At 43.3% G+C, this 263,623-nt stretch overlaps 1 protein-coding gene across 1 annotated transcript; it reads left to right on the forward strand.

The window, feature by feature from the left end:
- Window positions 1–937: 937 nt before the first annotated feature.
- Window positions 938–108,275, forward strand: Myrfl (myelin regulatory factor like). Its single transcript, XM_041674556.1, has 25 exons — window positions 938–1,150; window positions 30,712–30,802; window positions 35,749–35,816; window positions 35,906–36,149; window positions 36,803–36,894; window positions 44,217–44,367; window positions 49,105–49,300; window positions 52,179–52,255; window positions 53,184–53,294; window positions 54,449–54,539; window positions 59,095–59,295; window positions 64,174–64,282; window positions 64,991–65,100; window positions 81,987–82,153; window positions 82,822–82,885; window positions 86,921–87,006; window positions 89,460–89,534; window positions 89,807–89,859; window positions 89,953–90,135; window positions 100,098–100,160; window positions 101,412–101,499; window positions 104,000–104,074; window positions 107,450–107,561; window positions 107,885–107,959; window positions 108,077–108,275. The coding sequence occupies exons 1-25, from the start codon at window positions 1,105–1,107 to the stop codon at window positions 108,161–108,163; spliced, it is 2,715 nt and encodes a 904-aa protein (XP_041530490.1). The 5' UTR covers window positions 938–1,104; the 3' UTR covers window positions 108,164–108,275.
- The last annotated feature ends 155,348 nt before the right edge of the window (window positions 108,276–263,623 follow it).

The raw sequence follows: 263,623 nt of genomic DNA on the forward strand, positions 1-263,623 counted from the left end.
GTGCGTGCGTGCGTGTGTATGCGTGTGTGTGTGCACGTGTGCGTGTGTGTGCGTGTGTGTGTAACTAAAATTTTTAAACTACAAGGTAGTAATATGGTTCAGGAGAGTGGTCAGCTGTGGGCGTGGGAGAGCTGGTGAAGGAACAAGTACCTGCACAAGTGTTTGTCAGTGTGTAGCCTCTGCCCCGGGCCGGAGGTTTATAGGTTCTCATTTGTCTTTAAAACATGTGCGGAAGAAGGAACGAAAGGGAAGCACCATGGCCTGTTGGTGCCATGTGAGGAAGCGAAGCCTGTGACTGGCAGATCATGTGCGCATGCATTCCCTCACAAACCCCTGCACTATTGAGCAGGACCATTGAATTTGCTTTCCATTTTTGCTTTCAGTTGACTTGTGTGAAGCTGAACTTGCTACAGGAAATGAAAAGACAAGTAAATCACGCTCTGTGTGTGTAGTCTAGACGGGCTTCCACACTTGGTCTGCACCTTTAAAAGCAGAGCTTTGAAGGATAGACTGTGTGTACCGAGGAATGTAATTCTCCACCCTACATTTGAAAATATCGGACAAATTCCTTTTATTCTCACAAAGCTTTTGAAATAACCCAGTCTTTTTGGCCACCCATAGAAACGATTATATTGTTGTGTGCCCTTTCTGAGGTTAAAGACAATAATAACTCTATTTTTTTGGTGGCTAAATGGATTTACTTGGTGAAGGTGAAGATAGAGACTGTGTACAGGACACAGAAGAGATAAGGCTGGGCATTTATTGCCCATTTATATAATTATATATGTCACTAAGGACAAAGGTCCTTAAAACAAAGACCAGAGGCAAAACAGAAACAGTTCCTGAACTAAGAGAGATGGATTGGTCACTACTTCCCTCTTGGTGATTTTTTTTCCCCCCTGTGTGGTCGCAAGCCCTTTCATCTTATAATCACGCTTGAGAACTTAGCCGTCTTTACAGGCTCAAGTTTGATGGCTGAAGAGATGCTTCCCGTCCATAAAAAGAATATGGAGATTTCCCGGAGTGTTCACGGGCTTTGAAGCCCCGAGGACAACACCTATTTCCTGAGGTCTGGCTGCTTGCGCTTGGAGAGGAAAGAGCAGCATGGACATGCTAGATGAGAACGAGGCCTTGCGGCAGTTCTTTGAAGGTAAGAGCCCAGGCCACCGCCGTTTCTGCTCCTGAGCTACGTCTCTGCCCACTCCCACTGTCTCTGCCGGCTCCCACTCTCTCTGCCGGCTCCCACTCTCTCTGCCCACTCCCACTCTCTCTGCCCGCTCCCACTCTCTCTGCCCACTCCCACTCTCTCTGCCCACTCCCACTCTCTCTGCCCGCTCCCACTCTCTCTGCCTGCTTTGCTGTTGGAAGGGTGCTATCAGATAACTCCCGAGTGGAACGACGGGTTTTATTTGCTCCATTGATAGCAAAAGTCAGTGATACGGGTAATGGTTTTTTAAACACAGGATTCCATCTTCCTTAGCTTGATTGGTAAATGAGTCAAGAAAGCGCTTGCATTATCACCCACCTGTGTCTTGTTGTTAGGGCTCATTCCTTCCAATCCTTTATGTTTTAAAAACGCCAGGTCTGTCCTCTTTCTAAAGTGGCTTTATCGTGTAACAAAAAAAAAAATCTTAATTAAGATATATCATTTTGAATAATTAATTTCAAATCAGCCTAAAACAGCAAAGGAACCCCAATTGCTGCTCCCATCTTTCTACTTATTCTTAACACTTGAAAAACAGTAGCTGGAAGATTGTTTGCTTTTGCAGTTGAGTTTCTCTTCTCCCTGGTGGAGTTTGACCAACGCCAGCATTGTTACACAGGCTTTCACCCTGCCCAAAACCTAAGATGGCGGTGCAATTGCTCCTATTTCATCGGGAGGATAGACTTATAATAGTGGGTCGTTTGAAGAAAAGATCTTGCCCTCCGCTGCCCCTTTATGATGCATGGCTGGGAGAGTCAACTTTAACCCGGCTCAGGCTTCCTCTGGAAGGGAAATGTGGTCGAGTTTTGACAGGGTCCAGGGTGTTTCACGGAAGGTGCACTGAGGGGGTCTAGGGTGCACTCACTCAAGAGCAGGCAGCAACACACTCAAAGAAACGAAGTTAGCACTATTGTTATTATTATTATTATTATTAGTTTAGTGAAGGGTGCGGCAAAAAGAGATATTTAGAGGTTGGAAAGCATTAAAACCTGAAAAAGGCTGAACGCTAATGAGTGACAGTCACAGAAGGCGTGGGAAGGTAGACTCTAGGTCACAGCCAAGAGGAACTGACACCATGAGGGAGTTGCCATGGTTTGGGTTTTGCCGGAAATGGCAAGAAAGTCAAGTTAAGCTCTGAGGTTCGCTGAGTTCCTTTGGTCCTGCATTCGGTCCCCCAGAGTCCTGCCTGCAGCGGTGGCCAGGCTCGATATCGTCCATCTGGGCTGAGCTTGGCATGTGCTCGATTCACCGATGCCATTTCGCTGTTGTTTTCTGCGGTTATATCCTGTGGAACTGTCGTTTGAGCGGTAGGCAACAGCACTTCAAGCCGCAGCCATGCTTTTCTTTTAAAAGAGAAACCACTGATTCTTTGTACAAGCAAGAGAGGTAGACTTTGCCTCCGAAGACCGAGGGAACCAGGTCTCTGGTCTCTGCTTTTCCTGGAAGATCTTTAGATTCATTCACATGATCCGCCTGCTGTTCCTGTTTGTCATAGAGATCTCGATGATGCTGTTTCCATATATCTCTTCTGTAGTTATTGGAATACTTAGTTGCCATAATATATCATCATCATCATCATCATCATCATCATCATCATCATCACTATCATTATTACAGTTTCTTTTTTAGCCTCAAACTAAACGATGCAGCCTCTCTGATGGGGAAAGCATCTGCGTTCCCCTCCTTTGAGCGCAGAACAGGAGAGTTGGCGAACTTGGGGGAAATACAGAGGCACAAGCCCCCCAAATCACAGTTAACTGCCAATTTTTAAAATTCCTTCCATGGTTTAGCAAACATCAAGATCTCCTTATGCCCCGTCTCTCCCACCTCTTTTAGGTGGAGGCTAGCAGGGTGGGGAAACTTTCCCCTTAGGTTTTCGTGATTTTCTTTCCCTGGAACTTAAAGAATGAAAACCTTTAGAACAAGGAGAGCAAGACCAGATAGGGTGCTGTCGTCAGGAGGGCTGCGGTCGCAGCCATATTCCTGTTGATCGCTCGTTTTGAAACAAATGCAATCTTGCATTTAATTTCATTGCTTATTAGTGACCCAGGACTTAGACACAATTACTCACTGAATACATTTGGCATACCCACTTTTAAAGAGTGATTCAAATCTTTTGGGGAGAGGGATTTTTAACCTGAAAAAAAAAATCCCCCTTTTCTGTTTAAAACACTGTCAAAAATCATTCTGTTCTAGTACTATTTAATGCGTAAATTGTAATATAAAGATATATTTTAGTTTACGTGTATGCGTGAGTGTTGGCTTGCACAGCATCTGAGCCTGGTGCTTGTAGAAGTCAGAAGAGAATGCTGAATTTTCTAGAACCAGAGTTACAGGTGGTTGTGACCCACTCAATGTGGGTGCACAGAACTGAACCCACGTCCTTGGCAAGAGCAGCAAGTGCCCTTAACCATCGTGTGTATGTATGTGTATTTTTTTTATTTACTCAGGTGTGTGTTTTGCTTTTTTATTTACTCAAGATCTGAAAAAAATCAAAGCTTTTGACAAATTGTAACACATCTGAAAGCAAACTTTCTCTTTACCTTGGAGTTTTTATTCCAAATAAGACATTTTTCCTTCTAAGGATTTTGGTATTAAAGAATTTAAGTTGACAATATAATCTTGAGTTCATGCTGCTGCTGGTATTTGTGTTAAAGTGGCTTACTGAAATCCAGCTCCCTTGTAGACATCAGTGGGAGAGACTTCTAGAACTCCAGGCTGTGCAAGGGCAGGGACTATCAGAAACAGCTTGTCTGGAAAGCTGCAATCAACATAGCTTTGAACATTTCCAGGCAGTCATTATCACAAGAGGGCAGTGAAGACACAGGAAAGACAGAAAAAGCTGCTATAGCACTGGTGCTCAACCTGTAGGTCATGACCCCTGCCTAGGACCATTGGAAAACATTTACCTATTTACACTACAGTTCACAACAGTAGCAAAATTACAGTTATGAAGTAGCAATGAAAATAATTTTACGGTCTCCATAACATGAGGAGCTGAATTAAAGTAGAGGGTCACAACATTAGGAAGCTTAAGAAACACTGTGCTGTACACAAACTCTTTGAGAATACCACGGCAATGCAAGGTTCAAGAGAATGCAGAACGTTGTGGAGCAGAAAAACAATGACCCAGTTTTTACCTAGATTAATCTTGAAAGGCTCCAAGGAAGGCGAGCTAGATCTGTTGAGTAGAGGAGAGAAAAAAACCTTGAAACATGCTTGCCCTATGCAGCATACGGCAGTTACCCCGTAATACATGCAAAGGACGAGTGAAAGAACAGTGTGAACCCCATTCCTGTCAACCAACAGCTGTTGAGTCCCAACTCCATTTGAGGCCATCAGCAAGTTCAAATGCAGGAAAAGAAGGAAAAATCGCCCAGCGGCAGAATGGTCTAGTGACTGGAGTAGAGGAAGTAGACACAGGGAATTGCTATTTGGTGGAAAGACTTAGATGCCCTTATTTTCAGAGATACAATGACAATTGCCTTGAGAGCTTCTTGTGTATTACTTCTCCATCGGCTGATGTTTCTGGCTTTCCAAGAGAAGGGTCAGAAGCCTGGAACCGCTGAGTGCAATGTACAGGGCAGACATGTCTTACTGCTGGAGCTGGTTCTGGGCAAGGCTTTCTTGTGGGCCAAGGATACCATCCACTATCAGCTGCTAGCTTCTTCATTGTCTTTCTCTCACACTGAGATCCCCACTTTGTCCCTGTCTCAAGCAATCAGTGCCCTTCTGCTTGCTTCCTTCTGCCCCCGGCAGAATCTCAGGCTCTCACAGAAGAAGCAAATGGCAAATGGCCTAAGACCATCTCCCTCCTTGGTAAGCTCATGAGTTCCAAGTGCTTTCACGGAACACTGATGCTGTTTTGACCCAGAGGGTCAAAAAGGTTTCTCTTCATTGATGGGAGACTCGGTAAAGCTCTGGAAGCTAGACTTCTAGACACGGTATTGCCTCTGGTCTGAAGTTCCTCTGAAGAGACTGAACTTGTTTAATATGCAACATAGCTTTTACTTTGTTGTGGAGACAGCCTGGACCTTCCAGGAGACGGAGCGAGATTAAGTCAAGGACAGAAAGAACCAGCCAGATCCCCCGAGTGATTGAAGATCCTTAAGCAAGATATTTAACTCCGATCTTAAGTGCAAGCTTCTATTTGATGTGGGCGGTTGGTTAGAAACCATGTAAGTGGCATGAGCCATGCAGAACAGACTAGTGATGGGCAATTTCGAGTTTAAACTGTAGCACAAGGATCAGCGCTGACTTCGGCCACCTGTACACCCATCGCATTTGAAACCTATTGGTCTTGTCAGCATCTTCCCTCAGATAAATCCCCCCAAGAGAAGGATTTCTTCGCCTACCTCGGTGTTAGTGGTGTCATCCTTCTGGCTTTGAGTCAAGCCTGGGTATCTGGCAGACTTGGCTGTGAGTTGGGTTGTTCAACACACAGGCGCTGACGTAGAAATGACCTAAAAAGGGAGGCGGTTGTCTCCACCATCACGCCCTTCAGGGCTTACACCTGTCCAGTTTGCCATTGCTGCTGTGTGTTTTTGTTTGGGCTTGAGTTTTGGTTTTGTGAAATGATGGTTTGTTATGTAGCCCAGGCTGGCATCAAACTAAAAATCCTCCTGTCTCCAGCTCTCTAAGTGGTGGGATTTCAGGTATGCTTCACCACCTCCAGCTTTTGGTATGTTTTAAACAAAGTACAGAGGGTTATATGACTTTACTCTTTAGCGTTTGACCTTCTCATGAAACATAGAGTGTACTATGCTTATCATCGGTTATTCTTGCTGATCTGCAGCAGAGGTCCGCAAGCTGTGACCTAGAGTTCACATCTAACTGGAAGCCCGTGAAGGCCAATAAAGTCTAACAGAACACACCTAATCACACCCATGTTGCCTACAGCCGCTTTCATGCTCTGATGGCAGAATTGAGACCATCTGGGCTGTAAAACCTAAAATATTTGCCATCTGGTCCTGTACGAAACATGTTTGACAGCCCCTAGTCTGCATCCTAATGATCAATAATAGTTGTTATTGATTGAGCATTTATGTTCTGAGTATGGGATAATAATTAAGACCATGGACTTTGAGCCAGTCATCCTGGTTGTGGAGTGTGGTTTTGCAATGTGCTGTTTCTAGGATGAGTAAACCTGTCAGTCCTTATGTTTCCCAATGTGTAAAATAGAAGTGATCATATCATCTCCATTTGTGGTTTGTGGCGCTATGCCGGTGCAGAGAGGTCAGTAGTTTTTGCTATGCTTATTTTTAGGGTTATCTTTTTTGTTTTTGTTTTTTTAAGTTACAGAGGTTCCAGACCATGTTTTCTTCTCCCTTGTGAAACTTAAGATTGAAATTAAATAGGTTAAATCTTGTTTAAGTTCATCCAGGCAGCAAGTGGCTGAAAGGTCACTGCTGAGGCTTCGGCTATGGACTAGACTAATAACTTGACAGGATCATGAGAAAATGTAGCTTCATTGAGATGAGAACAGGTAGAGGAAAGAATAGCTAGAGGTGAGAACAGCTGGAAGTGAGAACAGCTGGAGGTGAGAACAGCTGGAGGTGAGGAAAGCTAGGGGTGAGAACAGCTGGAAGTGAGAACAGCTGGAGGTGAGGACAGCTGGAGGTGAGGACAGCTGGAGGCTAGAACAGATGGAGGTGAGAACAGCTAAGGGTGAGGACAGCTAGCGGTGAGAACAGCTGGAGGTGAGAATAGCTGGAGGTGAGAACAGCTGGAGGCGAGAATATTTGGAGGTGAGAACAGCTGGAGGCAAGAACAGATGGAGATGAGAACAGCTAAGGGTGAGGACAGCTAGGGGTGAGAACAGCTGGAGGTGAGAATAGCTGGAGGCGAGAATATTTGGAGGTGAGAACAACTAGGGGTGAGTTGCTTTAGGCTCCAAGGGTGATATTGAAGCCATCAGCAACTATGGCACTGGAGAGAGGAAGAGAGAAAACGGAGACTCTCCAAAGAAAAAGAAAAATGAGCCAGAATTTGGTGATGCCGCTAACAGGAGGTAGGCTAGTCATTTGCCATGTGACATGTGACCTGCAGCCAGGCATAGTGGAAAATTCTGGAAGCAGAAATGAAAAATAAGAAAAGGGCTTCTCTCACTTGCAGGCCTGAGGCACACGTGTGTGAGAAAGCCACCTTTGTTTGAGATGACCCCTAGTTCTACTGTTTCTTACTATGCATGGAGGCTTGTTCTAGGTCCTAACCTTCATAAAATGTGTTGAAAAATACTCCCAACTCCCCAGTTATTTACCTTGGATGTTTCTCCATAAAGCAGAATTGTTGGCACATCAATATTGTTAGGTTACCTGCTATAAAGTTTGGGTGTAGGGGAGGATTGTTTTACTCTAAATCAGTGGTTCTCAAAGGGGGTAGCAACCCCTTCATCAATCTTTATCTCCAAAAATATTTACATTACAGTTCATAACAGTAGCAAGATTACAGTTATGAAGTAGCAATGAAAATATTTCTATAGCTGGGGTCACCACAACATGAGGAACCGAATTAAAAGGTTGCAGCGTTAGACAGGGTGAGAACCACTGCTCTAAACCCATCTGCTCATCTGCATCCTTCCAGTTGCCCCATGTTGAGTTGCATTTCTTCGATCTAGAAAAGTCCAGAAGCCTGGGATATAATTCCAGGTGGAGTAGGATGGAAATGTGTATTTGTGAATGGTCATATTTACAAGAAAGCTCCCGGCTCAAGAGCCCAGATGTAGAAGGGATAAGGTGCCACTGAGATTGTCCATGATTACAGTTCAGAGGTTTAGTCCATTTTCATTATGGTGGGAAGCAAGACAGCATGCATGCAGACATGGTGCTGGAGTGAGAGTCCTTACGTCTTGATCCAAAGGCAACAGGAAATGATCTGTCTCTCCAGGCATGATATGAGCATATCTGAGACCTAAAAGCCTGCCTCTACAGTGACACACTTCCTCTGACAAGGCCGTACCTCCTAATAATGCCACTCCCTTTGGGGGCCATTTTCTTTCAAACTATCACTATCTATCTATCTGTCTGTCTATCATCTATCTATCTATCTATCTATCTATCTATCTATCTATCTCCTATTTATCATCTGTCTATCATCTATCTATATATCTATCTATTATCTATCTTCTATCTAAGTATGTATCTATCATCATCATCTGTCTATTATCTATCTATGTATCTATCTGTCTGTCTATCATCTATCTATCTATATATCTATCTATCATCTATTTGTCTATATACCTATGTATCTATCATCTATCTGTCTATCTATCTATCTATCTATCTATCTATCTATCTATCATCCATTTGTCTATATACCTATGTATCTATCTGTCTGTCTATCATCTATCTATCTATCTATCTCCTATTTATCCATCTGTCTATCATCTATCTATATATCTATCTATTATCTATCATCTATCTAAGTATGTATCTATCATCATCATCATCTGTCTATTATCTATGTATCTATCATCTATCTATCTATCTATCTATCATCCATTTGTCTATATACCTATGTATCTATCATCTATCTATCTGTCTGTCTGTCTCCCTACCTACCTACCTACCTACCTACCTACCTACCTACCTACCTATCCATTCGTCCATCTATTTATCTATATGTGGGAGCATGCCACAGCATGCTTGTAGAAAATGGAGAACTTTGCAGGTCAATTCTCTCCCCCACAATGTGGGTCATAGGGATAGAAAGAACGCAGGTCATTAGGCCTGGTGGCAAGTGATGAGCTATCTGGATTTCTTCTTTTAATGCTGTTTCTACTTCCAAACATTCACCTACCTCTCCCGTTTCATCCCTAGTCTCTCACAAACACCCACTGTCTTCACTTTTCATCTCCCCTTCAGTTTTGGCACACTGTGATCTGGCTTCTGTACCCATTTATTTGCAATGTCTTCCCATTGCCAGAGTTTATTGGAAGTCTTTAGCCCGGGTCCTCTGAGAGTTGCCTGGGTCCCACAGTTACCTTCTGTTTACTCATGCACACACTCTCCTCCTTGCTATCCTTGCCTCTGGCTCTTATCCTGCTTGTTCCTCTCACTCCCTTGAAGTCACCCAGCCTCCTCCATGTCTGCTCCAGATGGCTACTTCCGAAGCACAACCATGTGAGTGTCACAAGCTTACCCAGGGGTTCCCACTTCTTAGCACAGCCCAAGCTGTTGATAAGTTCCAGGCCTGTGCTGACAGCTCCTGAATATTCCCATGCAAGCTGGATGCCCCCGCTCCTCATCGAGACTGCGCTGGCTCCTGTGTACTCTTCACTTCCCCAAACCTTTTCCTGCTCTCTCTCTCTCTCTCTCTCTCTCTCTCTCTCTCTCTCTCTCTCTCTCTGTGTGTGTGTGTGTGTGTGTGTGATAACACGGCACTGGAGACTGGGAAACTTATGAACGAGGTGCATTCATGTATCTCGGTTCTGGAGGCTTGACAGCCTAAAAGATTAGGACCTGGCATATCTTGTCTGGTGAGGGTGCTCTTGTGTCCTCATGTGGCAGAACGCAGAAGGGTGAGAGAGCACGCTGGATGAATACTGCAGGAGATCTTTCTATCAAGAGTGTTGGTGAGGGGCTGGAGAGATGGCTCAGAGGTTAAGAGCATTGCCTGCTCTTCCAAAGGTCCTGAATTCAAGTCCCAGCAACCATATGGTGGCTCACAACCATCTGTAATGGGATCTGGTGCCCTCTTCTGGCCTGCACGCATACATGGAAGGAATGCTGTATACATAATAAATAAATAAATATTTAAAAAAAAAGAAACAAGAGTGTTGATGATGATGATACCTGGGCTGTTATCAATATCTTAGCAGTTAAGAAGCCTGAATGCTTCTCTAGAGGACTGGGCTCGATTCCCAGTATTCCCACGGTGGCTCACAGTCATCTCAGTTCCATTGAGTCCAATGTCTTCTTCTGCCCTCCATGGACACCAGGCACGCTGGTGGTACACAGACAGACATGCAATCAAAACACCCAGAATAAGCCAAAACATATACTAGGAATAGAAAGGAGTCTTGGGGGGAGGGGGAGGAAAATAGGAGGAGGGGAAGAGATGGAAATTTTTAATTAAAAAAAAAACTATGCAATGTTTCGAGTTGTGAAGTAGTAGGTAAAATTTCCTTTGTAAAATAAAAATATTCTGGTCAAAAAATAAAAAGGAGTCTTAATCTCATCCTGAAGGATAAAGCCCTCCTGACCTCCTCACGTCCTAAAGGCCCACTTCTGAGGGCTATCACACATCAACACTTGGATACTGGAGGGACTCACGTTCGAATTAGCACTTCTCAAACTAGAAGCAGGGTTGTCACTCTTAATGACTCTTCCTAATTATCTATTCATTTGGGTTGCTTCAACCTCAGAAATATCTTTTAGCTGTAGCTCAACTTCCTTTTGTTCGGAAGTCTCTCTCCTTCTCTCTGCCCGAGTCTCACTAGGTAGGCCAGGCTGACCTCAGACTTAAGCTTCTGCCTCAGCCTCTTCAGTGTTGGGGTCACTGGGGCTCACATGCTCAGCCAGAAAATTTTATCTTTACAATTTTTATTGTATTGTGTGTGACCCATAGCTCACATGTGGAAGTCAAGACGACTTTCAGGAGTTGGTTCTCTCCCTACATGATGGATTCTAGTTCCTTAAAAGTCATTCTCTGGGGCAGATAGGTAATGGAGGTGGTATGGTATTCATGGTAGAAAACATGGTGGAGGTGCTACCTGGGGTGGAAGGGGCTGGAAACCAAAGTCCACAGCTAAGAGGCCCAAAGTGAACTCAAATAGGGTTATAAGGTGGCCTGAGAATCAGGATCAGCACTGAAAGTCTCTGGGAGATGTCAATCATCAGATGGAGCGGAAGCAATAGCCCTGAGTAAGAGAGAGCTGGCATTAGAAAACACTGTCAGGCACTAGGCTTGGGGTACAGGAATGCCTGGGGGACTCTGGGCACAGTGGCTTTCACATCTGAAGCTGCAGCAGGCCGTTCCCCTCAGCTCTGGAACTAGACGTCTTTATAAGTCACATGTATTGACTTTGAGCTTCATGTTTCCGTTTGCATGCAGTGGTGAGGTGTTCTAGATAGGGTTAGCTGTCTGCTTGACACAGCCCAGCGTTCCCTGAGGAAGTCCCAGTTGAGGAAATGCCTCCATCATATTGACCTGCAGTTATGGCTGTGGGGGCATTTTCTTAATTGCCGATAGATGAGTATCATATAACTATGCTTTTTGTCAACTTGACACAAACCTGGACATACTTGGGAGAAGCAGGTTGACCTGTGGGCATTTCTTAATCACTAGTTGATGGAGGATGGTGCTGGGTGATGCCATGCACGGGCAGGCAGGCCCAGGCTGTGGAAGAAAGGAGGCTGAGCAGACCAGGTGGAGCCGATGGCCTCCGTGGTTTCTCTCTCTGCTTTTGTTTCTGTTCCTGCCCTGACCTCTCTCAGTGATGGACAGCTACCTGAGTGTAAACCAAGAAACCTTTGCCTCCATAGTTGCTTTCAGTCATGGCATTTATCACAGCAACAGAAAGCAGACTAGGACAGATGTCGTCATGCCTGCCATGCAGTTATTATCCAATAAAGCAGTATTATTAAGTTTAGGAAAAATTATTCCTGTAGTTCCCTGAAGCAGGCTATGATCAGACACAAAAATCACTGTCATTTAGAGAATGTTTGATTCTGTGGTACAATGTGCTGTTCTGGGAATCAAGCCCAAGAGCTCACACACGAGAGACAAATGGTCTCCCATTGACCGATATTTCCAGCCCTGTGTTAATTCCTACTGTATCCAATGCAGTGAACAGGTAACATTGCTATCACCAGTTTACAATCCAGGGAAGAGATTCATGCAGGATATTATGTGCTGTGTTATTAGATATCAGAGCTTGGATTTGCACAGAAGTCTGTCTGACTCTTGAAGGCTGGATATTTATAGCGGTGGTTGTAGAACGCATGGCTCCTGCTCAAGCCTCCAGCTGCTTTTTTACAGTTCGCATATAAAATTATTGTGGAATGCAAGTAGTTGGTACTCTCCTGCCTCTTAGAGAAGCCCAGCTCCAGCACCATGGCAATGGATTATTCTTACAGAGCAAGTAGCTACAGGGCCAAAGAAAGAACCAAACAACCTCTAACACAAACACGGGAGCATCAGTACTGACCTATTGTTGCTGCTCGTCTTTTACCAACAGCCTGCAGGGGAATCTAGGCAGCTGGGTCTGCCCTGAAGTTTAATAGTAAGCACTGACTCTTGCCCTTGGCATCTAGGGTAGCCAGACTGAAGACAAGACCAGCAAGATGATACTCCAGGATTTGTTACCCTGGTGATAGCAATAAAAGAAACGAACATAGTGTATAGCAATGGAAAGAAACATGTTCGTAATATTTTGTAGTTGGAGTTAATGTCACCTTTGCAGTCCAAGGCTCTCAACGCTTTAAGTATTGGGAGCTGAGAAATACATTTCCTAAGATTCTTTCTGAGGCCTTTGTTTTCATGTGTGCCAGCCTGGCTTTGAACCCTCGCTCTTTTGTTGCCCTGTTGTTGACTTATTTAACTTGGCTACTAACTTAGCCTTTTTAGACCAGTGGGCTTTTTCCTATTCGCATAATGGGAATAATAGCGCCCACTTTACTGCGCAGTGTTGTGAGGATTAATGCTGAAATGCTGAAACAGGGGGAATCAATAGTAGTTATTGGTCCTTTTATACTGCAACTGTGAAAAACTCAAGTGCTTATTTTATTCACTTTGAGACAAGAATGAATCTAAGATTATACACAGACCCATACATTTCTTTTTCAAGGAAATACTCCTGTCTCCAGGGAGCTACTATAACTTTTACACGCTCATATTAGTTATCAAGCCTTTATAATCATAAAATCCATTTATAGCCCTTGATCGCTAAGCAACAAAGGACAAAGTTCTGAGTATTTCCTTTTACCACGAAAGGTTCAACTTTGCCATATTTGTCGTGAAATCAGCATAGTTTAGAAAGGACAGAACATCCTATTTCTTAAAGGACTTAGCTGGCATTTTTTGTGTAGAAGCAGACTCAAGCCAGAAAGGAGTACAATGTGATTATTTTGCTGTTTTTACATAGCCTAAGGCACTGTCTGCTATTTATACAGAGTGTGAACATAGAAGTCTGGAGTTGAGAGGCTACAAGTTCATTTTAAGGTGAGGTAGCATGTTACTCGTGTTCTGAGATTCGGTGCTTTTATCCAGCACTTGTCTTGAGGGAAGGTAGAGGTGTGTTTCCTGCACAGAAAGCCTTGCTACACACCTGTGGACCTTGGTAACCAACAGCTGAAGCAGTCAGGCACTCAGCCAGACTCGACAGGGTTTGGAGAGCTGACTTTTAAGAGTCACAATCGATCAATGTAACCAACGTCCTTAACATGAGATCAAAATATGTAATCATTTCTGTTGTTTTTCGGTAGGTAAGGCTTTGGAAGTCCCCAAAGAGTATACCACTATTTAAAGTCTTACAAAGAACTTCAGGACAGTGTTATTTTCAGAGCCCTTGAATGCAAAATTTTAATAGGTTGATGCGGCTATTTCTCTATTCGCCCATATTAAAGTAGCATAGTCTGGCTGCTCTTTGTCTCGTATGCATTTTATATAAGTGGAGGGGTACTACGGGTGCTGAGTGGGGACAATGGTCCTCTTCTTCCTTTCTTGTGGAGTTAGACTATTACTTTGAAACAAATCTACCGAGAAGTCCCATAGAATATCATTCACGCAGGAAGAGACGGAAAGGATGCTAAAGCTCCTATAATTACCGACAGTATCAAACCCTCGTCGCTGAGAACAAACAACCTTCAGAAGGGTTTGTCTGTAAATGTGGCAGGAAACGCTGTCTGTCAGGAATGGGTTGGTCCTGTTTGACCAGAAGAGAGAGACTTTAAAAATCTCAAAAATAAACAACAACAACAACAAAAGGAAAAATAAGAAATCTAGACAAGAAAGAAATCTGTTATTTTATTATCATATGTGTTATCTATACATCACACATATAAATATATTTTATATAAGAAACGTAAATATGCATATCCATGTATTATCCACACGTGCTAACTAGAGTGCCTTCAGCAGTGTTTGAACTACTGTCTCTGTCTGCTTGTCTAGAAGACAAGGCAGAAACCCAGGGATCTGAAAAGCTGAACAGGTAGTGAGATCAGATCTATGGAACGGCACCAAGGATTTCTCTGTCTCTGATAGCCTTCTGTGGAGAAGAACAAAGATCTGTGGAGAAGAACAAAGATCTGTGTGCTCCCGGTTTACTTTCTCTGACAGTCTGTTCCCAGTCCATCAGTCCATCTTGTGTGTTTCCTGTCCACTTTCCCAGCTCTGCCCTGCATGTTTGCAGACTTCCATCCCTATGCGCCCATTGGTCCTAACTCACCTCTGAGAGGAAGACGATTTACAAGTCCCATTTTTTCTTTGCATGCGTTGTGTGTGTGTTACCGTGGACACAGAGAGAATGCAGAGAACAACTATGTGAGTCCCGGGGGACTGAACTCAGGTCATCAGGCCCGGAAGCACACACCTGAGCTGTCTTATCTCCCCACAGCTTCATAAAATATGAAAAATATGTTAGTATAAGTATTTACATATAAAAGTACACATGTAACAGAACAATCACACACATATACATATGCATGCACATATGTATATATATATATATATTTACGTTGAGTCCATCTAGTGTCCATCATATGTACATGTATTTAGGTCTGACCGCTTTGGATTGGAAAACCAATCAGGGATTTTTGTTTGCTGGAGAAAACTGACTCTCCCCCTCTCTGCAACCACTGATTGCCTGTAGCCCTTCATCTGGTGAGGGGATCAGTGTGAAATTTCCCCCATCTACATGGGTAGCTGCCATTATGTAGGTCTTGAGGAGACCCTGTCACATGTAGAAGACGCTTCTAGCAGCAGGCATCCTGGTCCTCCGGCTCTAACGCTCTTCCCTGCCTCCACTTACACAAGTTCCCCCGACTCTTAGAGGCTAGGTATTAATTATATTGTGGATGTATTGGGTGGGGCTTGGCATTCCATGGTCACTTATTCCCTGCGTTTTCAGCAGTTGTGGGTATCCGTCAGAGTCTCCCCCTGCTGCCAAGGGAAGCTTCTTGGATGAGGATGGGAGCCACACTTATATGTGGGTGGAAGGATAGGTATTTAGAATACAGTTAGAAATTGTGTTGGTTTAGGAAAATGGCAGTAGCGGGGTCTCCTCTGGGTTCTGCGATCTCTCCAGCCATGGGTAGCTGGCTAGGTTTATAGACCGAGAAATGAATTCCCTCTGTTGAGCAGACCTGAATTAGACAGATGTTGGTTAGCCCCACAACAAGAGTGCCACTATTGCGCCATTGAGAATACCTTACGGGACTGGTCATGATTGTAGTTCAGAGGCTTTACAGCTGGGTCAGACTATCAATTGCTTTTCTCTCCTGGAGGCCCGCACAGCACCTATGAGAGTTAGTCCTCAAGAAGGAAGCTTCCAGATCAGGCCCAGCTCAATTCTTCCACATCCTGTGTCTGAGGTGTGTGGTATCTTTAGTAACAGTTAAGTTCTCAGAGGCAACCAAGGGCAATGGAAATTTCCTATGTTGTTTGTGAGTCTCTTGGATTCTCCTGACTTCAAAGAGAGGTTTTATATGACTGGAACTGGGGTTTCTGTTACAGGAGTTTCTGTTAGTCTATGGCTCCTGGGGAAACATGATGTAATTCCATTCTCTCTCTCTCTCTCTCTCTCTCTCTAATCTGTCTATCTTCTATCTTGTTTTTATTTTTATTTTAAATGAATGAGTGTTTATTTCACATGTATACATGCATACCATGTTCATAAAATGCTGGTGGAAGAACATAGTATTCCTTAGAACTGGAGTTACAGGTGGTTGTGAGCCACTGTGGAAGTGCTGGGAATCAAACCTGGGTCCTCTGGAAGAGCAGCCCATGCTTTTAACTTTGAACCCATCTCTCCAGATATTATTTATATATCGTTAAATAAGCTTATAGAGTACTAAGTTTCCATGTGGCTTTTTTTTCAGGACATCCTGGTGTTTAAATGTGTGTGTGTGTGTGTGTGTGTGTGTGTGTGTGTGTGTGGTATGTATGATGTGGGTATGGATGCAAGTGCCCCTTTGTATGTGTGGAGGTCAGGAGATAACTTTGTGTAGCCCATTATCTCCTTCCAGCTTTATCTGAGTTCTGGGGGGATAGGGCTCAGGCTTCCAGGCTCGCATTGAACCATCTTGCTGGTCTGCAAAATTTAACATTCTAATAAATCAAATGAGAATAATAATATAAAATCTTAGATTACAAAACAATGAGATTATTTTCATGTCTTCCTGTGCCACTTAAATTTTTTTTGACACTGTGTGTTCCCCAAATTTATCTATTTATTTATTTATTTATTTATTTATTTTGTTTTTTCAAGACAGGGTTTCTCTGTGGCTTTGGAGCCTGTCCTGGAACTAGCTCTGTAGACCAGGCTGGTCTCGAACTCACAGAGATCTGCCTTCCTAGTGCTGGGATTAAAGGCGTGCGCCACCACCGCCCGGCTTCCCCAAATTTATCAACAACAGTTAAAACTATATTGATTAACATGCAACCAGTTGTGCTTAGTTTTAACCTTTCAAGTACGTCATTTACTTCACTGCACATTCACGGTAATGTGTTTACTGAAGAAAAGAATGAAGCATGAACGTTTAGTTCTTATGTAGTAGGGCTCGCTGTAAAGATCCTAAACTGCTGGAAGAATGGACTTGCAAACTCCCAGAAAAGAGAGTCACTCTCTCTTAATCACCATTTCAAACTGCTTGTTTAAAAGTAGTGTGAATTTAATCGCCTATTAGTGAAGACACTGAAACGATTCGACCAAAATAGTTAGAGATCAAAAGATAGTAGATCGCTTCCCCTTCCCACTGTGAATCCCACGTGAACTTACACTTTATTCAGTAAGAGGGGACAAATAACACAAGGGCAGAGTCAGCCATCAATCCTTTTCTAGTTACGCCAAATGCATTCCGTGTCTGTGAAAAGCAATACAAGACTCGCTCCTGCGGAACTTCAGTGGCGTCCACACTGAGGACGCTTGCAGCATTTGTAGGGTATGTGTGGCCAGCACCGTCCCCAGAGGTGCTCTGCTCCTTCCCTGCTCCCATCAGCCTCTTCTGCCTAGTCACCCTCAGAGAACTCTCCGAATCTGAGAAGGGAGTCTCTGTCACATGGATCGCAACTGCCGTTAACTGGTTTTCTCTCCCCCCACTTCTTCGTCCTCATAATTTAGCAACTGCAATTCTCTGAAGCCGTAGCATGGTCATAAAGGGTAAATGTCTTCATTTGCTGAAGTACAAAGTCACTTTAATATGAATTTGACAAATTGCTTAAGTTTGATTAGGACCATCACTGTTTTTATTGACCTTTAGTAGTTTTTCACCAACCTTATATCCTGCTATTATTTTGTATGATTCTATAGGAAGTACACATACAGTATGTGACAGTAAGATACACCTGGTCCATTGCGACGACTTAAGACTGCATCTCTGAAAAAAAAATGGGGTTAATAAAAAGTGATGTGATAGTGTGAGCTTGCTTTATCTTAATATTAAATATTAAAAAAATACTTGCAAATTGATTAGCATGATCACCATCACGGTATGTATGTTTAGAGTTTACCCAACTTTCCTCTGCCAGCTGCCACCTTTCCCTCAAAGGGCCTTGCCAAGGTTAGCTTCCGCTTTCATAGACAGAAATATAGCATTTCCTGGGAAGAGGGAAATGCTACTGAAGAGCTGCCCAGATCAGACTGCCATGTGGCCATATCTGTGAGGTATTTTCTTACTTACTAATCAATGAAGGAAGACCCCGTCCACAATGGGTGGTCATCCCTAGGCAGTGAGCCTGGGCTACGTAGCAAAGGTAGCTGAACAAGCCAGGGGTAGGAATCTAGAAAGTGACACCCCTTTGTGGTCTCTGCTTCAGTTCCCGCCTGTGAGTCTCTGTCTTGAGTCCCTGCCCTAGTCTTCCCTTAATGACGGACTATAAACTGTAAGCCACATTAACCCTTTCCTCCCCTAAGTTGCTGTTGGTCATGGTGTTTATTACAGCAACAGAAACACGTATGGGTCTCACATCTTCAAGAGGCAACCTGTGTGTTGAGGAACAAGGACCTATTTTCATAGTTAATGATCTTATGGCCACAGCCCTACATTTATCAATACTTCCTCATAGTGACATGCGAGAGGACTCATATCCTGGTCATCTATTCATCTCCAAGCAAAGCCCAAGCTGCGGGCTTAGCTCACTGATCGCACCCTGTCAGAGCAGCCTCTAGGCAGTCAAGGCCAGACTGAGACCTTCTCAGGCTCCGTGTGCACCCGCCTCCTTCACGTTCTGAAACTCGGATAATTTGCTGTTCTGTATTTATCCAAGTCACAAGTGGCATTGTTAAGAAGGATAGGAGCAGAGTCTTTTTACACTAAACAAAATTTTCTCTAGATTAGCCTTCTGGAGGACAGTCTAGATCAGTGGTTCTCAACCTTCTTAGCGCTGCAAGCCTTTAATACATTTCCTCATGTTATAGTGACGCCCCAACCATAGATTACTTTTGTCACTACTTCAAAACTGTCATTTTGCTATCATTATGAATCATGATGTAAATATCTGTGTTTTCTGATGGTCATAGGTGACCGCTGTGAAAGGGTCATTTGATCCCCAAAGGAGTCGTGACCCACAGGTTGAGAACTGCTACAAAAGCCATCAAATTCTGTGAAATTCTAAAGTATTCCCTTTGCCATTTTCTGTCCTTCCTACAGCTCTTGTCACCTACTTCTGACCTGTCTACCACCTTGCCCCTGTTGCACAATGTGCAGTGTATGTATTTACTCAAATTGAATAAAGATTTATTTTCATTTTATCTCTCAATTATCAGTCATGCCATGTTAAAGTCCAGAGAGAGCTCACTTAGTCACTGTCTTTAACAATGGGTCCTGTTATCTGTGCTGGGCAAAGCTGATTAGATTCTGGCTCGATGGAGCTTAGCTACTCATATAAGGAAACCGGGAAATTCTCAGGAATTGGGACAAGAGTGCACTTTTGGAATTGGGACAAGAGTGCACCTTTCTCGGGTGTGTTGTCCGGCTGCTCACTTCTGTATCAGTCTTCTTATTACAGGGACAGAATCCCTGGTAGGAGCCACATAAAGATGGGGAGGTCTATGGTGACACACCCTGCATGGCAGTGGTAGCCGGCATTGTGGCTTGGTCCACAACGCGGCAAGAATTTGCAGCTTGTTCACCTTATGGCTGACCAAGAAGCAGGGGTGGGATTAGAAGCGGAGCAGGACTGGGACCCTCAAAGTCCACTCTTAGTGGCTTCTGTCTGCCAGCTAGGTCTTATATCACAAGGCTCTGCAACCTCCCCAACCAATACCACTAGCTTGGGACCAAGCATCCAAACATGGGCCCGTAGGAGACACTTCACACCCAAACCTAAGTCAGCGTTGCTTGAGGCTTGAACTTATTTCTCAGGCCTCTCACCCTGGTCTTACTTCAGTCTCAAGACACTCGTGTGACGAGAGAGGGCTGAGGATCAGCTACACTCCGTCAGACCAGCCACAAAATCCAGCGGTTTATAATATTTGTCTCTACAGATGTTTAATATTTCTCTATGAGGAAAAAATGATCAGCCCTGATTTGTAGTGTTTTGATGGCGTCGGCCTTCTTACTGTGGCCAGTTTTAAGCTGGTCACTCAATGTAGCTAACTATGGTCTTGGGATACAGACAGCAGTATATACTCGTTGGCTTCTTCACCCTGTTGCACACTCTCCTACTTTCTGGACTCTGTTTCCACTGAACCAGAACAGAGTCACGTGACATCCAATAGCCCAGAACCTGCTCTTGCTGACAATTGCAACCTATTGACCCCTGTTCCCAAAGCCTTTCCTGACACTATTTCACCCCGCTGAGTCACTTAGGTATCCCATAATGCCTTGCACGCATTCTTACTATTTATTGAATAGCGAGCTACCCTACGGCAGGTCATGGTCTAGGTGGTGCAGATGTTGCTATGGCATCTTTATGTTTATTCTTTCTCTTTTCACTGGCCTGTTCACTTCTAGAGCAGAGACACTGATGGTATCCATACAAGGTAGCACTTGTTGACCTGGTAACTGGACTAAGGGCTTTGTGTGTATTACCTCGTTTATTCTCACAGCCCCATGAAGTAGGGCCATGACTGTCCTCTGATCGATAGGGAAATGAGGCAGGCCAGTCTCCTGACTGTAGGCTAAAGGAGTCATACCCCTGATCATATCACTTCTCTGCTTCTCTGTTTGCTGTCTCTCTGCAGAAGCTCTCCCATGTATGATTGGATCAGTTACTTTTGTGTCTCCATGATCAACGGCACACACCCCTTTGATACGGGGATGTAGTCCATCATGGTGGCAGAGGCATACTAGTGGAAGAGGCTGCTGGCCCCACTGTGGAGGCCAACCAAGGAAGCCTGTGGGGGCACATATTCATATTTGCACTAACAATAATTACAACAACTCATCCAAGCCTTCGTTTGTGCAACAAACTTACTATTTATTGAATAACTACCATACCCCTCGTCTTGTTCTAGATCAGTGGTTCTCAACCTCAATGCTGCAACCCTTTAAAACTTCATGTTGTGGTGACCCCCAACCATAAAAATATTTGCCTTGCTAGTTCATGACTGTAATTTTTTTTTCTTTTTTCTTTTTTTTTTTTTTTTTTTTTGAATTTTCGAGACAGGGTTTCTCCGTAGCTTTTGGTTCCTGTCCTGGAACTAGCTCTTGTAGACCAGGCTGGCCTCGAACTCACAGAGATCCACCTGCCTCTGCCTCCCGAGTGCTGGGATTAAAGGCGTGCGCCACCACCGCCTGGCTCATGACTGTAATTTTGCTACTGTTATAAACCATAATGTAAGTATCCGGTGCACAGGGTATCTGATATACGACCCTCAAAGGGGTCACAACCCACAGGTTGAGAACCACTGTTCTAGATGCCTAGGCGCTGTACAGTAAGAAGTCGTTTGTGATCCAGAGTTGAGTAGAGAGAGCAGACACACAACACGTAATTGCCACTCCATTAAAATCAGCCGTTCGGAGCTGGTGGGGAGCCCCATAGAGGGTGTGGTTCTTACTCTCTGACACTTTCCTTATCTGCTTCCTGCCTCATTTGCGTACTCTGTCAAGACACAACTTCCCCATGTTCCCAGGAGGACGACACAGCTTTCCTACCTGTGAGCAGGACCTTGGCAGTGCTCTTGGCCTTGAAGTCTCAGGGCAGAAGCAAGTGGACCCCAGGATGCAAATGAGCTGCCCGATGGGAGGAGGGATATGCAAGTTGGGTACTTTAAGCAAGTGTTTAAGACATTTAGAGCAAAGTGATTATTTTTTTAAAGCCCAAGATTTATTTTAAGAGCCATCTGAGAGCTGCTCTCTGTGTGTGAAACCTCCTGAAAACAGTTTTATCTGACACCATGAATTTATCTTGTTGAGTTATTTCCTCTGGGTCTGGGAAGCACAGATGTGATCTGGAGTCCCAGGGAAAGCCGGCTGCAGCAGGGATCACCTCTCTGTAGTTCATTATGGAGCTTGGCTAAGCCTTGTCAGGCAGGGCCCCTCTCCCATGTCCATGTGGGAAGGGGAGCCAGACAGTAAAGAGCTAGTGGGGTACTGGCAAACCTTCAGGAATAGAGAAGCTATTTCCACCTCCAGTGTGTGTGTGTGTGTGTGTGTGTGTGTGTGTGTGTGTTAGGGGATGGGTGCCCCATAAAGCAGATGGGACACCAGCAGGAGCTTCCATGTGAAACCAAACAGATTTCTCCTTCCATCTGCTTTGCTTAGCACTTGGCTTGCCCAGAGCCCAGCGAAGCAGGTGAAGCAGCGAGCCCTCTCAACGGTGGGTGGGTTGGCATTGCTGTCTGGGGCAGCTGAGCCAGCTTGCCCAGAGTCGCTCACAGTGTGTAAGTGGCAAGGGGGAGCCCAACCCGGCCTCAAACTCACTTTCTAGATGAGGATGGCTTTAAACTTATGTTCCTCCTCCTGTCTCTACTGCCCAAATGCTAGGATCACAAGCATTTACTGCCATGCCTGGTTTAAACAGCACTGGGAAGCAAACCCCCGGCTTTGAGCATGCTAGAGGAGCACTCTACCAACCAAACCACTTCCCCAGCCTTCTGGCTTGACTCTTGAGCTTGCCCTCACCACCCCCTACTCTTCCCACCTCTCAAGGCACAGAATCCTCCACCTCTGCCAGCCATCTCCTATCCTTGTAAGTTGGGTAGTCCTGACAACCACAGCCCAGGACCGAGATAAAGATTCATGGACACTGGGAAGCCAAGTTATGACATTTAGCCAAGCACAGAGTGAAAGATTTAAATTCTGCTGGTCTTTGGAAAGCTGCAGTAGTGTTCAAGGGCATCCCCCCACTGTTCTTCCCCTAAAGTCCCTTTGCATAAAGCAGCCCAAAGGACCTTTGAAGGTGCGCACGAAGCACAGGGCATCTCTTTCCAAAGATTTCCGTAGCCTTGATCTCATCGTCCCTACATTTCCGTGCTCTGTTCCCTGAGAGGATCCGCTTCCCACTTGGCACAGTGCAACCCCCTTGCTCTTGTTCTTGCCACTCCTCCTACCCAGCATGCACCCTCCTTGATGTCTGAATAGCTGGCTTCTGCCTCAGAGAGGCTTCAAAATCAGAAGAATGTCCTGGAAGGCGGCTTGTCACACAGTCCTGTTACACTTCCATCACTCACTGGCTGTATCCTTCCCACTGCTTCTCTGCATGGTGACTGTCGTAGCCTACCTTTGCTTAGGGAGACACCTGGAAGGTTCCTGCTTCTTTCTCTTTTTTCCCTATGTACGTGTGTGTGTGTGTGTGTGTGTGTGTGTGTGTGTGTGTGTGTGTACATGCATCACAGAATGCAGGGGGAGGGCAGAGGACAACTTGCAAGAAGGAGTTACTTCTCCCTTCTAATCATGTATTCTCTGGGGATTAAAGTCAAGTCATCAGGTTTGGTGGCAAGCGCCTTTCTCTGTTGAGTCACCTCGCTGGCCCCCATGGAAGGTTCTTGCTTCCTTTTGTGTTCCTGTGTCTCCAGCACATTGCACAGTACCTGTGATATGGCAGACGCTTAGCAGAAACTAGTTGAATCAATGGAAGAGAACGTGATTTGCGCTGCAGTCTGCACCCTAGCCTTTCTTCAAAGTCAAGTGAAAGTCTAAAGGCCATGGTACTATTTTGGAGCAGCATAGATTGTAGGGATCTCTTTCCCCGATGAATGCAGGAAATGTCTGTGACGTGTCCCGCCCGTTGACACTTGGCCATGTGCCTCTAAATAGAGTTGGTTGTGTTTCTTCTCCACTGGTATCATGATTCCAGGACACACAGGGAGAAGCCTTCACTTTCCTTTTGTGAAGCCAGCACAAAAACGTAAAAGTTGCTGGTGTGGGTAAGAGCCAAAGAACTGCACATCTAAACCACACCTGGGGAAAGAACCCACGAACTATACCACACCCTCATCCAACTATCTAGCAACTATTTCAGACTGTAATAAGATGGAAGAGAAGCCTTTGGCTCCTTGCTGTTGGTCAAAGCCATAAAACAACACTCTCCTTGTTTTGGAGTCTAAAGATAGGAGAATTTTGTTATCTAGAAAACCAAAATACTCTGCAGCACAAAGTGAGCCACACAGAATGGATGCCGCGAGTTGCCAAAGACAATCCCGCCTCCGGCTGTGCGTGTGTCTGTTTATTCGCGTCAGCCCGGAGCAGCTGACGGCAGCAGAGCTGCACGTGACCAGTCAATCACTCTCCTTAGCTCCACCCAGGGACAGCAGCTTCTGGATGCTGATTGCCTGGGGCTCTGGACAGTCGTTCTCAACCTTCCTAATGCTGTGACCCTCTAATATGATTGGTTCCTAGCATTGTGGTGACCCCCAACCATAACATTATTTTCGTTACTACTTCATAGTTGTAATTTAGCTACTGTTATGAATTGTAATATAAATATCTGTTTTTCAGTGGCCTTAGATGACCCCTGTGAAAGGGTCATTTGACTCCCAAAAGGATCATGACCCACAGGTTGAGAACCACTGCTCTAAGTAGTAGGCTATATAAACAAGCAACAGCATTTTATTTTATCCCCAGCACTAGTGGAAATCATTCTAACTATAAAAACATCTTCAAACTTTCCCCTCAGTGGTGTGTCCTGATGTGAGTTTTCAATCATTATACCATACACGTATGTATCTGTGCATATAAGAGTTTTCATGATTATACCATACATGTATGTATCCATGTATATAAGAGTTTTAAATGATTACACCATACACGTCTGTATCTGTGTATGTAAGAGTTTTCAGTCATTATACCGTACATGAATGTACCTATGTATATGAATACATGGAAAGTATTTACTAGAATTGACATTGAATGTTCAATTCCTTTTGGCATGAATCAAAAAAGTCAAAACACGTTTTTCCTTTTAGTAAACTTCGTAAATAATCATTTTTGTGTACGTTAATGATAAAGCCTCCGAATGTTAAAGTCCACTTGACAACATTTTCCTTAGGGCTTGGGTATGATATCCACCACTGCTATGAGTTTTCGTTGTTCATTCCGTTTCCTCAACTGTGGCTTTGTACAAAATAGCTGAGCCTTTTCCTTTTCTCTCTGTGCTCGAGATTGTGAAATTGGTGGAGGAATTTTCATGTTGCTCATGTTTTAAATGTGTGATCTGTGATGGCGTTTGATTAATTAGCTTATTTATATTCCTGTGTGTGTATTGTGAGTGTATATGCCACTTATAGTGTTGTGATTAAAAAAATAAACAAAAACAATCAAAAATCCAAAACCAAACACAAACAAAAAAACCAAACCCACATAACCGAGGCAACTTAGACAAGGAAGTTTCTTTGGACTTAGGATTTCAGAAGGTTAGAGGTGATGATGGAGGAGTGAGGGGAGGAGGCAGGCAAGGCAGCTGGAGCATCAAGCTGAGCGCTCACAATTTACCACCTGAGCGGGAAGCTAAGAGAGCAAACCGGAACCCAGGCCAGGCATTCAGACCGCCAAACCCGGTTTCGGTGGCGCTCTTCCTACAATAAGGTCACATTTCCTGGACCGCCCCAAACAGCGCCACAACAGGGGACCAAACGTTCAAATTTCCGAGCACGTAGGGGACGGTCTCATTCAAATCGTCATGCTTTATATTCAGAACTGTGAAGTTGGTAGAGCAGTTATCATGTTCACACTTTAAATGCATGGTGTGATGCTGTTTTTATTTATTTATTTTATTAATTATTTTTATTTCAGTGTGTTTGTGTGAGTGCGTGCCGCCTTTTTGTAGGTGCCCACAGAGACCAGAAGAGGGCCTGCATCCCCTACAGCTGCAGTTGCAGGCAGCTGTGGGCCACCCACCCATATGATTGATTACTGGGAACTGCGCTTGCATCCCCTGTAAGAGCAGCCAGCGCTCTTAAACTCAGAGTCACCTCTCCATTTATTTACGTATGTGTTTGTTAGTTTATTTATGTGTTGTTTTGAGGCAGTCTCACTATGTAAAGCAGGCTGACCCGCAGACTCAGAGAGGTCCGCCCTCCTCTGCCCCCGGAGTGCTAGTCTTAAAGGTGTGGCCCACCGTGCTTGACAGCCGTGACGCTTTATACCCGGACTGGAAACAAAAATGCATGGAAGTTCTGTTTATTCCAAGGCTGCAAGTAATTTTAGACTTCGACTTTCTCTTTAAGAATTCTGGCAACTTGGCTTTAAAAAATCGCCTTCAAAATAACATTGTATGCAAAGTTGTACAACAAATTGTTCCAAAGTATAAAATAGCTGTTTCTGAACAATGAAACATTATTTTAAATTCTATAATTAAGACAATGTTAATAGTGATACATATTTTTATCTCCCTGAATATCTATAGAGAGAAGGAGAAATGAGCAGATAGAACACAATTTTAATAAAATTGATATTTTTTCAAAAGGTGCATTTCACCCTGTAGCCCAGGCTGGCCTCAAACATACATTGCCTCTGCATCCTATGCTTTGGGGCTTACAGCTGTGCAGCACAATATTTGGCTAAAAAATATTACATATATTATATTAATTTTATTTGAACTTAATTAAACAAAAGTAACTTGATGGCAACTAGAGGGACTACAGAATTTCAAATAATTTTCTATGCTGTTAGAAATACCAGTTTTAAAGAACTCTTTCAAGGCCAAGAAATGGCAGTAAAAAAGTCACTAATACATTGAATTGATTTTGTGCTTTCTCCTTTTTTTTAAAAAAAGATTTATTCATTTATTCTGTATACAGTGTTCTGACATGCATGCCTACATGCAGAAGAAGGCACCAAATCTTATTATAGGTGGTTGTGAGCCACCATATGGTTGCCGGGAATTGAACTCAGGACCTCTGGAAGATCAACCAGTGTGCTTAATCTCTGAGCCGTTTCTCCAGCCCAAACTAATTTTTTTTTCTAACTGGCTCTGATTTAAGTAGTGCTGTGGTTTGTTTTTCCAAATTTACGTGCTAATAGAATTGCAAAGCTGGAGACTTAATCCATCTATGGAACTTCAAGATGGGGCCCCTGGAAAGTGAAAGGCTAGATAAGGCCATTAGGGTGGGGCCCCATGATTAGTCTCTTGTGACTTGGTAAGAAAAGGAACAGAAACTGGACATACAGACCTGGATGTGTGTGGCCCTTCTCATATCCCTTGGTAGAAAGCGCTGCTTGGTACTGTGCCCCCAAGAAAGCCGTCACAGAACCGCGCTGGCACCAGTGCCAAGCCATTGCAAGTTTAAAACTATGAACGAACAAACCATGTCCCTTTATAAAGTTAGCTTGTCCCAGGTCGTTAGCTAGAGCGACAAAAGTCTGGCTAGTAAAAATAGAGAGATGGGCTCCGAGACATGAATGATGATTAGCATTATGACATATCATCCCATCGTCCAAACTTCCAACTTCTATTGCTTATACTACTTCCCCTTAATCAATTCACAAAACAACTAGCCAGTCCTTTCAAAAACACAAATATCAAAAGTTCGGACAGTCCTGGACTGGATGTTGGGCAAGAGAAAAAAATTACCATAGATAACATACAGGGAAAATAGGTAAAACATGAATAGGAACGGAAGCTATATTAATATTAATTTGAATAGGAACGGAAACTATATTAAAAACTTGTATCAGTGTTAAGCTTCCAGATTCCCATCAGTGAATTGTAGTTGTGAAAATAAAGTTTTTACACTTAGCAGTGTTCACTGAAATACCCGGAACAAGGCTGCATGCTTAAGGGATGCTTAATAGGAAGATGTGTGTAATTTTGTTTGCTTTAGTTGATAAAGACAAATGTCTTTATATGTGTGTGTATGATATATATGTATGTATTATGTATGTATGTATGTGCATGTTTGTGCGAGGAGAATGAGAACGAGTGATCGAGAGAGAGAGAGAGAGAGACAGAGAGAGATAGAGACAGAGAGAGAGAGAGGGAGAGAGAGAAAAACTAAGGCAGTAGTATAATGTTAATATCCATGAATTTGGGCGAAGTGTATTTCTGAGTTCCTTGGCTTTCTTACTTCTCCATAGGTTTTAAATTATTTTTAAAAATGTTAAAAATTCTTTCCTCCTCAAAACTACATAAAATGATTTTTAAAAAAATTATCAGTAAGCCGGGCGGTGGTGGCGCATGCCTTTAGTCCCAGCACTTGGGAGGCAGAGGCAGGTGGATCTCTGTGAGTTCGAGGCCAGCCTGGTCTACAAGAGCTAGTTCCAGGACAGGCTCCAAAGCCACAGAGAAACCCTGTCTCGAAAAATCCAAAAAAAAAAAAATTATCAGTATATGTTCATTACACAAAATGATAATTTTTATTACTTTTATAAAGAAAAGTTCACTCTTGTATTTCTTTATTGTTCTGGTTTTCATGACGTGGTTAAAAAGCCTGGTCTGCCTCAGGATCATAAGAACTATACTCACATGCTCATGATCATGTCACATGTTTTCCCTGATTTTATTCCGTGTGGCCATGGTTGACCGATCTGGAATTTGATGTTTAAGTAAGGCAGAGATTGAGATTGTTTCCCCAGATGCCCAGCCATCGTGATCTCTTCCTAGTGTTCATTGAATAACTAATGGTAAAGTATATAGTTTGCCATGCAGTAAAACTCCATGTATTTTAACACTATTGCTTTATCTCACGTAGCTTATGTCTCTTCAAGGTGTCCACGTATATAGCTCTTACTTTTTTTTTCTGCATCGTTTTGTATATTTGTTCCTCTAAAGAATAGATATTTTAGTTGTTTGTTTCAGACAGGGTCTCTCTATGTAGTTCTGACTGTCCCGGCGCTCACTGTATAGACCAGGTTGGCCTTGAACTCACAGAGATCCTCCTTCCTCTGCCTTTGGAGTGCACCACTACAACCAGCTAGGAAGAAAATTTTTTTCTAATAAATTTATTTATTTATTTATTATCATCTCATCTGAGTTCCCCTTCTCTCCTCCCAGCCCTTCTCCCAACCTCCCTCTGTTCCCACCCCCCTAATCCACTCCTCCTGTTTCTGTTTAGGAAAGGGTAGGTCTCCCATGAGTATCAACAAAACATGGCTTATCAAATTGCAGGAAGACTCAGCACTCTCCATGTATTAAGGCTGGGCAAGGCAACCCTATATCAGGAGTAGGGTCTCAAAAGTCAGTGAAAGAGCCAGAGACAGCCCCTGTCCCACTGTTAGGAGTCCTACAAGAAGACCAAGCTATACAACTCTATAACGTATATGCAGAATGACTATCTCAGTCCTATTCAGTCTCCATGGTTGTCGGTTCAGACTCTGTGAGTTTCTGTGAACTTCCCCAACAAATAACAAAAAGCCTAAAACACCAAGCATACATTTAAGAACACTTTTTAATTTGTTTCTTATTTTAGCATATTACATAATAGGTTTCATTCATTCAGGGAGACTGACTGGGACTGAGCTAGACATTCTGCATATATGTTATAGAGTTGTATAGCTTGGCACACTTGGGGGACTCCTAACAGTGGGACGGGGACTGTCTTTGTTCATTGTTTGTTCTTGGCTCCCCAGACCCGAAATAATTACACAGAAATCAGTATTAATTGCAATACTGTTTGGCCAATAGCTGAAGCATATTTCTAGCTGACTCATATCTTAAATGAACCCATTTCTATTAACCTGTGTATTGCCATGTGGTTGTGGCTTACCAGCAAGGTTCCAGTGGGCTCCAGTGCCTGTCTCCTGTGGGCCACTACATGACTTCTCCTGGACTTCATTTTCTTTCTCCCAACATTCAGTTTAGTTTTCCCACCTAGATCTATTCTGCTAAGCCACTGGCTGAAACAACTTTATTCATTAACCAATAAAAGCAACACATAGACAGAAGGGCTTCCCACACCAGCTATTTTCAATGTATTCATTGTATTCATCTGAATGTTAATTGCCATTGTTTATATAAGAACAATTAATTTTATGTTTTATTTTAGCTAACCATCCTTTTGATGCTCTGGTCATTTTTTTTTCTCTTGAGTTTGCTAAGTATAAAATAATTTCAACTGCTGGCAAAGTGTTTATTTTATTAGTTACTGAGTATGTATGATGTATGTCTGTGAAGGCAGGCAGGTGTGTATGGGGATTAAAAGACAATGTTTCCCTCCTCACTCCATAGTTTCCAGGGATCAAACTCAGGTGGTCAGGCTCGCAGAGAGAGCTCAGGTGGCCAGGCTTGCAGAGAGAGCCAGGTGGCCAGGCTCACACAGAAAGTTCTTTTTAGCCTGCTGAGCCATCTCACCAATCCACAGAATGTTTTTGTCTTCCTTTTGAGACTTATTTTATGCTGCTTTTTATATTCTTTTAAAATTCTAATAATATTTGCTATAATCAGTGAGAACTAATTTTTTTTTTATTTTGTAAGTCAGGGAGAAGGGCAGGAGTATTATATCTTAGGAAGTCTAACAAAAATGTAAAGAATGCATTGAACTTACATTGGTCAAACCAATCAACAAGCCATTCACGTATGTATCCATCCATCCATTAATGTATTCATTCGTTATTTGCTTATCTATCCAACAAATGATTGTTGCTTACTTCTTTTATGCCTTGGATCCTCGTGGATAAAATAAGAAAGACAAAGACGTCTCCTTAAAGGAGGGGGTATAGGGAAGGAGAAGCAGAGGGATGGGGAGGGGAAAGAAAGGGAGGAAAGGAGGAAGAGAGGTTTTTAAGGTGCACAAAGCAAGTGGTCAGTGTCATAGGAGCTAATAAAAGAACACTACCCCAGCCTTAGTCTTACTGGAAAGGATGATCTGAAGAGATTTCTGAAGGAGGTATTTAAATGGAATAAAGACTACATTTCCAGGAAATGCACTGTGTTGTTTATTTGTCTTGTAAGCCTGGGTATCTGCCTGTCAAGGTGTTAGCAGTCATGAAACAGTCGTGGGTCTCACGATTTTCCATTTCCCTTTGCAGCTCAGGGAGCCAGTGGTACTCTGGAGAACCCAGCCCTGGATACGAGTCTGCTGGAAGAATTCTTGGGCAATGACTTTGATTTAGGAGCCTTGTAAGTAATGGAGGCACCATTTCCTCTTGGTGCTTTTGAAATTGTGACATAGTTGAATGACCTGGAGAGTGTTGACTTTGCTTGTGATTGTTATAAGATCTTTAGTAGAATTAATCTTATTTCTTCTGTGGAACTTGACTTTGTTTGTGATTGTTATAAGATCTTGAGTAGAATTAATCTTATTTCTTCTGTGGAACTTGGCCAGATTTTACCAGCAAAGCCACCTGGGCTTGGTGGTTTTCTTTGTGGAGGTTATTCTTGCTGCTCCAAATCCCTTCCTTTGCAACCAGTTCAGGATCTTTAGTAGATAAGGAGATACTCAAGTTATGTGTATGTGTGTGTGTGTTTGGGTGAGTATACACCATGTGTGTGCTGGTGATCACAGAGGTCAGAGAAGGCATTGGATCCCCTGGGTGGGTTGTGGGGTTGTAAACCGCACAAGGTGGGTGATGCGAACTCAACTCTGGAGGATTAGTCAGTCCTGTTTACCCCTGAGCCATCTCTTCAGACTTCAAACGCAACACTCTTTGGATATAGCTCTTAGTTTTGATAATCTTATAGACTACTACTATAGTTATAATATAGAACAGTTCCCCTAGCCCCTGGTAACCACTGATTTTTCTTCTGTCTCTATGATTCCAGTTTTTCCAGAATGTCAAATAGATGAAGCCATGTGATACTTTCTGAGTCTGCTGTCTTCCAGTTAAATGCCTTTGCACACCAGTTCATTCCTTTTATTTCTGAGAAAGACCACACTAAATGCTTATACCATTGTTCAGCCACTCCTAAACTCAACGACGTTTGGATCAGTTACGCTTCCTGATATCATGAACATTATCTTATATACATTTTCATGTATGATTTTGATTTCCTTATTTTTGTGTGCGTGCACATGCATGCATGGAAAAGGAGGAGGCAGTGTCCTGCTCGGTCACCCTCAGCCTTATTCATTTGAGACATGGCTTCTTACTGAACCTAGAACTAGTCTGGCTTCCAGCAAGCACCAGTCAGTCTCCTGTCTCAGCCTCATGTGGTGCTTGGGTTACAGGTGTGTGCAAGGTCACACCTCACTTTTTGCATGGGCTCTGGGGATCCAAACTCGGGTCTTCATGTTTGTGAAAAAAGCACTCTTACCCACTAAACAAAAGTCTAAACATCTTTAGAGTAAAATAAATAACATAAATACCGCTTTCTTGTGTTGTTGTAAATGCAAAGTCAACTGTAAAAATTGCCAAATACTCTACTGCAACCTTACTATTTTACTGTTATCATCTATTGCTTCACTCTCCTTGTCTGAATTATCAATTTTTAATAAGTTTGTAGTTATTCATGTTCATTGTAGTTGTTTTATGTTTTATTATGTTAGGCATCAGTTTGTATGTTTCTTTGACATTTATTCTTATGTTTTCCTTGATAAATTATGTTCCAAATCTTACATCTATTCTTAAAAATTAGGGATTCTTTCTTTTGGTTTAGAAAACTTGAAAAATATTCTGTACTTTAAAATCTCGTTAGCTCTAATTTGTGACTATTTTATGTCAGTCTGGCCATGAACTCGCAGAGATCTGCCTGCTTCTGTCTCCTGAGTGCTGGAATTAAAGGCGTGCCTCACCACACCTGGCTTGTTGAGCACTTAAACCTATGTTCATAAGAACACGAATCCGTAGTTTTCCTTGCTTACGCTGAATTGTACGGCTTGGCAATTGGAATATAGTTTCTTCCAAGCAACCAGAAAGTTTTCCTCCTTTAGTTACATGGATGGAAGAGTGTGAATAGACTTGGGACTTTCAGCGTCATTTCTAGCCAGGCACAATGGCACACACCTGTAATCCCGACTACTCAGGAAGTTGAGCCAGGAGTTTCACAAATTAGAGACCAGCCTGAGCAATACACTCATTTCAAACAAGAACGTCAACAACCCAGACAGCACCAACAGTGCCCAGGTGCTTTTTCTTTGTGAGTTTTGGCAGTTTTTTTTTTTTTAAATCACCTCCCTAAGGTTTCATTCAAGTCATCAAATTTATGGCTGCACGGTGTTGGAGGTATTTCTTATCATAACGTTTATTCCCCCAAAGGGTCTAGTGATGCGGTTGTTCCTCATTTCAATGCTTTCTTTTCCCATTTTCCCCAAGGAGTCTGGTTAGAAAATTTAAAAATGAATGTTTTAAGTTAGATCATAATTGTCCGAAACACGTACAATGCACTGAGCGTGGGCTGACGTACTATGTAGTAAGATAAAGGTGTGACTGTGTTGAATTTGGGAGGGCCGTAAACTGTGAGGAAGACATGGGAAAGTTCAAACCGGTTGAAACCACCAACACATATGCACTACACATGCAGTCGCTGGGTGTAGGTAGGGGCACACACATTTCTCAGAACAGTGGATAACTTTTGTTTTGACAGGCAGATATTCTGCTTGAACACCAACTGTAGACACTCTCTTGAGAACTGGTCCACGGGCTGGAGAGATGGCTCAGCCGTTAAAGGTTAGGCTCACAACCAAAAATATAAGAGAACTGGTCCACATTTCAGTTCCCCACCACATGAAGGAACAGCACAGAATCAGCAAGAGGCGTGGGCAGTTATACACTGACTCTGGGTACCCCCTCTCTTCTCCAAGATCCCCCATTCCTTGCTTGTTCCAAACTCTCTTTTCTGGTTCTTCAGGCCTAGAAAACTGAATTTGTGTTGGCGTTTTAGATGCTTTGCGATTCAACTTAGGTCAGTTAAGAGCTATAAATGGACCATCACTGACTGCCATTACTTTCTTCAAAATCTCATTGGCTCTCGAGAGTCCTGTTGTCTTTGTCCACTTTCTGGTGTCTTTGGGTAGTGATGCCCTTCCTTAACTTCAAGTTTCCACCGGCTGGAGGACCAGATCTGGCAGGAGCTTACCATTCCTTTCAGAGGCAGGACAGCTGTTGGTGACTCCAGCAGTCCTTATATATATCAGGCTCTGTCCTTTCTGGCAGTGTGTGCTGTTTCTCTGTTCTGTGTAAGTTCTGTATGCAGGTCATCACGTTCAAAGAATGTGATGCAGAGTGATCAGATAGGGAGGGCTATTGATTTCCAATTAAAATTACTAAAATGGGGGAGGGAACAGGGAAGATGGCTCAGTGGCCTTCTGAGGGTGCAAGTTCGATTCCCAGCATCTATATCTGGCAGCTTACAACTACCTGTAACTAGCTCTAAGGAATCTGACATCTTCTTCAGGCCTACCCCCCCCCCACACACACACATGCACACTGACAAATACATAAACACACACCCACACTCATGCATACATATACACACTCATATATATACACACACATACATGCATTCAAATATACATATATACATACATACACACATGCATACACTCACAATGTACTCATACATGCATACACATGCATATATACATACATACATACACACATGCATACACTCACAATGCACTCATACATATATACATACATACACTCACAATGTACTCATACACATATACATACATACACATATACATACATATACCCAAACATGCACTCATACATACATACACGTAAATACATTTTTTATCACAAATTATTGCCCCCTCTGTATCCGCCATCACATTCCGTGTTCTTTGGGAGAACTATTCCGGTTTCTTCCTTGTGTTAAAATTGCTTAGATGGGTGCAAAGCAGGGCTGAGCAAGGCTCTTACAGTTCAATGTTTGTGCTTCCTTTTCTTTTGGAGAGCTTAGAACACAGTGCCTAGCACATGCGCAGCAAGCTCCCCACAGAGAGGTGTGTCTCAGCCTCTTCAGTCTGCAAGCATCCTTCCATGCTGTCCCAACAGACTTGATTGTGCTGGTCACCCTGTACTGCAACCTCCCTGGCTCCGTTTCCTCAGAAAACAACCTCTTACAACTCTGGATGGTGACTGGGGGCGGGGGACGCTGGCCTAAGGGTCCAGTTGTTCCTTACACCTCCATCCAATTCTATTTCCAGCTCCACACTTCAGGATTTGAAGCTTCAGGTGACTTTAGTGTCCCGAGCTTTGTTTTGGAGCTTTGACAAGACTTCTCCACTGTCGGAGCTCGCTCCTACAAAGTCAGCTAGGGTTCCTGGACAGGGGATGCTCGAGGCCATAGAAAAGCAAGATGAAAGAAACAGAAGACAGGATGGAATGGGGCGGTCTGTCTGGTCATGCCGAAGCAGCCAAACAGCCCCGAGTTTATTTCAGAGCTTGCTTGTATATAACAGCAGAACAAAGCACAGCACAGAAGGTCAGTCAGTGTCTAAGCACAAGACCATCTCTGTCCTTGAGTGAGAAGCCTCCTACCCAGCGTGTGCTTGCTGCTCGGGGGCAGCCTCAATCACTAACTTGATGTTCCTGAGGTTTGTTGTCAGCAGTATTCGTTCTACGAGATAGAGTGTTCTTTTCTCACGGGCTAAATCAGAAGTCTCTCACAGCCCTCAAGGTTATAGCAAAAAGCAGAGCAGGCAAGCTTGAACTCAAAGGACTCCTTGAAGTCAGAAATGACTCCAGATGGAAACTGAGTCACCGTGGGCTCCCACAATGTGCCCCCCCCCCCAAATCCAGGCAGTCTCTGTTAATTAGATCCCACCATCTTACCTCATCTGCCACTGTGTTGCTGAAAGTCTGTTGTGGCCTATGTCCAGGTGCTCTAAACCTTTTAGCATTTATGCCTCTATATCCCGTTTCAGGGATAAAAATAAATGCTCTCTTCCTTATTAATAAAGGGAGAATAAAGTTTAAAGAGCCAATCTGAGCATTAAAAAAATTAAAAAAACTTTTATATTTAAAAATTACCTTTTAAGATGAGCTCACAAAGCAATGGCCATCATCATGCCATCTTCACACATATCTGGTTCTTCCCCTGTGCTCTGCACAGAGGGTTGCCTCTCTTGATGAAACAGGACGAAACGGAGCAAAACAAAATGTAGTATTTCTATTCCCCAGGCAACAGCAGCTCCCTGACACCCCGCCCTACTCTGCCTCGGACCCTTGCTCTCCTCCACAGGTCGAAGGTGAGTCCATCCACATAGCACCTTGCACGGCTCACTCAAGCCTGGGCGGTGCAAATGAGAGGCACCTGTCGCTCCCGTCTTTCCCGCAGGCGCCTGCTGCGGGACCCCGAGACCTACAGCAGGGAGGATCCCTGCCACCTTCCTCCACTCCACCACGGCACCCGGGCTGCTGCCTGAGCACGCACCACAGACCATGTCCAGCCAAACCCACAGCGGCTTTCACAACGGCTACCTGGACTCCAGGCACCCCGATACTTCTTGTCACCAAACCGGGCCTTCCCATCTGGGCATGAGTTGCCCTTACCATCAGCAGCCTTTGTGCCACGTTCCTGGGTAAAGGATAAGATATTTAATGGTGAACCACCTCAGCATCCACAGCTGGAGGGCCCAGGAGGGACCGCAGCAGCCTGTCCAGCAGGTGGCAGTGTGGAGACGCACACCGGGCACCTTGAGGCCCTAATGTTCTCGGCTTAGTCTTCTTTAGAAATCCCCGCAACTAAACGTCCTCCTCCAACAAAAAGTTAACACGTCCAGAACGTGCAGAACAACTCCAGGTGGCGAAACGAGGAACTGCTTCCTTATGCTGCCTCTAATAAAGGGGTTCGAGGCAGTTTGAGAATGAGTTATCAATCAAGTTTTCTTGGTTCCTCTTTTCTGGCCTCTAGTCCTCCTTCTCTGAAAAAACCAGGGCCACTGGTGACCGTGGCAAGGTTCCACGAGAAGAGAATTCTCAGATGTAGAGTGTACTCCTGAATATTCAGGCTGAGTCCTCTCTGCTTTGAAACTACTGCCGGTTTATCTTTCAGGCGGGTGGATCTTCGCTTGGTCGAACATAGAACAGTTACTGTTCAGAATAGCAGGGCCCAAGAAACCTTAAAGAATTGGGATTAGACTAAGGGAACCGGAGAGAAAAGATCAGGGAAATTCGGCTTGTTTTCATGCAACAAGCAAAGGTGCTAATCAACCTTTTGGTCTCTTGCCTTTAGCGCCTCATTGCCTCCGACAAAGAAGAGAAAGCATGCGCAGATACTAGAGGACCCCGGGGACCGCCGCGTGTGGGCCCACCACTTCAGTCCAAGTGAGCAAGAGCGACTTTGTGAGGCAGTCGAGGCGTGAAAGCCTTGGCTGCTGTGTCAAAGCTTTTGACCTGCCCCTCAGCAGCCTACACAGCTCTGTTCCCTCCCGTAGAGGAGGAACAATGGAGACCTCTTGGTGTCTCCTTTATGCAGGTCAGTCACACAGGTGCCCCGAGGGACAGTGGCTCGCTGCTCTGTCTCTCCCGTGCAGGTAAAAAGCTAGTCTATTTCAGGAGCGTTGCATCTCAAAGGATGCAGGCTCCAAGCCTGGGGAGCTGGAACGCACAGAGCTTTCAAGAACCTATTGGCTGCCCATTTCCTAGTTGTCCGCCGTCCTTTTTAGCTTTGTTGTGCACAGGCTAACTCAGGATCTTGGTAAAATGCAGGTTCTGCTCCGTGAATCTGAGCTGGCATCTAAGCCGGCCTGTGTTTCAGGTGGGGGGAAGATGGAGGCTCGTGTAGGGCTGTTGGGGGTGCGGTGGGGAGAAGTTGAACTCCCCCATCACTCACATCAAATTGGATCCTTACTAGTTTGTAAGATGATTTTGTAACTATTTCATTAAAAACATCCGATGTCAGACCGAGGAGATTTCCCTGTGGTCAAAGCACTTGGTATTCACGCTGTAAGCCTGAGGACCTGAGTTCAGAGCCCCAGAATGCACAGAAATGCCAGATGGCTGTAGTAGCAGCCAGTCTCTAATTCCAGCACTCTAAACATGAAGTCAGTTGATCCCAGGAGTAAGCTGGCCAGTCAGAACATCCATATGGTCAAGCTCTGGGTGCAACTGAGAGACCCCACCTCAGCGAGGAAGTTGGAAAGCAATGGGGGAAGACCCCTAAGACCAACCTCAGGCCTCCACATGGACACATACAACACATGCATCTGCACACATGTGGCTATGTGTATACACATGCACACCACACATACCCTTGGGAAAAAACAAAAAAACAAAACACCCGATGCCTAAAATGGGTGTTATTTATCTTATGTAACTAGTTACTTATCTTATATAACTAGTCATTTATCTTATATAGCTAGTTATTTATCTTATATATCTAGTTGTTTATAATATATAACTAGTTGTTTATCTTATATATCTAGTTGTTTATCATATATAACTAGTTGTTTATCTTATACAACTTATCTTATACAAGTTATCTTATACTAGTTATTTATCTTATATAACTAGTTATTTATTTTATATAACAGGTAGCTCATTTGTTTTGAGCTTAAAATGATGGAGTCGGGAATAGCTCGGTCTTTTGGGATCTGAAGGGAAACGTTAGAATTTTTAGGCAAAGGGATAATACTCTAGGCCAATTCTCCTTGTGACTATAAACATTCAGAAGCATGCAGTGTGAACGGTGGCCCAAATTCAGTGTATAAATACCGTGCTCTGTCTCCAGGAGAAACCCAGGATTTCCTCTATCCCCCTGTCCCTAAACCCTCAGATGCTTCGAAAGAGGTACTTGTTTCCTACCAGCTGGGGTTACTGCCTTTGACTTAAGTAACCCTGTGGTGGCTGAGGACCCTCCCAGGGACAACTGGCTGCAGCTTTGGCATGGGCACACGTGTATGTGGCTTCGTTGTTTGGAATTACAGATGGCTTTAAGCCACCTTGTGGGTGCTGCGAACTAAGCTCAGGTTCTTTTCGGGAGCAGCAAGTTCTCTTACACCACTGAGCCATCCCTCCAATCCTGGCTCTTCTGTATTTTGAACATCAAACCTAAAAGGGTTCTTCAGCCCTAAGGAGAGGATTGCAGTGAGAGATACCATAGCTAAACATGCCATATAGGACCAAAAGTATCTGTTTCATCTCTTTAGCAACTGGGGACTCTCAAAGCATGACTTTCCTCAGTTATCAAACAAATATCCTAATATTTCCTTCACTCACCTCTTTTTATTTTATTTTTTTTATTTTTATTTTTATTTTTTTTTTTGCAAGACAGGGTTTCTATGTAGCTTTGGCCTGTCCTGGAACTAGCTCTTGTAGACCAGGCTGGCCTCAAACTCACAGAGATCCACCTGCCTCTGCCTCTCGAGTGCTGGGATTAAAGGTGTGCACCACCCCTGCCCGGCTCTCTGAGAGACTTTTAAAGTGAGGTGTATAGGGTATTTTGAAGGGCACGCAGACACAAGCCACGGCTTTCTCCAGTGGAATCCGGGTACTCGACTGCCATCAGTGTGTATATGTTCTCTAGAGATGCCCAGGTGACCTGAAGGGAAGAAGGAGGTTTACACACATGTCTTCCTCATAACAGCTGTGACACTAGCAAATCATTCCCGGTCCTCGAACCCAGTGTCAATCCTTGTGATTGAAATTTAGGATCCTTGTCTCATAACCCCTTCAGATGCATTTAGTGGCATATTCTCAAACATATTTCATTAGCCCCTGATATAACACCCAGGCATAGACCTGAAATGTAAACACAACCCACCAAAAAACCATGCAACTCAGAATGTCCCTTGTTCCATTACCCATAATTCAGATGGGTCAGTGGCAGGTTATGCAATGGAGTGTGTTATGGCAATGCAAACAAATGAATGCCATTTGCAGCAATAGTAGACAGATCGCATCAACACAGTGGAGGGCAAAAGATGCCAGTCCTGGTATTACTATATTGTATTCTCTCTCTCCCTTTCCCCTCCTCTCTTTCCCCCTCTCCCTCTTTCCCTGCTTCACCTCCTTCTTTCTGAGGCTGGTTCTGGGGATGGAACCCTGCACCTAGCTCATGTAAGCACTCTACCACTGGGCAACACCCCCATGCGGCTTCTCCTTTCTCAATAAATTCTTCTGTGCTTTCAGACTGCAAGGCAGTGGCAGTTATCAGAAGGGGGGGTGTGTGCATTGATATTGGAGTTATCATTAAAGATAAAGGCTTTTTCTTCCCTTTCCTTCCCTATCCTTCCTTTCCCTCCCCATAAAAACAGTAAAGGAGTCCCAGTGGCCATGCTTGCGTGGGTTAGTTCTAGCTTCCCAGGGAGTTGCCAAACCACCGGTGAGGTCCTGGAGACTACAGGCGCAAGCTGAAATTCCAGGCACAAGCCCAAGGTCAATGCTTGGATCCATCGTTTTGTTTTGTTTTTGTCTTGAGACAGGGTTTCTCTGTGTAGGAGAACATCTGAGGCCAGTACCTAAGAAAGTTTATTTTCTGTGACATTTGGGATGCAAAGTGACTTGAAGCAACCCTGTTTTATAAGGAAATGAAAACCGGACGAGTAAAAGAAAAAACACAGACCCTTTCTCTTACCTTCCCCCAGCTACAGGCTGGTGGCACATTCTATAGACGCTAATGTTCTGCTCCTGTGTCCCTGCTGACAGCCCACGCCTGATTTTATCAAGGCCTGCTACCTGCCTTATTCCTGACCTCAGGCACTATGCCCCACAACCTGCTGACCCCTTCTTCTTAGCAGCAAGTCCTCTTTCTACTTGTGTCTTTTTTTATTGATGACCCAATGGTTTTTTTTTTTTATTACCATTGCTTATAAAATACGGACATCTTACCAATAGCTACAACACCGAAGAAAATGTCTCACCCTCTCCTATCAACCACAAATTGCCTGTATGTTTTTGTGAGCTGCATCCCACTACATGACACGATACTGATGGCCCTGGTCTTGTTTAGCTAATCACAGTTGCTATAAGCTCAAGAGAGCAATGGCCACGTTATGCCTAGGACACAAGGTTCTACAGTATTCTACCCCGTCCTCTGGACTTTACGTTCTTTTCTCTTCCCCCTCTTCTGTAGTGTTCTTTGAGCCGTGGAGCAGGTGAGTCTCATTTACAGCTGAGCAGCCGACAGTCACTTATTCTCATAACTGTGACTATTTATGCGTCTCTGTGGCCAGCACTAACTGCCGCAGTAAGACGTTTCAAAGCTGGCAGGAGCAGCAGATAGTGAGAATAAAAATGATTAGTGGGAAGCCAGTTGTATGGGTGGGATCATGTCCGTTTAGCAAAGTAACCGCAGTAGCCTCCCTACTGGGGATCTCCCCAGCTGTAGCTTTTTGTTTCCATTTATTTATTTATTAAAGATTTCTGTCTCTTCCCCGCCACCGCCTCCCATTTCCCTCCCCCTCCTCCAATCAAGTTCCCCTCCCTTGTCAGCCCATAGAGCTATCAGGGTTCCCTGCCCTGTGGGAAGTCCAAGGACCACCCACCTCCATCCAGGTCTAGTAAGGTGAGCATCCAAACTGCCTAGGCTCCCACAAAGTCAGTACGTGCAGTAGGATCAAAAATCTCAAGGTCCAAATCAGGAGCAGAAGGAGAGAGAGTACGAGCATGGAACTCAGGACTGCGAGGGGTGCACCCACACACTGAGACAACGGGGATGTTCTATCGGGAACTCACCAAGGCCAGCTGGCCTGGGTCTGAAAAAACCTGGGATAAAACCGGACTCGCTGAACATAGCAGACAATGAGGACTACAGCTGTAGCTTTTGATTAGGCTTTTAACACCAGAAGTGAATTCCCTCCTATGGAACAGGGCTCAAATCCAAGTTGAAAGTGATTCTTTCTTCCCATAACAGGCTTGACACTGTTGTACCAAGGGCACATCTTGCCTGGCTGGTTGGTTTTCTTGCTTTCAGGGTTCACACTGAGCACAACTGTTGATGCCAATCCTTCCCCAGCAGTGAGCACAGCCTCTTCCAGCCCACTGTGGGCTAGCCAGCAGAGAGGGAGTTTGGACCTGGTTCTGACTGATTTCTCTATGTCCTGGGACCAGAGAATGTGGTATCTTTAGTGACTTTTCGTGGGCAACCAATAGCAGTTGTAATTGCATGTATTGTTTTGAAAAATCTCTGGGGCCTCCTTCATCAAGAGCCCATAGGAAAGTAGCCCAATCCCCAACACCGAGACTTTCATTTTACAATACATGACTTCTGTATCTGTTCATACAATTTACCTCTGTTCAAATCTCTCTCTCTCTCTCTCTTTGTGTGTGTGTGTGTGTGTGTGTGTGTATTTTATTTTTAATTGTGCATAGGTGAGTATATCCGTGTGTAGTATGGTCATGAGTGCAGGTGCCCACAGGGGCCAGAAGAGAGTGTCAGATCCCCTAGAACTGGAGTTACAGATGGTTAGGAGCTGCCTGATGTGAGTGCTGGGAACCAAGCTTAGGCTCTCTGGAGAAGTAGGCACTCTTAACCACAGAGCCATCTCACCAGCCACCCTTGAAAATTAGCTGAGGACCCCATTTTTTTTTTACAGCCTATTGACACATCCTTGGTTATGACTGGCCCTCGCCCCTCCTCTCACTCACCTTTCTGCCCCACCCCAGCACCTGTCTTCTGCTTTTGTATCATGTGTGTTCTGTTACCATCCCTCAAGCATTGTTTTTCCTTCCTCATAGGACCTTTTCTAGTTTCATTGCCCCTGCACCCTCAGCAACACACACACACACACACACACACACACACACACGTTAGAAAATAGGACCTTCATATGAAAGCAAACTTGGGATATTTATCTTTCTGAATCTGAGTTAACTGTCCTCATATAGTATATCCCAGTTCCAACCACTTTCCTTGAATGTTTTCACTTTTCTCTACAGCTGAGTAGAATTCCATTGTGGGTATGGACCACATCTTCATGATCCGTACACTAGCTGGTGACCACCAAGGCTGATTTCCCTTCCGTGAATGGTTCTGTTGGGTCGTCTGTATTCTCTTTAGTGTTTTGAGACTCTGGGCTGATTTGCATGCTACCTGTACCAGTGTATATGCTTGACAACAGAGAAGAAGGCTTTTCCCTTCTCTCTAAACTTCCCGGGGTGTATTGTATTTTGTTTTCCTGATAAGAGTAGTCCCTAAGTCATTTTAATTTTCATTTTCCTGATAGCTAAGGATGCTGAAACTTTTAAAAACATTTCTTGGGAGAGACGGCTTAGCAGGTAAGAGCACACGTTGCTCTTCTAAAGGACTGGGCACTTCATGGTGGCTCCCAACCATCTGTCACTCCAGTTCCAGGGAATCTGATGCTCTCTCTTCTGACACCTGTGGGCATAAGAAACACACATGGTACACAGATATTCAGGCAAAACGCTCATCCACATAAAATGAAATAAATAAATATTTAGAAATATGTGTATTGGCCATTTGTATTTCTTCTTAAGTAAATTCTCTGCTCAGTTCCTCAGCCCAGGTTTTAAACTGCATTGTTAGTTTTCTCGTATCGTGTCTTGAGTTGTGTGTGTATCGTGGGTACTAATTCTCTGTCAGATGTATGTGTTTCTAGCAAAGATTTTCTTTCATTCTGTGAGCTGTTTCTTCACTCGGGTTCTTTCCTCTGCTATTTAGAAGCCTTTGAACCCTGGGAGGTCCCATTTAACTTGATGCTGGCCTCATGCTGAGCCACGAGAGTCCCTACTCGGAAAGCCCTGGACCAGGAGTCTAGGGCTGTGTTTTAGTCCCATTTGCTGTGAGAGATAAGGACCTAGTTTCCTTCCTCTGCATGCAGATCTCTAGTTTTCTTAACACCAGCTTGAAGAGGCTGCGTTTTTCTCCAATGTGCATCTTTGAAATCACTAGGAGTCACAGAATCTTGGTGCCACAAAGACCTGTACCAAATTAGGATGCTGACTGAAATTAGTAAGGCTAAAAACCAAGAATTATTAAACTGACTTAAAACACACACACACACACACACACACACACACACACACACACACACACAAATTTCCCTCCCACAAATCCAAAACAAACATAAAACCAACAAGTTCTGTTGGTTCCTTTGACATAAGAGTTTAGGATTGGACCCAGAACTCAAGGCCCAACAAAACCGAGTGTCAACAATTGTTATCCCTACAATCTCAGCGCTGGCTTCATCCCCAGGTGGGCTTTCTCTCCTCTTCCCAAACCGTACCAGCAACTCTTGAGAAAGTTATCTCAGGTTCTCAAGCCTTGTGTGAAAGAGAGAGCATCTTGGTCACTTCGTTACTCCAAAATCTACTGTGCTTGCATTGGACTTGACCACATGGTCGCCCTGGATGCAAGGAGTTAACACTGTATCTTGATAGAACCCGGGTGACTACCCTCCTGGGGCTGGGCATAGACTTCCTTATGACCAGACATACAGGAAGTGATAAGCTTTGTAGGGAGTAGGACCCCACAGGTGCTCAGTGACTTCTCTTAGAGCTCGCTGACCCGGAAGGGCTTTTCTCACGGCTCTGGGTCAGCGGCACACCTCTCGTCCCCTTGCACATTCCTATAGTCATTCTGCTTCACAAACAGCCTGCTCCCTTGCTCCACACAGCTACCTGCGAGTCTTAGAAGAACAGCCGCGTGGGAATACTCAAACTCACCTGTTTGTTCCTTGTTGCAGTGAGAAGTAGGACCCACGGCATCGATGTGCAGGACCATGACAGAGAGGGCCATAATGGGATGCCCATGGACCAGTGCTCTCCTGCTCTGAAGTGGCAGCCATACCGAAGTGTTCCTTGGCATGGCCTGTTAAACAGTCATTATGAGAAACTGTGAGTGGTCCTAGCAGTGCCTTGGGATGGGGTGGAGATCCGGTGTCAGGTGTGAGCACGGTGCTAAATCTTAGAGTTTTATCCAGGTATTTGGGCTTAGATGCCATCCTTGATCGAATTGGATGGGTCACTGAGAAAGGGTCTGTTCTACGCCATATGGTTTACATCTTAAATAATCATTGGGATGAAGGCTCCTGGCTTTCAAGAAGTCAGCTTGTAATTCCACCTTATTATAATTTACCCACTAAATGTTGGAGGGAGAGGGCCTCTTCCTAGGATAACAGGCCCAGTTCAAAGGAAAATCTGGGGGCTGGCCAGATGGCTGAGAAGGTAAAGGTGCTGGCTGTCAAGTCTCTTGACCTGAGTATTAGCCCTGGAACCCACATGGTAGGAAGAGGAAACCGAGTCCTACGAGTTGCCCTCTGACCTCTGAATGTGCATCCAAAATAAATGTTTAAAAATGAAATAAAAAGCAAAAAGGAAACGTTGGGAAATAGCTAACTTTTTACCCTGCAGTAAATTTATAAATACCACAGAATTCTTCTGGGGCACATTAAATTGGTTGCCAGGTGACTACTGACATTTATGTCGGGAATCAGTGTTGTCGGGCTCAAAGTCAACATGCTCTGACTCAAGAGGAGACTGTTCAAGTAATAAACGTACCATGAGGCAAGAAATACCAGCAACCTACTGGAGGGCCTTTTTGGTGTTTTCCAGATACAAATATAGCAAAGTTTACCTCTGGGACCCTTATTCTGGGTAGGCTACAGGAAAATAAATGTTTTTCTCAAAGTCAAGCCTAAGGATTCAAAAAGATTTGGGGAGTTGTGTTTAATAGGCAGCAGAAGGAGGTTGATGTCATTGAAATGTCACAAGGGTGCCTGGGCTTCTGTGTGCACTTAGTAAACAGAGGAGAAACTTCTAGATCTTCCTGCTGAGACAGCCTTCCCTTGATTATCTTTTGGGAACATTTAATGTTCTGTCTGAAATATGAAACTGTCACAGGCAGGAAAAACCTGCCTGTCTCTGTGCATCTGAGTTGATCAGCTTTTAAAGAGTTAGTGTTCTCTCTCTCTCTCTCTCTCTCTCTCTCTCTCTCTCTCTCACACACACACACACACACACACACACACACAGAGGAGACTTTAGAAGCATGTTTTCATGTGGCTTAGTGGGGAGAAGTACTGAGAGCGGTCCTGGGTTCACCCCTGCGTCCCCCAAGATGGCAGGAGACAACCAAATCCTGAAAGTTGTCCTCTGACCCCACTTGTGCTGATTCTCTAGAGCCTGCACTCACAGACAGACCACACACACACACACACACACACCACACACACACCACACACACACCACACACACACACACCACACACCACACACACACCACACACACACACACACACCACACACACACACACCACACACACACCACACACACACATACACACCACACACACACACCACACACACACACCACACACCACACACACACACCACACACACACACACCACACACACACACACACCACACACCACACACACACACACCACATACACACACACACCACACACACACACACACACACCACCACCACCACCACCACCACCACCACCACCACCACACACTGGCCTATTTCAACAGCCTGTCTGTGCTCCACTGATCTGGAATTTTAAAAGAAGAAAACGAGAACCCAGAGAGAATCAGCTCAAAGGTACAGAAGCAGATTTATTTTGAACACTCAGCCATCATTCTCTTTCTCTAAACAAAGGCATCATTCACTGAGATGGTTATTCAAGCTCTCTTGATTTGACTATTCAAGTCAGAGACCGAAAATCATCCACTTGTTCACAGGTAAATATGTTTAATGTGCTATGAAAACACCGTTTCCCTAGATTACCTCAAGGCAATGAAGTTAGGGATTAACATTTATTAACCCGCCTTTCCCCGAGGGTTTCAAGCGTGTAGTACAGAAGAGAGGTTGGCAAAGCAAGCTCAGTTGGCTTCATGTGTAATTTCTGATGTCCAAAGAAGAACTGCCTCTCTGCAGTGAAGAGATGGATATTTAGTCAGGGACTGACTGTTAGAGCTCAACACAATCCACGTTAGTTCTCATGGGTCCTTCCATTTCTGCTTATGGCTACCCGACCCTTCAGTCGGATGCTCACGTCTGAGCTGTAAGCCCTCTTCTTTCAGGTTTTTTGGCAGTGAGGTGTGTACTACTTCACCAAGACAGTTATGATTACCCTCCGTAAGTCAGCACCACTTTATCCACCCAGGCTTTAGACTTGGGCTTCTCAGACATTTCCCACCCACAGCTCTTCCTCCTGAGTAATTTTTATACAATCCTGGGAAGGTATATAAGATAGGTACGCAAAATATTTGAAAAACAATTATTGGTATAAATACAGTTTTGCCATTTAAAAAAGAAAAACAAATTTGCATACTAATTTTTATATAAAGAATTAAATCTTGGCTCATATTTGATACTGTAAGACATGGAATACCTTCAATGTTTTTCAGTTTATAGATGTTTTGATTTTATTATTATCAATGCCAAGAACACTGATTTACATAAATATATAGTGTACATTTATGAAGGGTGTATTTAAGATCATTTCAGAAACTGTTGGCAATTCCAAACCCTAAGCCAAAATTTATTTAATTATTTCTTTAAAAAAAAATTAAATTCAAGTTGACAACTCTAAAAACAATTTTTAAATCAAATATTCAAATGCAGTCCAGTCCAAAGTGATATTAATTTGATCCTACCTGCCGAATCCTACAATTGAATCCTACAATGAGAAACTATTAAGAAGTCTTTGTTTTCTATAATCAACCTTTTTCTTTCTGTAAGAACAAAATCTCTTGTCTGGACGGTAGAAACACTGCACTCCATAACAGACAGTTACTTGGAATGCAGGCTGTGTTCCAGGCAGCCATCACTAGCCTGGTGTGCTGCAGGTGTGTATTCTATGACATTCACATGTGTGTTCAGAACCGAGGGTGCTGTGACATCAGACAAGATGACATGAGCAAACACAGCGAGAAACAGTACAGATCCGTTGCACACTCGATCTTAATTAACTTCCGTCCACTGTGCAGTCACAAACATTTTACTGTTACCATTTTTTTTTCTCTGTTTTTTATTTGGTCACCAGAATTTTGCCCATTCGGTCTTGTGGCCCCGTGTGGGGTTATGACCCACAAATTAGCGGACTGACTGTGGAAACCGAGTCAATATTAAGCTCCTAGACAGTAGAAGGCACATAATCGTCCTCAAATTCTTTGTTGGATGGCTTTTCCTTTCTTGCTGCTGAGCCCTGAGTTTGCTAGACCTGTAACTGGTTACTTGAAGGTAATCGCTGGTGCAGGGACGCGATCCATCGGCAGGCACACAACTCGAAAAGAACATAGCTATTCCTTTTCCCAAGAAGCCTGCTAACACTTTCTAGTTTTGAAAATAGAGTAAAATTCCAAAGCTCTGTGCTTTTGTGATAACGGCAGTCACCCTCCACTGGAACCTCAGGAGGCAGGTAGCCTCACAAGAGACCAGTGGATACCCCGTCCTCTCCCTCCTGGCTCTAAGGAGGAACTGTTCTCTTGAACAAAAAAGTTCCTTTTTAGAAGCCTTGACGAATTAAAAACCATGTTCCACATCAGCAACATTTACAGGAGAAACTTACCGAGGAAGTTTAATGCTTTGATATTTTTGTGTCTAGTTAATGATGTTAGCATCTAATCCATTCATTTTATTAATATTTTTAGATTGACTTTGTCATATATTTGTCTGCATGGGGGTGTGTGCACACGCGTGCAGATGCCTGAGGAGGACAGAAGGGTGGAATTCTCTTGTAGCTGGAGATGCAGGTGGGTGTGAGCTGCCCAAAGTGGGTGCCGGGAACCGAACTCAGATCCGCTGGGAGAGCACCACACACTCTTGGCTGCTGAGCCATCTCTCCAGCCCCCCTTTTATTAACACTTAAAATATGCTTATTCATCATGTTATATACAGAATATTTGTATAACATAATAATATTCCAACATACTACTGGAAATATTAAATAAAGCAAAAATTCTGGCTAGCCACCCTGCTGCCAGAGAGAAAAGAGAAAAGCCAACTCTCTTTCCTGCAGAAGAAATACTTCAGTGCTGTTACCAGATTGGAAGAACCAAAGGGGCAGGAAGATATTCTGGGAAAGACAATGTTTTCAATCGGTGCAATGAGTGGCTCTGTTTTTTTTGGTTTAGAGTTGTCCCTAGTTGTTCTGAGCAGCCTGTTTTATTCATAGGACAATTGGTGGGCTGAACATTCCTTCAGCTGAGTGGCTACGGTCCATGTGACATTGAGTAGTGTCCTTTAAAGGGAGGAGATTAGTTGTACCCTCGGTAACTGTGAGTGATGAGCTGACTGCTGAGCTTCCAGCCCCGCCCCCTTTCTAACGTGTGGTGTGGAGTCAGATTAAAAGTTCTTAGAAAGCACCAAGGAGAAGTCCGGGGAAATGATGGTTCTGTTTGGCACAACTAATACGGCTTCCTTATAAGAAGATTAAAAAAGGCCAGCGTGCTTCGAAATGTCATGTTTATTTCTGCAGTAGAACTGCAGGAAACAGACTGACTGAATACAACAAAGGGCACTTGGCGCAGTGAGCCTCACACAATGGGATGCTAACACTCTTGGCTCTATCGAGGAAGAAAGAAAATACCGTGCAATTGGTTTCGTGATCTGTCTCTTCTCAGGCCTGACGTGGGCTATCAAGTTGTGACAGACAAAGGGTTCACGTTCTCGCCAGTAGATGAAGCTTTTGTGTGTCAAAAGAAGAATCATTTCCAGATAACCATCCACATCCAAGTCTGGGGAAGCCCGAAGTTTGTTAAAACCCAAATGGGCCTGAAGCCAATAGAAATGTTTTACTTGAAAGCCTTTGGAATTAAGGTAGGTCCTTTTATTAATTCAGCTTACTCTAATCAGTGCTTCTTAAGTGTTCTCCTAACCTCAGACCCCAGTGGCTTAAACACATCCATGGGAATTTATTCAGACCACAAAGCTGACCCAGATCAGATGAGGCTGAGGCAGCTCACCCTCTTCTGCTGTCAGCCAGAGAAGGCCACTGAGATGTTTCTATGATGTTCCTGTCACATTCTGGCTCCTGTCACCCGGTGCTGAAGTGGGATTGGGCTTGGGCGGCATCAGCTCTTCTCTGTGTAAACTCCTCAGTGAGGCGGCTTGTGCTTCCTACGGCGTGGGGGAATAAAGGTCCAAGACACAGGAAGGACAATCTGCTACTTCCTCAGATGTGAGCCCTAACCTTGGCACCACATCGCCTTGAACTGTGGCTTTTAGCTTCCAGGGTATAAACTGTTTTCTTGTCTTGGTTCATTGACCTCCACTGAAGCACAATCAATAAAAACTCAGAGAGGAAAACTGGGGTTCAACCTAAAGATCTGAAAAAGCAAAACAGCCAGCCACTGGCTTTTACCTCGACCTCAGTCCAAAATGGCAAAATGGCAATCCTGCCTCCAGGAATCTCAGAATGAGACTGTGTCTGGGAGCTGTTTCCTCCCGTTTTATAATCCTCTCTAGGGCTGGGATTAAAGGCATGCACCGCCCGGTTTCTTTAGCAACTAGTGTGGCTACTGGGATTAAAGGTGTGTGTTACCACCGCCTGGCTGTAAGGCTGACCAGTGTGGCTGTTTTACTCTCCTGATCCTCAGGCAAGCTTTATTGATTAAAATACGATTGAAATGTCGCTACACTCAGCCATTTTAGATTTGCTGCTGGTGCATGACCTTAGGGAATGGATTCAATCGTAACCCAGTTCCCAAAAGAGTTCTCTAACTTCAAAAGCTAAAGAAGCACTATTTAGTCAGTGCGCCCTTTTCTGTAGATTAACACAGGGGAAACAGAGGCCCAGTGGTGTTACATAATTTATCTAGAATAGTAATGGTAGTCATTTTATCCATACTACACAATCCCTATCTCAAACATTAGTGCCTTAAAGATGATAACAGTCGTTTATTTGGGTCACACATCCACAACTTGGTCAATCTGAGCACGACACCTCACTTCTGGCACTCAGCTGTGTTTCTTCTAACACACACGTAGCATGGCTTGAGAGCAGCAGAAACCACATTAAATTATTATCTCCTGCCCAGCTCCCTTAAGCGAAGCCATGTCCATCGCATACAGACCTCATCCAAATGAATAGTGAACCTGAGCTTAGGTGTGGTGTCTTCTAAAATGTAGCTGGATGCTGTATCCACCAATCACCTTTGTTCCTGAGTGAACTCTTAAAATGAACCGGCAGCAAAAATTAAACACAAACAACAAGCAAATAAGCAACAACCACCAAACGTATTTTTATGAGTATAGAAATAGCGTGTCCACTGTGGAAATGTTGGTACATAACAGAAATATGTGAGCAGACGATGGAGTCTTCCTGGTTGAGGTCCAGCGTTGGTGAACTAATTCTGCTCTTGTAATAAATGCTACCCTGTTAACCTCACATGATAAAAGTCTGTGGTCGCACAGACTTAACGGAATACTGTTGATAAAGCTGAAACAGATTTCTGTCTTAAGGATACATAATACTCAGGGCTTTATTGCTGGAAATTTCATTTCTGTCTTTTAGACAAAACTTCTCTGAACATTTGTGCTGGAGGATAAATCCCTAGAGGGGATTTGATCTCAGTTGCCTCTTTGCTTTCTAGAAAGACTGTCCTGTGACAGTGTGAATGCCCGCTGGCTGCGTATCAGAGCATTGCTCTGGCAGTGTTTGTGGGATAGGGTGTGGAGCAGCTGTAGAAGAAACACCATTGTTACTTAGAGGCCAAGTCATTGTTCCTTCATATAGAACTTAAGGAGGTTTTGTATGTGTGTTCATGCATGCATATGATGTAAATATTAATAGGGATGAATCAATGGCCTCATGCATGCTAGGCAAGACTATCACTGAACTCTATCACCAGATTTCTTTTCTATTTTTTATTATAAGATGCAGTTTCACTAAGTTTCCCAAGCTGTACTCGAATTCACTTGTCATCCAGGCAAGCCTGAACCTGATGATCTTCTGGCCTCAGCTTCTGAGTACCGTTACAGGCTTGTACCACCAGGCCTAGCGGGTTTTATTAATTTTATTCACTTTTAAATTATACCTACGAATATGTGCTGATCATACATATTAATGGAATTCACTGTATTTCTGTATGTGCATCCAAGTGCATTAATCTGGTCCATTTTCAGTTTTATTCACTTCTTTTTCTTTTAGAAAGTAAATGAGGGTAATAACAGTGTTGGCTGCTTCGTTCACTTACCTATAGTGCTTAGAGCGATGCTTGGTGCGTAGCAGGTGCTCACTAGATAGTGAATGAGCTGATGAATGGATGAATGGATAGATGGATGAATGGATGGATGAATGGATGGATGGATGAATGGATGGATGGATGGATGGAAGGATGCATGGATGAATGAATGAATGTATTGATGAATGAATGGATATATCCTTTGAGCTGTTTTGCTCTTGTTAGCTTATTTTTATTCATTTTTGCTTCTGATATTTTGGTCTTTTAATAACTCACTCTGTATTTCGTCATTTAATTCCGTAGGCATCGCTCTTTTATACAATGGCACACAGCTGATAGATGGTGCCCATTGCTAGTCTAGCGTGTCTTTTTCAGAATTCAGACTTCCCACCCAGAGCCCAGCTTGTCCCCTGGCAAAGGTTCTAAGTATATGAACTCTTTCTATTAGTAAACATTATTTTTGATAAGCTGATTAATCTATGAATTGATTTACTTTTTGTCTTCCTATACAGGTAGAAGCCACCAATCAAGTGATTGCTATCGAACAGTCCCAAGCAGATAGAAGCAAAAAGACTTTCGATCCTGTTAAGTAAGAATTTCTTTTCTGAGGACATCTTGGTGAAGCTTTGGGGAAGATGACTAGTATTCTTTACTTTCCCTATTTACAACAAAACCCATAATAGATCTAAGTTAGTAATAGTATGTTAGTATTATGAACACCTGTTTATCCATAAAAATAAAGCTTTGAGATCATTGCAAAAATTTTTAAATATTCCCTATATGCATGCATACAGTTCATTTCCCCATGTGTTTTACAGTTACCTTGACAGATGCTGGTGTGAAAGTTTGCACCCAGGGTAGCATCCACAGCAGGAATGACGTAACAAGTTAGAGTCCTCTCTCTCAAAGGGCGTGAGGCAGCATCCGTTCCCTGGCTTATTAGGCTAGGATGCAGTTGCGGTAGCTTAAGCTGACCGCAGTCAAGCCCATTTGGGGCGGGATACTTCTACAGCCTGGACAGAGCCACTCATACAAATGTCTGCGGAGCCCAGGCACGCGAGCAAACACTTGACTTGGCTGGTGTATGATGGGGTCTCCCTCCCTTGGGCAGGCTGCATGGCTTTTCTTTGAAGCGTGCTGCCTCCTGTTGGCTGGGCTGTGGGAGGTCGCCTGCTTGAAGGAGAAGTCAGAGGTCTGGAAGAACCTAAAGGGGTCGCTTGTGAGGAGCGGGGTGCTGTAGCGACTGTGAGCACACATGAGTGTGTCTTTCCTCCTGCTGTGGTCCTTGGGTTGGAAACCTGAAGCCTACATAGCTTCTGTTAGCAAGGAGTCATTCTGTGACCTTCCTTGGTGCACCCATGCTGTGGATTTCTGCCTAAGTAAGAAACTCCAGGATATGCGGCTTCTGCGGGGTGATGAGAACAGGGAACAAAACCCTCTGAGGGTTCCCGGAAACGAGATGTGCCCAAGCGCTGTGCTCTATTGCATTCTCTTGACATTTATGTTGTTTGCTTTAGAATCGACCTCCTGACTGACCAGGTTACCAAAGTAACGTTGGGAAGGTTACACTTCAGTGAAACCACAGCCAACAACATGAGAAAGAAGGGGAAGCCAAATCCTGACCAGAGGTACTTGGACCACTGTGAGCAAGAATGTCCAGACACATCACCTAGCTAGGAAGGACCCCTCTGATCTGCTGAGCCACCCAGCCAGCTCCCCCAGCCTGCTTCACAGATCTCCTCCCTTTTCTGACTTGGCATATTAACCCATCTCATTTTACCCAGACACCCTTGTTCTCCCATCCCTGCTCCCAGCAATGCTCGCTCCTGTTCAGTCTAATTCCCGCCATGGTCCTCTAGATGGGCGACCACACATTTTGGTCATTGCTCTTGGGTTGAGGGCTGACTGTGCTTACCAAACCTATATGCTGAAACTGAATCTTGGTCCTCTGTAAGAATAACAAGTGTTCCTAACCAATAAGCTGTCTTCCCAGCTCTGGGAAGATAGACTTCACAGAGAGCTTTTGTTCTGACCTTTTTTTTTTTTAATTTATTTATTTATTAAAGATTTCTGTCTCTTCCCCGCCACCGCCTCCCATTTCCCTCCCCCTCTCCCAATTAAGTCCCCCTCCCCAGCCCAAAAAGCAATCAGGGTTCCCTGTCCTGTGGGGAGTCCAAGGAACCCCCACCTCCATCCAGGTCTAGTAAGTTGAGCATCCAAACTGCCTAGGCTGTTCTGACCTTCAAGACATAGATCCTAGGATGATCTCACTGATGGGTCATCTGAGGACGGTGCTTAAGTACTCCCTAAGCAATTGCAGGGACGTTTAAGTCTTCAGCTATAGCCCGAGGCCTGAGGACATTGAAGGTGGAGGATGACTGGGGCAGGTCAAGGCGGGAAGGGACAAGTGTGATGGGCAAGTCCTGCATTAAGACCCAGGATGTCGGACTTACATGGTTGAGAACACAGGGACCTTGGTGGTTTCTGTCCTGTGTTTGTAAACAGGGCTTCAGAGACGCACCGGGGTGGTACATAGGCAAGTCCACATAGGTGGGCTGAACCCAGTCCTAGGGGCTGTCCCCAGGGGGGCTGCTCCCAGACACACCGGGATAGGAGCAAGCCAGCCATTCGCTCTTCCATTTCCATAGCCTGGGGTGCTGCTGACATGGGAGGGGAAGGCAGTCTGCAAGTAAGTGAACCCGTCTAACTGAGCTCACTATGAATGAAATGTTGGGTCTCTATTCTTTGATGCACCCCCATCAGCCTGCTGTTTCTGAATTAGATACTTCATGTTGGTGGTCGGGCTGTATGCTGCTAACCAAGACCAGTTCTACTTGTTGGCTGCCCACATCTCTGAAAGGATCATCGTACGGGTAAGCAGAGTTCTCTGCTTCTCTGGACCACGTATGCTTTTCTGCCTTGCAGGGAGAAGTTGAACTGGCAGTGACATGCTTGAGGTGTGTTTTTTCCCAACCGTGGTTGTCGATTTTGATAATAGCAGAAACTACATAGCGTGGTTCTCAGCCAAGGGCAGTTTTATCCACACACCTGGCATCTAAGGCGTAGCGACCAGAGATGCCACACAGTGCTTTACAATGCATGGGACAATATGCCCACTAGGAGCATCCCTTCCCCACATGCCGTGATAGTGAGGTTGGAAACCCTGACACCGACTCTCTGTGGGAGGCGCTGGTTAAATCTACACGATTCCACTTTATACCCATGATGCCTTCACTCTGTGACCATTCCCTGCTGTCAGAGAACAGAGGCCTGAGATGCAAAATCATTCTAGATCGCTCAGCTCGTAAACAGTGGGGTTGGTGCAGCATCCCAGCTCTCTCTGACCCTGGCCTAGTGAGCGAGGGACGCACCATGGAAGTTTCCTGTGCTCCCACGTCATGGCTGACCCCAGGGCGTTGGGGCTGCTGCCTGGCACACAGGAAAGCTCAACACGTTTGCTGAGTGACAGTTGCCGGATGGTTACAGGTGTGGATGGGTATCTTGGCCGTGATAGCGACATTAAGCTACTAGCGGCTGCAGCTGCGGGTGTGAATCCAGACTGGCTGCCACTGAGGCTGTGCCGTCCCGGGCATTTTAAGAGTGACATAGGGAGGATGTGAAACTCCAGTAGGGAGCTTCATTCTCTGTGGGCAGGCCCATGATCACAGCCACCAACTCAAGGCCCTGGGGACACAGCTGCCTGCTTCGGGAAGGCGGTGCTTCTTCTTGCCTTCAGGTGTAACAGTGGAAGCAGACTTCTTGGCCCATTCAAATTAACACCATGGGGGGAGGGGGGAGTGAGAAAGAGACAGAGAGAGACAGAGACAGAGAGAGAAGAAATGTAAGAGATGGCATTATTATTTCATTCAGGTAGTTTTAGAGATGCTCACCAGTGTTTGCTGCACCCAACATTCTAGAAAGGACCATCTCTGTGTGGTACATCCATATGGGTTGGTACTGCACCGTACCCAAGAGTCAAGTGTGGCCTCTGAGGCCATGGCCTGGTTCTGTCAGCTTGAGCTCCAGAATAAAAGACAGGAGGGAAAGTTTAATAATTAAGGGCGCTGCATGCTTGACTATGCATAGGGAGGGGGAGCCACTCTTTGAAAACCGGAATCCGTTTTGTGGACTAAGAGCCGTTTCTCAAATGGAGATCAGTGTTTCACTGTTTGATAGAAAGACAGCGTGAGGACTGTCCCTGAGACTCTGGCCTCTGGGAGGTGTCCAGGACACCGTATTTGTCAAAATTCTCCTTAGAAGGGAGAACGGTGGTCAGAGTCCAGTCATTGTCCACCTGGTTTGTCAACCATAACAGCTTTAGAAATATATTAAACCCCTGTGGTGTAAATGGACTAATTTAGGGTCGGTTAAGTTTTTCTCCAGTGAACAGATGTATTTGCCAGGCCCTTGCTTTTGGGAGCACTCCCGAGTGGAGTTCCTTCAAGGTCCCCTGGGTTAACAACTAGGGTTTCTTCACCTCTCCTTCCTTTCTGAAATACATAATTAGAGGTGGTTTGGGGGTGCTGGATGGCAAACACTTGGAGCAATTACTTTTGCCCGCCTTTCAAAGACGCTTCAGGATTTTCTCCGTTTAAAAAGAAGCATGTTATTTCTGTCTCTGTTCTGGGGAGACTAGAAACGACCCCATCCTCAAGGGTTCCTGCTTCCCCACTACAAACCACGCTGCGGTAGAAAATCAACACCAAACACAGCAGCATCTGTACGGCTGGGGAGAGGGAGGGCATCCCAACCTACCCAGGGAGCTTGTACAGACATAGATAGCCATACCCACACCCAGAGTTTCTATTTTAGTAGCCTGAGATGTCCAGGAATATGCATTTTCAATAAGTTCCTAATAGTGGATGTCACACAGAATGGCCCTGCTGAAGAATATGTTTGGACCCAGTTTTAATAACTCTTTCAAAAGATGCACACATTTATTTCCTAAGAACTTCTTGATAAAGGCCAAGTTCTTCTATTGGCACCTTGACTGTGTTTAGAGTCACAAACAAAGTTAAAACAGAAATTCCAGCCGTTTTCATTCCGATCAAATCACTTCTAATGCTGCTTGCTATCCCAAGTACCTGCAGGGGGCGCCCTTTACATTGTGTTCTCACAGAAGGGAGCCCCGGGAACCGTGGCTCTGGGCTGTTACTCTGGGATCCCAGTGAGCTCTGTATCCAGCCAGATGTGGAGGATGAATTTGTGTCAGTTTGCCCTCAATTTTGCAGACAGTTCACATTAAGGCTGTTACTTAATCCCACAATAGCCTTTGGAGACGGCTAAAGACAGTAAATAGGTTTATCGCTATTCAAAAGATAACACTGGTACAGAGATAAATGACCCCCAGGGAGTCCTACAATTAGCTGGTTTCATAACCTAGACTGGAATTCAAGTCCTCCCTAAACATGTGAAATCATGAGACAAAAAAGTAATTTTGAAAAGTAAAGGGAACATTTTGGCGTTTGGTGTCCAGCAACCACAGTGGGGTACAGTACAGACTGTTCTGACACTAGAAGACACTGGCCCCCCGGGCGGGGTAGGGTCGGGGGGGGGGGGAATTCTTACATCTTACGTTATTTCTCTCTTGAGACACTGACCCCTTCTTAGTATCCACTGTCGATCTATCTGCGCTCCTTCTTGAGAACATTTGAACATATTTTAGGAGCTTAGTTTTAGCTGATGACACAAATGTAAATGATGCACTTGTGGAAAAAGCAAACGAACCAAAACGACTGATGTCTCCTCTAGTGTCCAGTTACCAACACAGTAAGCATTATCCCAAAGCTCATTAACCTCAGCCAACAACAAGAAGCCATCACTGTCCTGGCCGGTTGCCTCCAAGTGGCTCATGATGTTCGACAGAGAGCAGAGCCCATTGGCTCTCTCCCTGCTCTGGTGTTGATTGCTCACCACAAAGGAACCTGAGTCAAAACCAACTCACCGTTCATGTCCAAGGGGCTCCAGGGATGTTGCCGAAAACTTTTTGTTTAAGTCAACGTCTACAAAATAGTGTTTCAAGCTGTTGGTTTGAATTTTCCCACTGCTCTTGCCTGGGAAAGAGCTGGGTCTTCTGAGAAGTCTAAGTTTCAAGCTGGTAGAAGCAAAAGACGAGGGTGTAATTGCCCAAAAGTCCTTCAACAGAAATCAAAGTAAAAGCTAAACTTGGTGGCTTCTTTTATTTATTTATTATGTAATGCGTAACATGTGCAGGTGGCAGAACATTCGAGCAAGATCAAAAAAGTGTCTGGTGAGCACGGCCCCTGCCACCCACCCCAATTCCTGGGTCTCTCCCGAGCCAACTGCTATAGAGACTCCTTGAGCTGTCTTTGGGGATAAACGGTGCCCAGATACGCAAGACCCACCAGATGGGCAAAAGTGGAATACACTGTGTTAATGCTACCTGCTGAGGCGTCAGGCTGCTAGTTAATCTGGGTTATCTGCACCTGGTTACAAATGCAAAAATCACATTTAGAAGAAAACATCGTCATTTAGAAAAAGAAAGTAGATTTTGTCCTGAGGAATGTGAGGGATTTGGAGACCCCTGCGTAAGGCATTTGAAAACAGCAGCTACAGAGAAGCCGGGAGGGAAGAGGGTAACCCCATAGAAATTTTTTTTGGCCAAAGTTTTACTAGAAGGCAAGTCTTCAGAACTTCAGCTGGTCCAAAAGTTTCACTTGGATTGTTTTAAAGATTGCCAGGGCTACTTCAAGGCCACATTGTAGAACAGCAAAGTTTGAGTCCTTACTTAGTAACCAGAGGAAAGGTAGCATGGATTAGCTACGTGTTCTCGGGCAATTTATTGTCCTTTCAGCGTGCCAATTAGATGACCATAACGGTGTTTATGTCATACAATTGCTGTATATAGATTAGCAACAAAGCTGTAGCTGCCACAGGACCCCTGTGTGTAGGGAATAGTTGAGTGTGTCTTATATATTCACGTTGTTGTCATTTGTGAAATCACCAATATGAGTATTGTGAAGTTATAAAAGGCTAGTTAAATACGAGGTATTTTTGTTTTCTTGAGCATTACATAGTGTACACTTTTTGATCTGAATTTAAACTATTATTATGTCTGAAAAGAGAGTCCCAGCTTTTCGTCCCTGCTCTCCCCCCACCGCCGCTGCCACCTCTGCCTTTTACAGTTGCCCATGTGCTGTAAGTGAACACACAGTTCAGTCTCTGAGAACCGTTACAGAGATTGGCTGTTCTCAGCCTTGGCTTGTGGAGCTCCTCCTGTCGGGGTCCTCTGTGGCTCTCCTGGGCTCGTTCTCGGTGTTAATTTATCTACATCAGTGTGTTCTACCGGTATGGGAGTCTCAGGGGAAGGACTCGGACACCAGTCTGTTTCTCTTTGCCCCGAGGACTCGTGATCAACCTTCTCTGCCACCGTAAGCTGAATTGCCATGTACCGCTGTGTTTCTCCAGGCCTCTAACCCCGGGCAGTTTGAGAACGACAGTGATGCATTATGGCAGCGAGGACAAGTTCCAGACTCTGTCATCTGTCACGGTCGAGTAGGAATAAACACAGACGCACCCGACGAAGCCCTGGTTGTGTGTGGCAACATGAAAGTGATGGGGACCATCATGCATCCCTCTGACAGCCGGGTGAAGGAGAACATCCAGGAGGTAAGCCTGGGGTATGCACAGGGCTCTTCCTCTGACACCTCAATCAGGAGCCTGGGACTTCAGCCTGACACTCTGGGCCAGGGCAGCTTTGTGTGTCACCTCTTGGTGTGAAATAACAAGTTGTTTGAAGATAATGATGGCTGGAATGGAATAGCGGGGCGTCTCTACTGCAGTTGTGAAGTTGTCCCTATCCCTGGGGGACGGGTTTACCCAACAGTCAGTGGGCAGAGGCAGCATGTCTTACAGTTGTTTTCTGCCAGCCAGTGCCTTCCTTCCAGTCTCCCATTGGTCCCCTCCATCTGGTTACTGAATGATAGATTCCTCTAGCCCCTTCCTCCCAGGGTCCCTTGTACTGGCTCTGCTAGCTACTGTCCTCCCATGCAAGATCTTTGAGGAGCATTTGAAAAGTTCCCCAGTGGGGGCCTTACTGGGACAATAAACTTTGGGCTAGACATCTGGTACCTTGCTCCATTTAGGACAGGCAGTTGCCTAACGTCTATTAAAATCTGGCCTGGAGATCCAATTAAATAAAGGTGCTTCAGCTGGCTGAAGTCACGGCCTGCGACTGTGACATGGAAGTGGGCCTACCTGACCCTCAGGAGTTATTTTCTGATTAGTTGGAATAAGAGTCCAAAATTCTGGAAAGTTGTAGGAGTTCCGTGGGGCAGTGTGATCAGGATGATGGCAACTCCTGATTCCGGCTTCTCCGGCATCCAATGTTCCCTTCACGGCATCCGCCAAGTCTCCACCGTCTCACATCTCTTCTCGCGAGACTGCTGTAATTTGCTCTGCACCTCATTCTCCCTCCTTTATTTGTTCTTCTTTCGACCGACAGAAGATCAAATCTGTCTATCATTGGCCTTTCGTCCAGACTGCGTCCTGGGCTAGCTCTGGAGAGGATTCCCAAGAAGGTCTGTCATTGCTGCCTTTCGCGTTGCTCTCCCAGCTCCCGTTCACATTAGAGTTGCTGTAATCTCCTCCTTGGATAGGAATTCAGGACTAGAAGGGTCTCACAGACATTTCCAAATTTATAGTTCTATATTTCCAGCTTTAGAGAGACATACACCTTCTGCATTTTAGCTCATGCTAACTCGGACATGTCCTTGCGTCTGGCCACACCAATGGCTTATGACATCTCAATTGGAAGTCTCGGTGGAGCGTCACAAATTGAGAATGTCTTCCACAGTCCTGGTAGCAATTACCAGGCCTCCACAGAATTTCATTTGCCAAAAGTCATCAAATTTTGCTCTGGATCAGAGAAAATAAATTGTTTTGAGTAACAGACATCCCTTGGAGCTCCTCAAACCCTTCTAGGAAGCGTTCTTGGTAAAAGTAGCCCCGCCCTAGACTCCAGATGAGGAACGCCCCCTTCTGTTTCTGTTCCCAGCAAGCTGAGGGGATAGAGAGAATTGTAGGCTATGCTTAGAAGCCCGGAGCTGTACCCTGACAGCTTCAGCTCAGGATTTTAACCCAGGCTTCTGGTTTGCAATCCATGCCTCGAGAATGCCCGAGTGTGAGCCTCTTAGCCACATCAGGAGTTTTTTTCTAAGATTTTCTGTGTGGAGCATTTTTTTTTTAACCTGTAAAAACCTAAGTAAATGATAGGTTTGCTTACACAAAATGCATAGTATTAATAAGATATATTAAAATCATCTCATATTAGTATGTGTGTTTTATGTATTTGTGAGATGGTTATGTTCTGTAAGCTTCAAGCTGTCCCATTTGCTGCTCATCACAGATACGAGATGGAAGGCAATAAAGTCATCAGAGGTGGTGGGGATCTGTGGACATCCTCTTTTCTCTCCCGGAGTCAGTTTCCCAAACTTTTAATCCTTCCAGGGTTTTTAGAAGGTTCACAGACCATTTGCGCTGCTATAGTGAAATGCCACTGGGAAATTTATACAAAATAGAAATTTATTACTAGTAATTCAAGAAGCTATTGGAAGGCATTGCAGGATGAAGGTACTGACAGATTTAATGTCTGCCGAAGGCTGCGATTGAAGGCATGCCAAGAAGGTGTGTTGACCGCTGTTTTCACATGGCAGAAAGATGGAGGGGCTTAAGGAAAGAGGTCTGACTTACTGAGCTAGTCTCTTATGTTTCTGTTGTTTTGTTTTAGACAGAATTCCATCATGTAGCTCTGGCTGGCCTGGAACTTTCTAAGTAGACCAGGCTAAACTTGAACTCACAGAGATGGACCTGCCTCTGCCTTCGAAATGTAGGGTTTGTGCAACCACATTCCACTCCTAATAGCTCTCTTGTCAATCCATTCGTGAGTGTAGAGACCTCATAACTTAATCCCTGCTGTGGTGGGGTTAAAATGTTTAGGGATCTGATTGCTTTGGCTGTCTGGGGTCTGTTGTGGCTCCAGGTGAATTTTAGGAGTTTTTTTTTCTATTTCTGTGAGGAATGTTGTAGAAATTTTTATTGGTATTGAATCTGAAAATTGCTTTTTGTAGAATGGTAATTTTCACAATATTAATTCTATCAACCTATAGCCATAGGGTCTTTTTATTTTCTGCTATCTTCTTCAACCTCTTTCTTCAGAGGTATAAAACTTCTCTTGTAGAGGTTCTTCACTGTCTTGGTTACGGTTGTTTCTAGTCCCTTATTATTATTATTTTAGGTATTGGAAACGAGATCATTTCTTTCTTCTTTCTTTCTCAGAAAGTTCACTATTTGTATAGATGAAAGCACTGGTTTTTCTGTGTTGATTTTTGCGTTCTGCAAAAACTGAGTTTTCTGGAAGAGTCTGTAGGGTCTTGTTAGTATAGAATCACATGGTCTGTGAATAAGGATGATTTTAATTCTTCCTTCCTATTTTTAGCACATGTACAGAGTTCTCTTCTCTTACTGCTGTGACTTTGAACTGAAATCCAGTGGGAATCTTTATCTCACTCCAGATTTTACAGGAAATGTCTCAGTACATACTACTGGCTGTGGGTGTTGTATGTAACCTCTATTATTTTGAGGTACGTGCTGGCTGTGGGTGTTGTATGCAACCTCTATTATTTTGAGGTACGTGCTGGCTGTGGGTGTTGTATGTAACCTCGATTATTTTGAGGTACATTCAATTTGTTACCAGTTTGTGTAAGACTTTTCCCACGAAGGCATATTGAATTGTGTCAAATGTCTTTTCAGTCTCTGTTGAGAGAATCTGTGATTTCTGTCCTCATATCTATTAACTTTGTGTGTTAGATTTATTGATTTGCTTATGTTGAACCAGCCTTGCGTCTCTAAGGTGGAACCCACTTGGTCATAAAATGTATAATATTGCTATGTTCTTGAATTCAGTTTGCGAGTATTTGGTCGAGAAATTTTGCATCTGTTCTCAGCAGGGAATCTGGTCGTTTGTACTCTAGTTACCTTTCAGTCTTTATTTGAGTTTGGTATCCGGATAATGAAGGCTTTGTGGAATGGATTTGGTGCTCCACTTTCTCCTGGTTTGTGCTGGCAGAGTGCTGGTTTCCCCAGAAGGGCTAGGAGAGAGGAAGTGGCCTTTTCTGGATGACTCCTCTCATGGTTTGTCTTAGTATCCTGTGCTTGCCCTGGTCAGGGTCTCAGGAGTCTCACCCCTGTGAAGCTGAGCTGTGGAGATGAAAGATGCTGATTCCTAGGCAGGGGCCTGAGGATCCTGGCGGTACTAAGGTTGGGACAGTGGCAGTCACTGCTGTTGGAGTTACGCGCCAGTGGGGTGGGGTAGCAGATGGGGTGTGGATGCCGTGGAGGCAGGCAGTGTGGTGATCACTGCAAATCTTACTGATGATACACCTTCTGTGGGTGTTTGCTAGAAGAGGCATTTAATGCTGACTCGGAGAGGGCCCAGGCCTTATTCCAGGAGGCAACTGTGGTTGCAGGGGCGGGTGTCAAGTCACACCTTGGAGGAAGTTCACTAGAGAATGGAGCATATGTTGTCAAGCAGCGGGCCCTGAGGTGAGAAGCTTGCCTGGGCAGCACAGCAGGGCTGACCCTTCTACTTCCCTAATTCCGATCATCTGTTCACTTAGAGATGGCTTCTAGTCCACCATCTTAGCCAAATGTCCCTAGGTGATATATTCCTAACTGCCAAAATAGCATTGATTTCACAGTCCAGCAATATTCTAAAAGAAAAATCAGACAGAAAAGTCACTGACCTGCTTTTTTTTAATCAGATGAATGCTATTAAAGTTAAATATAGCTGTTTTGTGAATTTATTTTAAAAAAATCCTTCAAATTAAAAAGGAATCCTTTTGATCAAACATTTAGTTTTTAGAGAAGATTAAATTCATTATCTTGCTATCAATTTTCTGGAGACCAATAAAATTTTTATTGACGACTTACAATGACAATTGGGGACATCACTAGACATAGTCGGGAAGAAGGATGCTGAACTAAACCCTGAGAGGCTTGGGGAGGGAGAAGAGGGCAACCCACTCAAAGAAACTTCCTCCAGCAAAATGGTCAAAGCAATCCGAGAGTATGGTATCCCTCCTTACCTCAAGGTTGTCCCTGAACTAGCATTGCATTTTCAGTTTGTACGTAGAAGCTGGGCAGCAAGCCTTTGGACCCAACTGAACAGGACACCTTGGTATCATAAACAGGTTCTCCAAAGTGAGAATTCTTGAACATTCCTGAGAAAGGAAGACAAAGGGGGAGTAGGAGGCACTTTGGTCTCATAATTTAGACTCAAACCTCTGGGTACATATTTTAGGGGATCTGTGGATCTTAGAGCTTTGGCTTCACTGAAGAGAAGGTAAGAAGTCTCTCGTAATCTAGGGAGGTCAGCAGAAAAGGACATTCACATTGTCCATCTCCCTAGGCTCGTGGGATCACACGGGACGTCGATTTGAATAACAAATATCTAAGCAGGTGAAATTTGCTCTTCTTTAATTAAATCAGGTTGACACAAATGAGCAGCTGAGAAGAATAGCCCAGATGAGGATTGTTGAATACGACTACAAACCCGAATTTGCATCTGCCATGGGGATAAACACTGCCCACCAAACAGGTATAGATACAGAGTCTCTTCAACTGTCTGTTCTCAGTTATGAGGCTCCTCGTTGTCTCTTTATCATGAACTTGCATGCTGTGACATCTGACAACACATCCTTTGGCGCACAGTCATTGGTACAGGGAAAGTCAGAGAATATATGGGTCACCTTTATTTAACGCCTCCATGCTGCACCCGAAGTCCTGGTAGAGCATTTTGAATATGTTGCTTGTGAGGCGAGGGTTCAGGGGTGAAGACCAAGTGTGTAAAGAGGAGTCCTGGGCAGTCTAGGGATGGAGTGAAAAGATGGCAGATGGGTAAAGTTAAACAAGGAACATCTGCACAGTACTGCTTGGTCCTCAACCTGGCACCCTAAAAATAAGCAGGAACACTGAGGGACCAAGGTCTCCTATAGGAACATTAAAGAACCAAATTCATGACTTGCTTCCTTCAATGTATAGGGATTTAAAAGTGTTTATTCATCCTTCCCAGCATTAGATGAAGTCTAAAGGAAGGGGGAGAAGGAGAGGGAGGAAGGGAAGGAGTGAAGGGACACTTACTTTTAATTCTATAGTGGTTCTCTCCTCAGTTGTAGATGAAAGTAAAAGCTGAGGCAAACTCTATTTCCAAAGAGTCCCCACGGCTGCCAGTCGTCCTTTCTGATGTAGGAAATCCTGTGATCATCCCCTCACCCCCATTAACCCTGTCGGAGTCTTCTCTGTATAGGAATGATTGCCCAAGAGGTACAAGAGATCCTTCCTAGAGCCGTAAGAGAAGTTGGGGGTGTCACCTGCGGAAGTGGGGAGACGCTGGAGAATTTCCTCATGGTCGATAAGGTAATCAATTGTTCAACAGGTATCGGCAGCTAGCTGTGGCTGTCACTTACCGTGGAACCGCTCCGGTGGGCAGCACAGTGGGCAGACACAATTCACCTGGATATGGGCTTGGAAAGAATCATTCAGTGAGCTGTAGAGAGAGTGGGTGCCAATTATCACGCACTGGTCACACTTGGGACCACAAAGTCCCAAGGAGGTTTGCATCCTGTGAGGTGTCAAATGGCTGAGGTGGTTGATGGCTCAGGTGATGGACTTCATTTAGTCATTAGACATCATATTTAAAAAAAAATCAGAATGTCACTTTATACCTCATATCTGAATGTATATTTTTCCAACATGTAATAGTAATAACAATGATGGTGACAATGGTGATGATGGTGGTTTGATGATGATGGTGGTGATGATGATGGTAATGATGATGGTAATGATGTTGGTGGTGATGGTGGTGGTGATGATGATGATGGTGATGATGATGATGATGATGGTGATGGTGGTAGTGAGGATGATGATGGTAATAATGGTGATGGTGATGATGGTGGTGATGATGGTGGTGGTGATGATGATGGTGATGATGATGGTGGTGATGATGATGGTGGTGGTGATGATGGTGGTGGTGATGATGGTGGTGGTGATGATGGTGGTGATGATGATGGTGGTGGTGATGATGGTGGTGGTGATGATGGTGGTGGTGATGATGGTGGTGGTGATGATGGTGGTGGTGATGATGGTGGTGATGATGGTGGTAATGATGATGGTGGTGGTGATGATGATGGTGGTGATGATGGTGGTGGTGGTGATGATGATGGTGGTGATGATGATGGTGGTGGTGGTGGTGATGATGGTGGTGGTGATGATGGTGGTGGTGATGATGGTGGTGATGATGATGGTGGTGGTGATGATGGTGGTGGTGATGATGATGGTGGTGGTGATGATGGTGGTGGTGATGATGGTGGTGGTGATGATGGTGGTGATGATGATGATGGTGGTGGTGATGATGATGATGATGGTGATGATGGTGGTGATGATGATGGTGGTGGTGATGATGGTGGTGATGATGGTGGTGGTGGTGATGATGGTGGTGATGATGATGGTGATGGTGATGATGATGCTGATGATGGTGGTGGTGGTGATGATGGTGGTGGTGATGATGATGGTGGTGGTGATAATGATGATGATGGTGATGATGATGGTGGTGATGATGATGATGGTGGTGATGATGATGGTGGTGGTGGTAGTGATGATGATGATAGATAGGCCCTATAAGGGAAAAGGTACTATGCAATGATTAGAATTCCTTTTCAGCTGGGATTATTGAAGGAAAACTCCAGAGTCCACTTTGTATGACTGTTTTCAAAATAAGGTCCAGACAGCATGGGAAACCTTAACAAAAAGCTCAGTTGTAGTATCTTCTCTTTAAAAACAGAACTACAGGACTGGAGAGATGGCTCAGAGGTTAAGAGCACTGACTGCTCTTCCAGAGGTCCTGAGTTCGATTCCCAGCAACCACATCAAGGCTCACAACCATCTATACTGAGATCTGGTGCCCTTTTCTGGTGTGCAGACAGAACACTGTATACATAGTAAATAAATAAGTTTTAAACAAAACAGAACTACAGGCAGAGCAATGGCTCAGTGGTTAACGACACTTGCCAGTCTCCCAAAGGACCCAGGCTCAATTCCCAGCATCCACATGGTGGTTCACAACCACCTATAACACAAGGCCTGCACTCACATGGTGCACAGACACACATGAAGGCAAAATACTCATACACACAGAATAATAAAAGAATTAAAAAATAAAATAAAATAAAAACAAGACTATAGCTTGTAACAAAATACTTATGTTCTATGGTACAAGGAAAATAGTAATTTTTCAATATTCTTCTTGGAATAATTAATGATTCGACATAGTGTTGCAATTTTTGCACTTTTTTTTTTGATGAAACTGTTAAAGTTCCATAATGGGATCATAAAGTGGGTCGCTTTTACAGTGATATTCATGAGTCTCTTCTGTTTTGTCTAAATCCTTTGATATTCAAATTGTCCTCTGTTGAAGGATGCCCTTGCGCCTCTAGATGAGGCCCTCTCCCTGGATAGCAGGTCTAAGCCAGCCAGTTCCTCTCCTGTCAATGTAGCCTGTGTGATCTGCGTAGTTCCGTGATACCATGTCCCCCAATCTTGTGACATCCTCCTCTTTTGCAAGGCTCACAAATTATTCTGCTGATGGCTTATAGTGGGACAGATGAATGTATTAGGTCTGGAGAGGAAAGACTGATTGCCATAGGGATTAGTTTTTAGCGGTGGGTGTGGATGTTTGAGTGGAGACTAATTTCTAATTCATCAGTTCATAGGGGAATGCTTCTCAAATTTCAAAGTGCACATACCCCACTGCGGGTGTGTGTCTCATTAAAATGCATATTCTCATCTGGCAGGAATGTACGGTTATCAGAACACCTCACCTCAAGATTGGGACTAAACACCCTCCCGGTGATACCAATCTCGCCAGCCCCGCTGGTCATTGCCAGGCTGGGCACAGCAAACCAAACTCTGCCTTTCTTGTTCTCAACTTCTCCGCCATCTTCTGCCTACAAAACACTGTTCAACAAACAGCTGAGAAGCAGCCTCTCAAGGGCTTGCTCTGCCCTGGGCTGTGAGAGCCACATAACAGGACAATTCCTGCCTCTGCTGTCAGGACCGCATCTTCCTCACCTTACCTGGAAACTGTGCTTTAGACGCCCTTGCCTAACTGTGTTGCACTGTGAGGCCCAGAATGAGAAATCCTTGGACTTCTTTCCCGTTTCTTTTTATTGTGTGGATGAATACAACATAACATTTAGCACCTTAGCTACTTTTAAAGGTATAGCCACGTAGTATCAAACATATCCATTATGTTGCTAAGCGGCCATCACCACCCATCTCCAGAACTCTTTATTTAGTAACACTGCAATTCTGTATCCCTTAGCAATAGTTCTGCATTTCTTCCTTCTAGTGACTGGCAGCCCATATTTTACTTGGTCTGGATCTGACTACTCCAAGTTCTTCAGATGGATGGAACTGTGCAGGGTTACCTTTGGGACAGCCTGTTGTTCTTGGTAAATAGAAGCCTGTTCATGTTGTAGTATAGATAATTTCTTCTCTTGTTTTAAAAAATATTTATTTATTTATTATGTATAAATATTCTGTATGCATGTATGCCTGCAGGCCAGAAGAGGGCACCAGATCTCATTACAGATGGTTGTGAGCCACCATGTGGTTGCTGGGAATTGAACTCAGGACCTCTGGAAGAGCAGGCGGTGCTCTTAACCACTGAGGCACCTCTCCAGCTCCATTTCTTCTCTTCTTAGACCAAACAATGTTCTGTGTGCCTATAAATCATATTTGGCTCACTAATTCAATCACAGGGAGACACCGGTTACCTTTCTATCTTAATCACTGTGAACGATGGGTGTGCAAATATCTTTTGAGTCCTGATTTTCACTTTTGGGGGTTGTATACCCAGAAGTGGAATTTTTGGGTCATATGGTGTTTTAGTTAGGGTTTCTATTGCTATACTGAAACACCATTACCAGAAAGCAAGTTGGGGAGGAACAGGTTTATTTGGCTTACACTTCCATATCTATGAGCATCATTGAAGGAAGTCAGGACAGGAACTCAAACAGGAAAGGAACCTGGATGCAGAAGCAGATACAGAGGCCACGGAGGGGTGCTACTTACTGGCTTGCTCATCATGGCTTGCTCAGTCTGCTTTCTTATAGAACCCAGGACCACCAGCCCAGGGATGGCACCACACACAGTAGGCTAGGCCCTCCCCCAATCAATCACTAATTAAAAAACTGCCCTACAGACTTGATTACATCCAGATCTTATGGAAGCATTTTCTCAGTTGAGTTTCCCTCCTCTCAAATGGCTTCAGTTTGCATCAGTCGAGTTGATATAAAACTCGCCAGCACATATGGCAGCTCTATTTCAGGTTTTAAGGAGCAATCTTACTGTTTCGAAAATGCTGTCTTCTCGTTGCAGCGACAAAGTGTTCTAGTTTCTTCGCCGACACTTGTTACTTTCTGAACAGCAGCTGTCTCATTATGTGACTGAGACGTGCATGTTCTGAGTGATGAGTGGCACCGAGGGTCTCCTAATGCCAGTATTGACCATTGGGGCATCTGAGAGATGTCTGTGTCCATTTGTTTGTTTGTTTGCTTGCTTTTTTTGGTTTTGTTAAAGTTCTCTGTACTCTGGGTGCTTGTCCCTTATCAGATAAACTTTCTTCTGTCTATGTACTATGTTGTCTTCTTTCTTCACTCCTTCTTTCCTTTCTTTCTTTCTTTCTTTCCTTCTTCCTTTCTTTCTTTCTTTCTTTCTTTCTCTCTCTCTCCTTCCTTCCCTTTCCCTTCCATTCCCCTCCCCTCCCCTCCTTCCTTCCTTTCTTTCTTTCTTTCTTTCTTTCTTTCTCTCTCTCTCTCCTTCCTTCCCTTTCCCTTCCCCTCCCCTCCCCTCCCCTCTCCTTCCTTCCTTCCTTCCTTCCTTCCTTCCTTCCTTCCTTTTTTTGTGAGCCTGAGTTGTTGTAATTAACCCAGGCTGGCCTTAAACTCATGGCAATCCTTCTGCCTCAGCTCCCTGAATTCTGTGATTACAGGTGTGTACCACTATACCCCACTATGAATTATCTTTTGATTCTCTTGAGAATGCCTTTTTATGTACAGAAGTTTTTAAGTTTGATGTCCAGTTTATCCATTTTTCTCTTTTGTTTCCCAAGCATGTGGCATCATATCTGAGACATCATTGACACACCCAGCTAAGACTCCGCCCTTAGCTGGGTGGTGGTGGTGCACACCTTTAATTCCAGCACTTGGGAGGCAGAAGTAGGTGGATCTCTGAGTTTGAGGCCAGCCTGGTCTAAAGAGTGAGTCTCAGGACAGGCTCCAAAGCTACAGAGAAAGCCTGTCTCAGAGGAGAAAAAGAGAAAAGAGAAAAAAAAAGACTCTACCCTTATGTTTTCTCCTGAGGTTTTTTATATTCAGGTCTCACATTTAGGTTTTTGATGCACTTGAAATGATTTCGTAGCCCGTGTGAAGCAGGGTCCAGCTCCACCCTTCTGCATGTGGAGACCCAATTTTCCAACGGCTTGTTGAAAACTGTCCTCTTGTCACTGACTGGCCCCGGCAGCCTTGTCAAAAGTTACCTGGCTGTTCATACATATTTGTCCTTGGAATGCCACCAAGGTAGTCTTGGGGGTATACAAAAATGCAGACTGAGCAAGCCATGAGGAGCAAGCCAGTAAGCAGCACTCCTCCATGGCTCCTGCCACCATGATCCAATCCTGAATTGTGCCCTGGTTTCTCTTGGATGATGCTAAAGATGAAATAACCCCTTTCTTTCCCAAGTGGCTTACAGCCTGGTGTTTTATTATGGCACTAGGAACCCTAACTAAGACACCTCCTCTCCTCTAGGTGGTGTCCTGTCCCCCTCAATCAGCCATACAGATACCTCCTGTCTGAGTCTCCCCTTTTTTTGCTATGCCTTTCCCTTCCATCTTCCATGCTGCCCAGTGTGTTTCTGCCCCAGAGCTGTGTGTGTTCGTGGCCCTAAAGACTGTCCCCATAGTCAAACTCACCATCTGGACTTCACTGCCCCAGCCTTCGCTGATGGTTCATCTGAAACGGTCTCTGCATCCAATCAGGCCTGTTTGTGAGGTTCGGGGCCATTCCTGGTATACAGTAACTTAGCACAGACCCCCCCTCCCCCAGCATCTCTACTGTGATCAACTATATACTCTGGTTCATAGTTGCTTGGAGGGCATTTGTGCCTGACTGAAATTGCCTGCAAATATACTCATTCTTTGCCATCTCCCTAAAGAGTTATGTGAGAGCTTGAATCTATATTTTTCAAAATTATTTCTCCTGTACTTTATTGTGCCTTTTACCCCAGGGATTAAAGCACTGTAGGAATCCAACAAATAATGGAAGCTTGAATTAATGAGTTCTGTGATGTCTGTCTCTACACAGCCTTAGGCCTCTGAAGACACTCTTGGGTGTCTGTCCCATTGTTCTGTCCTTCTCTTCTGGAGGTAGGAGAGCACACTTAACCCCCACGCTGACAAGTCCGGTGTCCACTGAGCTGTAGGCATCCTGAGAAGGACTCATGTTTCATTCCTCATTTCTGAATCCCAGTGAAGGGGAAAGAGGGACTTTCTTTACCTGAGAAAGTCTGAAGAAGTGATTTTCTGGGAAAGATGAGTTCAGATTTGGCCTTGAGATGTCAATCGAACACTCAAGATGAAGGTGGCCAGAAGGCTATGTGGGTTGTAGAACTCCAGAGAGCATCTGGGGACAGAGAGGAGGCGGCAGCAAGGCATGAAGATGCCAGGAAGGGAGAGGGATTGGGGACGGAAGTCACAGATGAGGAGCTGGTGGCCACGTCTGGCCTGAAGATAGTTTTTCCCTCATAGTTTAAAAAACTTGCAAATCTGTCGCCTATATTTAAAAATCAGATATCTTCTCCTGCCTGTTTAGACTCTTCTGTGAAACATCAGGAATTCTGGAAACGTGGGGCTGGGGTGAACGTCCCCAGCAGGGGGCTTCATGTACCTTCGCATTGCAGTTTATATGGCCCTATATATTTATTAATTTATGTAGAAATGAGAAGCAAGAGGACCAATGTAAATAGCTGGAAGCAGCATTCAGACGAGGTTATAGAGCAGCGAGTGGTTCTCAATTTATGGGCCGTGCCCACCAAATACCATCAGGAAACAGATATTTACATCGTGATTCATAACAGTAGCAACATTACAGTTATGAAGCAGCAACAAAGTAATTTTATGGCTGGGGTCACCACAACAGGAGGAACTGTAGTAAAGGGTCAAAGCTTTAAGAAGGTTGAGAACCACTGATATAGAGAAAGGACACCCACAGAGGCTGAGAAGATGTGACAAAGGAAGAAAAGCCATGGCAAGGACAGCACCAAAACCTCACGTCAAGAGGACCAGTAAGGAAGTAGGAGGAGACAGATGAGTTGGGACATATGTTTGGAGCGGTACTAGATGCAGACAGCCTTTGTGGTATGAAATACTACCTGGTGTGTACGTGACCACGACTATAATGTCAATACTTGGAAGGCAGAAGCAGGAGGATCATGAGTTCCAAGCCAGCCCAGACTGAATGAAACCCTAACATAGCAAGCATACTAACTACCCACCAGACTGCAGGGTGGTTCTCACCCACAGCACTAGTGTGACTTCTGACTTTCTTTTCTTTTTCATTTTTTGAGACAGGGTTTCTCGGTGTTAACAGTCCTGATTGTCCTGGAACTTGCTTTGTAGACAAAACTGGCCTCGAACTCACTGATATCAGCCTGCCTCTGCCTTCCTGGAATTAAAGGCATGTGTCACCACCACCCGGCTGACATCTGACTTTCTAAAATATGCTATTTTTATCAAGTGAAATTGATTTTGCTTTTTTCTGATCAGTAGTGGCGCTATGGATCTCTTTTTTTCTTCCTTTTTGTTTTTGTTTTTCAAGATAGGGTTTCTCTGTAGCTTTGGAGCCTGTTCTGGAACTTGCTCTATAGACTAGGATGGCCTTGAACTCACAGAGATCCGCCTGCCTCTGCCTCCTGAGTGCTGGAATTAAAGGCGTGCGCCACTACCGCCTGTCTTGAACTTCTTTCTTATAGTCAGTGCTTACATTCCTCCTTCTGTGAATTTGGTCCAGCATTCTATTCATTTATATTTATTTGTTTTGTGTGTATGTGTGTGTGTGTGTGTGTGTGTGTGTGTGTGTGTGAGAGAGAGAGAGAGAGAGAGAGAGAGGGAGGGGGAGGGGGAGAGGGAGGGGGAGAGGGAGAGAGAGCACACAAAAACCTTCACTTGGCTCTGTTATTGTATTCTTTCCTGGTACTCTCAAAACAAAACTAATATTCTACATCTATCAAAATAACAGTAGGCAGTGATGATAGTGCTAATAACAATGTAAAACTATGCTACTTATCTATGCTTTATTCTTATTGCTGGACAGTTTTTCCCATTAAACAGTATGCTCTCTGGAGGAAGGAGCTATTCAGTGTTTGGTTTATTTCCTCCTACCACTGAGGAGAATGCCCAGCATATCTTAAGTGTTTGATGGAAAGGATTGTTTCCATTCAAATAGTGGGAAGTCTGTGGGACCTAAGGCAGTTAGTAACAGTGTGTGCGTACATCCCACCGCACACGCACTGATATCAGAGGACAACTTATAAGAGTTGGTTCCATTCTCCCTCCATGTGAACCCCAGAGAATAAAGTCAGGTTATCAGAGCACTCAGAAACTTTACTTACTGATCCATCCCACATGCCCAGGTAAGAAACTATTGTTACTGGTTTTCTATCAGAGGTAGTTGCCCAGACAAGAGCTTCCTACTCCCTGAGCCCCCCCCCCCACCACACACACACTTTGCATTGTTGATTACCTAATCACATTAGATAGTGAAATAAAGCTTCCCACTATGGGATGAGACATAGTGCCCACCTACATTGGGAATAAAAGACAGAGGGCATGTTGATCATGCATGCTAACCCTATTGGAGAAGGGAGGCCGCTTGTTGGTTCCTGGCTGCCTGGCTAGCTTAGACCCAAAATAATCACACAGAAATTGTATTAATTAAATCACTGCTTGGCCCATTAGATCTAACTTCTTATTGGCTAACTCTGACATCTTAATTTAACCCATTTCTATTGATCTGTGTATCACCACATGGCTGTGGCTTACCTGCTAAAGTTCCCAGCATCTATCTCCAGGGGCTCCATGGCTTCTCTATGACTCTGCCCTTCTTTCTCCCAGCATTCAGCCTAGCTTTCCCTGCCTAGTTCTGTTCTTCCCTGCCATAGTCTCAAAGCAGCTCTTTATTTGTTAACCAATAAAAGCCACACATGGACAGAAGGACCTCCCACACCATAGTCAGTTTCTATTCTGGCATGTACAATCTTTTTTTTGCAAATGAAATTGCCTTGCTGAGCAACTCCACATTGTTCATGTGTTCCCTTATGCAACACCAAGATTATTCTCTTCCGACATTAGCAGTAATGTCTATGTCAGTAATCTCTCTCACAGCTATAAAGTTATGTTTCAGCGTAGGTCCTAGACACTATTCATAGCTGGAGAGAGTTAAGTAACTGAATTAGAGTCACTAGTTTATAACCTAAGGTGATTATCAATAAGAAATGCCTCTGTGTGGGGTATGCTCTGCTCAGCACTGACAAACTCAGACCTCTACATATAGACTCTTCATGTCTATGAGAAAAGAGTTCCTTCAGCATCCAGATGTACATTCCTGGTCAAATGCTCTCAATACAACCCTACCAGCAGGATAAAGGACATTAACACACACACACACACACACACACACACACACACACACAACTCTTTCTCATCCTCACAAGCTCCACTCTGATGATGAAGGACAAAAGTCAGAATTTCAAGTCTTTTATCAAGAGTTGATTGCTATAACATTTTCTAGAAATTTAAAGTCAGGACAGGCCATGATTATATTCAGAAAGGGCTAATATATTTCCTCTCCATCTTTATTGCTTTCTAAAGAGGAAAACATGTGAATTATCTCCTTCCCTATTGGGCCTGCTACAAGATATATGGTGCTGGAAAATCTGAGCGGAAGAAATTAGAGCTGGCCTTTTATCAGTATCGACAAGTGGAGCCATTGCCTATGTCTCCTAAGTCTGTATTAAAAACCCGCTTGGGGAAGGCATCGCAGAAAGTTGATGGTAGTTTAGGGAGGATGTTATCATTCTCCACTGTCTGCTTTGGTGAGGGCTAAATCACAGCGTGTCGAGAAGACATTTTTTAAAGAAGGAATAAGCACAGGAAGGAGAGGTGTAGTCAGGGCCTGGTGGAGAGAGGGGGTGGGCACCAGAGCTGGAGGGTGGAGAGAGGGGGTGGGCACCAGAGCTGGAGGGTGGAGAGAGGGGGTGGGCACCAGAGCTGGAGGGTGGAGAGAGGGGGTGGGCACCAGAGCTGGAGGGTGGAGAGAGGGGGTGGGCACCAGAGCTGGAGGGTGGAGAGAGGGGGTGGGCACCAGAGCTGGAGGGTGGAGAGAGGGGGTGGGCACAGGAGCTGGAGGGTGGAGAGAGGGGATGGGCACAGGAGCTGGAGGGAGGGTGGAGAGAGGGGGTGGGCACCAGAGCTGGAGGGTGGAGAGAGGGGGTGGGCACCAGAGCTGGAGGGTGGAGAGAGGGGATGGGCACAGGAGCTGGAGGGTGGAGAGAGGGGGTGGGCATCAGAGCTGGAGGGTGGAGAGAGGGGATGGGCACAGGAGCTGGAGGGTGGAGAGAGGGGATGGGCACAGGAGCTGGAGGGTGGAGAGAGGGGGTGGGCACAGGAGCTGGAGGGTGGAGAGAAGGGGTGGGCACCAGAGCTGGAGGGTGGAGAGAGGGGGTGGGCACCAGAGCTAAAGGGTGGAGAGAGGGGGTGGGCACCAGAGCTGGAGGGTGGAGAGAGGGGGTGGGCACAGGAGCTGGAGGGTGGAGAGAGGGGGTGGGCACCAGAGCTGGAGGGTGGAGAGAGGGGGTGGGCACCAGAGCTGGAGGGTGGAGAGAGGGGGTGGGCACAGGAGCTGGAGGGTGGAGAGAGGGGATGGGCACAGGAGCTGGAGGGTGGAGAGAGGGGGTGGGCACCAGAGCTGGAGGGTGGAGAGAGGGGGTGGGCACAGGAGCTGGAGGGTGGAGAGAGGGGATGGGCACAGGAGCTGGAGGGTGGAGAGAGGGGGTGGGCATCAGAGCTGGAGGGTGGAGAGAGGGGGTGGGCAATAGCCTGTGTGTGGGTTGAGAGGGGAAAGGTCAGAGAGAAGGACTGGCCATGTGATCCCCTGTAAATATTACAGATGTTGTGTAATGTCCTCCATGATCTAAGCTTAGTGGCAATCACGTGACACCCATTTTGATTTAGAATCATGGAATGGTATTCTTATTTTCATTATTTCTGCCTTTGTTTTATTGAACTAAAAGAATAGCCTGGACCAGCATTAGAAACATTAGAAAGGGTTTTGTCAGATCTTTCATTTATTTTTGAAGAAAAAATTTTAAATGAATTTTAAAAAAATGATTTATGTGTATGTGTATGTGACTGCAGATGCCTAAGGAGGCTAGAGTCAGAGACTTTAGCCCCCTTCCCCCGGAACTAAAGTTACAGGCACTTTTGAGTGGCTATGTGGACTAAACTCACATCCCTTCCAAGAGCAATATGTGCTCTTAGCCTCTAAGCCATCTCTCCAGTTCCAAAGAAGAGGTTTTAATGTACACAAAATTAGCATGGTCATTGTTTTAGTTAGGGTTTCATTGCTGTGAATAGGCACCATGAGCACAGCATCTGGAAAACATGTAATGGGGCTGGTGTACAGATTCAGAGGGTTAGTCTATTATTGTCATGGCGGGAAACATGGCAGCATGCAGCCAGGCATGGTGCTGGGGAAGAGCCGTGAGTTCTACGTCTGGATCTTCAGGCATCAGAAAGGGAAAGATGCTGGGCCTGCCTTGAGCATTTGAAAACTCAGATCCCACCCCCAGTGACACACTTCCTCCAACAAGCCCACACCCACTGCACACCTACCAAGAGTGCCACTCCCTATGAGCCCACAGCAGTAATGAAAGGCCACACCTATCTCACTTGAGTTCCATAGGTTACTACTAATATCTTTTCTCATCGCTGTGACAAAATGTCGGACAAAGCTTCTTGAGGGAAGAAAGATCTATTGGGACTCAGGTTCACTCGCTCATGATGGCAAGGGTCTTTGTGAATCAGAAAACAAGGTCTCAGGCTTCGGGTAGCCTGGGATACACCTTTAAGGCCCATCCCACTGACCCATTCCGAAAGCTCTGTGCCCATCCTAAAGGTGAAGAAAGTCTCCAAACAGTGCTGCTGATCAGGCAGCCAAGAGTTCAAGCTCCTGAGTCTATGGTGGGGCGCTCAGTCAACCATGTGTTCAAGGACACGAGCCTGCAGGGTTCGCAGGCAACCATGGGACGTGTGAGTCTATGGAGGGAATCTCAGGCAACTATGCGTTCAAGTCTATGAGTCTGCAGGGCATCTCAAATTCAAATCCACATACCGCAATTCTTATCTGCAACTAAATTACTTAAGCCAAGTTCCAAAGTTACATCAATTTGTTATAGATACTTTAACATATTCTCCCCTGTCCCCACTGTGTGTGTGTGTGTGTGTGTGTGTGTGTGTGTGTGTGTGTGTGTGGTACAGCACAGGTATGCAGAAGCCTAGAGGACAATCATGGCCTCAGAAGGACTGCCAACCTTGTTTTTAAGATAGAGTCTTTCACTGGCTTGCTCATCAGTCTAGAAAGTCTGGCAATGAGCCTTCAGGATTGCCTGCCTCTGTCTCCCAGAGCTGGCATTGCAAGCATATATCACTATGCCTACCTGGGTTCTTTCCCCTTGGGTTCTGGGTGTCTAATTTACATCTTTGTGCTTACACAGCAAAGGCTACATGTGGCGTCATCTCTCCAGAGGAGGAGGGTTCGCTTGTTTGTTCCAGCCACCAGGCTAGCTTAGCCCTGAAATAACCAAATAACCACACAGAAACTGTATTAATTAAATCATTGCTTGGCCCCGTTAGCAATGACTTCTTCTTCTTCTTCTTCTTCTTCTTCTTCTTCTTCTTCTTCTTCTTCTTCTTTTTCTTCTTCTTTTTTTGATTTTCGAGACAGGGTTTCTCCGTAGCTTTTTGGTTCCTGTCCTGGAACTAGCTCTTGTAGACCAGGCTGGCCTCGAACTCACAGAGATCCGCCTGCCTCTGCCTCCCGAGTGCTGGGATTAAAGGCGTGCACCTCCACCACCCGGCAGCTCTGACTTCTTATTGGCTAACTCTTACATCTTAATTTAACCCATTTCTATTAATCTGTATATCACCACGAGGTCATAGCCTACCAGCAAAGTTTCAGCATGTCTCCCTGACTCTGCCTTCTTCCTCCCAGCATTCTGTTTAGTTTTCTCCGCCTAGCTCTTTCTGCCCTCTCAACAGACCAAGGCAGTTTCTTTACTCATTAATGATAATCACAGCACACAGAGGGCACTCCCGCATCAAAGGACCACCTCTTAAAAACCAAACTAATATACCATTATCACATACAAAAATTTACCAATTATGGTATATTTTACCATAGTTGGTGCTGAAATTGCACAAGTGGTTGTTGTTGATGCTTTTACAAAAAGAATATTTCACAAAAAAATACATATGTCCATCTGATTTAGGCAGCCATTGAGAATCATTTTCTATTGGATCTACCATTTTATTGGGGTGATACTCTATCATTATTTAATCTTTGGCATTCTACTAAGATGAAGAGACTTTTCCTTACTAGATATGTAGTTGACATGAAGTTGAGGAATCAAAACTTTATTCCTTCTTTTCTTTGAGTTTTCTGGGGGAAAAAAAGATAAACCTGTAATACTGTCTGAAGGCAACCAAGAGAATGTTTTTAAATTGGGTACAACTTAGAACTGTAGGTGCTTTTAAAACACATTCAATTCTTTGATCTAGTCCAGGCATTTGTCCTTTGATGCTCTCTGGCTTCTTCGAGTGGTTCCTGGTTACCCTAGTGGGTGGCCATTCTTAGCATCCCCAGACAGCTGTTTGAGCTCTCCCTTCATCCCTGTCTGCCCCAAACCTGAGGCTGCTCCTCCTCCCAAAAGTCCTGGTTCCTTCCAGTGAGTGGTGCCTGGAGACCACAATGAAAGTGCTCAGTGTTAGTGGGTCAGACACACTTGCTATTATACTTTCTCATGGGTAAGGCTAGGAAGTGGTTTTCCTCTAAGGAGAAAGAATGCATCAGGAATCCATGGTGATACTTATAATTTAAACTTGGCGTTGCTAGGATTTTATGCATATGTTCAGTTTTGTAGTTATATCTTGTATCTTAAATGCTTAAAGTCCCCATGTCTCTATCACAGTGATGTATCTGTTATAATCGGTTATAATCATATGTGGTGTATGTGGACATATAATCCCTTATTATTATTATTACGGAACAGTAGAATAGATTATTAAATGTTTAAGATTTCATTGCTAATTATTTTTATTTTGGTGTGTAGAACATATCTTTCTAAGAAGAACTAGTCAATTACTGTTCTGAAGACAAATTTGAAATGAAATGATTTGTGTAAGGTTGAACCGGAACCTCAGGACCACATTTTGTGATTCATTTGTTTTTCTCTACAAGATGCTTTTTTTGATATAATTATGGTCCACCAGTTTTTTTAAAAAAAATACCCCCAGTATCTTTTTTTTCTCTGCATTTTATTGTATTTTTATCCTCATTTTATAACTTTACAAAGCAATAGGTTTCCAAATGGGGTTTTCACATGCATTGCATTTGGTTGGTTTTTTCCCAGCTCTGATACCCCCTTATGTCCCTGCCCCTTTTCCTATACTTGGTTGGTTTTCCCAGCCCTGTCACTCCCTATGTCCCTGCCCCTTTTCCTACCGTACCTTGTCACCCCAGCCTCTCCTATTCATTGTTGCTCTGTTGTCTTCCCTATCCTACCCCCTGAGACCATCCTTTCTCCCAGCTTCACGACCTCTTTCTAGTCTCTTGGACCTTACCCATCTACTCTCCTACCTGATATATGTATTCAACAATTAGAGGATTGATTTTTTTACCTGTGAATGAGAACATAAAGTAGAAGACCCACATTATCCTAAAGGCAAGTTTGCATATATGTGACATATGTAATATATATTATATAGGACATAGATATGAAGGTTTATTCTGAAACCCTGGTTTTATCCGTTTTACGTACCTTGCTTCTTCTTTCCTGTTACGTATAAAATTTTTAAATTACAATTTTTGACTTTTCGATAAGAGAAAATGGGCATATTTTGTATTTCTTCCGCATTCGTAGAGAAAACGGATCATCCGTGTACTCTATCCTGCATTTTTGATTCAAACATTGTCATAATCTCATCATCAAGCCTCTGACTGATGGGTATTTGAGTTGATGTCAGTCTCTTTTCCCCCTCCATCTTGCATTTTCCCAGTCAGTCTAGGGAACAGATTTCTAGAAACAGGCGTTACCAGCTCAGAAAACAACTACAGATGCACGTTTGCTGGGCTTGTGCTGTCTTCTGCTCCATTGCCTGTTTCATCACTAGGTGTTTTAGGCAGGTTTTTAAAAGTTATCTGAAAAGATTTTAGAACACACACACACACACACACACACACACACCCTTACAACAAGCATAGGCCTCAGAGATGAAGCTGTTGGTCCTTAGCATCCCAAAGCTTTTCCAACCTGCTAACTTGGCACCTCTCAATTTGCCTGCTGCCATTTGTGATTTAACGAAGAATCGGCACAGTGCTCGCTCACCGCAGACTCTCCATTTAAATAGTGAAACAGCACGTGGTACCCAACTGGACAAACGGCCAAGTGACAAGGTCAGGGGGCTTCGTAGACCTCCTTGGATGACTGGAATTTAAGAAGATCATTCAGTGTTTCTCAAGACAAACATGTCTTGAAAATTGCACAAACTGACTGGGCGGTGGTGGCACACACCTTCAATTCCAGCACTCACAGAGGCAGAGACAGGCAGATCTTTGTGAGTAAGTTCAAGGCCAGCCTGGTCTACAGAGTGAGTTCCAGGACAGCCAGGACTATTACACAGAGAAACCCTGTCTCGAAAAACCAAAGAAAGACAATTGCACAAGCTGTACCTTAGTGCTGGAATGTTCAACTTTGATCCCTCACTGTAGTAGCATATATCCGGTGTCCCCACTGTATTGGCATGTATTTGCTCTTCAAAATAACAGGTTTAATTAATTCATTTCCAGGCCTGCATGCTCTATACCATACTTTAGTTCCTTTTTCAATGATTGGCTTTCAGGGTTATAACTCCAAACACAGCCCGCCAAATTTGACCTCCCAACCATGACCTTGAGTCATTGACCTTGGCACTCTTCCCTGTACCACACACCAGTGTTTTTTATTACAACGAACTAGACACGTGTGTTCACAGTAGAACATAATAGATCCCGAGGGTTGGGGAGGGACTGACCTGGGCATCCTGGCTTTGGCAAGTTCTGTCATCTTTCTTTTTCCTTTTAGACGTTTTAGTGACTTTCACTGAACAAAAGGAATTAACTGTATTTTTAAAATTCTGTTTGAAAGTCAGATTAAAATTTGAGTGAAAAGTCACTCAGGAGTAGAAATTTCATCTCCAGAGTTATCTCATTTAAAAACAACTCTAAAGAGCTCCTTACATTTTACCTGGTGGCAGAGATCTGGGAGAAGTCCAGGCCTTTAGAGTGACTTGTCTTTGTTCTATTTTTAAATTCTCATTGGAGACAAGGTCTCTATATGTATCTGAGGCTGGCCTGGAACTCCCTCTACAGCTCGGACTAGCTGAAACTCATGATCCTCCTGCCTCAGCCTCTGGATGCTGGAATTACAGATGTGTGTGGGTCCATGCTCCCACACCTGGCTAAGCTTCCGTCGTCAGCTGAACATCTTGGTGCACATTTTACCAGGGACAGCTGGAGTCACTTTGTAAGAAGGTTCAGCCCTTGGAAGCCTGTTCTAGCTTTCTTTTTTATGGGTTTTACACATAGCACAGTGGTCATAGACAATGTCTTCGGACTTCAAGCCTGCCTGTCCTTCAGTCCATTTCATCTCTTGGGTTGCAAGGACATATTTTCGTCTTATTGCAAATTGATCAGAAGCAGTGTTACATCACAGCTGGCAGTCTAGCGAGCCTGTTCCGAGGTTTGAGCCACTTCAGGTTTCTCCTGACCTAACTTGAAGTTATATATATAACCATTTCTAGTGGCGTCTTCTGTCTGTGGGTTGTGTGTGGACAGTTTCCCACTGACCTCAAACTCTTGCCTTGTGTTCCTTTCCAGGACCAGATCTTCATGGAGAACGTCGGGGCCGTAAAGCAGCTCTGCAAACTCACCAACAATCTGGAAGAAAGAATAGAAGAGTTGGAAATCTGGAACAAGAAACTGGCCAGGCTAAAGCGCCTCAGTAGCAGCTGGAAGTCCTCTGTCAGCGAAGCCAGTTCAGTCAGGTACGTTCAGCATCTCCACAGAACTCTGGGGAAGGAAGAGTGGGCTTCTCCCATGGGAGACCACTCTGCCAGGCACTGTGGATGGAGCAACAGGCAGTTTCTGGTGCTGAGGTCTCTAGTCCTCCCTTAGCCAAGGTCAGTATTTGCACTTACTTCCTGATAATTCTGTCACTCCTCTTCCTGTGGGTGTTCTTTGAATGAAGCGAAAGAAGCATGAAGCATCTGTTTGAGAGCCTCAGCCATCAGAGGAAGTGCTAAATATTAGCAGAAGGACATTTTCCCCTTTAGGGAGAAGAGCTGGTCATTTCTAAATTTAGAAAAAAAATTATATTTGATCCCCAGGGGGCTAGTTATTTTATTGTTTGTTTTTTCCTTACTTTAAAGGAATTAAATGCTCATTTCTTGGGTTCTAGTTCTTTTTTTTAAAAAAAGAGAGAGAAAAAATAGTGTTAATGCATTCATTAATGTTTACTAATGGCTCCCCTTCTCCCACAAAAGAACTCCAATTGCTTTGACTTTTCCTTTTTCAAATTATCACTGTATTACAAAAGAGAAGTCCCCCCTGCTGTGTTTGTGAAAGCCTAGGCCTTTGTCATAAACCTCCTAGAGAGGCATTTGAATAGTAATCAATTTTCTCTTTCTCTCTCTCTCTCTCTTTCTTTTTAAAGCAAATTTAGCAGAGCTGTTAGTACGTCTTCACCAAGAAGGGCCATTTCCAAAAAGCCCAACAAGGTAAATAGAGTGAAATTTAAAATGAACAGAGATGGCATTTTCTACACAAACTAAAGCCTTAGCTGAGCCTCCTGGTGTAAATCTGTCTCCCAGCAACTTGTGGGGCGGAGTGGAGGTTGGGGTGGGAAGCTGAGGCAGGAGGATGGAAAGTGAAAGCCTGCATTTTATAGCTTGGGGTATAAAATGAGTTCAAGGCTAGCCTGGGCAACTTTGTAAGAACCTGTGAGTGTACTTCACTTGTGTTGCACAGGGGTGGCTCTGTTTTCAGTCCACAGTCACACACACACACACACACACACACACACACACACACTAGATTTTAGAGAAATTGATCAGCCAGCCTCCGTCTGCTTTCCTAGTCTGTGTCCTTCCACAGGTCTTAATGACTTTTATCTATTTTTTCTTCACAACAAAAGCCAAGGACTCCAGAACAAGGACTAGACCACTTCAGAAACAACCTACCAGATATTTACATGAACCCCATCTAGTGAACCCCAGCAGCCTTCACCTGAAACATCAACTTCACATAAACTTCTCTGTACTTATGCATGTATATACTTATGTATACATACACATGTATGTATGTACTGCTGTGAGTCACTCTTCCTGGGGTGACATGAACAAGCTCCCTTCAGACAAGAAACCAACGACAGACAATAGCACGGATACCACAAAAGTCCAGCCTGGTGAACCATGAGTTTTATTGGGGCTACTTTCAGGGCTAGGGGTGAAAAGTTACTCAGAGGAGAAGTGGCTCAAAGACAGCTGCATCACCACAGGTCACCCCAGCGTGGGTGACAGCTCACAAAGCCGGGAGCCTGGGGCACACTGCACAACTTGCTGGCGGCTCAGCAGGTGGAGAGTGTCCTTTCCTGGAGGCTCTGTTGTGCTGAGTCTTTTCTAGGCAGCTCAGGGGGTTCTTTTTCATCTATGTGGTCCCACTGGTCTCTGATTCTTCCTGGGGGGGGGGGCGGCGGCTAGGCTTGTCTGAGCACTTTTGTTTGCTTGTTTGGTTTTATTTATTTATTTTGAATTAAACTTTTTTATTTATTTTACAACCTGACCACAGTTTCCCCTGTTTTATTTTTCCTTCTTCTGCCTCTTTTTTTTTTTTTCCATCTTGTCTAAGGGTGTCTCTCAACAGCCTTTGTGGCTTGTCTGCTCTTGGGGAGGGAGGGCTCTAATAAATCTGGTTAGTTTGGAGAACTTCCCGGAGATATTTTGTGATGTTGGTTTTCTGTCTTAAGGAACTTTCTCTGCAAGATAAGATGTTTCACTTGCAGAGGAAAAATGCTATATCACACACACGCACACACACACACACACGCATGCATGGATACATACACATGCACACACATACACACACACATTCACACACATGCACATACATGTGTTTCCTTGATAAGCCCCAGGGACTCTTTGCATAACACCTAAGTTGCATGTTTTCTCATTTTTTTTACATACATAGCACAGTTTTTTTTTTATTTTTACATATACCCACAGATCACAAAGCCAGAAAATTTTAACTCAAATTCTGTCTTCATGACTTTTTAGCGTTGTGTGTCTGATGAGGCACTTTTCTTCCAAGACTGCCTTCTTCTGTCTCCAAAATGTGGATGGTCAAGGCATCTTCCTTAAAGGGTCGGGGAGGGGAATGATGAGGATGCTATCTACATTAGTGTACACAGAGCACAGAGGAGAGTGCCTGGAACACAGTCAGTGCTGGGTGCACATTCATGACTGTTAATGTTTCAAACCCACTCTCTTTGTAGTTCTCATGGCGTGTAGCAGAAACGGTCCAGGGAGCTTGACTGAGGGCCAATAATGATGCTTCCTTCTCTCACACCTGTGCTTTCTCGGCAATGCTCTGTGTTTCCGTGAAGTTGACTTCCCTAGCCTGTTAGTACCAACTCTCTAGGTGACCTTTGCCCCTAGGGCTTCCTTGGGTCACTGGGTCTTTGAAATATATACACAGGGGTAGAGAGTGGTGCTCCTGGGCTGAGTGAGGAATGTTGATGATCAAAATGCTGCCATCTGCAGGTAATGGACCTTGGGTAAGAAGCAAAGCTGGGATCACACAGCTCTCAGTGCTGGCCAAGACATACTCTGGAGGAAGTTGAGGTCACCTTCATCTAGTGCTAATGCATTCATTCCATAGGACAGCCCTTACTTTCCTCTGTTTCTCTACCTCCAATAGGTAGATAGCTGCTATATACAGTGGTAGGTGAGCCGGGAAGACTTAACAGTTCAAGGTACAATTCCGAATAAGTGGACGAGAAGGGGAAGGGGCTGAGAACATCTCACTTCAAATAAAACCTGCGGAGACAGAATTTGCAAGGGCATTTCGATTTTTAAAATTGTTTTTATTGAACTATGTATTTTTCTCCATTCCCCTCCCCCGCCCTGCTTCTACTCTCTCCTGTGATCCCCATGCTCCCGATTTACTCAGGAGATCTTGTCTTTTTCTATTTCCCATGTAGATTAGATCCACATATGTCTCTCTTTGTTGTCTAGGTTTTCTGGGGTGGTGAATTTTAGGCTGGTTTTTCTTTGCTTTATGTCTAAAAGCCACTTATGAGTGAGTACACATGGTATTTGTCTTTCTGGGTCTGGGTTACCTCACACACTCATAGTGAGTGAGCCGTTTAGATTTTTGACAGTCTTCATAGTAATCCTTAGGTGTATCCAAATTGGAGAATTGTTACATTGTTAACCGGGTCCCCTAATAACTCAGAGAAGCACTTGGGCATTTTTTTCATTTTCCTATGTTATTAGAAGGAGGATGAGGATGAATGACACAGAGGTTTGTGCCAGACTTGACTCTCAGTCATTTCCCAATGTGTGTGCAAAGGACTGGGGGCGAAATCAAGGAGATTTACACACACTCCAGCAGCTTGATGGGGGAAGCACTTATTCTACAAGTAATACTATTAATGCCATTTGATTCAACTAGGTCCTTTGAGCCCTTTCTCTGCATGGCAACACTCAGACATCCTCAGAACACTCCCAGAGAGAGTTAGGAGGGGTTCATACCAGTCACAGACTTGGTGACATTCAGACTTGCTTCCGGTGGCATTCATGAAAGACTCAGTACTAATAGCCCCTGGGCATCTGTGCTTGTTAAAAAGTATATGATTAAACATCCCTCTTTGCACTAAAGAACGTGTTCCTTTACCAGATAACAAGTCCAAGACACAACTAAAGGACAATTTAAAGCAATTTCTTAGTTGTTCCCGCCCTCGTCTATCCTGCGATCAAAATCATGATTCCACTCTGTGTTCTGAGAAGGAAGGGACCCAGCGCTCCCCGCCACCGCAGTCCTGGGATTCTCCTATGTAGACAGAGTTCCCTAGCGCAGGGCAGGCAGGAACTCTTCAGCTCTGTCTCCTGTTGCATGTTTGCAGTTCTTGCCCGTTCTCTATGCACAGTTTTCATGGCACCGTGTGTCTGCCCTCACGCATGTTTCCTTATCTTCCTAGAGGTGATATTTACTGATTTTCATATCAGCTGTGGCTGTACACAGCAGCAATCAATAAATATTCATGGAAAAGATGGGAGAATAAACAAAACACGGGCCCAGAGCTGTCCTTAGTCATAGGTGGGGAAATGGGACATGCACACTCACACACACACAAAGGGTGTGCTTGATCAGATTTGCATCATAAAAGCTTTCCTATGGCTTTCCTGACATTCTTCTGTGGAGATTTATCCCTTCCTATATGGAGGAATTAGGAGACGGGTGCTGGGTTCTGATGTTCTCTAGACTGCCTTCCTTCATAAAGGACAAGATAGGTATGCACAGCTGTCCTACAGATGCCGGGGAAAGGCCAGGCTACGGTAGCCTGCAGCAACTAGTGAAGGGAGGCCTTGGATGAGATTGTTGTGTTCAGAGAGGCAAGAACAGAGGGGGCAGATGTAAACTGAGGCAAGTGAGGAGGAGTCACCATCCTCGGGAGGCAGCAAAGACCCCACTGATTTGGGTCTTCAGGCCTCATAGCTGCTGTTCTGATTTGTCGTTCACCGACTTTCTTACAGGTCTCCTTCACAGAGAGGAAACAGTCCTGTCCTAACTGGGTCTTCCAAACACTGGTTATAGCTCTAATTGCTGTAATGACATTTTGGTAAGAAAAACTTCACTGGGATGCTGTCAAGCTCTTTTTTTCTTTTTTCTCTCTTGCCTTTCTTTTTTCACACATGAACTGGAGACTGACCTTCTCTTTGCTTTGAAGACAAGGAGCTTTTTAAATCAGGTACGATCTTTGATAGCTTAAAACTGAGGGAGCCCCTTTGAAATTCATATCTTGAAGGAAAGACAACTGGATTTATGTACGCCAATGTGAGATGAACGATGGTTTTATTCTTTTCAATCAATTGTGATTTAGCAACAGACCATGGTGTGTGTGTGTGTGTGTGTGTGTGTGTGTGTGTGTATGTGTGTGAGTGTGTGTATGAGAGAGAGAAAAAGAGGGAGATTTGTTCTCTGGGCTTATAAACAGTATTTTCTCCTTCCTTCCTTCCTTCCTTCCTTCCTTTTTTCCTTCCTTCCTTCCTTCCTTCCTTCCTTCCTTTTTTCCTTCCTTCCTTCCTTCCTTTCTTCCTTCCTTCCTTTTTTTCCTTCCTTCCTTCCTTCCTTCCTTCCTTCCTTCCTTCTGGATTTTTGTTTTTGTTGTTGTTGTGTTTCTGTGTTTAGCCCTGGCTGTCCTAAAACTCGTTCTGTAGACCAGGCTGACCTCAAATTTACAGAGATCTTCCTGCCTCTTCCTTCTGAGTACTGGAATTAAATGTGTGCACCACCACCCTGGTGAACAGTATTTTCTTGTTGGTAATCTGGCATAGTAAAAGGGAGGAAGATGGTTGTTCCAGAGGGAAAGCAAGAGAAGAGTCAAAGGTGCTCCCTAGCTGCAGGACACTGGGTAGGTGGATCTCAGCCCTTCTGCCCTCAACTTTTTGCTTTTAAATTTAGATGATTGTGTGAGTGAGGTTTGGCCCTGGGGATTAAATCCTGAGCTTTAAGCATGCTAAACACACGCTCTCTCTTTGATTATAACCTTTGTCCAGTCCAACTAATGCCCATGGTGGGAATATGCCCATGGATTTGATGTCATGACCTGAAATCCCTATCAGGAACCGTTGCATTTTTCTCCTTGTTTTCCTCAGGGCTTATCATCTGTTAGGTTCCCAGCCAAGGGGAGGGTGAGCATCTACTTTAAGAGATATATTTTATATGCTCTAGAGATGCAACCCCAGCCATGTGAAGAGCTGCCAGGAAGTCTAGTTCTTAGTAAAGTCGCTGCATTTAGAGCCTGTTTGTGAGATCTCCTGAGCCCAGGGTTGGGTAATAGGATCACAAATGGGAGGTCATAGTCTCTATATCTTGGTTGTGGGCTCTGTCGTACCTGAGAAGGATCAAAACCTGGGTTTGCCTCTGAAGAGAGCATATGTCTATTTCGTTACAATGCACTAGAAGTTGTCCGGTTTGTGCATTGAGACAGATGTCAACCACAAATCAGGGGAAAAGATTTTAGAATGAATAGTGAGAGACAGAGAAAAACCCAAGGCGAGGGAAACTGGACCACAGTAAATGGTTGCCAGGGCGATCCGTCCGACACATCTTCAGACTTAGTACCACTTTTCCAGAAAGGACGGAGCCTGTTGGGCATCCACCAGCTGTCTCTAAGAACACATTTGGAATTCCTTTCTTGCGGATGGAACCCATCTGTGGCACAGCTCCTGGTTTTGAGGCTGTGAGGGTAAATCTGCCACCTTCACGGGAGAACAGAGTTCCGAGGCGTTGAGTTTGGGAAGCAAGGTGTGAAGTGAGGCTGGCGAGGTAGCGAGGCTGGTGACCTTATTCTCAGCAGACGTTTACGTGACTCACGAGAGAGCCTAAAATTGCCCCGCAAAGGGGAAGACACACAACGTTTAGATGGCGAAACACTGCTGGGATTTGTGTCCCAAACCCGAGAGCCGTTCAGGAAGACTTGAATTTCGATGTATAAATCGTGATAACGAGAGGGAAGGCGTGCTCTTTATTTTGGAGTCGTGTCATGTGTCTGCTGTGCTCCGTCTCCTTTCCTCCTTTTACGTAATGCGCTACATTGAACTCGGAATGATGTTGGAGGTGACCAAAGGGTTTGGGGGTCCATGACTGGCCTCTGCCTCCTTTCATCTCCCAACTCAGCAGCATGAATGAATCCCACCAGGAGGAAGTGAGTTTTGACCTTATCTTTCCTGCAAGGGGCAGAGGGCTGCCTCCAGCTGTTGACAGGTTTCCTCTAGTGGCCGCTTGCCAGGGTGACAGAGCCGGCTCTGTGGAGCGCTCCTCTGAGCCTCTCAACTACTGGGAGCCTGGGGCTCCTTTCTCTTTCTCAGGCAGAAATACCTCACTCTGCTGGTTTCCAGCTTCAGCTCCCTCTCCCGCTCCTCCCATCTGTGTGGCCTGTGAGTGCATCTTTGGCCAGCTGGTAGCTTGAGGGAGATATATAATGCTTTATAATATATACAAATATTAATACATAAATTATTATATATATAATATTTTTATAATACATAATGCTTTCTCCCCCTTTAACAGTGCCTTGACAATAGTCGCCCTTTACATACTTAGCTTAAAGGATCAGGACCGACGCTTCCCAAACCACCCTCTGAGGTAAGAATTCAGATCTTGTGTTCGAGAGGAGGACTTTAAAAAAATTATTCTTATATATGCCTATATGTATGTGGGTGCCTGAGGAGGCCAGTAGAGGGCACTGGATCCCTGGAGTTGGAGGTTTATGCTGACTGAATTCACAGACATGAGGGCTGGGAACTGAAGTCCAATCTTCTGGAAGAGTAGCAAATGCTCCTACCCACTGAGCCATCGGTCCAGTCCTAAGAGGACTCTCGAAGGCCTATTTCACTAACCATTTTGTACTCTTCCAGCAATATTACAAGTTCTCCGGAGCCAGCTCTGTCATCCACAGCTTCCCCTCCAGGTACTGTCATCCTGTTCCTAACCATAAACCCAACCCATCTTCCCTCGCTGTGCCACGGCTTTGTGTGACCCTCCTTCGCTCACTGTCTTGCAGCTTCTCACACAACCTTGGCAACCACGCAGACCTCCCCTCAAGTGCCTGAAATCACTTTCTGTGAGATCCTGACGTGTCAGGAAACGTACTGCTGCCCCGTGTGGGGATCAAGAATATTATTTTCAAGTTCGACACAAAGGCAATTGGAGGCAGAGAGAGAAATCCATCAGAGATACTGGGCAGGTAAATGGCGTCCAGAGAGAAACAACCAGGCCTTTGAACTTGAGGTTTGCCTTGCTGACATTCACCTGGTTAGTTTGTAAAGGGATCTAGGCGGGGATTCTACTCTTCTGTTAGATGGAACAAAATCTATATAGCCATGAACTGGTAACCATCTGAATATTGAGCACCTTCCCCATGGAGGAAATGCTGGGCTTTTGTTTGTTTGTTTTGCGACAGCATTTCTCTGTGTAACAGTCCTGGATGTCCTGAAACTCACTTTGTAGACCAGGCTGGCCTAGAACTCACAGAGGTCCTTCTGCCTCTGCCTCCCGAGTGCTGGGATTAAAGGCGTGCGCCACCACCGCTCGACTTGATTATTTGTAATATTTGCCCGGCAGAAAAGCTTCATTTGTCTGTCACCAACAAAGACGGTAAGGTGGCCATGTCCACATGGGTTGGCTTTCTTGTTTGGGTTTATATTTTGGCTCATTTAGAACTTAAATGGTGTAGTGTCTGGGCTTTTTGTCTACAGTAATTTGGGGAAGGAAGAAAGGAAAGAAGGAATGAACAAATTCTGGAAACCCTAATTTAAAGATAGCCTTTGAGTTAATGAAATCCACTAGCTTGACAACCCTTTTCCTTTTATATCCGTGTACACAGCTCTTGGCTTTGTTTGTTTATTTGATTTTGTGTTTATGGTGCATTCATAAATGCATGTGGCTAGGCATAGCCCCGTGCATACGTGTGGAGGCTATCATGGCCTCATGTGGACATGTGGAGGCTATCATGGCCTCATGTGGACATATGAAAACTATCTTGTTTTTTGATACACAGTCTCCCACTGAGCCGAGTGCTCACTGATTAGCTAGATTGGTTTGCGGCAAGTTCTGGAAGCCTGCCTTTGTCTACCTCGGCACACGCTTTCCCCCATTCCACCCCACCCCAGTACTGAGCGCGCTTCTGCGCCTGGCTTTTTACATGGGTGCTGGAGATGTGAATGTGGGTCCTCATGCTTGCCCAGCAGACACTTGACCAACTGAGCTAGCTCACTAGGACCCTTTAAATGTTAAAACAGACGTTTTTAGAAACTTGGTCAAGGGCTCCAACTGAATTTATCTCTGTAAGAGCAAATGCGTTTCTTCTAAGTGGATTCTAGTTTCTTTTCATAATCTTATTCTGTATATACACATTCGCAAGTGTCCAGGATAGCATTAATAATGGTAGGTAGTATCAGCAGTATGTACCAGTGTGGTTTATCTATGAGGAAGCTGTGGAAGCAGCAACTTCCAAATAATGGAGATATCAGGTGCCAGTAAATTATTCTGACTTTATTAAATGTGGATTAAAGCAGGGCTCTGGCTCGCCATGTTCAAGACCCAGCGGGTGGCGATTCCATGTCCTAGTGTTCTCATAATAACTGTAGTCACGGCAAGAAAACAAATCACATCGTATTCTGCCTCCTAAAGCACCCATCTCGCGACAACATGTGCCTTTTCTGCTTACGCAGTTGGCTAGAGCAGGGTATACCAGTCACATCTGGTTCAAAACGGATGGAGGGGATGTAAATTTATCATGGGCCTCGGCGAAGCAAAGGAGCAAAAAAACTGATTGTAAGTAGCCTGACACACAGACTCTGGCCAGTGGGCAGAGCCTTCGGGTGATAACAACATCTCCTTCCCCTTTGATATTACTTTGTATCCTACCCTGGATTCATACGCTTACAAACCACGTCCCCATTTATCACGAGGCAATGAGGAATTACCCCATACATGGCGCTGTAATAACCGCTCACATCAATGAATCATTCACTCCACACAAGCACATCATACAGGCACTGCTAATATCCTCTTTTTTTTCCCAGTGAGGAAGCTGAGGCACAAAATGTTTCCCCCGTCTCTAAGAGACTTGTGCCTTTTCCCCCTCATAAAAACAATGTTGAATTGAATTCAGGAACAGATGTATCAATCCAGAGTGGGTCGGAAGCTTTAGTCTGAAGAAAGGGGTCTGCGTCAGTCATCTTGTTCTCAATATATTGTCCTCTTGATCATCATCGCATGTCTGTGTCTGTGTGTGCCTATTTGTGTGTCTGAGCACGGGCATGCGCATACCATAGCCTGCATGGCAGACGACAACAACCTGGAGTGTCAGTTCTTGCTTTCCACCTTGCGGCGGGGTCTCTGGGGAGTCAAATACAGCTCCCCACACTTGTCCAGCAGGTGTTTTATATCCACTGAGCCATCTCGACAGACCCCTAAATATTTTTAAATATACAAAATTAGTATATCTGGAGAGGATGGCCCGGCAATTAGGAGTGTTACTGCTGTCAAAGAAGACCTAAATTTGATTTCCAGCACCCACGTCACGTGGCTCAAAACTGTAACTCCAGTTTCAGGGGACCCAAAGTTCTCTGGCATCTGCAGATGTATAGCCTCAGGGGTCCCAATACAAAAGAGGAGAATGTTGGATGACTATTTCTTTTTTGTGACCAGATGTTTCTGAGACATGAAGAATAATTAAAAATTAAGGGATAATAGCCAGGCGGTGGTGGTGCACGCCTTTAATCCCAGCACTCGGGAGGCAGAGGCAGGCGGATCTCTGTGAGTTCCAGACCAGCCTGGTCTACAAGAGCTAGTTCCAGGACAGGCTCCAAAAAAAAGCTATGGAGAAACCCTGTCTCGAAAATCAAAAAAAAAAAAAAAAAATTAAGGGATAAAATAAAAAAATAAATTCAAGGAATTAAAAAAACATAAGAGAACAAAACATAGGAGAACAGAACACAGGAGAGCTCTCAGTGGGATGCAGAATAATATCTGGCAATTTCCTGGACCCCCGAAAGACATTTCGGAGACTCCTCCCTGAGGAGTCAGACTACAGTAAAGTAAATGAAAGACAGTCTGCATTGTTATGACATGCTGAGCTCAAGTCAATTTTTCTTTCAGGTCTAAGTTGATTGTCTAAGAATTTGAAAAACGTCTTTCAGAAAGTCATCTGCCCCGCCCCCATTCTATTTCCCTGCTCCGTAATAAAAGGTTTGAGGAAGGCAGATCAGGAAGCAGAAAGTATTTCAGAATATTGAGTTTCTGCTCTAAGAAGCCAACTGAATGCGATGGATTAGGTTTTAACCCATGGAACCCATACAGATTTAAGTAGACAGGAGAGTGTCAATATGAAAAGACAAAGGGCTTGTCGGGAAAACATTAGAATGCTGATTGTAACAAGTTGGTGAGCCTAAAAAAAAAAAAGAAAAAAAAATCAAAGCAGCCCGTGCATCCTCACTCATTTTGTTTTAGATGTAAGAACTTTTAGGAGAAAGAATGGTCCCCTGTGCTAATGGTCTCGGCCATGATGGGCAGGGTTCATTGACCTCTTGCTACAGGTCTGTTTGAATCAAGAAAGGTAGCACAGACGCTGCGCAGAATTCAGGCTTCCGCACATTTGTTTTGAACACATATACTACCCGCCTTTCACCGTGGCAGGATGGATACCATTTTACATCAACTGCTCTGATTTTTAATATAGTTGGCTGGGAGGTAGCACCCACCCGTTGTGAAATACACCCTTCGCTCCCTAATGAAAACCACCAGCTCTATACATTAAGCCTATAGCAGAAGTTCTGGAAGGCATTTATAGAATAAGAGCTTCCGTTTAACCCACCAGGAGTTTCTGATTTCTAATTACCAGCTTTTCGGAGTTGAAGAGTCCTGCTTCATAGAAGTGACAAGTTAGGGGCGTTGTGTAGGGAATTTAAAAATTTGTTTATGCCTTCAAAAAAAAAACATTTTCAGAATTTTAACCTGTAGGGTTATCTCTTCTCCACCACCGCCTCTAAATTTTCCAGCTATGTTGCTATTGTGTGAGAGTATGTGGGTGTGCATGGCGTGTGGCTACAGACATATGCATGCCACGGAGGGCAAGTAGAGGCCAGAGGTCACTTTATAGATTCAGTCCTCTCTTTTCTCCTTTTGTGTGGGTTCAGGGGATAAAAGCAAGTTCAGGTCATCAGACTTTTGTGGCAAGCACCTTCACCCACTGAATAAAATAGATATATTTTTAAATAAAATAAAATAGATATTTTATTTTCAATTGTGTGTGTGTGTGTGTGCGCACGCGTGCACATAAACGCAAGTGCTCATGGCAGCCAGAAGAGGGCACTGGCTCCACTGGAGCTGGAGTTACAGGGCTTATGAGCTGCCTGACAAAGGATGCTCTGGGCCACACTTGGATCCTCTGCCAGAGCAGTACAAGCTCACGGCTGAGTTCCAGCCTCGCTTTTTATTACTTCTTAAATACTTTAGCAGGGCATGGTATTATATACCCGGAATCCCTACAGTTAGGAAGATCAAGAATCCTAGGTTATGCTAGCCTGCCTTAGATAGAGTAAGACACACACACACACACACACACACACACACACACACACACACAATATATCACAAAGCAGCCAACCTTATTTATAGGGCTCTCTCTCTCTTCAAGAACCAATGAACACAGTTCTACGGAAGGGAAGGGAATCTGTCGTGTTATTGCCAGATTTTACAATGAGCCCCTCTCCCTTCAAGTCTACCAAGGAAGCAGAACAAGAGGTAGGGAAAAACAGACGGCATGGACAGTTCTGTTTTCTCCTTCTCTGTGGGCCTCAATTGCCTTGGAAACCCATGGCCTTCTGGGGAAGCAATCTTAAGTGAAACTTTTAGGAGAAGACAAGCACCTAAAAATTATTGTTGGAACAGCTCGAGTCTAAGCGATCTGGAAGCCTTTGGGAACGCATATGTATTCATGTACAAAAGAAAATGAATATTCAGTTTTCTAGAAATTTCTCATCTCTCACAATCCATTAATGGAATGTATCATTTCGGGCTGCACGCTCAGACCCTCACATTGCCTGTCTGCTCTCCTCCCTCCCTGTCTGCTGAGAGGGAGAAGAAAGGCAGACTCTTGCATCTGTTCGAGCATCCTTCACCTCCTATCCGGGGAGTTTTACCTTTGAGCAGGGGGAAGATATGTAAAGGTTAAACAACTGGCTTTTCTCTCGCATTTCCTTCCTCTTTCCCTCCTACCCTCCACATATGGTCACAGAGTACCACAGAGAGCCTGCATGGCCCCTCCATTGAGCCACAAACACAGGCATCTTCAAGGTCTTCACAGTCGTGTGAGCTGTGTGTTAGGAAGCCTTTCCACCTAGTGTAAAACGTGCAGAAGAGGAGAGAGATTTCAAGAAAGATTGCCTCTAATTATTGTGCCCAATTGCTTCTGTTTCCTGTCCTGAAACTGAATGTAGAAGCTTGAATGTCGACAGAAGTCTGAAAAACAAAAGCGAAACAAACCTCAGCGCTCTGTAGTGGTTTGAATAAGATGTTCGCCACAGTCTGGGACATTTGTATATTTTGTCCCCGGTTAGTGGAGCTTTGTGGGAAAGCTTAGGAGGTGTGGTTCTGTTGAAGGAGCCACGTCATTGGAGGTTGTCTTTGAGGGCTTAACGTCTACTATTTGAGGTCGTTCTCTGCGGTGTGCCTTCAGTTTAAGAGGTGCACCCTCAGTTTGCCGTTCCAGCCGCTGTGCCTACCTGCTGTCATGGTCAGCCCCTCTGGACCCATAAGTTTGAATAAACCAGCTCATTCTTCTCTGAGTTGCCCTGGTCACCATGCAGTTTTTTGTTTTGTTTTGTTGTTGTTTATTTTGCCATCATGAGAAAATACTAGAGGAAAACAACTTAGAAAGAAAACACTTGTTTCGACTCCTGGTTTTAGAGGATGCAGTCTATGGTGTAATGGCCGCCTTGTTCTGGGCCTGTGATGGGCAGATTACCATGGCAGCAGGGTTATATTGAGGAGGGGCAGTTCACCTCTTAGCAGCCAGGAGATGGGAGAGATAGAGAGTGGGCTTGTTTTAGAAAAGCATTCTAAAACATTGCATTTCTCCCATCCTGGTCCCATCTATTGAATGGTGCTGTCCACATTCAGGATAGGGCTTTCTCTATCAGGTGTGCCCATATAACAACCATCTTTGGAATGACCCACTGACACCCCCTCCCCCTGAGAAGGTGCTGTTCCAATAACCTAGACTCGGCTTCTTAAAATTCTCTATCCATGATCCTGTCTCTCTGAGAGATTTCTAGTGACTTGAGATATATAAGTATATAAAATAGGCATGAAAACCAAACACTTACTGATTGGTGTGTGTGTTTAAAGAAATTAATTCTAAAGCAGTTCTTTGGTATTCCTATAATACGGATAATAAATCATAGATTTATTTTAAAGACCATTGAGTGGCTTGCTATCACCTGTAACTCCAGTTCCAAGGGATCCAGCACCTTCTCTGGCCTCTTTGGGAATCTTCACACACAAGAACATACACATAGAACATACACACCCTCAGGCACATACACATGAAAAATTTGGCAAAGAAGACATTTTAAAAATAATTGAATCTTGGTTGAATATTTGATACTGAAGGACCCAGAGCCCCTCTATTATTTTGGGGGATTGATCAACATTTTGATTTTATCGTCACTGATGCTGAGAACGTCTGTGCTGAAGTACACAGCACACAATTGCAGTCCTATGTTTAGGGACATTTTAGAAATGGTTAGAAAATCTTTCCTAATTCCAAGCCAGGATTCATTTAATGACTTTTTATGAAACTCAAGCCGGCAACCCAAATAACAATTTTTATGATCAAGCATTCGAACACAGTCCACCCAAAAGACAGGCTAACGATATTGCCATGCTGAGAAAAGATGGCAGGGAGCTATTGCTAGCGAATGATATGTTGCGATGAGAGCAGAAAGCTTTGCAGTTGAGGAAAAACACAGTAGCATCCTAAAGTCTCGAACGTGCGCCGGCGTGGTCCAGGCCATCTTAGTTGGTGTCTGGTGGCATGAACACCACGTGTGCATCGGATGCTTAGAAGCGAGGCTGCCGGCTGAGTGTGGCTGCTGCCCAAAACACCAAGACTCCAGTAAGCTTGTGATTGTGAATTAACATTTGGTTGGTGTGCACTCATAGCCCTTTTACTGTTCACAAACATCTCACAACTATCACTATTCATTTATGTGACCCCTGTATGGTCACAGTTTAAAAAACCGTGGCTGATTCATTTCTCAACGAAACTGACTTGACAACCAAGGTTTGCCATTACACCACCAGGTGATGGCTCTTGCCATCTACTTTTCTGTTTATTTTTCAAGACAGGGTTTCAATGTATAATGGCCCTAACTGTGCTGGGAATTGCTTTGTAGACCAGGCTGGCCTCAGACCCACAGAGATCTGCCTGCCTCTGCCTCTCGAGTGCTGAGATGAAAGGTGTGTGGACCACCACCTCCCGCCTGCTCTCATCTAGGGGCTGGAGAATGGCTCAGAGGTTAACCCGAGGACCCAGGTTCCATTCTCAGCATCCACATGGTGACATACAACCATTTGGAACCTCAGCTCCAGGGCACCCAATGCCCTCCTGTGACCTCTTCAGGCATGGACATGCACAAGGTGTATACACAGACTTGCAGGCCAAACCTCACACACACACATAATCTAAAAAAAAAAAAAAAAAAAAAAAAAACCTTTGTAAATAATAAAAAATTAAAGGATTCTTTTTGCATAGTCCTGACACCTAGCAGTTGCCTCTTGAAAACAGCTTTGGGAACACCATGTTCTGCTGTAGGCAGATATCAGCCTTGGCTCTGTCCCCACCCCAGTAATCCAGCTCCTGTCTTCAGCTGGCCGAGTCCTCCCTTATACTTTAGACTCACTTTTTCCTTACATGGATCTTGCTTCACTTAACTGCAGGATGGCAAAATGGTGGTGTACAGAATCACATAGTGGCTTCATCTGTCAAGGCTATCCCCATAGCCCTCCTTTCGGGCTGTCATTAGGTGCTCGGAACAATGTCTAGTAGAAAATGTCAATGAATAGTTGGTATAGTTATCATTATTATCCTTTGCTGCAAGTATACAGCATGTGATTTTTCCTAATATGGAAATACTCAAGTTATTAAATAACCAGGAAGGAACACCCAAGCCGTTTTATAACCCAGCTCATCTCCTGATACCACCAATGCTGTTCGTAGGAAAGTTAATATTTCGTAATTTTACTGTAGAGATAGTTTGCTTCTGTTTCTTTTTCTTCATTTTTACTCACTCTACACATGACCTCTGAACCATAGTCTCTAATTTGATTGGATCTATTAGATAGGAGAGAGGCCACGGAAGTAGGCACAGTAGAAAAAACCAAGTGGAGCAAATGCACCCTTGACTTCATGCCCTGGTGATACCTGGACTGAATTCTCAAAGGATTACTTCCTAAACAAGAGTATTGCCTTCTTTCCTCTGAGTTTCTAGGACAGGTCAGAAATCAAATTCCAGTGTGCGTGTGGTTGTTTCTTCTTTGTGCCTGGTTTCTGAATGTCAGTTTGTAATGATTTTTAATTTTCACCCAGAAAGGAAATCTGAGTCTCAGCAGCCACTTACGAGCTGGGTTTGGGTTGGGCACAGCTGTTGCCTTTAGGGCCTGTTGTCACCCAAGTTGAAGTGGCATCAAAACAGATGAACAGGAAGATAGATGCCAACTCAATGAAAGGGACACTTAGTTCCGCTCAGCAGAGGAATGTCCTGTCCCTGGAGCTGAGTCTTCTGACTCTGATGTGTCCACACAGAGACCCTCTAACGACTTAGCTCCATTGTCTGAATATTACATAAGCAACACATAGCAATCCTAAATTATGTGAGTCAAATGGCTTTGATTAGCGATGTTATTGATTCAGAATCCAGATGAGAAATAAAACTACCATTAGTATCTTACTAATCAGAGAAAAAATGCTTCTGTAATATGATTAAGGCTGTCAGGAATTATAGAGAGTTGGAGAACAATAGGTTTTTGTTGGGAGCAGTGAGACCCCAGATCCTGAATTTCTTGTAGTCCCATGATCTGAGTGCCTACAGCTGCTCTGAGCACGAGACCTTCAGGAGTTTCTGAAGGCAGGAGAGTGGTTTCTGGTGGGTTTGGCTGGGGCGTGGCTATCTCTATATAATCTGCCCCTGAACACAATAAAGGGGCATTCTTGGGGGAATTCAAGGATGACCTGTGTCGCTGTCTCTCTCTCTCTCTGTGTCTGTGTATTTAAACCTCCAGCCCCTTGCTCGAAGCTCGTGAACTGGGTGCCAGTGCACAGAGCGCAGACACGGGGGCGCCGTGTGCGGCAACTGGAGGTCTCCACCGAGATTTTGGCATTTGGAGGTCTCCACCGAGATATTGGCAGTTTTTTTTTTTAATTTTTTTAACTATGAAATGGTCAAGAAGGAATAAAAACACATTTGTACTTAAGGGATACACAGGGGTTATGTGCTCTGGGCTCAGGGGCAGATGAGCGTCACTGACTGATGTGGACATGCTGTGGCTTTGGGAAGGAGGCAGCTGTGAGCTCTGGGGCCTTCTGGAGTGATAGAATGGTAGAATACCCCTGCCTGGGTGGTGTAAATGACAGACATTTGTTTTTGGACAGTTCCGGATGCTAGAGGTCCAAGATCTTGGCCTCAATAAATCTGACTTCTCTGGAGGTCTTCCCTTTGCCTACAGAAGGCCACCCTTTGCTAGGTCCTCAAATGGTCTTTTGTTTGTGTGTGCGTACATGCACAAAACCCCTCCGGCATTGCCTGGTATGTCTTCATCTTAAGACAACTGTCAGGACTAGAGCTCATTCAGCTGTCCCCATCCTCTTAACCCCCCCCCCCCTTTGAAAGGCCGTACCTCCAAATACAGTGGCATTCTGAGAAGAAAGTACTGGGGTCTCAGCATATGACTGGGTGTGTGCAACTTACCCATCCCAGATGGCTTCTTGGGTGAGGATGAGAAGCTAGATCTGGAGGAAATAGGATAGGTGTGGGTAAGTGTGAGGGCGGGAGAGGGAAACGGTGGAGATGCATTCAGCTCAGAGCTCAGCTTCTTATCGTCCTGAACAAGCCTTCATGACTGACAGATGTTTTCATTCTTCAGAAGACAAAAGCAAATCATTCCTGGCAAGAGGTGCGCTTATCAGCCCCGAATGGGAGAGTGACAGTGAGTAGACATTTAAGGGACACCTTTTTTATTTTCTGGGGCTAGGCAGTACCACAGGCCTTAAAAGCATTACTGGAGTGAGAAACAGTGACAAGCACCCTACCTTCCACACCCATCCACCACACACACACACATATACACCCAGACACACAACACAACACACACACCTCACACACCACACACACACACACACACACACACACACCACATACACACAGACCACATACACACAAACACACAGACACACACAGGTATACACACACACAGGTATACACACACACCCCACACACAAATCCACAGACACCACACACACACACACACACACACACAGACACACATCACACCACACATACCACACACACACATACACATCAGCACACACACACCATACACACGACACACACAGGTGCACACACAGGTATACACACACACAGGTATACACCCCCCACAAATCCACAGACACCACACACACACATACACACACACACACACCACACACACACCACTCACACACACATCACAGACACACAGACACATAGACACACACAGATGCACACACAGGTATACACACACACACACACACCCCACTGTGGACACCTGTGTGGCCATGTTTTATAACCCACAATAGTCTGACAATGAGGCACTCAGGATGGTCACCTGAAGCCAGAGAAGCTGTGGTTCAGTTCTGTGGTTTTTTTTTTTTTTTTCTGGTTTTCTGAGACACGGTTTCTCTGTGTAACAGCTCTGGCTCTTCTGGAACTCACTTTGTAGACCAGGCTGGCCTCAAACTCACTGAGATGTGCCTGCCTCTACCTCCCAAGTGCTGGGGTTAAAGGCGTGCACCACTACTGCCCAGCAAGCTCTATGATTTTAAGAATGTCTTTGAAGTTTCTGCCTTCCTCTTTTGTTCTGACTGTATTTTTAGTTCATTTTCCATTTCCTGAAGCAGATTGCATGTCTCATCTCATCCCCCATCTCTAGTAAATTCCAATTTAGCAGGACTTCTATAGCCCAGAAACGCTTTCTGGATGTGATTCGGGCTGTTTCCAGGAGCCTGGCTTTTGATTAACAATCTCTTAAATTTTGCTGTAACCACTCATTCCCCCAAACAAAAATAAAAGCCTTGCCCTGACTTCTTTCTACTTTTCCCATTTGGACAGGGACTGAACGTTTGTCTTGGATCTGAGCGGGAGCACAATTCTTCCTCCCTGCACTCTTGTTCATGCTCTCTCCCTATTCTCTTTACTACAGGGATTGATACAACCATCACGTCTATTCAGATTATGGAGATCCAGCAGATGATAGACCACCGGTACTGCAGCAGACTGCTTCGCTGCGGGTGGGTAAGCCTCCTGCGATGCCCTGGCTGCTTCTGGAATTTACTCAACGTTATAGTTTTGAGACTGGAATGAAAACCAAAGCTCCATGTTGAAATCCGTGTGTGTTTACATTGTTTCTAAAGTAAAAGCACGTTAGGTACATGGACTACAAGGGAGTTAGAAATAGTGGGCGTTAGCAAACATCAGTATACCACAACCCCCACGATCCCAGTCTTCTTGTTCAATAGCTCGACCCCAAGCAAAATCCTGGGGATCAGGCTGACTCCTGGGGGCACACACTAATGACCACAGTGGCTAGCTGTCTTTTGAACACAGGGTGGATGTGAATGAGTCAACATTTATATAACTACAATGGATATTAGTATAACTGCAGTGGAAATCTGGCTTAGCTTAGTGTGGCTTTTGTTGTAGGAGGCAAGCAATTGCCCAAATAGTTAAGACATTTTTCTACATCATCATCCATCCCCGGTGTTTATCATACCCCTCCCCCCGAAAATCAGGGCAGTGTTGCATCTAGTTAGACATGTTAGACTACAAGTGGCTGCAGCAAGCGCAAATGCATATCATAAAGATTCAGAATGGGACTTATTTCTTAATTTGATACTTACTGTTGAGTGCCCAGAGGTGGGACATTACCTTCACTCAGGGTGTGGGTCGGTGAGGACGAGTTCTGCGGGTTTTCAGCATTAGTGTTTTTTTTTTTTTCACTCCAATAGAATGTGTAGGCTTCAAGTTAAAAGTCCAGAGTTATAAAAATAACGTATTTAAAAATTATTTATGGCACATGTTTATAACCACATAGAATTCTCACATTAGCTGTAAGAAGTTGGTGTTATTTATCTTTGTTTTGTAGTTTGCTGTGAGCTGAATGAGTTTGCGTTAGATCACACCTTTAGTAAGCATCCGAGACAGACGTTAGTTAATGGGGTAGAGTGAAGATGATGATGAATCACATGATTCGGGCCCAGGGTCTCAAGCAAAATGTTTGTTTCCATACATTCATTTCTGACCCGTAAGGGAGGAAGGGTTAATATCAGGCTAGTGGGGGTGCTGAGAATCCACAGATATCTGAAGGTCTATAATGGGAAAGGAATTCTATGTACTTAAGCTTCCCAACTGAGTTAGGAACTCTGATCCTAAGGGAGATGGGTAGATTGAGTGTGTGTGTGTGTATGTGTGTGTGTGTGTGTACACCAACAATGTTAAGGTTTTTTTTAAAGCTTTTTTTGACATGTAATTGACAAGAAAATATTAAATATATCAGTGGTGCACAATGTGATGTGCTTTTTTCTTTTTTTTTAATATTTATTTATTTATTATGTATACAATATTCTGTCTCTGTGTATGTCTGCAGTCCAGAAGAGGGCACCAGACCTCATTCCAGATGGTTGTGAGCCACCATGTGGTTGCCGGGAATTGAACTCAGGACCTTTGGAAGAGCAGGCAATGCTCTTAACCACTGAGCCATCCCTCCAGCCCCGTGATGTGCTTTTTTCTATCTTGGTGTACAACTCATGTATTTTTAGTTTTTTTGATTTTTTTTTTTTGAGACAGGGTTTCCCTGTAGCTTTGGAGCCTGTCCTGGAACTAGCTCTTGTAGACCAGGCTGGCTTCGATCTCACAGAGATCCACCTGCCTCTGCCTCCTGAGTGCTGGGATTAAAGGTGTGCACCACCACCACCACCACCACTGGGCTTTATTTCTAGTTTTTAAAGATGTAACAATAAGTAAAAATTGCACATATCCAAGGTTCACAGTGTCTTATTCTGTTATTCCTAAGTATTATGAATTGCTGGCCTTTTCTGCTCCCTGTACGTTTTTTATTTCACATTTTGACAATTAGTGTAGTATTATTTAAGCAGGATAACAAATGACTTATCTGATTTGTGTTGTTTTCCCGTGCCATCTGAGGACTGACCAGTCATAAGGAGTGCTTGAGTACATCCACACATGCCTTTAGCTGGAGTAGTTCATTCTCGTAGGGATCAGTGCAGCCCCCTCCTCTCTAAGAACCTATTATTTGGTAGGTGGACCTAGGGATAAGCAAGTCTACCTTACAATTTCCTCCATCACTAAATGGTAGTCAGGACTATAATAATTACAGTTGACTTTGGTTCTAAATATATACATTTCCTGCTAACATTGTTTAAAGGGGGCATGACTTACGTTAATATTATCTCAGGTCTCCTTTCCAGGAGGATTTAAGTTTACTTCATTTTCCTTCTGAAATTTGTTTCCCTATGACCAAAGTCATTTCCTGTGCATTTGGTCTGGGACTTGACTTTCCATATTTATATTAAGGCACAAACACATTCATTCTGATATTGGATGAGTTTGTTTCTGAAAACTATGGAAAAGGAATGAGGTTAAATTCTACTTTCTAAATTTATCATGTGACTTTTACAGTTTGCATACTATGTAATAAATAGTAAAAAAAAAAAACCCTTGAAGCTTTTGGGGCATATTTTGACTTGTGATTTTATTTTCTTTTAAAATCAGGCCTGGACTTTATAATTATAATATTCCTGTTAATAAGAACACACCCACCAATGTCAAATTCTCTCTGGAAATCAAGTAAGTGCATGGCTATAAGAAACAAGGCTGCTTTCTCATTCACTGAATAGTAAATCCGAATTGATGACATAGTTTAGTGAGTTAGGAGGTAAAACGCTGTCAGTCCCTGTTAACTGATAAAGGGTATAGAGGGTGGGGTCATCCAGGCTCCTTGGAAGAGTGGGGAGGGTTGGAGGCCACATTCTTGCTTGTAGGAAATTTAATATTCACAGGTCTCAGGTTTCCACTGGCTGTCTTCCTTGAACTGGGGTAGGAACACCAATATTAACATGGCCCCTGGTTGGGAGCTGAACATTTTGGTGATCTTCAGGTGGCAATACAAATGAGGGTGGTATTCTTTTGCTTTAGGACAGAAAAAACAAACAAACAAACAAAAACCCAAGCCTGAGTTTTGAATTGGGCAGAACAGGATTCGAATTCTGTCTGTTGCTTCCTCAATTTGTGATCTTAGGAGAGACAGTTACTGTCTCTGTGCTACCATTTCTCCACCTATAAGATGAATATTACACAATGCCATGGCATGTAGCGTTGTTATGAGAACTGTCGCCAACACTCATGGAATTGGCAACTGTCATTTATTGAGCACAGACTACCCATCCGCTAATGCACATGCTTGTCTTGGGGCATACAGTCCTACGACAGCCATCCAGGGATGAGTTTCTTGCTAGTGTATGCTTTACATGTGGGACACTAGGGTACACAGGTCAAATGTCTAGAGCCTGCGAGATAGCTCAATTAGTAAATTGCTTGCTACACAAGGTGTGGACTCAAGTTCAATCCCCAGTACCCCCGTGAAAAGCTGAGTTCAGAAGTCCTTGTCTGTAGCCTCAGTACCAAGAGTGTAGAGGCAGGGTCTCCACTAGCCAGCCAGTCTAGCCTTAGGTGGAATATGGGTTCCCTGTTCCCAAAAATAAGGTACAAAGCAATAGAGGAAGATAACCAGCATCAACCTCTGGCCTCCACACATGCACATACAAGGATGCATACTACACACATGAACTATGTTCCGACTTCATAGCTGGTAGGTGGTGGCACTGTGCTTCATGTGTGGTCCCCAGAATCCCTGCCAATCTTGTAAGGTGTGTGTGGGTACAGACAATATTTCTTTTGGACCTGTAGTTAGGCACTCAATGGACAGTAGCTTGTTTTATAGCTATGGTTTCTCTAAAATCACAGCTATGAGTCAGAATTTAATCACCCCAGAGCTCAGAATTCTCCTTCCTTCCTTCCTTCCTTCCTTCCTTTTTTTTTTTTTTTTGTGGTGGTATGGATCAAACTCAAGGCTGTGGGCATGTTAGGCAAAAGCTCTGCCTCTGAGCTACACGTCCAGCGCCTAGATATTCTCAGACAAAATAACGCAGTCTGGCCTGGCAGTCCCAGTTCTGCAGCATCCAATTCCGGAATGCAGGACTGTAGGTGTGTACTGCCACGTCTGCCCTGTCATCTCGTACTTTATGTAATTATTTCAACCCACTTCCCTCAAATGTGCGCGATGAGCTTTGCCGAAGGAGAGAGTTTTATTCGCTCTCAGTTCTAGTCTTACCCTTGCTCCTGAATTCTCCTTCTTCTCCCTCTTCTCCTCTCCTCAAACTTCACTCTCCCCCCACCCCCAGCTCCTCTTCCCTCGCTCTGCTGTTCCTCCCCCATCGTTCACTGTGCCCTGGTCTCCTCTGTCTCACCTGGACTTCATAATTCCTTCTTTCTTAATTTTGCTCATCGAGGAGGTCGTGAACTCAGTCCAACTGCATGCTGGGGGAAGGTAACCATAGTTTCATGAGTTAGAATCCACCATGAACCAACGCCAAATGAATGGCGAGTATACTAGCCTAAGAGCCCAGGGGTGCTGGGCTCCAGTGCCTGTTGGGGAAGGCAGAAGAGCCTCTCTCTTCTCATTCCTGGTTTTCAATGGAAGGAAATAAGATTATAAATCAGAACCTGTGAAGGGTCTTATCACCTTGAGCCACTATATCAAGACTTTGAGTTTATGAACCAGTTTTCAAATACCAGTGATTTAAACATAAGAGAAATAGTAGCCCCCACGTATCTATAACTTCTCTTATCCATGAGCAACTGTGGTCCAAAAACACTGAATGGAAATTCCCAGAAATAAACAATTCTTATGTTTTACACAATATATTGTTATGATCATTATCATTTTATTTTTAGTGATGTTAATCTCTTTGCTATAGTTAATTAAAAAATTATTCTCTCTCCTAGATGTATGTATCTGAGAACAGATAGTAAGCATGGGATTTGGTGCTATCCAGAGTTTCAGGCATCCACTGGGTGTGTTTGAAAAGACGCCCTGAGGATGAGGAAGCTATTCAGCTTAGAACGTGGGGGATTCTTATTTTTGCAAAAAGGGACGAATTTCATCCTCTAGGGAAGACTCACTCTTCTCATAGGTCTTCTTCCCTCATAACTTTAAAAGCAGATGATTTCTTTCTCTTTTAAAAACGTAGTTCTTCAGCAGTTTCAAGCATGTGTCTAATGCATTCAGCCTAGCTCCTTCACCCTTTCCCCTACCCCTCCTGCCCACCCTTGCCGATCTCACCTCCCTTCCAAATCATGGCTGATGTTTGCTTTTCTAATGTGGTCTACCCAAAGCAGGACTTTGCAGCATCTAAAGTCTTAGGGGCTTCAGATAAATTCAACTGCCAGAGAAGCAGATGCATCCGAAAGCAACGACACATAGAAATCAGAGGTTTTGATTTAGGGATTAGAGTTCTGACTCTAGACTTAAACCCTATCATGATTTAGTCATCTGAGTGAGGGTCAGCTTCCTTCTGTAGCAGTGAGATGAGAGCAAGCTCTTGGCGTCGCTAAGGGTTATATAATCAGATGCCTGTTGTAAACTGTGCTGGTCAGTTTTATGTCAACTTGACACAGCTATAGTTATCAGAGAAGGGGGAATCTTAGCTGAGAGAATGCCTCTGTAAAACTGGGCTGCGGGAAGGCCTATAGTGTAGGACGTTTTTTCACTCAGTGATAGATGGAGGAGGACCCAGCCCATGTGGGTGGGCCACTCCTAGACTGGTGGTTCTGGGTTCTGTAAGAAAGCAGGTTGAGCAAGCCATGGGGAGCAAAGCAGTAAGCAGCACCCCTCCATGGCCTCTGCATCAGCTCCTGACCTCCAGGTTCCTGCCCTGTCTTAAGTTCCTTCCTGTCCTGACTTCCTTAATGATGTGGGAACATTAACCAAATAAAACTTTTCTTCCCCAACTCGCTCTTGGTCATGGTATTCATCATGGTGATAGTAACCCTAGCGCAGTCATGGCCGCAGGGAAGCTTTCTAAGTACCATCCCCACTAGTCATCTTCTGATTCGTTGTAGATTCTACTAACTCCTTTTCCCCTCTTTCCTCATATCTTGAAGCACTACAGAGCCATTGATAGTCTTCCAGTGCAAATTCACCCTTGGGAATATATGTTTCCACAGTCAAAGGGAAAGAAGCCAAAGCCACAGACAAGACTCCCTGATGACTCAGGTAATCAATGTTTCATGGCTCCCTTACCCATATGTCCTGGTTCCAGTACAAGTCATTTAGGATCTTGGCCTCTGCTCCCTTCTGAGGAAGGGATGCCTGGAACCAAATGCTAGCTCTTCTTGTTAGCTGACTTTGGCCGCCACGCTTGGCTCCTCATCGTCCCTGTTTCCTTAAGGGACTGTAGACTGTTCTAGCAACATATATCAAAAGCCGTTGTCATGGAGCTTCTCCTAGAGTGGGCAAGGGTACACTGCCCTAGCTTGCCTCCTTCCGACAGCGTGTAACATGTGGTATGAGATGGGAGTTTCTCCTTTGTTTCTTAGGGGTATCAGCACATTTGGAGCCTCCCTGTGGCCTTGTTCTCCGACAGTGCCTACCATTTCCGAGTAGCTGCACCAGTAAGCATGCCGTTTCTCTCTCTTCCTTTTCAGTAAGAAATTAAAACTCAATAAATAAAAGAAACACCAACGAAAGTTAACTTTTATGCTTGTCTTTCTCTGTTCCTGTCCCCACAGGATTTAGCGGACTGCTCAACGGATCCTTTTTATGCTGGGGTTTTCTTCACCGACTACTTCTTGTATTTCTATCGACGTTGTCACTAATTTATTCAAGTTCAAGGACTGCACCAAAGGGAAGTGCGCAGACATGCAGTTGACAGAAACTGGCATTTCCTCTCGCCGCTCCTGCAAAGCATTTATATTTTTGCTGAAGGAATTTTTCAGGTTTGACTTCCAGTGGTTTTGAGACTTAATGAGGAGAATAAAGCGTTTGTCGGAGAATGTGGAGTTGGATTCTGTCACCTCAATGAAGGAAACGTGTCTGCGTTGGGTCTGAAAACACAGCTTCATTTGCACCAGAAGCTGTGAGACCAAGATTAGCTTGTCTAGTATTATTCTTGGTTATCACGTTTCTAGGCGTTGGAGGAAAAAGGACCAGGTTATGTTGGGTCCACTAAATATGGAGAATTTGTGGCAATGGTGGAGGAGGGGCTGGGCTGTGGGAGAAGGTGAGCACTGCATGACAATGACCTTGAATATAGGCAAACTGATGTGTGCATGCAAGTGGGGTGTGTGTGTATGTGTGTGTGATATGTAAACATTAGATATAAATTGACTTGATAATGCAATAGCTTTGCCATGCTTGATGAATACTGGGTTTTCTGTGTGAAGACAACAGACTCCTATTTCTAGAGCCCTGGTGTAAGAGTTTCTTCTGTTTGTGTGTTGCTTTCATTGGATAATGAATAAAGAAACTGCCTTGGTCTAGTTGATAGGACAGAGTAGACAGAGTAGACAGAACTGAACTCTGGGAAGAAGGGCAGAGTGGCAGATGCCATGGATCTCCTGCCTGAGATGGACGCTGGTTAGAATCTTGATGGTAAGTCACAGTCACATGGTGATACACAGATTAGTAGAAATGGATTAAATTTGTAATAATTAGCCAATAAGAAGTTAGAGCTAATGGGCCAGGCAGTGTTTAAAGGAAGACAGTTTCTGAGTGATTATTTCGGGTGTAAGATAGCCAGGCAGCCAGGACGACAAGCAGCCTCCTGTTGCAGGGCCCATTGAAAGTAACCAAACCAGTTAATTCATCTCCTTATTCATTCCCTTGGATGGCAAGACTGGTTCCGCAGTGCCTCTGTCTGCCCACTGTCCCTAGGACTCCATACATGGTGGACAACATGGTCTCTTGTCTTGGGAACAGTGAGCGAAAGTTCATTCTTTGGTGGCAACCAGCTGCTGACTAATTTCCGCCACGCTGCCAGCTCTTAGAACGCTGAGGGCCAAGCCACACACAGCACAGTGCCACAGTACAGGACTGCAGAATGCCTGGTTTCCCTTTAAGTCGCTCCAGTCAGTGGGTCAGCGATGGTCAGTAGTGACCACACCTCCACTCGGAGATACTACCAAATGTGTGTCATGTGGCTAGAAATGGCTGCTCTGACCTTGGTAGTCTACTGAAGACCGGGTACTTGTCCTCACAGAGGCGCTCTGAAAGAAACTCCTTCATGCACAAGGAGTGCAAAGCAGTGATTAGTCAGGAGCTGGGGCTCCGCTGCCCATGGGCTCACCCTGGAGTTCACATCCTGGCTATATCCATGTCTCCTTAGCCATGGTCTTTGACTTCCCTAAATACTTGTAGAGCAGGAAAGTCTGGATGTGAGAAAGGCTTAGTGAAGACGAAGCAGATAGAGCACAGGTAGGGTCTTCAGTCAATACGGACTAATTCTTAAATGCTTGGACACAGTGGACAGATTGCTGTTATCATTTCGCTGAGTAACTAAACACACAGATGATGAAACATTTTCATCAACCAAAACCCAAACTGCACACGGAACATATGCATCAGGCTTAATTCTCTTCTCTGTGTTTTGGAAACAGTCCTTCTTTTACTAACTGCATAGGTTGTGTGCAGTATGGGGGAAAGCAGTTTACTTCTGGAAGCAGCATTTCAGGGCCCTCCCCAACCCCATTTCTTATTCTCAAATTTGGGGCGGCTTCTCCTGTGCTGTGGGATGCATCAGCTTGCCCCCACACAGCTTAATGGTCTCAGGTGGGGCTGTGGGACACAGACCCACTGGCTCGACTCTTCTCGTGAAGGAGTGTTCATCACAGCATAAATCCCGCATCATATTCAAATCATTTTATCGCAGGCACCCTGCGAGTTCCATGTTGCTACAGTAGCTCAGTAATACCGACCCTAAGGTGGTTTCTATAAAGCGACTGCTGTTTCCCATTAGCTTCCATTAGAAGCTTGAAGCATCTCCTCCTCCCCCACTCAGCAGCGAACCTACAGGAGACTGTTGAGAGTCTTCAGCCAGGATTTAGACTCAGCAAAGACTCGAGGTGACCTCTGACACATTGGCATCAGTTATTGGGGGAGCCGCGGGGAGATTGTGTATTTGAAGTGCCTTTCCTGATGCAAGATGCTCTCTGTGGACCAGGCTGCCACAAACCCATCATCTTTTCCCCGCGCCAAAGAACACTTGGTTTTCCACTTGAACATTCCCAGCCTCTAGTGATTAAAACGCCTTTAACAGCCTTCCTCTTCAAAACTCGTTACCCCGTGACCCTGAGGAAAACACCTCCGAGTCCTGAAAAACATACCCCTAAATCCTAAATATAGCATGTCTCTAAAGTGTCATGCCACCAAAATGGAGGAATTTGGAGAAACTCGGACAGCAGCTAAGAGACCCTTAGGGGTTGTGGTGACTAAATGCAATATGTCATCTTGTACGAACTCCTAGAATGAGAAAAGATAATAGTTGCAAAGAAAATATGAATAAAGTATTTATGAAACTCTAGGTTTCAGATAGTAAAAATGTGTGAAAATTCATTTAAATGTGAACAGTATGTCATAGTCACATAACGTATGAGTCACAGGAGAGGGCTCTGGGGGTGGCTGAGTGGGTAAGAGGGCTTTCTATGAAGAATGATTACCTGTGTTCGAGTCTTCTGCACCCATATCAAAAGCCAGGCATGGATGCATGCCCCTGTAACTCCGCTGTTGGAGGAAGGAGATAGGCAGGTCCTACAAGCTGATTGGTCGGCCAGCCCAACCAAAACGATGAACTTCTAGTTCTGCGAGAAATCCTGTCTCAGGGCAGCAAGACAGATAGCAATAGAAGGAGAACATGGATACACTGATGCCTGCCCGCTTTACATGCAGCAAACACAAGTGTGTAACACACACACACACACACACACACACACACACACACACACACGCACAAGAGAAACCGGGCACTGGGTTTATAGGAACACTCCATATTATTTCTGTGATATTTCTACATCTAAAATAAACTTATTATTTTACACACAATATAAACGAGTATAATTCTAACAACCTTGTGAGTTCTAATAAAGGTGCTTAAGACTTTGAAAGCGCTGTCTGAGTATTCAAAAGAATAGAACCATAAAAATTCCCTTGACAACTGGGATGTTGATGCCCAACCCTCTAACAAAAAAGTTGAGTGAGAATTTTAATAGGGGTGAGTTACTCTTACTGAATTTTCATCCTTTTTTTCATATAACTTTTTAAAAAAAATTCTTTATTTATCTTTTATTTTCATGTGTGCCTGTGTGTGGTTGTGTGAATTTATGTGCCCCATGTGTGTACAGAATCCCGCAGAGCAGATTTCTGCAGTTTCTTCTTTCTGCACAGCTCTTTAGAATTTATGAGAGACCACCAACTCCGATATCAGATCCCCTGAAACTGGAGTCACAACTGGAGTTGTGGGCTGCCATGTGAGTGCTGGGATTGAACACGGGTTCTTTGGAATACCAGTGCTCTTAACCTCTGGGCCATCCAGCCATCCTGGTTTGATTTTATTATTTTTTTTTAAGATAGTTTCACTCTATAGTCTAGTCTCAAATTTTTGGTGGTCCTTCTGCCTCAAGCGCACAAGTTCTGGTAATAGAGGCTCAAGCCATCATTCCCTGCTCTCATACAATTTTTGGATCTCATCTTTCGTGATAGACTTTCAATAGTACATTAAGTAGTGAAGCCAGAGAACTTCAAAAGAAAAGCAAGACAAGCTATTCTGACAGCACTTTCAAGACCTCCTGCGTGATCTCACCACCTTGTGACTTGAAAGCGAAGGGAATTCTTCCTGTCTCCCATCTCTGTGGGCACAAGAAACGAGCCAGGCTTTCTGGTGCTAAATGTCATCGCTATCCCCTCCATCACCTCATTTATCCTTGAGAAGTTTCTTCTTTCTGCACAGCTCTTTAGAATTTATGAGAGACCACCAACTCCGATATCGACCCACCAAATAAACGACTCGCACGCTAATGGCTTGAGCAAGGGATATTTCTCTGGGACCCATAAACTGATTGGAGGCCATTTAGTCATAATCCAGGATGGGGTGAGGGAGGAGCGTGGAGGGACAGGGAAGGGGTGACTCTCTTGTCACCAGCCACTAAGTTCCATCTATCTTAACAGCTCACGTGGGAATGCTAAGAATCAGACTCACTTGGAGGGATGTTCCAGTAAAATCCCCACTTGTCGACGCTAAAAGTCTTCAAGGGCATGTGACATTGATTTCTGCATCTGGCTCTAAAGAGGCGGTTGAGTTCTAAAGCAGCATCCAAGGAATTCAGTCCGGTGCATTGTTGATGAGAGGTTGTTTAGAGTCAGTAGAGATGTGGCTTCAGAGACTTCCAGTTTACCAACCGTGTTGCTTGTCCACATCCATCTCGTCTTGGCTGGTGTCCATGAACGGAAAAGTCTCTATCTTATGACATACAATTGGAGGAAGGAATGGCTGCCAAGGAGCACAGTCCCGATCCTTCATTTTCTTTATGTTCCTACATAAATATAAAATGAGGTCATATTTTAGAAAGATTCTTGATAACGTGCCTGAACCAGAGTTGACCTCTCAAGCCAGCTTTTAGTGGCACCAGACTGACTTTCTGTTTAAACGCAGAATAACCAGGAGGTCATCTGAGCTCAGAATCAGGTGGCTTGATGTTAGCCAACAAAATATCGTTGGGGTCATCTTGGACAAGCCACTTGCCTTTGTAGATTGCATTTCCTCTTTGCAGAATCAGATGGATAATAGTCTCTACCACTTAGGATTTTTGTGGATGTGAGATAAAACAGATATCTATGCAGAACATCACTTAGAAAGAAAAGACTCTGCGGGTACAAGAGTCATTAATACCAGACTCTGGCAAGCTGCTAATTTCAAGGAGTAAATAAGGCATGGAAATCTTCCGTTTTAGAATGAGATTCGGTTTGTTATGCTAAGGGAAAGTTACTTATGTGTCCATGAACTCTCTTTTTCAGCCAGAGAACGTGTTTCCTAGAATGCAATCAGGATCAACAAACATTTAATGAGAAATGTGTAAACCGAAACACTGTCCTTTTCTGTGCGGGCAGTAAGGAAAGAAAGCATACCCAAACACATTCAAGTTCATCCCACTCTTCTCTCGTGATAGCTTTAATTGCTAATATTTAGAATAAAAATGTTGTTATGTTACTACTGTTTATATTAAAAATTTAATATTCTTTTTTCCCAAGCATTTAAAAAAAACAAACTAAAAACAAGCAAACAAACAAAACCTCTTAAAGGCGTTCAATAGAAACGGCCTATTGTCTATCATAAGTTTCCAGGGCATTGGCAGTTGAGTACAGCTTATTATCCAGCATTTCTATTTATTCTACCACATTTAATTCCATCCAGCACAACTGCATATGCATTTAAATTAATTACAGATTGATCAGGGAACATTTAATGAATGTTTCCTATTGTGTCCAAATGCTGAGCGTATTCTGTCAGTAACTGCACGGCCGTGGTGTTTCCCCTGGCGTGAACGGTCAGATCTTGGCCTGCCATCTCCCACAGTTGCTCACAGTTCCTGTTGAGGCTGGAGGATCTCAGCTTTCCGGAGCCAGTGTCTGGACCTGTCCAGAGCAGGAGAAGCTGTTCAAGGTGAGACTGAAAATATTGTGCATTTTTGGCTTCCCCAGCTCTCCAAGACTCACTCATGCATCACTCCCCCGCACTTACGTGCGACTTTCTATGCCACACTCTGTATGAGGTGCTGGGAACAGCTAAGCCTGAGGACATTGCTGACCCTTCTGGGGCATCGTGGAATATTCAGACAGCCATCACAACACCGAAAGCCTTGGCCCCCTCGTCCCTGGCTCGCACGGGGAGAACAGGACTAGCGGTGATAAAGGCTGCCCCTTAGGGACGTGGAAGAGATGGAAGACAGAGGAGGCTTCAAGCAGGAAGACATGCCTGAGCTTTCTGGTGCAAGATGACGAAGGTGTCTGCTTCTGTTTTAAACAGAGGCGTGGTGAAAGGCGGAAGTTACATGTAAATCTGCTGTTTATAATAAAGAATCTGATTTTAGAGGCTGGGGTAAAGAAAGCACAGTAGTAGAACACATGCTTAGGGTGCTTGGAGCTCTGTGACCCACCCAGCTCACTGGAAAACAAACAAACAAACAGATCTTAAGTACAACAGGGACTGCAAAATCGATTCTTCCCCTACTCATCCTGCCTAGGTCTTCTGATTGTTCCAGGGGAGGGTCTCTTGTTTCTAAAGACACTGTGTCTTTTTCCCCAGGGCCCACAGCCCTCTAGCTGTCCCAGAAGATCCTAGGACACTGGGGGAAAAGCAAAATGTACTGAGAGGAGTGTGGGTGACTCCGGGAGTGACTGGAGATGCTGGATGGGGAGCTGGGCCTGGGGACAGTGACTCAACCACAGGTCCTGGCCTCCCTGGGTGGCAGAGGCTTGAGCGAAGGTGCAGAGAGGCCAGGGGTGTGTGCTAGTCTTTTGGCCACTGCTTGATTTGTTCTTAGGTGCTCATGATAAGGCCTCAGAGGGGATGAAAATGTCCCTCCACATGGCTTCCCCATTCTAGGGTATTTTCTTCTCCAGAGCTATCTTGGCTCTCCATCTCTGTGAACTTTTGAAGCTAATCCTATCCACTAACTGTAAAGGAGTCATCACGCACCCAGGTAAAGAACACATTGTATTCCCTTGGCAACAGGCACAAGCATAAGACCCATGTTAGGCCAATCGGAACTCCTCCTGAGACCATAAACAAAGGCACACTACTTTGAAGGAATTAAGCTGCAGCTGCTGGCATCTTACCATGGTGTGAACTGGCCGGTCCCTGACACTGAAGCCATCACAAAGAAAGAGCTAGAAGAAAGACAGATGTCTAAGGTAGATATGCCCCCAGCCTAGCAGTCAGGTGGACTGCAACATTCGTGGCTTGCTTTTTAACCCGGTTGAATTTAGATCTTGGCGTGCAGCCAAAACAATTTGGCTGAATACAACCCCTTATTGAGACCGAGAATTTTCCACACAGGATATGCAGTGACTGACCCTAGCTCCTGATACCTTGTTTATGAGAGTTTACCGTTTTCCAGGGTGTGGAAGGTTCATGAAGTTGTTCTTCCCTGAAAGGTCAGGTTGCTTGCTCGTTCTTCTACGCAATCACTAAGTGTGCAGAAAAAACGGGACAGAACGACTGCTGTATTTCTATGGCATGGTAGTTTGAACGTAATTGGCCCCCATCACCTCACAGGCAGTGACTATTGGGAGGTGGGGCTTTGTGGGAGTGGGTGTGGCCTTGCCAGAGGAAGTGTGTCACTGTGGAGGTGGAGTTTGAGGTTTTGTATACTCAGGATACGGCCCACTGTCTCAGGCAACTTCCTGCTTCTTTCTTTTTTTTTTTTTTTTTTTTGGTTTTTCTAGACAGGGTTTCTCTGTGGTTTTGGAGCCTGTCCTGGAACTAGCTCTTGTAGACCAGTCTGGTCTCGAACTCACAGAGATCCGCCTGCTTCTGCCTCCCAAGTGCTGGGATTAAAGGCGTGCGCCACCACTGCCCGGCCTGCTTCTTTCAAGATGTAATGCTGTCAGCTCCAGGACCATGTCTGCCTGCACACCACCATGCTCCCCAACATGATGACAAAGGAGGAAACTGCCGAAACTATAAGCGAGCCCCTTCAGCTAAAAAGATTGGGTACCATTATAAGGAATATTTTCCTTGTAAGTTGCTGTAGTCGAATCTGAAAACAACCTAAATGCCCCTCGACCGAAGAACAGATAAGGAAAATGTGGTACATTTACACAAGGGAGTACTACACAGCAGAGAAAAATAATGATATCTTGAAATTTGCAGGCAAATGGATGGTTCTAGAAAACATCATTTTGAGTGAGGTAACCCAGACCCAGAAAGACAATCATCATATGTACTCACTCATAAGTGACTTTTAGTCATAAAGCAAAGAAAACCATTCTACAAACCACAATCCCAGAAAACCTAAACAGCAGTAAAGACCCTAAGAGAGATGTACATGGATCTAATCTACATGGGAAGTAGAAACAAAAACAAGATTTGAGTAAACTGGGAGCATGGGGACCTTGGGAGAGGGTTGAATGGGAGGGAAGAGGAAAGCAGAGGAGCAGAGAAAACTGTATAGCTCAATAAAATCAATTTAAAAAAAAGGAGTTGCTGTGGTCTTGTGTCTCTTCACAGCAATAGAACCCTAACTAACACATATGGTATTTTTCATTGTACAGTTTCTATTTTTCTTCAAGGAACAAACACTTAAATGTTACTAGAGAGCAGAACAGGGTTATCCTATAAAAATGCGGAAAGAATTCTACACCTAATGCAGAAAGTGTAGCTCAGCTTCATGGGAACTAGACAGTCACTAGAGGCTCACCCTCGTCTCTCCTTTGGGGACTGCCTGACATCGTTCCCTCTTTACCTGCCCAATTCATTCTTTGTTCAGATCCTGTTTGTGCTTGTATCCATCATGGCTATCCTAAAATGTTGCCTGGATCAAGGTGACACTCATTTCTAGATTGGTTCTCCAAGGCTAAATGTCTCTCAAGTATCAAATTCCATAAAGGAAAACCTGATCGGTAGCTCAGCTGCCCACTTGGGGGCTTAATCAGCTAAAAATGTCACATGATCCGTATGACAGCTCTCACACAGGCGTCTTCAGTATGGCCTCTTGATTTTCATACTTTGAGAGGTAGAAATTAGTATTATTTCTACTTTATCTAGCACGGGTTAGTATGATGGTTAATACTATCCATTTGACAGGGTCTAGAAGTACCCAGGATTCTGGGCGTGTGTGGAATTTTTGAGATTAGGTTATCTGAGGTAAGAAGATCCATCCCCAAAGTGGGCAGTACCATTCCTTAGGCTGGAGGCCTGGACTGCAAGAAAAGGAGGAAGTGAGCTGAGCGGCTACCATTCTCCTCTGGTTGCTTCTTCTCTGTGGAGGCAAAGTGACCAGCTGCCTCAGCCTCCTGCCACCAGGGCATCCCTGCTGGGATGGGCTGTAGCCTTGAACTGTGACCCATCATAAGCCTGTCTTTTCTCAGGTTCTTTCTGTCAGGTGCCCTGTTACAACATTGGGGAAGGTGACTAAGTCAGTGTCCCATCTGAGGCTGTACATGGAATAGATAACTAACACACCGCATGGCCATGTGAGGTTTGGCTAAGGCGATGGTTCTCCACCTTCCTAATGCTGCGACCCTTTAATCGAGTTCCTCATGCTATGGTGATTCCCCAACTATAAAATTGTTCTGTTGCTACTTCCTAACTGTAATTTTGCTACTTTTACGAATCATAGTATAATATCCGATATGCAGGGTATCTGATGTGTGACCCCAAAAGTGGAGAACCATTGGCCTAAGGCAAGGGGTGACTTCATTCTTGGTTGGTGGGTTTGAGGTAAGTGTTGCCATCTGAGTGATGGTCCTGGTTATAATGTGTCCTGTCTGGGTCTTCTGTAAGAATAGATGGCTCAGTGTCAGGTTGACAGCTCATGTTCCCACACACTTATCTGTTTCTACTCGTTCTTTGTCTCCTATATCCCACAGATCTAGGAACAGAAATGGGGTTTGGGGGAGAAAGGAGCGAAAGTTCATTCATGCACTCTCAAAACTGCAAGATTCAAATCTGCCTTCGATGTGGCCTGTTTAGGCCCCTTCCCCTAAGGTCAAGTCCTAGCTCCAATCGTTCTGAGAATTCCCAGGGTCTGTGGTATGGTATGGTCTGTCCATTAGCAGTGGCGAGGCATTTGCCATTCTTTCTCTTTTACGTTTGTGTCTCCTTGGTGGATTTCCAGTGGGTACCAAAGATGCCACAGAGAGTGGCTTACAGTAGTCTTCGCAATGGTCCTAGGAAGTAGGTTTCGTCTGCTTGTCAGGCCTGTGCCTGGACTCTGCCTGCCCCCCACTCATACCCCATATGACAGCTGTACCTCATCTTCACAGCACCTGGCCTCTGGCTAACTGTTTCTGGCAGCCTTGTCTCCCTGAGATTCAGACTCAGGCATATACAAGACACCTGGGGAGGGATGCTCAGAAAGCTGCATTCTTCAGTGTCATGCATGTCCCCCTCACTGAAGAAGCTGATGCTTGTCCTGGAGTCAAACTGATGGGTCTTTCCTTGCTTCTCCTATATAAAGGCCCTGGGGACTCCCCCATGGGCAGCTATGCTTAGATCCTAGATTAAATATAGAATAGAGTATAATGTAAATGCTTAAACGTGAGTAGATTGGCACCTCCTGCCAGATGTTCCATTGTTACCCAGTGTTTTATGTAACCTTACAGCTGAGGGAGGACAAAAGCCATTCCCAGGGCACCTTTGAGAAGCACAAACCAATCCCAGGATGCAGGCGGTTCTATCCCAGCTCCAGCGCTTCTGGGCTGGGAGGATCTGGATTTAACAATCAGACCCCAGCTTCTCGGGGGGAGGGGCCACTCCCTGCTCTACTGACACACTTTCTTATTTTTCACTTCTGTGTCTGTGGAAAAAATAAAATATAAATCCTCATGATTCCAGAGGTGTGCACAGACCCAACAGGACTGTCGGCGACACTCTCCAACTGGAGGAGTTATCTCTCTGCTGCGCTGATGCACGCGGTGTAGATGGATTCCTGGCCTTTCATTCCAGAACAATCACAGTGATCTAAATCTGGGCGCCGATAAAACATGCACACATTTCAGTTTCTTATTCTTGTGTGAGTCATAGGCTTTCTGGAACTGATTGTTACATCAATCAAATTTAGCACATCTATTTAAAATGCTTTAGCACTGCAGAGAATGTCTTTGCAAATAGTGGCTGGCAAATGGGATTATTCCATTTCTGTTATGACACCATGATAAGTTATCAAAACAGGTTCTCATGGTTAACTTTTGACCAAGGTCATGGAAAATGCAGACAAAAATCACACGGAAAAGAAGGAACAAGGGTGTGTGTGTGTTTGTGTGTGTATGTGCATCTGTTTGAATGTGAGTGTGGGTATGTGTGTGTATATGTACATATGGGTGTGTGCATTATATATATATATGTGTGTGTGTATGTGTGCGTGTATGGTATTTATGTGTGAAAGTATGTTATATGACTTTGTATGTGTGTATGGTTGTGTGTATGTGTATACATGTGTGTTGTGTGTGTATCTCTGTGTATGAATGATGCATGTATATACAAGTGGTGTATATGTGTGTGTGTGTGTGTGTGTGTGTGTGTGTGTGTATGGAAAAGAGAGCTAAGGTAGCCAAAGTCAAGAAAATTTTACAGTCTGCCTAATCCCCCCAATCCTGACAGTTTCTAGTTGTCATACAAACCTCCTAGCCATCAGGAAGCAGATACAGAGCTCAGCTCAGGTTTATGGAGACCTGTGAAGCAACTACTATGTCTCCTTCACATCTAACAGGGATTTCACAGGACTGAAGCCGAGGAGCCCTTCATTCTGAGTTGTTTTCCTTTGCAGTTGCTCTCAGACACTCTGAGCAGGAGAGACTTCCCATCATCTTTGGTTTCAGAACCAAGTTTAGCAGTCTTTCCCAGGGCTAAGACATGTTTTTACATGTGGGTTTACATTGTATCCATTCTGATTTTATAAGCCAGTGACTCTTTCAACCAGTCCTTTACTGAGCAGAAGGACTCGCTCTCTAGACGGAACCCATTCAGATTATAATCCCACTCTGGTTGGATTATCAAGACTCAGAGCCCTGTTGTCTTTGGCAGTGTATGAAAAAAAGATGGAGCCCCCAACTATAACAGGCTACATTTGGTTCTTATGGACCCAAGCTCCCCGGAGCTTACTGCTCATCTGCTGTGGATGGTGCTATTTTACCAAGAAGGTCTTTCCAATGGGTTCCCCAATGCCGCCCGGCTGTGGATCCACTTTGAGGACAAGACTTTACTCTGTCATCCTGTTCAGCTCTTACTGTGCCCCTCTAACGTACCCGGTCATCCCCATTCCAAGAGACAGATGTAGGTTAAGCGAGGCAGACAGCTTGCCCAGGGTTGCACAGCTGGCAAGACTTACCAAGGACCCTCTATACCCACTCCTGTGCCTTTCCTTCGGCATAGCTATGACCTCCTTGACACACATCCATTCTTGGCCCGTATCATGTCCTAGAAAAAGCTCCACATGAATACCCGTGCTCTCAGAGTACTTGCTCACTGCACCCCAAACACCCAAGTTGTCGCTGCTCCTTGAAGCCTGTTGGAGCGTCTGTGTTATGGGGCTCATTAGCCACACATTTGCTAGCCCCCCACTTTACACATCCAGAGGTTGTGTAAACGAGACCCAGTTTCTTGTGTGTAGAGGCTCAACTATTTATGAACGTGTGGAAGACTGAGGAATATCTACAAACTAACAACACTAGTAACTGCAAAAGCTAGAGATTGATCTAAGCACAGTGAATGAACACACAGACTTAAGGACTCTTTATTCTGTCTCTTACTATGCGACTTTGGGCCAGTTATTAATGTCTCTAGGCTTTGGTTTTCTTACAAAAAGAGACAGTATGGCTTTCACAGACAACACAAAATGAATTCATTCACAACAGGTCCTGTTGTGGTGCAGGAGAATTGTCTGTATTCTGTCAATCATGTTTTAAATAAATGCTAATTGGCCAGGCAGGAAGTATAGGTGGGTCAACCAGACAGGAAGTAGAGGTGGGGTGATGAGAACAGGAGTATTCTGGGAAGCAGGAAGCTCCCTCCGCAGTTCTGCCCAGACCATCGAAGAAGCAAGATGTGAGCTGCCCCACTGAGAAAGGTACTGAGCCATATGGCTAACATAGATCAGAATAATGGGTTAATATAAGCTACAAGAGCTAATACGTAGCCTGAGCTAATAGGCCAATCAGTTTGATAACTTATGGAGATCTCTGTGTGATTTTCTTGCCTGGCTTGCCGGCTGTGGGGAACTGGGCAGGACATGAACCCCAACATAACCCCTTCATGTTACACCATTGTGTATCAAGTGCTCAAAATGATTAGTAATCTTTAGGCCCCAAAGTTAATGCTGAAGCTTGCCAACCTCCCTTAATAGCATTGCTATAATCAAATGAACACCATGGCCAGATCTTTATGTTTTACTAGTAGGCTTTGCTGAAATTAAAAAATTGACAGTAGAAATATTTAGAAATCAGCAGTCATCACTGTTACTCATCCCAGTCTAGTTTCCCTCATTGTTTTTCTTTTGTTTGTTTTGCTTTTTTGAGAAGCGGTCTCTCTACATAGCCTAACTCACTATGTTGACCAGGCTGGCCTCAAACTCAGAGATCTGCCTGAGTCGCTTTAGTTTTAATAAGGAGCAAGAGAGGCTTAAAGAGCTCAAATGGTTTCAGCATGGAACAGACTTGGCCCTTTCACAGGAAGTAACTAGTTAGTGACAGGACTCAGGTAAGTCTAGAAATAAAGCTGGTGACTGAGTTCAGACCGTTCGGTTTCTGTGCCATCATGACGACGGCACAGACACAAGCCTGCACAGTTCTTTAGGGACAGCATTGCAGACAGCTCCACCCTCAGCCCCCTCCCCCCCCCCCCCAGCAGCATCCAGCTGACAATATTGACTTATGTAACCACCACACTGTCATCTTTCCCCATTTGTCCCAGGGAAAGCCTGGGAGTATGGGATGAAAGAGAAGGGGCCCTGAGTGGAGCCATGGTTCTGCAGACCTAGTTGGAAGGGTGCTTTGGTGAGTGTGGGGGTTGGGGGAGGCCGGGGCTGGTAAAGTCCTGGCATGTGGTTGGGCTCTCTCCAGGTGATTTTCCAGCCCCACCCAGAGACTGCTGATTTTAGGGCCAGCACAAGCCACTGGGCGGAAGCCAGTGCTGCTGGAATTTCTGTTGCCTAGGACATAAGGAATTGGGTTACCCCGGCCTGAGAGTGGGGCAGTAGTTAGCAGCTGACCCTCCTGCCTCACGAAGCAACTCTCTCTGTTTCAACTAGATTAAAAACCTTTGTCTTCGGCGAATTCTCTGGCTCTGGGCTTTCGTGCTTTTGATTGGAGCAGCCTCTCCCTGGTCCTCAAATTTCAGGTGAGGCAGCTGGTGTGTACATGAGGGATAAGCACGGAGGGAAATGAAAACCTTCCCTGTCTAGCGGGAAGCCAGGGACGTGCGCACACGCAGCAAAGACGTGCAAATGAGTCTGAGAGAGAATGAGAACAATTATGACTCCCAAGAGGCTGCTACCGTGATTAGAAAGCACGAGAGAACATTCCACAGCTTTGTATTTCCGTTTTCACTTAGAACACACATTTACGGTCATAGGGGCCACCGGAGAGCTACGTCCCTTCCCCAGTTAGCTTTTTATCGGAAGTGTTCGTCTCTTGTTGCAAAGCATATTGGCGTGATTACACAAGCTCCCCCTCCAATCACGTCAGCGACATCTCAGCCTTTGTGTGCAGAAACCCAGAAACAGTGAAGATTGTCCTTGGTAGTCATCCTAGCCCTGGGGGATTCACTGCCCTAGATACAGTGTTTCTGGATTACAGGGGATAAAAGGGTTCCAAATTGCAGGGTGTGTAATAAGGGAAGTGCTGAGACTGTTTGCTTTTAGACAGGGAGCACGAAGCTACTCTCCAGTGAACTGATTTGGACACACATGGACAAAAGTCAGTGTAGAAGAACACTTATTAGAACAATACATACTAGTGGTCTCGGGGCTAGCAAGCTCGCGCCCAAACTATCTTTCACTCATGTGCAGCTTCTGTCTTGCACAGAACAGCCATATTCTCCTGTTTTCACTAATGATTCTTGCACTGGGCTCACACTTTACAATAACATGTGTGTGCTATTCTTTACCAATTTCAGAGGAGACTATGTATTCTTTCTCCCACCCTATTTTCCATTATTATCTACAGAAAATTCTTTATCAACTTATCTTCGCAGGTTATCTATTATGGTTTAGCAGTAATATGATTGTATGATTTTATTTTTGTAAATGTTTGTTGTTATCATTGCTGGGGCTTTCTGTTTTCTGTTGCTGTTGGGACTTGATTGTCAGTTGTGTCTAATGTTTAGGTTCATGACCAGAATTTGCCTCGTGCCTTGGTCAGTGGGTGTCTCCATTTACGTCTCGTCTGGAAACATGTTCATCTAGCTTGGTTCCCTCTGGTACCTGTCATGCCTTGCTGAGATGCAAAATGTGAGGTCCCTTCAGAGCCCAGATTTTTAAGTAGGCGTGAGGAATAGCAAGAAGAGAAAACTTGTTTGGTGAGAGAACCAATGGGTAGCAGGGTTTGCCACCACACTTCCAGACTTGAGTTCTGACAACAGAACCCACATGGTGGGAAGAAAAAACCAACCCCATAACATTGTCCACTGACTTCCACATGTGCGCTGGGGCGTATGGACATTTATGTGAACACACATACCCCCATACATAAATAAATGTGCTAGAAAAAGTCTAAAGAAGAGAGAACAGCATTACTAAGAACAAGAAGCCAGGCTGGGATTGCCTAGAAAGACTTTTGAGAGTGTCAGCAGTCTGTGCAGATGTGGCTGCCAAGTAGGGGAATAGTTTTAGAATCATAGCTGCGGAATTCTCTTCTCTTTAAAAATAACCCACACACATGTGTGCAACCTAAAAACGAATTTCAGATGCGTGTAAAACTTAGAACCATCCCTTCCATGCTTCCTCAGCAGGCCTGATTTGATCATATCCTTATCTTTTGCCACTGGTTGAGACAACACAAGCAACTGATTGCATTTGTAATCCAGCTCCTACCTCCAGACCTCAGGAAGCATGAGGTTTCCTCCCCCACCGTCTCTCATTGTCTGTATCTCTGGAGGAAGGGAGGAAAGGAGGGCACAGAGTCAAGGCATGTGTGCCCAAACAGCTGCTCTGCTGATCTCCCTGAGTTTTTATTCCTGTCTCTGATTCTTTTAAGACCTTGAACACATATATCAGAACACTTAACCTTTGAGACGGGAGGATGTGAAGACATGTCCCTCGCTAAGTGATAATTTGCCAGATTTTTCCCCCTTTTCTTTCTATGAGCACAAAAATATTCCAGGATGGCTCCTTAGTTTGCTGGTGACTAGAGAAATGGAAAAGACCATGATGGACGAAGATGCTGAAAGGAAAGGAACCATGGGAAGCCTGATTCCTGTTGTGTTCCTGAGTCCAAATCCTGAGTATAGATATAGAACACAAACAATATTTACAGTGACCTGTCATTCCAAATCATAAGCTGAAGGTTTGAATGGAAAAATACTGGGGAGTACCTACAATAAAAACTGAAAACTGTCCTGTGTTATCTGTTCTAGTCAAAGTCCCTTCTAGGGGGTAGAAACAACTTCCAAAATATTTACAAAGTTGTGAACCATTTCCTTCTAGTACTGGGACTCTTAACTTCTCTTTCAGGCTTGTCGGTGGCATTTAATCTAACCAACCATGAATTGAGAGTTTCTTCCCAAAACTTTTACCCTGGGAGGTGTAATTTCAAGAAGGAAAAAGCAAAAAAAAAAAAAAAAAAAAAAAAACTAAACAGAAAACAAAACAGTTGACTATTGGTGCAATGAATACGCTTGTGCATGGAGATCCATGAGCTTAGTGGAGATACCACGTAGAGGATTTCCCAGTTAAAGCATCGTCCCATGGAGGATCTCCAGGTAGAAGCACGGTCCACAAGTGGTTAGTGCTCATCTTCAGAGACTCTCCCAGCAAGCTGCCGCATGGGTGCTAGGCACACTCAGCATGTGCATCCTTAAAGCTGGAGCTGGCTGACTCAGTGCATGGACCATCTGATGCATGGACCTTGCTCACCCCATTCCTTGCTCTAAGCCTCTGTTTTCTAAGAAGGCTTCCTGTTTTGCCCTGACTTTCTAGCTAGAGTTTTTTACGGGGATCAAACGTGAACTGCCGTGATGAGCGCAGTCTGGCAGATTTGACTCTCACTACAAATGAATGGATCTTCCATCTGCACATCGGTTATGTGAGAGGTGGGTTCCTGTAAGCTTGGCCATTAGAGAGCTAGTGTCCCAGCTGGTACGCAAATAAAATTAAATCAATTATTACATTACTTTCCTTTGCCCTTGCGAGCCTGTGCCTGTCATTTTCAGAGTTCAGAGCAAAAGTACAAATGGGAACTCTAAGGCCTGTGTCTCAGCTTTCTTTTTTTTTTTCACCAAAGAATCTTCCTTTCACATCAGGACAGATATGAGAGCACATGAGGGCCCCAGCCCACAAGGTCCATCCTATGGCCTGCTCTAAGGACTAAGAGTGTGCGCGATTTCCTGTGTGTGTGGAGGGGGAACCAGATGGGATCAAGACAAACCTGGCATTAGTTCCGAGACCATTTGGTGATGGTCTGGAGGACAGGGCTTGACTTCAGGTGGTAAGATCACCTCTGTGTCATGGCCTTCTCAGTTTCTGGAGAGAGTTTGACTGGAAGAAAGCCAGAGTGGAACCCAGGCAAGAGACCTGGTTGCCAGATCCTAATCCTGATGCCGCCCACTTGATTATCCTCTCCGCAATCTAAGACCCTACGAGAGTGATGGCCGCCTCTTGGGGTGAAGTCGCTATCTGGGTCCTTCTAAACTCTAATCACTTCTAATAGAATTTATTCAGCCAAATTGTGGTCTAATGGGAATTTGATGGATGCCTCTGGGCTATACACAAAGTGATATCTTGTCTGAAATGACCCCTCAGAACAAGAAATAACTTCAGGGATCTCTATTAACGCTTATATAGGTTCCTTGGATTGCAGTCCGGGGTCATAACCTCATTTGTTTTAATTACATGGTCAAGGACACAATTGGCTTTATTTAACCACAAATGGAAGCTCTTTAATCTGAATGAACCTGAGTCATTTGGCCCAGGGGGGGGGAAAAAGCACAGAGTGTCAGCAAGTGACATTCAAAGAGTTTAAAAGAATCTAGTCTTCCAGAGCTCTGCACTTGACTGATGGGAATGAGAATTGCAAAGGAACAAAGTGGGACCCATCTTCTTCTGAATGTGCTTTGGGGCAGAGTGGTTGCAGAAGGGATCCCATTTTGTTCCAAGGGATTTCACTGCACAAATACTCCATCCGGCCTTGTTTACAGAACAATGCTACGGAGCTGTGGAACTGTAGGAGAAGTGGGGGTTAATCCACTCGTCCAGCTGGTCTATGTGTCTTCTAGGTTGCACCTTCGAAGAGAAGAAGAGAAAAACAAGACATAACATAATACAGCAATTTCATGTTGTCCTCTGATCGAAGATGCCTTAACATGAAATGGATGGAGAGAGGCTTCATCCTACCACTGATGGAGACAGATGCGAGACCCATGGCCAAACATTAGGGGGAGCTTGGGGAATCCTGGGGAAAAGGAGCAGGAGGGGTCAAGGACAACACAAGAAAACTCACAGAACCAACTAACCTGGGCTCATGGGGGCTCGCAGAGACTGAACTGACACCCAGGGAGCCTGCATGGGGCTGACCTAGGCCCTCTGCATATACGTGACAGCTGTGTAGTGAGGTCTTCTTGTGGGACTCTGAAGAGTGGGAGCAGGGGCTGTCATTGACTTTGTTACCTGCTTTGGGGACCCTTTCTTCATACTGGGTTGCCTCCTCAAGCCTTGATAGGAGGGGAGGTGTCTGGTCTCACTGCAACTTGATGTCATGGCTGGTTGATATCCACGGGAGGCTCACCCTTTTCTGAAGAGACAAGGAGGAGTGAATGGGGAGTGGGAGAGAGGGGACAGGGAGGAAAGGAAGAAAGAAGAACTGCAGTCTGGATGTTAAAAACAAATTAATTTAAAAAATAAGTGGATGGGAAATTTGAAATTTATCAGAATTCTAGGTGGGACCAAAGGCTGTTCTTTCTCCATAATATTCATATGGCTAAAGAGGTGTGGCCAGAGGGAAGACCTGCTGCTGTTCGTTTGATTCCATGCCAATTATTCATTTGGCAAATATCTGAGCACCCACTTAATAGATTATAAGTCACTATTCATTTAGCCCATTTCTATCGATCCTTTGCCATGACCCCCCTCTCTTGTCTTTTCCTCTGTCCTCATCTTTAACCTCATCCCCAGGAGGTAATCTAGCACGGATGACTCACTACACAGGGGTTGTAAATGTCAAGAAGTCACCTCACATCTCTGAGTCTTGTATTCTCCATCTGTAAAATAGGAACAGTATCAATGTCTACACACCAGTAAGCGTGAAATATAAGTTATAGAAAATAGTACAGTGGTAGAATGCTTTCCAAGAACACTTAAAGTTCTAGCACACACACACACACACACACACACACTCACTCACACACATCAAGTCTAACAAAATTCACCCACTCTGCCAATTGTTTCATGGACTGCTGAAGATCACATAAGAGATCGCCTTTACAAAAAGAAACTAGAAATGATCTAGTTTGATATTTGTACCTTCCAAGGATTTCTATTTCTTGAGCATGAAAAAACCATCAGCATTTATTGAACACATATTACATGAGGTTATAAACTGAATGTGTAATAATCTTGACATGTGTGTGTATGTGTGTGGTGGTTCAGTGCTTGGGACTCTGTAAAAGACAGATTAGAGGGAGGGGACATTATTTATTTTATGTGCACATGTATGCTGGCTAGTTTTATCTCAATTTGACACAGGCTAGAGTCATCTTAGAAGAGGGAACCTCAGCTGAGAAAATGCCTGTATAAGATCAAGCTATAGGGCATACACACAGACAGAATATTGTATACATAATAAATAAATAAATATTTTTTAAAAAAGATCAAGCTATAGGTGAATTTATAGGGCTTATTCATAATCAGTGATTGACGTGAATGGCTCACACCACTGTAGATGGTCCCCTGGTTTGGTGGTCCTGGGTTCTATAAGGAAGCAGGTTGAACAAACCAAGTTGAGTGAGCCAGTAAGCAGCATCCTTTCACGGCCTCTGCACCAGCTCCTGCCTTCAGGTTCCTGCCCTGTTTGAGTTTCTGTCATGACTCCATTCAGTGACGGACTCTGATGCAGACATGTAAACCAAATGAATTATTCCCTCCCCAGGTTGCTTTGGGTCATGGTGTTTTACCACAGCACTTGCTTTAACTAGTGGACACAAGGCAATGAAAATCTAGAAGAGGCAGAGCTAGGTTCTGCATCTGAAGTAGCTACCTGTACTGGCTGGTTGTGGGTCAACTTGACACAAGCCAGAGTCATCAGAGAGGAAGGAGCCTCAGTTGAGGCAATGCCTCCGCGAGATCCAGCTGTAAGACATTTTCTCACTTAGTGACCAATGGGGGAGGGCCAGCCCATGGTTGGTGGTGTTTTCCCTGGGCTGTGGTCTTGGGTTCGGTAAGAAAGAAGGCTGAGCAAGTCATCGGAAGCAAGCCAGTAAGCAGTACCCTGCCTCCGGGACCCAACCCTGTTTTGAATTCCTGTCCTGACTTCCCTTAGTGATGGATAGCAATGCTGAAGTGAAGCCAAATAAACCCTTTCCTCCCCAACTTATTGGTCACAGAGTTTGGTCTCAGCAATAGAAACCCTAACTAAGACAAATTGGTTCCAGCGTAGTGGGGTATTGTCATGACAGACCTGACCGGGTTTTGGAGAGGACTGTGGAAGGACTTTGGAACTTTGGGGTTGAAGAGTCATTGTGGGTTAAGAGCTCTGTGGGATGTTCTGTAGAGGCCTGGAAGCTAGGAATGTTGTGAGCAGTACAGAAGATGGAGGCCTGACTTGTGGAGTTTCAGAGGGAAGTTTAAACACTTTCTCAGGGTCACTTGCTATTTTGATTTAAGCTTCTGTGGCTCTGGTTAGCTGGGGCTGAAGAGTCAGCTGTGATCAGCAAGATCCCAGAGCTGCCGAAGTGAAACCCTTACCTTCCTGAGACAACAGATGCTGCTCAGCTGGAGCTAAGAAATTGGTGATGATTAAGAAGCATCCAGCACTGTTGAGGGCAAATCTTCCGAGAAGCATTTCCTGAGCACACAGAACACAAGGCTGTGCCCCGTGCTGGCAGCCAGACTTGGTCATGTGTAAGAGTCACCCAGGTGGTACTGGTTTTGAAGGCATGAGGCCATGGAGAGCAGCTGAGGTTTGGCGCTCTGCGAGGTCAGAAAAGGCTACTGGTGAAGGTGCAGCCTCAGTGGCAGTTGAAGGCCCAGGACTGAAGGGGTCAGGCAGAGGAGTTGAGGCACCATAAAGAGAGCCTGTGAGCGGCTGTTGTTGAAAGTGCAGCCCAGTTGCAGCAAGCGAGCCCAGCATTTTGGAGATACCAGGACCACAGGATGGCTGCAGAGAACAGCAGCGGCAGTAGCGTGAAACCATCCAGAGCCCAGCTGTGTGTGCTGCAGAGGGCAGAGGCGGAGAAGTGACGCGGAAGAGTCCAGAAGGTGGCGAGTGGATCCCAGTCACTGGAAGCTCAGGATTTAGTTTTGCTTTGATTTGAATGTGACTGTGTCCTGATTTTTCCCTCTGGAAGTAAGAAAGTATTTTTTTGCTGGAGCCCACAGTTGAGACACTTCGAATTTGAAAAGACTTAGGAGTTTTAAAGAGATTGGCTATTTTAAAGGACTGAAATTTTAATGTGTTTGAATTTGTAAAGACTGTGGGACTTTTAAAGTTATTTAAGATCTGGGGGAGGAATAAGAAAGGGAGGTTGTGGCTTAATATGGATGTTTGTGTGTCACGTTGACAAGAGGTCAGTTGTGCTGGCTGGTTTGTGTGTTAATTTGACATGCACTAGAGTCCTCAGAGAGGAAGGAGCCTCAGTTCAGGAAATGCCTCCATAAGATCCAGCTGTAAGGCATTTTCTCATTAGTAATCCATGAGGGAGGCCCAGCCCATGGTGAATGGAGCCATCCTTAGGCTGGTGGTCCTGGGTACTGTAAGAAAGCAGGCCGAGTAAGCCATGAGGAGCAAGCCAGTAAGCAGCACCCCTCCATGGTCTCTGCATTAGCTCCTGCCTCCAGGTTCCTAACCCTGCTTGAGGTCCTCCAATTATGGACTATGAGCTGAAAGTGTAAACCAAATGAACCCTTTCCTCCCTAACTTTTTTTTCTTTTTCTTTTTGGTTATGATGTTTGGTCACAGCATTAGAAACCCTCACTAAGACATTACCACAAGCTAATGTTTTGGATTCTTGGTTCACAGTTGGCGGTGCTAGTTTGAGGAATTATGGGAACATTGAGAGTTATGGGGCCCAGCAGGAAGAAGAGGCACACAGGGCTGGGTCTCTACTTCTCTCTCCCCATCTCTTCCCTCCCCACCTAGTGGCCACAATCTGAGTTGTCCCATGGTGCCTTTCCTGCCATGAGGAATGGAGTCCTCTGAAACCACAAATAATAGAAACCTTTCTTTGAGCTGTTTCCGTCAGGTGTTTTGCTACAGCGGTGAAAAGGTAACCGGTATTCCCCTATAAACGAACTCTGTGGATTGATCCCTGATGCGGAAGCCAGAGCAGCTCGAAGCAGGGCCAAGCAATAAAGGCGAGTTCAGACTGCTGATCATAAATGCGCTAATGCTAAGATACAAGAGAATGCTGGGGTGTTGCTCAGTGGCAGAGTGCTTACCTGTCATCTACTGGGACCAACGTCAATCCCTGCTACTGCGGGAGCAGCAGGCAATTGCTGTATTATTTCCATACTAAACTCCTTCCCTCAGAGTATAGGCTAAGCTGCTTCTCACAGGAAGAAGGGGTTAAGAATGAAGTCGTAGTTTCTCCTGCCCAGCTGGGGGCTGCTGCTGCTGCTGCTGCTGTCAGGGGGAAGAGAAACCAACATGGCAGAAATCAGAGGTGAGAGAGAAGGAGACACCAAGCCCTAAAAAGATGCTGTTCAGGCTTCCTAATCACACTGATTCTAGTTTTTTTAGTCAAGCAAAATAAAACATGTCCTTTTGCTTTAACCATTTTAGATGTTAAGGTTTCTGTCTCTATCATTTACACTCTCTTCTCCAAAGCCCTTTGCCTTTCTTTCTTCCTCCTTTATTACAAAGCCCTCAATTGGCTTGTCTCTTAGAACCCTCATCCATTATATCTTGGGCCATTAAGTGTCTGGAGACTCTGTAGCCAAATGGTTGGGCCACAGTGTTGGCTGTGACACCTACCAGCAGTGTTATATTGGCTCTACTGACCTACAAACACCTTGAGACAAAGATATGGGCCTGAGCCCTTTTCTTTTTGTGCCGCTCATCTTGGTCGCCCGTTGTCCCATCCTGCAAGCTTGTTGTTAGATCTATCTTTGATGTCAGACATTGCCATGATGTTGCCGTAACACCCACCAGGAGACTGATATTTCTTGCCCCTCTTCTGCACCCAGGTCTTTGCTGCAGTTCAGACTTCCTGGATCTTCCCCGTCTGCTGATTCCTGATCAGAGTTGTGACAAACGCGTAGCCCCATGACTGACGCCTCCGGCCTGGAGTCTAGAAATAGTTGGTGCTTGAGGGGAGCTTACCCTGACTGAAAACAACTTATGCTGCCGGACGGCACAAACAACCCTCCCGTCCCTTCTATAAACCTGCACTGCCCTCCCTTTTCTTCCCCGAGAGGCCATCCAAGGGGTTAATTGATGACAAACCCCCTCATCCAAATAAACGGGCTCCGAAAGAATATTGCATCCAGATGTTGTCCTTTAGCAAACAGGAAAATAAAGCAATATGTTCTAATGGCATCAAGATACATATAAGCAGGGAACACGGGGATCAAAGGCTTGTAGACAATGGTGGGTTATGGTTCCATTTATGTCACTTAATAAATATATGGCCTTGGGCAATGGCATAAGTTCTCAGTGTTCTCTTCTGCAAAATATGATTAATAATAGGCTGCTCAATCACCCTAAGCCACGATGATGACGAAGCTGGCTGGTGCAGCATTGCTTTGCAACCTGGATAACCACTCTTTCTGTTACTGTCATTAGCAAGTGTCTTGGGGTGTGAAATCTGATGTCTTTGTGGCAGTTTTACGTAACACTGGTAAAGGCTGAAACTGAACGAAAATGAGAATCCTGAGTAGAATTCTCTATGAACAGACTCTATCTATTTTCATGGGTAAAATGAGATCGGAACTTATGAAGTCTTTCTCTTCCACCCTCGTGTTTAGAGATGCCAACTATAATTAGATTAGATGACAATAATGTGGTATAGCTACATTAATATAAGGCTTTTGATGGAAAAATGAAATAGACCCCGCAGTGAAGTAGAAGGGCAAGCAGGAGCGTTGACCAGGGGATATCCAAGCTTGGGGCTGGGTAAACATCCCTTACACCTGCACATAGGACTTGCACACACTGTGCTCTGGTGGGCACTGGGCTTCTTCTTTAATAGGGTCCAGAATTACTCTGACTCCTCACTATAGTATGGACTGGGGGGTCTTAGGTACTAATGAATGTGTCTCCTTAACTTAGATTAATTCCAGAGAGTTGCCTGCAGGTAGTCTCTTACATTGATATTAGTGTAAATGTTAATCTGCTTCACTGGCTTTGTCTATCTGGCAAATATTTCTTGAGTCCTTGCTAAATGACCACTATCACACGAAGGAAACTCCACTTGATCCCATATGCAAAAGCAAACTGGGCTAAACTGATGACACCTTAGAATCAACCGGAGCAATGCTACCAATTGAAGAGTCACTTGCATTTTTTTTGCAAGCAGAGACTCCCAACCATGGGTCCCCAAATATCATCATGTAGACAAGAGCTCAGATACGCTGGCCACGACTCATCTTTGGGCATCTGGAGTAACAAGCACAGAGAGATGCTCTCCCCACAAGCAGCAGCTCAGAGGCCCAGAATCTGTGGACTTGATAACAGAAAACTCAGGCAGAATGGGACAAACTAGAGATTAGGACCCTTCCCTAGGTTCTGGGTCCCAGGAACTCTTCTGCCTGGTTTTACCTTGAAGATTCAGGTTTACTGATGATTAACACAGAACCTTACCTCCTCCAGGTGGAACTGGGAGGAACTTACAGAAAAACTGAGGTAGAAAGAAGCAGGGGAGGCAGAGGGAGTGTCCTGGGAGGATGCTTCCTCCCTCGGTTTGGAGTTGGAGGGGGAGATGACACAAAGAACCCCACAGAGGATGTGTCACCGAAGTGTGTACATCTGTGTGGCATTTGGCTTGTCCTGAAGCCAAACTGAAGTTTATTGTGTGTTGTTCAGCTACTAATGACTTGCAGTCTACAGCCAGCTCAAAGGCAACTGATGATCCCTCAGACAAGGCAGGCTCAGAATCTGGAAAAACCTTCGGTGCATTCTCTGGGGAACGAACAAATGTGAGTAGGAAGGGATTTAACTGGGAGAGAAGCCGTGCACTACAAAGAAAAGTCCGTGAAGTCGAAGTTTAATTTTCACACACTGGATCAAGGTCAACAATTCGGTCAGCTTTTCGCATTTCATTTTCTCAAAATAACACTCCGATTGTCGTGTTAAATCTATCTGGATGAGAACTCTCCTTTCACTGTAGGAATCCAGCTCCTCTTTATTTTAAGCTACCGCATTTACTTATGCGGCAGATATTTATTTCATACTTCCTAAGTGCCAGCCATCACAGGCACCGAGGAAATTTCCTATGATTTTATGAGCATGACCTCAGTCTCGGCTTCCTGCCCCTTCCAGGGCCCAAGCAGATGCAAACAAACTAAGTGAAGGTTAAGTGAGTTCTCCAAGATCGCTCAGCTAAGAGAGTCAGGGAGTGTGACTCAAGTCCAGGGTCAAGTTCAAATGTAGACAGTGGTTCATCACAGACCATTAGTTGACTGCCCCTTTATAGGGTAAAGGGTAAATCTGAATTTCATTAAGGATGTCTCTGGAAGGTCAAGTTTATAAGAGTTGGCCACCTCCCATGTGGTTGTATGGGATCGTGTGATGGAATTTCTACCCACACTAGAATGTGGGTGGAAATGAGCTTTTCATTTCTAATCCTGATCCCACCCCTATCCCTCATCCTCATGTCCACTGCGTTCTCTCTCTCTCTCTCTCTCTCTCTCTCTCTCTCTCTCTCTCTTCCCCCCGCCTGTCAGCCAAATGCTGATGAAGAACTTGAAGAAGACTACAGATATTCAAGTATGAAGAAACAGGATAGAAGAGACTGAAACCCTGAGGTAGTATATGCAAATCACCCCCAAATGATTCCCAGTGCATCATCATTATAGGAACAAATAACAAAACCAAAGCAATCAATTAAACAAAGCCAACCACCCTCCTAGCCCCATCTCAGCAGCTGGACTACTAAGACAGCACAAGTGATCTGTGGTGTGGGAGTTCAAAGGTCAGCAGGCAAAAGAAGCATACAGAGACATTGCCTGTCGTGGGAATTACTCCCAGGGACATCATTGTATTTGTAGGCACTTTCCATCCCCATCGTCATGCGGTCAGAGCCCCAAAAGGAGGCGGGAAGGGCTTCCAAAGCGTGATGCTTATACAAGAATAAAACCCACAAATGAGCCGGGCACTGGTGGTACACATCTTTAATCTCAGCACTCGAGAGGTAGAAGCAGGTGAGTGTCAGGATAGCCAGGGCTGTTACAGGGAGAAACCCTGTCTCTCAAAACAAACAGCAAAGACTACAAATGTGTCAGACACCAGGCTCAAACATGTGTGAACAAGGATTTGCCACACCTATACCAAAGGCAATCCTGCTGACTCTACAAAACCTTATTGGCTGAACACTGAATGTCACTGTAAACACTGAACATCGCCATAGCTACATTGTCTCCTGAAAGTACAGTTGTTATATGGATGATTGCCCCTGGATGGCCAGCCCCACATTGCTCCTTCTGGCTGACACTCAGATGTTCTTGGATGTATATTTTCTCTTCTTTTTTTTCTTTCCTCCTTCTTCTTCTTCTTCTTCTTCTTCTTCTTCTTCTTCTTCTTCTTCTTCTTCTTCTTTCTGTTATTTTGATACAGGGTTTCTCTGTAACTTTGATGCCTATCCTGGAACTAGCTCAAGTTAGCCTCGAACTCACAAAAATCCACCTGCCTCTGCCTCCCGAGTGCTGGGATTAAAGGTGTGCACAACCACTGCCTGGCTATATTTTCTCCTCCATTTCCCCTCTGGATCATCATTTGGAGACAAACTCCCCAGTAGAAGATTTGTCTGCTTTTGCATCTGATTGTTTTATTCCTTTGAGATTTGAACACTGAGATCGACGCTTTTCAAATTACTATGTCGCTGTATAATTCCCTATAGACTTGCAGTACAATCTGTGGAATCATTTGCCAAATGGTGCCCATCCAAACAGTAAAGAGAAAAGTGTTGCTTGGGATGGGGTCTAAAATATGCAAGCATAATAATGCCTGCTGTTTAGATGAGGACAAGTCAGCAAGCCCTGCGGAGCAGTGCAATGTCCCCATTGGCAAGCATGCCCTTGGCATGGATTGGCTGTGGGTGCCTGCTCCATTAGTCACCGAAGTTCTGTTGGAGCAGCCCATTTAGGCTGGCCTGGATGTTTCCGTGTCACTGATGAGATGCCATGGTACAGGGTCCCAACCTGTGAGACCCGTGCTTCCACCCCAGTGACCTGGTGACTGTCTGGGCCACTATTACAGAGTTGAGAAATCAGAGCCGGGGTAGGGAGGAAGTGTTGCTATGGCGCTAGAGGTGGAAGTATATTTGAATTAAGCCTGTTGCCTCTGGACCACTGTCCCGTTAGTCTTCATCAACAAAGCACAAATTTAAAGGCAAGATTATTGCCTGGGTCTGGTGGCATAGGCTTGTAAAGTCAACAATGGGAACTGGGGTGGGGGAGACAGGCAGACAGCTCCCTGGAGCTTCCTGGCTGGCCAGTTTAGCCTATTCGTTAAACAAGGGGCCAGTGAGAGACCTTGACTCAAATAAACAACTTCCCCAAATGAGTTAGATGGGTTTATACCCAAGGTTGCCCTCTAGACACTGTATATATGTATATACACACACACACACACACACACACACACACACACACACGCACACGTGCTCACCTGAGCATACAGACACAACATACACAAAAACTAATCCCACAAAGATAAGATTATTAAGAATCTCAACACAGTGGTTGGGGAGCATTAAACTTGCCATGGCCCCTTCCAAACAAGGGCCCGAACCCCTCTACATTGGTAGCAGACCTGGGGAGCCATCCTTGATGAGGGAGCATTTACTACTTGATAAGTACTAGGACACAAGCCAGCGCAAGCTTACATTCTATTAGCGCTGATAAAGGATGCCAATAAGCACTTAGAGGGCCGCATTTTAACAGCTTGATTACAGGGAAGGGCTGGCAGTGGCCGTGGCCTTTGCACTTCCTGTAAGATGTGAACTTTGGCTCGTCCTTCCAATTGTACCAGTGGCATTGCAACCCTGGGCGGGTCCTGCTCTCCTCACCCTGCCTCTCATCTGTTAAATGAGAAAAGAAACCAGTGCTCAGCCTACTCAGGCGGCGCTCACACATCCTATTTTGGTGCCAAGAAAGGAGAGAAAGGAAATGGAAGGCGTGGAATTGGGAGGTGGGAGGAAGAGAGCCTGTAGGTGAAGGGAGGCCCTTTCCTTAGCCCATTGTAACTAGCTGACCGCAGTCCTGGGTATAATGTTACTGACTTTTATTTTCATGGACTAAGACTATGACATGTTGGGTCAACACAAAACTCAAATCATATAGCATTCTTTTTATCTTGTTAAAAAATACAGGCTTGGAAGTTAAGAGAAGCACTGTATATTTTTTTTTTGGCATTGTCAGAGAATAGGAGATGATTAAATGGAATGGGTTCTTCACTGTGTCAAGAAGCACAACCTTCTACCACCGGCCCACTGAAGCATCCTCTTAACTCTCTGGAGACGTCCGGTGACAACCCCCGTCACATTTCCTACTGAAATACTTTGTGGGTTAGGTAAAACCCTTACAATACTATCCACATAATGAAAGGTGTTTGTTCCAGGATGAGAAAAATCAATGCCGGAGCCATTTCCTGCTCGAAAATCCAGGAATTGTTTGCAATGGAGTTGGGTCTTTCTCTCCCTCTTGAGCATGGCCTTCCAGAAAGGCCTTCACAAGTCTGGAATTTCCCAGGGTGCCTTGCCAAGAATTAGTGTTGTGTTACTAGAAAATCGATATGCTACATAGTTCACCTTTATCTGCACAGTAATCCTTTCTCTGCCTGTCTCTCCCAGGCCCTCTCACCTTTCATGGGCTCTCCCCTGAGTCGTCCTCCCTAGCTGGGAAAACGTCTGCATTTGTTGTAAACAAAAATACTCATGTTTTTTTTAAAAAAAAATCCTGAAAATAAATGATGTATTTTCTTTTGGGGTGTATTTATTTTATTTATTTCCCTTCAGGGGCATTTTTTTTCTTTACTATTTAGATTGGTTTCTAGAACTCATCACGTAGGACCCTCAATCTCTCCCTGGTCTCTTGTTGCTAGGCGTTGCACAGGTTTAAATCATCTCTATCCCCCTCTCCCTTCTTTTCTCCCGAATCTGTGTGTGAAGTCAGCAATAGTGACGTCAGGGATTCAGACCCACAGGCCCTGTTCTTTCCTGGTGTGAAGTCTCTAGGCATTTGGTCAGGATCATCACAAGCTCCTGGGCTGGTCATCTTCCTGCACCTGCTTGTCTCTATACCATTTCAGAGTCATTGGCTGCCCTGCTGAAAGCCCAAGATATTTAGGACTGTCTTGTAAAAGACATCTTCCCCTGTCTGGTTAGTGTTGTCCCCCAAAAGCTCAGGAAGATTGCTGGGTTAAAGGGAGGGGAAGGACATGGGTGGGGGAGGAGGAAAGAGTCTGGGGAAAGAGTTAGATTTTGGCTCTTCCTTAGTTTGGACTGTTACTTCATCTCTGTCCTTTCAATGGGATCCTTAAGGGACCTCAGAGAATTCCAGGCCTCTCTCAGGAAGCAGATGACTCCCAGTGTAAACTCTACCCTGGAAAACACATTTTACAGAGACTGGGGGTGGGGATGATATGTCCGACACTCCCCTATGTCTACTCGAATGATTTTCCCTCTCTCCTGAGCATTGGGGCTTCTTCATTCCCTGAGTTTACTTTGCTGAAAATTCCAGTGACTACCCAGAATCCAACAACCTAGACTCTGCTCTGTTTTGGATTAACTAGGTATCAATGGTCAGGCTCCATAGTGGAATTTTCCAATTTCTTCAACAACAACAACAACAACAACAACAACAACAACAAAAAAAAAGAAAGTGACTCACTTTCTTTTTTTATTTATTTAAACTCCAGTTTTAAACAAGACTCGTGAGATCGACTGATAGTTTTGATAAAGGTTCAGAATGCTCAACAGTTGCTATGTCAGTTCAGGACAAGTTACCATAATTATGACCAAATATGTATGTCTCTTATATGTATGTCCCTGATATGTATGTGTGTCTCTGCTCTGAGTGTGTGTATGTCTGTGTGTTGTATGTCTCTGTGTGTGTGTGTGTGTGTGCATTCACATGCACAGAAACATTTCAACTCTTGCCCTTGTTGTTAATCTCATCTAGGGAGGCAAGCAGAGGATTGTGCTGTGGCTGGGAAGAGATATGAGTTGGCAGAAAGGTGCCTTACTTTCTCATTCCTGTGACAAAATACCCCCGCGGCGGCAACCTAAGGGAGGAGGGCTTATTTTGGCTCACAGTTCCGGGGGACACAGTCCATCATAGCAGGAAAAGATGGTGGCAGGAGCCAGAGGCAGCTGCTCACACTGCAACCACACTCAGGAAGCTCAGCTCATTTTCTCCTTTTTATATGGTCTGGGATTCCAGCCTAGGGAGTTATGCTACCCACGATGGATAGGTTTTGCCATCTCAACCTAATCAAGACAGACTCAACAGGTTTGTTGTTCAAACATGTTCTTTTTTTTTTTTTGCCAACTAAGTTCTTAGCCATCCATCAGATAGGACTTTTAATTGATTTTATTGAGCTATACATTTTTCTCTGCTACCCTCCCTTCCTCTCCCCCCTCCCCTTTAAACCCTCTCCCATGGTCCCAATGCTCCCAATTTACTCAGTAGATCTTGTCTTTTTCTACTTCCCATGTAGATTAGATCCGTGTATGTCTCTCTTATGGTCCTCATTGTTGTCTAGGTTCTCTGGGATTGTGAATTGTAGGATGGTTTTCTTTACTTTATGAAAAGGGCCAGTCCACTGTGGATGGTGCCATCTCTGGCTGGTGGTCCTGGGTTGTATAAGAAAGCAACTGGGCCTCCCTGTCAATTACTAATTAGGGAAAATGCCTTACAGCTGGATCTTAAGGAGGTGTTTTCTCAATTGAGATTGCCTCCTTTGAGATAATCTCTAGTTTGTGTGTCAAGTTGACATAAAACTAGTCAGGGCAACCACTATCATCACCAACCAGACAACCAACCGGCATCACATCATTACCATACCCACACAGTCACCACCACCATCACCATCACCATCACCCAAACCACCACCATTACCGCCACCACCATGTTCTGACTAAGCCTTATCTTCAGGGCTTGGTTCAAGCATTATGTCTTCGCAAAGCCTAACCTTGTGTTCATTCAGTCATTTGGCCATCAGATAGAGGTGGTCTACTCTGACTCCCATGCTATTCTAGATCTTACAACATTTAAAAGGCAGGTGAAACTCCCTGCCATCACGGTGCTCAGGCAGTCAGCTGGGGAACAAAACACAAACTCTCGGAATCTCAAAGGGAAAGGCTTCATGTTGGGAGCTACCTCTTGTGTGTGGTTCCTGTTCGGGGCTGGGAAAACAGAACTATTTCCAGTGCTCATAGAAGCCTAGATTGGAGCCACTCCATGGTAAGCGTCTTGTAGAACTATAAGTAAGAATGTCTGCATCTACCATTCCAACAATATGTCCCCAGGGTACCTAGAGTGTCTTCCTACAGGTGTATAACATACATACGAGAACGTTGATTATAATGCTGTGTATGAGTGACTCACTAAGGAAGCAAATGGAAGCTCTGGAAAGTACAAATGGATGCTATGCAGCTACCAGGAATAAGAGATTAGATATACACACAACGCTAGGACTCTGCCAACATATAGCCCTCCTAATGCTTAGTGGGAAAAGTAGAATACAGAAGAAGATATTCAGCCTGGCCACATGAGTTTAAAATAATGCACAAAAACATTGTGTGCTTTGCCAAGACACACACACAAATAGAAAGATCCACAACTTAATGTTTTAAAATGGGTGCCTAGTGTGAAAGGAAGTCAGGGATGGTGATACGGATAAATACAAATTACCTTATCCAATGAATTAATTTATGACTAAAATTGCAAAGACCAATGACGTCACCAAACAGAAGGTTCAAAAACCAAAGCAAAACAAAACAAAAACCATATTTATTTCTGGAGCGTGTTTCCTGTTTAGTACACCACCTGCCAAGCTTGTCTGTCTGTGTAGCCATGCTCTGGTGCAACCTTCAGGTCACATGGCCTGCAGAGGTGTTTTGGAATATCAGAAGCTTGATTCTCCCTCCCTTCACGATGACCCTTGTTCTACATTCCCCATGACAGCTGTCTGCGGACTCTGAGTGCCCAGTGTCTGCACCTGTCCAGTTTCCTGGGGAACTTGGCAAGGGGGTGTCCCTGAGGTCCATCAGTTCTTGGGAAAGATCTGTTTCCACCTCAATGTGAATGCTCACGTCGTGATCCAGATGGGGCATCTGGGGCAGGCCCTGGTCCGCCAGTCATGCATAAATGAGCCTGTGACTGCTGTTTTCAGTTCACAGCAGGGCAGCTGTGGCCTTTGGCTGTCTCTGCAGGGGTTACGCTCTTTGCTCATCCCCGTCATTGACACGGTTACTGGGTTACGACTGCTGAGAGAGTTTCCAGAGCTCTGCCCTCCAAGTGATAACCCATCACAGAGGCACCACAGACTCCAGTATGGTATTGGGCCCTTACGACAGTGCCGTACTCAGCCATGCTTTCTGCCAAACTCTCCAGTCGAAATTTATGGGTCATCATGGCCCAAAAGGCATCCAGAATATATTTTGGGAACTGTACATTCCAAAAGCTGGTATATCCTGGGAAAACCAGGAGGAGGAAATGGTGGGGGATGGATGAATGGAATCTACTGAACAATTGCAACGTGGGGCAGAAGTCAAGCCTATTACAAGTGAGGAAGACCATTAGTCAGCCTCCCAGAGGGTAACACATTTTGATTTTTTGATACTATATTTTTGTTTTTGCTTTTCAAAAAAGTTTTTTTTTTTGGTAGCTTTGGCTGTCCTAGAACTATCTCTGTAGACCAGGCTGGCCTTGAACTCACAAAGATCCATTTGCTTCTGCCTTCCAAGTGGTAGATTAAAGGTGCATTACCACCACCTGGCAAGACTTTAATTTTTTATATTACATCCAAAGGAATATTTAGGCAAGTCTGAAAAGTACTCTGATAAACTTTAAAGAAAATATTATATCATTTTAGATTGTGGTTCATTCTCAGACCTGCCCATAATGCCCTGAAATGAAAATTTACCATAGATCTTATTAGTAATATAAAGTTAAATGATTTTGGTTTTGGTTTTGTTTTTTGAGACAGGGTTTCTCTGTAGCTTTGGAGCCTGTCCTGGAACTAGCTCTTGTAGTCCAGACTGGCCTCAAACTCACGGAGATGTGCCTGTCTCTGCCTCCCAAGTGCTGGGATTAAAGGCGTGTGTCACCACCGCCCGGCTGGAATCCTGGGTGGATTACATGAGTTTAATGGTAAGTACGTTGGTTTATTAGATATGAACTTATCTAATAAGTTACAAATTTTTGTAAAATTCTTTTGTCATTTCTTTGTAAATTGTATTTCCAGAAGGAATAAACGTGTGAATTCATGCATATTGGAAGAAATCTAAAAGTTTCAAAAAAAGTAGAATTGGTTTGAAAATTTCAGTCCTTGAGAAGACTCTGGTCATGGACACACACACACACACACACACACACACACACACACACACACACCCCTTTCATGTCTACAAATAAAATCAGAGGACAGAATTTTTTCCACTTAGCAAAATGTTAGCATATACCCAGTCATATCAACCTACACAGTGGCCTCACGGTTTTCATTGTGTAGTACACTATAATTGTTTATCAGAACCTTCAATTTTATAGTAATTAGCATCTTGTTCATTCATTTCAGCCCATTTTTCCAACTATTTGCCTGGGAAAAATCCTGGGGGTGAGACTTCCTTTGACTTATCAAGAAGCTTTTAAGCCTTTTTTGATATCAACTTTTACTTCCTCTTGATTATATTAACTTATACTTCCATTATTAAGCCGTCTGCCCACCAACCTGAAAGCTGGCTTCTCATGTCTGGTGCTAGGGTTTTTGTTAGATGGTCTTTGGCTCTTGGAAGGAGCATTGTCAGCCCAGATGGGAAATTTTGGTTTAAACTACCTCTGTATATTTATACACTGGCTTGGATGTATCATAGACATTTTAACTAGATAGTTAATATTATGGTTCCTTATGACTATTTCAGAAAACATTATCAGCTATTGACATTGCCCTTGGTTACCTCCCTAGAGGTGGAAGATTGTCCCTCCTGCTGAAGACACCGTGTACATGAGACACAAGGGAGCCCTTGAGCTGATCTCTTCCATGAGTTTTAGAAGGCACCATCAGCATTAGTTAATACAGTACCAGAAGGTGCCACACAAACTCTCAAAGCAGGGAAGCAGCAGTCCTACTGGGCTACAGCATCCATGAACCGTAACAATGACCATCCAGGCATACCAACCCTATGGGTTCTATAGTGGCATACAGCCACGACCAACAACTCTCTAATCAGACTTAAGACCTGCTCAGCAGGAAGGGAGGAAAATCATGCCTGTACTGGAAACCAAGCTAACTAACTGCCCAGGGCCAGTGGAGTCACAGCTCCTGGAGGGGACCCTATAACCAGCATTTCACTGAGCCAGTATAATCTGTCAGTACATTCTGAACGTTCGTCCTTATACCTACGGGTAAGTGCAATCCTCACCCCACATTAATAAAAACTTCTCTTTGCAATACAAAGAGACCATTACAGAAAACCATAACCGATCAAAATGCAGAGTTGTAGTGTCCTGTTCCAACAGATAAATCTACAAAACAACTCCTGCCTCCAAGTCTCAGAGTATATTCTGAAAGAGGATATATATAATATATATCCTCTATATATTATTTATATAGCCTATATATAATATATAAATAAAATTTATCTTACATGTTGATATATAAATATCAGCAATTAATGAAAAAGAAACCATGAATCTGAAAGATAAAAAGGAGGACATATGGGGTAATTTGGGGGGAAAATAGGGAAGTGAGAAATGATGTTATAATCTCAAAAAAGAAAAGAAAAATATAAACAGCTATCTGCACAGCATGTGATCAAACCCTCCCTGAGTCTCCTCAGCCTTGATCACTGCCCTCAGACACAGGGCTCTGTGGCCAGTAGCTTGGTCTCCCTCAAGTTAGGAACCCTAGGTCTGGGTTCCTACTTCAGATACAAATCAACTTTTCCCTTAAGCTGGTGAATGTTTATTCTGGTCTCCAAGGTTGAGCTAAACTTTCCTCTAAGTGTCTACCTGGAGTTCTGGTTTGACTGGCAGGGAGAAATGGGTTTATTCCAAAGCTGAGTAAAACAGGTGACCAAGCGGAGACATGTGTGTGGCCAAGGCCAGCCTCCACTGGAAAATCATGGCCAGGCTGTCACTGAATGGCAGGTCACTGCTCCTCTGATATGCCTTCAGATTCCAGCTAAACCAGCCTGTATTCTTCTTAAAAAACAATAAAACAAAACAAAAATCTTTGTTTAATCATACTATTTGTGATGCACCTAAAGCTTTTTTGTTAATAATTTATCCCACTTGTATCTAACAACATTCAAGTTTTTGCTTCATCATTTCCCGTGAAAGCAGCTTTAAGATACTTACAGAAATTATGACAATTTCCAAGGAATAATGAAGTCATAATTAATGTTTTTTTCATTTTTAATAACCTAGATATTACTGCCGTAAGCACATACTTGCACGTGCACAGAAAGCTTACGTCGGTTTTTCTGTCAGGAATCACGAGTCCCTTAAAGAGCTCATCTTCTATCCCTTATTTTTAAAAGTGTGGAGATGGCAGGGGCCCTGGCTTCACCCTGCTACTTCATTGGTTTGGACTTGGTTTTTGTCAACCAAGCATGGAGTTCAGGCTGGAGTCTTGATCCTCGGGTGTCTCTGTTTACCCCGGTTTTGGAAGGGAAAAAAATTACAAGCGCTGTTCAATCCACATCTTTATTTTATAAAGGTATTTTTTTAAAGATATGCCTTAGCCATCTTCTTGTTTTTCTGGATGAAGTTTGTTGGATGCCTTTAGGGTCTAAGAGACCATGGCTGCCTCACTTGCAGAGAATGGCAGGGAAGGGACTAGCTGCCAGCAAGGGATAAACCAGATAAACAGACGCTGATCGAGACCAATGTTGAAGACTAGTCCTGCAAGCATGACCCGAGATTTCCAAAGAGGGCTGACAAGGGCTAAGAGCACAGCTTTCTAATTCAGCAGAATTCATCAAACCCCAGGCAGTTTCTCTGCGCTCTGACCTCAGCCCCATCACTGTTCTTGTCTAAGCCTCATCTTGGTATCGCTTGAAATGTTAGATCAGCTAATACGTATACATGTTTTTATACAGCACTTGCTGATAAACTACTCAATCACTGGAGTCATGATTATGACTGATGGTGACTTGGGGACCAGCTTTTTTTTTCTGTGACATTATTCAATACACCAGGCTTAAACACGTTAGGTAAGCTAGAGTCTTACAGACCAAATTCAGGCCTCTGCTTAAGGGCTCAGGATAGTTTTTACATTTATAGATGCTTGCAAGATGACCAAAAGAAGGCTATTTTGTGACATATGCAAATGACAGGGAACGCAAACTTCTGGGTCCATAAATAACGTTCTATTGCCTGGCCACACCCATCAGTTTTGCTATGACTGTGGCTCTTGCTGTGTTCCAGAGGCAGGACTGAATAGCAGCAACAGTGACCAGATGGCCTGGCCAGCCAAAAATACTACCTGGTCCTTTACCAAATGTGTGCAGAGCTCTACTTTAGGGGGTCCTCAGGCATAGAGTAAAGATGAGATATCCTTTTCTCTTCACAGAAACAGAGAGGGTGCAGCTCTCTGTCTCTTGGCACGGGTTTTGTGTGGCTTTTGCTAAGGGGACCATTATCTAAGTGGTCCCCTCAACTTCTGTGCGTCATCTTGACAACAGAGTGGTGGTTAATACTTAAGACTCAGCCTCATGGAAGGAGCAGGAGCACAGTACATTACGTTAGCTGGTTTATATATTTGATTACTTCCACCACGGTTGATCTGAAGTTTACCAATTTCATGCCAACTGGCTCAAAATATCCTTACGGCTTTGAATACTGGTTCTGATGAGGTAACCAGGCCCAGTCCTCCTGCCCTTGGTCCCTGCCCAGAAGGCCTTGCTATGGCTCTGGTGCCTGGAGTTCCAGGCCCAGGCCTCACAAGGAGATTAGGGTGAGTTGTCAGGGGGAGATACTGGTTTACTTCTCCGTCAGGGGCTTAGCTCAGAATGTGTTATCTGGAAATATTAGTCACACACGAGAGCTTTGATGCAGAGGAGAGCTGGGAGCAGAGGCAGAACCTGCTAGGAACTAAGAAGTCTGGACACTGGAGAGAGATTTGACACGTAGAGTTTTTAATTCGAGTAGCTTATTGAATGACACAGATCCTACTGGTTTGTCTATTTTACCCATAATCCTCTAAGGCCAGCTCTTTTCTGATCATGGTTGATGAAGAGAGGAACAGAAGATATCTAAGGGCAGTTACTGGCCAGGGAGAATAGGGCGAGTGTTCCTTAATTTCCTCCCTCCTCTGTGCTTCGCATGGGCCCTGATCTTTACTTTTGGGAAACGCTGAGCTGCTGTCTGTGCATTGATTAGACTCAGCTCCATAGGCTGGGACTACCATCATTTTCTAGCTTGTACCACAAGGGTAGACACACAGAAAGGATATAACAGTACACAGCATGGACCACAAGGCTAGACACACAGCAAGTGTATAACAGTACACAGCACATAACACAAGGCTAGACACACAGCAAGAGTATAGCAGCACACAGCGTGTACCACAAGGTTAGACACAGCAAGTGCATACAAAGAGTGCACAGCACACTGAGCAGCCTGCTCTAACTCATTCATTGCTCTGCTGTCTCACAGGCAATTTTCGGGACTCTGGGAGAGATGCTTAATCTCCATGAAGCAAAGCCTTGTAGTGTCCCACAAAGTCCGCTCTCCTTTCCTGTGGAAACCCACTCCGTCTGCCTTGTCATTCTTCAGTGTTCCTGCTGAGTGTTCCTCTCCATACATCCCAGGGGAATCTGAAAGATGAGCCAGAGACGTACTACAGCGGTTTAGACAGGAGCAGCAGAGCGCACAGAGCTCGGAGGAACACCGCAAAAACCTGGCTTCAGTTCAGGGTCAGGGGTGGGGGGTTGGGAGTCTGAAGGGACAGGCTGCATCTTTTGCCAGGTGATGGAAGAAAACCTGCCCTTTAGACGCATTTGCATTCTATCTTCTTCAGCCTTCAAATGAGCTGTCGATGGTCTCACACCCATGCCTTTCTTATCCTTTCTTTCTGCCCTACCGAATCACCAACTTCCCCTTTCTTTCTTTTCCATTTTTTTTTCTTTTCTTCTTCTTTTTTTTAAAAATTTATTTTGTGGTCTGTGAGTTGGCACAGAGCCAGGCATGTTCTAGGATTTGCATGCTGTGGAGTTAACTCTAGGCTGGCTTCCCCAGGTGATCCATGCTGTGCAGGGCCAGGCATAACAAGAACTTGTTTGGGGTAGAAAGTGTGTTGACTCAGAAGGTGTTATTTTTACATTCCTTGTTTTTCTTTTTGTAACCATACTCCAGAAACACCCTTGGACTGAAGCAGCAGCCTTGCCACAAAAGCCTACAGAGCATGTCGAATGTTTCATAATTTTAGCTCACGCCACCAGTCATGCTAACAACGCGGGGGAACTTTCCACCGTGTCCACTTCCCTCTCTGAGCAACAAACAAACTTTGGATTCTTCTGGCGTTTGTGTGTCGCTTATTTTGCTCACAAAACTGCAAAGCCTGCTGGGTGATGGAGGTGCAAGGCATGCTGGAAGTGCAAGCCACTGGGTAGGTTAGGCTGGCCTCCAACTCACAAGAATTTTCCCGTTTTAGGACATCCAGTGCTGGGGTTACAGATGTGGGTCACTATGCCTGACTCCATTTTATTTATTAAACAAAGCTTGTGGGTTTGTTATTTATTTTATTTTATTTTGAGCTTGGGTCTCACATAGTTCAGGCTAACCAGGAACGTCTCTACCTCCCAAATGCTAGGATTATAAGATCAATGTGTGGACCACCATGTCTGACTCCATTTTATTTATTTTTAAAAGTTTTATGTATGTTTTTGTTTTTTGAAATGTAATTCAGGCTGGCCTGGAACTCCTGATCGTCCATGCCTCCACCTTTAAGGTTTGACCCACCCCGCCCCCCCCACCCCACCCCCCATGCCTGGTCCAACAGTCTGTTCCAGTCTCTGAAACTCTTTGGTTACTAAGGTAAGCAGAATAAGAAACTGTATTCCCCAAGGTTGCTACAAACTATCCAGAGACCCATGACATACTTAAAGAGACTGAAATGTTGTTGTTTTTTTTCCCAAGTAGTTATTGGCAGTCACAGATGAAGACCCAAGTATCTTGTCATTAAACTAGTTCTCAGTCAGATCCAGACAAGTTCTGAAATTCCCTAACCTGAAAGGGCCTCTTGTGCCCTGGGCAAGGTTCCCCACGGACTGCTTAGGTTTTGCTGATTTTTGTTTTGTGGTAGCCCCCAGTGAGCAACAGCCCGGACACAGAGCTCTGGCAAAGGAGAAAGGTGGGGACGGGGAGGTGAAATTCCTAAAGAGAGGTCAGCTACGGAGAAACTGAAGGCAGGGTCTCGTCTTGGTCTTGCTTGCCTGGGCTTTGAGAATTCAGGGACGACACAGTGGACAGGCTTAGGAGATGGCTGTCCTGACCCAGAAGGGCCATCCAACCACTGGTGTCAGGACTCTGGCCAAAGGGTAGCCCAGACAGCTGTTTCTGGGCCTCTCGCCAGGGCCTTGGTGGCACAGGGTCTGGAACTCAGTATGGCTCCCACCAACTGGTGAGCACCTGCCCCTGCCCAGACTGTTGCTGAGACCCACAGGGCTGCTAGTACTGTATATGGACTGTCGAGCTGCAAGGAAGGTGGGGCTGAGGATTGGAGGCCCAGCTGAGCTCCCTTTGTCTTAAACTTAGCACGCTGTGGCGCTCGGTGCAGGGCAAGTGCCTCTTATAAAACTTAGTTTAGGGCTACGAAAGCAGAGACACAGAATACTCGAATTGTCTGCTTTGGATTTGAATATACAGTCATAGATATCCACAGAAAGGTGCATATACTTTGTTAATGCCTTATATATTCAATGGACTTACTTCCTGAAGCCAGACATTAGATTAGATTAGATTACACGCTGGGCATCAAAAAGAAACGAATCCTAGTACCTTTTGTTGAGACAGTTCATAGGCAAATTGGTCCTTGACAACCAATCAGATGCCCATCATGTTCTGACCTGACAACTAATTTTGCAAGAACACATAACAGAGGTCCTGTAAGACCACAGAAAGACAGTCACGTGCGAAAATGTGGGGAGGGCCTTGAGGACGGCCATCACTCAGATGGAGTCTCAAAAAGACTTACTTCTATCTTAATCTTAAATTGAGATTTATCAAACAAGTAGAAGCCATAAGACATCTAAATGTTGACTGAAAAAAATACTTTTAGGGAAAAAAAACCCTACAATGTTAATGCAATTTTATAAATTCTAAAAACATACCATACGTTACATACCTATGTAATTTTTTTGTACTGGAACACACAGATGAAACTAAAGAATTAAAAATACAAATAGGAAAAAAACAAGGCAACTTTAGACAGTGGTGATCTTTGGGAATGCGATGGGGAAATAATGCGGGAATAGACTACTAAAGGCGTTTCGAAAGTTCAAAGGGCCTGGGACTCCCATCTGTCATCTTAAATTCCTTATTAAAAACAGATGAAATAAAGATGCTAAGAAGTTTAGCCGTCATTGGACTCTGGTGGTGTGTTAACGGTATTTGCTATACTGTTATTCATAATATTCAAATATTTCATAATAAAATAGAAAACTAAGAGAGGCAAAAAAGCGAAACAGACAAACAAAACTCCTTTTCTAGTTAGACTCAAGGTGGTTCTACCAGCAGGAACCTGGCCCTGGTCCATGCATTGCAAAGGGCTGGGCTATTGCTGTATAGTATAGGAAGCTCTGGGATTTATGTGCCGGGATAGTGAGTTTAATCTATCTTTTATGCTTAAGCTCTCTGGGCTCCCCCCCCCCCACACACACTTGAACCTATGTTCTTCAAAAACAACAAAGCCTTTTGTTTCACACCCAGACGTTTTTCTGTCGGAGGAAGGAAGGCCCAAGTGTCACCTCCGTGTCCCAGAATTAGCAATGACTTGCTTGCAGTTGGAACTCACTAAATGCTTGTTGGACAAGTGACTGAAGCTGTGTTGCTGGAGGTCCTGTGCTGGATGCCGTCATTACGGCACATCTGGACAGGAGGCAATCACAAATGCTCACCTAGACCAGCCTGCCGATAGCAATAGGTATTCAACGCGGGCAATTCATTTTGAATTTGACTGAGGGGGGCATCGTGCAGTTAAATTTCTCATGCATTGATGTTCCCTTTGCGGGCAGGAGGTTGTTCACCCTGGAGACTTGGACTGAAACAGGAATCCCTGACATGAAGGGAGTAATTCTTCAGACTATTGTCCTGAATCATCATGCTGGCAGGTCAAGTTATCAAATTGGCCCTGACACTTGGCCAAACTGAGTCAAGTCAGATTGGATATATCAAAGAATGGTCTGGGACAAGGGAAAGGTAAGACTATTCAACTAAAAGCTGGGAAGGACTGTTTGAGAATTTTGTAAGCTCTCCTCTGGAAGATTCTGAGCAGGGACCTTGCAGAAAGGGAGTTAGGTGGCCAATAATGAGAAAGTGGGCCGGGAGTAACAGGGTTAGGGCATAGGACATGGAAAGCAAACTTTGGCTGATTCACAGATCCAATTGCCACTTGCTTCATCCAGGACTCTTTGTAGCCCTGAGAAGGACATCGGGATCAAAATGGAGGATCGTAAAAGAGCAAGTCCAGTGCACACATGTCTATGATTTAAACTTCTCTAAGAGATCTGTGAAAACCACAGTGTTTCACAAAGGCCGCTGCCACTTTACACAAAGAATGTTCCTTAGGGACATCGGCCCAGCAACCGCCTACTCAGCATTGGGCTTGCTATTGCTCCTTCTAGCCGAGGACACTTGTTTCCAAACAGCTTATGGAACCTTCCTCGAGCTTGGAAACGTCTCTCATTGCCTTCATCTCTCTGGATAGGCCTCCCATTGGTCATTAGACACAAATCCCAGATTAGAAATCTCCTGCTCCTTCTAGAATAAGTGTGCTTCTTTGGAGAGCCGTTCTCTGTTATTTTTGGTAAACATTCTTGATAGTTTAGGACACAATACAAAAAATAAAAGTAAAAGATTGCTTCTTTGGGAGCGCCTACCCCTTGCCCAGGAGAGGCGCTGGTGGTCCAGTGGCATCGGCATCCCAAGGACTCCCAGTAAGGAAGGCAGCAGAAGAGGTGTGGGATCCACCTTTGCCCCCGCTCCTACCCAGGCTGTTTCGTTTAGGCTCAGATGAACTGTTCTCACTAGGATTCCAGTTTTTCATAGTCCCCTTGTCTATTGTCTGTAAACGATCGTCGTGCTCGTAGATTGGTAAGTGAAGCTTTGGTTTGGACAAGCTAGAAGAGAATGGGAACTCAGGTCCACTCCATGGAATCCCACACACATCCTATTTCTTTTCGCCTTCTCTTAGCTACTCTTCCAGACTCCACGTTATTGGCACGTCAGCTTTTCCTCAGAGAAAACACGGCCGTGTCCTCATTCTTCCCAGGGTGTGAGAAGAACCCTTCCAGGACTCCCCATAAAACCTGTGCTGCTGGCTGGCTTTCCAGTTCCAGCCCTGTGTGTTACTCATCGGTTTGTGGATCTGCTTCTCTGGTCACCGAGAACATCGGGCGAAGTCCACAGGTATGAGTACAAGGCTGGCTGAGTATAACCAAGGCAACAGTAAGCTGTTCTCCGTGTGTTACACTCAAGGCCATTTTCTTCCTCCTGTGTTTTAGTTTGCTATTTTAAGCATATACAGCCCCAGAAAGCATGCTCCTTAAAAAAAAATGCAAGCAAGCAAGGATATGGGGGAAATGACAACATCCACCTGCACCCTTATCCCCCATATCCATAGAATTTGCGTGAAGCCAGGTCCCCAGAAAAAAAAAATGTTCAACTTCACTTCATGTATCTTTGGTGGGCGGAGCATCTACAGAGCCTTTGTTCCCAGTCCCGGGGGGGGGGGGGGGGGGCGGGGGGTGCTGAGCTTCCAAAACTCCTCCTGCTGCCCTGAGGCGCCAGATGTCTCTGCCCACACTTGCTAGCAAACACTCTTTCCCTCTAGTAGCCTGTTCCTCTGTCTTTACTGGCACCGTCTCAGTCACTGCTCCACCCTTAAGGCAACAGCATAGCACTGGCAATCTCTGGGAAAGGTTCAGATCTTGTATAGCAATAGCCAGCTAACCATTATATGGAACAATATGTCTCACGCCAACGGCAGCTGTGAAGTAAGTAGAAGGAAGTCACCTGCTTTAGTTAGACTCTGGGATGCTGCTCTCTGGGTCCCACGAAGCGGCAGAGAGAGGGGACAGTGAGGTTTTTTCTCTCTTGTGGCTGTGCTAGGGATGGTGACTTAAACAGCATTTCAGCACCTCACGCAGGCACAAAAATTTATTGACAGAAACTTAATAAAGTGACAGGTGTGCTGTGGAGTTAATGTATCGGTTTTATGGAGTCTATTTGACAATAAAGAACTTACTGTACAGTGTAGATACTGATACTGAGTATCTTCTGATAACCTTCATCCATGTATACACACACAAACACACATATACACCATACACATACATATACACATACACACATACACAACACAGCACACACATACAACAGACATACACATATATACCATACACATACATATACACATACACAACACAGCACACACATACACACACCCCACACATATACATACATATACACATATACACAACACAGCACACACACAACAGGCATACACATACACATATATACCATACACACACATATACACATACACACATATATAGTACAACAGACAGATACACACATATACAACACACACATACACACTCACATAATACAGACATACAACACATACATACACACATATACAACACACACATACACACTAACATACATATACATATATACACATACAGACAATACACAAACATACACACAATACACACATACCCCCATACACAATACATACACATATACATAACACACACATATAGACATATAGCACACATATATACATACACACATGCACACAATACACACATAACCACATATACAATGCACACTCATATACATACATATACACATGCAATACACCATACAGACATATAACACACACATACACACAAAGACACACTCAGATATTCTGGCATAGGGCTTTTCCAATGCAATAATGAGAATAAAAGCTCAATTTTATGCAGTGTTTTTGGTGGCTTCCTTTTGTCATGTATGATGAGCTTTCTCTGAACCCAAACTGAAAAGCGTACCTTGAGTAAGAGATTGGGCAGGTTTTTTCTAGGCTTCGCTGGTCTTGAGCTCAGTCAGTTGGCTGAGCTGTTCTGTTCTGAGTTTATTTTGCCGTACTATACACACCTTTGAGTCAGACTCACTTAAGAAAACATCTGTTCCAACCTGGGTGTGGCTCTTTCGCAAACTCTTGGCTTCTCCTAACTGCTTGGAGACAAAGACAGTGTGAGAAGGGATTGGGAGGGGAAGGGTGTGTGGATAGGAGACCTGAGCCAGCTATTATGCGAGGGCAGTTTCTGGCGAGCACACTAAGGGAGAAAGTTTCCTTTAGCTGTATTCATGGAGATCTGCAGCACTAGTGTCTGGTGGTCTTCCCACTGGAGACACAGCAGCTGTGCATGGTGCCTGTTCCTCTACAGCACTGGGCTAGTCCTGTGTGCAATTGCACTTCAAACCCTAAAAGCCTTCTGTGTAGTTATTACTGTAATTTCTGGGTTTCATAGATTTAGAAAGTGATCTGTTTATCAAATTCTAATTCAAACATATACTCCTTCAGAGAACTAACTCTCTCTCTCTCTCTCTCTCTCTCTCTCTCTCTCTGTGTGTGTGTGTGTGTTTCTCTTTCTCTGTCTCTCTCTGGAATCAGGGAATCCAGGGACCCATGTGTGAGGCAAGATATCACTAAGCAATATTCCCAGTTTTTTCTTCTCTTTATTTACCTATTTATTTTGAGATAGTGTGTTGTTGCTAAATTGCCAAGAAAGACCTGAAAGTCACTCTGTAGCCCCAGGCCTGGCTCGTTCAGTCCTCCTGCCTCAGCCTTCCAAGTAGCTAAGATTATAAGCTTATACAATCAGGTCTGGCTTGGTGTGTGTGTGTCTTTCTAAGGATACATGGAGTCATACACTTAGAGACTATTTGACCTGACACAAAGTTGTGAAGCTTCTTAAGATGCAAACATTGGGAGAGGAAAGGCATATTATGGTTCCTCAAAGCAAACAGGTTCATCACAGTTTCTGGAAGCTGGAGTTGCTAAGCAGAAAGACAAAGACATTCTGGTCTAAAGCGTGCTTCACAATGCAGAAGGGAGCGCACCAGCAAGGAAATTTGGGGGTTGGTGGACACACATAACTCTTCTCAGAGATTCTTGGTCAAATAACCAAACTCGCTAGCAGAAACAAGACTGGAGAGGACAGACAGGCTGGGCAGAAGGTGGCCTGGGCTGGACAGAGACGCCAGCTTTTGAGATGACCTGTGGGAGAAGATCCAAGAAGCAAAGGAAAAGTAAAACAAGGACTCGAAGGTAGAAATGAAACAGAGACATAGACACAGCTGGACCAGGCTGCCGGCATCCTGAGTACTGCGCATGTCCACAGAGCCAACCCATGGCAGAAGATCAGAGGCCTCATCCCCCTTGGCATGGTGGGCACCTAGCTCCTCCTCCTGTTCCCTGGAAACTCCTTTCCACTCCTCCGCTGCTCAGGTTTCTGTCACAGAGCCAGCCTGAAAACAGGTTTGAGGTGGTGGGCCAGGTTCCACAGAGCCAGGCCACCCGCAGGCAGGCAACTCATCTGCCCGAAGAGAAGAGGGAAGCCGGTTAAAGCAGGTTCCCACATGAGTAACACAGAGGAGCAGGCTCAGCTTGAGCAACACGCTACCTTCAAGGCCAATTAGATGGGAGTAGGTCCTCTGTGGCCCCAGCTTCCCACAGAAAAGCTCCCCCCTCTCCCCGCCCCGCTACGGAGGCTGTACGTTCAGTCTGAGGGTTGCAGCAGTCAGCTTGAAAGACAGACAGAAGCATCATGGACTAAAAACAGAAAGGTGCATCATGGGCCTTTAAGTTTTTAAAAAAGGAAAATCTGGACATTCCTTACTGAGAACACAATTGCATTATCTCTTTTCTGATTGTTCAATTTGAATATAATTAAGATAAATACACAATACTATTACAACTCTTGTTCGGATCTATTTTTATGTTTCATACGAACAGCATCCTCGGGAGACTTCACTTTCCCCTTTAAAGGGAAGAAGGAAGCAACACCATTGGCCCCCGGAGTGTCATGTTTAACATCTTTCAAGCATAGATTGTTTCGTGAGTTTTCTTTTCCCGCCTACAGTATTCCCAGGTTGCTTTCACCTCCCATCTGGTCCAGCTGTGTTCCCGTCTGTTAGCTAGAATGGTCTCACTTATCTTTTTAATACTCTCTCAGATCTTTTTGGGGCGTGTGTGTGCGTGGGTGTGTGTGTGTGTGTGTGTGTGGAATTTTCAGGGGCCTTTGGGCTTTCTCACCCTCGGCTCTTACTCTTCTCTGAAGCTCTGATTCCTTCTCCCTGGTCCCCAAGGTCCCGGCACTTCTCTGCAGCCCACAGTCCTGGTGTGACCCTAGCTTTGATCTTATTGCCTGTGTGGCTAGTTCATTTCACAAGGCTCACAGTGGTTGGCTGCGCCGTATTAAACCATCCCTCTCTTGTCCTTAGTCCCCAACAAGCTGACTGAGCAAGAGCAGCTCTTGCTCTAAGTGGGGCCACCTCCTTGCCCGTTACCAGCAAGTCAGGTGCCTCACAGGGGGGAAGCAGCTGGACTGTGCAAAGTGCTGAGAGAAAATGAGTTATAATCCCACAATCCCAAACTGTTTATGAAGAGAGTGCTTAGCGAGACAAAGTTGCAAGGCCCCTGTGAGCCTTCCTACCTCAGAAAGCATCTGAGTGTCTGCATTCTATCTGGCAGCTGAAAGTCCAGCTGAGCCTGGTCGGGGAAGGTAAACTGACTCAGGGAAGCCCTCAGTGGCAGAGGAGAAAGAAGAAAATGGCTGTGGATCTTGTAAGAAGACAAGGCAAACGTTAACGGTCGTAAACAAATTAATGCCAGTCCTTTTCCTGATTTTGAAGTGACAATGGCGTTTGCTAAGATACGTGGGGCCTCTCACAGGGGGAACTTTGTATAGAAAATCAAAGCATGCCAGAAAAAAAATTTTATTATTATTATTATTCTTTTTACTTTTATCGATTCTTTGTGAATTTTGCCTCATGCATTCAAGCTCACTTCTCTCCCTTTAGAAAACTTTTCTCCCCAAATAGAAAACATATTTAAAAGAAAAATCAGAAACAAAACAAAACAAAAAGAAGAATCTTGTCTTGGAAGATGTAGTGTGACCTGTTGAGACACACAGTATACCCTTTAGCTTATTCATCTTTACTTGCAAGGCCCCTGGTTTCTGCTACACCACCGACAATGGGCTCTCACCGAGGCTCCTCTTGGATCGCCCATTGTTGCCCAGTGTCATGGAGGTCCTGCTGTTTTGGATCTGTAGGTGTGTCCTCTTCACACACTCCACAGATTTCGTGAATGTTGGGGTGGGACAACTCAAAGCCCCGGTTCTGAGTCTGTGTGGTAGCTGGGTTGACCAGCTCGCTAGCTTTCTCTCACTGGATACTTCAAAATAATAGAGTTTTCTGAGCACGAAAGTAAATCAATATTTGAGGCACTGGATCCACCAATTTTCCAGACGTGAATATATCGAAATACTTCCCTGCACCCCATCAATATGTGTAATTACAATGTGTCAATAAAAACAGAATTTGAAACAATTTTAAGCCTTTCCTGCACGTAGTCAATAAGTGAAGGAATACAACATAGGAGACTAGAAAAATAGAAGTTGCCTAACCCAAGCAACAGGGAGCCTTAGCAATCTGTGTACAATGTAACAGGCTTGACTTTCACACCGTGGATCTCCACAAGCAGAGGAGAAAGAATATGGGGAAGAAAGGGATTCAAGCCAGTGTCCCCCAGTATGGAGGAAGGCAGAAGATTTCAGCTCTATGAAGTGATGTATGGCGAATGACAGAATCCACACGTTCACCGTTATCTCTGTCAGTCAGAGAGCTCCCGAGTTTTCTAAGTTGTGTTAGGTGGGAGGCTCAATGGCTTTACCACTATCTAGTGTGGTTCCTAACATATGCAACGCAAATATGAAAGATAATCATAAAGGGGGTAGAGAAACCTTAGAAAAACCTTTTTTCTTTGATTGATTAAATTTGCTATTTGACTTTCATACACGTATACAGGGTATTCTGCTTGTTCTTACTCCACCTTTTCTCATTTCTGTCTGACCCCTGCCATTATCCCACATTCCCTACTGCTGTCCTCTCTCTCTCTCTCTCTCTCTCTCTCTCTCTCTCTCTCTCTCTGTTTTTCAAGACAGGCTTTGGAGCTTGTCCTGGAACTAGACCTACCTCTTGTAGACCAGGCTGGCCTTGAACTCACAGAGCCCAACCTGCCTCTGCCTCCCAAATGCTGGGATTAAAGGTGTGCACCACCAGCACCCAGCTAACTGCTGCCTTTTCTATATTCATGTATTTTTGTTTTCTTTTATGACCCTACTGTTTTTAAATAGGACCATCCATGTGGTCACTAATTTGAAACTATACAATGGAGTCTGCTGGGATCAATATTTGGTCTATAACAGAAGACAAGAACTTTCCCACCCCTGGAGTCTATCAATCAGCAATAGTTCAACAAAGACGGGTAAAGTCTCATGACCCCACCATGTTCGTTATTGATTGCCTGACAGGCCCCATCTTGTGCAAGCAACCCGGCTGCCGTGAGATTGCACCTGCAATGCCTGAGTCACGTCCTGGAGATAGGTTTTGCAGCCTCCCCTTCTTTCTTGACTCGTCCATTCCTTCCACACCCACACAGCAATGCCCTGTGAGCCTTACTGGTGGTCTAGACGTCCTGTTTAGGACTGAGCATTGGACGGCCATTTATTCTCTTAAAAGTCACGAAACTGCACCCACTGCTGCTCACCACGAGGAGCAGCTTCTTTGAGAATTAGAGTTTGGATATGGTTATTATAAAGCATAAATATTTAGACAACAGTTTAGCGCTGTAACAGTTTAGCTAAGCCACAGTAGTGAGCTCCCCTCTAGGCCCTATAGCCACCTCAGCTGTGGGATTTGATCCAGTTAGATTGCCAGGCATGTGTTTCCTGTGGAGGGGGCCTCAGACTCCTAGAGTAGTTGGTTCCTCACACAATGGTTGCGCTACTACTATACAACTGGGCACATCTTGTAGATTAGGTTGACTTGCAGTTCGTAGGGCTCACATCTGGGTTAGACCACATCTGCTTCGCCTCTGCCAAAGCCTGTGAAAGCTAGCCAGCAGGAAGGAAGCTGCATTTGAGTTTGCTGTCTCTATATTTTGCAACAAAGCCATGTTACACTTTCAACAATAGTCATACCCAGTTCTGGTATACAACCAAGAGGATGGGAAGAGCCTGGATTGTTTTAGGGGGACCTCTCAGCCTCTCTGTTGTCCAATGACTCAGAAGGCACTGGGATCAACAATAGCTTCTAGGAGTTGCATTATCCTGCCATGTGGATCAGTTTTTTTCTGATTACTTTGTTAACAGTTTTAATTGGCTAACAAACTAGCAGGTTTCTATGTGGGTTTAAAATAAAAACAATAAAAAAACAGACCCTTCACTTTGGTTAAGCCTCCTTCCCCACCTTTTTGTCTCTCCCCTATCCTTGTACCCCATTTCTGCGTTAACTTTTCCACCCTCCAGAATTTTCCCTCCTTACTTTTATATCACGTGTTCTGCTATCCATACTTCCTTAAAGCATCACCCCAACAATAGCCATTTTCTATTTCTTGACTTCTACAGGTGCTTCAACTTAAATGGTTAAAACTGAAGATTCAGAACAAGGACCCAGATAAGAAAGATTAAGTAATGCTGGCCTCTCTGGGCCTGGCTTACCTCATGCAATGTAAGTTTTCCAATCCCATCCACTTACCTACAAATCTCAAAATTTTGTTTTTCTTTACAACTGAATAAAATTCCATTGTGCGTGTGTATCCCACTTTCATGGACCATTCGCTTGCTGATGGATGTTTAGGCTGATTCAGCTTCCTAGCTAATAACAGCTAGGAAGGGCAGCAGTGAAATGCATGAGCAGCTAACTCTGCAGTAAGATATAGAATCTTTCAAGTATACGCCCAGAAGCGGTAGAGATGAGTCGTATGGTATTTATAGTTCTAGCTTTCTGAGGAACCTCTTTGCTGATTTCTCTAGTGGCTACATCAGTCTCCACTCCCACCAACCGTGAGCAACAGTATCTGAATTTTTTCATAGTTGCCATTCTGACTGGGGTGAATTGGCATCTCAAAATAATTTTAATTTGCAGATCCCCAAAGCTAAGACTGTTGAACGCTTTCAAATGTGGTTTAGCCTTCACCATTTCTTCTTTTGAAGACCTCTATTCAGTTCCAGACCCCTTTTGATTAGGCTATTTTCTTGACATTCAATTTCTTGAGTCTTGAGCTCTTTGTATATTCTAGATATTAATTCTATGTCTGATACACAGGTGGCAATTTTTCTCTCATTTCTGTAGGCTGCCTCTTCACTTGACTGACACTTTCTTTTGATTTACAGAAACTTTTTAACTTTATACAGTGTCATTTGTCAATTGTCAGTTTTACCTCCTGAACTACCAGTGTCCTGTTTAGAAATTCCTTGCATACATCTTTATGCTGTAGAATAACCATTCGATTTTCTTCCACTGTTTCAGAATTTTGGTTTTATATTGAAGTCTTTGGTCCCTGTCAAGCTGATTTTTGTACATGGAAAGAGAGGAAGATGTAGGGGGCTGGAAAGATGGCTCAGCAGGTAAGAGCACTGGCTGCAATTCCAGAGGACCCGGTTCAATTCCCAGCACCAGTGTGGCAGCTCACAACTGTCTATAACTCCAGTCCCAAGGGATCTGACACCTTCATACCAATGCACAGAAAAGAAAGTTAAATAAATTATTAAAAAAATAGAGGAAAAAAGAGAGGAAGAACTACTTTCATTCTTCCACAAGTGGGTGTTCATTTATTTTCCAGCACAATTCCTTGAAGAGACTGTTTTGCCTACAGTGTGCATTTACTGAACTTCTGTCAAAAATCAGATGGCGTAGTTGTGTGGCTCTGTGTCCTCTAAAGCAGTCCGCTGTGTGACAGGTCTAGTTCCATGTCAGACCCATGCTGCTTTTATTATTATAGTCTTGTAGTATATATAACTTGAAATCAGGTAATTCCTCCATCAGTGTTTACTGCTCAGCATTGCTTTGTGTCTGTTGGGGAGTTTGTGTTTCCAGAATAACTTTGGATTGTTTGCCTCCTAGTTCTGTGAAATAGAAACTTTGGTTGGTATTGTACCTCATCATAGGGTGTTTTTTGTTGGATGACCATTTTTACAATATTAATATTTCCTTCCACAAGCACAGGAAGTCTTCCCACCTACTCGTGCCTCTATTTCTTCATTGGTGTTGTAACTAGCAAAAGATAGGTCTTCCACTTTCTCTGTTGGATAGTGTAAAATCTTGGCACAGCAGAATTATTAACAGAAGAGCAAAAAGGAGCTTAAAAAGTAACCATAGTTTTTTTTGGCCCATCCGTATGATATGTCTGTTTTGTATATGGATTGGGACTGTCTGTTATAAGGGCCCATGAACCCTGTTAGTTAACACGGGATTTTAAAGGATGAGTCCGTGATGAAGATTGATCCCAGCTTCGGCAGAGGCACGGTTATTATTTAAAAATAGGTGACTGTCACACAAATGCCTTAAGGTGAGTGCCTTCATTCTGCTGAATCTGATAGGACTCCATCGCCCCTTCTGATGACAAGAGCCACTCAACGAGGCTGTGAGAACACACTGGCAATTGTGAGATCAACTCCTTTAGCTCTTGCTGGGAGCAGGACGTTATAATGTTACCAGTGGTGTGGGTTTCAAGGTCACGGAAATCAAAGAGAAAACAAGGAGTGACAAAATCATTCTTAAATTCTTTCATCCAGCACTTGGGAGGTAGAGGCAGGTGATTTCTGAGTTTGAGATTACCCTGGCCTACTACAGAGCACGTGCCAGGACATCCGGGACTACACAGAAAAACTCTGTCTTAAAAAAAAAATATTTTTCAAACTATTCATAGTTTTGTATAAACAAATATCCACCATTTTATATACACACATTTTGAATGATAACACGCATCCTGGGATTTTAGAGGACAATAGCAATTGTTTTTATTTCTTTATTTCAGGGCCATTGAGAGGGAGACGAAAAAGTCTTTTAGAGCACAAACATCACCGATGTTATTGCACAGATATTGGAAAACAATTGTAGTTACAGTGAGATTCTTATTGCAACCCCCTTCATCAGATAATGGACACACAGTCTTGAGCAGGATGAACAAGGGCAAGTCTCCCCCAGGACCAGTCCTTAAGTGTATGGTAGAGAAGGAACTGCAGGGTCTGCTTCTTGTGAGTAGCCTGGAGGCAAACAGAAGAAACAGAGTAGGCAGAGCTGAGGAGGCCCTTCTTCTCATCAAATTCATCAGCTGCGTGGTCTTTTCCTCAAAAAGAAAGAAATGAGACTGAGAAAAGAGAGTGGCTTCTTAAACTCTGGGTCATGACCCCACCATGTAGCTAAATAATCATACGTGGGCATTATGGAAAAGTTTGGCAATAGTAAGCCTTTTCTGAATGGATAATGGCTGAGAATGTATTCAGATTAAATGTGTAATCAATCCGAGGCATTTGTGGTAGCACTTGCCCAGGTGGACACATGTGACTTCACTTGTAGCCTTAGTTCTGACCACACGGCATGGGCACCTTGCACAGTGCACAGTGGCCCCTGGACCACATGGCGTGGGGACCTTGTACTGCACACGGTGTCACACCAGTGGACTACGCGGCATGGGGACCTTGTACGGTGCCTAGCATCATGCTAGGTGCAGCCCGAAACACCTCAGCTCAGATTCAGGGTCATTGTATTAATGTTATGAGCTGCCGCGTTTTTACTGGACATACAACATTTCCACTCTTATAGAAACATAATGGCCTAATTACATAAAATGAAGACTTTAAAATATTTTTTTCTGCTATCACTTCTAGCATATAAGTATCAAGTTAGTAGATCTTTGGATTATGTTATGTTAGAAGGATTGAGTGGCTTACGTGAGTTTCATAAAAAGTTGTTAAACGAAGCGTGACTCAATTGACCATAGCAACAATGACGAATTTAATCATTATTGCTATGGACAATTTAGGCAAACCCCAAACTTGTCCTTAGACAATGTTACTTTATGTCATTCAACTAAGCCTGTTATTTTTAATTAATTTTTAAAAATGACTTAACTCAGATACAGACTACAAGAATTCAGACCCAAAGAGTGAACAGACCACATGTCCCTCTGAGAAACGCACAGCAACACACATCCCTGCGGAGTCAGAAAGCCAGAAGAGTGCAGAACGCTGTCTGAACGTTTGCCACGAAAAGCTACCTTCTTAAAGAGAAAAGGGGAAGAAATTGTTTTCAGAGAGCTGTAGGTGGGAGAGCACACTTACTGTCTCAGTGCTCAGAGGGCAGAGATGGGGATCCCGAGTCTGAAGCTAGCCCGAGGCGCATAGTGAGGCCTGTTTAGAGAGGAAGAGAAAGAGAGGTAAGGATGGAGGTGAGGAGTAGGAAGATTGGAAGGCAGGAAGGAGGAGGGAGGGCTCTCTGTCCGAGCTGGTGTGAGGTGCACTATGGCGGTGTTAGGGAGCAAATGTTTGTTAATTCACTATCCACCTTCCATTCATATCCCAGGTGGATAAATCACAGATAGGTTCATGGCATTGGTTGTGCCACAGACACAGAGAACAGGTCACTTGGAGGTGAGGGTGGGGTGGAGGGTGGGAGGTGGGGGTGGGTGGGTGGTTGTGCAGGGAGACTTTGAAGAGAACTGGTGTTTTCTACATGTTTAGGGATTTAAAAAGTTATACATTCAAGTGTGTAGCAGATGTTTGCTCATGCATAAAAGTCAAAATACAAACCACTAAGCAAATGTTTTTGTTTGATACTTAATAACTTTAAATGGAAAAACTACAATTGTATTCACCAGTAAGCAAACTGACTCAGAAGTAAACAATTCTAACATCATCAAACTAAGGGGAGCACAAACTAGCAGGTGAATTAAACTTTGAAAATATAATTATACCGTGAAACTGCAGAGAGCATTCGTAGAAAATATCTATTATCAACAAATCTAAATTGGCAGCAAACATATAATTTTTAGAAATATGGGAGGGGGGGAACTCCAAGTCAAGAAACCAGAAAAATTAACTGATTATTTTGAAAACAAAATTGTTGAGGGAAAAATAAGGAGGGACTACATTATGTAAGTTAAACAAAACTAACAGAATTGAAGTTGAGCTTGACCTTCAGTGGCTCTGTGAGATGGAAATGATATGCTCAGGCTTCTCCCAAGACCCTTGAGAGGGTTCAGACGAGAGATGAGTGGCTGGGAAACGCTGAGCGCTCCGGTCTCCACTGCTCATCCCAGCATCAACAGAGCAATTACCTTTTATCTAGCTTTACTTTTTAAGCTACCATGTAAGACTACACTTGACGATAGTCTTAAATTGCCCTAACAAATAAATGTTTTAAAATAACAGGCTCACAGCACCAGAGAACCCTTCCAAAAGAGATATACAAGTCAATAAACCACCCAGCTTTTATGGCTGCTTTCTGGTGTGTATTTTAGATTGGCCAGGGATAAAGCGGAGGAGCAAACACTGCTTCTGGCAGTGCCCTGACAGGTGGCAAGATGTGGAATTCTGGTGAAATAACAGACAGGTTCTCAGAGCCGCCACTGGGCGGATTTGGAATGATGGCTTTGAGTCCTGAAATTGAAACTTTAAAAAAGGAAAGTGTACACAAAAAAGTCACACGCTCATTGAAATGTGTGAGGGAAACTCCTGTATGTAACAGAACTATAAGAAAAGAAAGTGACTTGTAAAATTCTAGGTGGAGGGATGTGGCTCAGTGGTGGAGGGCCTGCTTCAGATGCACAATGCTCCAGGACTGACCCCTAGCATAGCAAGTAAGTGATAGCAAAAGCTAACCAACGCAAGGATGTGGGATTGCCTTAACATATGTAAAAGTATAGTGTAGCCCAAAGCGTAAGAGTAGCTTATGCATGAAAATTATACCAGAAAAGAATTGAAAGTGCACATTCCCAAATAAGGAAGATTAGAGATTTCCTGAAATAGTCCCAACGTCATATCACTTTCTCTTTGTAAAAAAAGGGATTCATTAGAGGATCAATAACATGATTTGATTTTATAGTTTTGTAAGAATTTTCACATGAATAAATTCCCAGGTTTTTTGGGGGGTGCTCTTTATTAGATTAAGGGCTGGGACTTGGTGAAAATACGATTCATTAAATCGCTTCTTTCGGGGGCCACAGGAGCCAAGACCCAAATAAAAAGGAAAAAATCTTAATGTTCACAACAAATGTTAAGCCCTGGGCATCAATACTTCCATAGGCCACATGGTGGTGCCCAGTGATTCCTCAGGTGACCCCTGGTGTTTCCATGGACCACACGGTGACCCCAGGTAATTCCGTAGGCTGTTTGGTGACCCAGCCCTCTGTGCTCCAGAAAGGACAGGGAATTCAAACACAAAACTATTGAGGAAGGTCTTGCCACTACAGGAGCTAGGACTTAGCTGGGATAAGAGTGAACTCCAAGCCAAGTTTCAGTAATTGGGAAGCAGGGGATGCCAAGGTCCACTTCTGAAAACAGATCAAATTTTGAAAACTTTCATGTTGGTCATGTGGTTAAAGCATGAGACAGCATCAGAGCTCAGTTAGCTCCTTGAAGCTCAGTTAAGCAGTTGGAGGTGGGGAGGGTGACATATTGTGAGAGTTTATTATTTCAAATAAACTGAATAGACATTGTGGTTTTGTGACAAGACTGTTTCAAACTATTATTCCTTATTCCTAATGCCCCAGTAAAATCATAAATTATAATTATTATATTTATTTATTATGAACGTCAGTAGACTCTGAAAGTTGTTTGAACCAGTTAGACCTATGGTCTAAAGTCAAGACCTTCATGATGTAATTATATATAGACATATGATATATTCTTAGCCTGTTTTAAAGACTGTGTCTGACATCATACTTAGCAGTAGAGGGGGCATGGTTTGTAGTCATGACAACAGAACTTAGGCCCTGGCATGGTGTGAGCATTATCACTGACCCTCATCTTCAGCCCTCATGGTGACTTCCACAAGGATTCCTGGTTGACATAGCTGCAGTTGGCATTTAGCACTTGTCATCCATACATGCAGACACGATATCTATACGCCTAAAAGTAAACAAAACATTTACAAATGTAATCTACGCGGTAAGACAGTACTAGCCAGCGGAAGATCACCAGCTGTCCATCATATTGGATTCAAATCTGTTCAATCTGTGCTTTGTCCGGACTAGTTTTCACTTGGAGAAGAGACACTTTTTTATTTTTTATTTTAGTTTTTTGAGACAGGGTTTCTCTGTAACTTTGGAGCCTGTCCTGGAACTCGCTCTTGTAGACCAGGCTGGCCTCAAACTCACAGAGATCCACCTGTGTCTGCTTCCTGAGTGCTGGGATTAAAGGTATGCACCACCCCCAGCCAGTGGGGAAGGGGTTCTGAAGAAGCTCCAAAGGCCTTCAGACATGAGCTGAAAGTTCTTTCCAAAGAGAACTGTCAGGAAACAGTGTGTGTGGTGTAGAAAAGGAAAGCTCTGGCTTCACTCATGGGAATAACAGACTCAAAAATACAGACATGGAAATTTACTTGGTGCAATTAAGAATTAAACTTATCCATTGAATTTATGAAACAACTGGAGGATGTGAAGTGGACAAACCTGCAGATCCACACCAGCAGGACCTCCATGACACAGGCCAGCAATGGGCGGTCCAAGAGGAGCCTTGGTGAGAGCCCATTGATGGTGTAGCAGAAACCAGAGGCCTCGAGCCAGACTGATGGCTCCAGCAATGAATCCTTGCAAGTAAAAATGAACAGATTGAGGGGTAACTGCACTACAGCTTCCATGACAAGATTCTTCGTTTTTTATTTTTGTTTGTTGATTTTGTTTGGTTTGGGGTTTTTCTCTTACATTTTTTTAAAAATTTATTTATTTATTAAGGATTTCTGCCTCCTCCCCACCACCGCCTCCCATTTCCCTCCCCCTCCCCCGATCAAGTCCCCCTCCCTCATCTGCTCGAAGAACAATCAGGGTTCCCTGACCTGTGGGAAGTCCAAGGACCGCCCACCGCTATCCAGGTCTAGTAAGGTGAGCATCCAAACTGCCTAGGCTCCCCCAAAGCCAGTACGTGCAGTAGGATCAAAAACCCACTGCCATTGTTCTTGAGTTCTCAGTATTCCTCACCCAATTCCCCCTCCCTCCCCTTCTCCCAGCCCTCCCCCAATACCTTTCCCCCATTTGACCCCCATCCACTCCTCAGAGGGGGTAAGACCTCCTCCCTTGGGGAGTCAACCAAGTCTGGCATACCAAGTTGAGGCAGGACCAAGGCCCTCCCCCCTGTATCAAGGCTAATCAAGGTATCCCACCATAAGGAATGGACCCCCCAAAGCCAGTTCATGCTCCAGGGACAAGGTCTGGTCTCTCTGCCAGCCCCCATCCTAACAGATCAAGCCACAAAGCTGTCATCCACATTCAGAGAACCTAGTTTGGTCCCATGCAGGTTCCCCAGTTGTCAGTCCAGAGTCTGTCAGCTCCCACTGGCTCGGATCAGCTGTCTCTGTGGTTTTCTTTTTTTTTTTTTAATTTATTTATTTATTAAAGATTTCTGCCTCCTCCCCGCCACTGCCTCCCATTTCCCTCCCCCTCCCCCATCAAGTCCACCTCCCTTGTCAGCCCAAAGAGCAATCAGGGTTCCCTGCCCTGTGGGAAGTCCAAGGACCTCCCACCTCCGTCCAGGTCTAGTAAGGTGAGCATCCAAACTGCCTAGGCTCCCACAAAGCCAGTATGTGCAGTAGGATCAAAAACCCATTGCCATTGTTCTTGAGTTCCCAGTAGTCCTCATTGTCCGCTATGTTCAGCAAGTCCGGTTTTATCCCATGTTTTTTCAGACCCGGGCCAGCTGGCCTTGGTGAGTTCCCGATAGAACATCCCCATTGTCTCAGTGTGTGGGTGCACTCCTCGCGGTCCTGAGTTCCTTGCTCGTGCTCTCTCTCCATCTGCTCCTGATTTGGACCTTGAGATTTCAGTCCAGTGCTCCAATGTGGGACTCTGTCTCTGTCTCCTTTCATTGCCTGATGAAATTCAGAGTCTGTCAACTCCCACTAGCTCGGATCAGCTGTCTCTGTGGTTTTCCCCATGATGATCTTGATTCCCCCTTGCTCATATGATCCCTCCTTCCTCTCTTCAGCTGGACTCCTGGAGCTCAGCCCAGTGTTTGGCTGTGGGTCACTGCATCTGCTTCCTTCAGTTACTGGATATAGGTTCTATGATGACAACTAGGGTAATCACTAATCTGATTATAGGGGTAGTCCAGTTCAGGTACCCTCTCCACTATTGCTAGAAGTCTTAGCTGGGGTCATCCTTGTGGATTTCTGGGAATTTTTCTAGCACCAGGTTTCTCTCTAACCCTATAGTGGCTCCCACTATCAAGATATCTCTTTCATTGTTCTCCTTCTCCACCCCTCCCCCAACTTGGCCATCTCCATCCCTCATGTTCCCATTCCCCATCCCCTCCTATTTACTTCTCTTCCCAGTTTATACAGAAGATCTTAATTATTTCCCTTTCCTTGGGCCCTCCATATGTGTCCTTCTTAGGGTCCTCATTTTTACCTCACTTCTCTGGGGCTGTGAATTGTAGCCTGGTTATTCTTTGCTTTACATCTAATATCCATTTATGAACAAGTACATACCATGTTTGTCTTTCTGGGTCTGTATTACCTCACGCAGGATGTTTTTTTCTAGTTCCATCCATTTGCATGTAAATTTGAAGATGCCACTGGGTTTTTTTTAACCACTGAGTAATATTCCATTGCATAAACGGAACACATTTTCTTTATCCATTCTTTGTTTGAGGGGGATATAGGATGTTTCCAAGTTCTGGCTATTAAAAATAATGCTGCTATGAACATAGTTGAGCAAATGTCCTTGTGGCATGATTGTGCATCCTTTGGGTATATGCCCAAGAGTGTTATTACTGGGTCTCTCTGGATAGGTACCACATATCAAAATTAAATCAAGACCAGATAAACAATTTAAATAGGCCTATAGCCCATAAGAAAATAAAAGCAATTATCAAAAGTCTTCCAACCAAAAAAAGCCCAGGGCCAGATGGTTTCAGTGCAGAATTCAACCAAAATTTCAAAGAAGAGCTAATACTGATACTCCTCAAATTGTTCCACACAATAGAAACAGAAGGAATATTGCCAAACACTTTTTATAAGGCTACACTTGCCCTGTTACCCAAACCACACAAAGACACAACTAAGAAAGAGAATTACAAACCAATCTCCCTCATGAACTTTGATGCAAATATACTGGCAAACTGAATCTAAGAACACATCATGCAAAAAAAAAAAATCATCCACCATGATCAAGTAGGCTTCATTCCAGAGATGTAAGAATGGTTCAACATATAAAAATCTGTCATGTAATCCACCATATGGATTTATATAAAGAAACTGAAAGAAGAAAAAGCCACATGACCATCTCATTAGATGCTGAAAAAGCCTTTGACAAAAATCCAACATCCCTTCATGATAAAGGTCTTACAGAGATCAGGGATACAAGAAACATACCTAAACATAGTAAAGGCAATACACAGCAAGCCAATAGCCAACCTCAAAAGCAATCCCACTAAAATCAGGAACAAGACAAGGCTGTCCACTCAATGTAGTACTCAAAGTTCTAGCTAGAGCAATAAAACAACAAAAGGAGATTATGGGGATAGAAACTGGAAAAGCAGATGTCAGGCTCTCATTATTTGCAGATGATATGATAGTATATGTAAATTTGGTTTTGATTCAGGGGAGGTTGCAAGGGCAGAGAGCAAATGCAGATGTGAGGAGACAGGCAATGAGTAGAACTGGAATGCAAGATGTAAAATCCACAAAAAAACCAATAAACGTAAAAAAATAGAATTAAACTTGTCACTTTTAATAGTGCTGTTATGATGTGGGAGTACCCTCTGTGTGCTGTAATAACCATTAATGAATAAAGAAACTGCTTTGACCTGTTGATAGGGCAGAACTCAGGTAGGCGGGGAAGAAAGAACTGAATGCTGGGAGAAGGAAAGAGTCTGAGAGACACCGTGGATCTGCCACCAGAGACAGATGTACTGAAATTTTGCTGGTAGGCCATGACCTTCTGGTGATACACAGATTAAGAGAAATGTGTTAAATTAAGATGTAAGAGTTAGTCAATAAGAAGCTAGAGCTAATGGGCCAAGTAGTGATTTAATCAATACAGTTTCTGTGTGATTATTTCAGGGCTGGGCAGCTGGGACAAACAAATGGTCTCCCTGCAACACTGTTACATCTGAAATAAACTTATGTGGTGGCCTAATTAAAAGCAGAAGAATCAACTAGGTGTCAGGTACTCCATTAAATTATTTTTAGCTGATCATCTTCATTCAATCTTTACAATTCCATAGGTATTTACCATTCCAACATCCAGTTACTGATGAAAATGAGAACCAAAGCCAAGGAAATTTAATTCAGACCATTGGCAATACATCTAGCAAGTAAGCGAGCCAGCTTTCAAGCCCAGACAATCTCTCTTAATTATCACACTATATTAATTTAACTGACAAATTTATATTGAGTGTCTAGTACCTGCCAGAAGAGTTGGCACTAGAGACATAATATGCATAAAATAGGTGAAACTCTGCTTTCATGGGGCTGATACATAAATTAAAATAAAAAAAAATTGATTTGGAAAAGAAATTGAAAAATTATGATCTGTGGATATGGTGGATGACATACTGGCTCATAGAAAATTCTGTGGTTTGAATGTATGATTATAAGAACAATTACATCATCTTCAGACAAGCGGCAACTCAGAGCTACGATCTGTGGAAAGAGAACGAAATGATTGAACATCCACTCTGTCCTCTTTCCTATGTGCACCTCTGGACCATGGTAAAGCGTTTAGGAAGGAGGGTACCCAGATAGAACATGGTCTTCTTGCTAAGTTGGAGACATGGCTGTTGGAGGCTGGGATGAGTGAGAATTCAAATGACAGAGGACTGGAAAAGCAGAACCATGACCTAGAGACAACACCCCATCATTTGTGTAGAGATCCCTTGAGTGCCTGGCTCTGTGTGTTGAGTGATGTTTTCTAAGGAAGGGCAAAGACTCAATACTGGCATGGTTGCCATATTTAATACATAAGATTACAGGAAATGTGTTAAATTTAAAATTCAGATAAACATGAATCATGTTTGACGTCAGTATGTTGTTTTTTTTTTTTACTGTACTTTACTGCCAAGTCCAAGAGAATACGTTGAACCACACTCACACCAATATTCAACTTTCAATTTACCTTCATAGAAAGAGAAAAGGCACCTGGAGGATCCAGTCCCTTGGATACTCACTCTAGAAAGATTAGGATAACTACAGAGCACAGGTGGAGTTTGAACAAAGCCAATGAAGACTAGATGAGAGATCCAAGGAAGCAAGTGTAAATGGAAAAGTAAAGTGGTCCATGCTATAGAGATTTGCATTAGTATGGATCTTGGTTTATTGATACAAACTTAAGGTCAATTTTGTTATATGTATATTTCTGCTCTTGATTAAGGTATTGTGATCGTATAGTTCATTTAAAAATGTAATGTATTATTAAGAAATATAGGTTAATAGATAATAATCTATAATAGTCAAGCCTGTAGTCATGTTAGTTAGATTTTCTAGATGTACAGAAATGTAGTTCAGTTGGATAGGTATTCTTCAAATCTTTCAAAGACCTTCAGAATATGGTATTTAAAGTGTTTTAAGAACTTAGGACTTTTCATGACAATGAGACACATCTGCTCCTGGCAGCACCAAGCATCTTCAAAAGGATGATGGGCATTGAAAAGACTCCTTATGGAGTTGGTTAGCCATTTGGGCAAGAAACTGCTCTTGCCTGGACTGCTTCATGGTATGCTGTAAAAACTGGACATGCAGAACTCACAGAGAAATTACTGCTAAACTTGCCTAAAGGTGAGATGATACTTCAGGGTTCCTGCTTTGTGGAAGTCTGCTGGATACTATGGGCCTGTAGGCTGAAGATGGATGCCCCAATGGTACAAAAGAACTTTGAGTGACTGTCTAGGCAGCAAGATGTCTCTATCAATTATAGAGTTTTGGAAGTTGTTTACAATGCACTTCCTGTTTACTTAGGTAATATTATATCCTTCTGGAGTCTTTGATGGAGTTGAAGAGTTTATAGTTATAGTTTTCTTTGGTTATGATAAAAGATAAAATAGATATAAATATTGTAACTGTAATTCTTGTTTGATATCTGTTTTGTTATATGTAATTTTACTATGTTAAAGTTAAAACCTTCCTTTTTATTTAACAGAAAAGGTGAGGTGATATGGGAGTCCCCTCTGTGATTACCATTAATGAATAAAGAAACTGCTTTGAACTTATAGCAAGGCAGAACTTAGGTAGGCAGGGAAATCTAGGCTGAATGCTGGCAGAAAGGAGGCAGAGAGAGATGCCATGGAGCACCAGAGACAGAAGCTGGTTAGAATCTTGCTGGTAAGCCACAGCCATGTGGTAATACACAGATTACTAGAAATGGGTTAAATTAATATAAGAGTCAGCTAAAAGAAGATAGAACTAATAGGCCAAGCAGTGATTTAAATAATATGGTTTCTGTGTGATTATTATGGGGCTAAGCGGCTGGGACCAACAAGCTCCCTCCTTCAACAGGTCCAAACTGTAGAACCTTCAATATTAAGAAGTCTGAGGGTAAATATGGATTCATTGAGAAAATAAGAAATGAACATGACTGAATAAAGTCAATCAAGAATGTGTGGTATTTTAGAAGTTAAACTAAGGAGGTATACCAGAGAGGGGAGGGGCTTGAGAACAACCATGCCAAAAGCTCCTGAGAACATTTATTGGTGTCAACATCATTGGGACGGTTGGACAGAACAGTTCAAAGGGACTCATAGGGGTAAGAACTTGACTGCAGTAAGCTAGCCATGACAGAAGTGGATGATAGAGTAAGTACAGGCAACTCATAAGTTTTATTACTTAAAGTAGCTAAGACAGAATCAAACAGGTTACTTGTTCTTTATGAATGAAACAGTATGTTCAGGGACTTACAGAAACTGTCTAGTAAGAAGACAAAAATAAATATAAGAGGTTGGAAAAGATATTTCCTGGAGTGAGGCCCTTGAATAGGCATGCTAGCTAGTTTTATGTCAACTTGACCCAAGCTAGAGCTATATCTGGGAAGAGAGACTCTCAACTGAAAGAGAAAAATGTCTTCATAAGATTGGCCTGTAGGCAAGCTGGTGATGCATTTCCTTGATTGGCGGTTGATGTGTGCGAGCCCAGATCATTGTAAATGGTGCCACCTCTGGACTGGTGGTCATACACTATAAGAACACAGGCTTAACAAATGTCTTAGTCACTGCATTGGACTGGTGGTCATACACTATAAGAACACAGGCTTAACAAATGTCTTAGTCACTGCGTTAGTCTTGCTGTGATGAGACACCATCACCAAGGCAACTCTTATAAAAGAAAGCATTTAGTTGGGGGTTTTCTTAGTAGCAGAGATGTAGTCCATTATCATTTTGGTGGGGAGAGTAGGGGCATGTATGGAGATGGAGCAGTAGCAGAAAGCTACATCCTGACCCACAGGCTGAGAGAGATAAAGAGAAGAACACTGGGTGGGGTATGGGCTTTTGAAAACCTCACAGCCCACCCCCAGTGACACACTTCCTCCAACAACGCCACACCTCCTAACCCTTCTAATCCTATCAGAGAGTTCTGCTCCCTGGTAACTAAGCATCCAAATATATGAGCGGGGGGGGGGGGGGGGGGGGAGGGCATTCCTATTCACCCACCACAGCGAGCCATGAGGTTCTCTCCATGACCTCTACTTCAGTTCCTGCCTTGAGTTGCTGCCTCGACTTTAGCATGGACTGTGATTGGGGCATGCAAGCTGACTCCCAAGTTGCTTTTTTGCAGCACTAACATGCCTAATTAAGACAGTGGGCATGCTGTTCGCTGCTTGTTCCTAGGAGGCAGGGAGTAGGAGCACAGACACTGCTGTGCAGAGCTCCTACCAGGGGAGAAGTGGAGACATGTTTCTTTGCATGATTCCATTTTCTTAGGGAATTAGGAGAGGAAGGCATTTGCCTGGGGTCAAGCATAGGGAAGGAATTTTGTTGAGGACTTGGGGTGAGAGGAGCAGGGGGAACACAGGAGCTTAGTAAAGTATAGTGATGAATAGGTCAGAAAAAAGTCCATACAATGAGCTGGCCATTTGATACTTACAGTCATGAATTTAGTTAGAGTGGGGACAATCCCACTTGAGTGCTTTTCCCCAGGCAGATGCTGTGCACCAACAGGAGGACTGTTACGGAATAATCGTTTTTTGTACACTGTGAAGATATGTCTTTGCCAAGGCGCCTTCAGACTGATTTAATAAAAAAGTTGGCTGGCCCATAGCTAGGCAGGAGATGTAGACAGGAGAGCCAGACAGATGATGCTGAGAAGAAGTAGTGCAGAGTCTCGGGAGTCATGAGAGACTAGACACAGAGAAAAGCAAGATGATCATGCGGTGTTTGAAGAAGGTACAGCCATATGGCAGAGGGTAGCTAAGAAATATGAGTTAATTTAAAATGTAAGAGTTAGCTAGTAATCAGCCTGAGCTATTGGCCGAGCATTTATAGTTAATAATAAGTCTCTAAAAGGTTATTTGGAAGCAGCTACTGAGACACAAAGAAACTCTGCCTACAGTGGAAGCTTAGGTTTAGCTAGTGTCTATTCCTCCTCTATCTCCTCTTCCCTCACTGATGTGGTGTGTGTGAGTGTGTGTGGTGTGTGTGTGTGTCTGTGTGTGTATGTGTGTGTGTGTATGTGTGTGTGTGTGTATGTGTGTGTGTGTGTTTGTAAGCATGTACGCATGTATATGGAGGTTGGGTATTGATATCAGGTATTTTCTTCAGTCACTCTCTGCCTTATTTTCTGAGACAAGCTCTCACTGCATGTGAAGCTTATCAACTCTCCAGACTTACTAACTAGGGAGATCTGGGGATCCACCGGTCTCTGCCAGCCCATAGTCTTAGGATTACAGATGGAAACCACCACACCCAACATCAGACCTTCATGCTTTGGCAATCACCTTCCTCACCAACTGAGCTGTCTCCCAGCCTCAGGATTGATGTTGCCAAGTTAACGTAAAGGAGAGAATGAAGCGAAGGAATACGTAGCAATGACTCTGGCGTACTGACCGTGACTGTCAGAACTTCTTAAGCAGGAGGAGAAAAGAACCAAAAGGAACAGGGAAAAGGCACGGTGGTCAATGGGCTAGAATAATGGCTAAGGCCAAAGCATTATTGAAATCGACATTCGGGAAAAGTCGAAAGTTAGGGAAGTAAAACTGAGATATCAAAGGGTTGGTGACTGTTATAGTAACAAGAAGATTACAGTGTGACCAGGAGGGTGAGTGGCTGAGGCAGAGAGAACTGTCAAAAAGAAAGACTCCAAAATGTAGAAAGAGCAGGGAGCTGCTAGGACCGTGTTTGTGTATGGCCAAACCACCAAGAATTGCTAGGACGGCTGAGCCACACGATGAAGGCCTTTGATTTAATCAAAGTCTTTTCATCAGCAGACATGAACCATGAGCCAAGACAGCTGCTGTGCTGGCGAAGACTCAGCCCAGCGGATTTTTGACACAGTAGCCTCAATTCTAGCCGGTTTTCAGAGGTCTCCAGGTTTATCCACCAGCGAGAAGCAAAGGTCAATTTAGGAAAACTAACTGCTGGCAGACCTCCCAGGGTGAGGGTTGGCTTCCAGCAGGGAGGGGCCCTTTGGCCAGGATCCTAAGAGAACACTGAGGTGGAGGAAAGGGCTGGAGTCCAAGGTTCCACACGTCATAGGTCTGCAACGCCAAAGCTTGTACTCCTCTTCCTGGTCCCAGTGAGGAGGAGCTGGGCAGCCCCACCTGTGAGTGAATGCAGATAGCAGAAGACGGGAAGTTCCACCGAGCTTGGACCCCAGACCCTCATCACCTAAGGAGACTCTAACTCTGCTGCCTCTCAAACATGAGGCTTATTATCCGCCAGAGTCGGACTGTGAAGTGTTAGGTCACTACCCTGTCCTAGAGGCCAATAAAAAGAGGAACTGGCATCGGTTGCTCTTCCTGCTTAGCTAAACTTCTGGGAATATATATTCTCTCAGGTCCAGAATGTGTGATGTCAGGCCAGATATCCTGTGTGCGGACCTCTCACCAGGCATGACCAAGTCCTGTTCTTTCTTTTTTTATTTCCTTTTATGTATCAGGAAAAATGGAAGGAAGGAAAGAAGAAAAGGAAGAAAAGGAAGGAAGGAAGAACACATTTTTCCTTCATCTTACATCTAAGATTATGTTTTGGTTTTGTTTGTTTTGTCTTGTTTTTGAGACAGGGTTTCACTTTGTAGCCCCGGCTGACCTGGAGCCTGATCTGTCGATCAGGCTGGCCTTGAACTCACAGAGATCTGCCTGCCTCTGTCTTCCAAATGCTGGGATTAAAGACTTGTACACCACACCTGGAAGGATCATGTATTGCAGTAGCTTGCTTCATAAAGGTTTAAGGAACTGTCCGGAGAAAGCCTCTAGAAGAGAGAAACTCAAGGATCAAGGCCCTTATTGCCTTAGCAATGGGTTCTGAGGCAAGGATGGTACATGCTCAGGAAGTCATCCTTCCTTCTCCCAAGTCATCTTGGATGTCATGGCACTAATTCAGCCCCTTCAGTCCAGGGGATTTGTTTCTGTCCAGCTCGCCAAAGAGTTAACATGAGCACTCAATACCCTCCTACTCCATGCTGTGATGAAGAACACTTGAGCATTTAGCTTATAAAGAAGGGATCTTGGACACCCAGGACTCACTGGGATCAGGGAGGTATACCGGAAACCTTCACTTAAAAACCATCTTGTAACTTGGTCAGAACAAAAACCATGTTGGCGAGCTCGAGATGTAAAGAGATTCTCTTCCTCAGGTGATCTGTAATGGAACAGAGAAGGCCATGCACAGTGGAGCAACCATCATCTGAGAAATGTGTCTGCCCCCCACAGTCTGCCCCGAGTCTTTCGAGTTTTGTTCTTTCAAACTTCAGAATGATACAGATTGCTTTTCATATTCCTTGAGATAGCCTCATTATTTTTTCTTCACCTGCCAATTTCCTGCACGTTCCGTCAACAGCATGCAGCTTCCTTTTCTTTCTTAGTGTTTTATTCTTTGTGCAGCGAGGTAGAGAAATGCTTAATGATTAAGGAAGGGATGTTTGGTCTTTAATGTCTCTACTGCTGATGTCTCTAAGCTTTCTTGACATCAGTTTCCCTAATGTTATCTGCCCCAGTTCCCTCCCATTATGTAGAGAAAGGTGCAGATTCAGAAATTGGGGGGTTGGGAAGGTAACCTGGCAGAGGGGTGACTAAAGTGACTATGTTGGGACAATCAGCACATGTGACGCCCAAGAGTCTCCTTTCAGCTCCATCTTTGGATAAAACAAAAATATATGTACGCATCAATTATTCGACACCTGTCTCCTTTGTGTTAGACACCATGGTAGGGCCAGAGATGTGACTTTAAAACAGCTATGGCTCCTATTCTTCAAGAGTTCACTGTGGAGTACAGGGAAACAGGCAGTGTCAAATATTTAGAACCCATTAGCTAAGTGCTTTAAGAAAGGTAACACAAAGCATTGTGGGAAGACATGGACGGTCCCAAATGAAGGAATAGGTGTAATGTTGTAACGGAGGGGGTGGAGCTGCCCAGGCTTTCTGGAAGAAGTGATGCTGGAACTAAAAGATGAGCGTTGTTTACGGTTCTGAAAACAACAGAAGAATGTCCCAGAAAAAAAAAAAACACAGTATTGCAGGTGCCCACAACAATGTGTTGTTGGAGAATCATAAGTTACTCCTGAAGTGGGTGGGAGATAAGATCAAAAAGGGCCCAGGGGACTGGGTGTGGGCAGTTTTCACAGCTGGTGAGAATCTGCTCTGTCATTAGGTCCTCCGAATGAACGGATGGTAGCTAGACGGTGGGCATTTTGAAATCTGGCAAGTTGGGTTGAACCTAACTTACCACTCTGTCACCTCGACCCAAGCTTCAGCTGCTTCAGCAACAACAGAATGAGATGATATCCACTCTCAAGGATTGTCATCAGGGCTAAATGGCAATACATGCAGTCTCTAGCACATGTTGTGGTGTGCTACCATAGAACAGTGACTATCATAGAACGAATTGCTATAATCAAGAGGAGCCCTCAAGTCCTTTAGCCGCATTCTCAAGTGAATGTAAACAGGACTCCGTCGCCTCTAGCCACCAGGAGCAAGGAGCTCATCCTGCCTGAACCTGTTTGCATCCTTGCGTTTGTTCTCTTCGGATCCGCGTCTTTAACGGCAACATATATATTTCACGATTTGCTGTTTTTATTAACTGAGTAATAAATCAGTGGTTTGGAGTGAATTATCATGTCTTTAGACTCATACATTTCATTTATTTTTTTCTGCCAGAGAATTTATGAGCTGAAAGAGGAGATGAGAACGCATCTATGGAGTTGAAAACAGAGCAGACAACTTCCCAGGACACACTAACTTTTTCAGAAACATTTGAGTTTTCACAAGTCATACAGTGCTTGTGAAATTTAAAATTTGTTTCAAAATGAGACAAACAGAGGAAGAGGGAGAAGAATTCAGATAGCGAGGTAGGGGGAGGGGTTTTGAGGCTGGATATAGCTGATTTAAATGCTGGCCTTGGCGGCTTGTTAATTCTGTAATTCCTAGGTCCTGGCTTCTCATCCACAAAATGGTAATGCCCCCACTCGTCTTATGGATTTGTTGTAAGATGGAAGACAAGGTTCTGGTTCATTACCGGTATTCTTTGCTTCCTGTCTTGATTTCAATGGTTCCTTCCTTCTCTTTCAGATGAAATGCTTCGTCCTACGTTTTTACGATCTAGGAAACCAAGTCAAAACCATCAAGTTCTGGCCTCTAAGTGAGATAGCTAGCTAATACAAGAGAAAGGGCTCTCAGCCAGGTGTCCTGTGTTAGAAGAAAGCCCGTATTCAGCTCTGTTGAGGGGTGCTGAAGTATGAGGTCCAACCTGGCTACTTCTAGGAGTGGTTCTGATGTTCGGACTCTGTGGTAGGCTAGTTAGCAGACTCTTCATGGAAAATATACCTGATCTTAATCAAAAGTCTGAGAAGCTATAGAAGTGTGTGTGTGTGTGTGTGTGTGTGTGTGTGTGTGTGCATTCACATGAGGGCACGTGTGCAGCTCTGAAGTTGGAACTGTGCCTCATGTGTTTTAGCCAAGGACTCTTCCACCAAGCCATGTTCCCATTCCTTTGGGTTTGGACAACTATTGGACAAATCAAGCCAGAAGCAGGCAGACAGATGTGTGGGAGAGACAGTCAAGATTGTATCCAGCATGACTGTTCTTCTGGCTTTCACAGACACAAAAGGAAACAGCCAATAAGTTCTTTCTCCCTCTGCACAGACTTTGTTGAGATAGTTTCTGGGACTTGAATAAGTTTGTGGATTCAAGTGTTCAGTCCGAGTTATCAGCTTTGAGCCCGACAGTGTAATCTCATATTGGCTCCCCACCCCTGTTTCGGCTCCTCGCCTCTGTCCCCTCACACCTGGGATAAAATTCCTAACAACATAGAAGACCTATAAGCTCATAGCCTCTGGCTCTGCTTTCTGAATAACTCAGGCTGAAAATCCCACAGAATCCCCCAAACCACACCACTCCAGTTTATTTGTCTCTGGCAGTTTCCCTCAGTTATGAAGACTTTCTGTGTTCTCATTTATATCCTAAATGAACAATGAGTCACTCTGGAGAGTGAATTTCTGCACCTCAGTTGTATGTGAGAGTGTGTACACGTGCCTTTGTGTGCATGCAGATCAATATACCTGTAGGAGTCGCAGGACCCCGTAGGGTACGGGTTCTCCTCTTCCATTTTGAGACAGGGTCTCCCTTATTGTCCACTGATATTTACACCAGGCTGACTGATCTTCAGCCCTTCAGCAGCTCTCTCTTCTCTAACTCCAGTTTCCCAGCAGAGTGTGCTGATCTTGGGCCTGCCTCTTCCAAACCTCTGCTAAAGGTTTGCTTTGTATCAGCCACCTCTGACCCATGTGTAATCGGGACTATGGTCAAGTCTGGTTGGGTGGCCTTCTACCATCACTGCATGCTTGTTGTTGCCGCCGAGGAAGTAAAACTTAGTCTAAAACAAGGCTCTACCTCAAGCCTGAAGCCTCCTCCTATATAATGTCCAAGCCAGAGAGACTGGCCACTAGCCCCAGCTCTTTGAGGAATTTACTGCCTCTGGAATCTTCTCTCCCTTGGCTTTGTTTCTTCCTCCGATTCCTAGTTCCTTTCTTCCGTGTTGGACCCTTATTCTAGCAGTAGAGCCAACTAAGAGAGTTTCTAAAGATTGTCTCCCCTACTCAGAGGAAGGCAATTACATTCCAGGTGTTCTCTGGATGCTAATAAAGCTAACTCTTCATTGCTTATTATTATTGGACTTTGCTTGGTTACACAAGGCAATTTCACGCATCTATGTAAATGTACTAGGAACAGGTTCCCCCACCATAGCCCATTCCTCTCCCTCTTCTTGCCCCTTCCATTGGTCCCTCTGTTTGTTTAGACAATTGGATTCTATTCATCTCATGTGTACACATATGGTTTTATGCAACTAGAAGAGATCTAGTACTCACAAATAGAAAGCACATGCTGCTAATCTTTCTGAATCGACTGAATTCACTTGATATGATTAGCTTTAATTGCATATATGCTGCGAATGACATAGCTTCCTCCTCTCCCTTTCTGTACGTGCACGCATGTGTGTGTGTGTGTGTGTGTGTGTGTGTGTGTGTGTGTGTTCATGTGCACATGCACACACAGGTGCTCAGGAAAGGCAGTAAAAAGACCCCTAGAGAGTTATCAGCACTTGTGGGCTATCTAACATGCATACTGTGAGCCAAATTTGGGTGCTCTGGAAGAGCAGCCACCACTCAACCCACTGGGACACCTCTTTAGCCCAATTTCACGCCTTTTTACGGCTGAGCACATTCCGTTGTATATGTTACAGTTTCTTTAACCATTCCTCTGTTAATGGGTACTTGGGTTGGTTCCGTAGCTTAGCTGTCGTGAAAATTCTGCAATAAACATTATGTGTAAACATCCCTGTGGTGCATTGGTCTGGACTCATTTGAGTATATATCTAGTAGTGGTTTAGCTGGGTCACGTGGCAGGTCTGTAGGGTTGTTTGTTTGTTTTTGAGGAACCTCCAGGCTGACTTCCATAGAGGTTGGATTGCTTTACACTCCTACTAGACAAGGTAGAAGTTTCCTCTCCACCCACATCCTCACTAGCATTTATTTGTTTTCTTGATGTCTTCCATTGGGATGGAATCTCATTGTGCTTTTAATTTCATTCCTCTGCTGTGGGACACTGGCTTCACATGCTTCTTGGCTGTTTAGACTTCATCTTTGGAGAACTGGCTGCTTATTTCTCAGGGGGAAACGCTGACTTTTGAGATTATTGTCTTACTTCTGTCTTGAACAGAGGAAACAGCCTACCTTATTCCAGCAGGTGCCCGTTCTTCCCAGAGGCACTTGAATTCTCTTTTTTTCTGAGGTGGGAAGTTACCGAGAAGTGAGATTGACAAAACTTGGAAATGTAGCAATATGACTCAAAGGAAAGCTGTGCCCCCCAGCAAATAATAAATTTAACGGCTCTTCCATAGGCACCAATGATCACAGTTCACTTTTCTTCTTAATAACCCCCTGGGAAAAGCATTCTTATTACACTTTTGAAAATGACAAATGAGACCTAAGACAACTTGCGTTTGGCAGTGCAGTTAAGTGGTGGGTCCAGGATTTAAATCAGATTTTTACCACACCCCAAATCCTTTTCCAAAGTCACTACAATTCTACTATGGAAAAACAGCTAGCTACAGAGCATGGTTCTGAGCCCATGAACTCACCTTTGGAGCTGGACTTTGATGAGAAACAGCAGGGACATTGCTGGAGGCTTCCGTTCCCCTGCTCTTGAATCTGAGAAATGGCGATAATACTGCCTGTGGCCCTTGGGATTACCGGGAGGTTTAAGTGAGATAAAACAGGAAGAGCATTTGGTACGAGTGTGACACATTGGCAGTAACCACTACCTACCGCTGGTGAGATAGTTGCGAAGTGGTACTACCAGGCTTAAGGTCTCCAAACCAAATGGGTTTCAAGGCCTGGCATTCATAAATATTCCAAGTATGTTGTTGTCTCTTCTGTATCTCTCAGAAACTATCCCCCCTCCCCGTTCACTACGAGAGGTAAAGTCCTGCTGTGACTAGGCAGGAGTGTGGTATTGTGTACCCACTGTCAGCACTGTCCCCATTGCTTCGGTCTGTCTGCCGGTTTTGCTCCATGCAGTGGCAGCAGAAGCAACTGTTTCAGTAGGAGAGTTCCCTGGGCTCCTTTTATGGCCATTCTTATTATGTGCACTGTTTTGCATTTGATCGCACAGGACTTCTTGCAGAGGAGCGAGGAGAGCATCAAGAAAGTGCCCAGGTTTTGCACACATCCACCCTTGAGCCTGGTTCCTAAATTGCCCGTGGAAAGGGACTTAATCTGATGTGGGAGTGTCATATATCAATCTGTTGATTTCATTGGTTAAGCAATAAAGAAACTGCTTGGCCCTGTGGGTGGAGTAAACAGAACAAAATGCTGGGAGGAAGAGGAAGTGAGGTCAGACTCCACAGCTCTCCTCTCAGGAGCAGACGCCTGAGAGAGACGCCATGCCCCGCTCCTGGGCAGACACGTCATGAAGCTCCGACCCAGGATGGACTAGGCTAGAATCTTCCCGGTAAGACCAGTTCTCACAGATTATTAGAGATGGGTTGATCGGGATATCAGAATTAGCCAGTAAGGGCTAGAGCTAAAGGGCCAAGCAGTGTTTAAATGAATACAGTTTGTGCGTTGTTATTTTGGAGCATAAGCTAGCCATGTGGGCAGCCGAGGTGCTGGGGACGCAGCCCCGCAGCCCTTATTACTACATTAATCTCTACGAGGTTCCGTTTCACCATCCGTGCTTGCCCCCCTGTCGCAGTGGAGATCGTGCTAAAGGATGTGTAAGCTTCAGATGCCTCAGCCATAACTGGCCTGTTAGAAGAGTCGGGTGAAAGTCGTTTCTTTCACCTCCCTCTGCTTCCTCCGCTTCCTTTCCTGTTTCCAACTGTAAGTGTGACGTGGCCATAGGAAAGAAGGCAATTTTTATTCTTCTGCTATGTAATGAAAATTCTGAGTCAGATTCCTATGCTGAAGGCGTAAGGCTGTGTAGCATGAATAGTAAAAACCCAGAGACAGATATTGGGAGTCAAGCTGAAGATCAGAAAAACAAAACATCCAAGCCACTAGAAAAGTTTTGCCTCTACCAAGGCTGGGTGACTGCAGACTGAGCCCTAGTCTGTTTCCTCCCATTTTATATTCCCCGTGAGAGCTGGGATTAAAGGCGTGTTTCTCTAGTACTAGGATTAAAGGTATAGGCCACCACCACGTGGATCTGTTTCTGCACTGATCTTCATAAGTTTTCTTAATATTTAAAAAATATTTTCAATTTTATTTTATTGGTGTATATTCATTGTACATAGTACTGGGTTTCACAAGGACATATTTATACAAGTGTATAAAATACAGTGAGTATATCCCCCATCCATCAACTCTGCTTTCTTTCCCACACCCCAAAGTCTCCTTTGTTCCTCTATTTTGTTTTCACTTTTAAAAGAGATTTATTATTCTTGTCTGTATGTGCATGAGTGTTTGCCTGCATACATATATGTGCACCACACGCATGCCTGGTGCCTGAGGACGCCAAAAGAGGGCTTCAGATCCCTCAGAAATGGAGTTCCACATGGCTGTGAGCAGCTCTTAGCCACCACACCATCTCTCCAGCACCATGATTTGGTCCCGCTTCCATGACATCTGTACATTCATGATTTCATGTATCCACAATCTAGGAACCATAAATGAAGAGAAACATGTGATCTCCATCCTTCTGAGAGTCACGTAGTTTACTCAGTAAGATAATTCCGGTTGTATTCATTTTCCCACAAAAATGCAATTTTGACCTTCTTTATGAATGAATAAAACTCCACGGGACCACTTACACTTAAAGAATCCAGATGACAGGCTGAGCGCTGGTGGTGCATGTCTTTAATCCCAGCACTTGGGAGGCAGCAGCAGGCGGATCTCTGCGAGTTCAAGGGCAGCTGGGTCTACAGAGCAAGCCCATGATAGCCAGGCCTACACAGAGAAACCCTATCTCAAAAACCCAAAAACAACAACAACAACAAATTCAGATGACATTTTCATAAAGTCTTTGAAAAACAAATGTCACAATCAAAACATTAAAAACCAACAATCAAACTGTCTGCCAGATAGTGTTTGTTTGCATGTGTGTGTTTGTGTGTGTGTATGAGAAAGAGAGAGGAGAGAGAGAGAGAGAGAGAGAGAGAGAAATAGTGGAGAAGAAGAAAAAAAAACCATTATCTTGGGTCTATAATGTGTTCCTCTCTCTGAAATGGGAAGCTGGCATACCTGGAAGAGGCTCAACCCCTAAGAAACTATGCAGCCCCAGGTTCTGGTCCTGGAGACTCTTGACTGAGTCTTCATCTTCCTGTCCCTGGTAGTCTCGTAAGTTTCCTTCAGGACATGCATTTTCTGAATGTAGCAGCTGAAAAAGTAGAGGACCCGCAATGGTATTTTGCATGTACTTGGAGACGACGAGCTTTGCAAAAGTAAAATGTTTGTAAGAGTCATCGGGCTGTCCCCAACTATTCTTGCCCTTTTCTCTTTCAGGGCCTGGCTGCATTTCTCCATTGTTTTGGGGAGCAAGTTTCTTGGTCAAGGTGGGGAAAGCAGTTGGAAGGCTGCAGCAGGAGTTCTGGCATCGTGAACATTTTACATGAACCGGATCTTAGCCCCAAGATTATAGGGAGCTCATTAGCACTTTACCTCTTGCCCCACATTGTGTGCGGTCCTAGCGCTCAGCACAGCCTAGCAGGGGCTCACGAGGGGGCTAGCCAAGACTATTCAAGTATCTGAGTAATGACATAGCAGCATAGAGGTGCCCATATTCTCATACGAACCACTTCCCATTTTCAAATTCCTGAGGAGAAATTCCAGTCTAAAGGTATCAGTTCTTTTATAGTAAAACAAAAAAATATATAAAAACCCTCAGGATTATGTCTGATATCGGGTTCTGGCTCTTCTGAGCTAATGTTCAAAGGAATTAAATTCCACCCTGCTGTTGCATCTGCTTGGTCTAAGCCTTACGTTTGCAGTCTCTAGGCAGAACTGATTCTTTCTGGTGACACAGTTTTAGCTGTGACTCTCTGGGTGGCGGCAGAAGGCCCTTAAGGCCTCAGAAGCTAAAGTCCCTTTTTATGAGCCAGCTAAAGAGTTAGCAGAGGAAACAGTGTAAAGGAGCGGCGAGAAAAGCACCACGGTGGACCCAAGCTGAGTGTCGCTAGATCTCAGTTCTCGGGGCCTCCATCGCCAGCTGCCTCCTGGGCCACGGCCCAGAGAAAGGCTGAAGGGTGCTAAAGGCGGTCCAGCCTAGGAGAAGGAGCCAGAGAGAAGATCGGCAAGGTCGCCCTCTGGATCTGCTCCTCCAAAACCTGAGTCCAAGCCTAAGATGGCCGTGCAAAGAAGAAAGAGGAGGTGCCAGACAGAACAAAGGGAAGTCTGATGCTGGCAAGGAGGGGAACAACTTGGCAGACAATGTGGAAGCCCAGAGAGACCAGGCCCAGGAAGCCAAGGGAGCTGCAGGGATCAAGGGGAGTGTAGGCGGTACTGAGTGACTATACAGCTTGAAATATTATTTTACAAAGTTTCATAAGAGTGCAGAATTCTGTTTTACCGTAAAAACAAACAAACAAACAAACACACATGTTGTTAGCACACAGAACCCTTTGTTGTTTTGGGGAGGGGTGAAGACCATGTGTCCCTAACGAAATGTCTCCCAAGCTGGATTGATGTGGGGGAAAGACCTACTAGTTTGAAAGGTTCCTCTCTGTTGTGGGGAATTAAAGAATGTTTTGCTTTAATGTATCTTTTTTTTTTTACATTGTCTGTGGTGAATCTGTATTATCTCAGAATGACCAAAAAGAATCAAAGCATCTTTCTTAACAAACTATTTTTTTTTATCCTAGCTGGATAAAAAGACACTTAGCAATCTTATACTTGTTTAAGGCATAAAGAACAGGGAGACTCAATATAAATTTCCTCTCCATCCGCCCTTGGCACATTTTGCCGGTGTTTCTCTCTCACTTATCTTCTCTCTCCCTCTGCCTCCTAGGAAAAGTAAACTCCACTTTAAAAATGAGCAGGCCTTCTACCCAGCATGCCATTTTACTGCTACAGAAAGCTACTTGGGGTTAATTCTTTCATGAAACACCTCTGCAGGTTGTGACGAGAATAAGGAGATCACAGTGCTGCTGGATAGCATAACCCACCCCTGGCATGCCAAATGGCCCCTCGCTCAGCCAGTAGTCACCAAACCAGCCACAGGTACCCCATTTTACAAGGCTTTCCATGTGTTATCCAATAGGGTATAAGATTTGGGGTCCCTTTATTTCAGCAGCTGAGTGGTCAGAGGAGAATCATTACTTCCTTTATTATTATTACCTTTTATTTTATGGTCCTACTGAGTCCCCAGGACGCGCAGCTGAAAAATTAATGCCAGATGGCTCGGTAGGAGACATGGCTAATGGTCCTCTGTTGTTCTCCATCTCTTTGCGCTTGCGGCAGGGCACTTGGGATTACCACATCCAGTACTGAATGTGAGAACATTTGTTTGATGCTCACAGTGCACGTTGTGCTGAGTAGAGTTTGGTTTGTGTGTGTTTTCTCATGAAATTATCTCCATATCTATGCAAGGTAAGCACTGTTCTTATTTCAGATACTATACACATTGCTGCAGCAGAGAGAGGGGGCATACACTTCCTTTAACCAAACAACCTGGATACAGCGGAACAAGAGTGTGAAGCCTCCCCTTTAGATTTCAAAGGCAGCACTTGAAGGACAATTCTGATGCTTTTACAGAAGAAAAAAAAATGACCTAACATATCTTAGTTTGTCTATGATACGTCAGATAAGATAATAAGGCTTCTGCAAGAAACTAAGCTCTACCAAAAAATGATGTTAACACCATCTTCCCATTTTCTCCAAGATGATGATGGAGACCTAGTAGCATTTTAGATGCAAAGGGGAATTGTGAATTCATTAAATTCAGTGGTATGTTGGTATACCAGAGTTCTCTCTCTCTTGCTCTCTCTGTTTCTATTTCTTTCTGTCTCTCTCTACCTCTCTCTCTCTCTCTCCTCTCTATTCTCTCTCCTCTTTCCTGTTCCTTCCTGCTTCCCCCATCTCAGTAATCTTAGATGAATAACTAGCATACCTTGCAATAACAGCTAGATTATTCTATTAGCAATGCTTTACTTTATATTGAGGACATAAGGGCACATGTCATGTTATACTGAATATTATCATATTACCCACAGCAGTCTAAGCAACTGTTCACACAGCAATAGGCTACAACTACTAGATGCAATGCTTGTGGATTATACTCAAATCTCTCACTGCTAAGGCATAGGTGGATCCTGAACTGGGAAGGCTGAAGGAGAGGTTTCTTTCCTTACCTCTTACCCTGCCTGGATCCCCTTCTTGACTGTCGTAGTCATCTTTGCTTGGTGACCTTTTCCAGAACCCCCATTCTCTGCTGCACAGGGATTTACAGATCACCTCTTATATTATTACTATAGCTGCTCTGACTCCACAGCTTAGCTACATGATATCTGTCAAAGGTCATTCATATTTTAATATGTTGCTTTTGTAGTCAGGAGGCGAGAGCACTGGAGGCAGCCTCTTTGTGGGATAGCCTGAGCTCTGGCCTCTGGTTTAGGTAGAAGTCCTGGTCTGGAAGGCCCAAACTCCTTTGCAGTTTCTGAGTCAGTCTCAACAGCATCTTCTTTCATTTTCACTTTTCAGAAGAGATTAACCTTCAGAGCAAGGGCTCTCCGAGAAAGCCATTCCTGAGTGTCACTGTTCTTGGCTAGGTGTGACAGTTGTGTTGATTCATGCTGGCTTTCATGTAAGCAAAACCAGCATACTTGGCTATCAATAATGGTTTAACATTCTAGAAAATTTCCCTTGTGCTGGCTGGTTTAATGCCAAAGAATGCCTTTTCTTCTCCCCCAAGAAAGTGTGAAATGTTTTAACAATGCTTGCCTTTTTATGGAAAGAAGGGGAGAAGAAATAAATTTTACAAAATGTTTTCGAAGAAGTTTGTAGATTATCTTGGCTCAAGTGACAACGTGAGAATTGTCACCGGGCATTCTGAGACCTCTTGTCTTTCGCTCCTTTTGGCACATCTGAGATGCCGTAGTGCATTGTCAGTTCCGAACTTCACAGAACATTTGGCAATCACAACGCTTAGAATAATAACGAAACAGCCAAACTTGTTGATACACTGATCAAACTGAAAAACGGCAAAGCGAGGGTTGCACATGACGGTAGTTCAAGCTTTGGTGACCCCGAGAGAGGAGGATTCCAAGAATTTCAGACCAGCCTTGAAACATAGCGAGAACAAGGCTCAAAAAAGAAGCACACAATTTTTTTTTTCCAAAATAAGTCAATAATATGAAAAAGAGCAGTTTTAATCATTATAAATAAAATAGTTTAAAAAAATAATGGGCAGCCGTCAGGCAGTGGTGGTGCATATCTTTAATCCTAGCACTCGGAGGCAGAGGCAGGTGGATCTCTGGGTCTGAGGCCAGCCTGGTCTACAGAGTGAGTTCCGGGACAGCCAGAACTACACAGAGAAACCCTGTCTCAAAAAACAAAAGCAAACAAATTAATAATAGTGAACAGGATATGTAATTATTGATGATAAATTTAAACATTTCCATAAAATAGATAATTTTGTAGAAAATGCTTGTTCCTATTTTAAGGTTGTTTTAACTTCTATTCCCTCTGCCTGGAATATTCTTCATTCAGACAGGTTTCGTTGCTTTCTGAATGCCTTTATTTACATTTTGGGGAACTTTATTGGCCACTCATGATTTCAATTCATCCCAAAATTCTGCATTCCTTTTCTCTTGCTTTTTCTCTTTTCAAACCATGATCACTGTCTGACAAACTATATACTTTTCTTATAAGCTTTTATATCGACTTCTTCCTTTAATGTGATGCATGTGGCTAAGAATTTTTCTTTCTTAATAGTTTATCTTGTATGTATATAACCTAAACCCTTGGTAGCCAGGAAGTTCCCAGTGAATATGTGTTAAATTAGTGAATTAAAAAGCCCAAGATTGCCTCACTGAATTAAATTCGTGTGCATGTGCCTCGAATTATGAACAAATAGACCAATATCAACTCTTCATATAAAGCATAATATTAAAATATCTGCTATTAAGAAATTGAGCAACACCTCATGCTTTCTCCAATGAAGCAGAGAAGACAGCTAAGGCCAAGTGTACAGCAGGCACTTTCCTCCCCCAGGTGAAGCGAGTCTATTGCACATTAACAGCAGATGTTAGTTCTGCATGCTGGGCAGTAGGAGCTCTGTTCATTCAGGCGAGAAAAAGGAAATTATAACTGCCATCCTGTCACCGTTCGACACCAAGCTAGATTTTCAGTCAAGGAAGTGTCCCTGGGTAAAAATAGTTTCAAAGAAGTGTAAAATCTGGATGGGGCAGAGCAAGCTTCCCACCTTTCAACCATTCCACTGCTCACAAAGACGAATCTGGACCCTCCGAATAACTCGTAAAATTAGGATGAAAGGTTATCTGATCTCTGATCAGTAGACAAAGCCCAACACCATGTTTTAAAGCATGTTTTGGTATTTTATTTGACATACCACACAGGCAGTCTACACATGAAATACAAACTGAGAACTTGCCCTCCTCTCTTCTTGCTCCTCATTTAACGGCCCTATGTCTAAGTGTTACGAGCTAAAAATCTTTCCCAATATATAAATTCCCTACCAAAAGTCCCTCAGTCTCAAACTAAAAGATGTTACTCTTTTGACCCTTATAAAACAATTCTTTGGCCAGGTGTTATGACGCACACCTTTAATGCCAGTATTTGGGAGGCAGAGGCAAGTGGTTCTCTATGAGTTCCAGGCCACCTAAGGCTATATTATGAGACCCTGTCTCAAATAAAATAAAATAAAATAAAATAAATCTCTCACACAGATTTCATCTCCTTCTCTTTCTCTTTTGTATTTTCAGTTGAAATTGTTTTTTCATACAATATATTCTAATCACAGTTTCCTTTCCCTCATCTCCTCCCAGATTCTTCCCACCACCCTACCCTTCCAACTCCTTCCATGCCTTCTTTCTCTATTTCTTTACAAAACAAATATTCTTGTGAATAAGAAATTCACAAGAAACACATACACAGACAGACAGACATGCACACACACACACACACATACACACACACACATGCACATCAGAAACCATGATATACAGGCAAAAGACCAGTAAGGTTAAAAAAAGAAAAAAAAAGAAAAAGAAAAAAATTCCCTCAAACGGCAATATTAGACAAGAAAAAAATCTTCAAAAACATACCATTGGGCTCACTTAGTTGTTGACTGAAGTTTCTGGCCTGCCTGGTCTCATTGTCGTCCAGCCCCAAAGAAACACACAGACTACATTAATTATAAACTGATTGGTCTATTAGCTCAGGCTTCTTATTAACTTTTATAACTTAGATTAGCCCACAATTCTTGTCTGTGTTAGCCACGTGGCTTGGTGCCTTTTTCGGTGAGGCAGTCACATCTTGCTTGCTCTGTGTCTGGCTTCCTCTGTGGGTGACATCTGCAGACTGAAACCTTCCCTCTTCCCAGAGTTCTCATTGCCCTGCCTCTACTTCCTGCCTGGTCACTCCTCCTATAGTTCCTGCCTGGCTACTGGTCAATCAGCACTTATTTAAAATACAAGTGACAGAGCACAGACCATTGTCCCACAGCACTTGTGTTATCTGTCTTCTGCTGGGTATGGGGCCTGCCCTTAAGTGTGGCTTGTATCCTCACTGACACCCTTTGGAGAAACTAACTTTCCCTTTGTGATTTTCAAAAACCTGCCAGTACCAGGAACTAGGTACACCGAATGGAGTTGTTAGCCAATACTTATTTTTTTTCTTTTTCATTTAAATTGAAATTAGACTTTCATACCATATATTCTGATTACAGTTTCCCATCCCCAACTCCTCTAAGCCCCACCCCCATCTACCTTCCCTCGCATTTGATCCAGTGCCATTTCTGCCTTTTGTTAGAAGAGGAACAGGTATCTAAGGAATAGTAATAAAATAAGAAAAAAGAAAAGCAAACAAATCAGAATATGACAATGCAAACAGAAGGAAAAGAGCCAAGAAGAAAAAGCACAAGAAACGCCTATGGATGCAGAGACAGAACCGGCATCCCATAAAACACCAAACTAGAAACCATAATCTACATGCAAAGGTCCTGTAAGTTAAAAACAAAAGTCCTGACACACTATGAGACAAAGAACCTTCAAAGCTGTCGTTGAGTTTGTTTTGAATCAACACCATTTTCAACTAATAGCAATGGTGATTAGAAAAACGTAACCATTTTTTTAGTTGGTCAAGTCATTTATGCAAAAGACAACAAACTATTTTTAAAGAACACACATGCCTAAATAACTTTGTTGCAGTGTACGTGGACAAGTCTAGATGCTAGGAGGCTGAAGAAACAGAGGCACACAGATCTAGGATCACAAAGAATTCAATTGATTGGGGGTTCATTGATGGGCATGTGATTCCTGGAGTCTTGATCAGTAGGATCTCTGCTCTTTGGGAGAGAAGATAAACTAGGAGATTGGTCAGGATAAAAGTGACTTCAGCGCCACTGGGAGGTACCTGGGTTGTCTTAGTCCGGAGGCCAGGCACGTCCTTGGTGCCAGGATACACTTGTAAAGCTTCACACACAGAACTTTAATCAGTCTCGCTATTTATGATTTGATGATGAAAACCTGTGGCCAAAACCAAGTTGGGCTACTCAGGGGGTAACTATGGAAATTATGACTCTGGATGGATTCATCATGTGAAGCTGAACCCCTATGACATAAAATAAGGTGCAGAATTAGGGAATACGCAGCAGATGATACAGAACTTTGGAGAAAGGAGGAAAAGAGCTAAAAAAGAAAAGAAGGATTTTGAAAAAGAAAAATAATCTGATGGGAATAAATGTTAATGTTTGTTAGGCTGGGTGTTGTTTTATTTATTCATAAATAAATGTTAAAAACAATCTAAATAACTTCAAAAAAGCATGTTTAAAAGAGCATATTAATATTACCTTAGATTTCTGAAAACTAACCGTCTTGTGCACATGGACATTCATAAATATTTGCAGAAAAATTATAGTATTGTTAAATACCTTGTCTGAGCCTGAAAGCTTACCCCTTTCTGGGCCTCTGAAGCCCTTCCCACTGATAACTGACTTGTATCTCATTGATGGGACTACTTTTCAGCTGTGCTTTCTTGTAGACCCTACCCCCTCAGTCTTTGAAGTTATTAGTAGAATATGAGAATAAGGCAGCTAAGCAGAACTAGCTTGCCTGGGCATGTAGGCACACCTTCCAAAATGTGCTTCCTGCCTTCTGCTGACCTGTTTGGCAAGATAATCTTTGCCCAGCATTAAAGAATGCCTTTTATTGGAAATGACTCAGATTTCTGTGGCACAGGGAGGCAATCTCATATGTTTGCAGAATCTCAACTTCTTTCTTTAGTTTGAAATATGGAAAACCCTATTGTGTGGAAAAAGATTTTACATATCTGGTTTAACCTAATTGTTCCAGACTTTGATCACTATTTAGAATGATTTTTAAAGTTAATCTAGATGTTAATAATAATACCATAGGGCAAAACTGATACATAAATTATTAAATCAATCAGTTTATATCCTTTTTCTGCTTGCTCTTGACAACTACTTTTGGTAAGTACTCTCAGACAGACAACTAAATTACTTAGGACCTTGTAAGTAGAGTTCTAACAAAGGCCTAGCAGTCAGAGAAATCCTTATCTACTCCTACAAGGAAAATTGTTTGGGGGGGGGGATGTGTTCTGGACATAAAGCTCCATTTAAATAATGAAAAAATCACAGAGTTTCTTTATGAGAGCAATCTGGATGTTCGGATAGACAGCTTAAACATTTTTGTTTGTTTGTTTATTACCAATCTGCTTTTTAACCATTCTAAGCATGGCACTAATCCTGCATATGGAGAAGACAGGCAAACTCAGACATGACCACAAGGAGACGTCCAGGGCAGGTATTGAAGTGGAAAGGAAATAAACTCAGTGTTTTCTCTATCCATTTTGTGACACAGAGTCCCTGATTGACAGAACGGAAGTAGACTGATGTGTATTCAATGTTCTTCTTGCCTGTTTTCCTCTCCTTATCACGTTCTAATGGTGTTCAGCACTATTCCTCCCGGCATCTTGAGCCATGTCCTACTTCCCACATGAAAACCCTATTTCTGTAGTATTGTAAGGAGGCCACTTGTTAGTTCCCAGCTGCGCAGCCATAAAATAATCACACAGAAACTATATTATTTAAATCACTGCTTGGCTCATTAGCTCTCGCTTCTTATTGGCTAATTCTTACATCTTAATTTAACCCATCTCCATTAATCTGTGTATTGCAAAGTGGCTGTGGTTTACCGGATAAAGTTCCGGGTATCTGTCTCTATCAGGGCTACATGGTTTCTCTCTGACTCTGCCTCCATTCTCCCAGCATTCAGTTTAGTTTTCTCTGCCTTCCTAAGTTCTTCCCTATCAACAGGCCAGGGCAGTTTCTTTATTCACCAGTGGTATTCACAGCATACAGAGGGGAATCCCACATCACTGTAGTGCCATGATCTCAGATGCTAACTCTAGAAGAAATCTGGGTTTTGATCATTTGCAACTCATTAGTGATGGCTTTACTTGTGTCCGCCTGTAGGGTAGTTCCAGAAGAATTGTCTAGAATTTCTGTGACAACTCCATGTGTCTCCTCATGCATCCTACCTGTTAATGCCATTTCCATCCAAGAACCTGAGCAGCTGCAGGATAATAGAGCAAATCTGGGGCTCCACCCAGTTAGGACCAGTTCTATTAAACCAAGTATGATGGTGACCTGAACTAGTACATCTAGGTGTAGGAGCTGGGGGTGACAGAGGAACAGACATGTTATGTGTGTCTAAAGTATCTCACTGAGGCTGGTATAAAATGGAACATTGAAGGCAGAATTATCTAACTCTCAGATTCAAAAGTTGTCAGAATAAAAAACAAACGGTCAGAGGGCAAACAATGTTAACTTTGTCTTCCTGAGAATTTCAGAGGACAAACCAAAAAAAAAAAAACACCAACTAATTTATAATAGTAAGAAAGTTATTTCTGTGGCTCAGTGCTCACTTGGAGAGCACTCTGAATGTTATAATAAATCTGCTAAGTCTACCAGTCCTCCAGGGATCTGGGAAAGGAAGCTACAATATATTTACAGAAAACCCAGAAGCCATCTCTCCTCCTCCCCATAATAGTATTAGGAAAAACTACCCCAATATTTTGTGGGCAATTACCAGAAATTATTCTTGCTTAAATTTTTTAAAATAAAGTGGAGGCCTTTCTGTAAGGCAGAAGAAAACCTTGATAGCTAGTGTTTTTTTTTTTTTTAAGCTTCAGTTAAAGATTTTAGAACCTTTCTTCATGAACTAAATCCAAAGTAAATCCAGCAGGAAGGAGAATATGGTAAATACACAGATTCTGAACAGAGATGTCTGTTTTCTTAGAGCAGTACGATTATGAAAGAGGATCTACTAGTCAACTCACAAATGACTAGGAATAAAACTCTTTGGGATATTTTCATTTTGTCTTAAAATACATCTCCCTGAGCGTCCTTGAGTGTGTTTATTAAAAACTAATTGTGTTAGTTAGCTTTTCATTATTATAGACCAGGCAAGCTACCCATAAACAAAGGGAGGCTAATTTGGCTCAGTTTTCAGAGAGTTAAAGTTCATGACTGAGCAGCCCCGCTGGGTCAGTCTCTCCGTCTCTGGTGGAGGAGGTAGGTAAGGGCATATTGTATTATGTGGTGTGAGGTGGAGGGGAAGGGAGAGGGAGAGAAAGGGGAGGATAGATATTAAATCCTATCAAGTTCTGAAAGCCCGCCCCTTCTAAGAGCACACTACTGAAGACCTAAAACCTCCCACTAGGTCTGATCTCCCAAAGGACCCACTCCCTGCCAACAGCACAACCCTGGGGACCAACCCTTTAATCAAAGTGGACCCTGGGGGACACAAATAATTTTCAAACAATGGCACTAATGTACAGTGGAGTGAATAGAATTATGTAAAGTTTACATGATGTTATTTACCTCTATTACAAAGTCTTAGTCACTAAATTCTGACTTGTAATTTTTCATCCTGAGAGATACACATGCAAATATCTAACAGAAGTTGCCGATAGAGAGAAATGTCAGGTATTTTTATAACCCCATTTGATAAGACAGAAGATAGGGTATGAAGAAAATTGAAACACGTTTCTCTGGAAATTGTCACTTTAGTGTATTGATTATTTTGAACTGAAGACCTGAGAAATAATAGCTCTAGAAAGATCTTTCTGTGCCTTCCTTTTGTACTTTAAATCAGTGCATAAATTTCCCAAAGTAAAGCTTACCTTCTTGTACCAGCAAGAGCAAGGATGGTGGGTTGACACCAAGATAAGTCTGTTCAGGGAGTTGGAAATATGGCTCAGGGATTAAGGGCACTTGTTGAGTGATCATGTGAACTGCAGTTCAAATCCCAGCACACATGTAACAAACTAGGTGTCCTAGACACATATACACACACACACACACACACAACACCCACACATACAACAGACACATACACATACATGCACATACATACACAAACACACTCACTCACATACACAACACTCACACACACAACACACATATATACAGACACACATACACACACATAACTTATACACACAGATTCACACACACACACACACACACACATACACACACACACACCCTGAACCTTTTTAAATGATGAGTCTATACAAACAAACTTTACAAAAATAACCCTTATCTTCCGTTAGTTCCCTCAGATCTGTTCTACTTTCCCACTATTTGTTACCCAAGCTCCCCTTCCTTTGCCTTCCCATGTCTATTACTTATTCCTCCAGTCAGAACTGTGCATAAGACCCTGAATTATTGTCAAACCCACTGGGATCCCCACTTCCTTCTACAAAGTACATTGTGTCACATAAAAATGGTAATAACAAATAAATCTGTGTGCGTTTTTCTCTGTTAATTTATCTTTTGTCCGTTCAGCTCCCAGGACGCAGCCACAGAAACTAAGAAGACCATGACTGCCTTTCCTACGAACACAAGGGGTTTAAGTGTGAGCTTCAAAATATTTCAGAAAATTTTTCAAATAAGAAAATTATTAAATCGTCTTTCTGTGCTTATGAAATTCTTACTTAGATAGCTACCTTAGCTTGTAAATAAAACTAAGCTTACTAAGCTTGGTAAAGAAAACTAAGACCAACTGTTTCTAAGGAAAAGGGACCATTTTGTCATACAATGGAAGAGTCCATTAGGCTTAGCCATAACTAGATCAAGCTTAAACATGGTCATCGGAATTTAATTTCCCCATTTAATCTTTAACTTAATCTTTCCCACCCGCTCAGCTTTTCTCCTTACATAGTTTGCTCCCTGCCAGATTTCCTGTGGCATCAAGATTATCAGCACCACTACACCACCATCTCTGTCAGAGTCACAACTCCAGAGGAGAAAATCAACTCTGTTTTACAATTGTCCCTATCTGAGTCTCATTAAGGCAACGTAGAGCTACTAAATTCACTGTCACGTCTCCAGGAAATTAGCCTGTCGACAAAGGGAACAGTGAGTGGCTAAATCTAGGTCACTTTCCGCTCCGTGGAACTGAGGGTGACTCACCTCACAAAACCCACATGGACTGGCAGTCATGGAAAACTGCTTTCTCAAATGAAAATTAATCTCCACAGAACAATTCCCGCCATAAGCTAAACAAGTGGCAAATGACCACCGTCTTCCGTCACATAACCTAACCCCGTGCACTGTTAAGAACCAAAGCAAGTCCCATCTTCACCAGCATCTTGTCCCCCAGACCCATGTACTTTAGTGGTAACCCTACCAGTGCCACCCAGGGCATTTCTACACTGGTTTTCTAGGTCTTAAATCTTTATTATATAGCTGGGGGAGGTTGAGAGGACTCAGCAGCAGATTTGCAATATTCTGACTCAACCTAAGTAACTTCAGCTGACAAAGGAAATCACTCCAATTCTGAGTCACCATCTTCATTAAAAAAGAAAAAGTGTTGTTGTGCCCTTAAGGAGCCCCTTGTCCTTCCTTCTGGAAGTACCCTGTCTACATGACACTGTGTGATAACAGGAAAAGAGGGAAAGATGTCAGGCAGTCCCCAAAGGAGAGACGAGGGTGAGCCTCTAGTGACTGTCTGGTTCCCATGAAGCTGAGCTACACTTTCTGCATTAGGTGTAGAATTCTTTCCGCATTTTTATAGGATAGCCCTGTTGCTGCTCTCTAGTAACTTTTAAGTGTTTGTTCCTTGAAGAAAAATAGAAACTGTACAATGAAAAATACCATATGTGTTAGTTAGGGTTCTATTGCTGTGAAGAGGCACAAGACCACAGCAACTTTTTTTTTATTTTATTGAGCTACACATTTTTCTCTGCTTCCCTCCCTGCCTCTCCCTTCCCCTTCAACCCTCTCCCAAGGTCCCTATGCTCCCAATTTATTCAGGAGATCTTGCCTTTTTCAACTTCCCATAGAGATTATTAGATCTATGTATGTCTCTCTTAGTGTCCGCATTGTTGTCTAGGTTTGTAGGCTGGTTTTCTTTGCTTTATGTTTAAAAACCACCTATTAGTTTGTATATGTGATAACTGTCTTTCTGGGTCTGAGTTACCTTCCTCAAAATGATGTTTTCTAGATCCATCCATTTGTCTGCAAAATTCAAGATGTTATTTTTTTTCTGCTGTGTAGTACTCCCTTGTGTAAATGTTTCACATTTTCCTTATCCATTCTTTGGTCGAGGGACATTAAGGTTGTTTCCAGATTCTGGCTATGACAAACAAAGCTGCTATGAACATAGTTGAGCACGTGTCCTGGTGGCACAATTGAGCATCCTTTGGATATATACCTAAAAGTGGCATTACTGGGTCTTGAGGAAGGCTGTTTCCTAATTTTCTGAGAAATTACCACACTGACATCCAAAGGGGTTGTACTAGCCTGCATTCCCACCAGCAATGCAGATGTGTTCCCTTTTCCCCACAACCTCTCCAGCATAAGTTGTCATCAGTGTTTTTGATCTTGGCCATTCTTTCAGGTGTAAGATGGAATCTCAGAATTTATAAACACAGTCTTAAGTGTATCATGCAGTTTGACACAATCCCACACATCCCTCCCTTTCTTTGTCTTTCTCCCACCCGTACCAATGGGAGGCCACACTCTTTTCTTCTTCCTCTTCCATTCCCCTTCCATATATTTATATAAAATCCAGGATTGGCAAATGAAAGGAAAACATGAGACTTGTCACTTTGAGACCAGCTTACTCTGTCTGTGTGGGTGATCTCTAGTTACATCTGTTTTCTAGGAAATGACATTTCATTCTTCTTTACGGATGAATAAAGATCTTTGGATGTGTACCTCATTCATGCCATCCACCCATCCACTCACAGACACCCAGGAGAGGTGTGAATAAAACTTAGTGTGTGTATACCTCGTTCTCATCATCCACTCTTCCACTCACAGATACCCAGAAGTGGTTCAGCTAGGTCATATGGTAGTTTTCATTTTTTTGAAGAACCGTCATCCTGATTTCTGTGGAGGCTGGGCCATCTGGCATTCTCACCAGGATGATAGAACCAAGACTCCCCTTTCCTCACATCCTTACCAACATTTGCTATTATTTTTTTCCTTAGATATTCTCATTCTGACTAGGATGAAATGGAATCTCAATGGAGTTTGAATTGGCATTTTCTGGCTGACTAAGGATGTTGATATTTTTTACGTATTTATCAGGCATTTGCATTTCATCTTTTATAATAAATAGCCCATTCTGCCTATCCTGCCTTAAGAGTCTGGTCCTGAGACATCCCTCTAGTTTCCACTTCTTATTTGGCCTTTATTGTAGCTTAAAGCCTGTTAACAGGTAAATGAGTTATAGTGACAATGTATGTGACAGCTTTAGAAGGTCCAGGTTCACCTTAGTTCCTTGAGGTCAGCTCACGAATAGCCTCCTTAAGTTGAGTCAAATTACACTTCAATTTTCCCAGCTTCCTTGGAAGAGAGTTTGAGAGCCTTATCAGTTTCAATGCCATTAGTAACAGCTTACTTCCTTGAGGTAGAATTTTTTCTCTGGAAAAAAAAAAGTGAGTTAGAAGAACCAGGAAAGATGGCTAGGCTGGCAAAGGTACCTATTGCCAAGTCTGACAACCTGTGCTCAGTTTCTGAGACCCACATGGTGGAAGGAGAGAACCAATTTCCATGAGTTGATCTCTGACCTTCAAATGTGTATGAACGAGTGTGCACACGTGCACACACACACGTTCATGTGCACATACATACATGCATGTACACACATATACATGCACCATGTACATACACATCATATACACACAAATAAATATACATACATGCACACATACTATTTTAAACAAGTTTGGAGTTGCTTTATCTCACCTTTAAAATATTTTAAGCTTGGATAATGTGGTGTTTAGTCTGATTTAATTAAACCAGAAGTCTCATTCTGTGGTTTAAAACAATCCTTTGACTAATCATTAACAGAAACCATATGGAAACCTTGCTCTTTTGTTAAGTAGCCTTTCTCATGCACTCTGTAAATGAATATATTCAATTATTACTCTAATTTTTCGAGACAGGGTTTTTCTGTGGCTTTGGAGCCTATCCTGGAACTAGCTCTTGTAGACGAGGCTGGCCTCAAGCTCACAGAGATCTGCCTGTCTCTGCCTCCCGAGTACTGGGATTAAAGGCCTGTGCCACCAGGTTTGGGGGGGGGGGCGGAACTCTTCACTCCACCCTTCTCCTTCCCAGCATTCTTAGTTTGGCTGCCCTACCTATATTTCTTGCCTGGTTGCTGACCAATTCAAGTGACAGATCTTTACAGTGTAGAAGAGGATTATTCCAGAGTATATGCTTGCTCTGCAGACATGAAGAATGAATCACTGAACTGCTGACTCAGACTAGAAGTCAATCTGTGTGCCCAAATCTATTTGTCTTTCCACAATTTTTCTTTTGTAAATCATTTAAGAAAAAAAAAAACCTTTCCACTATGATGGACACAATTAAAATGGGTGAAATCCAAGTGTTTTTCTGATCCATTATACTTCAAAGCCTTTAAAAAACAAACCTGAAGTTGGAAGAATTAAACATCCACATTCTTAACTCAAAATTAATACAAACTCCATGCTTATTATATGCTACACATTGTTAGGAAACAATCAAATTGTTTAGAGCAACTTATAGACTGAAAACACAAACAAAGAGTATTATTATTTTAAGAGAAATCACAAAAATTATTTAGAACCCATAGATCTCCAGGTTGCATAAATCAAATCAAAATCAAAATCAAAGCTTAAAATTATGAGCTAAGGTTTTATATCAGTGATGGAGCAGTTACCTAGAGTGTATGAGGCCTTTGGTTTGATCCTCAAAATTAGTTAGTTAAAGGGAATGATTCAAAATGCATCATTAAAAGGAGTCCTCCCTACCATCCACATCCATCTCTTTTAAAATACTTTAATTACATTTTATTTTATTTTATTTGGCGGGGGGAGTCAATGTTCTTTCCTTCTACCAAGCAGGTCCCAGAATTCAAATTCAGTTGTCAGTCATTGGGCGGCAGGATATTTACCCATGGAACCATCTGCCCCTCTCCCTGTCATCTGCCTCTATACCCACTCTTTCAAGATAGAGAAACTAGAAGAGAGGGATTACCTAACCAGACATAAAAAAACTATAAGTAAGTAATAGGAAGAACTATTCACAGCAAATAACAAATAACACACAAAGAGCAACCCTGGCACCAGTGAAAACAAAAGCAATGAGGAATGACCTTGCTTTCAAAAGTTAAATCAGACACTCAGATGAATATAAATTTAACACATGGGCAAGATTTTCTCTAACCAACGAGAAAACAGCAGCAAGTCATGGCAGATAGAGAACGCAGCTAAGAAACTGGGAGCTGCAGGCAACTCAGAAAAGAAACACGAGGCTAAGATCACTCAACTAATGACAATAGGCCGGCCTGGGCAGCCTCCCTTCTGAGAAGCCACCACCACCTTTGTGATAAAGCCTTGACGACTGACTTACCCATCCAGGTCTTTAATTGTAGTTGAAAAGTAAGTACCCCACCCACCCACACACACACACAGTGCTTGGGTGGCCTGTACTACTGTTTCTGATTAAAAGCCCTGATGCCTCCCATTGTGAGCTTTTGTTCGGGGTCATCTTTGTGTAATTTTTTTTGATGTGTTCATTCATCACGTTGTCTCTACAGGATCAATGGATCTAAATCAGTCTGTGGAGCAACACGGACAAGCTAATTCAACAAGAGTTTGCTTTCTCCCTGCTTGCTTTGTTTAAGACATTAAAAGACAAATAACTTTCAAAGCTAGCTGTTGCTTCATCAAATTCTGCCTCCTGAGTGCTGGGATTAAAGGCCTGCACCACCACTGCCTGGTCGTGGAGTTCTAGTTTTTCTGTTTCCTCTTCCTGTTCTGCACAAACCCTAAAGAAATGCTGGGGATGTGGCCACCACATTTGAATAGTCTTTGTGAGAGCTTCCTGGAAAACGTTGTGAATACCTTCTTTAATTTTATTTGAGATAAGCCAATAGCTCTGCTAGCTTTAAGTAATGGGAAAACTATGGTATCCTCAAGGCTAACATATAAATGACAGATTTTTTTTTCTATTTCCCAAAAATCATCTCTTCTATGATTATTTATTGCTTTGTCTCGTAACGTGTTCCTTTGTCATTTGTTTATTTATGCCTTGATCCAGGTACAGCATGATGAGATTTAACTACTTTTTAGAATCTTGATAGCTACCCATTTTATAGCCTTATATATAAATAACTTAAAAATAGGAAATAAGGGGCCATTAGAACGCCTCAGTGAGTAAAGAAGACCTGATTTCAATGCCTGGAGGCCATGTAGAAGTGGAAGGAGAGAATTAACTCCACAAAGTTGTTCTTCATACACACACTGACACATACAGACACACACACAGATACACACAGAGACACACACAGAAACACACATACACAGACACACACACAGACACACATACACAGATACACAGACACACAGAGACACACACAGACACACACATACAGACACACACAGACACACACACTAACACACATACACAGATACACAGACACACAGAGACACACACAGACACACACATACAGACACACACACTGACACACATAGGCACACATACAGACACACATACAGATACATACACAGACACACACAGATACATACACAGACACACACAGACTCACATACAGACACACACTGACACACACAGACACACAGAGAAACACACAGACATACACGACACACATACACACACAGATACATACACAAACACACTCACAGACACACATACAGACACAATAAATTTTCAAAAAGGAGTATTATTAAATGAAGCTATAAGCTAAATTTAAAATCCTTTCTCAGTCCAAATAAAAGACAAATAAAAACATTTAAAGCAACACTAGACTCATCCTATTATACAAGTTTCTATTTCAATATTTGATTACTCTTCAATGATTTTTTTTTTAAGTAGTGGGACTACTATATCAAAAATATGAACTCTGGGGTCAGAGCTTGGATTCCATCCTTCTTCTATCCTCTCCTGGCCTAGTAACTAAGCCCTGCTTTGGTTTGCTCATCGGTAGGGTGTGAGTCATAGTGTCATCAGTAATATTTAAAAATGAATTACCCCTGGCTCATAGCTCAATAAATGGTAACAATGAAGAGCACTACCTCACCTCTATCTGTCTCTGTGTTTTTATTAAACACACTTCTCCTTGCTTCATCACACAATCTAATTGCATGTTCTCTCTCTTCCCCTCTCTCCCTCTCCCTCTCTCTTTTCAAAGGTTTTATGGAGCCCAAGCTATCCTCAAACTTCCTTTGTAGCTGAGGATGTCTTTACCTTCTGATTCTTCTGCCTCTACCTCCCAAACACTGGGATTACAGGTATGAGCTACCATGGCTGGTTTATGTGGTGATGGGGATCCAACTCTAGGCTTCATGGGTGTAGCTGCTCTATCAATGGAAGCTCCATAAATCTCTATTTCTTACTGTCAGCTCTTGATGGAGACTTTCCTTGCCTATCTGCTTTACCCTAGAAATTCTCTCTAAGACTTTCCCGCTTGCTTTTTTTAAAAAAATTGTGAAAAACTTTCACAATTTATAGTTATGTATTTTGTCTGTCTTGTCCATGAGACTTGGAAGCTCCAGAAAGCAGACCTAATTACTATCAGGGTAGTGTGGTTATCATAGTATAATCAGGACTTAGCTCAGTGCCTGGCACATGGGAGACATTTGGTAAATATTTGATAATGAATAGGCCTCACACAGAACAACAGTGTCTCCGTATCACGGGTGTGGGAGTATCGTAGGAAATGCAGACACAACCTTTGTTTTTCTTTAGCTTTGCCTTTCTAGAGAGTAAGATTTCTGACTGCCTACATGCCATTAACTCTCCATACGTCATGTGCCAAAAAGCACATTTTAAGGATTACTTCTAAGTACTATACAATTAGTGGATATTAAAATGTAAAAAATTCTACTTTATATCACATACCCAAATATAAATGAAACTGATTTGAATAACTCATGAGAACACACAAATATAAAATTAACCCCCCCCTTAACCACTTAACTGTTTTTCTTCCCAAAGTAATAATTACAGTTAATGATCGCTGTCATTTTTATCCCAACATTTACATGTCCCTCTGAGCCTTTCATCCAACTCAACCGAAGACTTGAGCAAAGAAATTGCATCAACACAGAGAGTCCTTGCAATTCACACATAACGTTCTGGGTGTGGTGCTGACGGAGCTTAGGTTTGCAAAAACATATACTTAGTCAAATGATGTCCACAGAATTACTTCATAAATCCGCACGTCTGACAACATCTTCCCTCTCTTTCTGCTCTTACTCAACCTCCTGGGAATTCCAGCTTAGGTTATCAGAATACAGCCAAATAAACAATCTGTTCTAATTATCCCTACCCTAATGAGAAATGTTCTCGGTATTTCTACATCCTAATTATTTTAAGCAGCCAATCTTAGAGGCTCAAGATCAAGCTTAAGGTAATAAGGCTTTAATACATTGCCTTGAGTTCTGGAACTGAGCACTCTGAATTTGCAATGGGAAACTCAGCAGGTGCTCTTCCAAGACAGATGCGTTTGAGAGTAAGGTATGGGTATCAAACAGATGAAAACCTAAATGCACCAATGTAACTGTTTCTCTTTGATACCACTTGTCCTATTAAGATACATGGAAAAAAACTGATTTTTACTATTGTTTCATTTGGCTACTTTGTCAGGCTTGACATGTGTTTTCCATTTTAAAAGTTAAAGCAAAGAATCAAACAGAGGTAAATAACAACAGTATAACGTGAAATAATTTCAAAGATAAAATCTGCCTCATTAAGTACACATAACTTGCAATTACATATAATACAGAGCTCTGTGTTGACTAGTTTATGCCAACTTATTACAATCTAGAGTTGTCTGAGAAGAGGGGACCTCAGCTGAAAAAAATACCCCATCAGATCGGTCTCTGGGTAAGCCTGTGGAATATTCTCTTGATGATTGATGGGAGAGGGCTCAGTGCATTGTGGGTCAGGCCCATCCCTGGGATAGTACTCCAGGTTGCTATAAGAAAAAAGACTGAGCAAGCCACAAGGAGCAAGCCAGTAAGTACATCCATCCATGACCTCTGCATCAGCTCCTGCCTCCGGGTTCCTGCCTGAGGCTCCTGCCTTGACTTCCCTCAGTGATGAAATGTGACTTAAAAATCAGAAGACAAAAATTACCCTTTTTTTCTACAAATTACTTTTAGACATGATGTTGTATTACAGCAATAGGAACCCTAACTAAGAGGACAGATTATTCAGAAAAAGCTTTCAGTGGGGATTTTAAGACTTGGGAGTAGGAATTGCATGGATCTCAAGCGATTCTGTTGCTAAAGTTTCAGAAAGACACAAATTCCCACTTAAAATCTTAAAGTACCTACTTACAGCTTTTCCTGAATAGTATGTATTACATGTTGTGCAAGTTCCACCAGTACCAGGGATGTATTACAGATAGATAGTTGATTACTAGGCAAAGGAGTCCCATCGACCCCTAAAACATTGCAGATGATTGCAGATGATTGCCAATGCTCTTGGTTACCCACCACAACTTAGTGGTAAGACCTTATTGCTAAAGGCACCACATACTTGTATTAACAAGCATAGGTAAATTGAGCTGGTGCTCAGTTAGAAGCGTCATCCATCCTGAGTGGTGCTCATTGTGCTGGAACATGCTTTATATACTACTTTATATACTATATAGAAGATGGGAGTGATTGCTAATCTCACCTGGCTACAAATCCTGTGAGCTATAATAGTGACCTACCTGCAAGGTATGCTGACTGGTACAATAGTGGCACAAATGTTACAAGAGTAACCAACCACTTTTTTTTTTAATTGTATTTAAGGCCCATTCAGTGAGATGGAAACCACACCTAATGCTGTTAGTGAAGCCATGGTGCTGAGACTAGACAGGTGATAAGCCGTACAAAAAACCCACAACACTTATTCTGCTAAAGTAATATAGCAATAAAATCACTCTTAAAGACATACTTCTATAACCCATAGATCCATGCATCACTGAACCTATCCCCCACCCCAATTAGAGACGTTTGTTCCTGCAGTAGATGGTAATTAACACAAGAAGCAATGACTGGACAATGTGTAGAGAATGGGAGACTTTGGAATACTCTGTCCTAAAGGGGATGTATTTATTAAACCTTTTCCGTCAAGGTTCGGGGATCAATGCATCAGAGGAGGAAGAAAGATTGTAAGAGCCAGAGGTGGTAGATGGCTCCAAGGAAACAACATTTGCAGACACCATAGGGGTGTCACATATTGAAGTCACAGAGACTGTGACAAACCCTGCACACGTTCAAGCCCCACAAAGTCCCACGCAGAGAAGGGGAAGCAGGCACAAAGTCTCGCTTTCAACCAAGAATCTATTTGCAATTCACAGCTGCTGAGAAGGGGAAATCCCTTTTCCTCAATGAAGTGACACTAGGTACATTAATTATACTCACAGGCCGGCTGTGCATTTGGGAATAGTTGGCTAAATAAAACCAGACTCCATGGTTCTCTTTTCCATTTCATATTTTGTGCATTTTAATTATTTTAAAAGAAAGAAAAACTGTGATGAGAGGGAGATTGGAGGAGAGGAAAGAATGTAGTCAAAAATGTATTGTGTGAATAATTTTTAAAATAAAGAATGTTTTTCAAAAATAGATACATGGCCTAGGCAATAAACTGTGTGGCCTTGCCTTATAAGAACTGCATCCTTATAATCCTGTAGTGAATATAAAAGCAACACCTTCCCAAAGTCCATCCCAAATTGCTTGCTTCCTCAAATTGATCTACATTATGAAATGTGGAGAAGTCAATGCATTCAGAAAGCTCTAGATGGACAAAACCAAGAGACTCAGATTCTAAGTCATAGTCTGCTATTAGCAAGAAGTTTCCTTATTCAACAGATCTAAGAAGTTTTGTCTATACTTTGAAGAAATTGGGTGAAGCCAAGTGGCCTACCAACTGTGACAACCTGGGCATCAACATTCTCTGCAATCCACATCGTGTTGGCCACCTTAACACAAGGAGCCTCCTCCTCAACCACTTCTTTCAAATAGGCTCTTATTGGTAATGAATTGAGTACTTATCTTAGGATTCTATTGCTGTGAAGAGACACCATGACCATGGCAACTCTTAAAAAGGAAAACATTTAATTGGGGATGACTTAAAGTTCAGAAGTTTAGTCCATTATCGTCATGGCAGGAAGCATAGGGGCATGCAGGTGTCTGGATCTGCAGGCAGCAGGGAGAGATGTCTGGCTCAAGCATTTGAAACGGCGAAGCCCATCCCCAGTGACATACTTCCTCCAACAAGGCCACATCTACTCCAATAAGGCTATAAATCCTAATGCCTAAGCATTTAAATCTACCAGCCTATAGAGTTCATTCTTATTCAAACCAACACAGTACTTCAAAGAAATTTTTGCCTTCTTCAAACTTTTGTTTAGGTATGATTGCTACCTTTTCTTTCTTCTTACATGTTGCAAGACATAGTGATTTTTGAGTCAAGTAGATTTACCTGAAGTGCCAGTTTTATTAGTAACTAGCTTTTATCACCTTGGGCAAGAAAACAATCTCTGGGATTTAGTGTCTTCATCAGCAGAATAAGCAGATTAATGTATCTACTTATAAAGTTTTGTGAGGATCAAATGGGGTGACATATAGAAAACCTTTGGTATGGCACCCATCACATGAAATGTCCATCTGTGGCAGAGGACTATCTCGTCCTGCTTTGATGTGTGCTATGGATTTCCGTGGTTGAAGAGGCTCTTGGCTTACATTGAAGGGAGGCAGAGGTTGGTGGAACGGATGAATTAAAAGAAGTGAGTAGCAGGGAACAACTGTAAAATGCCAAACAAACTTCAAAAAGAAAAAAAAAACCCTCTAAGACAATGATTTGAAAGACTGCCAAGCTAAGTTAGGAGTTCCTGAGGGAACTCTTGCCATCACAATGTACAAAATAACTGGCCAAAAATGACATGACCTCTTCATGGAAACGTTTTGGAACTTCTTAAGCTCTCCAGCCACTGCGGAGTGTTCCTACCTGCAGTTGCAAATAATGTAACTATTTAGCCTTCCTCCGAGTCTTCTGCACAGAGTTTGCCACCTCAATGATTGTGAAATTATAAGATTATTTCCATATGTCAAACTCTCTCACAGAGACATTGTAGAAAGATTCAAGTTAGAAATGATGAGTAAAATTGACAAAGGAAACAAGATTTTAAAAGCAAATTATAAATTTACTTTCATATAGAGAGACATATAGGCAAACATATATAAATGTATATATAAACCAATTTACATGGATGTCAATATGCATACAGCCCCCTATGCTCATCTCCCTCCCGTGAGTTTTCATACTGGGTAAGCTTTGATTACTGCTAATGGCACCCAGGTGTTCCAATTCCTTGAGCTCTTTATCCATGTTTTTCTTTCTCGGATCTAATTTCTCCTGCCATTTAGTCTCTCAGAATGAGACCATTCCAACACGCCTGATCTAACATATGGTTGGCCAATATCCAACGGGTACAGACAGCTTGGTTAGATAATTTAGATACTACAGATGTGGCCTCTGCTTAAATGACCTTAAGTGGACCCCAGGGCCTAGAGGCTGAAGGCATGCAAAGAGGCCGAATTAGATGCTACCATCAGGGGAAATTCTTCCTGGATGGAGCTTTAGCCTCAATTCACTACTCTTGGTATGGGGCTAAGCTCAGAAGACTTCTAAAGAGGTCTAGCCGTGGGCATCTCCTTTTAGAGTTGAAGGAGAAATTAGAAGTCGTGTACTTCAGTCACATCCTATACGCACATGCAAAACTAGAGCGCTCTCACCTCAGAACTTACCTTCCTCTACTAGAAACGTCTCTTCACTTCCCCCTTACTATTTTTGTCTGTTGAGATGATCATGTGATTTTTAATCTATGATCTTGTTTATTTGCAGCCCTGGAAATGAAACCAGCTTGATGGCTGTTTAAGATCTTTTTAAATTAAGGTAATTTGTAATTATTTCATTCAGGAGGAGTTTGGTGGAAAGTGGGATGTGGGTGTACATATGTGTTGGGATCAAACCCAGGGTCTTAGGAATGATAGACAAATGTTCACTAAGCTAAAATTATCCAATACTTAAAGACCATCTATGTTCATTGAGGATTTTGGCCTCTGGTTTTCTTTGTTGTGTTCTTCTTAAGGTGTTGTGGTTTGAATCAGAAGTGTCCTCCACAAACTCATGTTGAAGGCTTGTTCCTCAGCTGGTGGTACATTTTGAGGGGCTCCAGAAATTTTTAGGAGGATGGTTCTGGTTGGAGGAACTAAATCACCATAGCATACCTTAAAGGGTGTTTTGATCTGATCCCTTCCTGTTTGTGTCTCTCCACGTCTGTATTTTTATTCTCTTTCTCCTCTGGCTAGTATGAGGTGGGCAGCTTTGCTTTGTCAAGCCCTTCCATCGTGATGATCTTCCCCGCAGAGTCAAGAATAGAGCTACCTGACCATGGAGAAAAACCTCTGAAGCCACAGATCATGATGCTTCCCTTTAAAATAAGTCATTCTTGCATGTAAGTTATTTATGTTGAATATTCATTGGAGTCACCAAAATACCCAACACAAACAGATGAGAAGCCCAAGCTGGGCGGTGCACACCTTTAATCCCGGCAGAGGCAGAGGCCGGCAGATCTCTGAGTTCAAGGCCAGCCTGGTCTACAAGAGCTAGTTCCAGGGCAGGCTCCAAAGCTACACAGGTAAACCCTGTCTCAAAACAAACAAACAAACAAATAAAAACAAATGAGAAGCCCTGACTAACTGACTAACACATAAGACAAGAGTCCCTCTGTAGGGTGCACTTGGAAGCATGACTTGTTGTTATTTTGGAGACTAGGTTGTAGATGTTAATGTTAGTTCTTTTCTCAGTCGGCTAGAATTTAGCCATGAACCAATCTGGCCCTGGACTTTTTTTTTTGTTGAGAGACTTTGCATTCAGTTATCATCGTTACTAACTCATTAGGATGTCTAAATAGCCTTCTTGGTTTAAAGTTTGCACACAGTATGTGTCTAGAAATCTTGCCAATTTTTCCCTAGAATTTTCAGTTTATTGGCATATTGACTTTTAAAATATCCCTGATGCTTCTGTGGATCCCAATGGCATGTGCTATAGTGTCTTTCTGTCCCTAATTTTGTTTGTTTCAGTCTTGTCTGTCTTTCTTATGGTTAGTTTGTCTCAGTGCTTATCAAGTTTTGTATTTCCACAGATCTCTAAGATGATTTGCTCCCCGGCACCACTCAGAGAGCAGAAACCAATGTACTATACCAACTACAGCACCAAAACTCACCGTGTGCTTTGGGCGGTTCTTTTAAATGGGCACGGGCGCAAAGACCGGCGGGTTCACACACTCAGGAATCCCATGAAAACACTAAACTAGAAGCCACAGTATATACGCAAAGGACCTGTAGGGTAAAAGGAGAGAATGAATATATATAAATGAAATAAAATTAAAATGGACAAATAATAAGATAAAATTGTTCTAAAATGGAAAGGTCCTGACGCGGGAGACAAGGAACTTCCAAAAATGCCCTTGAGTTCATTTTCTCCTGGGAGACAGCTTCTGGGTAGGGATGGGGGCATGTGTCCACTTCTTTCAGCTCTAGGACCCCATCTGTGCAGACACTGTGCATGCTCCATGTTTCTTGTGTTGTGCATATGCACCTGCTTGGGTAAACATCTCTTCTACTTTTGTGTGAATGGGCTTTCTCAGTGAGCAGCCTTCTGCACAGGGCTGATCCTCAACACAATCCAGAGAGGAAAAAACAAGTCACAGAACTACTCACAGTGCAAATACACAGCAGGTAATACAATCAAAATCAATTAGAAACAACTATACTAGTAATACCAAAAAGAAGGAGGAGGAGGAAGAAGAGGAGGAGGAGGAGGAGAGAGAGAATAAATAAATAAATATATCGAGAAAAAGTCAAAATAATATATAGTAAGCTAAAAAGTTGATAAATCTATGGTCAAAATTAATAAAATTTAAGCATAAAAGAGGGTGGAGAAAGTAAAAAAAGAAAGATTGTTTTAAAGGGAAGAACGAGAAAGAAAAGAGACAAAATGTCATTGGTGAGTAAAAAAAAATAAATAAAAGTAGATGAAAGAAGAAAAATGAAGAAAATAAATCAAAACATCCTTGCAGCCAAGGAAATTTTCATATGTTTTATTGGGAGAGGCCAGTATGCCTCACAAAGCTGTAGTCATTGCTGTGTGCTCTCACCAAACAAATTGTTGCTAATATTCAGAGTGAGTCCTGCCTTTCCCACTGGGCCAGGTGAGGCTATGCCTTCCATGGCAAGGCCTATTCACCCCCAAGGCTCATTGTACTCTCACCCAGAGCTACTATGAGCATCAAAGCTCTCTGTGCTGGTCTGTAGGCAAAATGGGTTTTTCTGTGCTCCCTAGGCCCTCTGTCTATGCTCCTAGAGACATGGCCAATGTCCCCAACACAGTTTATCCCTGAAAGCCTCAAAGAGCTGGGGAATCAAATAAATCACTGAGTTCTGTACTTTGCTTATCAGCCCAAAATATTCAACAGTGAGAACATTCACGTTTAGTAAGGAGAAAAATTCAGCTTACACATAAATATTATTTTTGCTTTTTTTTTGAGCCAAGGTCTCCCTGGGTAGCCAATGTTGATCTCAATTTTGCCAGCTGATGGAGGAAGGTCATTGGCTAATAAAGGCACTGCCCTGGCCCATTTTATTGGTTAGAGGATAGGTGGGAGGAGAAAACAGGACAGAACACTGGGAGGAAGAGGAAGTGAGGTCAGAGACTCGAAAGCTCTCCGCTCAGCAGCAGACGCCTGAGAGAGACGCCATGCCCCGCTCCCGGGATGAAGCTCCGACCCAGGATGGACATAGGCTAGAATCTTCCCGGTAAGCGCACCTTGGGGTGCTACACACAGATGATTAGAAATGGGCTAAATTAATATGTGAGAATTAGCCTAGAAGAGAATGGGCCAAGCAGTGATTAAAAGAATACAGTGTCTGTGTAATTATTTCGGGGCATAAGCTAGCCGGGCAGGCGGCTGGGGTGTTGGGGACGCAGTTCATATGGCGCCCCACGTTGGGCGCCATAAGAAGTAATAAGGGCGGCAGGGCTGCGTTCTCAGCACCCCCGGCCGCCTGCCCGGCTAGCTTATGCCTGAAATAATTACACGGACACTGTATTCTTTTAAGCACTGCTTGGCCCTTTAGCTCTAGCACTTACAGGCTAATTCTCACATCCCGATCAACCCATCTCTAATAATCAGTGAGCACCGGTCTTACCGGGAAAGGTTCAGCATGTCTAACCTGGCGGCTTGCTTCATGGCGTGTGTCTGCCCAGGAGCCGGGAGCATGGCGTCTCTCTCAGGCGTCTGCTGCTGAGCGGAGAGCTTTCGAGTCTCTGACCTCACTTCCTCTTCCTCCCAGTGTTCTGTCCTGTTTTCTCCTCCCACCTATCCTCTAACCAATAAAATGGGCCAGGGCAGTGCCTTTATTAGCCAATGACCTTCCTCCATCAGCCAGCCTCTTGCCCCAGCCTCCTAACTTCTGGGATTGTAGGTGTGCACCATCACACCTACCTAGATATGCTTCATTGATTAGAAGAGAACACTTAAAGTCTAGTAGAGGTTAAACAGCATACATGGAACTTCATGTTGAACATGCAATTTAAGGCAGTAAGGTTGTGTGTTGGTGGTGGGCATGGTTGTGACTTTTGAAACAGTCTTACGTATCCCAGCTCTGCCACTGTCTTGCTATATAAAATTACACTGCGTGAACAAAGTACGCTGTGTGGATTTATGAACATTTTATGATGAAACCAATTATTTTATGCAGATAGGTGTTCATTTGACCTTGAACTCCTGATTCTATTGACTCCACCTCCTGAGTCCTGGTGTTACAGACGTGTGCTCCTGTTCCTAGCTTGTGCAATAAATGAGTGTGCTAGCTGAAGAGCTGAGAAACTTCAGAGAGAGAGTCATAACATACGATGATGTCAGTGTTGGAGAGTGTGCATGCACCGCTCGCCTCTAAATGTCAGGTACGCAATGCACAGTGAAGTTTGCTGTGGTGTAGAGAATGGTAGTTTATCAACACAACAATACCATGTAATGAGCTCCAGATTCAAGGTGAATATCAAGCTCTGGTGGGAGCAGAGAAGACATGGAAAAGATAGAAGGATTCATCTGGGCAAAGATAGTTTTCAAGAGTACGACCTGAAACAGCGCATGAGGAAAACACATGTGCACTGTGTTGGTTCATTAGGAAGACCTCCAACATAGATAAAAGTCATAGAGCAAACAGGGAATCACAGAAAAGTGAAACAGTATTGCCAAAGTGTGAGTAGAAACCCACATGATAGATCCTAGGAACTGCACATGCATTGGTGCGTTCCGAATCGGCACAGAAAAGACACTAAACTGTTGATGTTGATGTCACAGGTTTATTTTTCTCTTGGGACCGAATTCAGTGCATCCCCAGTTCTTGCCAACATAAACAACAGAGTCTTTGCAGCTGCGTGAGGTATTTTAAGCCACTTCATAACGCAAGTATGTAATCACTAAAATCAGTTCAGACAATCATGTCGAAAGATTTATTTGGTGGGCATGGGATAATAACTTGATTTAGACGGGGTAATGGCTAAATAAAAGTCATACTAATTAGGATGCTTATATTGGAATTTTGTAAAGAAGTATATATCACATTATAGCAACTACAGGTTCTTAAATATAGAACTAATAGCCAGGAATTTTATACAAGTTAGTCTGCTTTTGATTAATGATGAAAATCAGGCCCACTAACAGTAGAAAGAATCACGGTTGGGAAGAAATGTTCTGTAAGTATAGTGCTGCGATTCCTGCACTTGTATCCTTTTATTTAAAATGCTTACGACTTACAAGTGTCCAGGACTTTTTTCAGGTTTTGGAATATTTGCATATATCTAATAAGAGTTCACAGGCATGAGACCCAAAGATAAATACAAAACTCATTTATAGTCCATCAGCACACATGCTGGAGGTAATTTTCCATGGTACTTTGGAAGTGCTTGTATTTAAATTGTAGCCCATCACACAATAGATTAGATGTAGACATTTCTACTGTATCATCATTCAGATTTTTCAATCAAGGGCGTTCAACTTGCATTTTCTTTAGTGTCCAGTAGTATTTACTAACTTGAGAAACTTCTAGCTTTATTTGAGACAGGATGGTAAAGATGGAAAACTCTACCCCAGATACCCATGTGTGGCGAGGACAATGGAAGCTAGACTGGGCAGTCCTGAAGGAAAGGGGAAATGCGGTTAAAGTGCAGCCAGGAAAACAAAATGAAGTCTTTACTAATCACCAAAAATACAGGATGGGGAAGACGACAGACAAGTTGTCTTTCCCATTAATAAAAAAGGTTTGAAAGGCAGAGAATGTGAAGAGATAACAATGTGCCTGGTAATAAATTAGTGAGGTGGTTAGGTCCTCTTTCAGTTTACAGAGTAAATGGTTTTCTTATGTAGACATTGAAGATAATATGCTCTGTAAATTATTTCTGATTTGGTCTTGCAGTCTATCTCTGGGCTGTGGTCATAGTCTTAACCCTGCTCTGACAGCCCTCTAGGGTAGGTGGTTATGCTTATAGTGTGGTTTTCTTTTTTCTTTCTTTCTTTTTTTTTTTTTTTGATTTTCGAGACAGGGTTTCTCCGTAGCCTTTTTGGTTCCTGTCCTGGAGCTAGCTCTTGTAGACCAGGCTGGCCTCGAACTCACAAAGATCTGCCTGCCTCTGCCTCCCAAGTGCTGGGATTAAAGGCATGCGCCACCACCGCCCAGCTCATAATGTGGTTTTCATAGGATGCTCTTTCTCCTGGTGGACAACCTAGTGCCAGGTGTCCTTCCCATGGGAAAGTTATTTATACTGGCAGACACACTTGTAACTCTTGTATTACCTAATCTAGTGTATTCCTGCCGAGACAGCTACTCTCTAGGAGCCTAATGGGGAAAGCAGTTAGGCCCAGTGCACTGGTCAGGGGAGACACACATGATTACTGTAACTTACAGATCCCGGGAAGAAGAAGACATTGTTGCAGATGGCAGGCCCCAAGCAAAACAGCCTCCATCTTCATCAGATATCAGCTCCTGCCTGCTTGCTCCAGATCAGCAGGGGTGGCCTTGGTGACTGTTGACATTCCCTTAAAAAAGGGGGTAAGGGGAGCCATTGGATCCTGTCTAAGATTCCAGTCTCTCCTCCCAGCCATTTGTATGCAGTTCTGCACTGATCGCACACGGTCTTGAAGTCTTGCGATCTCCAGAGCTGTTAGTGTATATGGGAGAGAAGAGATTAATTGAAGAGAGGCTATTCACGATGCTGGCAGAGCAGTCTCCAGTGCTACTGGTTTGGGGGTAATCCATGCTCCTGTCAGTAATCCCTTGCCTATGTTCTATAAGTAAGTCTAATAAACTCATTGTTTCCCCAACCCAAACTTCAATGGAATCATACTTTGTTATTAGGACCCTATAAGGACAGGTATGACTTTGAGGTCTCGGGGAAAGAGTTCTCACAAGAGGCACCATGTTTGATAGAGCATGCAGAAAGAGGAAAACCATACAGACGGAGAGCAAGAGAGAACCAGATGTCATGGGGGACAAGCCTTTACTGGGGCCCAGGATGTTACTCAAGCAGGTTTTCTACAGAAAACTCAGGTAATGGACATATAGCAAGAAAGTATGAGTTCTCTGGGGCCACAGTGTGAATGTGGTCTGTGGCTTATGTATACTGTTCGGGAAGCAGATGGAGGTCAGTGGAACAGGTCAAAGGACTTGTGTCGAGCTGCCTCACAAGGACGTGTTTACCACAAGAATGCGGTAGAAGATGGATATTTGGACTGGTCACATTGGGGTACTGGGGAAATGGAGAACTAGGAATCCTGTCCAGGGTATCTAAGCCCTGCTCAGCGTGAAATAGCCTAGCAGACTCAGAATGGATGCCGAGGCGACATCGAATCATGGGAATTCATTCCATTCATTCATATAGTTAAAAAGCATCTTAGGTGGAAAGAAGCAGGGATGAACACCACAGTACGCACATGCACTACACACGCATGTTCATCCATACATGCACACTGATGCACACACACACACACACACACACACACACACACATACACACACACCTCTGATGGCTGGGCCTATGTCTCCTCTAGTCTCATATTCTCAAGGAGACTGATTGAGGGTTTTTTTATGTGATGATGGTGGCATTCTAAAAGTCATACCTTCTCAGACTCCATGGTATCTAAACAGGGTCCCTTGGTGCTACTTGCAGTGAATTATTTTGATAAAGCAAGTCACAAGTCAACCCCAGATTCAAGGATATGAAGAAAGATTTCATATCTTAATGAAAAAGTTGCGAAGTTACAGTTACGAAATCAATAAATGAATGAATTCCAACAAATAGGTGTGTTGTAGGATATTATTTTAAGATGCATTATATTTGTTTTTGCTGTGGAACATTTGTTTAGTAATGCAAAGATATGATGTATTCTTTATGTTGCGTTTGTTTAACTCAGTGAAGCTGTGTTACTTTGCCTGTCTAAAACACCTGATTGGTCTAATAAAGAGCTGAACAGCCAATAGTAAGGCAGGAGAAAGGAAAGGCAGAGCTGGAGGGCAGAGAGAATAAATAGAAGCAGAAAAGAGGATGGAGGAGCAAGAAAAGGAGGAGAGGAGGACACCAGGGACCAGGCACCCAGCTACAGAGTCAGACACAGAGTAAGAAAGAAAAGTCACATGGAAATAGAGAAAGGTAAAAAGGCCAGAAGCAAAAGATAGATGGGGTAATTTAAATTAAGAAAAGCTGGTTAGAAATAAGCCGAGCTAAGGCCAGGCACTCATAAAGAATAGTAAGCTTCCATGTGTATTTGTTTGGGAATTTGCTGGTGGGTCCCCTAAGAATCAAAAGAGTAACAGCGAAAAATAACTAGCAACATAGGTGGGAGGAACCTTGACGTTCTCTTTTGCAGACAACCTACTATAGCTAGAGAAAAGCTTTCTGAAAGAGCGGAGAACAAAGCAGGCTCCTCCATACAAGAAGTATTTACGGTGGAATATTAGAAGCACATTGGACCACTGAATACTAAATACAAAAGGGGCTGGGGAAATTTTTAGACTAACTGAAACTCTGTTCATTCTCCAAAATACGGCCAAATCTGAAACAGTCTAGGATTAGAAAAGAGGACAACTATATTTAAGAATCAAACCACTCCCCCAGTATTTGCTGTGTTTGCCTAAAATGCTTTTCCAAAACATCTTCGGGTTCTCGACTTCTTCAAAGTACTTGGGGTTCCGGATCAGTTTTTGCCTTCGGAATGAAACCTTCCCTGGCCACCTAAATTAAAGTTAGCATCTCCCGTACAGCTGTCACGTTTTCTTTGTGGAAATACCACCTTGCTAGCATTTGCTTACTTGTTTATGGTTCCATCGCTATAGTGTAAGCTCCTCTGAGTTTGTGATTCTGCTTATTCACTCGGTGTGGCTCTACCGGCTGTGCTCAGTGTTTGAGGAGGTCGAAAGGGGACCCACAGGCGCGTGGTGCTGCCAACTTTCCTCAGAGAAGCTTCTCTTCGCAGTGGGTGGAAGTTCCTGAGGAGGTCATAACTGGTCAGATCACTGAGGATAAGTGACTGTTGAATGCTAAGGCGGAAGTGTGACATGGATATCACCTTCTCCAAGGTCCAGGGAATATCACAGAAGAGGGAGTGGAAAAATATATAAGAGCTCCTAGAAGGGCAGGAGTGCAGTGTGTTGTCCTATGTTTTAATTGTTGCTGTCTTTCAAGCTATGGCTATCCCAGCCAGCAACTGCAATTCTGCCTTTGGCCTCAAGAGCTGCAGCCTGAGGAAATTCTGTTCCCTCACGCACCAACTCTTTCAAAGCTACTGAGGGAACTTATCTAAATCTCTGTCCCTCTTAAGAACTCAAGACTCAGAGGTTGAGGTAGACTCCTGCTCCCCAGAGAGGCTGAGTAGCAAGCTGCTCACGTAGCTCACCTCCTTGTGTCTCCTAAGAAGTACTCTCTTTGCCCCTCCTTATAAACCCTTCTCCACCTGGCTCCTCCCTACCACTTCCAGTCAGCTAGTTGCTGACTCAACCTTTTGACGCAGGCAAATTGTATTTAATCAGACACATCTTTGCATCATTAAACAAATGTTCCAGAGCATAAACAAAAGTAACACACCTTGAAATAATATTCTACAACAGCAGTGGAATGTTATAACTCTTTAGTTATAGAGTTATAGGTACTTGATGGTTAATAGTTAATGAGTGATGAAGAAATATTTTCTTTAATGGTATAGCCGCTGCTAAGCTGCTCATGTTCCATAAAGAGCTCCTCACCCTTGCTCATGAGAATAACCCCAATGAAATTCCGTGGCACACACACACATACACACACAAAACAACCAAGTGAGGACAACATAATTACATCTACATTAATAACCTGGGCTTGACTCAATCTTAATCTCTGCCATAAAGCCCAAAGCAGGTGACATCATCTCTTTATCCCCAAGCTCAGTGCTTCCCAAGCATTTCCTGTGCAAGCATGTCTGAGGGAACTTCCTTATTGTACAGATTCCAGTGTTTGGGGCATATCGGATTTACCTCAATTTCCTTCATTTGCAAAACTATGAAAATCCATAGTGTGGCAGCAGCTGAAGTCTTGGGTGGACGTGTATTCTTGACATGGGCATTGCCTTGTCAAGGAGTCAATGCCCCAGACCCATGGGAATGGCAAGGCAGTCCCTGGTCCCAGCTGATGGTCTATGCACTAATCACAGCTTCCTCCCCCTGCATGGCTGCAGCCTGAGACACATCCCTACAGAGAATCCCTATGGAGATTAGCTAGCACGCTCCTGGGTTGAGTTTCTAGGCTGCTGGTGCATCTCCATCAGAACATGAGGCTCACTCGAACCTTGTTGTTCTGTATCTGTGTCTTTCATTGTTTCATTCTTTGTTGCCCCAGTCAGGTCACTCCCAAAGTCATGAAGGTCATGGGGAATCACTTTACTTATTATGTGAATCAAAGAAGATTCCATTTGTGAAAAACAGCTTCAGTACTTGGAATAGGATAGGTATTCAATAAACAGTCCTTACTGTCCACAATTCAATTATGAATAATTAAGTTTTCACTTAACTCAGACCCAGTAAATATTTCATTGAATTTGCCTTATCAACCCCACTCTCCTGTTTCTGAAGGACTCTCCAACTCCTCGGGTGGGCCAAAAAAACATCTAATGGCTGTTGCTTATGTGGGGTAAGAGGGACAACTGGAGCAGGAAACCAACCAATCACTGAGCACCCTGACTCTGAACCCAGAGTCAGAGAAAGAAACACACCCTGTATTTGAGACCTGGGCCAGGGAGAGAAGCATCTTTATCCATTAACTAAGGACTAAAGACATGTGCCCTGGCTCTGAAACTAGTGTCACAGAAACACACTTTGTCCCTAGAATTAGAGCCAGTGAAAATGCCCTGCTCCTAAGATTAGAGTCAAAAAGCTAAAAAAAAAAAAAAAAAAGACCAATAAAAGAAACACAGCCTAACCACCTAACCATTAAGTCAGAGTCATCTCTCCCCCAGACCAGCTAAACTGACCAATCCCTGAGCATGGAAAAACTAACCAATACTAACCAATACCCCCTCTCCCTGGGAAAATTCCACCCCTAAGAAGCCCTATATAACCCTCTCCACCCCTGCAGTTAAGAACTGCCTTTAAACCCCCCTAGCAGAGGCAGTCACTCTCCTGGACTCCTCCTCCCCAAATAAATCTCTTTCTCATAAGAGTCTTGGGCGACAACCTTCATTTGCTGGCACAGAGCAGAAGAACCTGGCTGGGAGATCCCTTAGGAGACTGAGCTGAAAAACCTTGTTGAGATGCTCCCTAGGGGGCCTCAGCAAGGCGAAACAGAAGAACCTTTGCTAGGACACTCCTTAAAGGACTGAGCAAGGCCAGTGGAGGCAAAGTAACAACTTTTCGCCAGAGCTGGAGGAGATTGCTACATTTCTGCAGGGACTTCATTTATCAGAGTGTTAGCAGAAGAAACATCTTGGGCTGGAGAAGAAGCAGATAGTTCTGCTAGGACGCTCCCATAAGGGAACAGAGCAGAACTCAGCTGTAGTGGCTCTCCAGGAGAAGAGCAGGATTCCTATAACTTGCGAGGGGCAGGGGACCATTCCCCACTGCACCCCAGTTTCAGGTAGCCTGGCTTCTCCATAGTCAGGATACCTTTCCTCCAGGGCTGAGCTGTCCTATTGTAGCTCCAGCCTCTAGAGTTGTCCTATTGCAGCTCTACCCACCTGGCCCCCCAGAGCTATCCTATTGTGGCTCTACCCCCTAGAGTGGTTCTCTTGCACCTCTACTCCTCCAGAGCTGTCCTATTGCGGCTCTAAGTATGTCCTGGCTTCCCCATAAGTCAGGATATCCCAACACCACTACTGTAACACTTTCCCCTACAGTTTATGATCTTCTGATGTCCAAGTCAGAAATTCATTACACTCAGAGTTAGAACAACAAATAGCATCAAATAAAATGCTGTTTTGATGTGCAGCCTTTGGTGTTCATAATTGCTGAGCAATGTGCCAACTTTCTGAATGTTCTGCCATTTGAGCCTTCCTTCTCTCCTCCACAAAGCCCAAAACTCAAAGAGTCTCCTTCACCCAGGCTACCGCTGTTCATCCAGGCTACGATCAGTCTACTGTCTTTACGCCTTACAGTTCCATTAGAGCCTTAACTGCTCTTGGTCTTGTTTTTTAGACTACCCATGCCTCCTCGGCTGTTAAATCATTTTACTGTTGTTAATGGGAGTATATGGTTTCTAGTCACATTTTGCAGTCAGAGCACGAAATCCTCTTTGTTAAGTTAAATTTACGTTAGTGTCATTACTTCAGTGTTCCGAATCTGGAGAGCCTCCCAAGTCTGACAGAGAAGGGTTTCCCATAAGCGCAGTGTATGAGTTTGCTTGAGTCATAAGGCTCCTTCTCGTCTTCCTGTTTGAACTCTGGTAAGTCTTGCTGCTGTGGTACATACAATCTCATGGGTAGGACAGGCATGTTTGTTATCGTCTTCCTCATCGCCACTCAGTTCCTGCAGAGGCCTTAAAATGCTGTCTTGGTTTCATTGGGTCATTTTACTGCATTTGTCTTAAAAGGTTTCTATTTTGCTTTTTGTTTCTTTCTATTACTAAACACTTTTTCTGTTGTATAATATTATTTTAATATGTGTGACATCGGTTTATGCTGTGAAACATTTGTTTAACGATGCAAAAAATGTGTTGTATTCCTTTATGTTGTATTTGTTTAACTCTGTGAAGCTGTGTGGCTTTGCCTATCTAAAACATCTGATTGGTCTAACAAACAGCTCAATGGCCAATGGCAAAGCAAGAGAAAGGACAGGTGGGGCTGGCAGGCAGAGAGAATAAATAGAAGGAGAAAAAGAGGATCAAGGAGCAAGAGAACGAGGAGAGGAGGATGCTAGGGGCCAGCCGCCCAGGCACACAGCCAGGCATGGAGTAAGACTGAAAGAAAAATATGGAGAAAAGAGGGAAAGCCTAGAGGCAAAAGACAGATGGGGTAATTTAAGTGAAGGAAAGCTGGCTAGAAACAAGCCAAGCTAAGGCTGCCATTTATAAGTAAGAATAAAGTCTCCATATGCATTTGCCCCCAAAGCGCAAAGAGCAGAGTTAAAAAAAAAAAAAAAAAGACAACCAACAACAGATCTCCAACGGTTCCTTTTTCTCCTCATTTCATCCTGGTAAAGAGACAATTCATGAACTGCTAAGCTCAATTCCATCATAAATAGTAGACATAAGTAACTGGGAGCAGGTTTGATGCCCTAAGTCAAAGTTCATTGATTTCCTACATAGTGCTCCCAAGATTTGCTTCATGAGAAGGCATAAGACTATGCTGGCTGTGCCCAGAGGAAGTCCCTATTAAGCTAAGGGAAGTGGTGGATGGCAGGTCCTACAACAAGATTTTTCTCTTGGTAGAGGGCTTAGTAAGTCTGATATAGCTGTTTTCAGGAATATGTAAGGCACTATGCTGTGATGCTTGACAGAAGAATACCACAGTTTAGATTAAAACAAAAAACAAAAAAGACCCCAAAAAGCCGGGCGGTGGTGGCGCACGCCTTTAATCCCAGCACTCGGGAGGCAGAGGCAGGCGGATCTTTGTGAGTTCGAGACCAGCCTGGTCTACAAGAGCTAGTTCCAGGACAGGCTCCAAAGCTACAGAGAAACCCTGTCTCAAAAAACCAAAAAAAAAAAAAACCATTGGAAAATTTAGGTAACTTTGGTGCTTTGATGAAAAAAAAATCTTTGAAAAGTTGAAATGTGTTACAGACTACAACACTTATATAAAAGAATTTTAAAAACCTTAAGAATATAAAAGCTGTAGGACCTGTTTTTCATTGGAATACATACTATTAAAATACAGAGGTTAGGAGCTTCTTGGAGTATCATATCAATTAATAAGAAATTAATACATCCAATCATCTTACAATAAGTTAGTTAATGCAATTGACATTGTATTTGGTTTCCCTTTCAATCAAAGTCAACACTTACTTTATAATCATCAGAGATGGGGATTCTTTTGGTTTTACATATTTTTTTTGCAAGCAAATAGAAAGAAGAGGAAATGTGAAGGAATTCAGAAACAAGTATCAATTTACACACAAATACAAGCACATGTTCATACACATGCACACACAATAATGTAGCAATTTAGTAGGAAAAACTTGAAGTAGTAGGACCTGTGGCAATTACCATGCCACAGAAGGTCATCCTTCACATCACCACAGAAAAAGACCTTGAAAAATCATTTGCTTTTTTCTTTATCATATGAAGAAGTCCATATGTGAAATCCAGTGTAAGGATTTCACAGCTTGCCTTAAAGCTCAGCCCAGGGTCAATGGCTTTCAATCAAATCCTCACTTGTTTAAAGATAGCTTTTCAGCCAGGCGATGGTGGCGCACGCCTTTAATCCCAGCACTCGGGAGGCAGAGGCAGGCGGATCTCTGTGAGTTCGAGACCAGCCTGGTCTACAGAGCTAGTTCCAGGACAGGCTCCAAAGCCACAGAGAAACCCTATCTCGAAAAACAAAAACAAAACAAAACAAAAAAAAGATAGCTTTTCCTCCTACATAATTCAAAGATCTAAATCCACGTTTATCTTATGTACCCTTGATGATCGATGAACAAATGACCTAAAATTTCTTTTTCTTTAGATGTAATTACTATGCTTTCCTAAGCATTAATTTCCCCCCAGGAAAATCATCTCAGTTAATATCACTTTAATAGTTCCACAAATGCTTCCCTTTCTGAAGAAATGAAAAGCTAGCAGAGTAGCCCCGTGAAGACCTGACAGTGTAGCATCTGAAATAATTACTTGGCATTTTCCAGTACTCATCAGAGACAGATATCTGGGGCTTATTCTCTCTGAATTTATTTCAACAATGCCTAGACTTTCCCTGTGGGGAGCCTCGAGTCTCCAGAGGGGCTGGGAAAACTTACTGTGATGTACTTGGTTGTTTCTCTTTCACTGTGGAAGAAGTTAGATGTTTTTAGGAATTGATTTTAAAGTTAGCATCCAATAAAATGCATTTCATTATGACATGTATACACATACGTTTCTGTACTTTATTCATGCCTGACCTCTGTTACTTTATGATATTTATACACACGTGTTGGTATACTTCATGCATACTTGACCCCTGCTCTGTTTTCTGACATTCTCCCCTCTACTGGCCTCTGTCTTCTACACAAATGGTCCCCTTGTGCTTTCTTACCATGCTGACTTTGTCTGAGGGTTTTCTTGTCTTTATGGGATGAGTTTGATAGTGTTCTTCCTTTTCTATTTTATGGAATACTGAGGGACCACTGATATTCTTTTTCAGAGGTTTAGTAGAATTTGTCAATGATGCCCAGATTGATTTCTTCATTTATCTCCTAGTTTATTTCCCCTTTAAGATAAATGTCTATTTTTTAAAGTAGATGTGGTGGTTTGAAAGAAAATGTCCCCCAAAGGGAGTAACACTGTTAGGAGGTGTCCCCTTGTTGGAGTAAGTGTGGCTTCATTGGAGGAAGTGTGTCACTGTGGAGGCAGGTTTTGAGGTCTCATATGCTCAAGCCATGCTGAGTGAGTCAGTTTTCTTCCTGTTGCCTGTGTAAGATGTAGACTTCTCAGTTATCTCTCTAGCACCACGTCTGCCTGCACGTTGCCATGTCCCACCATGATGAGAATGAACTGAACCTCTAAAACTATAAGCAAGCCCCAATTAAATGTTTTCCTTTATAAGAGTTCCCATAGGCATGGTCTCTCTTCATAGCAATAGAAACCCTAACTTAGACAATAGATTTTTTAAAAAATTCTTTGGTATTTCAATCATTTCAATGTCTTTGGGTTCAATAACCAGGAACTCTTGATCTCCTAGAGATGTAATGTTGCCCTGTTTTTTTCAGTGTTTCTTGCTTCTATATTGCAGTCTTCACCTCTGTTGCTTTGTATCATACTTTACAATTGTATTTGAGAATCCTCTTTATGTATTTAGTTATTTTGAGACACCGTCTTACCATGGAGCTCTGACTGGCCCGGAGAGCACTGTGTAGTCTGGGCCGGACCCTAACTCAAGTGTTGGAATTACAGGAATTTGGACCACACCCACCTTGAGAATATTCTTAATGGGGAATCTGTTCTTGAGGGCTCAGTCTCCAGTACAATCGAGAAGGAAAACCAATTACTGTCACAACAGTGCCAGCAAACCAAACAAGATATATAAATACATTTAAAACTGATCGATATCAACTAATAAACCAATACAATAACTATAGGACAGAAACATGACAAGAAAATGTGATGAAATTCAGGTTTATTTAAGGCAAATACAGAAAAGTAAATGAATGAGATAAAGGTAAGGGAAGGGGGAGGGAAAAGGAAAAGGAGACACAGGGGTAAATAAAAATGAAAGAGGAAAAGAATGGAAGAGAATGTTGGAGAGAAAAGAACGAGAGATTAAAACATCAGATTGCCTAGTAATTTTAAAATGCATACACCGGGCCTGGAGAGACGACCCAGCAGTTAAAAGCACTGATGGTTCTTCCAGAAGATGAGGGTTCAAACTTAACATCTGCATGTGGTCTCATACAGCCTGTAATTCCAGTCCCAGGGGCTCTGACCCCACTTCTCGCTTCTATGGACACCAGGCATGCATGTGATGCACAGACAACATGGAGGCGGTGCGCACACATGTATAAAATAATACAAGCAAGCTTTTTAAACAGTCCAGGCCTATAAAGATTCACTAAAAATGCATATACAAATTCAGATAAATGTAAGAAAGCTAATTTTAAAAAAAGCTTTGAAAAATGAAACAAAGCCAAAGCGTGTTAAAGGGGGCTGGAAACAAAGCAGGCGTGGAGGAATGAAGTGTCAGGCAACTTCCCTCTGGCTCCTTTAATATTAGATTCTCTCTAATAATATAGGTTGTTGGTGCGAGGAACATTCCAATTGAACTTGGAGATTCTTGTTTTTCTATCCATCAGGCAGGGTCCGATCCTCTGACTGGACAAGTGACAAACTCTCAACTGAGCTGTCCTCACTTTAAGGAGTTTCCCATCTCTGGGTACCAGGAGCCTTGCTGGCTCTAACCAGCTCTGTGGTGTGTGGGCCCGGCAGGTTCTCCATGATCCCAGATTCTTACTAATGTGTCCTGGGGTAGCTACTGCTCTATCCTAGGGTCTCTCCTGAGTGTGTTAGAAGTGGGGGAAGCAAACACAGTGCTAAGATCTGTACAGGCAGACCAGCCTGCACTTTCAAATCATACTATGCATTGAGCCATTTCCAGTACGACATCCAATAAAATCTGCATTTATTCTCCCAAGAACGGTTCTAGTTTTATGCATTTGATTTTGCCATAGGTTAAGAAATCATCTGGCAATAACAACTTAATAGAAACTAGCACACATAAATCCTAAACATTTATTTATGTATTTTTAAACATTTTATTTATTCGTTATTTTTGTATATGGGTGTTTTGCCTGTATGTATGTCTGTATGTGTCAGGGGCATGAAGTGCCCATGGAGGCCAGTAAGTAGAGGGGGTTGGATTCCCAGGGTCTGGAGTTACAGGTGGTTATGAGCCGCCATGTAGGTACTGGAAACTGAACCCTGGTCTCTTAATCTCTGAGCCACCTCTCTATTCCCAAATCTTAAATTTTTTTTTTCTATACAGCTTTGTTTTTTTTTTATTTTTTAAATTTATTTATTTATTAAGGATTTCTGCCTCGTCCCCACAACCGCTTCCCATTTCCCTCCCCCTCCCCCGATTAAGTCCCCCCCCCCATCTGCTCGAAGAGCAATCAGGGTTCCCTGACCTGTGGGAAGCCCAAGGACTGCCCACCTCTATCCAGGTCTCGTAAGGTGAGCATTCAAACTGCCTAGGCTCCCACAAAGCCAGTACGTGCAGTAGGATCAAAAACCCACTGCAATTGTTCTTGAATTCTCAGTATTCCTCATTGTCCGCTATGTTCAGCTTATCAATGCTGCTGTGGAAGTGAATACGGAAGAAGAGTTGCTCACAATCACATCTCTGGGGCATCTTGCTCCATGTGACTCGGAAAGCAGAGAAAGGGAAGCAGGGGGGACAAAGGCTGCACATGGAAGCAAAGACAGAAGCTGAGAACTATGTGTCTCTACCTAAGTTTAATGACTAGTGTGTAATATGTTCAGGCAAACCAAAGTAATTAAATTGAGTGACGGCTCACTTTCCTGGCTATTCCTCCTTGCTGAAAGCCTTTACCGTTATCATGCTGGAGGCTCAGCATAACTGGAATGCCATTTCTGAATTGTGAATACTAACAGGAAAGATCTGAGGCAAAGGGGCTGGTGTGTGTGTGTGTGTGTGTGTGTGTGTGTGTGTGTGTGTGTGAGAGAGAGAGAGAGAGAGAGAGAGAGAGAGAGAGAGAGAGAGAAATGTGTGGGGTTTTTTTCCTCCAAAATGATTTTTTCTTTAGCATAAGCAGTTTTCATTTCTTGAGCCCATAGCGGAGAACTACAATTCAAGAACAGAAACAGATCAGAAACAAAATTAGTGACCGGTAATTACAGATGTGTTGTCAAAAACAGTTCAAGTTGGGTGTGGTGGTCCACACCTAAAACTGGGATGTGGAGGAGGCAGAAAGATTAGCTTCAGTTACATAACAGGCTCAAGGGCTACATGAGACCCTGTCTCGGAAAGAATAAACTGTGTATGTAGAGTAAGCTACTCACACGCATGTGCCTTTGCCCATGACTTTGACCTACTGTCTTTGAAAGGACTTCTTTTGTCCAGAAAGAAATCAGCAGCTACTGTCACCTAGTGCCGAAATGAATGGCAAGTTCTAAAACGAAATGAGGTCAGAGCCATGTGGCATCTTGCACACGTTTAAAAATGGTCTGAGAGCTCACCATCTGGCTGGAGATCTCTTGGGGAAGCAGCCACCTTCTGTCGGGCACAAATAGAAGAAATGCTCTCCTAGTTCTGTGCTGTGCATTTGCAGATAGCTGTGGCCACGCTTTGCTCTTCCACTGCAACATGTCCATCATTCAAATCCATATCTTTAGAAAGAGACGCATGCAATCATTTATGCTAATTAAAAAGGGGGTAGGTATAAACTTGTGAGTGGTACGGGTCCTGTCTGGACAAAGGCAGTAGCGGTGAAGGGGAGTGGTGTGGGGGAGGCCTTAAATTCTCTGGGCAGTTTGTGGGTGTGAAGGACTGGGCAGGTCAGAATCACCAAGTCCAGGCCAAGTTCTGACCCATGTCCCCTCTGAACTCACAGTGTCGCGGGTCTCCCTGGGAGAGGTGCAGGTGTCTGATAAGGAATTCCTTCAGCCAGACTCCAGCAAAGACACAGGCTGCTCACTGCAGACCAGTTCTCTCAGAGATGGAGGTCAGGGATGAGAGGCAACGGTTCAAGAAACAGTCCCGACTCTAAGCTTTATGCAGAAGGAGAGATGCCTGGAGGCCAGTCAGATCCGTAAAGCTTTGAGGTTTGTGCAGGAACATTAACCATCCTCGCATACATGAAAATTCACTATGAGAGACTGTGAAGAAAGTCTCCAAATGCATTCAAGAGTGCAAGAAGCTATGTGCACCCCAAGGCCTGGTCCTGAAAGACCCCCTTGGAGGAGGGTTCTGGTGACAGAAATGACTATGAAGACAGGTGTGGGCAGTGGAGGCAAAGACATAGGATTAAAGGTTCTACTTAGAGGGGGATCATTGTCTATCCTATCTCCAGAGCATTGATACACTGTATCTGCTGTCAGAGCCAGGGTAGGATGTACTCCAAGGACTAACTCGCCAGGATGCTGCATCTGGAGTGACTTCCTGTCACTCAGCATCTACTTTGTGTGAAGCTTTCTTTCTTTCTTTCCCTTCCTTCCTTCCTTCCTTCCTTCCTTCCTTCCTCCTTCCTCCCTTCCTCCCTCCCTCCTTCCCTCCCTCCCTCTCTTTCTTTCTTCCTTTTAATTCAAAGCCATTTTTAAATCTGCTGGTCAGCCTAAGTTATTTCTTATCAGCCACCAGTATTGCCGGTACTCTTCAATCACTGGACCAGTTTCCTAGGTGGCTGATTCAGAATGTAACAAGCCGTGTCTTATCTCAGTTATTTCCTCGAAGCACTAACAGGTTTTTTGACAGGTGAGGGGTGCATTTGTCTGTGGTTTGGCTAATGCAGCCCTCAGACCCCCAAACACTTCCAGTTTTGCCCCCGTGACTTTATTTCTGTATTGCAGTTTCCCAGCACGCAGCTTGTCGAAAAAGAATAACGTACAGTATTGCTTGCATTGTTGCAACTTTTCCTCATTAGAGCAATATTTAATCTCTGCCTAGCTGCTTGGCTTTGGAGACTATGTCAGGGTGTGTCAACGTGAAGTGCTGGAAAGACGGGGTGTGTGTTGTGTGTTCATTATCCATGTAAGACACACGTAAGACGTCACAGCAGTGGGTTCACAGTCTCCTGAGGCATGCATGCCCCTGACCTGTCTGAATGTGAAATACGAAGTGTCACATACATTTTTACTACAGTTTTGTTATAAATATAGTTAGAATAAATTTTGTAGGAATAATATTGTATTTTGCTTTTTTTTAAAGTCCACTGTAAACTTTATGATTCATGGACCCCCTCACATATGATATTCACTGCACAGAATCATTTGATTGGTTTGATTAGTTCAGCTTCCACATTCCACTTGCAAGTTCAAGCCAGTAATTTCTAGTTCTTCTTGTATCTCTTTGTTCTTGGTGTTAGCTTTCTTAGGTTCTTCTCTATCCTCCTAGGATATTTGGAGAAAATAAAGCTAATAAAAGTTTAACTTTCAAAGATTTAGCCATTCATATTTGATTTCTTTTCTGGGCCTTGTAGTTACTCAATAAACCCCATGGGTCTGTGCCATAATTTAATGGTATAAAATTCCTGTGTTATTTTATGGTAGAGTCTATCTGCCTTTTAAACTAGTAATAATTTTGCTGAAATAGTAAGACATTAGGAAAACCTTTCTAAAAAAACAACGAAAAAGTTCCAGGAGCCTGTCCCCTGTCTCAAAGCCGTAAGTTAGCTTTACTTTTCCAGGTAGCGCATGAACTTGTTATTAGCATTTAGATTCTTGCTGTCTAGCCTCTGCAAACACTCATTAGAAGTTTCAGATGAGAGAGTAGTCAGCACCAGGAAGGGACTGGTGGGGAGTGAGATCATTGCCCACCTTGAAATCACAGCACATATGTAGGCAGAGGGACTCGAAAGTACACACTCCCCCAAGGCATCAATTTATTATAACTGTTAGTGTATACAATAACGGTTGTTTCATGCATATGTCATTTTATTTGTATTTACCCCTCCATTACCCTCTCTTGTTCTTCTCCCCTCCCACTTATCTCCTTCCCCCTATAGTTGCTGCCATGCATTATATCATACATATAGACAGGGGCATATGAGAGAAAACGTGACGTTTGTGCGCGCCCCCCCCCCCCTCCTTTCCTAGGCATTTACCCAAAGAACTTTAACCATACCTCAGGGATACGCCATGGCCATTACCATATGACTATACACAGTAGCCAAGATATGGAACCATCTCGGATGCTCACCACACACACACACACACACACACACACACACACACACACACACACCACTTTAAAATAAATAATTTTTGAAAAATATTTTTTCATGGTCTATTGTTTCTTTTCAGTGTAGACCTTAAGATCTGGGAGTTGTTTTTGTTTTGTTGCATCTGACTCTTTTTATTCTCAGTGTCATGGAGTAACTAAATCTAATCGCCCTGCTGGAGAAGGAGGCTAGAGCCCAAGTGTTTGTGCCAGGCCAGCTGAGGCCCTGAATATGGAAATCCGGTTATTTTCCACCCTCCAGCAGCACAAAGTCTTACCCTGAAGTCAGCACGACAGAGAGAAGCCAGCATGCCTAAACTGCAGACAGCTGAGCAAACAAATGACTGGTTTTGTTCTTTATGCCCCTATATTTTGAGGTAGGTGTTTTTGTTCCTGCAGTAATTGATACAAAGACTACAGTCTACACTAAACACTCCAGTATATTCCTTATCCCAGACAACAGCTAGGGCTCGGGGTGACAGAGTCTATCCCAGCACGCAAGAGATCCTGGTTAAATCAAACCTACACCCTGGCAACCCAAGAAAGCTAAATATGCACCCAGTGCCCCAGAAATCTTTTCCCTAACTTAAGAAAAACAAAGACCCATTCACCCCAAGACCTCTATGCCAATGCTTACAACAGCTATATACATAATTAACAAATATTGACCATTTGTCTTGGCCCATTTTGAACTGCTATAACAGACTAAATAAATTACAAACCACAGAAGTTCATTTGTCTCATGGGAAGCCCAAGATCAAGGGTCAGCTTGGGCTGTTCTGACATGGCAGAAATGCAGGTGAGCACACCAAAGACACATGGAAAAACAGGTGAACTCATCTTTTTAGCAGAAGCCACACTGCACAGTAACTAACCCACTCCTGTGATAATGGCCTTAATCTAGTCAGAACGGAGGACTCTTATAACCGAGTTGTCCCTAATGGTCCCACCTCTCCATGCTGTTGCAGTGGTGATTACTTTTCAACATGAAGAATACTCAGACCACAGCACCAGCCTAAAGTTCATCAACTTAAGCACCGTGGTTCATCCATAAAACTGCTGATGCATGCAACAACACAAAAGAATATGAAAAGCAATTCATTGATTGCAGACACAAAGATCTACACACCCTATTATTCCTTTTATATGCCATTTTGAAAAAGAAAAACACCATAAAGACACATCTCAAGGCGTTGTTGGTTAGCATCTAGGATTATGACAGTGGGGCTAACTACAAAAGGGCCCCAGGGGACTGAGTGGGGTGTGTGTGTGTGTGTGTGTGTGTGTGTGTGTGTGTGACAGGTATGGTACAGTTTGCATTACTGCACACATCTGACAAGATCACAGGATTTTACACCTTAAAGGGTTAATTTTACTGTAAATTATACCTCAATAATCTTGACAATCAATATAATAAATAAATTCCACATATGCTTTTCCATTACAGGGAACATATATCAAACTACCAAAGTTTTTCTACGGGAGTTTCTTTTTTTGGTTTCTTTCATTCGACTTTAATTTCAGGGTCCCTCCCCCAATTTCTTCATTGTTAAAGGCTGGTAATCACAGTCCAGAGCAATTTAAAATTCCCAAGTCACTCCTAGAAGCTATGGGCTGTTAAACAAGTACCCCAGTGTCAGGGGTGAGATGGTTCCTTAGGAGTTCTGTGTCAGGGAGGTCCCAAAGGCCCACAAAATAATATGAGCTCTTGCCATTCCTCTTGGTTGCTCATTAGAACTCGATGACAAGATACTATCCCTGAAGACACCACAAACGGTGGTGGCATGATAGAGAGAAGCTTCCTGCTTCTTTTCTTTCCCAGTGTCCTACAAGGTGCTATGTAGGCTTCAGGGAGAGAAAAGCTGTCAATGATTTCACTCAGCTGTGAGCCTTCCAAACTATGGCACTAACCTGCCAGGCAAGATTGGCCTACTTGTACAAATGTTGGGGCAATCTGCTCTCTGGTGGGATTTGAGGTTCATTCCACTAGAGGGAATCTGGGCGTGGTGTTGTAAACCTAGTCAAAATCCCATGGTGGGGGAAGACACAGGTCCTAGACTGGAAACTTATATTGTTGTTCAGCTAAATCGACATGGCACCAAGCTGCAGTCTAAATATATATGTTTATACCCATAGACAAATGCCACTCTCGGGCTCAATCAGGGAAGCGTCTTCACCCCAGTCAATGTTGATGATTGTAGAGACTCGTGTCTGCACAAGATGTTGAAAATAAGTGATAATTGAGTATTCAGCCCTAAACAAGTGCATACCTCATCCCCTCTAAGGCTCAGTGAACACTGTAGAGGGGGAACGGAAGAGGGGAAGAGCCAGAAAATAAGGAGAAGGGTGGCAAAATTCCATCTTATGGGAAAGACACAATCATTGTAATCAGAAACTCAGCAATTGCAGGTGCCAGGATGGGGTTGCACAAGATGGACCTGTCGGTAGTTAGGCGTGGATGGAGAAGGGGCTCAGGGAGCCTGACACCCCACTGCTAAATTATTTGCTAATCGTAGATTCAAGAAGAAGGGGGAGGATTCATTACCTTCAGTAGTACTCACTGGGGACCCCACCAGATTCCAGTAGATAGTCCCAATCCCATGGTTACATAGATGCACTGGTTAAGCTAAATGGTCACAAAACAAAATCAAATCCATGAATCTGGGAAATGGACTGGGAGGGAAGAAGGCAGATTATTAACACAGATTGGACAGTAAGGGAGGGGGCACATAATCAGAATGCATTGTGTGCATGTATGAAATCGTCAAAGAATTAACTTGATGATTTAAAAGCTCAAACCTTTTATTTGTATGACATGAAGGAGTCATTAACAAATTCTAGGATATTTCCTTTTACAACTTGTACCTGGGATTTGGAAAACTGGCTCTGAGGTTAAGAGCACTTTATGCTCTTGCAGAGGACCCAGGTTCAGTTCCCAGCACCTACACAACTTTCTTTAACTCCAGTTCCATGGTATCTGATGTCCTCTTCCGGCCTCCTTGAGTCACAGGTGTAGTAATAAGGGCGGTGGGGCTGCGTCCCCAACACCCCAGCCGCCTGCTCGGCTAGCTTATGCTTGAAATAATTACACGGAAACTGTATTCATTTAATCATTGCTTGGCCCATTCTCTTCTAGGCTAATTCTCACATATTAATTTAGCCCATTTCTAATCATCTGTGTGTAGTACCCCAAGGTGCGCTTACCGGGGAGATTCTAGCCTAGTCCATCCTGGGTTGGAGCTTCATCGCGTGCGTCTGCCCGGGAGCGGGGCATGGCGTCTCTCTGAGGCGTCTGCTCCCGAGAGGAGAGCTGTGGAGTCTGACCTCACTTCCTCTTCCTCCCAGCGTTCTGTTCTGTTTACTCCTCCCACCTATCCTCTAACCAATAAAATGGGCCAAGGCAGTTCCTTTATTAGCCAATGACCTTCCTCCATCATTTCCCCTTTTTCAGTTTAAACAAAAAAAAAGCTTTAACTTTAACATAGCAAAATTACATATAACAAAACAGTTATCAAGTAAAAGTTACAATAATCTTCTTTTAAAACTCTAGAAATGACAGAGACATCTCGCTGCCTAGACAGTCAGCCAAAGTTCCTCTGTACCGTTGGGGCATCCATCTTCAGCCTTCAGGCCCATGGTATCTAGCAGACATTTCCATAAAGCAGGAAAATTCAAAGTCAGTTCAGTCACTATCTGTTGTGTCCTGCAGAATGTCTCATGAATCAGGAACCCCGAAAGATCATCTCACCTTAGGCAAGTTCAGTAGTCCTCTCTCTGCGGGTTCTCTGTGTCCAGTTTATGCAATCGTCCAGGCAAGAGCAGTTTCTTGCCCAAATGGCTATCAAACTCCATAAGGTGCCTCTTCGATGCCCATCTTCCTCTTGAAGTAGATTGGTGCTGCCAGGAGCAGAGTGTCTCATTGTCATGAAAAGTCCTCAGTTATTAAAACATTAAATGTCCTATTCTGTAATCTTTGAAAGACATGAAGAATGTCTATCTAAAATATATCTATGCACATCTAGAAAATATTAACTAACATGATTACAAACTTGACTATTATTTATGATTATCTATTAACAACTTATATTTCCTAATTATACATTACATTTTTTAATGAACTACACAATCACAATACCTTAATATCAGAAATACATATACATATAACAAAATTGACCGTAAATCTCTATCAATAAGCAAAATCTATACTAATGCAAATTATTCATACCTATATCATATCCCCCTTTAAATGTAGAAGAACGTTTATAAACCATATTTGGGAACATGGGCGCAGTTTTTTCTCTTCAAACTGCTTCCTGCTGAATGGGGGCGTCGTTAATTAGGTCTTTCATGGTATAACCTGTGTGTTAGTTTCATCTCAGTTGGCAGTTGAGCGAAGCAATTTTCTGAAGATGTTCACAACAACCCTTCAGGAGGGCGTGGTCCATCATACCAAATCGGAATAGAAGAAATGAACAGCGTCTCATCCTCTGTGAAAACAAAATAAGAATCTCTTTTCCAAAGTATCATATCCTTAGATCTAAATTCAAAATATCTATGTTGGATTAGTTCAGCAGCATTTATAAATAAATATCTTTTAGCAGCTGTTGCTCCTTCCTCAGCATTCAAACAATTCAATGAGAGCATAATAGCATACAGTATCAAGATTCTCTGTGTAGTTTTCATCTTTGTTCGTTTTATTTTAACCTCTATTTTGTTTATTTTTACTTTTAACTTTTTGCTTTTTGAGATAGGTTCTCTGTATCTTTGACCTGAAGTAACTCTGTAGACCAGGCTGTCTTTGAACTCTCAGAGATCCGCCTGTCTCTGCCTCCCAGGCATTGGGATTAAAGGTGTAAGCTACTACACCTTGAACTCATAGAGATCTGTTTGCCTGTGCCTTCTAGGCACTGGGATTAAAGGCGTGTGCTACCACACACAACAACTCTCTTCCTTTTTTTGTTTTTTACTTTAAGAACTTCAACTTTTAGTCTGCATATATTTTTAACACACTTTAAACCATTCAGAAATTTACTCTGTCTTTGAATCTCTCTTTACTGTATATCTCTCTTTTTCTGACCACATGAATCTTTAATTTACCAAGCAATCTCAGTAGGACTAAAGGCGTGGCTTTGCCAGCCAGATCCAGTCCATTCCTTAGCTTTCCAGCCTCATTGCGGATATACAGGCTGTAGCCATGTTTACTGCAACAACTGTATGGCATTTCAAGGTCCCTGCCAGCAAGTGAGCTACAACAGACAACACTCAAGTCCTCTCTCGGTAGCCGGCCCTCCTGCCTCAAACAGTCAGAGTTTGCCCTGGCAGGATGGCCCAGAAAGCTGGCATTTTTAAACGGCACAGCTTTTTTCCTGCTACGGCTGAAAACTGAAAACCTTTTCGTCAACACCATTTAAGTGTTTCGTGGCAGGACCTCTTAATGAACTGCAGGGTTTTGCAGCTAAAGCTGAGTCAGGAAGCCTCTCTCAGATGAGGCACCTGCTTGCCTCTAGCAAGCAGAGTAGATCCGAGAAATTGTCACCATCAAGAAAACATGCTTTACTCTTTCCCAAGCTTTTTCAGGCTTTCTGTGGATTCAGTTGTCCACGTGGGCGCCATATGTATTAATAAGGGTGGTGGGGCTGCGTCCCCAACACCCCAGCCACCTGCTCGGCTAGCTTATGCCCGAAATAATTACACGGAAACTGTATTCATTTAATCACTGCTTGGCCCATTCTCTTCTAGGCTAATTCTCACATATTAATTTAGCCCATTTCTAATCATCTGTGTGTAGCACCCCAAGATGCGCTTACCGGGGAGATTCTAGCCTAGTCCATCCTGGGTTGGAGCTTCATCGCGTGCGTCTGCCCGGGAGCGGGGCATGGCGTCTCTGAGGCGTCTGCTCCCGAGAGGAGAGCTGTGGAGTCTGACCTCACTTCCTCTTCCTCCCAGCGTTCTGTTCTGTTTACTCCTCCCACCTATTCTCTAACCAATAAAATGGGCCAAGGCAGTTCCTTTATTAGCCAATGACCTTCCTCCATCACACAGGGATACACATGGTACACATACACACATACAGTCAAACACCACACACATGAAAACAAAAATAAACAAATCTTTAAAAAAAAAAACCTGTATCCGATATCTGTCCTCTCTTACATCTTGTTATATTGTTTTATAAATACATATGTACATTTTTGAGATATAATATTACATATGGAAACTTGCTTATTCTGGTGTTAGTCTCTAGGAAATAATAAATACTCAGCCACACCCTTAGCCTTTCAAAAACCCTTATTGTTTTCTAGATACCTGGATCACCACCTGTTACCACTTTCTGTCTGCCAAAGGACTCACTTTGGCAATTCTCCTCCCACCCCGTGCAAGTTTTATGGTACTGAATTAATTCTCTTGTTTGCTCGTTTGCATCTTTTCCCTCCAAACCTATTGAACAAAGTGGTTTTTTTTTTAAAAAAAATTCATCTGTGGCTCAAGCCTAAATACGTACTTTGGTCTTAATAACTATATCCCCAAAATTTGTAAATACTAAAATCTAATTTCTAATATAATAGTACTAAGAAATGAGCCTCTGAGATGCAAGTGGGTCAACATGGAGCTGCCTTCATGGATGTGACTAATGTCCTCATAAGCAGCTTAGGGAAGCCCGTTTGCTCCTATGCTATGGGGACCTCATTGAGAAGACCTACACTGAACAAAGAGCACAAGCCACACATTAAATTTTCCAGGTCCTTGATGTGAGACTTTCCAGCCTCTATAGCTGTGATACATTTCTGCAGTTTATAAATTTCTCATTCTATAGTATTTCTGTTGATGTAGCCCCAATGGACTAAGACTGGAATACACTGGGCTTTTAGTAAGGATTGAAATGAAAGCAAATAGTGTTTCATTTATTATAACATCCACATAGCAGATACTATAAATAAACTCCTTAAATCCTAATTGAGTCAGAAACAGGTCTCTCTTAACCATTGCCACTCATATGAGGTCTTTAAATATAAAACCCACCTTAGCTATGATGACTGTATCTATAACTCAACGAATTCTAAGCAACCACATTGGGCTTCCACTGCCACTGATTCTCTGGCAGTACATATGATCCTGATGGCCCATAAACCTCAACAGTGTGGTATTTCGTTGAGTTTCCTTTTACGTTATATCTTTCAGGTGTACAGGATTCAGTAGGCAGAAGGGGAAAAACATGGTTAAAGATCCCCAGGTTTGGTTCATAAAAGGACAGAATGAAGTAAATTAAAGCTGACATGGTGCCCTCTGTCACAACAGCCTGCTGGTCTACAGAAATGATCACAGGCAACATATGTGCCGGTTAGAGAATGGCAGTGGATTCCAGATGGCTGTGCCACTTGATTCTTAAACAGGCAGGATTTTAGAAAGGAGGAAGAGAAAAATCTGTAACCAGGTCACTCCTAACACTTCTCCTGGGATATGCTTTAAAGTTTTTGCTCTTAAACTCTCAGGAATCGGTCTGACAGACATTGGCTGCTTTATTGCAAGGCTGAGCATCCCTGAAAACTGGAGGCAAGGTGGATATTTACTACAAATCACACTGAAGTAGGTTTTCCTCCTACCCATTGTTTCCTCTTACTGATCATACATTGCGTATTCTAACCTACTTTGCAAAGCAATTAACTGCCACTTACCTTTGATCTAGTTAGAGTTTGCTCATTTGGATATTTCCACATCAGACAGCCTTTTATTTAAATGACTTGAAATTTTGAATGAATTACGATGGCAAAGAATGATGGGGGTATCTCAGTCCTGCTAGCCACTGGTGTCAATCTCATCCAGTGCCATGCAATTTCTATAATATTTGCTAAATCCCATCATGTCATTACTTGCACAGTGAATAACAACCCCAAAATGACAAGAAGATGAAAGGGAATTGAACAGTGCTGGCTCTGTGGGGCCCTGGGATGCCAAGAATGCTCACAGGAGTGTAGACGACATCACCGCTGACTGTCTGGCTGTGTCCTTTGGAGCTACTATGAGGCTTACATAAACACTTTACAGTCTTTATATTCTATTTTGAAACTATAATACTTAATTTTGATCATGCATTAAAACTTTGCTTGAGTGCTGGAGAAATGGCTCAGTGATTAAGAGTGCAGATTGCTCTTGCAGAGGCCCCAAGTTCAGGTCCCAGCACAGATATCAGGTGACTTACATCTGCCAATAACTCTAGCTCCGGTGTATCTGACACATTTTCTGAACTCCATGGTTACTGCACTCATGGGCACATAGATACACATCATAAATGAAACTAAACAAAATCGTTGGTGTGGTGGCATGTGCTTTTAATTCCAGGACTCAAGAAGGCAGAGGCAAGTGGAGATTGCCATCATGAGTTTGAGGCCAACCTGGTCTACATAGCTAGTTTCAGGCCAGCCAGAGCTGCTCCTCCTCCTCTTCTCCTTCTCTTCTTCTTCCTTTCCCTCCTCCTTCTTCTTCCTCCTTCTCCTCCTCTTCTTTTCCTCCTCCTCCTCTTCTCCTCTCCCTCTCTCTCTCTCTCTCTCTCTCTCTCTCTCTCTCTCTCTCTCTCTCTCACACACACACACACACACACCCTAAAATAAGGCAATCCAAATCTCCATAGATGCAATAGAAGTTGTATTATTAAATTGCCATGAGCTGTTTGCACTTACTGAGAACCAATTCTGAGACTAAGTCCCCTTGTCTCAGACTCAAGTATGTTTATCTCAAGAGCCTTCCAAGACTCCCTCCCTGTGGCAGCCTGGACTACTTAACAGGGAGGAAGGAGAAGAGCAAACTGTTAATGTATTTAAAACATTGTGCCCTTGGGGATAGCCACAAAGTAAATCATTTCCAACCGAGGTTACTACTATTTATCCCACGGTATAAATACCTGTAGTGGGAATGGGAAGCCAGAAGCTCCTCTGGGAAAAGAAAGTTCTTTAGAACTCCCAATTAGAAAGTCCAGCTGGACTGTTGTTAGCAGGAGAAACCCAGTTTCTGCTGGATGTTGTAAGAGCCTCATTTCCTGGGTTAGCTAGCTATATGCTGTTTGTCATTGGTTCTTTTCCTTGAGAGCCTCCCCCAGGGGAAATGCTCTGCTTTGCCTGGGACTGTCAATCAGGAGTTGCAGCTTGTTGATTTACCAGGGCTTCCCCAGTCATTTCTGCCTGATGTGGAAAGTGGATGAGTTGATGTTTATCCATCCGCTACTTTCTATTTGTTATTTTACGTTGGCTTGCTAAATGTTCAATAAACTTACTCATTTGAATCCCAAAATACAACTCTTATACTTTCTCTGAATCCTTTTCTCGACAGAACACTAGTTGGGCCTAGAGTCTCAAGTCTGTAACCTCAGTTCTTGGACTGAAGCTGGATCGTCACAAATTAAAGACCTACCTGGGCTATAGAGTGAATTTAAGGTTAACTCGAGCAACTTAGTAAGTCCTATCTCAAAAATAAAAAGTAAAAAGAAGGGTTGGGGTATAGCTCAGTGTTAGCACATAGCATGTTCAAGGCCCTAGGTCCAACCTGGGGTACAGAGAAAAAAAAAAGAAGCAAAAAAAGAAACCCACTATAATTTTCCTTTCTCTATCATTTTGCACTATTTATATCATAATTTATATCTTTTATATATTTTGTATCCATCAATAAATTATAGTTTTGGTTTAGTTCTTGTTTCTTTTTGAGATAAGATATCACTGTGTAGTCCGAGCTAGCTTTGCAATTATGGTTCTTCTCCCTCAACTTTTCAAGCACTGAGATATGCACCACCATATACATGCTCCTGATAATAGTTATTTTGACTTCTAAAATATTTATATTTTGATTCTTTTTGAGACAACGTTTCACTATGATGTCCAGGATGGTCTCGAACTTGTCAGTTCAAATGATCCCTTTGCCTCAGGCTTCAGAATAGCTGGGCTTACAGTAATGAATGCTCGTTTTAAATTCTGTTCTGGAGTTTAAAATATTCATGCACACAATAATAGTCTTGGTGCCATGAATCTTACTTTTTTAGAAACGAGGGTCAGAACTGATGTCTTATGAATGACAGGCAAGCACTGTAGCACTAGACTATGTCTCCAACATACGCATTGTACACAGCCTTGTTTTTGCAGTAATTTCATCTTTTTAAATGTTTTTGTGTTATTTTTGTCCTTTTGTTTCAACTTGAAGAGCTTCCTCTCTGGCTCACCTAAGGCAGGGCTAGTAGTGAGGAACTTCCACAGCTTTTGTTGAGGAGAAAGTCTTTATCTCTTCATTTCTGAAAGGCAGTCTTTCAGGCACTGTATTAATTGGCTGATTTTTTTTTTATTTCAGTATTTTGACTACATCATCCACCATTACCCAGCCTGCACCTCTCCTGAGTTATCCACTGGTCAGCTTTTTGGGTTCCATGATACATAACAAATCTTTTATTGTTTTAAAAAACCATCTAGTTGACTTCTTAGAATTGGACTCCAAGGCATTTTGTTGAGGGCATTTCTGCATTTTACTTAGGGATCTTTGGACTTTATTAACTTGGGTGTTTGTTTTCTTTTACAGACTTGGGAATTTTTTGGTCATTTGTTACTGGCATTCTTCGCTCTCTGCATTTTGGCTTTCCTTTGAGTAATTTCATGTGTCAACCTCAATGATCACTTGTGCTGCTTACCAAGTGTGCTATTGAAACTATTTATGGATTTTTTTTGTGTGTGTGTTCTTCAGCTACAGAAAAAAAATATGGTTTCTACCATTGAACTAATTTTGTTCATGTACCACTTTTCTGTTTTTAGATTTCTGTGTTCTCTTGTAGCTCATTGATCTCAAAGAATGCTTGTTTGTTTCTTTTGTTTTTGTTGTTGTTGCTCTTTTGTTCTGTTTGATTTTGGAGACAGGGATTCTCTGTGAAATAGTCCTGGTCCTAGCAGTACCGGAGCTTGCTTTGTAGACTAGGCTGGCCTCGAACTCACAGAGATTCACCTGCCTCTGCCTCCTGAGTGCTGGGATTGGTTTGGATTTTTTTTTTATCAGCAAGTTTATTGGTATCCATTTTTTATATTGTTTGTTACTTATTTCCTTGGTTCTTTTGATGGAGTCATGTTTCCCTGATTATTAAAGTTCTTTGTGCCCTTGTGTTAGTATCTACCCCTATTTAACAGACTGACTCTGGGAAGGCAAATCTCTTACTAGTTAGACTGTCCAGAGATTCTTATCCTGAGGTCATCTAGAAAAATCTGCTGGCAATTATGGTTTTGGAATCCTCAGGGAGATTGGCCCAAGAGACTAGGTCTACTTGAATGGGTCTGGCATGAAACCATGGGGGCAGGCATAACAGCCTGGTGCAGAAGTCCACTGGCATGGGCTGGTGATAGAGACTACATTAGGACCTCTTGGGATTGTATCTGTAGAGACCAGTTTGAAGCCTCTGTCTACTAAGAAAATCCAGAACGGTGGAAGGACTATTGTTTAGCATTTTAGTTAGGGTTACTATTGCTGTGATGAAACACCATGGCCAACTTGGGGAGGAAAGGCTTTATTTCCCTCACAATTCCATGTAACAGTAACAGTAACAGTTATCATCAAAAGCAGTGAGGACAGGAACTCAAGCATGGCAGGAGTCTGGAGGCAGGAGCTGATGCAGAGATCATGCAGGAGTGTTGCTAATTGGCTTGTTCAGACTGTTTTCTTACAGAATCCAGGACCACCAGCCCAGGGATGGCATCACCCACAGAGGACTGGGCCCTCCCCCATCAGTACTTAAAAATGCCCTACAGCTGGATCTTAAGGAGGCGTTTTTCTCAATTGGGGCTTCCTCTTTCTGACGCCTTGAGCTTGTGTCAAGCTGACATAAAACTAGCCAGCACATTTAGGTTCATGGGATGAAGATGGAAGCAGAGCTGTCTGAAGCCTGGATGTGTGGGAACTGGTTCAGTACTAGATCTACTGGGGGAAGTGCGTAGTCTAGGTTGCGGAATTCTAAGTTTGCAGGATCCAGTGTGTATTAGGGCAGGCCTGAAACTTGGAAAGGAAAACAGAATGTCTGAGACTGAGTATTTTATAACAAAACATTTATTTTCTCACACTTCCTAGTGGTTGGCAAGCAGAAGATTATGGTAGAATCGAGCTCAGTTGTCTGGTAATGTTTAGTGCTGTTCTTTACTTCTAAGGTAACATGCATTACTGAACTCTCTGGAAACAAGCAAAGGTATTGACCACATGGAAGAAAGCAGAAGGGCAAACAAGATGAGCATTGCATGAAACCTCTAAGAACCTTACTATCAGTCATAAAGAGTGTTTGTGACCCAATCACTTCATAAATGCCCTTTTTTTTGTTTGTTTATATTCTTGTGTATGAATCTGTCTGTGGGTGCACATGCATACAGTGCACGGGAAAAGCTAGAGGGTACCATTCAATGCCATTCCTCGGGTACCACTCACCTTTTGTGAGATAGAGTCTCTCACTGGCTTGGAACTCACCAGGCAATTTAGGCTGACTGGTCAATGATCCCTAGGCTCCTAGCTATGTCTGCCTTCCTAGTGCTGGGATTACAAGTGTACACCACCACACTTGGTATTTTTCACACAGGTTATGAGACTCAAATTTGGGTCCTCATGCTTGTAAGAAAAGCACTTTGCCAACTAAGCTATCTTCTTATCCCAGACTCTACTTCTTAATACTATTACATAAGCAATTCAATTCCAACACTCAACTTTTGTGTGTACACATCCAAATCACAGACCACGAGTAATGTAAAGTGTCCTTCCGATCCTTTTCAGTCCATCTCTTGCTCTGTGCTGCATCCATTCTTGAACTCTCATACCTAGATTTTACTTTGCCCTTGTGAAAGCAGTTTGGAATACGAATAGTTGATTAAACTAATATTTCTGCGAGGAGACAAGAGCTGTAAACTCTTATTGTACCAACCTGCTGATGTCAATCTCCAATAATTTAAATATTCCAATGTCTCTCAACATAATTTTTATTTCATTTGTCAAATATTTGATTTTATTTGCCAGTAGGTGGCACTCCAAAGTAAAGATGAGAATAATATTACTATCTGCCTCCAACCTCCTCCCACCAGGTTATAGGTTGGTTAGTAAGAAATGGTTCATCTTGCTGTTTTTTCAGAGAACCTGCATTTGATTCGCAGCACCCACACGATGCTCACAACCATCTGGAACTACTAAAAGTGTGAGAAAATGAATGTTTGATTGTTAAAGAATACTCAGATATTTTTGTTACAGGGCATCCAACGCCTTCTTCTGGCCTCATATATATGAGCCTTTATATAAAACATATATATAGCTTTATTTCCTATTTGATCTTGACACTAACCATGTCAGGCATGTCAAGTATTTTCATCGCTATATTAAGTTGATTCAGAAAGCTTAGGGTAATTTAAATGAAGCTTACAGGCGTGCAGATTTTGAGACAGTAAACTTCGATGCTCATTTTTCTCTATCATATGGATCACTTAAAAACCAGTTTCAGATTTACTCTGTAGTATCCTTAATTACATTATAGATACAATGTTTATAACACACAATTATTGCTTAGGTCTGAATGTTGTGTTTACTCCAAAATTCATGATGAAATTCAATTCCTAATGCCACAGCTTTAAGAGGAGAATAAGAGAGGTGATTCAGTCCTGAGGGATCTGCCCTTATGAATGAATGGGATTAGCACTTGTGAAAGTTCTGTCACTTTGGTTGGATTAAGTAACACCTCAGGTGAGAAAAGCACACCTAGGAATGTGTTCGTGACATTTCAAGAGACAATTGGATCATGAGGTCTCTGACCCGAGGAACGGATTAATCCCCTAATGGATGTCTGGTGTGATATAAACAAAAGGTAGGACAGGCAGGGAAATGTAGCTGTTAGAAGTGTGTCACCGGTGGCATGCAATACACCTTGACCTAGCACAAATTAAAACTACAGATGAAAAGGGGGATGTGTGGTCAGGTGTGGTGGCGGTCCCTTTAATTCAGCATTGGGGATGGGGTGGGGACACAGAGGCAGTTGGATCTCTGAGTTCAAGGCTTGCTTGGTCTACAGAGGGTGTTCTAGGACAGCAAGGACTACACAGAGAAACGCTGTCTCCAACCCACTCCCCTGAAAAGTGTGTGTGTGTTCCATTAGATTCCAAAGAAATCCAAAATATCACTAGAAAATACTTTTTATATTAAAAACAGTTGAGAGAATTAAGCTAGTTTGTAGATCAATAAAACAAGAAAAAGAAAAAGGCACAAATAGGAAAGGAAGAAGTTTATTTAAAGCATACTTATTTTCAGATGACATAATCCTGTATTTAAAAGACCTTAAAGGGCTAAAGAGATGGTTCACTTACTGCTCTTCTGGAATACTTGGGTTCAATTCCTAGTCCCCAGTGGTGATCACAGTTGTCTGTAATTTCAGTTGTAGGAGATTGATACCCTCTTCTGGTCTCCATGAGCCCCAGGCATACACATGGTACACAGACATACATGCAGGCAAAAATGCCTATACAGATGACAAAATATAAATACACAGTGTAGGACCCAGTCATAACAAGCTCAATAGAGGCCCAAGTCTCAGTAGTTTACTGTAAGACAACACCTGGTTCCAAGAAAGACCACAAAATGAGACTACCCAGGCACCCCCCAGGAACAGACCATCCAAAGGAAATTCCTAAAGTTCCAACCACTGTAGAAAGGATCACCTACCAGGACACCCCTAGATAAATGTCAGCCAAACAGGGGTACTGAACCTTAGAAATCCCTCACCCCTACCATTGCTAGTATAAAAATCCAACCCCAACTGAGCTCAGAGCTCACACCAATACACTGGACACACAGCAGTCCGAGTTCGCAAACTTGTATAAGAATATAGGCTCTTTGTGTTTACATAAAGGACTCCTAGTTGGTTTTGTGGGGACTCTGTGATCTGAGCATAGCAACAGAAGACCTCAGTCTTCACTAGAAAACTTCTTAGGTCTGATAAATACTTTCAGCAAAGTAGCAAGACTCAAAGCGACATTTAATGTACACAGTGGCCTTTTTTATATAACAATAATGAACTTGCTGAGAAGGAAATTAGAAAAAAAATCCCACTCTGAATAGCTTTAAAAAAATACAGATTACCCAGGAATAACCACACCAGAGAGTGAAATACCTTTACAATGAAAACCTGAAGCCACTGAAGAAATTATGACACTAAATGATGGAAAGACACCTCAAGCTCATGTATTAGCAGAATGAACAGAATGGTTGGTTACATCATTAGAAAAAAACATCTCACTTCATGATAGAAACATACATAAGGGCTTTCTTTTTTAAAAAATATTTATTTATTTATTACATATACAATATTCTGTCTGTATGCCTGCAGGCCAGAAGAAGGCACCAGACCCTATTACAGATGGTTGTGAGAGACCATGTGGTTGCTGGGAATTGAACTCAGGACCTTTGGAAGAGCAGGCAATGCTCTTAACCTCTGAGCCATCTCTCCAGATCCCAGATGGGCTTTCTACAAAGACCTTTAATGGCATATGGACTGACACTTAGAAGGGGGTTACATTATATCAAAGACTCCTAAAAAAAACAACCACCAGAGTAAAGAGAGCATACAGAATGAAAAAAATGTCTTTGCCAACTATGCAGCAGGAAGTTAGTATCTAGATTATATAAATAACTGAAAAAATAAACACACATAGAAATACATCTTCCAATCGATAATGCAAATTAAAAGTAATCTTAAAATTCTGTCTCACTGAAGTCGGATTGGCAAGAGGACCTCTGTTAATTGAAGATCAGCCTGGTTTATATCTACCCATAATAGTCCAGGAATAAACCTAACGAACATATTATAGAAATACAATATATTAATTATCCATTCAGAGCAATGGTGGAAGAGTGTGTAACGGAATTCATGACAGTGAAAACAGGAAGGAGGACAATTTCGGGAGAGAAAGGGGGCCAGCAAGAGGGAACAGAAGACTAAGGGGAGGGTATGGAGGGGGAATGACTACAGACAAAGTATTAATGATATACTTAGGAAAATGTCATAAAGAAATTATGTCAACAGAAACTGAAAAAGGGATTAAGAACCATGTCCAACAATTTATTTTCCCTCCAAAAATAACTCAAGCTGCTCAAATCAATAGAGTAGCTATTTTTTTAGAGTTCATATAAATTATAAAATAAGTTTTCTTTTGGAAAAAAGACCAATTTACATACTAATCTTTTAGTAAAAATTAGTTTATTGTATTAGCATAGTTATTTAGCAAAAGGTCTGTAGTTAATTAGTAAAAGGAGTAGGACTAGAGTTTGGCAGTTCTGTTGGAAGAATCATTGGTCACTAAGAGCCAAAGCATTGAAAAGGAAACAAGACACAAAGATATGTGCTGCCTGATTCTGTCATTCACAAGTAAGCAGAACTGCCCGTGGTGGAGGTGCACGGGGCAGGGGACATTTACTTTCGGAGGATGACAGACTGGGAGGACACATGAGGAACATTTCCATTTGAGAATTCTCTGATTATTACACAAGTGTAAAATATATCAGAATTGACTGAACTAGGGTTGTACACTTCACATGTGACTTCCTCAAAGCAGCTTGGGCTACAGAATGGGACATCTCAACAAAACCAAACCCTCCCCGCAAACAAGAAGCAAGGGATGGTTCAGTGGGTGAGAGTGCTGTCTGGGGACCTGAGGGTGGATCCCTTGTGCTCACTTAGAAAGCCAACTGCCTGTAACTCCAACTCTGAGAAGGGTGTGGGGGAGGATTAACTGGGATCTAGTGCTGGTCCCCAGGAGCTGGAAACACACATACACACACACACACACACACACACAGAGAGAGAGAGAGAGAGAGAGAGAGAGAGAGGAGAGTGGAAGGAAGAGAGAACTTCTTTAGAAAGTGAAAATTTCAAGTCAGACAGATCTGATCAACTCAAGTTCCATCACCTTTAAGTCTTATATACTGGAAACCAAATCTACTCCATGGGGTTGGTTGTTGCTTAGATCAAGAGTTGGCACATGTAGTGCTTGAAAATTCAGCAGCGATTACCATTATCAGTGCTATTATTGGCAGAAAGGAGAGGACAGGCATGGATAAAGGAGATGAAATATATATATGGGCACTATGAACCCATACTATTCCTGGTTTGGTAGCGAACAGTACATTGTCCTAACGAGCATTGCAGCTCACCTGTAATCCCAGCTCTAGGGAGGCCGAGACAGGAGGATCAGGATTTGGAAACCAGCCTCAACTTTCAAGTGAAAGTGTCTTAAGATGAGAGAAAAAACATAGGTTCTTGAATCTAAGTTGTCGAAATCTGAATATATTAGGCATGTGACACTGCCCAATTTCTTTAATATTTAATATTTACTTCATATTAAGTTTTGCAAAAGGCTTGGCGAAAAAGGAAATATTGTGACTTTAGAACTAGTGCGTTACTTTTTATCTCTGTGATAAAACACTATGACCAAGGCATCTTACAGAAGAGAGAATTCCTTTTGGCTTACTGTTCCAGAGGGTCAGAATCTTCAATGGCAGGTGAAGGCAGCAGGCAAGCGTGTCAACTGGAGCGGATGCTAAGACATCACCTCTTTTTACTTTTATTTATTTGTTTGTTTTTTGAGACTGTATAGCTCTGGATGGCCTGGAACTGACAGAAATTTTGCCTCCTAAGTGCTGAGATCAAAGGCTTGGACCATAATGCTCAGCAGCAGTTCACATCTTGAAACAGAGAGCAAATTAAAAGTCGCAGGAAAATTTTACTCTCAAAGCCCACCCCAGTGACATACTTCCTCTAGCAAGACTGCAACTCCTAAACATCCCCAAACAGCACCAACAACCAGGGGACCAAATGTTCAAATGTCCAAGATTATGGGAGACATTTCTTATTCAAATCACCACAACTATTTGTTAAATATTTGTCTATTCACCAATGAGCTGAAATACCACCAATGAGTTTGCTCTCTGGTGAGATTTGCATCTTAGATAAGTTATTGTTATTATTTATGTCTTGATTTTAAAGTCATATACTAGGGCCAGTGACGGAGCTCAGTGAGAGTGAGCTTGCTTAGCCCCTAATCAGAGCTCTGGGTTACCTCCCGGCACTATCTAAACAAGTAAGTGAATAGGCGAACAAACGGACAATCGAGGGCTGGATGGAGCTAAATAGGAAGGGTACCCGTTGAGCATGCGCAATGCTCTGCTTTTGTTCACCAGCACCAACCACACTAACCAGACCGGGCGTGGTGGTACATGCTGGTAATTTCAGCACTAGGGAGGGGGTGGCAGATTATTCATGGCTGCAGAAAGAATTCATGGGTATCCTGAAATACATGAGGTTCTGCCTCAAACAAACAACCCAAAGCATCACCTTAGAGAGAGAGAGGCCTTCGTGACAAGTTAACACACCAGTGGTGGTTTAAATCAAATACTCTCTCACAGGTGTAGGCCACAACTCAAACCCAAGGTATTAGCAGAGCCACACTGCCTCCAAAAGCTCTAGGGAAGAATGCTCTCTTGCCTCTTCTGGCTTTGGGTGGCTGCTGGCAATTCTTGCTGATCCATGGCTTAGGGATCATCCACCTAGTTATGCCTCCGTTTCCACAGTTTCTCCACTGCAGAACTATGTCTCTCCATTTTCATAATGATACCAGTGCCCTTATTAGGACTGCCTAGCCAATGACCTTGTTTTGATTGATTACATCTACAAACAACTCATTTCCATTATGGCCACATTGCAAGGTTCTAGATGACATGATTTAGGAATCGGGAGGCAGAGGCAGGTGGAGCTCTGTGAGTTTGAGGTCAGTTCTAGGAAAGCTGACGCTTGTTACATAGAGAAACCCTGTCTCAAAAAGCGGGGGTGGGGGCACTTTTGCCAATATGTTTAGAGTATTCCCTAAACATGTAATCTTATAATCATTCTAATCAAATATTAAGAAAATAAGTTTTCTTGGTAACACACGGATAGTTTTCATTTGCTTGTCTGTCTCTATCAACTAGATTCAAGAGTTCTTGAAGGTACGGAGCTGTAGCATCTGCTATTTACCTAAGATGTAAAAATATATGGGAGACCCAATTCATTACTTTCATGTAGTGATAAGGGCGGCGGGGCTGCATCCCCAGCACCCCCGCTGCTTGGCTAGCTTATGCCCGAAATAACAACACACAAACTGTATTCATTTAATCACTGCTTGGCCCATTTCTATCTAGCCTCTTCTAGGCTAATTCTCACATATTAATTTAGCCCATTTCTAATCATCTGTGTAGCGCCCCTAGGTGCGCTTACCGGGAAGATTCTAGCCTATGTCCATCCTGGGTCGGAGCTTCATCACGTGCTTCTGCCTGGGAGCTGGGAGCATGGCGTCCCTCTGAGGCGTCTGCTCCCAAGAGGAGAGCTGTGGAGTCTGAGCTCACTTCCTCTTCCTCCCAGCGTTCTGTTCTGTTTACTCCTCCCACCTATCTTCTAACCAATGAGGGCCAAGCAGTTTCTTTTTATTTAACCAATGACCTTCCTCCATCACTTTCAGATGGAAGAAACATGAATAGATAATTCAATATAAACTGTCAAAGGGGCTCACGGCTCCAAAACTTTTTCCTCCTTTTTAAACCAATTTTTATTATGACTAGGAGATGAGCAAAACAGATCAATTATAATATTTGATCTATATATAATATAAGTATCAACCAAGTATTCCAGCTATAATATAGGCTCTTAAAATCACATTTTAGGTCCTGTGATTTCTAAGTATTCCTTCAAAGATTAAACGGACAATTGGGTATGGAATTGGGGCAAGAAGCAAAGGAGGTACCATTCCCTGTCTCCCCCACACCTCTCACACCAAACATTCTCATTTGTTTTATGTAGTTGTCTGGGGAAAAGTAAATCATAAAACCAAGCAAACATTTTTTTTCTTAAAATTTCATACAGGTATGCAACAAAACATGGTCCTGTTTATCCCCACGTCATTTCCCGCTCCGACTCCAGGTCCCTTGTCTGTTTTCTGAGAACCTACTCAGCCCAGTTGATGCCGCCCATAAGTACACGGGTGAGGGGCTGTCCACGGCAGAATGGCAATCTTCTGGCTTTTGAAAATTTAAATTTCTACAAACCATGTCATTCACTGTTACAAATCTATCAATTTGCCCTCGTGTTTGGATTCCAGCTTCTTAAGTGGAATGCTAGTGTTAAAACAGCATGGACTTCAAGAGATACTGGCTATCATGTATGTGAGGTACTGGTAAGTGATTTTTCTTATTATCTCTTAGAAAAGGATGGTATATATTTTATACTATTGTGAGAATTACATGTACAAATCATGTAAAAGCATTTCATTCTCAGTAGGTGTCAAATACTTTCTTCCCCTCAAATAACGTATTATTTTAAAGGATGTTTTCTATATAGTACCTTTTCCCTAAATTTAACATCTTGTTGAACAAATTAAATCTTAGTAAACTTAAGGAGTTTGCTGGCATTTTGCTTTCAATACACACATAACAGAAGTTACTTTAACAAAGGTCTTTCTACAAATATAATTCAAAGAAATTATAAAATATATTTATACCTCAAAGAATATACATTTCCCATTTTGATTTACATATGACCTTTTAGAATTGGCATCAATTAAACAATGGGCAAGATGCCTGATAAACAGATGGGTATGAACACTCAGGTGCCAGAAGCCCATGACCACGGGCAACATAGAATGGGAAAATAGCAAGATTTTGTTACTGGTCATCTGTTCCTACTAAAAGTCTATTAAAAGTAGAAAACAAATTCTGAAATACACGATTATTCCATTCTCACCAAGGGTTTACAGATGTTCTATGCTCAGAGAGTCTGGGTATCCTTTAAAGTCAACCACTACACACTGGGTGCAGAGCATCTCTTCCCACCGGCTGGGCTAAGGGGTGTGGATGGAGCTCAGCGACAGAACACTTGCCCAGCATGCACGAGCCATGAGCTTTATCCCTTTATCCCCAGCACTGAAAAAGAAAAGCTACAGCTGAAAAGTAACTCTAAGATGTTGGACTACAGTGATTGTTTTGTCTTCCAGTTTCTTCTCTCTAGTTCAAATTCAGAACTAAAACAGGAAGGGGTTTCCAAATAATGTCCTTGTGCCAGGTCCCACGCATATAGGGCTAGTTCTTGCTTCCTGGAATGTTCAGATACACAACGACCCATATTCTTTTTTCCTTCAGAGTAGTCACCCTATCACAGAGGACTTTCCTCTCATTGTCTTTAGTACGACAACATGCCACATTCTCATTTCTATCTAGACTCTGCATATGCTCTCTGCCTTACCATTTTCCTGGTAACCAGGCACATCGAATGCACCCAAACTGTACTTACCGTTCTTTTTCTGTTGCCTTAGCGTCTCCAGAATCTTTTCTGCTGCGATAGCTGCATGTGTTTGTTACACAGTACACTGTTAGAATGAGGATCATGGGATTTCATTCAGTGACTTAATTTCTCAAGGTCAACAGTACATTTTCTAAGTACAAGAGAAGAACTTAGGTACATTAAAAACTGTCTTAGTCACTGCTCTGTTGTTGCTTTGAAGAGACATCAATACCAAGGCAACTCTTAGAAAAGCAAAGCGTTTAATGGGAGCTTGTTTCCACTTTCATAGATTTAGTTCATTTCATAATGTCGAGAAGCACGACAACATGCATGGCACAGGAGCAGTAGCTGTGCTACACCAACAAGAGACAGAGCGAAGGGGGAGAGGGAGAGAAAGAGAAAGAGAGAGGACGGGAGAGGGAAGGAGGGAGGGAAAAGCTGGGTCTGGCATGGGCTTTGGAAAATCTCAAAGCCCACCCCTAGTGACACACTTCCTTCAACAAGGTCACATCTAATCCTTTGTAATCTTTTGGAACAGTTCTCTCATTGATGACTAAGCATTCAAATAGATGAGTCTATGGGGGCCATTTTTATTCAAACCACCAAAAATACAAGTTCTATATTTATAATATAGAGATATTTGTACTATTTATTGTTATCCATTAGTTAATTAGATAGCTAGACTAAAAATTCAAACCATTAGCTTAGTCTAAAAACTTAAATCTAAAAGTTAATTCAGCTTTCTTCCTCCCCCAAGTTTTTAAAGTTTATCTGTGCTTCATAATATAAGCCCTACCACTGACTTCTCAGGAATCCACTGTGAGAGATGCTTCTCGAGGCTGAGTACCCGCTTCTCCTTTGTCTTCTAACAGACGATATCTGGATCTCGTAACTATGGTCAGCTTTCTGAAGTGTTGCAAGTTTTTTTTGGAGAAGGGCTATAATCTGTCACAAGAGATTGGATTGAAAGGTTTCTACTTAAATTGCACTTTTCGTATTATAAAAATATGTTAATTATACAAGCTTGGTTACGCACATTGCAAATTAACTGCTGAACTTATTAGTTCTAAAGTCATAAGCTTGTATGACAAATGTAAATGTGGTTTTTTAGTTATCTAATGACTTCTAACGCTAATAAAGCAATTCTTTGATATAACACTAGAATTCCTTCATTAAAACATAATTTCTTGTTAATGAGGCCAAAAGACTGTTCTTTGGAAACCATGTCAAGTTCAAGCCCTTAGACCAGCTATTAAAATTTTATTCCTTAAATAGAACTGATTAACTCACAGAGTTATGAGTTTTAAGGATATCACATCATAACTGTAGCTGAGTTCTACATGATTAGTGTGTAGTTTATGGGTTGGGTAGAACCAGGGAAAAATTATGGCATTCAAAATTTTAATCTATCAAATAGTGTAGTCACGGCTGATTTTAAAGTATTACAGTAATATTTTAAAGTTTCTATTGTGCAGATTATAGGCAAAAACTAAAAGGAAACTCATAAGCTTTTCTTTTGGATCATTAAACTTAGGTGTAAAAGCAAAAATAATTTTGGTGTTATTGTGAAAACAAAACAACTTGGCCTTGAAACTTATTCCTACCTGATCAACTTTGTATCTAAAAACAGGTGGCTGCTACTTTGGCTACAGGGTTTTCCAAGTAATCTACTCCTAACCACACCACAGGCAAAGAAAGATTAGTAGAAGGACACTTATTTTCTTCATCAAGAAGGCCTACTAAATACACTTCAAACACAAAAATACTTCAGTTTGAGTAGAGCATACTTTTGTGTGCTATACTGTGTACACACACACACACACACACACACACACACACAGAACAGATGTGGTTTTGTGTGCTATACTGTGTACACACACACACACACACAACAGATGTGGTTTTGTGTGCTATACTGTGTACACACACACACACACACAACAGATGTGGTTTTGTGTGTGCTATACTGTGTACACACACACACACACACAACAGATGTGGTTTTGTGTGTGCTATACTGTGTACACACACACACACACACAACAGATGTGGTTTTGTGTGTGCTATACTGTGTACACACACACACACACAACAGATGTGGTTTTGTGTGTGCTATACTGTGTACACACACACACACACACACACACACACACACACCAGACGTGGTTTTGTGAACACAGTGCAGCAAATACTTTGTGAAAAAATCACCGGGCCTGTTTCTTTGTCTTAGAAAATATTTGGTCAAATATGAAAACTAAAACAGACACAAGGTACTTGGAACTGTCAGATAATACAGAAAATACATTTCAGACAGTGTTGATTGGGTTTGAAAGGACTTCAAGGGGAATAACAAGCCATTCTTTTTTTTTTTTTTCATTTTTAAAAAGAAAATCAAACACATTAATTTTGTATTAGTAAAGGAAATACGCAAAATACTTGAGCAACTAAAACAGTTACGGTCTTTGCAGTAAAGGATGTTGTACCTGCAGCTGGTGAGATGGATTAGCAGGTGGAGGCTCTTGCTGCCAGGCCTCAGGGACAGACTTTGATCCCTGGGACCCATATAATGGAGAGAATCAACCTCAGAAAGCTGTTCTCTGACCTTCACAGATATGCAGAGCCTGTGCTTGCATGGTGCATGCATGCACGCACACGCACACACATACACAGACACACACAGACACAGTAAATGTAAAAAATTATACTTTTTTTACAAAAATTTATTTATTATTCAACATGGATTCAAAACTTAGAAAGTTAATTAGAAATGAAAAGGAAATATAGCTGTAATTTATACATATATAGTTGTAATTTTATGTGTGGCTATTTCAAAAAGTCATTCTTTTCAAAGATTAGTATTTGGGGACTGGGGAGATGGCTCAGTGGTTGAGATCACTGGCTGTTCTTGAACAGTTCCCAGCTCCCAAATGGTGGCTCACAACCATAACTCCAGTTCCTGGGAATCCAGTGCCGCCTTCTGGCCACCATGGTACCCAAGATGGTGCACATACACACATAAATAAAGATGAACATTTTAAAAAAATTAAAAATTAGAACACTTTTAGCTAACTCTGCAGAACAAATATGATAATGCATATTAATAAGGGTGTGTGCATACAAATTTTGATAAAGTTACCAATATCTGGAAGACATGAAATGAAGCCAAAAAATAAAGAGAGTAAGTCTAATTTTATCAAACTTATAAAAGTTCATTTGAATCGATAAACCACTTTTGTTAGCCTTACAATTTATAGCATGAAATAATGCGCCCCCAGCTAATCTCAATTTACTATTTAACTTTAAGAACAGCTTTACTGTCTTGTATGGTGTCTCATGGCCATAACGGAGCTCTTAGGAAGCTTAGGTGGAAGACTGTTGTTTGAGACAGCAGGGACATGTAGTGGGCTCCAAGCTAGCCTGTGCAAGAGGAGAGATTTTTTCTCAAGCAACAATAACAGTGACAATGATCATCACTTAAAAAACTATTTTTGAGTGCCTGTAGTTTGTGTTCACTGCCGGCACGGAGGAACCTGGAGAGGTTACAAGAGAGTAGTAGATCCCTTGAAACAGGTATTAGACACTTCTGAGCTGCCATGTGGGAGCTGGGAACAGAACTGGGTCCTCTACATAAGCAGCAAGCTCACTTAACCACTGAGGCATCCCTCCTACTCCCATTTCTTTATTTTTAATCAGCGTACAGTGTATTTGCTGTGCCTCAAACAGTCAAGTATAGTAAATATTGCTAACAACGTTAATTCCAGATGCAGTTCTTTATGGTCTCGTGATAAACACAAACATTTTAAAAGCATACGCCACCCACATATCCACGATGCCCGTTTCTTTATGGGAAGCACTGTCTAACTTTCTTACTGTTCATGTAGCTCTTGGTAGTTATAATCTCTTTGTGTCTGTGTGCTGGCTAGTTTTTATGTCAACTTACATACATAAACTAGAAGAGGAAACTCAATAGAGAAAAAACCTCCATCACCTTGGACTGCAGGCTAGTCTGTAGGGCATTTTCTTAGTTGATGATTGATGTGTGGGGGGTGGTAAGCCCCCTGTGGATGATGTCACCCCTGGGCAGAAGATCCTGGATCACAAGAGATATAAGAAAAACAGGTTGAGCATGCCATGAGGAACAAACCAGTTAAAAAAGCATTTTGTGGTCTCCCCTTCAGTTCCTACCTCCAGGTTCCTGCCCTGACATTCCTTCATGATGGGCCTCAAATTTTAGTTGAAATAAATCCTCTCTGTCCAAGTAGCCTTTGGCTATGGTATTTATTACAGTAATAGAAACCCAAGTAGGATAGTTTTGTGGTCTACTTTTACCTCTATAAAACAAGTCACAGCATAATACAGATTATACAGGAAAATAAACTCTACTTTCCTGCTAGAGTGTAATCGCATGGTCAAGGATCTGTGTGTTTTATTCAGTGTTATATGGCAAGAGCCTAAAATAAAGCCTGTAATATAGGAATCTGTTGAATGAACGAGACTACAACCAACCAACTTCTATGGAGATATTGTTACACTATAATGTGCTAATTTTTTGTAAAGCCAAATTTAACTGTATTAATGTTCTTTAAGAGATACCAAATGACTCACCTGCCACCTAAGCATCATACATATCAACATGCACTTGATTCTCTTAGACATTTAGCTCAAATGCTACCTCCTCAGAGTTCTCATTATCATTGTAAGATCTACAAAATACAAAATCCTGGCCACTCCCTGGCTCATTTCTTGCTTCTTTTGGTGAATACTATGTTAAAAATTTGTTTATTGTTTATATTCGTCACAAAACAGGGCTTTTACTGGCCTTCCTTATTGCCCCACTTCCTGTGCTTGAGCAAGGCCTGGCACACAGTACAGAAGTGTCAGCAGGCACGCACTGGGAATTTGGACGCACTCACGTTGTTCATCATACAACAGAATGGTCCAATTGTCTCTGTTCAGATCTGAAGCTGGGAAGCAATCACTTGCTTTATTCATTAACCATAATACAAACAGGGTAGTTCTTTATGCTCCACTTCATGTTAAAGTAAGGTTGGATTGACTTCATAGGAGCTAGATACTATTGTACCAAATCAAAAAGATTAAATCTTAAATACTTCTCAAGTTTATTTGTTGTGTCAGCACTTGCATGTTAGAGGAGGGCCTTGGGAAAGTAGATTCTCCTTCCATGTGTTCAGGGGATCATGTTCAGGTCACTGGGCTTGGTGGAAAGCCCCTTTACCAGCTGGGCCATCTCACTAGCCCTTACATTATACTCAGGCACACAGATTTTGGGCCAACAAGAGGGTAAGGTACTTCCTGCCACTGCCAAGTCTGGTGATTGGACTTTTATCCCTAGGAGCCACATGATAAAAAGAGAGAATCAATTCCTGTGTGCACATCATGGCACACACCCTTCTACATACACAATAAATCAGTACAATGTAACAGAACACAGTTTTATATTTATTCATTGTTCTTTTCTGAGTGAAAATGTGTTATTTTTATTTAACCAAAGTAAACTGATATAAATTCTGTTAAAACTTTAGCCAATGCTAAAACTACAAATAGAGGATATTTTCAAATTTCACAACTTTGTGTATGTGAACTAAAAAACTTGGTTTTGAAAGCATATTCCAAATGAAATACATAACTCCAGTATACATATATTTAAGTACTTGCCTGTTTTACTCAAAATTTTGACCTGTTGAGAATTTAAACAAAAAAAAAAACCTTTCCTTCCAATTTCCATAATTGAAACTGAATTGAAATTTAAGTCCTGGCAATGCTGAAGCTTGCATGGGAAGCCCGTATATGGCGGTTCTGTTGAACTTGTCCATATTGGGTTACATGGTCTAAGTTGATGAGGACGACTGACCAGGTTTCTTCCTCACTTCCCATAATACTAGGATATTATTATACCAAATATCAATCAAATTGAATATTCATGTTTTTCCTTGATGGCTCTTTAACTGATTTTTTGTAGATCCTAAGATTTTTCAGTAAGTTAAGTTCTTAGAAAAGACACAAAGCCTCAGTCTTGTTTGCTTTAAAGCTTCACTCTTAGCTGAAGTGCAAGCTCCTGACCCTCTACTTCTGCCTGCTCAGTACAGGGAGCATTCGAGTGACTTGGCAGCTGTGTGTGGGAGAAATCTGGCTTTCAGATACCCAATTCTCTAAGCCTAGTGCCCTTGGTGTTTGTGGTAGAAGGGAGAGAAAACAGGCAAACATTTGCCCTTAACTTGGGGAGCATGCTATATTTCCCAACTCTATATACTGATACTCTTGAGTGTCAGCAGCTCTGTCTCTGGGGAGGTTTCGTTGATGGAAGCAGCAAGGGCTTTGATTACGTAGTCTCATCCCATCGCTGCGACAATACATTCTGCCGAAAAGCAAACTGGGGAGGAAGTCTTATGTGGCTTACGTTTCCAGATCTTACTCAGTTCACCACTGAAGGAAGTCAGGGCAGGATCTGAAGCAAAAACTATGAGAAAATGCTGCTTACTGGTTCATGCTCTTTACTTAGGCAGCCCAGGACCACCTGTCTAGGGATAGTACTGCCCAGAGTGGGCAGGGCCCTCCTGGAAAATTAGTAAGACAACACTCCACAGATATACCCACAGATAAACTCACAGGCCAATTGGGTTTAGACAATATTTCAACCAAAGCTTTCCTCTCAGGTGACTCTAGGTGACGTCAAGTTGACAAAGCTACGTAGCACAACTACTTCCCTAATGGTGTGATTCTGGAAGTTTATCTTTTGCATCATCTTGTCGTACCGGCCCTCATACTGACCTGGAGTTCACACCACCCATAGCATGGTATGACAATCTCCATCATTGTTCTAGTGACAGATGGAGAGGCCACTTTCCTGTTGTCCTGGCTGCTTTGAAATTACTTTTCTTCTACTCACCTCCAGTTGTTCAACAAGTCCCTTCCCAAGGCAGTATCTAACAGAGAAATGTGTCTATCTTCCTACTTTTAGGAAGGATCTTTACATGCCTTTCAGACACCCTCTCCCACTTCAGCTGCACACTGGGAGAGACTGGCCACCAAGCAGCACTGCTTCTCTCTTTTCTCTCTGGGCTGTTACTTTTGACTAGAGGTGGAGAGAGGTACATGCTTGGAGGTGGTTCTAGGGCTGGCTAACTTTACTTAATATTTAAAGTTAGGATGTAACATGTTCGATACACTTTATACTCAGCTTAATGGTGCAACCGCAACTCTTGGGAAATGGAGAAACTTCCAGTCAGTATTACAGCATCCATTTATAAACAAATATTCAGCTCTAACTAAACCACGGTGCTAATGCTAGCTTACTATCTTTCTTGAGATTAAAAAAAACAAAAAACTCACCCCCTAAAGGATTAGAGAAATATATCATCTAATCCTGTTCAAAATGTCTTTTGTGATACAATTCATATCCCATATTATCATTGATCATAGAAAATCCTTAATCTCCATGTACAGGAACCCAGAACTAAACCTTTCAAGTATAGTGTTTTCATCAAATACAGACAGCTTATAGTTTTCAATAAAAATTAATACACTAAGGAATACACATATATATTAAAAATAAGAAACAGTTTTGCAACAACACTAAACTAGTAGCTTATAAACCAGTGTGCTGAGGGAGGGACTGAGGTCTCATTAGTTACTGTTGTTTCTCTATTTATACATAAGATTATATGTGATCTTTTACATAAAAACATTATACTGCCATTTTAACTATTATTTGTTGAATATTAGGTTATTTACAAATCTATATATCCATGGAACATTTTCACAATTCAGATTCAGTTGTATTTTTATGTTCCATTTTCCCACAGCACAATGGAATCTATGGAGGTTGACAATTTGCCCAAGAGTTATCACTGTGCATGCTTCACTCAGGTTTTTAATATCTGCTTCCTGAATCTCTGGTGATATGCTAATGTACTCTTTAATATCTATAACTTTTCACAAAACTTTATTTTTTTGTATTTATTTAAAGCCATTAAGAGGCCAATTAAGGATCACAAGGGAACCAATCATATAAGTTAATAATTTCTCTTGATTTTAATGCTCATGGTTCTGTATTTCGAGTTGGACAAAGCTACATGATGAAACTGAAGTTGAATGATGGGTAATGGGTAAGCACTGGCACTCCTTGTGTCTGGATCAAAGGCTTAAAAAATAGCAAAACTGGTGGGAAAACTGAGCAATCACAGTAATAAGGATATTCCAAATTTAAATGACCCTTGCTGACTTAGTCCCCCTCACTTTTGTTTTTTGAGATGGGGTCTCTACATAGCCCTGGCTGTCCTGGAGATCTCTGGGGAGATCAGGTTGTCCTGAAACTCACAGACCCACATGCCTCTGCATGCTGAGATCAAAGGTGTGCACCACCATGTCCAGCTGCTGTCTTAATTTTAATTATTAGGGTTCAGAAATCATAAAAATTATTATGAACATAAAACACCCTTCCTTCTACTTTGCCCAATTCTGACTTAACATAAAATTAGCATGCTCTTCATTGCTTTCTTTTCTGTGCAGCTTTTAATATCCTGCAATTCAACTTCTCAATTCTTGCTGGCTTCTTCCTGTGCCATTACAGTCTTTTCAGAAAGCCCCTGCCTCTACGTTCAAGTGTTTCCACTAGTGGTTAAGGTCTGTGATCCACTTTGACTTTTGTATAGGGTGAGAAATAGGAATCTACTTTCCTTCTTTAACACATGAATATCCAGTTTTCAGCACTATTTTTCAAAGGAGCTCCATCTTTTGTAATGTGTATGTTTGTTATCTCTTGAAGATCATGTGGCAGTTGCATTAATAGCAGCTCAGAAAACACATCTATCTTATAAACCACACAATGTCGTTTGTACACCTATATGCAGCAGATGGAATGTGCACATGTATATTGTTGGTCTGGGTCTCGTGTCCATGGCACAGAGATCCTTAATTCCTTACAATTTCTGGGAGATAGGGCAATGTTTTGTTCTAAGGAGACGACTCTTGGTGGGTTTCTCAATAGCTTTGGAAGAGATGCTGCTGCTTCTTGGGAGGAGATGGACTAAAAAGGTTGTGTTGGTTAATTATCAATAATGTTATCAATCATGTTTATACTTTGAAGGTTCCATAAAAATTCCTAAGGATTGGGTTCAGAGAGCTTCCAGATAGAGGTCCCTAGAGTGTGGCACACCTGAAGAGGGTATAAATCTCCAGGTCTTTCCCTGCCTCTCACCCTATGTATCTCTTCCATTTGATTATTTTAGGATCTTCCTTAATAAATTCGTGAATACAGGTAAAGTGTTTCCCTCAAGTCTGTGATCAACAGAGGAAATTAACTGAAGCTGAAGAAGGGGTTACGGAATCTTGACTTACAGCACATCAGTCAGGAAGGGAGTTGACAACTCCTGACTTGCAACTGGCATCTCAAGTGAAGAGCAGACTGTGGAACAGGTCCTGACCCATGGGATATGATGCCCTCTTCAGGTACGTAATGTCAAAACTGAACTAAGTTCATCAAAATGGAACGTCCTCACCACCCTTTCGGTGCTAACTAAACCATGGGAGAGCAGTGATTATTTAAAGCATTTGTATCGACTCCTGTCTGGCATTTACAGCAGCCCAGACTTTCACGGGCTCAGTCTGATTCTGGTCGCTAAGGGCCATTTCTGCCCTCCTGTGTGTTATGGGCTGAACTGTACTACTCCTGGCCACTCTAATCTCCCGTACCTCAGAATATGGCTGTGTTGGAAATCAGTTTGTAAAGACGCAATTAAGGCCAAGTGAGGTCACATGGGTGAACATAATCCCCAGCAGCTGGAGTCTTTTTAACTGTTAGTACACAGCTAAGCAGAGGGAAACCCGCATGCAGACACTGGAAGCAGACAGGTACAAACAGCTGAGAGGACAGGTCCTCAACAGAAACCAACACTGTCAACATCATCTTTAACGGCCGACTACTGTTCATTCCATGGCGGTTGCTTAGTCAACAACACAATACGTACTCTAGCAGCTGTACTGTTACACATCCTTGTTTCCTTATGATGCTCTTTTAGAAGAGGACCTGAGTGAGGGCTCTGGGCTTTAATAGTCCACTCTAGAAACGTGCTGCCAGTTTATACTCTCAGCAGGGTAAGGAGCTGCTTCTCCGAACTGTCTTCTGCAGTACCATAAGGAATCTTTTAACAGCTAGAGTAATGAGCTGCACATGTTGTCACAGAGCGGGCCTTACTACTCTTAACCTTTTGTAATGTGGCCACTGTGAGTTCATACTTTCATGTATTTGAGATGAAGAAACTAAGTTTGGTAATATATAAAAATCAAGCAGACGGCTCGTTACAATCTCTGCTTTAGACACACCATACAGTGTTCTGATTTGATGTGCAGTATGCTACATCATACATCCTGCTCCCCTTCCTTTCTGTAATACAGGTTTGCTGGAGACGGAGGGTGGGTGATCTATCTTCATTACCAAGGTCTGGAAATATCTCATTAGTGCTATATTTTCCTAGCTTGGATTTTACAAATTTTGCCATTATTCCTGAAGAAGGTAGTATTAGAGAATAAACATGGGGGGAACTACCTTAGGGAGGGTTGCCAAGGGAAGTCTGCCAGAGGCAGTGTAAAAAGGCTGACATTTTCTTCCATAGTCTAGGTTACCCTAAAACCTCACTCAATGTCTAGCTCCAAATAGTGCTTTTAATAAGAAAGAAATAAATCGCTCCCCACATAAAAAAGGGAAAGGAATGTAGTGCAGATTCCATGTTCTGACCCACAGAGTCCCTGAGGGATCTTAGTTTCTACCAGCTTTGCCAATTCTTAAAATGAAGGAACCTATGTATGTCCTACCTTGGCAAGGAGAGTTCCGGACTATCACTATTTCAGGGCACAAAGCACAGACAGGAGTACAGGGATGAAGAGTGTGCTTGTTCGGGACGAGCACAGGACAAGGGCTACAGAGGGGATGGAGCACACCAACTGGTCAGTGAGTGCGGTCACATGACTACAAAGCAGGCTAGCAAAGTGCAGTCTCTACACCAGGTGACCATGTGCACACAGTTATTACTCTGAAAGAGAGAAATTTGGGGGTGGCAACTAACAGTCTGTGCTACAGGCTGGAAAGAGTGTGGTATATGACAGAAAGGAGGCAAAACAAGTGAAAACAACATGTAGGACAGGCAGGAGCTAGAGTGCGCCAGCTTGAAAGCCTTTTAGGCTTTATTCCACACACATTCATCCATACATAATACATACATACATATGAAAGCTATGGGGGGTTTTAAAAAACTGAGAAACACACCTGAACAAAAAAATTCAAAAGTGGTTCTGGTTTCCAAGGACGGCTGACAGAGGCGTGGGGAGCAGACAGAGTAGGTACTGCTGCACTCCAGAAAGACCAGGCAGCTGACAAGGGCAGGAGTGAGCTGATGGGGAGTGAAGTCAGAATGCATCTGTAGCGAGTCAGGGCACATGCCGCTAAGGTGGTTAGGGTGAGGAGAATTTCCCATGCTCTGCCTAAGTAGGTACCAGTGGCGGGAACTTCTGAACTTAGGAACCCAAGAGAGGAACAACCTGGGGGTGAAAGGGGAGCCAACCATTCTTTCTCAGATGGTTACATTTGAGATGTCCTCTTTATGTCTCGCCATGACAAACACGCCAGCATCATAGCGATTGCTTTTTTAAAAGGAAGGCCTTTCCCTTCTACAAATAGATACAAACATTCTTTCCTTAATAAAGCATTTCCCCCAAATCCAAGGGAAAACTTCTGTGAAAAAAAATTAACATATATTTTAAAAACACACAAACATATGCAGTGTGAACTGTTTTTCAAGTAAAAGTAACAATATTATTAAACACCTTCCCTACCAAGATTTTAAAAACATCAGTAAATGGGTAAATATGATCATTATCAGCAATTACTATGAAACTTTTTTGTTGTTTTTGAGACAGGTCTTACAAGTATGTTGTCCAGGCTAGCTTCAAGCTGAGGTTGACTCTCCTGCCTCAGTCTGCACAGTAATAGGATCACAGAAACATGTCATCAGGTCTGGTTTTGGAGATGAAGCAGTTTGGTAAGGTCTCACTTTATATATAGCCCTGGCTGGCCTGCAACTAGTTATATAGATCATGTTGGCCTGGAACTCAGAGGTCAGCCTTTCTCTGTTTCCAAGTGCTAGGCATAAAGACCTGTAAAAATTATGCCCAGGGAAGAAGGTATTGAAGCAACAGGACGATTTAAAGTTTTTAATGCGTGCTTACATCATTATGTTGAGCCACCAACACAAGCCTTTAGTAAAATGTTAGGTCCATCAATACCTATTAAATAGATCTTACCACATGGTATAGAAGTTAAAAACGTGGGCATTAGTCCTAAGCAAGTTCTGCTCTTAGGAGTAATAGGATCACTGAATTTCTTTCTAGCATCCCTACTCCGTGTACTTATTAAGAAAATGTTTTTATCTTGTCCAGTGCAAAACTAAGCATAATAAAACTCCCAGACCTTCCCCACTGGGAGCAATTCTTCCAGTTTTGACAAAACTGTGGTTTTAAAGTTAATAAAGGTAAGAAACGTGATGAATGAAAACATTTAACATTACTTTATGTGACGATGCTATACTATGTACTATGTAGCCAGGTTAAGGTGCTTTGTATCACATGCTCACACACACTCTACATATGCCTAAGAGGTGCAGCCAGGCAGTCTGAGAACACACTACCTTATGGCAGTACATGTTAACTTGAGAGGAAGAGAAAGCAGAAAGGCAGGAAGGAACTGTTGGGGGAGGGGCCATACAGGGCTGTGTCCTTCCTTCTTGAATTTTCCTGAAGTAACAAAACAAAACACGAAAATGGTGAAGTGGAGTATTTAGTGAAATGAACAACCCAGCAAAATAACTCCCCTTTCCCTGATTACACGAGTACCTGTTGGCATTAAAAAGAATTTACATATCTGCAGGTACATCAAAATACCTTACCTTCAAAACCAACACAAAGTTAAATTTTATTTCA

The sequence above is a fragment of the Microtus oregoni genome, unplaced genomic scaffold, assembly GCF_018167655.1.
Source record: "Microtus oregoni isolate MIOR12 unplaced genomic scaffold, Mior012 000001F_ref0000356, whole genome shotgun sequence".
NCBI lineage: Eukaryota > Metazoa > Chordata > Mammalia > Rodentia > Cricetidae > Microtus > Microtus oregoni.

Bases quoted from the DNA above. Each gene is read 5' to 3' on its own strand.
- Myrfl (XM_041674556.1), top strand. From the start codon at position 1,105: ATGGACATGCTAGATGAGAACGAGGCCTTGCGGCAGTTCTTTGAAG. The intron at 36,150-36,802 runs GTAAAGGATAAG...TCTTGCCTTTAG, and splicing joins CCTTTGTGCCACGTTCCTGG to CGCCTCATTGCCTCCGACAA. The intron at 59,296-64,173 runs GTAAGCCTGGGG...TAATTAAATCAG, and splicing joins TGAAGGAGAACATCCAGGAG to GTTGACACAAATGAGCAGCT.